Genomic DNA, 288,358 nt, shown 5'->3' on the forward strand with positions numbered 1-288,358 from the left:
TAAGAAACTCTGTAGGGATCTGTGCAACTTCTTATTTAAATTTCTCTGTCAAAAGCATTTTTGCAAAATCCTTTCTAGTCCCCCCCAAATCACTCATGCTACAGATGATTTTGTAAACAGAATTCACATTAAAACCTCCTAACACTCCCACCTCGCCCTCACCAAAGTTTTCTGTTTAAAAGGAAGATTTCACTAAGAACAAATATTAGGAAAATTGCCCAAAACCAATCCTCTGGGACACCTTCTCTGAATGTCAGATATGAAATAGGGATAAACCTTTATGAAGTTTTAAAAAATAAAAGCTGTGAGGAGTGGCCAACACCCCAGAGGGCTGTGCAGCCCTTCAGAAGGACCTTGACAGCTTGCAGAAATGGGCAGAGAGGAACTGTCTGAAATTCAACAAAGGCAAGGGCAGGGTCCTGCACCTGGGGAGGAATAACCCCAGGCACCAGTACAGGCTGGGGGCTGACCTACTGGAAAACAGCTCTGTGGAGAAGGACCTGGCAACAAAGGTGATTAAGGGATTTCCTCTCTTATGATTTCCTCTCTTATGAGGAAAGGCTGAGGGAACTTGGCCTGTCCAGCCTTGAGAAGAGACAACTGAGAGGGGACCTCATCAATGTCTGTGAGTATGTGGAGGGAGGGTGCCAAGAGGGTGGATCCAGGCTCTGCTCAGTGGTGCTGAGCAATGGGACAAGAGGCAACAGGCAGAAACTGATGCACAAGAAGTTCCACCTGGATGTGAGGAAAAACTTCTTCACTGTGCAGGTGACCGAGCACTGGAACAGGTTTCCCAGAGAGGTTGTGGAGTCTCCCTCACCAGAGATACCCAAGAACTGTCTGGACACAATCCTGTGCCTTGTTTCTGGGATGACCCTGCTTGAGCAGGGAGGTTGGACCAGATGACCCACTGTGGTCCCTTCAACCTGACCCATTCCGTGATTCTGTAAAATACTCAACAAATATTTTTGTTCATAACTAGTGTTCTGCTCTTTGATGAGGACAAACTGGGTGTGTAAAAGATTATAGGAATGCTCTAAGGGTGGATAGTTAGCTACTGTCAGGATGTCCCAAGAGTAAGGTACATGCATATTTTTCTAATTAATACACATGCAATTTTACAGAAAAATTAAAAATACTGACAACTGCTGTCATAATTATTAGCTACAGAAATAAGATTCAGGATAAATCTATAGGAGTTAAGGCAGATAGCTCTCTGAAAATGTCAGTCAGTTGGTAATGTTTAAAGTAAGAAATGACGTCAGGTGTTTTTCAGGACAGCAGGGAAGGCTAGAAATGCTCACATCAAGTTTAGGAATGCTGCTCATGTTATTTAGCACAAAGTACCTTCCCTGTTTGGGGAAAAATGACTGAAGATGATACAATAGAAAATCTAGGAAAGAATATAAAGGTGAGCAGAGAATAATTTTTATTCACTATTTCCAAATTAACAGAAGTAGCAAGAATGCAATAAAGCTTTAAGGGAACAGGTTTGAAACAACTAAGAGGAAGCATTTTTGCACATAATCTTGTCAGTGAACAGTGGAATTATGTCACATGATACCATTAATGCCGGAAATTAAAAATAAAAGACACAGCTTTTAGAAATGAGGCCAGACGCTTTTGTGGAGTATGTGTCTACCTCCAAATATGAAATACGATACACCCAATGTCACAGTAAGTGCCTGAGAAGGAATAACCCCAAGTACCAGCACTGGAGAGCAGCTCTGGGGAAGGACCTGGGAGTCTTGGTGGGTGACAGGTTGACCATGAGCCAGCACCATGCCCTGGTGGCCCAGAAGGACAATGGTGTTCTGGGGCGCATCGGGAACAGTGTGGCCAGCGGGTGGAGGGAGGTGATCCTGCCCCTCTACTTGGCCCCAGTGAGGCCACATCTAGGGTGCTGTGTCCAGTTAGCAATTCAAGTTCTGGGCTCCTCAGTACAAGAAAGATGAGCAGCTACTGGAGAGGGTCCAGTGGAGGCCACAAAGATGATTTGGAGTCTGGAGTGTCTCTCTAATGAGGAGAGAATGAAGGAGCTGGGCTAGTTTAGTCTCGACAAGAGAAGACTGAGAAGGGATCTCATCAATACATATAAATATCTCAAAAGCAGGTGCCAAGAGGACGGTGCCAGGCTCTTTTCAGTGGCACCCAGTGACAGGACAAGGAGCAATGGCCATAAACTAAAACACAAGAAATCTCACTTCAACCAGAGGAAGAACTGCTTTATGTTGAGGGTGTCAGAGCACTGGAACAGGCTGCCCCCGAAGATTACGGAGTCTCCCTCTCTGGAGACATTCCAAAGCCACATGGACACATTCCCGTGTAAGGTGCTCCAGGTGACCCTGCATTGGCAGGGGGGCTGGACTGGATGATCTCCAGAGGTCCCTTCCAATCATAACGATGCGTTCCAATCATAAAGATTGCGTTCTTTCACTGCTGGGTGAAAGAAACCGTTCGGCCTAGGTTGCCTTAGGGGGGGGTCTTATTTGCGTTTGCGTTTTTATGTTATTTCCCAGGGCCCGGCGTTGATGGACCCACGGCTGACCAATCCCACCCCCGAGGAATCCCAGGCCCTCGGGCCCATCCCCGGGCGCTCCCACCGCCCCGCCCGCCCCCGGCCCGCGCTGGGCCGGAAGTGAGGGCAGGCGGGGAGGGGGCGGGGCCGCGCGGCGCCCCACGGGCCTCGGCCGCCGCCATTTTGTTGGCGCGGGGCGCTGCTGGCGGGGCGGGAAGGGTCGGGAGTTGTTCGTCGGCTCCTCCTTCGTCGGGGCCGAGAGGCGGAGACTGAGCGCGGCCCGGCCGGGACGGGACGGGACGGCAGGGCCCAACGCGGCGCAGCGATGTCGGCATTCTCGGAGGCGGCGCTGGAGCGGAAGCTGTCGGAGCTGAGCAACTCGCAGCAGAGCGTGCAGACCCTGAGCCTGTGGCTCATCCACCACCGCAAGCACTCGGCGCTCATCGTCAGCGTGTGGGAGCGGGAGCTGCGCAAAGGTGAGGCCGGGGCCGGGCGGGACCCGCCGGAGGCGCCCCGGGGCGGCGGGCCCGGGGAGGCGGCGGAGGCGGCGGTCCCCGCTCCGGAGTGTGGCTGCCCAGGGGAGGGAGGATGGCGGCGGGGCTGCTCGGCCTGCGGGGCCGGGGAGGCAGGCGGGGAGAGAGGGAGGATAGGCCTCAGCGCCTGGGGAGAGCGGAACTGTTGGGGCCAGCGTTAAACGTCCGGGCTCCGGTGCTCGATGACCGTGGGCTGGCAGGTGCTTCTCCTCCCCTCGCTCCTCTCTCTTCCCTCCTATGCTTCCTTCTCCCCTTAACGAGATGCCTCTGAGGAGGCTGCCCCTTGTGTTTTATCTCCTTTTTTTTTTTTTTTTTTTTTTTTTGGTGAAGAAGAAAGGGAAGTGGGAAACGGGAAGGAATCCGGCGACCCAGGGGTTTAAGGCTTTTTGTTGTTAGTATTAATTACAGCTCTTTCAAGACGGATCCTTTTTAGGCATTATTTTTCATCGTCTGTAGTGATGGTTAGCTGTAATACTATTTGAATTCCTTATCCACTCAGGTTTTCTTGCCAGAAACTGTTCTTGAAGGGCAGATGAGGATGGGAATACACTGAGGGAAGAGCAGTGTAGTGTGTCCAAAGTAGTTTTTACTTCCTGGTTTTGCCAGATGGTTAATACCAATGTTATCATAATAAAAACATGAGTTTCTTAAGCTGTGTTCAGTGTGCAGACTTAAATGCTAATGTGGCTTCCCGTTTAACAGGAAAGAACTTGCAGCTATAGGCAGTGGTTCAGGGAGTGAAAGGCATGGCATATGAAGGTTTATTTGACCTGACTGGAAAATAACTTGATCTTAAGTTGGTTCTTTTAAGAAAAAGAAAACTCACTTGCTAGAACTCTGCTTTGCTCTAGGAAATGATGCTGTTTTCCAGTAGCTTCATTTGGACCCTCACTAATACGTGGATCTTTAATGGGAAAAATAGAAGACTCAGTCTTTCAGATTGAGAGGAAAAACAGCACTAAGCCATTACAGGATTTACGAAAGAGGAAGGAACCACTGAGTTTTGTGTAATAAGACTACTGTGGTTTTGTTTAAAGTACTCTTTTTGTGGGAAATGTTATCTTTTGAACTTATAGGCATGAGTTGAATTAGTTTTTATATTGACTGAAGAAAGACCGACTTGGAGGCATATTCCATCCTAGGAAATAAACACCTTTTCACTCTATGCTAGTTGCAAGCTTGCTTTTTTGTTCCAGGAGAAAATTAATGGGTCTCCCATCTGTCTGAAACATTTCACCTTTCTGGGCCTTGTAATCAGACAATGTGAATGCTTGGGGTTTTGAATGATACCAGAGAAGTATCTTAATTGAAATAGAGACAGAGTTTTGGTTGCTCATCTTAATTAACATGCACAATACTAGTTCATAGTAATCTATGATATTAATGTCAGTTCTTAACTTCAGTTTTCCTGTTGTGCTGGTTGACTAACTGGAGAAATGAGATCTTTGAAACCTGGGCTACATGTCTGAAAGTGGCATTGAGAGGCAAGGATAACAACCTTCTTTTGAGCTTTTGGTGAGAATAGCTGCCATAATTGGGTTTGTTTTGTTTGTTGACGTTGTCATCCAGCTTTTGCTGCTTCAAAGTAAGATTTTTCTGTGACCTCTCTTTGGATGCCAGCCTTCAAGGGTCTGTGGAAAGCATGTGAAACTCTACCTGTGGTAGGAGTAGCTTAGTTGCTTTCAAGGTCTTGACCCTTTTCTTCTGGGCTTTTAGGCCTATGTGAAATGTTTAATATTGGAAAATAGGAAGTTTCATTTGAAGTTGGCATAGTTAATATACACAGGATGTATCTTAATTTTCCATCTCGTATAATACCCGAGCTTCGTGAATGTTAGCTTGCATTTACCTAACACTAACTTCTGGCTAATTGCAGCACAAAATTGTAAGATGGTGCCTAATCCCCAAAGGTGGGTGTAGTGATCTAAGCAGACAGCATGGGAAAGATGAGAGGAAAACCGGTGCCGTGTGGTGAAGCAAGTGCATGAAACACCACAAAGTAGAATATTGGCAATGAGGCTGTAACTAGAATTCAAGTTTAAGGCTCCTGACTTGCTTGTCATCCAAGCCATAGAAACATGATTTCTCTTGTACCTGAGAGGAAAATTACCTCTATTTGGGGAATATGGATACAAAAATTATTGTCATTGTCAGCTGCTATTGCTAGCCAGTAGTATCCTGAAACCTTCCCTTCCTAGATTTTATTTCCTTTCATTTTATCACCTTTTTTATTGTCACTCCCGTCTCCAGACCTTCCTTCCAGCCTACTGCCTTTCAGGAACATTGTATAACTAGTTGGGTTGAACACAGTACAATGATACTACGTTTTTTTTCTGGATGCTTTCAGTTTTGGTAAAAGATCTCCAGCTTCAGATGAGCATGCATGAGCCTTTCTGAGCATGTCTCTAGTTATTCGTAAAGACAAGTGTGAAGATCAGAGCTCTTTTTTTCCTAAATGTTTGGTTCTGATTCTTTTATTTTTAAAATAGTCGTTTTCTTTATACCACATTGGAGTAGAGGTGAAAAGACAGCTTTTCAAATCTTCATATAATTTATGCAGCATGAAATGTTAGTGCCTTTCTGTTTACTTGGGTTAATTGGCAGTGGTCAGGTTCCATATTCTGGCATCTCTACGGATCATCAGTTCAATACACCTTCGTGTACAGGTTTTCTTGAAAAGTGTGTACTGAGGAAAATGATCCTGCATCAGCTAGATTTCAGATGTATGAAATGTATTGCTCAAAGTTAAATAGCTAATTACTTGGTAGTCATAAGCTTATTCAGTATTTAAGTAGTTAAGTAGTACTAATTAATTAATTTGTGATGTGATTACATCAGTCATTTTAAAAAGGTAACAGGTGGGCCCATTTGAACTATGTAATTTTGTGTTTCCAAAAAGGGAATGACTTACAGCGTTTCTTTTTAAACAGAGTGGTGGCATAACAGATACAAATTTGTTGTGTAAGCCTGCAGTCACTGAATGGCTGCTGGGAAACCCCTTAGGAAACTCCTTTGAATAGGCTCCTCTGAGATGGAGTCTGTTGAGAATTATTTTTTGTTATTTGCAAGTCAGGTATGTTCTCTTGCATACATTTCTTACTCCCTGCTTTCAGGATGCTTTGCAACTGTAGAGGTTTGGTACTTGTTGGTTTTGTTTTGAAATGAAAAGTTTCAGTTCTGCAATTCAAAGCATCTGCCTTCAAGGGTGAACAGTAACTGCTTGTTCAGTAGGCTCAATGTGCAATTTGCTGTACTTGGTTATAATATGTTCTTTTTCAAAGAAAAAAAAACCCAAATTGCTTAAAGTTTGTAATATGGAACTTGTTATTTTGAGTTCCAGTTAGTTGTCCATAATAATCTTTTCCTATCGTCTCATTTTCTGTTAGCTTTTCCAGGCCCAGCTCCGCCACTTGTTAAGTATTTATTTCTTAGTGATATTTTAGTAACCACAGAAGCACAGAATATTCTGAGTTGGAGGGGACCCACAAGGATCATCGTGTCCAAGTCTTGGCTCTGCACAGGACATTGTCGTGTTGTATCTTTAAACCTAATTTCAGATTCAAGTATCTGTTTCCTCAGAGGCTGATGGGTCATCTCATTGATAAGTCAGTTACAGAAACTGATGGTGATCATCCCCCATCCCTCTTAATCACTTGACCTCTTGTTTTGGCTGTCATCTGTCACCTCACCCGTGTCACGCTGATCATTGGCTTCCCCGTGCAGCTTATCTAGGTCAGTAGAGCCATTTTGTATTGCCTTTAAGACAGCCACAGTTGTGTAGGTACATCTAGGCTGCTACAGGGGGATGTATTTGTAGTGGTTGACTCTGCCAGTTCACCTGCTGTTCCAGTTTATTATGTTTTTTGTTTTGTTTTGTGGTGTTGGAGTCGTTCAGTGGTATAAGAAGCTCCTTTTTTGCTTGTTTATGGATCATCTGCAGCTTCTGCTGCTGGGACATATGCTGGTGCTTGGGTCCTCATCCAGTATAGCTGTTGGCATTGATGCAGTATGTTTTTCTGAGGCTGCTGGCTGTTGTGGCAGCTGCTGAAATTTGGAAGATTTTAGTAAGTAAATTGAGAAGGCATAGCAACACTGAAAGCAGATTTGAAAGTTGTAGTACATCTGAATTACTCTTAATATTTAGCTGCTTTGGAGCACAACTACATCCAAAAGTGCTTGCAATATAGTGCCTTGCAGATGGGAAGTGGATCACAGGAAACAAGTTCCTGGTTTAAAGCAATTATTTTCTGTACCATGTGGTGTGGTTTTTTTCTGCCAGGAGAAGGAATCTTTCTCTTCTGGTGATTGTAAGATTATTTTACTTAATGGTGGTATAGTGTCATTGGCCAGTGTGAGAGAATAAATAGATTTTGGTTTCTTTTACTTAAAAGAAGCAAAATGATGGCTTTCTAATTTCACTGGTTATGCCTGCATGAATCTTCTCATCTATGCCAAAAGGTTTGGAGAGCAACAAACAGGCAAAACTTGGGGTGAATGGGCATTGGGTCAAGTTAGGGAAACTTATTTGCTGTGTACATGATTTACAAAATGATCTGCAATCAGGAGCAATAGAGTGGCAATATGAGAGCCTTTCATTTAAAATAGTTACACTGGAATTGTGTAGTCCAAACCTGTATGTCACCTGTACCTGCCTGTCTTTCACCATTCTGGTTTGGAATACTTAAGTGTATGGTCTTTTTCCTATCCTGAAACTGTTGCTGCTGTCGATGCATATCCATCGCAGCATTTTACCAGCCAGGTGAGGCAATGAAAGGAATTGGTTTGTTTCATATGTTCAGGTAATTCAAGATGCACTAAGTGCAGTGGGAAGCTTCTGCAGAGTAATTATGTTGGAATGGTTTCCTTGGTCTGTGACCAGCTTTCTGGCATTCCCGTGGTAATTTGATGCTGATGGCCTTTTTCCCAACAGTGGCTGTGTGCAGTGTTCCCTTTGTTACTAGTCTCCAAACTCAGAGTCAAAATACTTAGACCCTCAAACCGTGAACACATTCAGAGGGGAATGGGCAGTCCCTTTTCCCTCTTTCAAAAGAAAACACAACAATTATCAGACCTTGGTAAAATTCACCAGGTGACTGTGCAAGGTTGAACACTAGTTTAACCTTTTCTTAGAAGAAGGTTAATGAGGTTAAGTGCTTGTTCTACAACATGCCTTTTATGGATTATGTTATCTTTGAATTGTCCTTTCTGGTGGCAGCCCCTCTCAAGTGGCTTTTTAGACTAATATTTCCAAAGATGCTCTGCTTAATCAGCTTGCATAAAAACCCATGTTAGCTCTCTGCAGTGTGAAGGATCAGTGGTCTTGCACTCAAGTTTCAGTGCTGCTTGACTGAACAATGTTTGGTCTTGTAATAAAAAGCTTGAAAGCTTGTCAGGTATTCACAGAGATGTCATGAGCTCCTCTTGTGAAAGTGTGAAGCATGCTGTGAGACAGAAAATGTCCCAGAGATTTTGGGAGAAGTGCTGCTGCTCATATACTCCATGTATGTAGACTAAAGTAATTCAAATGAAACTGAGGCAAGTCTTTATTTGAATGCATACTAGAGAGCTTTAGTATGCTAATGAAATGTTTAGTGCTGATAACTGTTGTGGGATTTTAGCATACTGATCCTTATTGTCTCAAATTCTCATTGTCTCCCTTTTGTTAGGTGGTATTTTCTTTCAAGGTCAGCTGACAGAGCAGAGCTGGCCTGTAGAAGGTTACAGCTTTGATGTAAAGTTTTCAGATGGCTCAGTCAGTCTACACACTTGTAGTGGGATGTAAGTGAAATCTCTTATGCTTGTGTGTTTTTCTGTAGTTTCTTCCAGTATATCTAAGATAGGCTCTAGGGAAGAGGTGTAAACCAGCATGAAACTAATGGGCATGTTTCTAGCAATCTTCACAGGAGCTCAATTGCAAATGCAGGAGGTAAACCTGGAGAAGACAAATACAGGTGATTATTTCTGACTTTGAGTTCCAGGGCTAACCTTGGTGAAAATGACTGGTTTATTGCCTTTCAGGGTAAAATACCGGTTTCTTGCACTAAAGTGGTGGCTTATCAGTGTTAAGAGTTCTCTGAGTATTATGGACGAAAGCATATAATGTCAGGGCATCTGTACTGAACTGCTAGAGAGCCAGGCATACCCATGCAGGGCTAACAAGAATGCGTTCCGGAGAAGGATGGATTGCCAAAAACTGAGGCTTGATAATGTAGTCTCCCTGTAGATATCTCAGTATGCTAATCGTTGGTGAAATATCATTGTTATCTGAAGAATATTCATTGCCATTTAAACATGTCAGATACATTTTTGGGACAGACATAGTTTCATTTGCAAGGTGCCAGTCCCATGTCATCTCACTGTGGCTGCTTTAAGAGTAATCTGCTTTATGCGGCTCTTTTACCAACCAGCACTGTTGACATGTTAAAATATTTCAGAATCCAGTGCTTCAGGGAGCTGCTTTGGTGGCTAAATGGTGAATCTGACTGCAACAAGCAGAGGAGTTACGTGAACACTGCACAGATCTTCTGAAAAGATGACTCGATCCAACACGGATGATTTCTTGACAGTTTTGTGTTTGCAGACTGTACTTTTGGTGTACCAGAGATGCTGTGGGTTGGCTGCTTCTAACGCTGTACATTCTGGCAGTGTTTTCCTTTCAGATCCTTCTTCAACCTAAGTTCTTACAGGTTTTTTCCCTTCATTTTCTTCTGACAGTAAGAATGCTTTTGCTAATACCTTGCCATGTGTTGAGGACCTTCAGAAATCGTCTGTTTGATCCATTTTGCTATTCTGAGGTTTATCAATGCCCAGGGCTGGAAAGTTAGTGTCACTGCTACTGAAGAGAGATGTTTTAAACATAGTTCTTTTTCCAGAACAGATTTATTTGGTCCTGAATTTAATTTTGTGTTTCAGAAATCACTGGTTAATTTACAGTCATGCTAGCAACAGAATGTTTTCAGCTCAGCCTCAGTTGCCAGGGGTTACGTTGCACTTCAGTCTCACGTGTGAGGCAGAGTGCTAGTAGACCAGTATGTAAGTCTTGAAGATTTGTGAAGGGAAGGGGAACACTTCTCAAGACTAGACATAATTTTTACCTTTGGAATTTTGTGCAGCATACTCTTACAGCAAAAGGAATTAAATTTTGGTTCACAATTTTCCTTGTGAACATAGGGGTAGAATATTAGTTGACTTTTCAACCAAAGCCACAGATGGCTTAATAGTGGGTTTAGAATTTTTGTTCATTCTTCATAGCTTTGTTGATGTTGAATTGAAGTAGGAAGCTGAAAAGGTAATATTAGGGGAAATAAGCCTGAAAGTGACTTTCTGGAGTTTAGGATGCTTTTACCAAATATGATACATCAATCTTTTACTATAGTGAATAGACAAAGTCTGGGCTTTGTGAGAATCGGCATGACCTGGCTTCATGGCACTGTATCCACCTTCTGTTTTTGCCAGCCCGATTGATTCGGCTGTTTATTGGAAAGAAGGAAGTTGGGGTCTCACAAATGAGTTACATCACTGAGGATTAAAACATGAGGGGTTTTTTTCCTGTGAAATGGGTGGACAAGAGCCTATCCTGCATGCAGTTCCAGAGGATATGGGATGGGGAACAGCCTGCTTCATTAGATTTTGACTCCTAATTCTGGGCTTATTTAAAAAATGGGAGAGGGGGCAGGGTCATCTTTGGTAAACGGTAGTTACTTTTTGATATGCCTATGAGACAACTTGTTTTTTCTGAGATTCTCTCTTTGAATAATTCAAAACTTGCTAGGTGTCAAAACTCTGATACATGAAACATAGGTAGGAGATGTACTGTTTTATCATCAGTCAGGTTTTAATATAGAAATTGAGCAGCACAAGTTTATAAAACCTACATTTTAGATTAGCCAGATTTTGACCCAAATAGAGTAATTTCCCGGGTGCTTGCATGTAGTGGCTTCACTGTTTGGAGCAGACTCTTTGTAGAGTCCATCTTGTGTCCAGCACTTCCAAGCTAGGTTTTTTTTGCTAGTCTTTAGTTTGCCTTGATTGTAAGAGAAGTGCATTTTTACATTTAAGAGAGGGTTTTTTCCCCCAGTCAATCCAGAACTCCCAACTTGTTAGATGTGTCTGTTCAAGAGGATGGAAAGAATTCAGTACTTCAAGGAGAAATCCTTCAGAGGAGTCTTTCAGTAGTGGAAAATTTGTTCTCAAAAGCATTTCCCTAGAGAAAGCATCTTAATATTGAATTTTCCCTTTATATGTGAGGGTGGTGGCTCTACATTTTTGAGAGGATGGAGTAGAAAGTAACAAAATCAAATCATGTTTGCTTGCACAAATTATAAAGAAATTCTATATTGTCTTTACCACAGCGCTGCTTTCTTTGAGAGGGCAGAAAAAACTTGTCTTTAAAGAGAAGCCTCTTTTTAGGGTGTACATACTGAGATTATGTGGTGGTAGTGATATTCTGGTGTTAATCAAGGGTAGAAGTGTTACAAGAACAGTTTCAGTTCCAAGAAACTTGTAGACTAACAAAGATTAGATGAAGCGTGATTGTAAATGAATGAAAATGGCCAGGTAGAAGCACTTAGAAAACATGGAATAGATTTTGAGAAGCAACTTGTAAATTGGAAGCTTGTAATCTATTGCACATTAAGAGAGATGGGATAAGGTGTTTAAGATGCTTGGAGAAGAGATACACCGCATGAGCTTGACAGTGGTTTTTGGAAGTGTTTTTGTGATATTACAGCTGCTGGCACATGAGTGTTTTAACAGTGAGGAAGGGGTGTATCACAGTGAAAGAGGGAGACTGACTAGGGGCTGACTGTTCAGTTTGCTTAAATGTGAGAATGAGGAGTGGTTACGTACGACTGAGTGAAATTCAGGCTGAAAAGGAGGAGGTTCTTCACATGAGTGATCATGGATCTGTGAAGTGCCTTGTCAGAAGATTTCATGAGTGTAAGAAATTTATGCAGGCTTGAAAAAAAAGCTGAAGTACTTGGAAGAAATCCATGAAGGCCACCAAACAGGAACCATATAAGGCTCAGGAAAACACCTGGAAATAGTTTGGGGATGAAGAACACTTTGGAATATCTGGGGGTTTTTTCTTTTTGTTTTTTGAGATAGCGCTAAATGGAAGTTGTGTCATACTATGTAGGAAGAAGAACAAAGAGAACAGAAGAGAGAGAAAACCTAATGGGTGACCAAAGTCTTTCCACATGAAAATACTGAAAATGTGAAATGGTGCAAGCAGTAATGAAAATGGGTGATTGATTTCAGGGTGGGGGAGGTGTGGGGGGTGGGTGTTTGTATTCAGTATAAACCTGGATACATAGATATTAGTTAAAGGAAATAAAATTTCTAATTATTCTTTATTTTTCTTTTTATTAGCAAAACCAAATAGGAAGCTGACGTTCCTGTACTTGGCCAATGATGTCATACAGAACAGCAAAAGGAAAGGACCAGAATTTACAAAAGACTTTGCTCCAGTAATAGTGGAGGCTTTCAAGCATGTTTCAAGGTACAGTAAACTTGTACATGCGGTATCCTTCATCATACTGTATTTGAGGGGTGTTTAGAGAAGTCATCAGTTGATCTCTTCTGGCCCAGCTAGTCTTCATGTGCTATTTCTGTATTTGAAGTCTTGTCAGTTTAATTTATGCAGTGTTCTTTTGATCTTGGATAGTCTTAACACTGTTGGATGAAGTTTGATAGTAAATTCATCAGCATTCAGTCCCTTTTTGCCTTGGAAAGCTGTTAGCTATTCCTGCAATTAAGACTTTCTTACTGTCTGTGTTTATGTGCTACACCAGTTTGACATTTTTCATTACTGGGTGTTGCATGATTTGTTTTTCCCCAGCAGCCACTAATCTCATTGCATGAGGAAGCTGGAGTCTTGATACAGGATTATTTTCACAATGATACACAGCTGTTGAAGCAACATAAACCTATTTGTAGTGTTTGCAGATTTATGGGTTGAGAAGAAAACAGAGCTGGGTGTTGGCCTTTTTTTTTTTTTTTTTTCTCATTTGCTTGCTAGGACACCTTGAACTGGTCTTTGCTTTCTTTAAAATGTGAATTTGTTATTTTCTGAGATAATTTGACTTCTGATGCTTGGATATTGCTACGGTCTGTGAAGGTCTTCCAGTGAAAAATATCATGTGGCAGTGCTATACTTCTACCTAGTGCTGATATTTGCTTCTTTTCCTTGTAACAGTGAGTCTGATGAGAGTTGTAAGAAACACCTTGGTCGAGTGCTATCTATCTGGGAAGAAAGGTCTGTTTATGAAAATGATGTATTAGAACAACTTAGGCAAGCTTTGTGTAAGTATTTTGTGAGAGTATGAAGTTTCAGGCTCATTTGAAATAATATTACCCTGACTGCTGTGTTTGTTTTCATTTAGATGGAGACAGAAAGGTGAGGAAGCGCACATATGACCAGATAAAAGTTGATGAAAATAACTGTTCACCTCGAAGTTCTCCCACTGATCCTCCTCAGGTAAAACCATGTGTATAAAATTCTGTATTTACTATGGCTTCATATAGAATTTTTCAGTAATTCTTGTTTTTGAATGGTCTCTGTTGTTCTTTTTAGTGAGGTACTGTTTCTGGGCAAGGGTGGCTGCACCTGAGGCTTTTCATAGTTCTTCAGTGGGGTATGCTGTAACTTTAGGTATTTGACAGTAAACCCAGTATATGAACTGTATGTCCAGTTTTGTTCATGTCAGGATTTCAGCAGTAGTTCCTATGATGTATTGAATTCTCCTTTGGTTTCCAGGGTAATAGTGAGTAACATATGTACTAGAATAAGGTTGTTACGGATTTATCAAGAAAATATTTCTCAATCTTTCAGTCATGATGGCTGTGAAAAATTCTTGTGTACCTTGCACTGTTATGGCTTTTCTAATTCTTGTGGGTTTTTTGTTATGGTATTGCCCTATCTCAAAAGGTTTTTTGTTGTAGCAGAGAATGACTGTTCTCCAGTCATCACAGTTTAGTATGTTTCTCTGTAGCAGATATCTGGGCTTCTGTGAACATCAGCCCCACTTTCAGAAGAAGTGCACTGATAACAGTCTTTTGCAATAGTGAAGCAAAACGACAAGAAAAATAATTTCAAAAAATGTATAATAAAATGAAAGGTGCTGTAAAATAATCACTACTGTCAAGAAGAAAAAAGATTTATAAGTATTCCTATACCAGGAATTTAAATGAAAAAGCTCCTATAGAAATGTGACCTTTAAAACAATGTTGTGCTGAGAATTAAACGTTACGTTTTGTTTTGACTCTAAAAGCTGATACTGTAAATGCTGTTAAAATACCATCCAATCAATTCTAATAAGCTTGTTGTAAAATACTTCTGTTTTGTTCTAGGATCTGTTTATTTAAACTAGTTCTCAATCTTGCATGCTTTTTTCAGACCACAGATCTCATTAGAGCATTACAAGAACTAGAAAACGCTGCCTCTGGGGATGCAGCAGTTCACCAGAGAATAGCTTCCTTGCCTATAGAGGTCCAGGATGTGTCCCTGTTAGACAGAATAACAGGTGAGGGTTGGGGCCTGGTAACCGAAATGCTGTTCTAAGAACATAATGGTACGTAATGAAATCATGCTTTACTTGTTTTTCTCTGCTTGCTTTTTAGATAAGGAATCTGGAGAGCAACTTTCCAAAATGGTAGATGATGCATGTATGTTACTGGCGGATTACAATGGCAGGTTGGCAGCTGAAATAGATGATAGAAAACAGCTAACTCGAATGTTATCAGACTTTCTCCGATGTCAAAAAGAGTTCCTTGCAGAGAAAGAACATAAGCTGGAAGTGCGTAATGTTTTGTTTTAGTCCCTTCTTCACTAAAGCTTGTTCTTGCAAATGTTTTTAGTTAGCCTAAACAACTTTTCTCTCCAAAGATAAATATTTAATTGCCACTGTTACGTCTTTGCTTCCAGCACATTATTAACACATTGTTTGATTCTACTGTTCTAAACCTACTAAACCAGCTCTTTCTGGTTTTTTAGCTATTCAGTCTTTGTTATATGTACAGACTTAGTTTTAGTGGTGCAGATAGAAAGTCTTATCCTTAGTCTTACAAACGTAATTCTTTATAGTGTAATTTTTTTTCCATGCTCTTTTCATTCATTGTTGTAAGTCTTAGTTATGTATTTGCTAAAGGATAAGAATTTAATTCCTGGTTTCAGCACAACTTTTTAACCTGACTCAAGTATCCATTAAACCCAGTAAAATGTAGTTGTAACTTCTACGGCCTGTTACGCAGCTGGTGTCAGCATTAGCACCAGCAGGACCAAACAGAAAAGAAGGATGCAGAGTGAGCAGCTCATTATGAGCAAATGATCCTTTAAGTTATTCTGTTCTTTGCTGTTACCAGACATCTTTTTCCTTTCCTACTATTTATTACTGTAAAGCCTCCTATTGAACATTCCACATATTTAGAATATGTCCATAATTTCATGTCAATTGCTTCCCATTGCTAACGTGGGTATTACAGTAATGGAATTGAAGCTGCAACATTTTGCAAGAGGAGATATCTGAACAATCATGGTGCCCTGTAACTGCAGCATATGCATATATGGTCCCGAAATTAATTACTCTTCAGGTTTCGTCATACACGCCTTTCAAGAACATTTTCTTTCTCTAGTGGTTTCTTTATCTTTTGATAACTTCATAACTTGAGTTCCGATTTTGTGGTGCCTTTGTTCAGGAAAATGCTGTTCACAATGTATTTGAAGTCGTCACTCAGATCATTTTATCACTCCTAGCCTACTCTTACTTCCTGACTTACTTCCTTTCCTCTATGCCTCACAGAAAAGCAATTGATGAAGGTTCTTCCTGTCAACCTTACTGTGTTTATCCTGTGGGAAGAATATCAACCAACTTCATGTAAGATAGATGCTATGCATGGTAGTGCTGATTGCAATAGCAACTGACCCAACTGCATAATGGAACCTGGAAGATTAAAGAACAGGAAGCCTTAAGCTTTTCATCACAAGCCCTGCCTTCCCTCTGTGTGTGTAATGGGTTTGAAGGACAAGTTCCCACAGTTTCAGTGAAGGGCTGGTTGTCTGTATGACTAGTTTTTGTAGCTCATTACCAGCAGTTATACCCTGTTTAGTTAGAGTAGACTACTGGGATAGTGGATTGCTCAAAAGGCAGTGACTTAGTCCTTCAGACAGATTTAGACTTCTGTAAAACAAGTGAGCTCAATTTAAAAGAAATTAAAAATGGTAGTGCAGCTGTGAGCAGATTCCACCCTTGTTGGTTGTTTTCAACAAATATAAACCAGTGTAATTTCCCAGTATTACTACATTAGAGAATGCATAATTCTGAGAGAAAGCAATTGCATATTACTGGGCTGTTACGGTCCTTCAGATGGTTTCTTGGCTGAATTATTTAAACTGCTAAAGAATTTAAATCTAATACAGCACGGTTCCATTTTTGGACTAGTTTGAGGCCTTTCTTTAAAAAGTAGGAGACAGTCTTCAGTATCTGTAGTAGTCTCTTCTAAACAGGTGAAATCCTAGGATGCCGGAGTGCACCGTAAGAATGTTTTTTGGCTGATTAGCGTGGCATAAATACAAGTTCCTAATAAAGAACTATGAGCCAGGATGGTGTCAACCCAGTTACTGATAAAGACCTATGAGCCAAGTGATTTTAAAGAACAAGAACCTTAAAATGTAGTTTCTAAATTAGTGTTGAGTAAATTGACTTCATGCTCACTACCAATAGTGCTTTTTGGTTTGGGAAGTGGAGGCTGATAAACATTCTGAAGTTTTGAAATGTAAGATTAGGATGTCTTAGTGATATTGTCTGTAGGGCTTGCTGACTTAGCGTATGTAGGATTTTTTTTGGTGATTAAGAAATGGAGATGAAGCAAAGACTCTGTTTTTACAGATTTGGGAAATTCCATGGCTCAAATTGAACCTTGCTTCCTGGCTTCTCATTTGAAATAGCACTAGGAGAGGGCCTGTCACCTAGTTCTTTGAGAATGTATTTCCCTCAACTGTCTGTCCCTTGCTGCTCAAGTTTCATTTCTGGTGAAATTAATTTGTTCTAGACAAGCTTGTTTCTTGTATTAGACTTCTGGCTGTTGACACTTTCCTGAATGTAACTTGGTCTCTGAGTTGTAACAGAAAGTCTTTATTTCTTCCTGAATTACTATCACCCGTCTGGAAGTATAATCTTAGCTTACTGATTTCTTACCATACTAAACAGGTATAGTAAGGAACAAATGGATGTATTCTTAGTTGAATCTAGAAATGTTACCTGCTGTTAACCTGGTTTAACAATTAGAATTGTAATTACTAAAGAATTGTCAGTAGCTTTCAGCTTAAGATAGAACCTTTAGACCTAAATTTGCAGATCTTTTATCTTCTAAAGATAATTTACTGGTAAGTAATTTTAAATAACAATCTTTCCATGAATAATTTTTTATGAATAAGAGTCTCTCTAATAGTTATTTCTGAAACAGAAGTGCATGATTCCCATCAAAAGCAAGGTAATGTATGTGCTAAATCTTGACAGGAAATTTTGATAACAGATAAATAATGTCATGTCTGCATCAAAAGCTAACTGTACTGCTTAGTAGGTGACTTTCCTAAGTATGTTTGGGGTAAGTAGTGTCATCTTTAACTCTTCAGTTGTTTTCTTTAACATCTGTCTAGCTTCTGTTGCAGGTGGTGGACATGGACCTATCTTCTAATGATGTCAGCATCCATTAGTACACACATCCTGCTAAAAATAAATTTAAGAATCAAAATCTTGTATTGTCTGTTGTTTTTGAAAACTTGAAGAGGAGGAATTCTGTAACTACTCATACCAAACCTCTGCTATTTTCATCTATATTCTCACAAACGTTGCTGAGTTTATGCCTGAGATGGATCAGTATTTATTCAGTGTCATTCCTTTTTCTTGAAGACTAAAATTTTCACATGGTTGTTCCTAAAACTCTCACATTCTTTCAGTGAAATAATTCAGAATTCCCAGTGCAGAAGTTTGGGAGTTGCTTGCATTGAAGCTGCTATTTCCAAAAGGAGAAAGCTGTGAAAACAAGACTTTTTCAGACTTCTTTTTAAATTACACTGTTGGGTTTACATGATCAGGAATGAGAAGTGATGAATGTAGGACTTGTCCTTCACAAGCACAATAAAAAAACTTCCACTTTATTATAAAGTAACAGAGAAGCTGTGCTTTATAATTGCACTTAGGCCCCTTTAGAATCCCCCTCAAATTTACAATCGTGCTAAGGAGTATTTTCTGTTCACTTTTGGTAGTTTTAAAGTAGTGTAAATATTTAAGGTTCAGTGTACTGTGGCTCCAGCTAGGATTTCTAGCTAGATTGGATTCTGTCTATTAGAGGAAATGGAAACTTTTGCAGAAATATTTTGTGGAACACTTTTTTTCTGAAGCCTTGGAGGACTGATACCATTCCTATTTTCTATTACTATGGTTGACTTTTCCCCTCTTTGCTTTTGTGTTGTATCTCCCTGCCTTGTCTCCTAGTTTTTCAGCAGAAATATTGGTTGGTCTCTTGGTCTCACTGACGGATAAAAAGAGATATTTGTGTTCTACAGGAACAAGGACTTGGGTGTACATAAATTGATACCCAGATGGTTTATGTCCTTTTGATAAGACTGTCCTGTTATTCTAGAATTAATATGGCCTTAAAAATGGCGTGAACAAGAGAAGAACTTGATTTACTGTTCTCTCATGTTTCTTTGCTTTTTGCCTCTCCCTGCCCCAGACTCATGGATTATAAAGTAAATAGTCTCTTACTAAATTTCAAATAAAGGGTTTGATAGTTGGAAATCTTACATGACTCATGAACGGTAGGTGTGAGTAGGGGATCACAAGACACCCTCTCACCTTTATTTTGACCTTTTGGAAAGATGTAGTATTGCTACACTTAGCATGTAGTGGACATACAGTTTCTTGCACACTCTCATCACCTTACCACTTTAAATTTGGGAATATCTTGTCACTAGGTCCAAAATTTTATGAAGGAAGTGCTACTTTGGGAAGCCTGCTCTGATTTAGCAGCTTGTATTTAGTTAAAGCACTTAATGTTGCTGTCTTGCATTTCTGATTTTCTACAGCTCTAGAAGCAGTATTCATATTCTTATGCTCACACATCTGGTTTTAATTGTGGTTTCTTAGCATGTTGAGAGAATATTTTATGTTCAATGCACTTTTATTTCATGACTGAGCTTTTATGGCTCCATATAGCTTGACTTGTCTTCCTAAAGGTTTTAATTTTGTCTTGGGATTTTACAGATAAACAGCAAGCAGTTAGCCTTGACTTTAGCTCTGGATTTGAAAGACTTTTTTTTCTCCTGCTCAGTTCACACTTAATGGTTTCAAATGCAGACAGAAATGTTAAGCAAACAGTTTAGGGGTAGCAGTGGTATAACAGGCCTCTTATCCTTAAGTTTTGTTTTGCAATACCAGACTGGATTGGTACTATTGTCTACTGTTGCCCTTCACCATGGCCTTCATGTTATCACAGACTGTAGTGCTTTTCTTGCTGGTTTTTTTTTTCTTTATACCCCCTTACTCTTCTCTAGTATGTTTGTATGTCAGGTTTTTTTGTTCAGTGACAGATTACTTAGGGTAATATATTCCATTATGCTTTGTACTTTTCAAGTCCAGCTAATTGGGATTAATTTTTTCATAACCTTGAATCTGAGCATCTAAATTATTTTACTGAGCTTTGGTTGAAGATTGATTTGTAGGATGAGCCCTACACTGCCTTTTGTTATGGGGTGGAGTTTGCAGCACTGTAGGTGATCTACAACTCCGTAAATGTGGCAACAGTGCAGTAACTCAGTCTGGAATTGGAGCTGAGCAGGTAACAGTGCAGTGATTACAGAAATGGTAGCTGGGAGGTATCAGGAAGTGGTCAGGAAGGTTCATCCAAACTCCCTAGGACTGTTTTGCTTATTTGAGATCTGATACATGCTTGATAACAGAAATAGTGGTACCTAATAGTGGTACAAACAGACCCTGTCGTGTGATCTCTTGACATGATGAGTGATTGTATTCATTTTTTTTTTCAAGATTGCAGCTTCAGAAACTGAAGCTGACTTAGCATTGCTTGCAGTTCAGGGAATCTATGTCTTTTACTGAAAGGTGTCTTTTGAGTCAAGGCAGATATTGTTAGGCTGAGGGGAATATGACTGGATGTCTGTTTTTATTATAAAGGGGGGAGAGCCTTCACCAAAATTACTTTCTTTCTCTAGTGTCCCAGTTTCAAGTAACTTGCGCTGTTTTTCAGAGAAATATATGTAGCTCTTGACCATCAGGAAGGAACTGTAGGCTAAAGATCTTTAATGCATATATTGTTTATGTTCTAGCTCTCCCCATCATGCCATGTACAAAATGGAATGTGATTCAGGAACAGACCACTGTGTTTAGATATTTGTGTAGATTGGTTGAAATCCCTTGCTTATAGGTTGGCTATTTGAATGGCCATTTGAGAGGCTTTGTGTAGTGTAAATGGTTTGAGTTGCACAGTGCAAGTCCTTTAGTGAATATTGGCACTGGGGTTGTGTTTCTTTAAAAAACAAAACTAAATTTCGGTAAGATCGGTAGTTTGGATTACCTACCTAAAGGTGACTGGGGAGAATTAAGTGACCACTGAAATAGAAGTTAGAAGTTAAGTTGAGGGGATGTTTAAAATAAGACATAGGTTGCATCCCTTATCTGCAGTAGAAGTAGGCTTGCTAAGTGTTCTTACAGGTTGCTGACCTATCTTTTAGATGTGGTTGCTTAGTTTCCATAAGCACTTTTTTCAGTGACAGGAGATAAAAGTTTTAGAGTTTCAGAGAAGTAATTTGCAAGACTAGAGTGGAGAAACAGCAGCCCTTAATGACAAACACAAAAAAGCAAAGTCAAATGGTCAGTGCATTTTGTTCCCCTGTGTTGTACCTGTTCTATGAGAATAATGCTTATTTGACCCATTTTTATAACAAATTTATAACTTCTCTGTACTTGAGCAATAAATATACCTCTTTCATATAGTGACTTATTGACTGCAGCCTCAGATACCATAGTATAGAGTTACTCAGTTTGTACCTAAAAGAATATTAGACTTCACAGCTCACTGTTGACATTCAGAGCGGCAGAAACACTTGAAGGCTTCCACCTTTTAAATTGACTTATCAGATATGTGAATATAAATCCTGGCTTTTCCAACAGATTGAACAGGTTGTAGTTTGTACTTTGCTCCTCCTTGTAAAATAAAGATAAACTTTTGCTTCAATTCATCACATTTTATAGCATTGTTTGTCATTCAAGATACTTTTGTTTTGAAACAAGGTAATAAAAATGTTACAGATTTTATATTTTTTTTTCCATTTCACCCTTATTGTTTGTGAAGGGTGAACTTTTTTTAGCTTTCACTCTGCAACCTACCCATTAGTTTTTATTTGAAAGGGGGGAAAAAAAGGTATATATGTATGAGATACCACAAGATACCAGGTACTTAATACCCTTGAGGTGCATTTTGAATTCCTCATTATAAAAACATTGGGAGAAGATACTGGTCTTGACTAGCTAGGACTTGCTGTTGTTTGTGTGACTTTTAGCCAGAATGTTCCTGGCTATTGCCAGCCAAAAACTTCATACTGTTAATCAAAATGAATGGATCTATCTGTGTCATCCTCAGAAGAACAAGTTTTGCAGGTATGTAAAACCTTGTGCAAACATCTGAGATGATGGGAAATTATAAAGGGAATAATCAGTGCTCTAACTTGAACTGAAGTTTTTTGAAGGACAGCTGTAGATTGGCAAGTGACTTTTCTGTAGTGCATTCTGCAGTAGATACTTCCTTTGCTTTGATCAGGAGTTTGCTGGAATAAAAAGAAAACCTGGATATAAGAAATTGATGTAGGAAATACTGATACTGTAGTGCCTGTTTACATCAGTAATAGCAGTGAGATTTTTCAAATTCAAACTGCCTTTTCTGCAATCCCTAATTTCCAACAGTAATATTGTTACTGTTTAAGTTTTTTTTTAAATCTGATGTTTGCGTCGGTAGACAATAAATTTAAAGATTTTTCTTTTTTATCTGTATTTTCAATACAAAGCAGAACTGCAAACCCTGCTTGTATCTCTCCTACAGTTAGAAACTTGCTTTTGAAATTACTTGTTGAGCTCTAAATAGGAACATAAGACCACACTGAGTGACAGGTAGTCATTCTAGGCAGACTAGACATCGGTCTTTCTCTCTGGGAGTTACTAAAGAAACATTGTAATCTAGTTCAAAAAACCCTTGATGTTATGTATGGAAAGGGAGAGGGAAGGGAGGATGTTGGAAAGCTCTGTTCCAGAACTTGAGATTACTTGTATAAAAAAACTGAATGAAAATAGGTTGCTTTAGTTAATGTCTTCTGGTTGTTTCATTTAATAGGAAAATAAGCCAGTGTGTATTTGAAGATAGTTGTAGTTGACTCAAAAGCTGTGCTCCTTAAGAGTTCTCTTTAAATAGTGTCCAAATTAAAGCCTCTGTTGTTAGGCTGATACTCAAAAGTTGTTTTAAAACAACTTCTACAGTTTTAAATTGTATTTATTTTAATGTTTCTGCTGTCACTAAGATCTAGAAACTTTATTATAAATAAGGGTTTTTTTGTCTAACGAGCTTCTGTATTAAAAGGAAGCACTATGCTTGAGTTACACTTTACTATGACCTATAACAATCATTACATTTTTTTGCTCCATTTCTGATAATGGTTTGCCTGGTTGATTGGAAGGGCTAATGAGAACTGCTTTTAGAAATCTCTGGTAGAAGAAAGAAGAGAAATGGCTAGAACATCAGCTTGCTTTTTCTCTCAGCCTCTCTGAAACAACACAAAACAGATTTTATTCTATTGCAGGCTTCTGATGTTTTCACTCAAAACTACTCCAGTGCTTACAGAAGAAGCCAATTGTGTAAAATCTGATGTAGAACATAGTGGCACTCATGCTGTTCTGGACAGCTGATACTTTTTTGGAGAATTTGAATGTACACAGCAAGGAAGCAGTCTTCAGGTGGACAGCAAGTAGCTGTGAGTTGGCATGTGTGCATCCAGTTACTGTAGATCTTGGGCAGAGTGCTCACATTTACCCCTGTTCTCACTTCTGCATAAGAAAATAATTCATCATCTTATGTAATGGTCTGAGGTGGCAAATATTTTCAGAGCCTGTTAATGTATCACCTTTTGTTATGTTGTATTTTAACGTCAGCATAGGGGAAAGTAAGAAATGTTAATTTCCACAAACTAATTAGTAAGTATAGGTGCCATTTTTATGACAAAAACCTGTTTGCATTTAAAAAAAAAAACATGAGTGAAATATTCCTCTTTTGGAGTTGACATTTTGTAGTGTGTAAGAACAGTGCACTTTCAGTGTGGGGATTTTTTTTGTTTGGTTGTTTTTGGGTGGGGTTTTTTTGTTCTTTTTTTTTTCTTTTTTTTTTTCTTTAAACCCAGAGCTTTAATTGAAATTTGTCTACTATTAAGCCCATCACTTATGGGCAAAATATCACGGGAAATAAGAAGAACATTCAAGAATACATGTGAATATTGCATGACAGATCAGAATAATTTTTAGTTTTAATAATTTTGTTGTAAGAATTGGGCTCATGAATAGAAATGAAAGAGTTCATAGTCAAACTGCTTTAATCAGAAACGAAAGCTATTCTGTTTTCCTAGTTTGAATTCATTATGATCTTCTGTAATGGTCCTACTAAACTAGCCACAGGGTTTATTGTGACTGTTGCAGACAACTTCCATCTCTTCAGCTATGGCTAATTGCAGAGGGCAGAAATACTCTTCAGTAGGACTCAGTGAAACTGAATTTTACAAATCAAAACCAGCAAAGCACCACAGTTGCACTAATGTCTTAGTTAAACCTGGGGAATTTACTTCAAAATATCCAGACTTTTACAATAAAATCAGCTAATCCTCATTCCTAAAAAGCTTAGAGAACAGTAGGCCACTTCATGGTGCAGTAGGTCAAGAGCACCAGCTGAGAAAAGATGAAAACTGTTAAGGAACATAGTTCTTAGCTGGACTGTGCTGAAAAACCCAGTTCTTAAAAACTATCTTTCTGTTAAAGCTTATTGATGAAATACAGAACATTGAGTAATGTTCCCTTTCAGCTAGTAGCAACTGCAATTAGTTAATACTGGCCTGATTCTGAAAATTAATCTCCAAGATTAATGATAGCCTTTTTTCCTAGAGAATCTAGTCTGGAAGGCTTGCCTCCATGCTGAAACACATGATGAGGTGTGAATCAAAAGAGGGTGGAATGGGAGGAGGAGAACTGGACTTTCACATGATGGTACAGCTACTTGCAGAAGTATTTATTCTTGTATTGATTGGAAACTGAGATTTTATGATCATGTAGACACATGCCCACTGGTTTTTTTTGTGGTTGGGTTGGGTTTTTTTTATTTTGGGTGGGTGGGGTTTTTTGTGTGGTTTTTTGTTTTTGTGGGGGTTTTTCTCCTTTTTTTTTTTTTGCTGGCACCCTATTTCAAAATGTGTTAAGAAGCTGGGTTATTTTCTTCATACCTGGATTTCTCTCATTGATTGGGGTATCGCACATGTGTCTTCAGAGTGGGGTGAACGGCTTGGAAAGTGTGAGTTGAGGTTGAGGACAATGTTGAAACACCAGCTCTCTGACTGTTCTTTGAAGTTGAGTCAGTAGTTATTCTGGGGGGTGTGATGTTAGAGTAGTTGAATGCTGTTTTAGCAGCAGTGAGGGAACAATGTATCTCACAGCTGTAGTGCTTGCTGAGAATTTGTTTCTTAGCCAGGAAGAAATGGAAGTCAAAGGAGTGCTCACCACCACCTGATAAGTGTATACCATGGTCCTTGCCTTAAAACTTTATTTTAAACCAAAGGAATAGCCAGAGTACATTTACTTTTGCATTTGACTGAAGCAGATGTGAAGTTTTTCAGTTCTTCCAAAAGTAAAAAAAAATACTGTATTTGTCTAGCTTGGAGTTGGTAAAGTTTTTCCACTGCCAAAGTTTGGAGTGCTGTGGAGTAAAATTAATGGAAATAAGGAGAAGCAGAATGTAGAGAAACAACACAGGATGATGTATAAATCCTGTAAATGAACTCCTGTGTTGTCTTAGAATTTCATTTTATTTATATAGTTTGAAGATGTATCTCTGACATAAAAAATGCATGAAGTTGACTTTACTAGAGAGGGCAAAACATTTTTCTAATATTTCTCAGTTATTGCTGGCAGTGATTGGCAGAAGAGGAGGGAGTGAATTGCTGTTACATAGGGCTTACAGGTATTGTCCGATTTCCTGGGAGGCTTGACTGTTGCAGTTACATTGCCAGTCATATCAGTTCTTTCCTTTGGCCAGGAAGCAATCCTAATTATTTAGCTCTTGCAAGTTTGATAAAATTACTTCTGTGAATATGTAAAGAGAAGAGAGGCCCAGAGAAATGCTGCAGTAGCTCTTCTCCCCTCAGTCCATGCTAGTCAGCCTATGGAGCATGGAACCAGCCATAACTTCCACTGCTCTTTGCCACAACAATAGTTAGGTGACGTAGAAGACATCAAAGAATAGTGGGGTGGAAAGGGGAGAGTTGGAGGGTGCACACTGGCTGGGAGCTACTGTGGGATAGAGAATTGGACTAACTGGGATGGAGATGGGACATTTGGCTGTTTGTTTAGAGGAACCAGGTCACATCATAGTTCACTGAATGGTCTTTTACCGCTGTGCTGCCCCATCTTGAATAAATGGTACTGCTGTGGGTGTAAAATTGTTGTCTGTAATGATAGCATTGAAATTGTTTCTTTGAAAGTAAGGAATCTAAGGAGACAGTGTTTGAGGTATTCTCTCCAATACCACTAGCTGTTTTATTTTGTTGCCTGATTCACTATTAAATTCTTCAGTTTTTTCACAAAAACATCTTTGTTTAATTTTCTTCATCTGTGAAACTGACATCACAGCAGGTTCTTACATTCTGACTGGGTTTGTAATTTAGAAATATATTATGAATTTGAATTGATTATAAAACCCCTCAACCTTATGCACACTAGTATGATAACCCTATTATCTAATAGAGTACATCCCTCCATCACAAATAGAAGAAAAATCTGATGTTAAAACTTTTTGAGATTGAAGATGATGTTCAGAATTTGGAATGAGATGGTATATATTTCAGTGGAAACATTTGAAACATTTTGTTAGTGTCAAAAAGGAATTTTGATTACTTCTTTTTCTGCACTTCTGTGCTACCAAACTGAAAAGGATACACCTTAAGTCAGTGCAATGAGAATGGTATTTTTGAGGGGCATAGGTAGGAGAGGAATGTATTACCAAGTTTTAGACAGAGACAAGTATGTTACATTTTGGTTAATGGGGGAAATAAGGACTCTGATGAGATAAAGTGCTGTTAAGAACATTATCTGGCCCAAATAATCTCTCCCTGAATCAGGCTTATTTCTCAAGGCAAGAGATGCACTCTCCCTCTGTAGTTGAGTTTGTTTTCCATAGTATACACATAATTTTTAAATGGGGGTGAGAGAGGAAGCTGAGAAGTAGGAGAAATGCCACAAGCTTTCTAAAATAATTGTGGGCATTACTGTAGCTATGCACCAGAGGGCTGGGATATTAATCAGTATTTTGTGATTTAGCACAAATCCTGAAGTATTTAAAACTATTCTGTGCATCTCTTGATTTAAGTATAGGCTGGTGTTAACAAATGGATAGAAATCACTGTAAAATTAAGCTTTAGATCTTCCCAGAATTTAGACATTTCCCTCTGTATTTTGGTGGGATTTTTTTCATTCCTCCCCATGCATCCAGACCAGATTTTTTATGTTACCCTGTAAATGTGTGGAGAATCGGCTTTGTAGTCAGAACATGCTACAGTTTTAAAGCTTGGCTGGAAGCAGAATTTGGGGTAGAAAATGTGTAGTGGCTGCTTAGTTACTTATGACATTGAAAGACAGTTTTGAAAAACAGAATTGAAAGTTGGAGATAAGCATTGAGTTCTGAGTTCTGCCCTTCAAAAGACCTTTATTTTAAGGTCACTTCTAAAAATAGAACTTTAACAACATGTCAAAAATAGCAATAAAATAATGTGAAGTGGGCTGGAGAATCAAGATTTACATCTGACTGTGGTCCTACAGGTTAAGTAGATGCTTATTGGGCTCTATTTCCTCAAGTGTTAGGTTCTCATTACCACTTTCCATTCCTAATTATGTATTTCTTCCTTTGTTTCTCTTCAGTCAGTATCAAAGGTTCATTTTACTCCAGCCCAAATACTTCATTGGACAGCAAAGGAAGTAGAGGGACGTCATTGTTTGTTGTTACCACAGTTATTTATGCCTTTAAACAGTTCTCACATTTTATGTGGAACACTGAGCTCCTTATAACTTCCTTAAAGACAAGCCTCAGAACTGTCATGTTCTCAGTAAATGTGAGCCCTTTGATCCTGAAGAAGGTAGAAGGCAGGAGACAGCAGACGGTGTAACTCCCCCGAGTGTTACACTTGGCAATGTTTCAAACACAGAGTTTTGATGTAATTTATTTCTAGGTTGCTAGTAGCTACCAGAGTAGGAGGAATGATTCTGCAAAGGCAGTAGATATGAAATCAGTCATTTTCTGCATCACATCCCTATTTGCTATATATAATGACCCATTGCTTTATTTCTTTTTTTGTGCACTATCATTTATTCTGCATTCTCCTCAAACCATGGTCACTAAGAGACCACTGAGAGCATTGCATTCATAGAGAATCTCCTTTTTCTTTGCATCCCTCCACCTTGTCTTTGCTGTCCTACACATCCAGACTCAACAGTGAAAGCTGGTGCTTTTCATTGCCCAAGATTTCAGAGAATCAAGGTGAAGCCCAGCTTACATTCTAGATATGTTCTAGAAACATGGAATTTTCCATCTTAAGTTACCTGTTTTCTAATGCAGGTAATTGACATCCTTCAGCTGTAGTGAACCATGGGCAAAAGGTGGTAGCTCAAAAGGCCAGCATATTCGATAGCTAAATTTGGCAAGCTGTGCCATCATCAACTTTATTTTGGAGTATTTGTCATCCAGAGGAAATCAGGGGTTTTTTTAAATTGATACTCAGCACATAGCTTCCAGACATACCTGTTTAGTCTTACTCATCTATGATTCCATAATAACCAGTGTGAGAGATGCTGGATGAGTGCCAGTAGATCATGGTTTCCTCTTTCCTCATTTTCTTTCTTCTGCTGACACAACTTCTGTTGTGGTGATTTTTGTTGCTGCTGTTGTTTTTTAAAATGGTGGGACATCAAACAGTCTTTAGTTTTAGAGTATTTAAATCTAGGAGCTGTACCACTGTAATTAGCATTGTATACACTGTTTAAACAAAACAATTTAGCATGTCATCTTGAAAGCCAGACATTTCTTGTATTTGCTGTCAGAGGTCATGTAGTGAATAGAGTGCCATTTCCAGTAGAGAAACGCATCATTTGGCATAGGATGATGTTAGATGCAACCTCTGTAGAGAGAATTCAATTCTGTCTGTGTGTATACCTGTCGTTTGCTCTCTTGTGATAACACAACTACTGTGCTTAGTTCATCTGAAGATGAAGGAATGGAAAGTCCCTATTTATAACCTTACCTGTGGAAGAAATCAAACATTCTTGCTCAGTCAATGTTACCTCAAAGACTTTTATCCTCAGGCTGAAAGATTGTGGAATAAAGTAGTGATGCAGGTGCACACCCAAAGCAGAAGGTACAGTCACTACATACAGGTTTGGTTTTGAGAACCTGCCTGAGCTTTTTCAGACAACACCTTCTTCTTAAGAAGCAGCAATTCCTGCTTTTCTGGATTTCTTCTTGTACGATAGTGCTGTCTTAGAACACAGCAGCAAGAAATTTAACATGACTAGGCTATGCTTCAGACAGTAGTCTTTAAAACACTGCTCCTTTGGTTTCCTGGCTAGCTTCTCACCTGTAATTTATATGGCTTGTTAATGCATTCCCTTGCTGCAGTGCATGTAGATTGAAGTCATCCAAATGTCATTGAAAATTTAATGTGCAGTCTTCTACATCTGCTTTGTACCCATGCTCTCAGCATTTCTAGAAAGGAGCACCCTGAAACTTCTTTATCTTACGGTTGATTAGTGTCTTCTGCCTTATGCAAAGAGAGGAATCCAGGCCAGTTTTCTGGAAGACCAAGATCTTCCTTTTTTCCCAGTCCACACTCCAGTAGAGTTGTTACGCTTTGTGCTTAGTCCTTGAGTCCTAGAAGGATGCTGCTTTATTATTTGGCTAATCAGTGTTACTAATATTGGATCATGCAACTGCTTTTAAACCAGTTGAAAATTATTGTGTTGATCCATATGTAAACCACAAAAATATTACTAGCAATTTTTTTTTTTCAAATCTAACAGTTTAAGATAGAGAAGATTCCTGTCACTGCTGACTAGGAACATCTCACTCCGTTCATGTCCTCTGCGCTCTGTGTGTGCGTGTACAACTCGGCAAATATTCTAGCCCCAAACTGTTGAAGACATGTTGAATAGTAGCTGCTGTACTCAGTGGAAAATTAATGTTCTTCTCATGCAGCATGATCAGAAAAAGTGTACATGCTCAATGGCAGCTGTAGGTTTCAACCTTGTGTTTCTGTGAAATAGTAAGCAATAATTCTTAGGCTTCTGAGAGTAAATCCATACATGGGCTGTAGAATAATCTTGGTCACTTCAGCTTCAGGTTTGGATTTGCCTGAAAGTATTCATTGTCTTCTGGAGTCTGAATAGCTATCATCCAGTTAGGTATATAACTAAAAGAGCAAGAGAGTTTACAGAAGCTACTCTTAAAAATACCAGGAGTAATAAAGACTGATGTTCGTAATGTAGGTTTTACAATCTTCAGTTACAAAATGGTGAGCACAAACTCCAGATTTGCATATTTCAAAGTAATTCATAAAGGCTTACCATTTAAATATCTATTTTCTAATTTAAGAAATCATTATTGTATTCTATGATTCAAAATCTAGAGCATATTCTCCATGTGAGCTAGTGCCCGAGTTTCAGTAGGAGATTGCTAGAAAATACTGAATTTCATTAGAGCTCCAGTAAAAGCAAAGCTACTCATGAAAAACATGCACGCAGACAAACTGTTGTGAGGGTTAGTAGGCAGTGGGAGTTAGTGCTGCAGTGGGAGGAAGGGATACTCTGCAATTCTGAGAATGCTGTGGGGTCCAGAGTCTCCCTGAAATAATTTCCTCAGGAGACATGTTCTTCATGTCCCTCAAAATGTTTAATGGCAGACAAGCTTTTTCTTATGCTGCTGCATACAGATGTACTTGTTAAAGCATGTTGCTCCTTTTTTCATGGCACACGAGTGATTGAAAATGGTTTTTCTTCCAACATTGGGGTACCTAGTCTGCTTTTATGTAATATCACACAGCTTTTGCCATGGTGCACAATGAACTTCCTCCTCCAAATTTCAGTTCATTTGGAAACATAATGAAATATGCCCTACACAGTTGCAGCTTTCCACCTACACATGAATGACTGTGAGGAGGGTTTTTTTGCTGGTTTTATTTGGTCCTGTGGTCTTGACTCTTCTTGATAACGTAGCTGTGAGCAAGTCACTTTCCCTCAACAGCAGCAAAAACATGATTTTGTTCTTTTTAGCTGTGAAAGTGGATGACAGATGTGTCCTCTCTGCACCATCAGCAGGTACTTGCCCTCTCAGTAGGGGCTCCTCTTGCTATGCTATTGCACCATCAAAGACCTGCTAGAGACGGCTGGGAGTCACTGAGGGACTCATTTGGGCTGTTGTGCCCTCCAGCTTGTGGTGCCTGGCTAGCTTTGGTTTGAGGGGTGTCAACAGAGAAACTACCTTTTACTTTGCAAGGCAAGCCCTTTAAAAAAAAAATCTAAAAATTTGGAATGCATGGTGAGTTGTATGGTTACTCTTTAAGATGGTATCTTAAGTTTGGGTGTGAGTCTTTATATTTTATTGTAAGTCATGGCCAAATCATAAGTAATTTACCACGTGTACCTTGGATTTAGTGCTGTTCGTTGTCACGTTTCCTGCCCTATATGGGGAAATGTTGCTGCTTTGCATGACATTGCACTGCAGAGTGACGGAAAGGTGGCACACTCAGGTCTGTTACTCAATCCATCTACCTCATGGCAGGCTGGAAACATATGCCCAGAGGGCATTTGTGTAGTTCTTCATAAACAGACACTCTAGCCTGCCACAGATCATGCCCAGCACACCAGAAATCTTAAAACAGGTCCTGGCGGGCGGGTTTTGCTGTGCCAGCTAGTCAGTCCAGTTCTTGCCTGAGCATGAGCTGCAGGTTCAGACCTGCTGGAAGCATGAGTCTATGGAGAGACCAGCCTTAAAGGTTTATTGAGCAAGTAGGGATAGACAATTAATAAAAAAGTTCTTAAATTGCTATACTAGCCCTGTGTACTGGATTTGTATTCAATTCAGTTTGCCACCATGGTAAACCCTTTTCTGCAGCAGGAGTGCTGTTTCCATTGCTACTTCAGGTCTTGTTTTCTGAGGGAATTGGAAGCAGCTCACCAGTGATATGAGATTGACATCATTACTTTGCAATTTGGACATCAAATCTGCTAAAACCCTGCTTTTCTAAAACATTGTAAGGAAAACCAACTTTTTAAATGAGAAGTTGTACAGGTTCTTATTTTAGGCTGTACAAATGGAAGTAGAGGCTGAGGTTTTCTCTAGAACTCTCGGTACAAATTTAAAGCAGTATCAAGTTTGTGAGAGTGGATTTAGTGTGAATAAGAGAGAAGATTGGACTGTCTGTCATACAGGAAACCCAGGGTAATGAACTTGGTGAAAATATACCCAAGTGACTTGCATTCTGACATTCAAGAAGCACATGGCAAAAAAAGGGAATTTAAGTGATTTACTACTTTGAATAATTCTATTTCTTTTGACACTGTGTAAACATGAAGAATGAAGGAATTTTTTGCATTATTTGCTTTTTCCCCCCAGTAACAAGTCTACTGAATTACTCATGATTTTGTTTGTAAATATCTTAGTAGTAAATTACTGTAACAACATTTAACTTACTGTGTTTGCCTCATGACCTGATCTTCCAAGGTCATTTCATCCACAATTGGATAGGAATATAGACATACAAAATGGAAAACCCCACAGATACTCCTAGAGCTCTATATAAATCAGGATAATGATTTTAAAGATCATTTTAGTAAAGTATAGATGACTTGAATGCATGAAAGATGCTTTTAAAAGCTAAGACAGATTGAAATGATGTCACAGCACCAAGCCTAATGAGTACAAGATGTGTTTGGACAATACTCTCAGGACATGGTGTGACTCTTGGGGTGGCCCTATGCAGGGGCAGGAGTTGGACTCAGTGATCCCTGTGGGTCCTTTCCAACTCAGCATTTTCTGTAATTCCGTGATTGCTAACTCCTGATACATGTTTTATCAGTAGATCACAGAAAGATGTGCATTAGTAGGGTTATTGCAATCTGTAGGGTTTTGGGAGCAAAATAGTTCATAATGGGAAAGAAAAGTTGAGAAAAACACTACAAATGTCTTCCGTGTTCTTTTTAATGTTGTTTACTTGTTCTATGTTCTGCTTTCTCTCTAGACCTTTTTTTTCCTCTGGTTGCTCATAATTTCTTCCCTGACAACCTCTTTTAACACCTTTCTTACTATAAAATAAAACCAGCTATTTGAGCAATTTGGAATTGGGTAAATAATGTAAAAAACATGTGGGCGTGCCAAATTTGCTGCCTGAAATTGGTTGATTGATAAGGGACTTTTTCATTATGAATTTTTCTTGGAATTGTTCAGTGCTCTCTGTTGGTACCACTTTGTTAAGGCAAGTTTTTCTAGTCACACTGTTTTAATACTAAAGCTTGAGAGTAAGCACTTTCTTTAAAAGCACTTTTCTCTATAATTCTTTAAATTATAGAATTTGTATCTATGCACATTTTTCGAAAATTTAGATTATGATTCTCTCTTGTTGGTCATGGGAGAGGTGCAGTTGTTTGCTTGCTTCATGCATAGTAGAGTTTTCACTGGAGGTATTCCCACAGGGCATATGAGGGGCAAGTGAATTAGAGTATCTACTGCTGCTGTATAGTTCTCCTTTCCAACTTTACCTTTCTTATGTTCCCATCCCTGTTCCTGAACACTGCATTTGAAGTATCTATTTCACACAAAATGAGAGAAAAACACAAAAATCACTATGTAGCGTATCAACAGTTTGTCTTACAGAATTATTATCGTTAGTCATGTAAACTATATTTTCAATTCTCAGTTGACACTGAGCATATTCAGCTATCATTAAGCAAATCAGGCTTGTGAATACTTATCTTTGAGCTGTAACTTAATTCTCCTCTTGAGAATCCGTGTATCTAAAATGGGTGGTTCAACCTACTTAATGAAACTGTGAGAATGAGTTGACAAGTGTAATGTGAAACTGTCTAGCTGATAAAATTCATTAGCGTGTACACATATTGGATGGCCCACAGCATTTCTTGACCTCTTTTGAGAACTATTCTTTAAAAAATCTTCAAAAACCACATTCTCTTCAAGTGAGACTGTTCTGAAATTGTAAGGTGGCTGTCTTTCGCAGCTTTCTTTGGGCTGGATAGGAATAATTAATGAACTTGGAAAAGACAGACATGAATCATTAAAAAAAAGAGTAGTTGGAAGAGTTTCTTCAAAATGTCCAAGATGAGCTTTGTGCAGATAGACCCTACACTGATAGATGATTTAAATGAACAAGGTCACCAGTGTGTGCTCACCTGGAGCAGAAATTTGGGGTCCTGTATCTGCATTGCCTTTATTTATTTCACCCTGAATAAAGCTAATACAGGTCACTAGAATGCTTTGAATAAAACAGTTCTCATTTTCTTTCTTTCTTAACCCACAGGTTAGCACGGAGTGGTTCTATACTGCGTTTGCAATATATATGTTACCTTGGTTTAAGATCTCTGCTGCTTGGATTAGACTGCCACTAGTGCTTAGCCTTGTTACAATAAAACTAGGTTTTATGTTCTACATTATGTACATCTGTCTTTGACAAAGGAAGAAGATCTGGGAAAGTTGTAACCTGGCTAGCAATAGATAAATCCCTACCTAGTGACCTGCAGTGTTAACTTTCATTCTCAGAGTCACTTTCATCTTTAAAATAAGTACATGTAATCTTGGCTTTACAGCAGTTTCATACTTTAAAATGTCCATTTGTGTCTGCTAAATAATGCTTTTTGCAGTCCACATTTTTGTGGTTCAACACTTAACAGAATTAGGTTGAGAAAGATGAGTTGCACATGCGAAATCTGAAGTTGGATCGGAGACTGTTGTAATGACCTACAGGCAAGGGATGCATGAAATGAGGAATGCATGTCTGACACACAATTTTTACAGTTCATCTGTTAAGTACAGTAAATATTTGAGCCTGAAGACTTTACACAACTGTTTGTAAATGCATTGTTAAAAGCATGCTTTTCTAATAGACCATCCAAATTTTTCAGTAGTTTTACATTCTTCTAAAATTAAACACTGATACCCTTTAATTTGGATTTCCTGTAGATCATTTGTGAGTAGGTGAAACTTCAAGAAGCTATCTATAAGATTCTAGCCATTAAAATTTTTTTATTTTCTTATTTTCAAAACTGTTCTGCTTTATCCTTTGTGTGTCTGTATGGAGTAGCAACTTCAGTATGTGAGCAAAATTGCTCAGAATTGTTCCGAAGTACTTGATTACTTATCATCAAAAGTTCTCCAAAGCTTCGTTCTGTCAGCCAGTATTTGAAACTTAAGAATTCAGTATAATTTAAGCATCTCTTGGAAGTGTATAGCTTTGAGTTTATTACAATGGCTAAATAAATGCTGTATCAGATAATGAAACACAAGGAGACCAAGCTTAACCTCAGGCAGGCATCTTTTATTTCAGCTGCTGCTCATATCTGCCATCCTGGAATGCTTTAAATTACATCATATTCCCATAGAGATTGTCTAATTAAATCAATGTCTGTATATAGTAATTTATTTTATAAATTACTCTTCATCACCCCCGACCTTTTATGATTATGGGGAGATAAATATAAGTCAGCCTGGTAATATCCCTGCTAATTAAGCTCACTTGTAGAATTGTCAGGATTGGAAGAGACCTTCAAGACCATCCAGCCCGACCATCCAGCCCAACCATCCACCCAGCCACTACCACTGTAACCCCTAAACCACATCACCCACTATCAGATCCAGGTGCCTCTTGAATGCTTCCAGGGATGGAGACTCCACCACCTCCCTGAAGGCTTGCAAGTCCTGTTTTCTTTTCTTCTACTTTTCCAAACACTGAGCAACTTTTTGGCAGCACAGTCTTCAACAGAAAGGCTAAGGACAAGTTTATAATAAAAAAATCTTTAAAAATTACCTTTGAGATTAAGTAATTTATGTTCTTTCTCAAATTATTATGAAATGGGGAAATCCTTTTTTCTAAGGGGACATGCATTTTCATGTACTAATGAAAATGAGCCTCAATTTAATGAAATTACAAGCTTTTGGAAAAATCTTACTTTTAATATGCTCATCAGCAATTACTTAAAACATTGCTAACTTCTGTGAAAATCTCTGTTAGAGTTTTCCAGCTTTTGCTAAAATAGACTTCTGCAATTGCAACCATGTACAGTTGTTCTCTAGGCTGATCATGAGCTGCTTGGCCACTTGCTCTTTGTGATGTGAGAACAAATAACTTCTTCCATGGGTGGGTTGTCCATGGCTCCCATGAGTCTTAAGTAATGGGGAGATGGGAGTGATGGGTTTGAATGCAAAACTTGAACAAGTTTATATGGAACTTGCAGCAGAGGCTGTGGAGATCAAGAAGAGATCCAGGACTAGACATTACAGTAAAGAATGGACTAGAAGATCACCTGGCTGAGAAGGGAGTGACCAGCCAGAAGGGTGTAATATCATGTGGGACTGAAATGAACTGGAATTCATTTGGACTAAGAGAATGGAAGCAAAAACTGGTATGAGGTGATCTGATGAAGATATTATATAGGTGGAGAATAGGAACAGGCCAAGTATAGGACTGGGGAGAAACAGGTGTGACCAGAGCCAGAACTATAGACAGAATGATAAATGGAGACCAGGATCGGAGAGGGAGAAATTTAGATACAGAATCAGAAAAGCTAGAATGGGAAGAGGCAGGCAAAAACAAGTTGTATTTGTATTGTATCTGAATACAGCTGTGATAGGAGTGTGAGAGGCATTGAACATCCTTGCTGGACAAAAGTTGGTTCTAGGAGCAATGTTCCAGGAATGGAGATGGAGACCAGGAGTCAAGGCTGCAATGAATGAGATTTGAGATACTGCTTTAGGCTGGAAGGAGCTGGACAAAAATTGCATTTTCAAGAAATGGGAAGAATAATTTGTGGCCACTGTGAAGGACTTTGCATTTCTGATAATCACTCTTCAGATGGGAAATGTCCTGATAAAATGCTTTGTTCCTGTCTGCTACTATACCAGTGAGGAATTTGTGATTTGAAGGTCTGCAGTGTATTCCAGTCTGTACCACAGCATAACAGTTGATGGTAGACAAAGTCGCATAATCAGACTTTCCCCAGATGGTCACTAATTTAGTTTGTGGATTTCAAACTTCTGAGTTCATTGCTTCCTATTGCTTCGTTTGCAGACAAGCTGAGGAGTCTCTAATACTTTATTGACTTAATAACTTAATTTAGAAAATTTGCTTTGCAGTGTTAAGTTCTTGGAAACGGTAACTACCAAGAAAAATGGGATACCCAGAATTAGAGGATGCATTTCATTTTCATCTGTCAGCTCAAAGAAGGTCTCTGAAGAAAAAATTGTGTTTTGTAATGGAGAAGCTTGATATTAGAACACCTCTGAGAATATTAGTAAATCTATGCACAGAATAATGTGTACAGTAAGTAATGCATGGGGCAGTGCATAGAACAAAAAGGAATGAACAAAGCAGTCACCAGGTAGTTGCTGATTGCTTCAGTGCTATTTACTTAGTTCAAAACGTGGCAAGACCAAATGCAAAACAGTTAGATATTATCATATCTAAAAAGTTGAAGCTTTCTTCCAGAAATCTGTTTTCTAGGAAGTAGGTAATGTGCAATGGAAAGTTAGCCAAGTCTGTCCTTTCCTAAGCTTGTCATAACTGTCATTTGTTCTTCTACCGTGTGTGTGAAGCTTATGGATGTTGGTTCAGTATCTTAAATTAAAGTTATTTCAGGGGTTTTTTTATCCTAAACTGGTAAATAAGTTGATCTTTTAATCATACTGCTGACAAATGTTAGCCACACCAAATTTTTAAAGACAGCACCAAATTTAACCCGCTCATCTGTTTTCCAAGGTAATAGTGAGGCTTATCTGAGTCCTGTAAGTCTAGTTGTCAGTCTTCCTTGCAGAAAAATATCCAGACTGGGTGAGGCATGTGATTTTAGCAAGGTAGAGTCTATAAACAAATACTGTGATTCTGAACTTCAGGATCTAGATGTCAGGCTGTCACATGACATTTGCTTTCATCTGGACCTTTGAAGATTTCTAGTAGTTTCTGCACTGTTGGACACAGTGCAGGAGAAGCCTTTTCTCTGTGATGCAGCTCTGACATCTGCACCTGAAACTGAAGGCTGGAATGGGCCTAGAAAGTCAGAGATCTCAGTTTTAAATATTCTGTACTTACAGGCCATGGATGCAAAAGCCTTTTAAGCCTTTTGGGTTTTGTTTTTCTGTATTGAAGTATTGATTTCTACTTTACCTTTCTGTAGCTAACAAGGATGCAGATTAAATACTGGTCTTTCCTGCAAACCTTTTATTCTTGCTTTGCTATACATATTCTACCACAGTATTTTGGTGCATTCCATAGCCTCGGTGATCGGATGAAGGTTCAAAGTCATATCAATGTTATAAAGGGAAAGCATATCCATGAAGTTTCAGGTTTTTTATCTGTCCCACCTTCCTATTGTAGAACATCTCTATAAAGATCTATTTTAGTTGGAAGGGAATATATTCTCTGCAGTGCACAGCCTGTTTGACCTGCCCACATTTTTATTATTTATGATTTCTGTAGTGTCTAATCAAAAATTATTTTGCTTTTTTGCCTGGTACTGATTTGATAGAGAATCACTATTAATCTAGGTGCTGAATCCATGTGTTGTTAGCATTGCTTTCACAAAATATTCATCTACACTGTCAAATAATGGAAACCGTAGTAATTGGTGGCAGTCTAATGAGCAAAAGAAGTTCTAATTATCTCATAAACCTGCTTTTGACTGGAAATACAAAAAAATATTGCCTGAAAGTAGTGTTAGCTTAAGCCACTGGGGAAATTGAAGAGACTTTAATTCCATACGTCAGGTTGCCAATATATCCCAAGAGTAAGGTTCTCCATAGGTAGGAAGAAATGCAAATTGAGCTCAGAGTAACAAAAGAAAGCAGCATACTTCCACCTCTCCTTGACTCTTAGAAGTAAGTAGCTCAAATCTTGCCTCATTTATACAAGGATAATTAGAAATTTATCTTAAAATCAGCATAGTGAAAATGAAATTTTAAGTCTCCATGAGGATTTCCACAGTTAAAAGTGTCAAAAATAGGATTAAGTTGTTACTTGGTTGTGTAATGTCCAGCATTTCTAATGGAGCAATGATACTAGAAATAACACCTAGATATCCCAATTCCTGCTCCTTTGCTTTCATTAAGTCACACTCTCAACATATACGCTGAGGAAAAAGGTTATAGGTACATGTGCATGCTATTATGATAGTAAAAATACAGTGAGCGCTGTTGATAATGAGTACTTAATACTTGTATTCCAGCAGTCCAGGACTACTTAGGTAATGCCAGGACTGAAATAACAGCCTCAAAAATACACAAGCAAACCCTTTCAGAAGAGACTAGTGGTTTTAAATAGAATCAAACTGTGAACAGCAGCTGCCTTGAAAATACCTCAAAACTGCTGAGTCACTGTGCTTGAAAATCAGCCCTCTTTTGAACTTGCTCACCAGTAATAAACACTGGACATCTCCAGTGATTTTTAGAATAGTTTCAAGAGTGTCATGGGAAATGGGGTGCTCTGGATAGGTGAATAATTTTTCTGCTTGTGGGGGAGGATTCCTGTGAACATCTAACCTGCAGTTTCAGATCTCGCATATGCTTTGGATTACCAAAATTGGATTAAAACTGTATTCTGTACCTTATACTGCATCAATAATATAATCAACTATAAAACCTTACTTTTTTTAAATTTACTCTAGTTTGTCAGTAAAAACTTGGAGCAAATTTTCTCACAGTTTCCTATTTCTGAGAAGGCTTAAGGAAAAAATTGACTCCCAAGAGTGCATTATGCCAGAGATGTTGGTGAGAGGAAGATGACTGTTTTATGTGGGAGACAGAATTTATGAGGAACATTTTCTTTAGTGAGGAAAAGGAACCTACTGTTAGTAGTATTGATCAAGCTGATAGTCACTAGGCAACAAGTCCCAGGCAGAATTTATATGGAAAATGCTGGATGTCAGAAATGCAGTGTTGTTATGGAAATGATTTATTATCAGCTAAAGGGAACTTTAAAGGAGTCAAGCAACTGACAATCTAATATAAGGCACTTTTCAGGTTTTGGAGTAAAGTCTAGCAAGAATATAGCTGCTGAGTCTGTCACTAAGTGGCTGTGTGTTTGCCTAGCTTCAGGCTTCAAGCTTATGGTGGGATACTGATTTGTTGCTTTACATTTCTCATTGATAGAGAATAAACTTGGACAGGAATCAGATCTTTACAAGAATTAACTGCAGGAGGGATTTTACAGTTAGTATATTTTATGATTTTTTAGGCCTTTTGAGTGTATTGATTCTGCTTACAGTTCTGCTCATCCTCTTCTCTACAGTAGTAAATCTTTCACAGTGGAGGCCAGATCTCCTATCTTCCTCAATATCCTCATTGCCCAGTGATCAGTCTCCAGGCATCCTGCTTCTGAAAATAGGGATTCTGGTTGACTAATATTCTGTATAGCACCAAATTGGTTGTTTTTGTAAACAATGACACCTGAAGCTGGTCTTTTCCTCTGGCATTAAAATCTATTCCCTAAAATAATAGTCAGGAGTCTCTGCAACTTGGGCTAAAATGCATAGTGAAAATGCCTGTGATTGGCCTTTTATGTGCTGGCAAAAGACTACAAGTCTTGCACAGAGTCCGGTCAGTGAGGCCTCTGGATGCTGCTGTAAAATCAGATATGAAACAGTACAGTATTTGTGGCCTTTGGGCATTACTGTAAGGATACAGTGTCGGATACAGACCTTCATTTCCACAGCCATGTCCTGAAGTCACTTGCACCGAAGAGAACATTTTGGACAAGTGTGAGCAAGTGATGGTTTTTGTAGGCCCAAGGGACTCACAGGTGTAAGACTTCTTTGGCCATCAGAATTCTAAAATGAATGCTGCTTTTACCCTGTGTACTGTTACCAAGTGTTTACAGTTCCACTGACTGGGTATCTCTAGTATTTTCACTGTGTTTAGTATCTCATAAGAATCTGCATATAATATTTGATTTTGAAATATAAATTATACTGAGGAATTGATGGTCCTTATTCAGGGACACTTTTTTCTTTCTTCTATGTAAAGATTTGATAATTTTTTTTTTAGCTACCCATTACCTTCTCATTAAGAATTTAAGGTATCCCATGGTTCTCTTACTGCCCTTGGTAAGAAGGTCATGCTGCTGCCTTAGTACTTGCAAACTTTTTTAAAGTGTGTGTTGGACCTTGTCCAATAATCTTGATCATGTCCCAATTATCTAATGTTTTTTACTATATTTTTCTACTGTATTGGGTTCTACTACCAAAAGGTCTTTTCATTGTTCTTCCTTATTACTCCATGTTATTAACAGTATAGTAACGTGGTTGAAAATTATGTTTAGAGCTCATACATAAACATCATGATTGTTACCTTTTATAGACACAAAGTGCTTTGCACAGTGTTTTCATACTTGCTGGAACAAATATAAAAGTGTTTATATTTGTCACTGTTGCAGGATGATGTAGAATTTTCCCCCACTGTTATTTAAAAGTTGTTATAATCATGAGATCTTGGTTATCCATGGGCCAATTATCCAAGCTGTAGATTACCTGTGTGTTGTTACTTCCAGCCATTCCCAGGCTGCAGCAAAACCTGCAGCCACACTAGAAAGCATCTACATTTGATGTGTTGTGAATTGTGGTATTTTTGCATGAAGCACTGCTTTGCCTGCTAGGGCTTAGTTTCTTCTGCTTTCCACAGTTTCCAAGTATTTGAAATTTAAATATTCCTGTGAATTATACCATAATCTTATTATATTTTGAAATAACTGTTTTCATTTTATAGAAGCTGGTATTCTTCTCCATTATGTCTTGTGTTCTTAATAGGTGACCACTAACTATATTCTAGTACACTGATTTACAGTGTTAAACTTTATTCAGATAATGTTGTTTCAAGTGAAAAGTGCCTCATAATCATTAAATATGAAATTGTGAGTGGTTTGACCTGTATTCCAATACAATATGAAATCCTAAGTTCCCAATTCAAAATGTTTCTGAAAACCCAGGGTTAAATCCATAAACGTACCAAGGAAATACGGTTTTTTATTATAAAATTTAATACAAAATACTTCTCATTGGTCAGTTTGTTGGGGCCAGTTAGGCCTGGTTATTGGTATTTGGTTGGTTTTTATTATTTCAGCAGTATGAGATGAAAGTAACAAGTTTGACGTCAGTCAGTTTTTCCTCCCAGCCTCTGTTATTGATAGTAGAATATGTGTATCAACTATCCTTAATTAAGTTTTAAGCATAATCCCGTTCTGCTAGTTACATGGAGAAGAGCCTGTGGTTGTGTTAGCTGGGATTGTCTTCCTTGTTTAGCATTTATGTTCTTGGAATTCAAAGCAAAATAATCCCATGGCTATGCTTTTGAAGTTTGTTGCTGGGAAAATGCTAGAGCTGATACCTCTGCCTCCAAATACCCAGATCTCTGGGTTCTCCAGAGGCTGTTGATCTAACTTGCAGAAGGAATACTTCATTTGGGAAATGTCAAGTGCAGTGAGTAGTAGGGGTGGTAGTAGCAAAAGAACCTCATATTGAATTCTTCTGCATTACAGGAGTACAAACGCAAGTTAGCCAGAGTGTCCCAAGTACGGAAAGAACTCAGGTCACGGATCCAGAACCTGCCTGATCTCTCTCGACTTCCCAACGTCACGGGCAGCCACGTACACCTACCGTTTGCAGGAGACATCTACAGCGATGATTGATTAGCAGAACATCCCCCCATAACCTCTGCTTTTCTGTGAAATGAGGGGTAGGCCAGACCGATCGGTACTCTTGTAGTATTATTTTTGTATATTGTTGCAGAGTGTCAGTAAAAATACTTTAATAATTTATAAAAAATCGTTTAAAAAGTTGATTTGTTTACTATTTTATTGGCGAGTGAACATAAGGGTACATTTATAAAAGTGGCATCTGTGTCTGTTACATTGAAGAATGAATAATTATCTTTTGTAAAGATTTTAGTTGGGTGCCCTGTAAAAAACCATACTAAGATTTTTCTTATGTACCCTGTATTTAATGTAGATCAACATATAATCAAAACATAATTCTAACTTGAGACATTTCCGTTGCTAGTGAGGAAGTGAAATGTGGAAATCACAGGCTTATGTTTGCGAGAAGGTCGATGCAATTTAATGCAAAGTTAAAAGTGATCTTACTGTCCATGACATTTAAATTACCCACTCCCAAAACAATGTGGGGTTTTTTAAGTAAATCCTAATAACCCATGTTCTATTGGAAAATATAAATCACGTTACACTGAGCAGATCTTCAAATGACTCAAAATACTGCAATATTTTTGTACACTTTAGAAGTCAGCATGTAGAAAGTGTACAATTGACCAGTTTAATTATGTTTTGAAATAGTAGCTTTTTACAGCTGCTTAGTTTCTAAATCGAGGGACCATTCATTTGTAATCTAATCCCTTTCTGGAACATCTATTTCCATCTAAAAAGGTTAATCCCAGAAATGTGAAGCCATTTTACAGTTTTAATTAAATTGAAAGGTCATTCTCTAAACTGTCTCAATTGCTAAGTGCCCATTATTAAAGTTTGATAATGTACCATCCATACATGCAGCAAGATGATGGTTTAGCTGTACTGCACATCCACTGAGAAACCCTGGAGGCCAGCATGGGCTACCACCTCCCCACCTTCACCTGCTCCAGCAAATATTTCTAGATCTCGATTGTCTTTTTTCTCACACAACAGGAGGATACAGTTCAGACCTGTGTGTAAGTCAAACAGCAGAAAATTATTGCCCAGTTAAAAACTGTTGCATGGCATAAATGTGGTATTTGTCTGGAAACAGCTGAATTTGTGAAGAATCCTTGTTTTCCATACTGTGCATCAGCTTTTAAGTTCACTTAAAAAGTTAAAGGTACAGACAGGCATTTAGCACATTGGCAGAAAGTTTAGGCTTTTCAATCCATTGGAATGAGCCATGTAATTGTTGAGTGATTTTAAAAATGCCTACCTGTACGTTTGGCATTTAGATTACCTTAAAAACCTGGGCTGCAAGTGTTTTGAGTTGGCTATATCATAGGAGTATTTCATGATTGCATTTTGTTCATGGTTTTGCACTTGTCGGGCATTGTCTTGTACCAGTTAAGTTCACAGTTTACAAGTTTATAGACCTCACATGAAAGCAAATTTTTTACAAAAAGCTGTTCTTTTTTTCAAAATTCAAAATCGTCCTGGAGTAAAATTGTTGAAGATAGTTATCTGTCACTTGTTACTGGCTTCTACAGGGCTAATCACTAGAGTACTTGTAGGATGTGAATGGAGAATAATCATTCTTTTTAAAATAGATACACTTGGACATAAGCATCTCAGTCCACTTATCTCTTCTTGTGGAAGTCGCCATGAATTAGACCTCAGTTAAGTAGGGAAAAAACCTGGAAAGATAAAAATACAAGCTGTTGACATAGCAGTCCATAGCATGCAGTGTAGAATACTGATTTCCTAAAAAAAATTCTGACTGACAAGTAGGAATGCTCAAAATAGTTCATCAGAACTCACTAGCTGCCCAAAGATTTCTAAGTTTCAAGTGGCAATTTTCCACTCCATAGGAAAAAAAAGAGCTGACTATATTGAATCCAGAGGATTTAGTTCCTTTCGTTTAAGTGTAATATGCAAAATTAAGTAACACTTATTGGCATCTTTTCAGTGTAGATTCTTGATAAGAAAATGTTCTGATACAATTTTAATGTTTTAAGTATGTCTGCTCTAGTATGTTAAACTCATCCCATAAATTCTTACACGCATGTATGTGCATTGCAGTTGCAGTTAAAGCTCAGTTTTGCTAAAGAATAGCACCAAATTTGTGATAAATATTAAACCAGTTTAATCTATTAAAAATTACAAAACAAATCATAAAACAAGAAGTATAAATAGTGTGTTCATGGTTGAATTCCATCCATTGAAAACTTAATTTATGCCCAGAGGTGATTATTAGTGCATTGACAAGGCTTATTTGACTGCGGTCAAAGATCTGTCTTGGATACTCAGAATCATAGGGAACTAAGCTTAAACAATCTTTTGCTGCCTGAATTGAAAATAGTTATAATAATAAAATTGAATGCTGAATTTTCTTGATCTCTCAAAGGTTTTAAAAAAGACATGACACTTATTTCACTGGATTTGGTTTTCCTATTCATAACTCCTAGTGATAACATTGCTTATCTACAGGTAATGTAGAACTGATAAAAGAATGAGGAAGAAACCTCAACTTTTTCTTGATGTATATAAGTTTTAATTTTGAGAGAGTGTTATTTTCTGGATATATTTTTCTTTATTACTGTGAAATTGTTTACTGCAAGGAGTTTTCCATAGCTGGGGTTTTGGAAATTATCCCACAATATTTGGAAAAGAGGACTTGTTAAAGGCAAAGGTCACTCTTATAGTAAGTGTCATATATTAATGGCTGAATGGTATGTTGGGGGTTTTTTTATTTATATCGGAAAGGCATCAGGTATCAAGTAGTTAGGAGATTTATATTGTAACTGTAATAGCATAGCAGGAGATAGCATGGTACGGTACAAATGCAGCCCTGTAGTGTCAAAAAATACCTCCAAATTCTCAGGTTCCAAAGCTTAATGTACGTACTTCTGACATCTCAGGAAGAAAAAGAGGCTGGGCGGGGAAGGGTAGGGAGCCGAGGAGACAAAAAGGAGAACATGCCTGGGTGGAAAGGTAAAGCAAACCACATGTCAGCTTCTGTCAAAACAGAAATAACTGTGAGGCTGGGCAGCACGATGTTTTATCTGTAGGTGGGATTGCACCACAGAACTGCTTTGGGGTGTTGCCACCCCAGGAAAGAAAATGTGTGGGTATATATACCCTGCTTACCTCTTCTGATGTGGTCTGACTCTAGGCAAACCAGAATGCCTGCCCTACAAAAGGCACAATTGTAAAATATCTGAACATTTTTCATCTAATAATAAAAGCATAATAATTAGATTATTTGCTTCACTATATTGCACTTTTATTGAGTGTTCTCTGAAAAAAAGCAAAGAGATTCCTGCAGCACTTTGCCATATGAGAATGCTTACCTTGGAGGTCACTGGGACTGCTTGTATATTCTAGTGTTTGCAGGCTCAAGCTGTGTTTTTTGCAGAATGTTTTGAAAGATATCAGGAATACTACCCCACTTCTGTGGTTTTAAAAATAAATGTGAAGTCCTTAGTTACAAAAATTACCATTCTTAGAAATTTTGTTTCATTGCTTCTTTTGGAAATTAGACTACAGCCTGCAGTAATATTAGCTTGTCTGATTCACTGTTAATGTTTGTATTAATACATTAAAGCGCCTCTGTTAATCCCTAGCAACACAACCCAAACGACATGCTTATTATGTATTTTATCCGAGTAGTCTTCCGAGTGTCAAACTGAGAGCTTTCATGATGATGAAATTACATTCCTGTTTACCTGAAGTTTAGAAAAGACATTGTGTTAGCACTTGCACAGACTAATGCTGCTCTCACAAATCAGTGGTAACTCAGTCTGGTACTTCGATGAGGACCCAAAATACATTTGTAGGATACAGTAGCCAGCAGTGCAGATGACCATGGAGGATGTGGAAATCATACATAGGCTTGGTTGGCCCTCTGCAGAAGAGCCTTTTGAAATGTAAGGAAATAGATCTGTGGGTGTGGGGTTTTTTCAGTGGGAAAATCAGTGAAAACCAGCACGTCTAAAATTTGATGGTGACATTTACAAATACTTAGGCCAGTTCTGCTCATTACATATAATCACAGTGACTCTTCCTGCAAGTAAAGAAAGCAGACTCAAACATAGTGTCTGAAGTGGAATTTTTTCCTAATGAATGACCAATTTTGTCTCAGCTCCTATTTCAGTGTGTCATTTATCTTGATTAAGTAGTAAATCTCTTCCATCGTGTTATTTAGGAATCTAATTCTGATTTCATATTTACAATAGTTAAAGTATCCTACCTAAGCATGATGTTTTTGTGGGAATTTGCTGACGTTCAATAGCACTCATTACTTGTTTGCAACAGAAATAGACTCATTTGTTAAAAGCTAACAAGAAAAGTTTGAAATGTAAAGATGTTTCATTATTGTGCTTTTCTGACAGAACCTGTAATCCTTGTGTAATTTATGTCCTCAGAATAACACCTGTATGTACGCTCTTTCATATTTAATAAAACATTGTTGTAAAAACATCTTTGATAATGTTCATTGCTTGCCTACTCAATCTCATGGTGGGAAATGGCTTTCATGTAAACTGCTCCTTATACTCAGGAATCAACCAAGATCTCATAGTGATGCTGCTGAAGAAATGATTGATACTAATTTTGAGGTTTATTACTCTTATTTTGTGTGACAGTTTTCAGTGAGGAGGCAATGCATTCAAGGGTCTGAGGGTCCTATCTCTAGAACTGTAAATTTAGTTGAGCTGGTTACTTTAAAACACACTTTGTAACATTTTCAGTGTGGTATGACACAAGTACTGCCAGTGATACACATGCCATTGCCCAGTAGAATTTGTGTGAGCTGGGAAATAACTCTCACTTCTATAATCAAATGCCTCTTTGCAGGGCTGTGTGCTTGACAGAGACCTTCTTTTCTTGCTTCACAAAGTCTGGCTGAAGTTCTGCCCTCTCTGAAATCGGTGAGGGCTTTTCCTCTCTCGAGTTGTTGTTCCAGCTCTTCAAACACAAGCCACTAACATGGCCTGGCAGTGGTCTGGAGGGGAGCTCAGCAAGTCTTTCGCAGCCAACAGTTAGCCTTCAGTGTTCAATCAGGTACAGGAAGGTAACATGTCCTGAAGGGAAGAATGCATGACACGCATAAATGTGTGTAATATATGTCTACATGGAAGCCTCTGATGTGTGGGTATGTATGTAAATACCTATATACATTTAATGTATAGAGGTAAGTTTATACATATGCGTGTCTGTTTTTCAATACACCAATTCTGTGAAAGTCCAGTTAACAGGAAAAACAGACTCTATTAAAGGCTTAGGAATAATATAAGAGCACTGGAGATTATTTCTACCCAGCATTTTGAAGCTTGTAAAACAAGGAAAGGCACATACTGAATGACTTTTTCCCTTTTGTTCCCAGAATAAAGTCTAATAGCTCACAATAACAATCTTTTTTAACAATACATCTGGACATATCTGACAACTCTGGTAATTCCAAAGAAAAAAAGATGTTTGGAGCATGACAAGGCTCCATCTCTGTTAACAAATAGTGTGCTGCAATGGTAACACTTGGTGTGCAGAGCGCCTGCAGCTCGGTGCCTACCACCCACAAAACACTTGGAGATGTGTAGTTTAGACAAGCTCTCCTGTGATCCTGTGGATAGACTGCCCATTAGCTTTCCCAGCACACTGGCTGTGTTCTCCCCTTTATGTCTTTTATCCCTTATCTGTAGTTTTATCCAAAAGGAATGCACTCTTGAGACCACAAGGTGTTGTGTAGGAAGCACTGTAAACAGAGACAACAGGGAAATGTGCTTTGATCTAACAAACACAATAATGTTGGGGCACCTTAAAACACAGCAGATGCCTGTGCTGGTTTCACATAAGCCTCATGGGAAGCACAGCAGTACCTAACATGAGTACTTTTAATAGGAAAATTTATTGCAATTTTTTTTTCCAAACACTTTTGTGCAACACATTTTCCATCAATAAAATGAAGTATTTTTCCAGAGGACTGGATTGTGAGTACAGGAACAGGTGAATTAATACCAAGTTCTACACTGGAAAAGGCAACACTAAGGTTTGTATTTTGATTAAAGAATGGCAGTTCATTTTATCCTACACAAACATAAGAGACAAAGAGCAGTGAACCCTTCAGTTATTGTGCAAGTGTACAGGGGATATAAAAAGATAACATGCCAATCTCTGAGACTCTAAGTACAGCTAACAAACTATTCTTCATTGCCCTGGACTGCTTCGCAGTCCACCAAGCTAGTTGCTGGTCATTAAGCAGTGTTCACTGAGTCTGAAGGCACTTAAACTAAACTATTTATTAAACTAGCAAAACCAAAAGAAAAATACAGACATTTAAGTCCAAGAAAGTAAATGCTTTTAACTAACTGGCTCTCTTTTTCAGAGGGGAAGTGCGACACACCATTTGCAGAACTACCACTGCAGATTGTAAGCAGGACAGGCTATAACCTCAGTCCTGAACGGTGACTTTATACTGTCCTCTCTCATCTCTGTGCCAAAATTAAATTGAAAATCTTTAATCTTGACAATTAAATGGTCCTAGTGGGACCATCATCAGCAGGAAGCTGATAAATCCTGGCTTTTAATTCTTGGGGCATCAGAAACTGCAAAACATGTTCAAGATTCCCAAGCACATTAAACTGGCTATCTTCTCATCTCCCTCTGTAGACAATCACCCCCCCTTGGAAACAGAGCTTCCTTATAAAAAATATGGTCTATGCTTTCACAAAGTACAGGCTGTGAGCTTGAGTTTTAAAGAAATCACTTTGTTGATTTACTAAAACTGGAGCAATGTTTATTGCTGTAATCTTTATTACTTTGAAATAATATATAACTAAAGTAAAGTCAAGAAGGTTTTGAAATCTGTATTCTGGTTTTTCTCTTTTTCTTCTAGGTCGAGCATCCGTTTTAGCTTAGAGAAGTGAAATTTGGAGTTTCGGGGAGTCTTGGAAGCAGAGTTGGTTGCTGCCTGTCCAGATTCACGTGTCCTGAAAAACAGAAGGCTCAAATGTCTTAAAGGGGAGAAATCAGAATTAACATAAAGTAGCTGTAAAAGCATGCATATATAATTTGAGTGAATAATATTCAAGAGAAATAGTGTACTTTCATGTGCAAGTGAGCAGTCAGAAGTATAACTTTGTTATGCAAATTTTAAGACAAACATTTTGCATTAATGACACAAACGGGCATTCTTTGCACACAGTGGCTTTTCATGAGAATCTTTGATTTTAAAGGTTGGAAAGTTGAAATTGATGTCGTCAACCATACCAACTGAGAAATACACTTAGTTACTAATTTAAACTTTACTAAATGACTGATCTAAAATCAACAACATGTAATACACTCTACTTGGCAAAGTGCTGCTTAAACAGGAAAGAAACAGGTACCTGGAAAGTGATGAGGGACTGCTCTCTTTAGATCCCAACCTACTGCAGCTTACAGGTGTCATTTTCTTTGCAGACTGAATTCTTATATCTGGTGTCTTCAAGCTAGATTTGATACCTGGAGTGCCACAGTTTTGTGTTTTCGTTGCCAGAAAATCTCTGCTTTTACCATAATGTCTTGTTGTTTTGTTGCAAGATTTGCAAGTAACCAGCTATGGAGAGAAGAAAGGAAATACCAAGCTGCCTTTCAGTCTTCCCACCTTTGTTATAAAGCCATTAGAAGAATTATCCAAGCTGTTCTATAAATACTATGACATAAATTAAATATTTGCTTAAGTAAAACATGAGATACTAAAAAGTAACATAGACTTTATAACTAGTATTTTAATCCAGGCTTCTTAAGCTAAACACATCCTTTGGGTTTATCTAGAAATTACTCTAATTCCCTACCAACTAATTTCAGGAGACCCGTACCTCTGAATGTAATATTGTACAGTGAAATACAGAGAACAACCTGTCAAGACAGATGAAACAGCATCTGAACTGGGCAAATCATATTTTGAGTGTACAAGATTCGCTGAGTATACAAGAGTACTCCTATACATTGGGTATTTGGCTAAAAAACGTGACATTCTGGGTCATCTAAAGTCATTAGCATATTCTACCCCCAATGAAGTTACACTGCACACTTTTCAGGGAGTCTTGGGATAAAATATTTACTCTCAAATCCAGTCATCCATTTAACTAAAACCAGCAAGCCTCAGTGAACAAAGACGAGGCTTTGTATTAGGGCAAAAGTACTTACTACAATAAGGAGAATGTTCTAAACAAAGGGCACTTTCTCTTCTCTCTACCTCTAGGCTGCAGGGAACTTCAGCAGCACCGTAAGCTGAGAGGTGCATCAGAACAGATCATGTCACACAGTCACAGAGACTGTCAGACATTACTGATATTCCTTACTGCCATGGCAACTACTCATAGTATGAGATATGAGAGTAACACAGCCAGACAACTTTCTGAGGCACCAAACAGACTGACAGAAAGACAGTTGCGTGATGCTTCTGGTTAAAAAAACATACTCAGAAGACTGTCACAAAAATGTCTAAGCAGTTTTGAAAACATCTACACCAAATCATTCTTCATTTCAAAGTGCGTAAATTTAACTAAATGCAGACTGTTTAGTAAAACTTACATTTAGAAATGCTAAAACATTTTTAGTTAAGTGTTTTGACTTCCTCTAGACACTATTTTGTCAGCCTAACGAACCAAAAAAAAAAAGAAACAGCATTAACTTTTAGTGCTCAGGTACTGATGTATTTTTAGTTCTTCTAAATGAAATTCAGGTGGGAAAGAAACTCAGCATCTCATGGTGACTTAGCACTGTGTGGAATATAAATGGAGGTGACCACTTTACAATGCAGGAATTACTGGATTAATCATAGCACTTCACAGCTAATTTCCATTCCCTGAAATGGATCAGCAGTTAACTCCAAAAATTTTTAAAGCCCTGAAACAGTCCCTATGTTTATATGTCTTTTTATGGCAGAAGCAATCTAAAATCAAGTTCTACTTGCTAAGAAAAGTCTCAGAGGTAAAACCTGCCATATTGTTGCTTGCTTTAATTTCCAACCACACTGGAATTTTCACTTTCACATGTCTCAGGTATTAGATTACCAGGATCTACATTGCTAATTTTGAAAGCTGCCAGTTGCTGACAGCATTTTAAAGACTAAAGACAAGAAACACTTAAATCATAATCCACAGGACAAATTCAAACTGAACACAAGTACAGCAAACTATAATTACATACCAGAGTTTAAACTGGGCCTATTTAAACTGAATTTTAAACTACTCATATGAATGCACAGTGTGTCCCTACAAACACTCTCCAGCTACACAGTAAGTCTAAGAGCCCATCATCATTTCATAGGACACTGCTCTGTTCATCAGTTGCTTAAAGAGAGGTTCTTAATGTACCCTCAACATTTGTGATCCCAGAAAAATAAACCAAAGATTTCAGCTTGCAGAATCACAGAACGTCTTGAGTTGGAAGGGACCCACAAGCATCATCAAATTCCAACTCCTGGCCCTGCAGAATCACACCTTATGCCTGAGAGTGTTGTCCCAATGCTTCTTGAACTCTGTCAGGTTGGTGCTGTGACCGTTCCCCTGGGGAGCCTGTACCAGTGCCCAGCCCCCCTCTGGGTGAAGAACCTTTTCAGATGTCCTTTCTGAAGCTCAACTGTGATCAACAATCTGGGGAGAGTGCCTTTATGAAGCATCTTATTTTGCTCTGACACCTAAGAACCTTGGTGATATTTCCTCAGTTTAAATTTTTTTTTTTATTGACTCTTTAATAATTTTTGGTTTCACAAAATTTACTCCTGAAACCACAAGAGTCTCATCCAAGAAAATGCCAAGTGTGCCAGCAACTGCTGGGCACAATAGGGTGCTGTCTCATTTATTCCAACAACCATTCACATAACCTGTTGTAAAAATAGTACATACCTTGGCAACACTAGATTAAATGTATACTATTATTCTTCCAATAGTAATTAAATGTCACATTCCTGAGTACTTTTAGAAAAATAACTGAAGTCTCAAGAAAAACATCAACTTGTTGAAATTACCTCTGTAGTTTAGTTTTGAAAGACTCTTTATAAACAGTAATATTCAGACAAATGTAAAAAATTCTATTAATAGAGATGGTAACAATAATCGGATGTATCTGTGAGAGTCTGGTGAAATACATGAAGTAAAGCTTGTGTCAAAATGTATCTGCTCAACAACTGATAAAATTGAAACAAAGGTAGTAAACTAGATGTTTGTGTAGCTTCTCTAACATGGGGTCGTGAGGTTTTTTTTGGAGAGAAAAGCTTACTGGTCTTGTCATTGTGTTCATGATCTATCTATTGTGGAAGGGAGATTTTAAAAATGTCATTTATGAACAGAAGTTATTCCAAAAAGAAAGGAACAGTCTTATGCTCGTGAAAAAGAAATGTGTGGGCTCCTCTTCTAAGAGAAAGGCTTCTGTATCTTCTTTTTTATGCCACTGAAATAGGGGCATGAAATTTACAGAAATATCATGTACTTGTCAGTTCCAAATAAATGTCCTTACCAGAATGCTTCTTGACTCCCTGTACTTTCTCAAAAGCTTCGTCTGTTTCATGTTAAGTTTATGGTTCTTTGCCTCTCGTTTAAGAACTTTCTCTATCTGTGGAGTCACTTTCATCTTTGGTTTGAGGCGTACCCGGTAGCTGTCAGGAACCAGGAACTGGAAGCAGTAAGGACATATTCTTTCTAATCCACGTTCATTAGCTACAGATAAATAAAGGCAAATGGATTAAATAACTACGTTTTATAAGCAAACTTGAAAATGGTGTGTTTCGATTTGAACATTACCTATACATGTTCTGTGTTTAAGATAACACTAGAACACAAGAGGAAGCTGAGCACCAGAATGTGGTCAGGCTAAGTTTATGCATGGCAAAAGTTTACACAATATGTAATTGTAGATTTTCCTGAAAAAATGCAATCCCTTGCTAAAAATCTTTAACAACGGAGGTTCACAATTCTGCAAGGAGCTCCATGTGGGCACAATCTTCTACCAGATCAGGGACACCAAAGCCTTGTAAAGCTCTGTGCCCATTTTAAGTGTGAGAAGATGACAGGACCTCAGGCTGGGATGAAGAAACGCTTTGAGACAAATTTCAGACCTAATAAGATGCTCCTGCATCTGCCTCATTAGCTCCTGCTGCCAGAGCTGGACTCGGACACCTCTCCCTAATCCCCCGAGGAACACCTGGCCCAGCTCCCTGGCGAGCTCGCCATTCCTGCCGGGAGCCCCGCAGCGCTGCCCTGCAGGGGCAGTGCAGGGGGAAGGGGAGAACGGAGGACAAGGGGGAGCCGGCATTCCCACGCTCCTGTCCTTCCGCAGCCTCCACGCGCTGCTCTCCCACCGCAGGAGCCTCCGCTGGAGCGCGCCGGGCTCAGGGGGGCCCTGCTCCGGAGCCCCTCTCCTCCGGCCCCGGTACCACCGCCTGCGCCCGGGGCCCCTCACTCGCCTCGGGAGTTGCGGAGCATCCACCTGCGCGGGAGAGAGGGAAAGCGTCACGGCGCGGCCGCGGGCACCGGGCGGGGACGCCCCACGCGTCACCGCCGGGCTCTCCCACCGCCCGTCCCCGCCCCGCCGCGCTTCCTTACAGCAGGAATCGCGCCTGTCCCGGGCAGGCCCCCGCCAGCCGCTCCGCCGCCGCCAGCAGCCGCCGCCGCCCCATGGCGCCGAGCGCCCGCCCCGCCGGAAGGGAAGGGAAGGCGGGCGATGTGCAGCGCTTGGCCGAGCCCCGGCGGCACCGCGGCCGCAGCACCAGGGTACCGGGCTGGGGCGGGCCCCGGGCGAGGGGCAGGGCCGGGGCTGGCGCTGGAGGGCGGCGGGGCCCCGCCTGTGGGCCCGGGGCTGGCGGCCGCGGGCGGGGGCCCGGCGGAGCCGAGCTCGCCCCTCGCCCGCTCGGGGCGCGGTACCCGCTTGTGTCCTCAGCAGTGTGAAAAGTTTTTCCCGTAGGAAAGGAAACGTTTACCTTAGGGAAAAAACATGAGGAAGAACCGCTTTACGTTGAGAGTGGCAGAGCACTGGAACAGGCTGGCCCGGAGAAGTCATGGAATCTCCTTCTCTGGAGAAATTCCAAACCCACCCGGATGCGTTCCTGTGTCACCTGCTCCAGGGGACCCTGTTGCTGGACCCTGCCTTGGCAGGGGGGTTGGACTGGGTGGTCTCCAGAGGTCCCTTCCAACCCTACCAGTTCTGTGATTCTGTGGGGAAAAAACCAACACCAAAAACACAAAACAAAAAATCACAGATTCTCTGTGAGGGGTTGTCAGGTGAAAGATCTGCTGCAGCATCTCCAGAAATCCTCCTGATGCTCAGCAGTGCTGAACTTCATCTGTCACCCTCTCTGAGGTGCCTTTCCCGTGAATTTTGGCGACTGCATACTTTATCACTCAGCAAATGTGTTTCCATTAAAAAAAAAAAAAAAAAGAAACAACCTCCCTCCTCCCCCTCACCTCCCCCCCCCCCCCCCAAAGCCCCAAAACCAAACCTTCAGCTTTTCACCGTTTGATCTGTGTTTTATTAATTCCCTCTGCCCTGTTCATTTGCTAGACGTTTTTATCCTTTGATCTATTGGTAATGGTGTTCATTTAGGAGAGGTATTCAGCTGATCAGGCTTCAATATTCTATCAAGGAATTTGAATAAATATAATTATTTCTTATTTTCTGACATGGAGTAGCCGAGGACTTTAGAAGCAGAAAAGCAAGGGAGAAAAAGGAATTTCAAGACTTCCTTTAAGAGAGCTTTACAGCACAGTCAATAAATCCAGACTTGTTAATGAAATGTTCATAATAGCTACAATTAGGGCCTCTGCTGACTCTATTTTTTAATTGAAACTAATTTTTTCAATGAACCTTTCAGTATTACATTTTTGTTGCCGTGTTGCTGGCTTTTTTCATCCTAATTTTTGAGTAAACTCCTACCTTTTCTGAGTGGAAGAGCAGGGATGTCACATAATATCTGTTCAAAACACAACCAGTGTTCATCAGTCAACAGATTTTTTGGCAAGTGAAATATTCCCATTTATTAATAACAGAGGGAGAAAATGAAAGTACTTTTTGAACACAAGTAAGCAAAAATAATTCCAACACTTTATTGAGGGGTGGGTCTGTTTTTATAATTTTTTAAGCACATTTGTTCCCTAGGGAAGTTGGTTGCAGAGGAAGAATGGTGAGGCAAGATAGTGCCACGTTTTTTTCCCAGCTTTTGCCTAGCTAAAGAGAAATGTGCTAGGGATTTCTTCTTTTGCCTGGAGCTGGGACCTGACTGCTCCCTGCCCCTGGAGTGGTGCAGGTGGGCCCGAGCATCTGCACCAGCACCGTGGATTAACTTTTTCTTGTGAGAAAAAGTGCCTGAGTGACCTGATTAACAGGCATGTGCTGTACTTACCAAGCAGTGACTAACACAATGCAAAGGATTCATTTCTATTACCCCCCCCCCACCTCCACCTTCACTCTTACACTCTTTTTATCCCTGCCTTTTTCTCCCTCAGTCTCTTCCAGTCTGGCTGAAATGCTTGTACACTCTTTTTCTCCTGCTCCTGAGACAACACTGGGCCATTCCTTATCTTAGTTTGCTGGATTCTCTTTGCGTTATAGATCATCTTTGTCCAAAAAGCAGGGCAAACGGCCACTCCCAGTGCCATCCACACACAGGGTGATGTGTCTTGTCCCGGGTCCCATCACATGAGGCTTTCCCATGTTAGGTGCGGTGCTGAATGTGCTAAACAAAGCTCTAGAGTCAAAGGGGGAATGGCCAAAACCCATGGCCTCAAATTCATGGCTCTCCACCAGCCCCTTCCGGCACAACTCCCATCAAAAGGCAGTATTTCTGTGCATCCTGTGTTGGCAGGACCAAACCCTTAAAACCAGACAACCCTCAGATCCCCGGCACAGTATTTATGGCATCAGTGGGATGAATTCATCCGCATTTCAAGGCAGAACACATTCGTCTCTACTTTTTCCTGGCTTTTGTTCACCAAAAAAAAGCCCACGTTAGCAGAGCCATGTTACAAACTGCTTCCTGCTTCTGTTGTTTAGTGTTTTGTAGCTACCACGGCTGGCCAACAGGCTGTAAATCTTGCCTGGTGTTTTGTAACAAAGGAAAAAATAGAATGATTTGTGTTGACTTTTGGTCATCGTGTATCATTATCGATCCGGGGGCGGGCGGCGGGGAGCGCGTACCGCGGATCTGTTGCTCGCCACTTCTCCGGGAAGGCGGCGGGAGCCAGCAGTCAGTAGAGGGCAATAGAGAAATACAGTTTGTGATGCCTAAAGGATTTGAAGCCCTGATTATGTGTTTACAGAAAAGAAAAGAAAAGAAGAGCCAGGAGGATAGGTTGTTCAGTTTACTACCGGAGACCCGGCTGTGACAGACCACCAAGAAAACAAAATTTTCAAAGAGAGTAAAGAAGACCTTCTGCAGCATCTGCAAGTCTCCCTTTTTTCTTCAGAGTTACGTAGGATAACTTAGCCAGAACTTATTGATGTCTGCATGTTCAGTGGACTCGGGAATGGACTGGGAGATGCGGAAACGTACTCTTCGGAAGAAACAGAAGAGGAGGCATTTCAAAGATCCTGCAGGTGACCAAGGTGAGCAAACTCAGGGTTTCTCTTTCATGTGAGATAATAAATGTTCAGTCAGCTGTATAAAAGTCATGAACAAACTGAGTGAGCGATTGAAATTATATGAGAATTTTGCTTTCTCGGGCATGCTTGTGCAAGATTCATTTTCTCATGGAAAAAAGAGGATAGTGATGCTACAAGGATAAGCATTGCCAAGCATATGTTATTTTGGAGACATGCTAAAACCGGTGACCTGTTTTATGTGTCATATTTTGTATTAGAACTGTTTGAAACATGCTCATCATTTTACAAGGTTTATGTGCTATAGTTCCTTGACTCTAGTTTACAGAGAAATATATAAATAAGATGTGACTATTGTTGTTCCTTTTAGAGGGGATTTTTGCTCAGCTTTTGGACAAATGTGGCTCAGAGGTTTAGAGAAATTTATTAAGAGATTTTTGGATGCATAGTAGGAATGCCCTCAGGTTTTTCAAAAGCTTTATAATCAGAAAGATATTAAGAAGTGATAACAAAGAATATAGTAATAACAAAAGGCATTAAGCCATAGAAATCAAGGGGGTGGCAGAGGCTTGGGAAAACAAAAAAAGCCACAAGAGACTAAGTTAGAAAATAAACACATGAAACACTTTTCTATTGCCAAGATCTCAGCTGGTGTCACCATAACACTTGGAAAATATCCTCGGGATGCCGGGAACCATTAAAGCAGTACAGATTATCAGAGGATAAACTTCACTTCAGCTGCCACCGCTACCAGAAGTGACCAGTAAGAAATGTCTGGGAAATGAAAGATGAAGAATCAAAGCATTGACATTCTGGGGATATCACAGAGCAAATGCAAGGGTATCTAGAGGTCAGTCAGACAGTACCCATTTGAAACAAGGCAGGCTGATAAATAAAAGAAATAAATCATATTCTGAAACAACACATCAGCATTTAAAAGCTAGTTAAAGGACAAGTTATCTGGTGCTCCTCCTGAGCCTGGATTTATTTTGTGAGTAGTATGATTGGTAAGGCTATGACATAGTGATTCATCTGTGCCTTGAGGGCCAAAACATGTAAAAGATTAGTGGGTTTTTTGTTAGTTTATACACAGTTTAGAACACAGCTTCCTTGCAGTATGTACCTGAGGGAGGTGAAAGATAACATATACAAAGCATTTCACTATTTCCCATGGGTTGGCAACATCCATCTGATAGGGAATGGACCCAATGAATATCAGAATCCACCTGATCTTGAAAGCTGCAAGTTCCAATTTCCAATTTTTTCTTCCTTTCATTCAGTTTCCAGTATTCTACATCTTCTTGTATACTTGTAAATCCATCCTCTCACAAGATAATAGAAATTAAAGACGGTATTGAACAAAAACCTCAGCGAGAAATATTCATGCAGTTTAATAGTGCCAACTCTTCTTTAAAGCGGTCTCTGGTAGAAATTATTAACTCTGTATCTAAGATGTGAAGCTCTAGGGCAGTAAACATTCTCTTATAGCTGATAGCTATTTTCAGTGAAATTAGCAGAGTTGCTTTTTAGTGTTATATCTCTATAAATACAGTCAAGGAGATTTTTGTGGTGGGGAGCCACACACGTCAGCGGCTGGGGCTGAGGAATGGGATCTACTGCTCCTTGAAGTCCAGCCCTTGCTTTGTCCCTGTGTGACTTTGTGGTACATTAGGCTTGTTTATGGTCAGCTTATGAAGGGGCCCACCTGGCAGCTCGCCCATGCCAACGGCTGGGCTTTGAATGGCAGAGTACAGATTGTACAAGGAGGTGCTCCTTCCGTGGAAGTTATGGGAAAGGCCATCACCAGGTTGCAGTGTCCTTCAGTGCGAAAACATACTCCTATGCCAGTTCTACCTGTAAATCTTTGTCACTTTGAGTCATAATAAACTATTCCTTAATTTTCCGTCACAGAACTGTTGTCTAAAAATCTTGAAATCTCAAGCCTATGTTTCACCTGTGAAAAAGATGCTGCTAATTAATGTGTTAATTGTCATGTAAACCCCTTTGCTTAATGAGATGTGAAATAGCCCCTGCTGTTAGGAATATCAGTGTGTGCAGGAGTTTGTCCCAGGCACTTAGGGTCATTTATTGCTGTGCTGCGGCACAACCCAGGGCTGCTATTTCAGCCTCTTGCCAAAATAGAAACGCTTTACTTTCTGATGAGTCATCTGGGTTTCACTGAGATCTTGCAAGGTTCCCCCACCCTATTCTTCTTTGCTGTAGAGTCCAGGCCCTGCTCTGGAGGCCTTGCTTTCCCAGGGAAAGATGGGGTGGAACCCGCTTCAGCAGCTGTCGGCTCCGTTCCTTAATTAACTTGGAGCAGACTGCTAATGAGTGATATGGAGCGTTTTCCCTGTCACTGGAGCCGAACATGCAGCATTCTTAGCCTTTTCTGGCCAGCAGTGTGGCACAGGAGTGCTGGCAGCTGAGTCAGAGTTTGCCACACGTTGTGCTAAACGTTACCCGCATCAAGGCAGAAAGGGAACTAGGTCAAGCAAAGGTGGCAGCTTTAATCTATTTTCCATGTTGGTCATATTTACTTACAAACAACACAGAAGAGCTATATGTTTCAAGAAAATATTTCCTTGCATCTTTTTCCTTCTGGTGCAAAAGGGGCTCGAGGAAGACTTAATTTTTGTATTTCTTTTTGCTTTAAATTATTTTCTTTCCCCTTTAATTCTGAATGATCTGTTCTAAGGTGGCACTGGTTTGAGCATGAGTGAGGCCAGACTAGATGGCCTCTAGAGGTTTCCAACCTTACCCTGTAATTTTCAACAGTCATGCTGTTATTTTGGATTCTTCCTGACTCCAAACTACCTGGGATAGAAAAAAAAAAAAAAACAACAAAACAACAGCACTATTTAAAGATAATTTTCTTTCCCTTTAAGGTATTATTTTAATTCATTTGAAAATGCACCAGGGAGAATAAAAGCCAGGTACTTCTAATAAATAACTGGTGTTATGGAATAGTTCTTTGCAGTTGTTGGTGTCTGAGTTTTGTCATAAAATGCTTTGATTACCATGTTCGGGCTGCTTTACAGAATTGCTATTGGGCAGAAATGTAGTCAGCTGAACGATAACTGTTTGAGGGCTGTACTCCCTGCTGCAGTTGAAAAGTGGCTTTTCACACCTGTTTATAGTATCCTAAGTTGGTCTTGTGTTTGAGAAGCTGGTGTCACTGCTGATTCTTCCAGTTCTATGCCTGGTGACTCAGATGGTGAGAAGGGGTGAAATATTTACTGCTAAAATCTGTGAAATAATATGAATTTGAAAAATCCATATTGCTTTCTCAGTAATCCATTTTAGCTAAATTCATTCCAAATTAAACTGTTTGCCCAGCTGACATCCTTAATTCATCACCCTGGCTGAAACCGTGATCTTCAAAGCCATTTACAACAGCTAAACAAACATGTCTTTCATTAGCTTCGATTATAATGCCTGATGAAGTGCACAAAGGATCTGAATCTTTACATATGACAGTGATGGATATAATTTAGACACAGGAGAAGTAACAGAATCAGGCCGATGCTTAGAGTGAGCTTTAATCCAGAGTTTCACAAATATAGGTGGGTGGTGCAGTGCTTCTTACCTACTTCAAAACTGCTGCTGCTGCTGCTGAGGCACAGTGGTAGCACAACATATTGTACCTGTGCTAGGAAGTGAGCACTTGCATTTTCATTGCTGGTAGTAGGGCCTTGTCCCCAAAACCTACTCCTCTTTAAAAGAATAAACTGGATGTAACTACCTCCTAAGTGTGAAGCAACTAAAGTAAAGAGGAAAAACTCCACGTGACACCAATTTAATTAGAATTCAGTATCATTGCCTTGATTAGTGATGGAAAACAGGAAACTTCTTCAGTGAGGGTTGTATTACAGTTGCACAATTCCCCAGTACTGAAAGGATCTAACCTTTGTCAAGTTGGCCTGCATGCAGGGCCCTCTGCTTTCCTGTCCCCCTCAGAGTCTTTGTACAGAAAACAAAACAGCAAGGGGTAGATGATTCAACAGAAGATTTCTTTTTCTAAAATCCAGAGGCCTCTGCTTAAGCATCACAAGGCAGAAAAAGCTCACACTAGTTATATGCACATATGTTAAACAAACATCATCAGAGTTGTGTTAACTTGTTGCTTATTTGCAGTGTGGAGAGGGGCTGATGCAATCTCTGGTCTTTTTCAAGAAGGCACATAGCCATATGTTTTTATGTATTATTTTCATTATTATTAGATAAAAATAACAGTGGTGTTCAAGTATGGTCTGCATCATTCCCTTGAAAGGTCATTTCCTTAGCGAGCAAAGACTTGTTTCCCTTCTTCAGAAAAGTCATTTTAAGGGCTAGGTTGATGGCAGGGCAGACGTAACAAAGTTTGTCAACTCATAATCAATTTATGGAAATGAAAATTATTTTTTTCCTTACTGCATGCTTAAGCAATGTTTTCCTGATGAAAATATTTGTGTATTGGTTTTTTGAGTTAGTTTGTTGGGTTTTTTAAATCTCCTCCTTTCTCCTAGGCTAGTCTGAGATCTGTGTATCCCTAAGCACTGTTTGGATAAAAAGATCTAGTTATTCTAAGAGCAGGGAAGATAGACAGTGGAAAGCCTGAAGGAGTAAAAGTCCAGACAGAGATGCAGTGGCATACATAAGTTCTGTGAAGTGCTTGTCACAGTGCCTTTTGGCTCTCAGCTTCTGTTTCATTTGCTCTGCTGGTTAATCATTGGCTTGAGTGCTCAGGTACCATGGTGATCAACACACTACCGGTGCCACAAACCCAGCATGATGCATATTCATTGAAACACTATTTTTGAAAGAAAACCAAAAATAAAAGCAACTTTTGAAAATCCTCAGCATAACTAACATTGTTATGTACTTTCCCCTCTAACAATATAAATCAGCATGGTAGGCTATAAGCTTCTTCCTCCCATTTTAGATTTTTCCTTCTGCTGTTGATATCCACAGCTTTCTCATTAAGTGGTTTGAAAGGCTTCAGACTTCTTCCATATGTTGAGTATAGCACATTTGTGCATTGGCCTTTCTGTGCAGCTCTTGAGATGTTTGTTCCAGTGTCATCAATATTAACATCAAGGAAAGAGCCTTGGAATAAGAGCCAAATGCATCCTTGGTCTGTTAAACCCCAACAGTTTGCTAAGTGTGACCTTTGTGAAGCTACGGGTATAAAGTTCAACCTTGAAAATCTTGGCCAGCAACTAACTGCTGGAATGCCAATTGGCAAGCGCTTCTTCCTTCTCCAAATGCGGAGCCTTCTGCCTGAGCAGCTCCAGTGCAGCATCTCTTCCGCAGTGTCACGTTTTGAGGTCTGATCCTCACACAGACCTCTGGTGCTGTTGTTAATTTTTATAAAGCTGTGCTATTTATATCTCTGTTTGAATCTGTTAGGTGGCCAACCCTGGGAAGTTAGCACTGAGCAGTAGGTTCCCACTGAGGGCATTACTGTGCCAGCATCCCTACAAGATAACTGCGGGGAATGTAGAAAAAAATGTTACCTCTTTATCATGAGTACCTTATGAGTTTGCTCCTGGTTTTGGTATCTTGAATTGCCTCTGAGCTCGGTGCCTGGAGCAGATTGATAGCATGCTGTCAGTCGATGAGCCCCTGGCACATGGCATGCCCAAGAGGGAAATAAACCACAGAGAAGGGAATTAGATGGAGATAGGTGCAAGGTATGCATCCACTGGAGCTGGATAATTGTCCCTCAAACTCTGCTGATCGTAAAAGCTTGCTTTAACTTTTGTTTCAGGCCTCGGAAAATGGAAAAGACATCCTTTTCCTCTTATATTCCCCTCACATGAGATGAAGATACCAAATATTTTTTTCAGGTGTGTCTTACCACCTGCTTTGACAGCAATTAGCTCACCAATTGGTGTGGGACAAGTTCCATTAATATGTGGTGAAAGCATGCAAAAAAACCTCAAAACTCAAGGAGCGATGCAGGGATGCTGTTTATGTCTCCCTGGCATGAGGTAGGAAGGGCCTGTGCTGCTTTGCAGGAGTTGGAGACGCTTACAAGAAGTGTGAAGACAAACCAACACCCCATACTGAATCCCCCATATTACTGATTTTTTTTTTTTTTTTAGGTATAGTAAAGACACTAAATATGGCAATCCTGTTAATATTCCTGAGCCAAAGAGTGAGTGAGATTTACAGGATTTGTGGGTCAGGACAGTAGTCTCCTCCTTAGCCTGTTTCCTGTAAGATCTGAGCTAATGGTGTTGCAGGGGTGGTGGGAGAGAAGCCAGGACTTACCCTCTAAGGATTTAATTTGGAAGGCATTGTAATTGGAATCCCCTCTTCTCTATCTATCATGCTGCAGTATAGGACTTTCCAGCTTGGCTCTATCCAGTCCTTGAACTCACTAGGATCCACAAATCCCTGTAAAACATACAGTACAGCTGCTCTGCTCTGGTGTTTTACTGCAGAGAAAGAACAAACTTGAGGAAAGGGGAAAGCGAGCACTGCTTGCTTCCTCTGCCTCTCCTGACACCAGGGCTAATGCAGATAGAGTCACACCCCTCTCCCAGGTGGAAGATGGACCAGGCTGCAAAAGGGAGCACCAAATGGGCTGTGGGCTAGTACTGTGGGGTGTGGGAGTAATTAATACCTTAATGATCCTGGTGCCTGTAGCACGATTACAAAACACGAGTTGTCCTGTAAAATGATTTTGTCACCATGATACTGCCAGTCCTACAGGCAACCCTTTCTGCCAACCATTTCCTCCTTTTCATTGATCTGCAGTAATTTTTTGATTACTTTTTTGGTTACTTTGAATATTTTTGGTTATTTTGCTTACTTTGAATGGTTTTTTGGCATTCCTTTGCATTTAAGGGTATTCATGGCATTCACAGGTAGGGTTCAATTAATTCCCTCATCCTTCTTTTCCCAAGGTTGTTCTGTTTTTGAGAACCACCCTAAAACATGTGCAAATTGAGCATGGATAGAGGCATCTCTTTGCAGCAAATCTGTGCGCTAGGTTTTTTCCATGGACTGTAGTCTGGAACTTGGCAAGCCTTTGGAATCTTTCCTGGATGAGCAGTTCTGGATTATTCTCCAATTTTTTTTTTGGAACAGGAGTGAAAATAAACATGAGCTTGCAATGCTGGGCACAAACTCAAACCCAGACTTTCCCAATGTGAGCCCAGAGCTGAGAGATTTAATTTGGCCCCTTTTGGATTCTGATCCCGTGTCAGAGTGAGGTTTTGAGTCTGAATGGCATGCAGTGTCTGTGATACTCATGTAAGTATAAATACACCATCTTAGTGCTTGCAATATATTTACAGCCTCCTGTTCATTTCTAACTAGTGGCATTCTCCTTTTCGGCTACAGTGGGAGAAGCCATGGGCTTTACTGTTAGAATTGGGTTTGGTATCTTCTTATGGCAACAAAACCTGCAGATACAGAAGCATGATGAATGCTCAGACAGGAGGGTCAGAAATTAGTCCATTTCTGAGCAATCTTAACATCTGCTGGAATGAGCAGAGACAGAGTTTATGTAGGTTGCACAGCTGCAGCCATTGACCGTTCACTTTCATAAAAGCAGATCTATGATTTTTCTGTCCTCAAACACTTGATAGTTTTGACTGAAAACAGTAGGCCTAACGCCAAATGGGGTTCAAAACATCTAATCAACAACAGGGATTGGTATGTCTGGAGTGAAATGTATGTAAGGCAAGAAAAGCAATCACCTGGTCTGGTGCTGAAAGGGTTATTGAGGAATTAAGGAGAAGAAAAAAATAAAGGCTTCTAGAGTTGTGTTTAATTTTTCAGTCTCTTTGCTGTCTGCCAGTCCTTTTTGTGAATGCTAAAAATTTAATTAAAAAATTAAAAATGTATTTTCAAGACCAATTTAAGAAACCGAACATGCAATGCTAACTTTGGAAAACTGCAGCTCTATTTTCTGACAGAATCTTGTATTTGTGACTAAGGGAAAACTTGATTCTTTCAGTGTATTGCTGGAGAAGTAGATGTGAATCTCACTTTATCCATTCTCACCCTGACAGATCGACTTAGAAACCTTCAGTTTCAAAGAGGGTGAAAGTATCAGATGAGTTCATATGCAACAGATGGGTTTTCTGGAAAAAGCCTCAGTTTGATAAACTTTCAGAAAAATTTCACTTGACTTGCTGGAGAAGAAGTGCCTTTGTGTGTGAATGTTTGCTGGTCCCACCAAAGTGGGTGCTACTTTGGGAATTCACTTCAACTGAGATTAGGACTTTGTTTATAGACCAGTGTGAGCATTGAAGATGAAGACACTGATCATTAAAGCTGTGTCAGCATCTCAGCAATGAATTGATGTTCTTTTTGGCTAAAGTTCAATATTCTTTGAATGAAAACCCTTGATTTACATTTCTCAACTATTCTTGTGCAGGTATTAAGCTGATGTCTTGCAACTGTTTGTTGAGCCACTGAAGAAACAACCAAAAAGGGAAAAAAAAGCCATCCAAACAACAACCCACAGAAAATATTGATTTAACTTTGGTGGCTGCTGTTGAATGTGCTTGTCCTTCCCTCATGCAGCCACAGAACATATTGGCTTTGCAGGTAGGCTGTCTGACAGCTTCCTTTCAAAGCGTTGCCAAACCTGCTTTGTGGATTAGTCAACAACTGTTTCCTGAATTGTGCTTGCACCTGTTTCCTCTTCTTCTGGAATAAACAGTTTTGTCTGAAAAAATCATTGACAAAGGCCAAAGTTGCACCCCCAGCCTGGCCCACTGATATAAAGGAAATCACATTTTCTTGGTGTTTGTAGAATGAAAGTGGCAGCTGTTACCATGGGAATAGTCAATTTATGAAAGAAGTTTTGAGGAGGCTGAACATTACCACTAATCGAAGTGATTGCAGTCAAGACAAAAGGTTAATGTTCGAGATCTGCTAATTAGGAGAGAGCTACTTTTCTGACAATGTGAGGATGGATACAAATGAATTCTGTTTGATAAAAATGCTGTTGTCCTGGCTAATCCCTTGAATTTATTATTTTGGATACAAGGATTAGATTCATCCCCAGTATAAGTATCCACTGATTTGTTTTCAAATAAGTGTAAACTTAATGGGTGTAAATAGGCACTATTTCCTGGAAAGGTTCTTTCAAATACTTTCTTACAATGTATTTTAAGGATTATTACCTCACATTCCCATTTTGGAGACATTTTAATGTTTGTTTTGTATTTTGCAGCTACTGACATCCTCTCTGTTCTTTTCTCTCTGCTTAACACATTTTCTGGGGTGTAGAAATTACTATGGTTCTTCAGATTTCTCCTTAGATGTGCTAAAAATGTTGTCAGCAAATAGAGAAAAGGCTTTGTTATTCTGCTGCACTCCCTCTGTAGATTGACTGTGCCAAGACAAAGTGAATAATATAGTAGTCATCATCTGCAAACAAGAATGTTTGGGCCAGATCATCTCTGCTCATATGAAGTGCCAAATCTCCACTCTCTTCAGGAGAAATGTATCTCTCCATAAGTTCTGAAAATACAGTTTCTGTTAAATTTCTCTTTGGAGCACCTGTCTGACAAAATTCTAAGCAGCTAATAACAATTTAAAAACAATTCTGCAGTTTTCCCTGGATTATTTCACAAAATATTTATTATTAATTAATTATTTCACAGAATACTTTATTATTATTAATGTTGTATTTGTGTGAGCCCTAGGTGTTCAAATGATCTTGGGCTCTACACTTTTCTATTAATTTTTACTTGCAAGTAGCCTGCATTATCGCAAAGCCTTTATCTGTGTAATTAGTTTTACATGGATTTTGTAATGAAAAGTGTATGTGAAAAATGGAATGGTAAGTGTGTTGGATATGTCCCCAAAAATGAAACCAGTAACATCAAAGCAGTAATAATATCAGTACCACACTAGTAATGGAAGAGCTAAAGGACACTCTGTGACCAGTGGATGCGAGCAATGGGTCCCGGCAGTTGTAAGGGGTGTTACAGCTTGTGATGCTTCCAACTGTGTGTCAACCTCCAACTCCAAGGCTGTAATTTTGCCCTTACTGTTCTATCTGGGAGACTATTTGAGAAACTCATAGGCTTATAGCTGTTTCCCTTCTGTACAGCCTTGATGAATGTGTGGCATGTACACTCTCTTCCTCCACCATGCTCTTCTTGCTCCTTGAATTAGGTAATACTTCTTCTACCTGGAGGCATCTTCCTCAAGGCGTTTCTAGGCAGCTGTTATATGCTTAGTTAGCTCTTCTTTTGCTGGGCTAAACAACTCATCTCTGTTAGTATCTTTGGAGGGGGAATTTCCTTGTCTCCCAGGTTCTACTGGAAATCCCTGTCCTCGTGTCCTACGGCCTCACTTGCCTTTTTCATCATGTTACCTGTTTAGTCACTCTCCTGTTGAAACCTATAGTCCTCATTAGTCACTGCTGGGTCATATCCCAGGTATTTTCATTTTGTGCCCTAGGCCTTGCTGCTTACCCCATTTCTTTGGCTCACGTCTTCAAGCCGCTCCATTTGTAGTTTCACTACTCTACTGGCATTGGAGTGTGCAGGTACTCTTCTACCTCGGTCACAGTGGTCAAGAGCTATGGAAGGACAACAGAGGCCCCAGAATGGATGCTGAAGATCCACTGCTGGTCTTAATTGATTCAATGCATACCTTCTTAATGGCACTTACTTGCTATTACTTCTCCTTTAGCTGTTTTTTAACCACGCAAAAAGTCTTAGCCCTCAGATTCCTTAATAGCATATAACATGATGTCAAATGCATTGCTAAAGTCCTGAAAGATGAAATCTATTACACTTCATCTGTTCCCAAAATCATCTACCTCATCTAAGAAAACTATATGGATGATTTGTATGGTGTCCTCTTGCTAAATTGCTGTTGCACTTTATCCCATTTTTCATTTACCTCTGTGTCTCTATATATTGTCTCTCTCAAAATGTATTTTAAAGCCTTTCATACTAATGAGGTCCAATGAAATAGCTTGTAATTTCCCAACTGCCATCTCCTCTTATTTTTCTTCACAGATTTTTTGTAAGTAAAGAAACCATATCTTCTATTTTTCAGCTTCACTCCCTGCTAGAAGGTGTATTAAAAATATTTGTCACTGGACCAGCATTACACGTGAGAGAAATTTTTAGAAGTGTGAGATGGTGATTAATCAGACTTCAAGCATTTAACTTTTTGGATCGAGCTTTTTGCTAGCTGTGGTAGTTTCTATTTGCATACCAACATTCTCATCATTCACCCTATCTTTGTTTCTAAATGTAACCTAAAAACTTCTGATTGAAAACCGTGGGAAAATCCTTAGTTAAGGCCTTCCTTGTGTTGTCTTTAATCTCTTTTCCACCCTTCCTCCACAGTGGCTCAGCATTTTTCCTTGTGGTTTTTTTTTTTTTCTGTTTATACTACCAAAGACCCTTTTACTATATGAATATTTCATATTCTTTGCAGGACAGAAGTCAGTTAAGTTCATGGGAGTTCAAACTTTATCTTTGTACTTCCTGACTTCTCAGATGTTTCTAGCTTGTGGACAGTACTTTTGGCATTCTGTGTGCACTCTGCTTGTTTCCAGTACCTTCATTTTACGAGGTCCTGCTTGGTTGCGGGCTGCAGCTTCATAAGAGCTACTTGTTCAATTTACGTCCCTTTTTCTGTACTAAAGAATAGGCATAACTCAAGAGAGTTTAAATGCCATTTTTGTTGTCATTTTACAATGCTTTACTATGTTAGTGTAATTCTTAAGTTCCCATGCCTATCTTTCTTCTCCCTTATATGAATAATCCTACTCATGTCAGAATCAAAGCTATGAAGATTATGTGTGTGAGAAAAGGGTTGCAGATTAGGGTCTACACTCCTTGAAGTACTTTCCCCAGGTGCAGCGTTTTTTCATAGCGGTGGCTCTTTTAGCTGTGCTGTAAAAGCTGCTTAAGAGATACACATGGAGTATCAAAAGAAATGCAAAATATTTTGGAAGATGAAACTGCTTGGAAACAGAAGAATGCAGGGATTTGTTCAGGTGCCCAGTATTTCTCTAATAGCTTTTTTGCCAATCAACCCATGTTTTATTTCTGTCTTTTAAGTATTATTAGATTTCTTTTGGCACCCTGGTGATTTGCAAATGTACAAGTACTGTACTGAGTGCTTGGGAAAATGGTCTTTCACAGAACTAAACTGTTGCATGGAAAAAGTTCCTTGGTAACTACTTATTGCTTGGATTTTTGTTAGGTCTCAAGACGTGTGTCATGGCTGTGTTGCACTAACACTAGAAAAGCATATTTAGCAGCTAACTGTGCCCCAAAGAGCTTGCAACTGAAATATGTAAAATACATCCAGTGCCAAAGGAAGCAAAAATCCTTTTCATGGTTACTGTGAAATGTGGGAAATAAGCCAGTGTCACTCATCTAGAGCATGATCAGTAGCTGCACCCAGTCCCTTTGACTTCTCTCTCTCTCTCTGTTGCGGGAAGGTTTTTCCTATTTTCATCCACTACAGTCATTAGTAGGACTAGGAGATTTCAGTAGGATGCTGAGAATGAAAGGAGACAAAATTTCATTTATCTTCCTGCTGTTTAATAATCTGTCGCCATACACAAAGAAATTGGTAACAGGAGAAAGCGTGGTATATTCTCTACTGTAGCCATTGCATTTTATAGCCAATCCACTAGGATCAGCCATTAATCTGTTACAGGGAGGAGGCCGTGGATGTGTCAAAACCCAATTTGTCTGCTAATTTAAAAATTTTGAGCAAAAGAGATGAACAGACCGAACACAGAAGTAGATGACAATGCGGAAAATATTTTTTGGTATTTAAAATTCTTTCTTTTGAATTGAGTCTATTCATAAGTAATATGACACACGACTCTAAGAAGATATCAGAAAGTCTCAGCAGATTTAGATTTTCAGATTAGCTGGTGAGCTGCACAAATGTGACTTGAATTATGACTCTCCTGTGGTTTCTACTTATAAATACTTTTTCCACTACAAATAAATTATGAAACACATTTAAAGTAATGAGTTAATGAAAAAAAGATTTTTTTTTTTCTAATGGACACAACTACTTTTAATAGTGTAACATTTTGCTGTGAGAATGAAAAAAAATCCCTCTTCTAATCTCTTTCATGTGTAACTGCATCCATTTACTTCAGCAGTATCAGTGAATCTAGTTTGGCTGATAAAAGTCAGCTGGAATGTCACTTCTGTGTGTGTCAGAAAGACTCAGGAGAGGTTAGAGAGGAATCTGTGTTTCAGTACTTACCTGCTACATCATCTTCACATCGAGGCAGGATCCTGGGTCATAGGAAAGAAATGGAAGCAGAATTCTGTTTTGAAGTGTGTCATTTCATGTATGTACAAAACTATTACTTCTCTCTCAGGCAGGGAAACGATACACTCTATTTAGAAAGAAGTAGTTCTTAGTATAACTGTAATTATGAAAAAATTCCTTACTGTCAGGGTGGTGAGACACTGGAACAGGTTGTCCAAGGAGGTACAAACCTGGCAGTGTTTAAGGCCTTCAGCAACCTTCTCTAGTGGGAGGTGTCCCTCTCCAGGGCAGGGCGGGTTGGGACTAGATGATCTTTAAGATCCCTTCCAACACAAACCATTCTATGATTCATTCTATGATTCTATGTTTTACAAAAAGAAGAACAACAATTCTCGTAGAAGTGCTTGCATAATGTTATATTAAGGAATTTCCAAGAAAATCTGATCAGATGGTACTCAGACTATGAACAGAATTTCAGGTACCAGCACAGTGTTGTTGAAAAGAAGGTCTCCCCTGGCACCAGTGTTGCAGTTACTCACCCAACAAATCTTGTGTTCAGTAATTCGTTTCAACAGCAACAAAAAAATCCTGGTAATTTTATCGCCGATAATGGTTTTTCCTCAGTTTCTTTTCTAAAACTGTCAACACAAATCTTTGTTCTCTTATTGTGATTGTTTTGGAGGTTTTTTTTTTCATGGAAGAAGGAGGTATTCAAACAATTAGAAACTTTTCAGTCAAGAATGTGGAGATAATAAGTTAAATAGGGCTGATAAATCATGGTAAGGGAAATCTGCCCCTTCCCATCTATGCTGGTTTTCTGAGTGAGATTTTCAGAAAACAGAATCTTAGCCTTAGGATTTATAGTCCTGCATGAACTTTTCAGGAAAACAATTCTGCTGCATCAAGGACAATCCATTTGTTCACAGGCTGCAAAATGATGGGTGTTGATTTAAAATCCAGGGACAGAAAAATAACTGGTTTAATTTTTGGATGTGTAAAATGTACAGATAGCTAGTTGAAAAAAAATGTACCATTTCTTTTAATGCTTATCTGTTAAAAATAGAACACATTTTTGACTTGGGTTATATGTCTATGTTGATTTTTCTTAGTTCTGGAGCAAAAGCTGCAATACAAATAGAATGGCATAGCTATTCACTCAGTATACATCCAAACAAACTGACCTGATTAAGGTGAAAATTTTTCATTGCAGCAGTTTTCTACTGGTGTGTTAGGATATTTGTAGTGAAAAGGGCATGTTCTTTGCAAGTTTATTTTAATAAAAGCCCCCACACCTCAGACCCCAGATATTCAACTTTAAAATTCATACATTTTTAAATTTAAATAAGGCTCCGTAATGCCTTCTGAGTATTACAATTTAGATGCTTCTTTCTCCTGTTCTACTTAGGGGCCTGTTTTCCTGTTTGGACCTAGTCTTCCATGACATGCCACTATCTCTGCTTTATGGCTGTGGACGTAGCCTCTTCTCTGATGAATTGAGGGAAATACAGTCAAGTAATGTAGCTACACAAGGGAATGAGAATATGAGTCACTCAAACTTTAATATCTGCAAGTGCCAAAAGCTTGTGTTTAAAGCTCCCCTGGAAAATTTAATTCTTTTCTGCAAGAGGAAAAAAACATGCAAATATTTTTAATTACCTCTAGACACCTAGTTTTTATTTACTATTGAATACCTAGGGTGACTTCTGTAAAATTATTCCACAGGATATGAGTTTAGAATTTTAGCTGTGCAGAAACCTAATATTGTGAGTGAAAGGCTCTGTCTGAATTTTTGTACAAATGATTTCATCTGACAGGTGGAAGAGAAGGGTGATTTTGAGTCAGGATCATTTGGGCTATTGGTATTCTTCAGCCATACTCTATTTGTGCAGAGAACTTTTTTGTTGATGTCTCTATTAATTCTTTCTCTCAGTCGGTAGCATTTGAGACAGAAAGCATTTTTTCACACAAGTGTTGTGCATGTGGTATGGCCCACACGACTGAAATTCGTCTGTGAACTACAGTGTCAGCTTGACATCAGTTATTGTCTGTGGCTCCAGGATAGGTATCTTTAAGCGTCAAGCAACAAGCAGAAGTTGTATTTCAAACCCTTGAAACCTGCTATGAAGCTGCTGGTCTGAAAGCTCTCATCCAATTTGGATGGAATTTTCTCAGCTTGGATTGCTTAATCAATGCTCTGTTTTCACTTCATTGGCAAAAAATAATACAAAAAGAAAGCTTCTCTATTAACAAATCATTTGTCATTTCCAAGCTGGCAGCAGAGGTCTGTGCAGTCATGTCTACTGAGTCGCTAAATCTTTATGCCTTCTCCTCTTTGGAGAGTCATTAAGTTTAGAAGCACTAGCCTCTTACAGGGCTAATCAGGATGGCTTGTTTTAAAACATGTCAAAAATGCTGGGCAGCAGCTTGTTAAAAACTTCCACATTATGGATCATTCTGATTGACTGGGCATAGTTTAATGCCAGTTCTGTTATTATTTTTAACACAAGTTGCAAAGAGCTTATACATCGTAATTGAGACTTTAGGCTGGAGTTGGCACAGGGATTTGCTGCATCTAAGCTCTTCCAATTTTCCTTCGTATCAATCCAGAATATTTTTATTGTCTGTCTGTTAATTAGAAATCTGAGTCACTGTTGCTCAGTGCTATTGCAAGACCTTTCCCAGAGAAATTTTGAATGCCCCATCCCTGGAAACGTTCAAAGCCAGGTTAGATGGGGCTTAGAGCGACCTGGTCTAGTGGAAGATGTCTCTGCCTGTGTCAGAGGGGTTGGAACGTGATGATTTTTAAGGTCCCTTCCAAGCCAAACCATTCTATGGTTCTATGATTCTGTGACTGTTGAGAAACTGATTTTCAGAAAGGCTGTTTGCTCATGTCTTCATTGTCTTCAGCTCAAATCAAGTGTCACTGCTTCTAAACACTGGAGCTGCACAGTCAACCTAAATATCTGCAAGAGACTGTGGACTGCAGCCCAGCCCTCAGCCCAACACTTCAGACCAAACTGGTTGCCAAGGGTTTGTGTCCAAACACAGAACAAGTGATGAGTGTGCATATTCCTGTGCCCACCCTGACTTCCATCAGGTAACCTTCAGCGCATCATAATTGTATCCTGGTGTCTCATCTGCTTTAAGACAGTGACTGACCTTGGAGCAGCTACAGAGCAGGCACACGTTTCAGCTGACAAGGCCTCTGGCAAAGGGGCAGGTGGGGCAGCCTGTGGAAAACCTCTGTGCCAAAATTCATTAGAACTTGTCACTTAGGTGGCTACAAGATGGACAGGAGATGAAGGAGAGGGGAGTAACCCTCCTCCTTTACTCTCTTATATTTCAAGGGGGTTAGTCCCTATCAGGGAGAAAGAAGGGCAGTCCCTGTCCACTGGAAGAGGTTTTTGAGTCTCTGCCTTTGTATGCACCATGTGAGGATGTGAACTATGACTTTGCTCTCATCCCGTCCACTATACCACCAAGACAGACTCTCCTCTCCTCCTATACTAGATTTTCAGAGCTCAGCAGCAAAAGTGCACGCCTTGTTCTTCCAGAAAATGACATGACATTTTGTTAGTGCCAGAGAGAATTGGACTCTAGTATCCAAAGCCTGAATGTAGGTCTTTTTTTGAACACTACATTTCAAGTTAAATTATTTTGTTTTCTGACCAATTCATAGTGAAGAACTATATCTCTCTTTCCTGTCTTTTATGCTACAAATGCAATTCGATTCAATTATATTTACTGTACTTTGAACTTCAAGTATTTCCTGCAGTTTCCGGGAAAAGAAAGGAAGGAAAAGTAGGAGGAAAATCATAACATAAATGACTTTGGTCTAATTTGTGACTTTCAGATTTTGAGCATTTCTTAATTTGATTTGCAGGTGATGATCTGACAGAATAAATAAATTGTAGAAAGTGCTAAGATTGCTCGGGCATTTGCTGTGGTATCACTCCCACATGAGGAACCTTCATCGCCATCTTTCTTCAAGTGTGTTCTCTCCTGTGGTAAGTTTTTCAAACATATAATCTTCTTCTGTGTCAAGAATTTAAAGCAGAGGGAGTGAGATGAGTTCTGAAAAGTCCAGCCCTGGTCCTAGATTTTCTTGTCAGAACTGGAAGGTATAGTCAGTAAACCTAGTTGTACTCATGTAGAACATGGGTAAGGTTTGGTAAGGCTATGGAGTGTAGTAAATACCATAGAACTAAATTATAGGTGTCACTAACTCTTATTTGTGTTTCCTTTTTCCCCATGAAGTGGACCACATTTGCACAGTATGTAAATTTTTTTTACTTGTCTGTTTACCTGGAATTAATTTTTTTAATACTGGCACCTGTATTTGCAACTTATGACTTTCCAAATTATGTCAATTCCTCTAAATAATTTTTAAAAACCCTCTTGTCCAATATTAAAAACAAACAAAAATCCCTTAATAAATCTGACAACTAGCCTTTGGAATGGAGACCTAATTAGTTCTTATTGAGCTTGGTCCAAAGATCATTGAAGTAATTTGGAGTCTTTCCATTAAAGTTAATTGACTTTAGAGCGAAATCCTCAGACACGCTGGTTTAGCAACATAGGATAGCAAGCAGTCTCTCTGTCATCCATCAGCAACATCACCTCCAGACAGGCTGTATTAGCTGTTCTATTTCACATTGTTTCTGGTAAAGATGTTGCCCAAGTTGATTATGTCCCTGCAGGCAAATAGAGGACTTAGAAAAAACTTTGTGCCCTGGGTACCTGTTTATGTGGCAGTCACCAAAGCCTGCAGGTTTCACACATTCCAGTTTCAATGTGGAGCTTTCGTCAGAAGTGTCAACATTAACAAGATTTTAAACTGCAGGCGAATATACAGCATCATTTGATCCTGGCAAAGAACTGTTTGCCTCAGCACTTGTGGGATAATGTAGAGTAAGCAGCAAATCATTGATGAATCTGTAATGTAACACCAGTCCCAGGAGAGCTCAGGCAAAATTGCTGAAAAGAAGAAGGAAAGACACCAAAAGTGATTAAATGTGGTGAAAGATTCAGACCTGGGGAGACCTTTAGGGAGACACTTCTTATTTTAAGCATAAAGGAAAAAGTGGTACAGAATTATGTGTATAAGCCTCTCATTCTGGCTTAATAAAAACCATAAGGAACCCTCAGATGCTGAATGCTTATGGAACCTTAATCAGTCTGGAATAATCCTTGCAGTTCCTCTAGTTTTATGCGTGTGGTAATGTTGACTTCTGGCCATTAGCCACAAGTTTCTAGTGAACCTTTTGCACGTTCTACCAGGCCATTAATTCTCATCACTGTTAAACACCTTATGTGCTTTTGCTCTCGATAGACATAATTAATAAACATAGGTAAAAATTTGCATTGATAGGGCAAGGTGCTTAATCATTCCTTGTACATTTAAAACATGTGGAAAATTCACTAACAATATCCAACAATACCTAAATGGGGATTAGAGAACCTCAGTGGAATTGCATTGTCTAAAGCGTACGTTGCATCTGTCACCACAGAGAGATGGTGCTTAGCCTTGCATTTCAGTGGATGCCCACTTGCTCCCCATCTCTACTTTGTCTTGTTTCTGGCTGCTATAGTTCTAATAGAGATCCAGTGGGATCCGTGCAGGTTTTTCCATAGTAATGGTTGGGACTTGTACTAAAGACCTTGGTTCTTGGGAGATCACTGCTCGTTTTCCATCCCTGTGGTGTATTTGCTGTGAGAACACAGTTCTGTCACTCTGGCTGGCAGAACTACTTTCTTTGGGTAGTCTGCTTTGTGACACAGTTTTGTTTCCTACTATACTGCTGTACCTGGGAAGTAGGGTTCAAATTCCATTTGGTGCCCCAGGTTACTTAACATAACAAATTTAATTTAGTCACTTTCAAATAATGACATTGCGATTAAAAAAACTCTCCCTATCACATCAATTATCCTCAGAGTAATCCACTCCCTTTGCAAATTTATTTTGGAAACTAAGCAAGGTTATACTGCAGTGTCAAATACAGTCATCTGTTTGGATGAAAGCAGTTGTAAAGCTCTGGCTAATACTCTTGCAAAGTATAGATTAAAGTATGCATTCCGCCTCCTGATACCAAAAATACTGAGTTAATGTACCAAAGGTAAACATTCATTTAAAGAAAACAAAGAGGCTTTTAAGTGATCATTCTGAAAATTTCAATGTCATTTTGCAATAATTTGTGTTGCATGATTCGTGCTTGAAATACTGTTTTCTACTTTCTCTTAAATATGCTTCTGTGTTGTTGGAGATTAAGACACTTTTTACTTTGCACCAGCTGATAGTTTTGGAGGTAGGTGAAGATGGTTGTTAGTCTTTCATCAGCTGCAGCAGTGGGGATGTCCCTTAGACTATATTGGCTGAAAATGATGTAAGAATCTTTAGCTTCATGTTTATTATATCCAGGCCAGTGGACATCCAAAGGAATTTGTCTCCTAGGCACCATCAGAAAAGTGGCAGGCAGTGTAGATGGGCTTGGCAATGAGGCCCTGCCTGTACCATGACAAAAGGCCCCACAAGGCTTTTCAAGTCTGCAGTAAAGCACATGCTCAAGGGATTAGGCAGGAGGGAGGAAGAGAATCTACTCTTTTTTTATCTGAACTCACAAAAAAAAAAAAAGAAACATTTTCTCTCAGGCATAACCAAGATGGAAGACAATGTCTTACTGACAGAGGAACATATATTTAGCACCATGATTTATTGAGAGTGTTTGTGCTTGTTTCCTGAGAAATACATAGAGCCTTTTGATAACACTAGATGATAGCAATCTGTTCTGTGGGCAGATGTGCACATAATAGATGGTGCCTGAGGCGTATTTGCCCACATTTGGTGAATTCTCTTCTTGTTTGTCTTACTACATGGTTTAGTTTTATTATATTGACTGTTGAGAACAGTATCTCCTTCACGTCAGAAATCACTACCTTATTTAAAACTATGCAGATTTTAATAATGCAGTAACAGTAATGATTTTTTTCTAAGTGTATGATAAAAATAGTGTCACTCTTTTCCTGTGGTTGGAGACACTTTAAAATTGGTGGACTGGTCATACTGATTTTGAAATAATCTATTTTTGCTGTTGTTCCAGATGATGTAAATTAATGGAAAATGGTCTCAGAATCTGGCTAGACAATGCTTTTGCTTTTTTGAGAGTCTGTGCACTGTGTTTAAGACTCTTGCTCTATGCTCTCAGCTGGGATTTAGATGGGATCATTTCCTTTGAAGTTTTGTTGTTAAGGTTCCAGATCAATACAGGATTTATGTTTGCATGTTTTCAAGTACACAAGTAGTCCTGAAATCAGTGAAAAAAGTTCTGACTTAATTGATGTCAGTGCCATAACTCCCACTCACTTCAGAAAGGCCAGACCTAATCGCATTTTTCAATTGAGTTGTTTTGGGTCGAGAAAAGGGAGGATTGTTCTGTTTATTACCAGTGAATGAAGGGTATTCATATGTTAAGATTTTATAACAGATACAGTGCAGATACCCATGGAGAACTGTCAGAAATAATTATCTCAGTTTCGTAAAAATCTTCTGGTTTAGTAATTCCAGTTCTTTATTTTGTCCTTTTACATCATAGATTAATGTTAACCATATTACTATGATGATGTCAGATATAATCTAAAATGGTTTAGGCAGCATTTAGATACAATTGATGCAAAGCTTCTTACCATATCAAACTAAAACCATTAATAATATCAAAATAAATTTTGTCATTACCAAAATTCTTTTGGTTTAGATTCCTAAATCTCTTTTCTTCAAGCCGTTTGTTTAATGGGAAATTCTGAAGCAGAGACATTCTTTCTGATTTAGAGCATAATCAACTTTTGAAGGGCCAGAGTTTCCTGCAGAACAGAAATTTCAATTTTGACCATCTCTCAGTGCAGTGAGTACTTCATTCACTGAGAATGTTTGCCAACTTAGTGAAAAGCTGGGTACTAACGTGCTGTTCAAATTTGGAGCTTAGCTGGCTAATGTTACTGCTGATCAAAAGAGCACAAACATGTGATCATACTGCTGGACAAATACATTGTCTGTGATGCCTTGGTTTTTCAGAAGATAATGAGTCTTGTTACAGTTACTCTTCCTCAGATACTCCATTTCTGGTTGACAAAATTTTTAAATAGAGCCCAAGCTTTTGTAGAACATAGAATGTTTCTTCTATCTTTCTTCAGCACTCATAAAACAACTTCACGACCTACATAATAAGCCAGAGTCACAAATAAGTCATAGTTTTACTATTAAAAGCTTTTGCAATAGATTGATGTGCTATATATATGTATGTGCCACTTTTATTGAGCGTTTTATTAAATTCTACTTATTTCTTAATTTCTTGTTAGTCATAATTCCTTGGCAGAGCACTATACACTAACAGTAACTCTTTATCCACGTACCTGGCACCTTTATCTACAGAACCACATGTTGTTTTTCATTTACTGGAACAATGATGGGCTGGGATTGAGGCTGTCTTTACACTATTTTATACAAATATAGTGTCCTCTGTTTAAATGGAATGCATCCCATTCTATACATGTGGTTGCACAAAAAAGTACTTTTGGACATTTCATCACATACTGAAAGTGCTGAATTCTTGGATAATACAAGTGCCTGGCTGGTGGTAATATTCTCAAAATGTTTCTGCTTGTTTCCTAAAATATCTGCATTGTCAGAAGTTTTGTTCACACAGAGTCATGGAGTGCTTTGTTCAAACAGTGCTGACTATGGTGTAATAAATGTCCCCAGCTGTTTTATGGCAAACTTTCACGTACAGGCTGAGTGACAAGTAGTCACATAAACCTTCTTCCACTGTTGTAATGGACCTTGAAAATCTGCTAAGCCCTGGAGGACAAGAGAGGTTGAGGAAAGGCAGGAGATAAAAAATAATATTAACACATCGTTAGTGTAAGCAAACATAATGAGATTTTGCATTTAATTGAAATTTTATATACTCACAGGAAGCATCATCAAGCGGTTAAAGTATAGAATTGGGAACTGAATGATGCTGCTTCTGTTCTTGGCCATTCTGCTGCAGGTTTTGTTCCAAATAGAGAAGAGCAGAGGTCAAAAATATATGTGTATAAAAGAGTTTTCCGTTTTTAATAATGGCATGAGATAAGGCCTTATCCTAAAGTATTACAGAGAAACAGAGCTTTGATTTTAGATAAGATTTCTATGAAAGCCAGCTCAGAATTTCAAAAAAGGGACAGATCAGAGTTAAATGAAAATGGATATGAGAGAAAAGTCATACTCAGTCTGAAATCATGCAAAGAGAGGTATTTAAGTTTAGTCTGAGGTCAGGAAATGTAGAAAGCACCAAGGGAAGTAATGGCACAATAGTTAGTTAAAGGGTCATGAAATGTGTCGATCTCATACACCCATGAAATTTTGGTAGCTGTCTGGCAAAGGATATTAAAAGCCTCCTTTTGTATGAATGTAAAATTACTCATATAGAGAGATTTGTGCAAAGTCCAGGGTAGAATTCATGGTCTTCACAGGGTTGGTGCCTGCAGTTTGAATGGGAATGGATTCAAATGAAGTCACGCCCAGCTGTGGTCAGCTGCACAGGTAATGTGCACATGTGAAACTGCCATATGATAGAAAAAGAACTTAGCTGAGACAGCTTGGAAAGTTTGACCCCAGGTATGCAGAGCTTCATCTGCATTTTCCTTGTCCTAGCACACCTTCATGCCATCACCAGGTTTCTCTCTCTTTCTATAGTATCCAGGATCTTATTGAGCAGGTCAGCTATTAATTTAAAACCCTGGAATTAATGCACCGTAGATGTCTCTTCTGTTCATAGTCTGCTGCTCTGCGTTCTAGATTTGGAAGGTGGTGGTGCTTGGACATTCCTAAAATGTGAACGTATTTGTTTCCAAGATAAGAAAATATATAGGTCTTTCAATCACATATGGGCAGAACACTTGTCTCTGGATATCAGGTGTAATCTAAGCTTCTAATATTAAGATGTTCCTAATGTTCCTTATATCCTGCTCATCGACATGCCCGATGTGTCTCCAGCCTGGAGACTGCTGAGCACTTCAGCATGTCTTGTACCTCAGACCTGTCAGGATTTCAAACTTAGAAATGGATGCAAGATTCAATGTTATGGCGTTGACACACTCAGTCTGGTCTAGATGCATTCATCCAGCAGTTGGGAGATCCCACCTCAAATCCCACCTCTGCCTAAGTAGATATGAATTTGCGTTTTCTGCCTCTCTGGGGAAGCACCATAAACAACAGGCTCAGAGGAGGCTTTGAGAAACGGTGGTGGGACAGGGAGTTAAGACTGTCCTTCCCTTGTTTCAAGCTATTCAAATTTCTATGAAGTGATTAAATGTTCATTGGACTGGGGGAGAGCAGGAGGAGAATGAAAGAACTGTACCAAGAGACAGAAGAGAAGGGGCCAAACATTTTCAGATATTTAAAGCACTTGAAGCTGGAATTTAATATTCCAAGTAAGAGCTCCAAAAAGGTTGGAGAGGATGTTGTCTGTATTTTGTGAGTAAGAGATGGCTTAAATATCCATCTTCAGGAGATGGTACATAATGATGAATTGTGGAAGTCCCAGCTCAGAATAGCACCCGTGCTGGGAAGGAGGGGGAGAAGAGAAGGGCACCTCCATCTCCATGCAGCAGCATCACTCAACCAGCTTAATCAGATCGGCCTTCCAGATGTTCTGTGCTGAGGCACCTGACTTCCCCATCTAATGGCACATCAGGGTCTAAGTCAGGATGTGGACTGTAAAGTGTCAAAGCGCCAAGAAGTATCTCTGAGGATGTAGTCCATCGTACTTCATGCATCAAGAATCCCAGTGATACCTGTAAACCTCTTTGTGAAGCTCTTTAAAATCTCCAATGAAAAATGAAATAGCACTATTTTTTCTAATCAGAATTTATTAAAAATCTAAGAGAGGCAAGGTTTTAGAGGCAATACTATCTTTTATTAGATCAACTGCTATACTTGAAAGAAGCAGGCCAGCTTCCAGGCATGAATCTCTTCTTTGTAATCTTGATCACTGCTCATTACCGCAAGATGTTGCAAAATCAACCTCCCAGTTTGTCTCATCTTTGAATGTCTTTCTCATTATATTGCAGGAAGTTATATTTTCCTTTATATTGCTGATTTTGTGATTATTCCTATTACTCATCTTGCCTGAAGTGTAGTTTACAAAAGCTGGACTGCATTACCTTTTACAGCTCCAGAGACTTCTTTGCAGCAGCAGAATACCCATCTGCCATGTTCCATCTGCTTTCCACTTCTGGATCTGCCACCTGAATGTAGAAAGCCAAAAAAGTATGTCCAGCATTTTGCATTCTAGGAGGCACACATTCAGGAAGTGTATTTAATGATGAAATGTTTAATAGTTAATTAATGAATTTTTTACAACTGGAACTCTAAAAAGAGCAGCTGTTGCTTAATTTATTTATGTTAAGTTACCCCAATGCACTAGGGTTCATGGTTAAAAAAAGTTAGTTCCTTGAGGGTTAAAAAGAAGAAAGAAGCTGGGGGTGGAGAGGAAAAATAATTACTTTTTTTCTATATTTCCAAAATGACTGTCATCTTTCTGTGGAAAGTCAGTGTCTGTGTCCATTCACCTGCTCTTCTCTAACTTTAAAGTATCTAGTCTGATATCCAATAGTTTGTGCAAATGCTCTGCAGAGGGAATTGGACCTGTTTGTTTTGTTTTGTTTTCTCTTTGGTTTTCTCTTTAAAAGTTTCATTACGCTTTCAGAATTTATACATGGATATGCATTAACAAGAAAGCAGAAGCTGGCCAAAAAAATGAGGTAGGTTTTCAATGAAGTTTGTCTGTAACATTTTCCTCCAGTAAATGGAGCACTCTGTTGTTGCCTCCAGGAACCTGTTAAGTTTTGCATTTGTCCAAATTTAAGACATTCTGAGATGGGATTTTGTCTCAAGCTGAGTCCTGGGGCTGGAGTTCAGCTACTGAAGCACTAATGTAACTGTGTATTTTTTCATTGTAAACAGTTTTCATAAAAATTTGGTTGAATTTTTTTATTTTCAACTTCAAATGACAAGCAAGTCTTCTCCCAATCCCCAAATAGTCATGAATATATTGTTTATATCCATATGAGGCTAAACTCTGGCTAACTAACACCTGTACCATATGCTGTGAGTTCAGTGCATTATTTATGGAGCAAAGCATTATTCATAGATATGAATAAGGGTAGTGACAGCCTGGCCTTCTGTTTTCCCCCTTTCTTCTTTCTAATAAACCTGCAAAATATAAAGAGGACTTCAGGAACCTTTACTTTACAGGAGGAGTCAAAGTTGAGAAATGTGATGAAAAAAACTGATAATTATGTAAGAATAACAGGGCATAAAAAGTCAATTGTTTGCAAGGTGTTGGGAGTTTGGCAAGAAAGTATCAAAACAACATCGTGTAATGTCTTCATTATAAGACTATGGATGCTGTGCAGAGCAACATTAATGAGCTCCTCTAAAACTTTGGGGAAGGTTAAACCAGTCTAAACTCACTTGCTGCTTTGGTCTAATTTGGGCATACATTAATGTCTCTACAGTTGCTTGATGCTGAGAAGTAGACAGAAGCCTGCTACAATCCACTAAATATGCTGCCGTGTCGTGTTAACGAAACTATCAGACTTAATAAAACACTTTGAATGTATCCCAAAATTGGTTAAAATTGCAAAATAAAACAGAATACAGTCAATCAAAATAAGAGCACATGCAAGTAAGGAAATAATAAAGCAAAATATTACATTTAAGTGTAAAAGATACTGAAACATTAACATTGGTTTGCATTTTAGAAATTAGTAAAGTGATGTTTTAGGATTTGATGCAAAATTTATTAGCCAAGAATTGTTTCTGGAGCAAGGCAGCACTGTTTGTTCTAATATTGGTGAATTCATTACAAAGAAGCATGAATTTGGGAGAAATTTCTCTCTCTACCCATTCTTCCATCTCTACTCCTTTCAGAATTGTAGATATACTTCTTCATGTCACCAGGACATATTGAAATATAACACATTTCTTGAAAGCTGTTCAGTTCCTTCTCTTTTATGCAAGTGCATGGAAAATTATTTTGTTAGCTCAGGCATTGATAGAGTAATAGCGATTTCTGCAAGCATAACTATTCAACTTCATTATTTATTTGGAGAAATTCCATGGAATGGAGCAGGAGGAATGAAATTGAGGGAATTTATTGCAATTTAAAGTTAAAAAAAATTGTTAATTAGCATGAAATAAGAAAGAAAAATCAAAACTTTCCTGTATTTAGTTACTGGTAAGGTTTTGGGGTTTTTTTTACATGAATGTCATTTCCTTCCCCTTAGCAGATATTTCCAATTCATGACCCATACCCATCTGAGACTGGGAGAACCCTCTTAAGGTGTCTGTAGAACTTTGCTAAGAAAATCAAGTCTATTGAGTAAATTTTAGGGGGCTGCAAGCGAAACAAGGTTGAAAACAAATGCTATATGATATTCCCAGTGCAGAACTAGATAATTTTTTTCCAGTATTGTTATTAAGGTCTGAAGATCTTATGCTAAAAAACTTGGAGTCAACAGAAAAACCATTTCTGACTTTCAGGGATTTGGAATCTCAGTTTATTGGAGTTTTGTTTGTCTTTAGTGCCTTTAATGTACATAAGAAGATGCTTGAATAGTAGTGATTGGAATTTCCTAACGTGGTCATTTGGCAGACAAGGGTAGGATGTTAGAGATTGGTACTACTGGGTGTTGTATTGATGCTTTTCCACTGACTGGCTGGATGACCTTTGCACACCATTCAGCCCACAGATAATTTATTGTGAAGAGCCAGAAAATAAGAAGAACCCATTTTTTTCTGTTCAGAATCCAGCAGCTGTGAAATTTAAAATAAAGCATCTTCAGCGATTCTCAGACAGGGAAAGAGGCAAAACGCTTGAAGGCAGCAACGCAGAAGTTTCTGTCCTGCAGACAGATGCACAGTGGCTGGTAGCCAAATAGAGGAAAAAGTTGCTTGTGAAAATACTTGCACAAAAAGATTTTTCCTCAAAATAATAGTTTATTCTTCTGAGTACAATGGAATATAGAATAACTCCACAAAAGATGATGTTGTACTGCAAGAACAGAGCTGAGTTTGGCCCATGAGGAGCAGAAATCTTTTGCCTTTTCCGTTGTAGAATCTGGAAGAAAGAAGTATGATGTTAAGGAAAAAGAAAGTTATAAGAGTGGGAGGCTGCCGTGGTGGTGACCAATATTCCACTGCTTTAAGTCCTGATGCTTATTATATTGTGTGTTCTGGGTTTAATTACAGATCCGGAGTGTAGTGCTAATAAGGCTGCACAGTTTTGTCTTCTTCCTCTCTCTGAGGCAGTGCTAATTAAAATAAGCATTAATTAATATATGCGTTGAGGTCCCTGAACTTTAGGTGATTAAAATAGTCTAAGTAATATATTATAACTTATAGCACATGGACCACTATGAAATAGTTTAATGTCACTGACTGTCATGTCACTGACTATAAAATGTAACCTATCCCAAATGCCACGCATGATAGGGAGCAGAGCAGTTTGAATTGACCAGCTCTCTGTCCCTGGAAGAGATCTGTTGAGCTGTCAGTCCCTGGACTCCCTTCTCAAGCCAGCCACAGGGGGACATTAATGGCAAAAACTTTGAATCTTTGATCCCAGTACCTTTTTCTGATGCAAAGACTTTGCCTTTTAGTCAGGTACTTACCAGCCTATTTCTGGTTTTATGTGTGCTCTAGAAAAGTTGCAGGTTTGAGTAAGGCTTTTTTTTTATGTCTTTGTGGTTTTGGGTCTCTAACTAACCCACACCACCTTTGTCCTCTTGTTGTGGGTAATGCATAGGCAGTAATTACTTAAATATTGAAAACATATTTACTAGCTCCACAATTTCTTTTTGCATCCATTACTGACATTTTATGGTGGTTATCATCAAGGCATATGCACTGTCAGCAAAGAAGACAAGTAGACCTTTTGGTCTAGAATACTTATTTAGAATATGAATTCAGTGAGCAGTAAACGTGGCAGTGAATGTTAATAAATGCTAGAGTCAAGACTACCTTAGTGCTAAATAGAGCAGTTCCTGAGCAAACGGGACAGCTTTTAAATGATCAGCACAGTGGTGCCACCCTTACTGCTACCTCAGGATGATCATGCCTTCTACTTCACACCTCTGATGAGAGGAGGATGCTCATCTCCTTGCTATGATATCCTTCAGATCTCCTTCAGACATATCATTAAGTTAGACAGTCCTCTGCTTTCAGGAAAAGGGTTAAAGATCTGCTTTTCAAAATGACCTCTGCTCCGGTCTTCCACACCCATCCCCCTCGTACACACAGCAAAATCCTCCTGCTAGAAAGCATTCAACTGAAATACCCTGGCTTCTGAGAATTTTGAATTTGTATCTTGATGTCTAGGCCACTTTTTGGTGCTGATTTCTTCTTATAATCACCATGGCAGCAATACTTAACTCATTTCATTAAAAAAAGAAGCTTTTTTGACACTTTGTCTATGAAGAACTGTGCCAAGAAAAAAAAAAAAAGATAATTTTTGTAATTTATTACATGACAACACAAAATTGGAAGCCTGCAATCAGTGGGAAGTAAAAGCTTTCAAAAATAAAGCTACAAGGTGATAAGTTAAAATTGCTGGTTGTCACATCCATCCTACTGCTTTTATCCATAACTGCTGTTCCTTTTACAAAATTCTGGATTTATTAGCAACCACTGGAGGCCTGCAGACACCATCAGCCCTTGCAGCTCCCAGGTTAATGACTGTATTAATTACTACCAATGTACAGTTTCCTAAGGCCCTGTACCGGTTGCTATGCTTTTGTCTCAGACACATCTAAAAATCCAGTCTCTAGCTTGATTTAATGTCACCGTCTTCAGCGTTGAGCATTACTCTAAGATGAAACTATTTGCAGGTCTCTGTATTTGTATTTGACTGTAAAACAGGGTCAGTTGATTGCAGCAAAATGGGCCTTCATGCAGGTTCCAGGGGGAAAAGGGCAGCAGATGCTTTAGTCTAACCTCCTCTCTGAATGCACAGTCATTGCACCTGAAGAAGGAAAGAACTGTATGGTTGATCACTTATATAAAGGTTAAGGAACAAAGATACAACTTTCCAGATCTCTTCCTGGCCTTGTATTTTAAATAGAGTCTGACTCTATATTGCTCTTCAGGGCTCTTGTTCAGTGCTGTATTCACAGAACCACCCATTCTGGGAAGGTCTGAGGCTGCCGTGAGTACCCTCTCTCTCCAGGTAACCCGTTAGGTTGGTCCTTCCTACAGGCCACCTAAGTAGCCACTTTCATGCTTTCTCCTCTGATGTGTCTCATGCTGAGGGACTTCCCTCTGCAAATATCCATCAACATCTACTTCATCATCATACTTCAAAACTGTTTTGCTCTGTAGATCCATTTATGAGTTCCCAACAGAGTACATGACAACACTGGCAGCCAGTGGGCTGACACTGTAACTCCCACCGGCTAGGGCTGTCTCATTGCATTCTTCCCATGACAGGTAGATCACTTGTGAAATTTCCTGCCAAAGGATATGGTAGATTCTAAAAATTTACAAGGGATGACTGAAGCTCATGAAGATAAATCCACTGAGCATTGCAAAATACTTGAATCCCACATTCAGAGAAATAAGATCCTGAGCTAAAATCATTAAAGGCAGAGAGATTATTTGTAAGTTTCACGTATGGTTGTCCTGTTCTTATGATTCAATAACCATCCACTTATGGCCATACTTTGTGGAGTTTTTTTAATTGAAACACCAGAATAAGAGATTGTCAACAGTCCCAGGGGCAAAAACTGTGCTCAGAGATTTCTTAATGCCAGTTCTGTAAAAACAGGGTGCTCTGCTGGTTAGACCTTTGGTCTAACCCCCTGTAGTCATTCTTAGGTTTTGCTTTTATGTATCTAAAATGGGAAGCAAAATCAGAGTATTTCACTCTTTGTTACTATTTTTATTGTTTTTTGAGCAGCACAACTGAATTAGTTACAAATACACACATAGACAATATTAGAACAGTGGCACCTAAGGCAAAAATCCCCAAATCTTAAGCTTTACCCCCACATCCCAGTAACAACAGAGATGCTCTGATAAGATGCATGTTGGAGGAAGTCAGTGATGTCTTGAGCCATCTCTTGGAGAGCTATTGTTTCAATCAGAAGCAGGTAAAGCAGGTCCGTAGTGCATCTTCTACAAAGAATTTTGTGATAGTTTCCCTGTGATTTATCCAGTGGCACAGTGTGAGAGGCTAAAACCCACCATGGGTTTTAGATATTTTGTTAGTGCATTTTCTACCAGTAGAAATTTAATAGAATCATTTTCTGCCTTTGAAATATTGGATGCCATATTGATCTTTCTCTTATAAATGCTGTTACTATGGATTTTGATGCCTCCTTTCTTAAAACAAGACACAGAGATTTGTTGTAGAGCATGTTCTCTGTATATGCTTTGTAAATGAGCATAATTTGGAGTGATGGAGATTGCTTTTCTTTTTTTTTTTTGACCTAGATTTGAGCTACAAAAACAGTATTTACAGGAGGAAAAACTTTTTGAACATCTGAACACCAGAAAAGGTTTTGATTTGATAGCTAATTTCTCCTTTACCTGCATTCTTTTATGCAGGACTATAAAGGCAATCTGTCTGTCTGAATACTAAAACATCTACAGGAGCTAATTTTACCTGTCTGTGTCCTCTTAAGGAGAAATATTTCTCCTTAAGAATCTCAGAAAGTTCATTTACTGAATGCTATCCCTTTATTTTTACTTTTTTGTTGCATATACAAATATATTCCTTTACAAATTTCCCAGACCTCCACCTTCTCCCACCTCTGTTAATCAGTATTTCCCAAGTTGGAGATGAAGAATTCTCTGGGTGGATTGACAGATGACAGCAGCACTAATACCATTTGATACACAAATCCTCAAAGACAATTTAAGCACATATTTTTTTGCTGAAGCTTACAGGAGGTTGGAGCTTGGTGGATTTCAGCACTGGAGTGCTGGCAAAAATGTAGCTAGTGTAGCTCACCACCAGCTCCATCACAAAAATCAGCTCTCAGCACCACATTCCCCTCCTGTACCATACATAGCACAACATGCACTGGTCCTCTTGTGCTGCTTCCCACACACAGAGTCCAGACTGCTGCAAACATCTCACTGAAAACTACTAGTGACTCTCACTGTCTATCATATGTGCATACCTTTAAACCTTCTCCAGCTCTGTCCTCTCATGTTTTTCACAAAATTCTTTGTAAAAGGTGCACTAGGGACCTGCTTTACCTGCTTCTGATTGAAAGAACAGCTCTCCAAGAGATGGCTCAAGACATCACTGACATCCTCCAATGTGCATGACTTTAGAAACTATTTAGAGCTCCAAATTTATGTTGTGTCCCACCCAAAACTTCTCTGCTGTCCATTGGCATTCAGCTCAACTGTGTTTGCTGTCACTGGACAGCCTCTACTCTGAAGTTAAGCCCACATTGGACTAAGCATCCTTAGCATGCTCTGGTCACTGTTAACTGTATTTAAATCAATTTATAGACAATTCATTTGAATTAAAATCAGACCACAAACTCTAATCTAGGTTTACTTAGAGACACTTTACCCAGATGGCACATGCACTCTGTGTAAATGCATTTTACTGATCAATCTATGCCATTTTAATTAAATACAAAGTCCAGCCAAAGTACTTTTTGTGTGCTGCTTTTTATGAACAATATTGCAGAAGTGCTAATCGTATCTGGAGCAACCAAAGGCTATACTACCAAATGATTCCTGTAAGGAGTGTATAGATGCTTGATTCTTTTGTTTTCTGTTTCCTTCTTCTCCTTTTCACTCCCGCAGCTATCTTTGGGAGCCTTCTGCTCTGTTATCTCTTAATTTAATTTCCAGTGTTGAACATGATGCCCCTGAAGTTGCCCAAAACTTGCAGTTTTCCTAAAGCACCTTTCCCCCTGGAGAAGCGGGGAAAGCCTTAAATAGTATTCAAGTCCAGTGTCTTGGATATATGCAGAACTTTTTGAAGGGGTTGTCTCCAGAGTAGGTGCAAGGGTGATGTGCTTTGCCTCCTCCTTGCATCCTTGAGGCGGCTGCCTTGGAGACAGGCAGTGGATGATGTGTGTGAGCTGGCTGTGAAAGCTGTGCACTGATGTGCTGCTCTTGCGAGGCCACATGCTCTGGAGGGTATTCCTCAGCTGGACCAGCTAGTGTGCTTTCAGGCTCACCCCTGTACAGCAGACATGTTTAGTTTTGAGAATATTTAAGCTTTGATCCTACCCTTGCCAGGCACTGTAGCTGCGTTTTGTGTGACCTCAGACTAGTTACTTACTATTTTTGTGCTTCTGTCCTTTTTCTTTTGCAGTTAGCTGCAAGAATAGTCATTGAAGTATATGAAGTGCTCAAAAAATGTACTTCAATAGTCTGAACTTCAAAAAATGCCTTGCATGTTATTCCTTCCTTAAGTGAAAGCATTTGTTCTCCGTGGGGGCTGGGTAGCAGAAGGTCATCTGTGGATAGTGTGGTAACATAGTCTTTTATGTTCTTTCATGTTCTGAAGAACTGGAATGGACATACAGATGCTTGTTCAGAGTCAGAAGGACTCTGCACAAAATTTTCCCTGAATTAAAGAGTAACGGAAGACGCAGAGAACACAGCAGGATGGTTCCCTGGCAGCTGGTTACATCAGGCTCTATCTTCCTACCACCTTCACTACCAAGCAAATGCAACAAGAGCAGGAGGTCTGTGCTGTGCAGATAGGCACCAGACATGGCAAGTACAGTTTCTTACTGACTTTGCTCCTTCACCAACATGGTACAGTGGGACTCATTAAAAAGCAAATATTGTAGTGTGGATGCTTTAGTAAATGGCTGTGCCTGTATGCATGACTCAGTACAGTCACAGCTACAGCCCAAGTTGTCTAAGCAGCAACTAAGCTAGTGCTAACAAGTGCCCTGGAGGTAGGATTCTAGGTACAACATTTGTGTAGTGCAATAATTTAGTATAATTTTTTATGCTTCATAATTTGGTGCGTTCCCACACAATTCAGCATAGCTGGTACTAATGGAAGACAGAGGGACACCAGCTAATGGTGCTCTGTTGCACTGAGTGTAGTACCTGGTATCCACATGGTTTTGCAAAAGTACCAGTGGGGATGTTGTTTTTGAGTATATCGATTGGTGCATAGCTAAACACACAGCTTCAGGCAGAGCTGTAGCTGTACCACTGCAGGGAAAGAGACTGGGAACACATCCACAGCAGACCCACACTGGGATGGGGTGTTTCCCCCACATGCTTCACATCCTATTGTACTTTCCAGACTGGTGAATGAAGCAGAGCTTAGAAAATGGAATAAGTTTTTTTTTCTTTTTCCTTTTTTCTTTTTTTAAATAAATTTTCTCTTTTCCCCTTATTTGTGAATTTCTGCAAGAAAAGAAACTGCAGCCCCAAATTTTGGAATGCATCCAGCTATCAAAATTCAATGATGTAGTGACAACTAAGTACTTTAATTCAGTTTGAAGTCAGAGTAATTCAGCAAGAAGGGAATTTATTGCAAAGTACTATTCAATCCCACACATACATTAGACAGCAAATGGACTGTACATTATTATTATTTCATTTTCAATTTCTGTCAGTTGTGCTGTGGGAATTTTTTTTTTCACATAGAGTGTTTAATTCTGGAAGCAATAGTCAGTTCTTAGTACTGGAAGGAAGTAACAGTGGACAAAACCACCTACAGACTGGCAAATTTAGAGCATCTCTAAATCCATCATCAGCTTCATTCTTTGGCATATTTCAGTTACATACCACAGACAACACAGACAGCAGCTTAACAGTAAATATAGAAATCAGTTTCTGCAAAGCTGAAGCTACAGGCTTTCCATAGGCTGGCCGGGACGAGCTACATGGCAAGTGCTGCACGTGCCTGACGCTATCTGGCAGTCTCGTTTCTGTGTCAGTGTGACACACCAGTCACGCTGTGTCCAACCCTATTTTCTGGTGCCCTCTGGACACCAGCTCTAAACCTGTCAAGGATTTTTACATACATCAGCAGATGCCTGTTCAGTTCCACCTTTAAAATCTTATTTTCACTGTTAATTCTGGCCCACACTTTCCATGTAACTGTAGATAAGCTAGGGGGTGGCAGGGCTCCCAGATATAAAATACCTGCAATAGCTGCTCAGTTCTTCAGGAAGCAACATTCAGTGGCATTGTCTCCAGCCGTGCAGACACTGGTCTGAGGATCACTGTATCTGTGAAGGGTACCACTAGATGAAACTTGTATATCAGTCCATGTGTATAGCCACATGCCGGCCCTTAGTGCTGTTTCATTTAATTAATTAGGTCGGTTTAATAACTGCCTAACTCTGCTTTGTAAATTGGTACCCAAAAAGCAGTGAAAAGATGGTGTTAAGTGCACACCAGCAGGACACGAATGCTGTTACGCAAGCACATTTCTATGGGAAAAGGACAGCTCAACTCCCAGCTGAATAAAAAGTGGGAAAAAATTATGGCCTGTCATAATAACAATGACAGTCTCCTTGTGCATCCTTCCGCACAGGAACAGGGAGGCAAAGGAGCCCGAGCTGTGCAAGCCGCAGCATCCCTGCTGCAGGATGTGCAGGCACGTGCCAGTGGCTATCCAGCAAGGAGAGCATGGTTGTGCAGGCAGTGAGAGGCCAACACTGCCTGACAGGACAGAGCTTGTGCCGATGGCCTTTCTCCCAAACTGATGCCAGTGCTGTGGTGAAAGTGGGTTTTTTTCTGTGCTGAGTGGAAGTGCTGGGCCAGATTCCACTCTCTTTTCCTTGATTTAGGAAAAACACATTTTAGGAATTAATGCCTGACTCAGTTTTGGTTTTGTCTGTGGAGATGGGTTTTGTCTGTTCTACCCAAGCTTCTAGATAATGAACTGCAGCCCCCTCATGTCATAAACTAGCTCTGCCTAAGGAAGGAATGCTTACACAGGGGCTTGTTGCTAAGAACTGATGCCAGAGAATCATGGCACAAACATTTTCACCTTGACCCAGTGCTCCATCCTTCTGAGCTCCTGAAATAGCTGTGATCTTTGTTGATTCATACATTTTATGCATGCTTGCTGTACAGCTGGAAAACAAGCAACAGAGCTTTTCTTTGGAGATTGATGCAGAATTTGGACAGATTCTCCAGAAACACAGTGGCCAGGGTGATTGAATCTATCAAGCATAACAACATGAGGTGATATGATGGGGATATGATATAAGCTTTCTCAGTTCAGTGATGAGGACTGGCAGCAGAAGCCTCAAAATAAATGTTCAATTTGTTGAGATTGTGTGCTTTTTTGGGCCTCCTTCCACAACTGAACATATATAATGGAAAAAGTTAAGCAACCTCCAAAACTTTGCAAAGTCACAATGTATGAACTGATGGTAAAAGAAAGTGAATGCTGATTATTAGAAGACAAATTAAAATGTTTGGAGAATTCCTGGTGGATATGGAGATAAAAGAATATTTCCCAAGAGAGAATATGTCTAAATCAGCATAAAACAAGAACTAGCCTTTAGAATTTTGTCTGGTGGTGCGACCCCAGCTCAATGGAGTGTGAAGCATGACAACTCATCCATGGCATCTGCGGGCCATCTCCACACCGTGGTTTGTATGTTCTGCTAGGAACAGGCACAGTCGCTCCAAGTTACACAACTCTGGAGTAATCTCAATGATCAGTGAGAGACATTGAGTATGAAGAACGAAGTGAAGCTCCTTAAAATAAAGGCCAGATGAGACACTTAGCCTAAAGCTGCAAGAGCCATTGAAATAATTGCTAACTCCTTAACCTTTCAAGAAAAAAATTAGCTGAACTGTAAAAACTGAAGGATTAAAAAGTGGGGAGGGGGGAGATAGAGAAAACTAGTAAGAGGAAGACACTTTTAATTTGCAACCTGCTCTCTTCATCAGAATTGCTTCAGGATAATCAGGCAGATGCGGATGTTTCTTGGAAGGTAATGCTTGAGTGGTGAAGGCAGAATACGACGGTTGGGTACAACATGCTTGCAAATTTGACAGGTTACATTATCTTTTATTGACATCCAAACAGAACTGCCAGACTCTGGAGGCTTTATTTTTGCATCAGCCTCTTTTTTTTATGACATCTGCCATCTTTAGAAGTTAAACAAACTTTTTATTGCTGAGTTTTAGCAGATTATCTCAAGCAGCCTTGGCTGCTTCTTGGTAAATTGTGTGATACATGATGTGTTTCTGACTTTAACCTGCATTTTTTTCTCCTTTTCTTTTTTTTCTATAAAATAATTTGAAATAATTTATGAAATTCACTCTGTGTTATAATCTAACTTTGATCTGGGGGGACAATACCAAGGCGAAATAGAAAAAGATGGATTATAGTTCCTACATTAATAGACTTAGAGAAAAAAACCCCTGGTACACTTTATGAAATGAAAAAGATAAGAGCATGAATTAATAATACTTTAACAGCACTGGCACAAAATCCTTGGATGGTAATGCTCCAAAACTACTCACATTGATTTAAAATCTATATTTAAGACAGTTAGGTTTAGAAGTCCCTCTTCAGCTGCATCAGATATAGATTTTCAATTTACAAGATTATTTTAAATCGAGGTGTTTAATTCAGAAAATATCATATAAAGCTTTCCATGGTCAAAAGTAAATTCCTTTCTTTTGCTCTCTCAAATTATGCTAGTTAAAGTTTAACAGTCATCACTGATAAATGCTTCTGTATGACCATGTCAAAGCAGAACTGCTACATGACCCACAGAGGCCTTGTCCCAAGCTATGTGGTTATAGTCTTTGGAGTCTGGAGTGAGGGAAAACCCCCTGTGGATACAGATCAGAAGAAGATGAGGCTCACGGAGCACTTAAAGTCACTGAGGGCCAAATTCTGCCTGAGGTGATGTGGCTCTATTGAGTACCACAACGGTTTGTGTCCATGCAAGGGCAGAGTTTGTCAAAACCGTTTTACTACTAATAAATAGAGATTGATCAACTTAAAAACAAAGTTAGCCAGTTCTTTTCTTTATATTGAAGTAGCAGCATAATACAATTGATTATTGCTTTCTTGAATTCCAAAACAGTTCTTGAGGACTTTGCTGGAAGCGTGTACTGTTCATTCAAAGGGAAATGATTACAGCCTGCAGCTACATTAATGTGCGGATATGTAATTAGTACAGTGTCACTTTAAACAGCAAATTAATTCACAGTGGTTAGGTAAATTGGAACTCACATCTATTTTTCTGTAAAATGACTGAAATTTTTAGTGTGCCCCACCCAGCAAAACTGTGCTCTCCAAAGAAAGGGGTGAACTGGTGTGGAAGAGATGTGAAATTTAATTAGAACTAAAGGGTATTTGTCACAAACTCAAAAATTGTTACAAAGCATGCAAGCTGGAAAAAAAATTGATTCCCACAGTGGCAAGAAATTTCTCCCTTAACTAATGGTAGTAATGGGCAGAGAAGACAGTATCCAGATCCAAAGGAAAGTGCTAGTTTACGTTTAATGGCTTGAAGATGAGGAAAAATCACCCTGGCTTGAGTTCAAATTCATATTCTGTGGCTTCAGTATTCCTGTAATGTGTTTCTGAAACTGGAAAATAATTCTCTTCTCATTTTGGGCCCAGCCACACCACTGAATTTTATGTGTGGGCTTGGTGGTGGAAGTCAGAATTCCTCTCAGACCTCAAGTTTAGAGGTTTGATTTGATGACCAGGTCTGGAATGGCATCTTCTCATCCCGGAGAAAGAACCCCTTGGGCACCTCTGAGGTCATAGGAACGCATTGTGTTCTTGCTCCTTATGCAAACGGCAGAAGTAATGACTGTCTGGCTAATGATATCTGCCAGTGATTGTTCTTGAATGACTCACTGTGAGGACTACACAGGCCTGCTTAGCTGAGAGGCCAGACTTCAATGATCATTCACTGCAGCTTCCAACTTCCACTCACACTGGGGATGAGGGGAGTGAAACACTAGACAAGAGGTGATTTGCAAATCTCTGCCTCCATTGCATCAGGATTCATCATGACTCAAAGTTTATAGCCGTGGAGTGAAAGATGATGGCACTGTCAGAGTAGGGAAATGAATCCTGAGTAATGAGCAGGTTTCCCATTTATCCATAAATCAACTTATCCTTGTTGGTGGTATAAAACAGGTAAAAGGATCCTCTGTATACAGCAGGTTGCTGTGCTAATACATCCTGCTTACTATCTGAGGTGTCTCACAGAGCAGACAACGACACCCTTCCACAGAGCCTTGGGGGCTCAGACTAACTTCTCTCAGAAATGCCTCCAGTGAACAAAAACAAGGAGACACAAAAGGCGCAAGTGCAGAATAATTAAGCAGAATCTTGTCTAACTCAAATTATTTTCATGCTTTTTCCACAGGGCATCAGCAAATCTTTAAGGATGTAATTTCAGCTCTAACCTTGAATTTCCGTGCTGTAGAAATGGATGGAGTGAATCATTTAGTTTTATCTGAACATAATTTTTCTGTAAAAAGCAGATTAATTCCGGGTCCCAAGTTTCTAGTACTCTGTGTTTTGATTTCCTTTTAGTGCCTATATAGGCACAGTTTAGGGAATTGGTAAGACAGATGGAGCTTGGTTAGCATGATTTTTTTTTCACACTGAATATAAAAGTGGTTGGGTATTTTTTTTACTATGCAGCTGAGACATGAAAGGCAGGTGGCTGGAAATAACTAATTTCTAGATAAACTATGTAACTCGTAGCAAAAATCTTAGAATACACGCATAAAAATATTTGGGGATTCTTCAAGTGGCAGACTAATAGCTAAAAGCTGTTGTTGCACTCATCATTAGGCAACCTTAAGAGCCACATTACTGTCAAAAATAATGATGGCATTCCTTTTGATACCCTCATAGGGAAAGACCTTTTAATTCATAGCTTTGTCCTTTGCCTAATCTGAGGTCTGACCAGTTGAACTGTACTTTATTCCAAGCGAGATAAATCTGGAAATGAACAGGCTGTGACTTTTATTTGAAGTAGATAGGAAAGCTTAAAAAAATTAAAATCTTTTGAACAGAAGTCTGACATTTTAGAGAAAACAGCTTATGTAATTTGCTAAATTCTGTTAATGTGAGTACTTATCAACAGAGTGCCTGAACAGGCATTCAGTCGGTCATCCTCACGAAAATAGCAGCTAAGTACACTTCATTTCCTTGCCTGCTTCTTTGAGTGTGTTTGGAGAAGCAAAAGTACCAAACGAAGTAGCAGCAGTATAAAAGTAATATGTGGGGAGTCAGGGGCAAAAAAACAATAAATCTACCAAAGGTTTTTTTGAACAGAGATAGCAATAATCTTGTCTTGTGTACCTGGCTTCAAAGTGCTGATCTTTATTATAATGCATAGCAATATATTGTACTGACTTGACACATATATATATATAAATACATGAAGGGATTTTCCAGCTCTGCTTCTCAAACCATTTCAGTTGGGAAGGAAATGTAAGTCCACAGGGAAAAGAACGCATAGAAGTAAATACTGTGCTCATAAGAAATTCAACGACAGCTCTGAATATTTTCGTTAGCATTAATTTATGACTTGAGTTGAGCAAACAGTAAAAAAACATGCTGTCCTGTGAATATCCTCTTGGATTCACAAGTGAATTTCAGTTTAACTCTTTGAACCATTTCAAGGGGTTGTTTTCTGTGGATATTTGATACAGAGCTTTATTAGCAGAAACTGCTCTCAAAAATGCCCCTTTTAAATTCATAAGTTTGGATGTTCACCAAAAGTGATTTTTTGAGCTGCATATCCACAGTGCCAGTTAGTTAATTAGACAACTAACCTCATCAGGAAAAAGTTTTACATGGCTTATATAATTAAGAAATGCAGTGTGATTTGCAAATATTCACAACTCCTCATGAGTGATCGGCAGACCTGGAATTATTAATTTCGAAGGCATTCATAAATAATTCTGCAGAACAAATTTGGAAAAGTTGTGATCCATGTAAGGACAATTTTCAAACAAGAAAGAAAAGGCAGCATTTGTTTTTACATGATTAGCTGCTAAGTATTTGCTTAGCTTTATCTACTGTTGAAAGAACAGGTGCTGGCAAAGTTGCCAAAGAAATGCTTTCAGGCATCAGGATCTGGGGATCATGCTGGAAAGTCAGTAGGGCTCATTCCAGCTGCTGCGAGCTGACGTGTCTTTGCTGAGGTCAGCTGAATGGCAGCTTTAGATTCCAGGTCAGAACTTGGCTTTTCTGCCCCAGGTCGGCAGTTACTCGGGTGCTTTTTCCATTTGCTGTGTTGACAGTACCAATAGCACACAGTGTTATCTGTGCACCTGATTTCCATTCTTCACTTCTCTTCCGCAGATTGACACATAGGTTGAATTCAAAAGTGCAGGGAAAGAGCTTTGCCTGCGAAAGGAACCTGCACACCAGAGGGTTTGCTCTAAACTATTGTGAGACCTCCGGCTACAACACAGGACATGGGAGCTTTTCTGAACCCTCGTGTCTTGTGTTGCAGCCAGAGGGGCACATCTTTTCAACAGGCTCTGAGATAAATAGAAGAAACCAACGTGAAAGAGATGTAAAGACAAAGTGAGAGACGGGTACAGGCATGGGACTTCAATGAACATCTAAAGAAGCAGACTCAGGAATGTGACCATTGGCATTAGCCTTTGAAGCTTTTTCCTAGATCCAGAGGAGATGTCAGATTTCTGCCTGCTCTTGAATGAAGATTCAAAGTTCTGAATCAGGTAGTAAAAGTTACTGTACTTGCAATGCCACTGGCACTGCTAGTTTTATTTTTTTTTCTGCAAATTTGACTAGGATCGCTGAATTAAATACAAAGCAGTTTGCAATTATCTCATGATCTGTCCTTTTGAAACTCAGCTGTTTTTTATCTGTACTTCAGCAGTTGTAGGTATGAGCTATCCATAGAAATAGAACTAGAATAAGTATCCTCAATGTTTTAAGCAGAGAGAATGCCTATGATTAGCACTGATTTTTTTGTTTCTCACTGGGACAAATTTTTCACTTTTTTCAGCAGCTGACTTCAGGGTGTGCCTCATCTTGGGTAGGAGCCGCAACACAATTTCTTTGTTTTGGATTAACTTTGCCACTTGTTCAAAATATTGCATGCCTTTTTGTCCCATCCAATAACGTGTACTCAACTGAAATGTTCCTTTTAAATGCTGCCTTACATGGGATCCACTGGGATATAATGTTTTAAATATATGGATTAAAAATATGCTGAAATACTGAAATACTCAGAAGAGGATTATGGACTTATATTTTTGAGTTGTTAAAATAACATAATAAGGGTGATTAAAAATATTCATGTTCCAGTCCTTCCATTTTGACATCTTTTAGGAAGCTACAGAGACATGTCTTGTCATCTGTCAATAGACATGTTTAGATTTTGGTGTAAGAGCTGAATAATTTAGAATATGTTTCCAGACCATCTTTGATCTCAACAGATTTTGCCCCATTCTCTATTGATTGATTTCAGTGGCAACACACACAAAACAAAGTTCTGATCAAGGGATTAACAGGAGCTAAACCTTGGGTCATCACAAGACAGAGTTTTTGAAGGTTGCCTTACCAGACAAATACTCTATTTTTGTAGTCTATTTGTGATTACTATTTCCCAGGGGAAAAATAAAAAGGTACTTTTAAGAAATGTAAATAAATATTCTCACCTTCACTTCTCTGATCAGGCTCGATGTTTCCTGCACAGTTTGTGTAGTTATCGTTTAAATGAAAGAGGGTGCTTTCATTAACAAAGTGGCCTCCTGGGTCACTGGCTGACTTTTCAATGCCATTTATACTCTTCTGTTTGATCTCCTGAGCTTTGCTGCAAGTCAGCAGAATGAATTAGCAAAATAACCCATGAGAGACCAATAGTCCAATGCCATCTATTACCCCATTTATTCCCACTGGTTTGAAAAGCCCAGTTGTTGCATCTCTGTGTGTGCATGTCTCCTCCTCCAACGCGTCTTTCAGTCCTGAAGGATAAAACCTGATAATCTGAAAAATTTTGATAGAGGAGCTCCATCTCTCAGTATTCTCGAATGCAAATCATGTTCGGATGTCTTCTGAGGGGAAAGGGAGTGAGAAAAATTTCCCCATCCCTGTGGAAGGCCTTGGAGGTTTCAACACTTCAGGAGAAAACAGGAACTCATGCACTTGGATAGAAGAACAGAGCTCTGGGTGTAAATTTCTGCAATTGCAAAGTTTACTATAGCCTAAGCATTTTACCTAGTGATTTTTCCCTTTCTAAAATATCCCATATGGGCTTGCAAAAATTCCAAGAGCTTCCTAAAATACTCAAAATGAAGGATGTACTTCAGGGTTTTTTCTGTGATTTTTATTCAAATACTTTTCTTCCTATTACATACGTTAAGTCTTGCACTTGAATTACAAAGCAAATGGTTTGACAGAAAAATATGCCTATGCTGTGGGAGAGGTGTAGTTTTTTGCTCTGGAATCTATCGGCTAGACTGTACCAGTTCAGTAGAGTTTTGCAAGTAGCTAGCCATCAGACTGTAGCCAAACCCCTAGTTTAAAGAAAAAACCCCAGCAGTTTAGTTTAATTTTTTTCCCCCAGGAAGTATTGTTATTATAAACTGTAATTAGTGGTTTTAACTCAGCAATATTTCATTTCTCTTACTGGAGAAAAAGCTTCCTAGCTGAGCATCTTTGTTAGAGCTGTCAGTGTCTGCATTCAGAAAAGAGCTGTGATCGAAAACGGGTAATTTCTTGGCAGTTTAGATGCACGCCCCACCAATCAAGAAAGCTGAGGTCTCCTAATGATCTTAAAATAACAGAAAAAGAAATTTTGTCAAACATTCAGGTGTTTTTCAGAGAACCTATTTTCTCAAGTGAGAAGTTTTATTTGTTGGCAGTGGCTGAATGCTTAATTACAGTAGCTGTGCTAAATATCACTGCTGGCGCTTGAGATATATTTAGATTCAGCTCCCTCTGTCTCAGAAAACCCAGCGATTAAAATGCAGCACTGTAACATAACGTAACTGATAATAGGTATAGGGCTAAGGAAGCTTTTAGATGTTGCCAAATCTGCTATTGAAACCATGGATGAAGCATGAAAATGGTGGGAACTATTTCTTCCTGTACTAGTCAGAGCCTGTACTCAGTTCCATCAGTGCAACGTGCAGCAGTACAGGGATTTTCCAGGGAATCTGAAGGAGTTAGGTGCCTTTGACAGTAATAATCACTACAGCATTAGTCTTACTGTCTATAATTGATCAGCTTCACAAGATTTGCTTCAAATAATGAAGCAAAGCTCAGTCCTGAACAGACCTAAAGTATCCCTTTTAAAAGCCTCTCTCCTCTCCTCTCTTCTCCTCTCCTCTCTTCTCCTCTCCTCTCCTCTCCTCTCCTCTCCTCTCCTCTCCTCTCCTCTCCTCTCCTCTCCTCTCCTCTCCTCTCCTCTCCTCTCCTCTCCTCTCCTCTCCTCTCCTCTCCTCTCCTCTCCTCTCCTCTCCTCTCCTCTCCTCTCCTCTCCTCTCCTCTCCCATGAGGTTTATCCATAATTTCTCCTTTTCTCTCTCATGAGGTTTATCCATCCTTTGGGTTCTGAATCACTGCATGTGATTCCCATCTGGTCTGACTTCTTGCACAGATCAGCACAAGTCGACGCAATCATCCCAGTTCTCCCCATGGGCTCTGATTTCATCTAGTGTTCTCAGGCAGCGAGAGAGAAGGAGACCGAGTGTGGGACATAAAACCTAAAGGTTTATGCTATCCTATCCATGCCTGAACCTCTTGTGATTTCATCTCTTCTTTGCTTCCTGTTCTCCTCCTCCCCCTTCTCTGAATACTCTCAGCCCTCTCTGATTTAATGAGCACTAAAGTCATTAAACTCTATTAAGGCTCAGACATCCTCAGACAGTCCCAGGACAGAGGACATAGCAGAATGCAAGCTCTAGTACATAATTCGTGACTATATCTTTGACTGTCATCCATGTGCAGGAAATACAGCACAGTACATCTTGAAGGACAAACTGGGAAGGCATTGTCTCCTTGACGCATACTGTTTGACTTTGCTGGCAGAAACCTGCTTTGCAACATACATGGAAAAAGCCTGCGCTCTTACGGGCTCTGAACTTTCCAGGGGTTGCATTTACTGTGGAAAAGTGATGTAATAAAGAGCCACCCTTGTCCTCATTTGAGCTCTACTTACACTTTGAAAGTCCCGTGCAGTTCACTGAAAGTTTCTCCATCTGTTTTCAAAACATGGAACATAGTGATTATCAGAGGTCCATACTGATGGGATAAGGAACTGACTTAGCCTGTTTATCTGTAAAACAGTGGCACTATATAAGTTACTTTAGCCAGTGAGTTTCCTGGAAAGCAAAGGAGCTGTTTATATTTGCAGGCTAAATCAGTCTGTGATCACTGTATACAGCATGAGAACAAAGGTGGCAATTCACTCAAACCACAGAAAAAAATCTTATCTGTCATTTACAGTGCCATTCTTTAAAGCTCCTTTCAGTATTTTTAAATTGAATTATCATATGTATAGTCTACATGTCCTTGATTCACTGAGTATTTAATTGACAAAACCCCCATTTTCAACTGAAAAAGGCAGCTTTGATGGAAACATAATAATCCATGCACCATTAGTGGTTATAGTCAAAAAGGAACAGTAAAAATGTCACCTTCTAGCTCAGGTCAGCTTCCTGAGTAGATCACAGGTGGTGTTTGTTCACTTTACTGACTAAAATAAATCTTATTTCTCTCAGCTGCAAGAACAATGCAGCTAATGGAGATTGAGGTGGGCTGTAGGCTGCATCGCATGTATTCAGCGGAGATTAATTTAGTTGTCAGTAGTCATGATTCAGGGGAAACATCCATTAAGAGTCTTGAGTGAACTTGCAGTAGTCAGAAAAGGGATTGTCCCTGTAAACTAAGCCTCACCAAAGAGGCATGGCAATCATGTGGGTCCCCACAATGCTCCTTGATCAGGGCCAGGCTGGGCAAGGTAGGCCACTTGTGGGGACCTGCCTCCTCCCTGTGGGCAAAGGAAGGGAGCAAGGCAAGATCCGGCAGAGCAATCCCGTAAATCCGACAGAGGGTCAACACAGAATCCCAGTGGGAGTGATGAGGTGAGTGATCGGTGCCTGTGGCAGCAGGAAAATGAGAAGGGGTTTTTTTCCCTCTTCACACTGGCCTGCACAGCCAGTTAGCTGTGAGAGGACATTTTTCAAAGTTGTCTACCTTTTTAAAGGTAGAGTGGCTTCTGTGGCAGTACAAGTCCTGTCCTGAACCCTCCTGCATCCTGCTCCTGGCTGACACAATGACACTGGCAGCACTGCTGATCTTCATGCACATGATACCAGGCTGTGCCAATTGCTGGGTGCTCTCACCTCAAGCACAGGTTCCAGTCTGGCCCTACTGCACTTCTGATGCTTTTCTCCCTTGTTTCTGCTCTCCAAAGATGAGGTGGAGCCAGCAGCAGAATAGAGATCAGTGGGATTTTCTATTCAATGCCATTGGTACATTTTCCTTACCATCGCTGTGCTGGGAAAACCTCTGAGCTGTACGGACCCAGAGGGGGTCTGTTGGTTATGTGGTGTAGCTGGAGCAGGAGGGAATCAGAATGGGATTAGGGTATCCCATTAGGGCAGCATGTGAGTGGGCAAAGGCTGCCAGCATCAGACATTCTGCTCTAAGGGGGCTGGGAGGGAGGGAGAAAGAGTCAGGGGCTGAGGGAGAGAGAGATAAAGAGGAGGAGATCCAGACTCACATCCTGCAGGACTGCACTGCCTCCTCTTCCCGGAGATTTTGCAGTGTATCCTTGTACTGACCTACTAGTTCAGCTTTATGGATGTTTGGAAAGCCATTGGCCCTCAGCGCTTGACACAGAAATGCAAAGCCACAATCTCTGCTTTATTTGCAGAAGGAGGCTGGGACTATTTTGAATTTTGAAGCCATGACAATGAAAAAAGGTTTCGAATGGAGAGTGGTGCAGAAAATGAGACAAAAACGGAGCATGTGTGGGTGTGTGCAGGTGTACTCATGGGCTGAGGAGAGAAGAGGTGCAAATGTTTGGGAGCCAATGTTAGAGACACCTGTTTCCCTTGTGTTCCTCCAGAGCAACTCCATCAAATTCTGCTGAGCCATCTTCCCTTTAAAGTAATGGGACATGAAACTTTGCTCACAGTCTTTGCTGCAGGAGCCATTTCAGTTTTTCAGAAGAGTTGCAAACCTGCAAGCTGAACCTGAATGTCGTTCACAAAAGCTGTTCTCTTTACATCTCTCCCCTGGCGTGGGTATATCACACCAGGTTACTGAGGCAATGCTACATTTCAGCGTTTTCTGTTTGAATTTTTTAATAAATATTGCAAAAAGCAAACACATTTCCTTCTACTCTGCTAGCACGGGAAAAGCAAGGAGTAGAAAAGGCACTGAGATGAAAGACATAACTACAGGTGGAACGCATCCACCAGCTGACGAGCAAACAATACCCAGACTAGCGAGAAAGTACTTTCAACACTGTGGCAGGGCAGGCCAGGCTTCCCTGTTCCTACACACAGTGGAGTTACAACTCCAGTGCAATTACAGCTGTGGCTGTCATGGGCATCCTAAAGAAACACCAAATCCAGCTGGCAGAAGGTTCCAACCTTTCCATGGTGTCATCCTCCGCAGAAGGCCACCCTTGTGTGTACTGGGGCAGTGCCAGGCAGAGAGCTGCAGGGTTCCCATGGCAGCTCTCCAGCTGCATGCATGCTGGAATTGAGCTGAGTCTCCATCAGGGACTGACTCACTGCAGCACACTGACCTGCAAGGGAGCAGATTTCAAGGCCCAGTCGGTGGTGGCAATGTCCTCTCTTGTCACTCCCTGCCAGCAGAAGCCCCTGTGTGCTGGGGACTGCAGCTTAGTCACTCTGCAACCTGTATCCCTCTTCCTCTGCTACTGTGGGGTAGGGGAGAGGGGAGAAAGGATGATAAATTGGTATCACCACCTAAACCACTGCGCCCAGAGGGCTGCACTTCTGTGTGGGTGCCTGTGCCCTCTGTGTCACACTGAGGATGGGGAGGTTGAGTGGAATTATCTGCTTTTGAAAAGTTCATGGGAAATTTAAATGTTGGGCATCTCTGACAGGCTGTCTTCAAAGGCTTTTTTACTTATGGATTAACCCTCCTCCTCCAAAAGTAGGTTTGTTCACGCAAGAAAAATTAACATTAAGGCTGCTATTGTTAATCTAATCTCTTCCTTTTGATTAATTTTGCCAATGTTGTAAAAGGAAAAACAGAATTCTCTTTTTTCATGGCCTCATATGGTCTCTGTTCATAGCAGAGGCCAGTGCTGAGGAAGCACCTGGGGCACTCCAGGTCTTTTGCTCTTTTTTCAGCAGTGGATTCAAATATAACCAAGTTAATTGGCCAAAACCTTTTATTACCAGTGCACAGGCTAGGTGATATAGTAAGGGCTGAATATAGTAAGGGCTAAGAAAGTCCTTGCAAACGATGTAAAGGGAGAGTCAATAATTCTTATGCGCTGCCTTCTTCTCTGCAACAGAACCATCCACACGTATTATAAGAAGAGCTGAATCACTGCATTATAAATAGACTCACTACGTATTTCTTTTCCCTGAAAATAATTTCGAATTGAACATGCCTACTCTATTCACTTTGAATTACTGCTCCTGAGAAAAGAGAAGATGGTGACATTTTCTAACTTTCTACTTTCCCCATTAGTAGTCTGACTGTTAAAAGCCTTGACTGTTAGCCTTTGGGATGCAAACCTGCTCCCATTTAAGTCAATGTGAGTTTTATCATTGATTTAATTGGAAGTGAGATTGAGCCATTGGGCATGTGAGTGGCTTTGTATAGAACTTTGAAAAAAATAATAAAGGAGACTGAGGCAAAATGTAGTGCCAGTTTTTTCATCACAGCAATAACCCAGCTTTGCCCAGCCTGCCAAGAGTCATGCTAAGAGGAAAGCCTAGCCTCAAAAGAAGTGCTCATAATATTACAGCTTAATTAGTTTATGGGAGGAAAATGCTGAAGGGGAGAGCCTCTCCCGTTGTTAAGTATTTCAGCATTGCAACGCTGACTAATGTTGTCTGCTCAACATTAAGTTAGCCAGAGTCCTTGCCCTGTTCCGCTGCAGCCTGCCTAGGATTCTGTGCTCCCTCCTCAAGCCTTGGTTTTGGTTTAATGACAGTCATGCTGGGTATCTCTGAAAACACAGAAAATATTGTTTTTCTGTGTATCTAATTTGCCCATTATTAATATTATCCCTGATCTTTTAAGTAGGTGATTATTAAGCAAAGAAATAGCAATGAAGCAAGGAAAGAATGTGATAGGGAGATTTACTGTGTGGGAGGCAGAGATAAAATTAGATTTCTTTAAGCTGTGTAGTACAGTTATTAGGAAGTTAGGCTAATTTTTCAAGGAGCTGTCACTTAAATAACCTCATCTTATTATTCATGCTGAGGTATTTACTACAAAAATTCCTTCCCCCAGGTCATCATTTTTTCCAGCAGCAGAAGTTGGGAACTCAACAATTGTTTGCAGACCTGAATAATGCAATGACATGTTATGGTAATGCGAATGGTAGATTATTAAAGGATATGATTTAAAACCACTCTGCTGGTTCTAGTGGAATTTGTTTGTTTGGCCTCTTTTAGTATTTTCACCAGCTCCCTCCAAGTTTTCCATTTACAGTCTCAGTGGAGACAGCAGTAAATTTTACCCACCTCAATTTGTTCTTAATGCTGTTTCTTATTATCTGCTGACTTTTCTAAAGGTGCCCCAGCATCAATCCCACTGGCTGTTAATAGCACCCAGTATCTCCACCACCACAGAACTCCCAAGTGTATTTTGCCTTAATTAGTTCCTTTTTTCCCCCATCTCTATTCTGTTGCTCCCACCTAGACTGCATATGAATTAATCAGACTGACTTTTAGGCTAAACTATGGGCTCTTAGGAGCATGTGTAGCTCTTAACACAGAACACATTTTCCAAGCCCTGAAGTGGGAGGTAGTCTCAAATAATTTGTGGGTTTGGCAGTCCTGCACTGCTTGGCAAATATTTCCACTTACACTTCTTTCAACAAAGTGACTCCAGCTCTGCTCCTGTTCTGTTTTGCTTTACAGGATTGTTTACAGAACTACCTCAGCATGTAGTTCTCAACTCCAGCTTGCTGGCACACCACCCTGAGCCACATGGGTTTATGCAGACTTCTCCTCCTGACCTTCCCAGTGAGCCAGGAGAGGTTTTCCTCAACCCCTGTGGCTCTTTACTGCAAAGTCAGCCTCTCAAAACTCAGGGGAGAACTCTAGCTTTTCTGTAAATAAGGATAATGCTGGAAGGAGGCAGGTTATAGTTCTTTATACCAAGAAGCACTGTAAAGAGATCAAGGGGGGAAAACACATGCTTTTGTCATGCTTTCATTATTTGCAGCCTTAACTTAATCTCTTGCTGCTGGTGATTTGCCAATAAAATGGGTCCTTCTTGTTTTAGAGAGGGCACATTGACCTCTGCTATGTTGTTGAATGTTGGCTGAATGACGCCTCACATGCCAAAGGCTCCAGGTTTAGAAAAAGGGTCAGCACACCATGAAGAGCTCTGCTCAACATACATGATTTGAGGGCAGAGATATTGAAATGAAGATCATCTAAAGTCCCTCAAAAATGGCTAAGATTGAAGAGCCTCCTTAAAGCTGCAAATCCATGTGTGCCCAAGACCTCTCCAGGTTAGCAGTGAAGAGAAACTATCGCTTCCACAATTATTGGCTGCTGACCTCCTGTGTCAGAGTGCATGTAGCTGTTCTTCTAGGACAAATTTGGGGAGGTTGGGGCTAACACAAATTTCATTTTTTTTTCAAAAGAAATGTTTTCTTGTTTAAAATTAGGTAAATATGAACATGAAGGTGAGAGAAATGTGTCCTAAAAACATGGATTCAGTTCTAGTATGTGATAGGGAAAATCCTAACCAGCTCCTGAGGTTACCTCCAAAGCAGCAGCATATGGGAAAAATCAGCTTTGAAAGCAACCACTTTGATTCATGTAAATAGGTATAAAAATTCCTGAGGAACCTCTGAAGTAAACTGGAAAAAGGTTAGTATGACTGGTTTGGCTGGGGTGGGAGGTGGTGCATTTTTGAAAATGCTGAGGAGAAGATGAAAATAGGGTTATTGGGAGATGCATTTGTCTCTGAAACTTCAGCAACTGCAGTAATTAAGCAGCACCAAGGAAAGTATTTTCAAGACAGATGCAGAACTGGAGTAATGCTAATCGAGACAGTGTACTAGTGATGTACAAACAGCTCTTCTGACCTCTGCTGCTAACTCCTCATGCTGCTCTAGGTCCACATGTTTCCACCCCTCCTCCTTCCTCTCTCCGTGTTTCTCTTTTTCTTGTTTCTTTCTCTTTCTTTCTTCAAACAAGGCCAATGCACAAAGGTTGAATCTGCCTGGCAATTTTGCATGCCAAATTCATAAGACTGTCAAGCTCCTCTCGTTCCCAGAAGTATCTGTCCTTAAAAACACTTGTAACAGAAGTGACATTGTAAACAAGACAAGTGTCCCCAATGAGCAAATGAAGCTTTTTAGAATTAAGTTTTCAGTAATATACATCAGCATTCAGTCATTTGTTTTCTTAACCTGATTATGGCACTGCACTCCTTGTAACAATAAACATTGTATTTGTCTTTTGTAGGGAAAGAAAAATGGAGGTAAGGAATGTGCAGACAGTCAGGAAGACTGTAACTGGGACATGGATTCAATGCAGGATGCCTTGAAAACCCTCCTTCAGATTTGTTTTTCTCTTTTGGTGACCTTGTCCAGTTCTTTTAGGTTTCTTTTGCTGCAGTATATGTGACTGCAGGACACCAGTACAAACTCCCTTCTTCATCACACAAGAGCAAGAGGCGGTTCCCCCCAGTCTCCAGTGTTCACACGCATGCACCCCTGCCCTGGGCTCCATGTTGCACTGCCACCAACATATTGGTGTGCTAGAGAGGCACAGGCCTGTTGTCACTTGGTTTCCTCATTGCAGGCAGGTGACAGGGGATGTGTTTGCGCATAGGGTTTCCATGGGGCTTTGCACCATGGCCGCCCTGCCGGAGCTGACACATGCTGATGGGTGTGAGCTCTCCTTTTTTTAATAAGAGGAAAGCAGGACCTTAAACTGGATCAGAAACGATCCAAAAGATCCTTATTATCACAGCATCCCAGGGCCCTTCGCTCCCTGGGGCCTCCCAGCTGCAGGGCAGGGTGGATGTGCTTCCTCGACAGCCAGCCCCAGCCCCAAGAGTCTTGGGAGTGCACCAAAAGTTTGGTGCAGCACACAAATAGGTGTTTCATGTAAGAATTCCTTTCTGGTCATCTTGTCCTCCTTTGTCCAACCCCCACGGTCCCACGGGTGCTGTGGAATTCATTCCCCTGACCCAGAATTTCCCTTGGGTCCCTACACAACTTCTAAGGCCAGTCGTCCAAAATTTTGGGTTTAACTGTTCTGCCTTTGTCTGAACCGTTCTGTGAAATGCAATTAGCACATATTTACCTAGCTGAGAGGCACATTGTAAGGCCTAATGAATGGTCTCAGAGTACCTGGTGTGGTGTTAAAGCCTAGAAGAGCCTGATAAGGTGGTGAGCTTTACTTAATTAAGTTAACCGTCAGATTAATCAAGCTGCATGTTTAAAAAAAGCAACGTGAGAGCACAGAGCTCCTGCAGGTCTGCAGTCTTGTTTCTGGGGCTGCTCTCATTAGATAGAGCCAAACACAGTATCTGTCAGAGGGTATGTACAGTGCTGGGGTACACGTTGATCCTCCCTGCTTATTTATGCTTTACAAAGAGTAAATTTCAGAAATAAATTGTTGATCTACTCTGCATGCAGCGAAACTTTGCCCAGGGCTGGACTGGTGATTTTTTTTTCTGTGTGTCTACTTGCTCCTTTGGATGATGCCCACATGCTGCTATTTCAGTTCCTAACCAAGCAATTATCCAGTTACATGTATGTGCAGCAAGCACACTGAGCACAGCTGCCTCCCTGGTGACTTCAAGGAAACTCAGGTGTCTCTTTCACTCCTTTTATTGCATTGACCCTTTGTACATCATCCTGTAATTATTCTTCTTTAGCGATTTATGGCTATAAAGGTATATCCTTTTAAAGCCCTCTCTCCTCTCTTGGCAGATTGCAATTCTTTTCCTTTTTTTTTTTAAATTTTATTTTTTAATGACTAATTAGCTGGGGGCTTTGTGGATAGGCTGTTGGTTTTAGTGCCTCACTGCAGGGCCCCTTCCCGCTCAAGTGTAAAAGACAGAGAGGTCACAATAGCAGTGCTCAGCATAATTTCCCCCCTCCTCCATTGGAAATCTGCCACCCACCTCTTTAGCTCTTGACGTGAAAAAAGAAAGAAGCAATATGTGGGAGAATCTCTGGTGTGTTGTCTGGCAGTGTGACGTGTAATGCTTCTTTTGCTGGGAAACAGCTGAAAAGGGAAAGGGGTTGCTGACTGGCTTCTCTTGCCATCCACGGTCAAGCAGAAGAAGACACTGAGTGGGAAAGCAGAGCTGGTACAGCCAGTAAGCCATGCAGAAGCAGCCATAAATCCCCTGTCGATGTGCAGATGAAACTCAGTCAGCAGAGAGTTCTCAGATGCTGGATACAAGCCTAGGTGGAAGAAGACAGAGAACAAACTGTCCCCCAGTGGAGCTCTGGCAGAGGGCAAGAGAAGACAGAGGATAAACAGTGTCACCCAGTGGAGCTGGAGCAGAGGGGAAGGCAGCCCTCGGTGACGGGGAGGTGTGATGCAGGAGCCCAAAGGGCCTCAACACAAGCCCAAGAGAGCTCCTGAACAGGGGACTGTACCAACAAGGACCTCTGCCAAATTTCTGCTAACTGTGTCTGATGAAAATATTTCCAGCTGAGTAGCAGTGTCTCTTGGAGGGGATTATTTTGTCTTCCTGGGGTGAAAAAGGTGAACAGAGCCAGCATGACTCTAGACAGTGGTAGCTGGTGTCATCAGGAGCTGCTTTATATCTAGTGGAGTCTTAACTGTGTAAACCTCTTGGGTAATCAGTAGTTTAAACATAGTTGAACATAGTAGGCAAAATCTACTGGTTTGGTTTTTTTCTTGGGAAAAAGTAGAATTCCAAGGAATGATGAAGACTTGTTTGAGAGTTGGTGTGAGTATCTGTGGCTTTGGGTGATCTATCAAATCTCAGAAAATATACTGTATTGTATAAGGTAAAATGCAAAAGTGAATGGTTTACCTTTAATGGAAAGATATAATCTATCATAGGACTAATCTATACATGCATTTCTTTATGAATTAAAAGATGGTATCTTCCAGTTCATACTCATCGTGCTTGTAAGACATGTTCCAGGAGACAGAAAACTTGTGAGCAAGGAAGTGAACTTAAGCCATGTTGTATTTGTTGCTTTTGATTATGTCAGTTTGGAGGAAGAATCCTCAGAAAGAGATCTAACAGAAATATTTACAGTGACACAGATGACACTATACCCCCTGGGCTTTGGCTCAAGTAAGTGAGATATCCAGGCAAATCACTTTTTCTTACTGGAGAAGAAAAAAAAATGCATTAAAGGTGTCATTTAATGCATGCCACAGTTGTAGAAAGGTGTTTTTTATATGGGGAGACACTGATGTATTTCCTTACAGACAGCATGCATCACTGTAAGCCAGCCTGCCTGCTTTATTTTGTGTATCTGGCTATACAGACACTTCCTATTCTAATTTAATTTCAAGAAACTGAACTTCCATGAAGAGATTTATTATGGGTGTGATGATTTCAGGCTTTAAAAGTGAGCCAGAGGTGATTTTAAAAGATGATATAAGCTTTCGTATACATCAAATGTCTCATTGGATGAACTATTAAGATGAGCTTGATTTTATCTGGATTATCTTTAAATGCCCAAATTAGTTTTCACACTGTCTAAAGGGATGCAGAGATCTGGGTTTGCATTTGTGAATCCAAAGGCTGGAGCTGACTCTCACTTGGTGTCTGAATGGGAAACTGGATTTTTTTGGCTTTGGATACAGCCTGCATTTCTCTAAGATATATGCTCTTTGTCCGTTTGGAAACTGCCCACACACAGTTTGAAGACTTTGTTCGTCAGGAGTTTCTGAGTGCTAAACAAAGCTTTCCAGGGGGGCAACACTGTACCTTGTGGTGTTTCACAGGTGGGATATGGATCTGTGCCTTGACTTTTTGCTGCATGTGTGCCTAGGCTGCAGTGAGCCCCAGCATATCTCTGTTTGGAAACTGTCTCCTGAAGCCACGATAGCTGGGGCTGGACCCAGTTTCCCACTGCCTCTGCAAATCTGTGGATGGCTGCGAATGCCTGCATAGGACCTATCCATGCTCCTCACAAAAAGAGAAACCATCAGTTCCCATTTCTAGTCAAGATTAAATGACAGCATCACATGCAACTACAAAAGGAAAGTATCCAGGAGGGAATATGTGATCTGTCCTCCCACGTCAGTTCTCTGCTGCTACATCAAAGCTACCAGGAACTTAAAGGGGCAGGTCCAGGGAAAACCTAATCCCCCATTTGTTAGTGCTTGCTGGTCAGTGGTAAGGTTTGTGATAGCTGATGTTTTCCCCAGTGCCCCAGTTCTTTGAGTCACACAGCTTGGTGAGAATTGTTTCCTTAAATCTTCATTTCTGGAAAAAAGGCCTGAAGACATGACCAAAGTCCTCCTTTGTCAATGAGAAGTGAAAAGAAAAAAGGCCAAACTTATTGTTTTTAGCAGTACATTTTAGTTTTTCTGTGATCCAACTTGTGGGGTTTTTGAAGCATAGCTGTGACAGCACTGTGTTACGATTATGCAGCGCAGTATAACCATGCTTCTACTGCCGTCAGTACATCTTCACTTTGCTAATCCTTTCTGCTTCTCCATTTCCTTCTCCCTGGGGTTACTCCAGCCCCCATCTCGCCCCTTTATTGCCTTTCTCAGTCTTTCCTCCCTTCTCACCACCTCCCTGGGCTTCTCCCAGTCATGCAAGCACCCAGGGAGCACCAGAAGGGCCTTAGTCCCTTGGTCCTATTCTCATGTCCCCTTCATCAATGGTGCCTTGAAGGGACACAATTGCCCAGAGCTTGCTGCCTCCTTCTACACCTGGCAGAGGACAGTTTTGCTGCTGAGGTTCATAGGGCTTCCTGGCACTTCTGTAGCAGCTGAGGTTTTCCACTGCAGGATGTGTGTAGCTGCAGCAAGAGGTACCAGAGAGTCACAACCTCCAAGATTGATCTTCTCAAGGTGAAGGCACCTCATGTGACCTACCTTGGCAAGGAGAAAGATACAGGAGAAGCAAATGATGGTGGTTGTATAAAAAGAACAGAAAAGGGGAGCGAGAAAAAGGTTGGATTTCAGACTAGTTTTAGTGTTTTACAATTTAGGCTTTGTTTTTATCCAGTTGAAGTTTAGTCTATGGGGCTGTGATTACTTCCTGTGGTAGGGAAGGCAAAGAAGGCAACTGCACAAGAAAACTTCTGTCCATGGTGTCCTGTGTCCCTGGGCTCCTCTGACACTCACTGGAAAAAGCTAAACTCCTCTGCAGGGCAATTCAAAGCAGAAAATTAACTCCATGCTCTCCTTTTTCTGTCCAAGGCCAAAGTTCCCTTTTCTGAATGATGCCTTCCCTGCTTTTCTTAACACATTGCTTTGTTGAATTAAATGGGGCTCAGTGTGTGAGTTCACCTGGACAACCATTAGCAAACACATATAAAAGCTACACCTGCGAGGAACAATTGCAGGGAGGGCTGTCATGCAGCTCCGCAGGCTGCTCTGGCTCAGAGCAGAGGAGAATTGGCAGTAAAGAATGATGGCTTTATTTGTACACCAGTTTCAGGTGGAAACAACAACTGCTTCATGCAAACTCTTCTGTTCATAAAGCTTTACACTTGACAGTGGAGCCATTTAGCAATCACTAAAGCCTGTTCAAGTGCAGATGCTTGTTTTTTATTCTGAAAAGATATATATGTGTGTTTCCTTTTGATAACTTAGTGTTACTACCAACATCTTTCACCAACATCTGCTTGAAATAATTCTTGTGGCCCATTTCTCTCCCCTGCTATACACATTCTCAGTCCTACTGAATTTTCGTGTAACCACAGGCAATGTTGGCTTGTGGCACTGCACTAACTGTGAGTCAAGTGTGAAAATGGGCCCGTACGCAGCAAGTGACAGTCACATGTGCCACCAGGTACAGCTGCACAGGAAAACGAGCTCTGTGTGTCACCACTGCAGGAGAGTGTCTGCTAGTACTCAGGTGTAAGTCCCAGAGGGTGCTGAGACAAGGTGCTGATCATCTTCAGTTCCCAGGAATTGCATTTACTGGTGAGACCAGGAAGCCTCATTCCCCGTGGAGGCTTTGCCCCTTGTAGTACCCTGCCCTTGCCCCTCAAACCTCTTCTTTGTAACTTTTGCAAATGCTCGCTGGATGTGCAAGCACTGCAGGACTTAATGGTGCTATTATGGTTGGCAGGAGTTCACATTTCCTTGATGCATGCAAAAAGTGCCACCTCCACCAAGGCCCCTAAAGGTCTTCCTGTCTCCAGCTGATGCTAAATATATCCTTTACAGTCCTTATGACCCTCTCAAAAATACAGCTTACCTCCTGAGCAATTTCCACAAGTATCCAGGACTCACCAGAGATAAATTCCCACAGGCTGCATGAAGCCTTGGAAACACAGATGCAGAGTTGCTTGCAAATCTGGCTCAGAGCCAAATGTAAGAAGCCCAGAAAGAGGATGCCCAAGCTCTGCAGAGACATGCCCATGCTTACAGACATTTCCAAACGATATCAAAACCAGGCACAGGCTACATTAATGACTGTGGGAGAATGAGAGCAACTTGGCTGAGTGTGGGGAGCCCTGCATCCAGCTACCAATTCAGAGAGTTTGCTTTGAAGGAGGATCTGAACCCACCTCCAGAGCAAGACATCTCACCCCCCAGCCTGTTTGAGAGCCTCCAACTCACATTGATTCATACTGTCTTCCTCTGAGCAAACGAGAAATGCCAGAGCATTTCTCTTTTTCCAGAGAGTGAGATGGTTATCTAATTGGCTTCTATTTCCAGTTGTCCCAGAGAAGCAGGGCAAGGGTCTGGGCTCATTTAGCTCTCAGGAGCAGGGTTTCAAGGATGCTTCCCCATGGCACCTCACTCTCCCTTGAGTTAAAGGTCCAACCCAGAGCTTAGCATTCCCATGCACTGGCCATTCATGTAAGAGTTGGACTCGATGATCCTTGTGGGTCCCTTCCGACTCAGAACATTCTGTGATTCTGTGTCCCATGTCTGTGTGTGATCAGTGGCCTCTACACGGAGCGGAGCCCTGTCCAGACAGGGATGCCAGAGACTCATTCAGAAAACCCTCACGGAGAGAGGCCATTACCAGCCTTCTCCCCCTCCTACTTTCTCCTCCTGGCCCTGCTCCCAAAGCCATTTGCTATTACCAGGCTGCTGTTGTCCCTGCAGCAAAATCAGCACAATGCACCTGAGCACGTCTCAGGGCCAGGGTGGCTTCTTGTAAACTGTAGTGTTTAAGCTATGGCATAAGCACCAACATGGGTGAGGAGTGGGTGCCCCATACCCTTGTGTTGGTTCTGTGGAGGTGAAGGTAACCACTAGCTGGTGTTGGATGGGGGGCGTCACCGTCTTACATGAACACAGTCTTTAAGCGAATTGGAAGCAAAGCCCTACATATCTCTCAGGTTTAAGCTTAAAGCACTTTACAGGTTCCTGAGAAACAAATTTCATGGTGCTGTTGGCAAGTTTTATAGGTAAGTGTTTAATCCCTGTTCTGTTAATAAGGCAGCTAATGCATGATGTTTTCCTCAGCCATATAATGTACCATCAACCACATAAAATGTGTCCAGCCCAGAATGGCAGCACCTCTTGTCTGCACCTCTGGGCATGACACACACAGCAGGACACCTGTGAAGCCAGAGAGGTGCAAAGCCTCCAGGGATCACAGGGATTCGTGCTGATTTTGTTTGGCATGGGGTGCATTCAGGAGTGATCTGCCTGGGACCACAGCTCAGTCTGCGTGATTCTGTCTGAAAGCCATGGCCTGAACTCTGGTCCCTGAACCCTCCCTGCCTCTGCACTTGGACTTGGCTCTGCTTCCCTTGGCACAAACAAGGGAGCGCAACAGGCTCCATCATTTCCCTAAGCACCAAAAGAAGTGAATGCTGGAAATGCTCTTTTTTGAAACATTAGTACTTGACAGCCCCTGCCAAGCATTAGGCGGCCAGTAAAATCTCTCTACATAAATTGTGTTGTAATTAGTGTGATTTGTTTAATGTCACCTTGTCTGGCTGTCTGAGAAACCGTCTCAAATATAAAAACACTGTGCTTCTCAGTTGAGAGAGTGGACTCTGACTTCATTAAGACATTTTTATTTCTCCCAGTTTTTTTACCATGGCCTTTTCAAATCACTCAGGCTGGAGAGCCTAAGCCAGGTTAGGTAAGAATTCCTGAATGAGGAAAATAAGATGTAGTAATAACAAGCATAAAAATTTTCTTAATAAAAGTAATATGATAATAATTAATGGATGTTGTATTTTGTAGGCAGGACAACACAGTGTAAACATTCTGATAGCCCAAAATACCTTGCATGTGTGCAAACAAGCCATTTTAGGGGAAACAGTAGAGAGGTGAAAGTGATTTGCTTGCTGGAAAGGGGTGTTCGGGTCTGACCTTCCTCCCCGATGTCCCTCAGCTCCTGCGCTGCACACCCAGGTCTGAAGAGCCAACATGAGTGATTTATGGCAATTGTTCCACCAGGTGGCAACAAGGAGAGTAATAGGAAAGCAGTCGAGGGGTACTGGAAAGCCTAGAGAGGAACTGGGTAGCAGCACTGTGGCTTCCTGGTGGACTCCAATACATTAAGAAAGCCCAAGCTTGATTGTGGTCCCATCCATCAGAGCCCAGAGAAAGCTCATGACAGACACAACAGGAGGAAAAATTGTCAGGTCTTACCCTTGGTTGTTAAAACCCGATAAAATAACTCTTCTCTTCCCCATCCTATGAGCATCACCAGCAATCTGAGAAACAGAAAGAGAAAAAACAGAAGATTGGGTAGCTTTTTCAAGCATGAGAAGTATTTGGGGATGAGAAAGGTGCAGAAGGAACACTGCCCAGCTCAGCAAGAGCATTTTTCAATTTTAATCTTTCTTCCAAATGTTTTGCTTTTATTCCAACTAATTGAACAAATGTCTTAAAATTCACAACACAAACTGAATTTGATTAAATCTAGCTTGGTTCATATGATAAAGTACTGCAGTTAGAATGCAGCTAGAAAAATACATTATGCTAGGACAAGTAAGTACGGTTAACTTCAATAAGAGCCGAGGTAAATTGCTTTTTGCGTGAGATGTGCAATTTTACCTCAGTACAGCTTTAATCAAAGTAAAATATTATAGGGCAAGGGGGAAAAAAAACCCCTTACAATGTAATGTTATGTCTACCAACCACGCAGTAACATTTTAGTTTAAGTTGCTAAATAAATCCTGGGCTACACATTATCTGTCCCCAGTTGGTATGTAAACAATTAAGGCAAGATCGGGCTATGAAATAATTTATATTTATAACAGATTGTGAAAACCCCACAGATGTGTATGCAAACTGTCCATCAGAAGTTTGTCTGCCTCCAAAAATTTCGCTGAAAGGGGAAGAATGAAAATAAATGCAGATATTTAAATGGAGTTTGCAATTCACACTTATGTGAGTATTTTCACATCCAAATGAAAAAGAATGTAAATTAAGCATAGCCAATAAATTGGACAAAAAGTATTAACCTTGCATTTGTGGGAAGGAATGTTGCTGTTTGTTCTTCAGCAGTCCACAGCTGATGTTATGTTATCCATGATTATTATGTGGATATAATGTGGGTGCTTCAAATGCCCGCTCATGGCTCATTGCAGCCTACTTTCCCTCTGGGGAGGACCTGCCCTTTTTTGAGGAGGCTAACACTGGTGCTGCCATCCCCTGCTTTGGCTGTATGGATGCCTGCCTGTGGCAGAGCAGGATCACCTACAACCCCCTTCTCACAGGGTCATGGCTGGAGTTGTACCTCCAGTTAGGACACAGCAGGAGGCTGAGGCAACACCATCCAGATGCTGGGAAAAAACTTGATCTTTGATTTCACCTGGAACTACAATCCCTGTGGCCAGGATGGGAAGAAACTGAAAGCAGCTTCAGAGCCTCAAAAGGGTTTCACACTCCCATATTTCTGTGTGCCACAGGAGTATGCTGTCTAACATGCAGTATACACAGCAGCCACAGCCTTCTCTGTTCACTGCAAGTGTCCTTTGGCTCGCACACCCTCTACTTGCAGGTTTCCCCTCATCCTACCAGCTGGGCACCACAACCAGCCAGTGTAACTGTAGAGCAGGAAACAGCACTGGAGGGTAGGAGTCATCAAAGCTTGTGCTGGTGAATCATCAAGCTGCAGGCTTCTGAGACCAAAAAAAACCCACCTACACATCTGTCTGCCATGGAGAAAATGTAGGGAAGTTTTCTGACAGTTCATGATCTGTATTGTGCTGCCCATAAGCTTCATGACTGCATAGGGTGAGCTGAACTCACTGCAAACCTGAAGCTGAGCACTGGCTGTACAAGGATGAGAGGGGCCTGCTGCCTTTGTCACGGCTGTCAGAGTAACCCCCTGTTCCCCATCCCTCAATTCAACTGAGGGAGGGCATGGAAGTTGTGCTTAAGCCACAAGATCTGAGAGTATCTACATGGAGGATGATTTGGCAACTTGGAGAGCCACCAGGAATGCCTCAAGAGAACTAGTAAGGCAGTTCTCGGCACACTTGTCGGCTGGAGTAGGAATAGACTAAAGCAAATGTGTAAAGCCTTGATTATAGTCAAATGTTTGGTAGAGGCAAGATAGGGGGTTCATTAGATAGCAGACAATCTGGGCAGTCTAGCACTAAGGACCACATACAGTTGTTTCTCAGAGACAGAAAGGATATGTTGTCTCACCATTCAGCATGCTTTTTTACTGAGTATCCCACCAAAACCATCTTCATTTGAATTTTATGTGAGAATCTTAGCTTCTGGGAGGCAAGGCAAAGGAGGGAGATGACACCCTCAAGTGTCTGCAAGTACAAAACTGTTTTGCACAGAAACTAATTCTGGGATGATGGAAAGGTGACATGTACCCTCAGGCATCCTTTGCACTCAGTGCAGAGCTCAAGGGAGAACTGTGAATGGCACCCTGACTTTGAGTACCACGCTTTGACCCTGAGGTGTGAGGCTGCTTTGGCTGTGGGACAGGGGAGCAGAGAAGAGAGACAGGAACTTCCTTCCAGGGATGTTCCACAGCAGACAGGTCAGGGTCCTGTGCTGGGCCACTTGGATAGGCAGAAATTCCAGCTTGGGAATCGGGCATTCTCCTGGTCAGGTAAAGGACGTGGAGGTGTGAACAAGCTGGTTCCTCTCAGTGCATGGAGAGGTCCTCATGAGCTGAATTAAACCTGGGTTTGCAGCCTTGCCAACAGACTACTGAATGTTGTTTATGACTGGCCCTAGAAAGAAAAGGTGTAGGAAAAAGTGACCAAGCAGCCCCTTTGCAGAGGTCAGAGAACAGTTCCAGTTGCCTTTTACTGTCCTCCAAAGCTGTGGGAACCCTGGAAGCCAAACCCACTCCAGGGGTAGCCTGAGAAGAGAGCATAGTCCATCTGAGAAGATATGGGAGCACCAAAGGGAAATACAGATGATTTCTTCTTTGGAGGAGGCTCTCTCCCTCCTTTGGGATGGTCCTAGTACCTCTTCACATGACCACATGCTTTCTGATTTCACAGGGAGCCCTGGATCACTTCTCAGGAGGAAAATGGCTTGGTAAAGGCTGACAACCACCTAGTTTTCCCTGCCTTCCTTCTCCTCTTCCCTGTGTCCTCATTCCTGGCACATTGCAAACACAGGCCCTGCCTCCTCATGCCAGAAGCCCAGTATGGAGGGGATACGGGAGCTGCAGGAAAAGCAGGGTCTTCTGGTGCTCCCAGAACAGGCTGAGCACATCTGATTGATCGTGGCCCCCTGGGCATGGTCTCCGCTCCCCTTACCCGGCCATGCCTTATCCTGAGGTAGAAATTCCTCCCATGCCGAGGGAAGTGTTTTCACACAAGGACTTGTGCTCATGCTTTAACAACCTAATGTTCTTCTACTATCTTTGGAGACTGTCTAAAGGAGTGAAGCATGTGCATCTGACTCCAGCTGAAATTCAGCAAATTTCACTTCTTCGGGAAATGTATCTTTGCGCCTACAGGACAATTTTTAATGCACCACATCCAATGACCCATATACTGCTCATGTCAAGACCAGGAGGTCTTGAGGACAGACATGGGTGTTCCCTTCTGTCTAGCACCTCCTCTTTCTCCTTAGCTGCCTCCCTTCAATAAAGGATCCACCATCTCTGTCTCTTGGGTATCCACCACACTTTTCTGCACCATGTTTTCAGCTGTGGTTTATTCACATCCTTCCTATTAGACCCAGACAGAAGTTTTTCCTCTTTCCAGCCCCTTGGTTTTATTAGTGCACAAGTGTGTTGGTTGCACAGAGGCTAGCACATGATGGGATTGTCATGGGTTAGCATAGCTATGGAAGTGATTCCCTTGCAAAGAGGTGCTTACAGCTATGACCTGACAGAACCTATCAACTGGCTAGTTTGAATATTGGCAACTTTTTAAGCCACTTAAGGAGCTTGACACGCCTCTGTGGTCCACATTTAAGAATGAACAGACCCCGTGAAAGCTCTCTTGCTTCCAGCCTTGGGACAGGTAACTGGGGGGGGGGCCCGTGCGGCCGAGTCAGCTGTGGCACGGCCCTGTTCCATCTGCGGCCCCTCCCCTCCCCCCACAGCCCTGCTCTGTGCAGGCAGCCCCTGGTGTGGCTGGGGCTCGTCTGAGACTGCTGCCCCACTGCCTGGCAAAGATCATGGGACCAACAGCGATAAGGGAATTCCAGCTGCGGGGCCCAGGTGAGATTAACCCTTTCTTTAGTGCTGTAAGTTTCCTCCAGAGCAGATGAAGCCTGCAGACATTAAGTAAAGAAGGAAGAGCTGAAACCCTGAGGCAGGAGAAAGAGGAGATGCTTAAAGCTGAAATTCTGTTGTAAAGCTGTGGTGGTGATAAACTGTGATATATCAGAGTACCCATTGTAATTTCATGAAAGCATGGGGGGTGGAGCGTTCAAATTGTACTTGTGAGCAAAAGCACCTGTGCTGGAATAAGCAAATGCTGAAACAGCTGTAATTTGATGAGAAGTTTGAACAGGGAGAGATGGAAGTGATGAGGACTCTTGCTCCAAATCAGAAGGAGAAGACCTCTGTTCCTAGAGACGAAGATGCTCCCAGAGATAGTCCTAGAGATGAAGATGCTCCCAGAGATGGGTGAAGAGGACCTTTGTTTCTGAACAGCTCATCCTTAAAATGCTACCCCATTAGCTCAAGATTGGACCCTTGAAAGCAGTTGTGGGGAAAGCTGTAAGTCGGGGGAAGGGACTCTCACATGTGAGCAGAGAACCAACCCGGGCAGCTGTCTCGCTGTGATACTGAAGCCATGAGAGAACTGTTTCATGTGGAGATGTCTCCATAGCATGAGCAAGAGAGACTCCTCTCCCTAAGTGAACTGAAAAAGGTTACTAAAGAGGTGGTAAACTGACTGAAAAATCTCAAGGGTTGTCTTGTTACATGGTGGGAGAAGAGAGAAAGGTGGGAGGAGGAGAAGTGTTCTGAAGGTTTGGTCTGATTTTTTTTTCCTTTCTTTTAGGTCTGTTAATAAACTTCTTTATATTCTTTTAAGTTTTTTGCCTGCTTTGCTTTCTCCTAATTCTTATCTCACAGAATGTAAATAAGTAAGTAATGAGTATTTTGGACCAAACCACTACACTCTAATTGGTGTTTCTGCCTGGTTTACAAACTGAACCCACTACAGGGATTTAACTGGGAGCATTTCACCCGGCCAGATCAGAATCTACCTCCTCCTGACTGCACACATATCACTGCCTCAAAATGCAGTACTTCATGTAATTTTCATTCGGGCAGTAAAGGCTGCCTGAAATCTCATCTGGGCTTGTTAGTGATATATTGACTTAAAATACCCTGCTTTAAAGAAGGCTAGGGGTGCAAAGCAAGAAAAACTCAAATCTCCTACTGAAAGCCAGTCCTTTCAAGGGAGAATGAGCAATTTGTGGGATAGAAGCCTTTTCAGTCCAAGAGAGACAGATACTGTGTATTTCAACAAAGCCAAAGTATTTCTGGGTTATGTAGCCTTAATAGTTCATGTTTTAGTAAGTGCAGCTAGTGCCATAGTCTAAAGCCACATTGGTAAAAACCGATCACTCACGCTGTCTATAACCAGGTCCTTGCTACAGCCTCCAAACAGTTTAAGCTATGCTGGCTGTAAAACAACTTAGAAAATTTTCCCAGTGAAGGCAGGCTTGAAGAAGAAACCAGTTTATTGCAATTCACATAAGTGAAAAATACATGACATTAAGTTGCTTCCCAGAGGCAGTGCTAAATGAATAATGGATAAACAATGTCAGTGACCCCCCTGTCCTTAACTGAGGCACAAAAAAAGAACACCAGTGGTTGAAGGTTTCATTCAGCCTGGTGGGAAACTTCCCAATAGAAGGAGTCCCAGACAGAAAGAGGTATCTGCCACTGCTTTATATGGAGATTACTTTCCCCATGACCACTCACTTGGGTATAAATTTCTTCTTCCCTGTGGATTTACACACTAAAATATGTAATAGGGAAGGAACATAAACTCTCTCTTTGTGGTATCTCTGGCTCACATGTTGCAGCTCAGCAGTCATGGACAGCATCCAGCATTAACGCTCAAAGGGACCTGCCATATTTATGACTTCTGCAGCCTCACAAGAGCAAGAAAGGCTGGCAGAGAGTGATTGAAGCACAGCTGAATGAAATGCATAGAATAAAGAGGGCAAAAATATAATATTTTTAGCATCTGAATTCCTAAAGAAATGAGATCTATGCAATGCAGCTTGTCTGGGCGAGGATGTGCGTGTGGCAGGTTTCTCTTTCCACAAACCCCACACCATAGCCTGTTCCTGCTCAGCTGCTGCCAATGACTTTTAAGAGGGGAGGGTCAGCAGTCTTGGAGGCAATTCAGTTTGTCCACCATGGGTGGAAACAGATGCTTATGCCTAATAAGCTATTGCTTATGAGCCTTATGGAAAGACTAATAAACTCACTACCATTAGGTATCAGACTACGAAAAGAGGGTAGAGGTTTTTGAAACTGCACTCACCTATTCTGTAGCCCACAAAACTTCCCCTCCATGGCTTAAACTGGATGAAAAATATCCCTGTGTGTACTTCAAATGCATTTAACAACTTCTCCAGAAAAAAACCATGATGTGCAGGTCACCTGGGAAGAGGTGGCTACAGTCTCAGAGTCTTATTCTTCTGGCACCTTCTGGTTTCTCTAAAACCATGTGCAGATGCAGATGATCCTCTGTGGGGGCAAGGCTGCCATCACCCAGCCCAGGCTTTCCTGAGGGCACAGCATGTGCTGCTGCTCATGAATTACGCCAGCGCATGTGCAATGTGGAGAAGGTGCTTGAATTTATAGTATCTGTTCAGGCTTCTGGGTAAGCAGACAAAGTGAACATCACCACATCTGCAAGTTGGGCAAAAATCATTGGGAAGGTTTTCCAAGCTGTGCTCTGCCACATGATGAATGATGTTTTTATTTCACAGACCCATAACTCACAAAATGTGGTTTGGGGAGGAGGGAGTTCAAAAACCTATAGTCAGACATTGTTTTGCAAGATCAACAATTTTATACATATCCAAATGGAACTGCTTCCATTAAGAACATTCTCAAATATCCTGATTTCCACAGTGGGCGAAGAAATCATAATAATGAATGCAATGACATCAAAGACAGCCCATTACCTGTGTTTATAATTAATGTGATCATGGTGAAGCAGTGATGAGTGGATATTCAGTGTTTCTTATTGCAAACAATAATGGTACCCAGGTTTTTGCACCCACATTCATAACACATAGGAAGAGAGAAAAAATTGCAAAACGGTGGCTAATATAAAATGCCTCCATCCAGAGAAAGCTGTGAACTCAGTGTCTGATGTTCAGAGGTGAAAAAGCACCAACCGTTTCCATTTCATCACTTTTAAAATCAGATCACTTGCTCAGGTGCTGCTGTGATTGATAATGCCAGTGTTTGCTTCAGAAATGTCCAGGCTCTCACCTCTGTGAAGAATATCCACGACTAGGAAAGGAGTTTCGGCCTACACTGCATCTGAATGAAGTGGATCTCACACTGTGGTACTGATTATTTCAGGTCTGTGGAATTGAAGAAAATTCTCTCGCGCCACACGCGGTATCAGCTTTCACTCAAAACCCTCCCAAACAGTAAAAACTTTTGACTTGATTGCAGCCACTAAAGCAGGACTAAATGTACAACCAGTGTATGAACTGAGATCCCTTTGACTCTAAAGAGAGCCTCGAGCAATGATTCAAAAGTACATGAACTTTCAACTTCAGTTCACTCAGGGCTGTGCGGTCCTTAGTTGTAAGCTGTGTTTTTCAAAGCTTTTTTTTTTTCTTTTTCTTTTTATTTTGCTACAGGGTTCATTATTTTTCAGAGGATGAGTCTTTCTGCCCTGCAGGGATCTATCTATCATTGCTGACTCTCTGCATCTTCTCCACATGGAAGAAGTAATTGGATTGTATTTTCTGCACATGACCAAGACAGCAGGGAAACACAGAGCTGTAAGCCAGAGAAGAAAGCTGTCTAGAGGGTAAGGAAGTACCTATTGCCCAAGAAAACTAAATGTCTGAGTCTAACCACAAGATCTTTCCTTTCTTTCCATGGAGGAGCTGAGGCATGCTGAACTGCATTCACCAGACTGCTCAGGAAGTTGAACTCTTCAAGGAGCAGTGAAAAACATAAACACCCAAATAATCCCTTCAAAAATGCAGCCCAGGGCCATAAATCCTGTGACAATTTCATTTATTTATTTATCCTGCACTTATTTCATTTATTTCCAGATTGGGTTGTATTTATTATTATTATTATAATGCTGCAAAAATGCCATGTTGTAGTCATAAGCATTGTGCTGTTTCTTTTTTTTGTAACGACATCAAAATCCTGACATTTTTATATTTGGGGAAAGTGATGGGATTGCCAAGACTTTATGCTGCAAGTCTTTAAGAGTTTAGTAGATGTATTACTTTCCTTCAAATGAGTGCCTGCTTGTCATTGTCAGCCTTCCACTGCTTGTTCCCCCCCTCCACCTCCTCAGATCCAAGCCTAAAAAAAGAATCTCTTTGGAGCTTGATGTGTTGCTTGTAGCTATGTTAGAGAAACTATACTATTCTGGAAACACTCAGGCTCCTCCAAACCGCTCTTCCACCAGTAAGTAACACCTTGCATGGTTTTCATCTCAGCCTTAAGAACTTTCATTGGTCTCCTATCAAGCCCCACCAGCCAAATCTCAAGTGCCACAGGGAAGGGACTGCACTACACCAGAATGTCACCCCCAAACCTGATTGTCATCAGGTTTCTGGCACAAGCTGATTTGTGTGTTTCTCTTCAAGAAGTATTTTATCAACCTTGACTGGAATAAAAGCACTGACACAGGGGGAAGACTGTCTGCTATTATTTTCCACTTATAAAGAACACAAATCTGCATGATGAGCCAAATTCTCCTATTGCAAAGATTATTTGTTACATGAAATAGCTAAAACAGCAGAAAGAAGCCATTCCTGGAATTTATGAGGAAAAATTTTTCTTTAGAGCAGCAAAACATCACCATTGTCCCACTCAGCATATTAACACTCACAGTAAAAGATGGCAGTTGCAAAAATGTGGGGGAGCATATGATTAAATCAGTATTTCTTAAATAGTTTTGGAGTGTGCAAGCTGATATTTTGGAACAATAACGGAGAACATACAATGTTCTGAGCTGTCAGGGTTTCTGAGGAGGCAGATTCAAAGGCCTTGCGTCACAATGCCTCCCAACCTCCAGATTAATGGAAGAGAAGCAAATGGGACAGGGTGTTGTTCTTGAAATTTGGATGAGCTATGATTTTTTTTCTTTTTTCTTTTCTTTGAAGAAAATCCATAATTTAAATGCTGCTGTCATGGAAAACTAAAATTACACAGTACCATACACAGATTTCCTACAAATAATACGAGCTGGTGCATATATGTGTGCAGGTATTTGCATTGTAATTTAAAACATAACATCACCACAAGCTAAAAGAGTTTAGAAAGTTTCTCTAAGAGAAATTCTTCACCTCAGGAAGAGGACCCATGATAATGAAAATCAATGTGGCAGACAGAAACAGCATTTAAACCTTTACCAGCAAGATATGACACATCAAAGGAGTTAAATTGATCTTCCAACCTTCTGTCCCAAATATCGCTGCTGCAAGATGAGCCTCCCTTTCTTTGTGCTGACAGCTACACAATGTTCCTGTCCCCATCAGTGTACATTGCATGCTGTCTTTGCCACCACCCTCTCTCTCCATTGCCAGACATCTGACCTACAGCTGAAAATTTGGATTAACAGGAGCAGAGTTTTGCATGGGCAGTGATGCTGTGAAATCAGTAAACCCAAAGAAATGTGGACCCTTGGCTTGTGAGCAGCCACAGGCACTGGGATTTCAGTAAGCAGCATGGCTGAGGCTAAACTTGGTATCATAACAAAGCGTGGGTCTAAATAAAAGCTGCCTTAAACTCCCTGGCAGTTTGCTGCTTCTACGTGAGGACTTGTCAGAGTGCAGCTCTCCTACAGAAACATCCATACCAAATATAGCATGCTGGAGTAAATGCAAGAGGCAATGTTTGGCTTTCTTTTTCTTTTTTTTTGGATGCCGTATCTTAAGGCATTTGTGTATTTGTCGCTCTAGTTCTGCGATTGCCTCAGTTATTAATACAACACAGCCATTTTCAGAAGCTCCAGGTCTTTCTTGAGGCCATGTTTTGGGTAGAGAGACTCTGTCGTGCACCAGGCCCAGAGAAGCTGGTGAGCAAGTTTCTCTCTCAGATGACCGTGAGCCACCAGGAGACGGTGATTACATCACCTTTTCTGCTGCTCTGCTGTTGGTCAGTTGCATAGTTAGTCTCGATTTAGCTGTGTATTCACGCAGGCAGCAAGGTGCAGCTAGGACAGGAAGCAGCCACAATAATACAGACATTTCACCACAGTGGTGCCTTTTTATAGAATGGTAGAATGGCTGGGGTTGGAAGGGACCTTATCTGGTTCCAACACCCAGGAACATCATCTGGTTCCATGGGTGAGACACCTTCCACTAGACCATTTTCTGGCAGCTTCTCTGCTGCCCCTTCCCTCCTGCTCTGTTCAGGATGGCATGTGTTCCTCATGCAGCTCCTGTGACCCGCAGGAACTTTGCAGGCATGTCAAACTGCAGGACCTGTAAAGACAGCAAAGTAGTGACCTTACCTGGAAGCCTAGGTACACCAAAGCTGAAGGCAGAGCTCTCCTGGTTCACAGAATGCCTGGATTTTCACCTATGGGTTTCAAAGCACAGCAGGCAGTAGCCCTTGTAAGGGAGCTTATGGGAAGTTTCATTCTTTGGCCTTTTTATTCCACAGTATTCCTCCTCTGTATCTTCTTTTAAAAAAAATCTTTTTCCTTTGTTTTGTTTGGAGTTGCTCGAACTTCAGCACACCAAGCAGAACGTAGTGAACCCCTTGTATGCCAGTACAAAACCCTTGCTAGAAATGGTTTTGATCGAAGCCAGGCCAGGTCTCACCTGCCCCAATCCATAACCCTTCCAGCTCCCCTGAGGAGTGGCCTTGCTGGAGAACGCTGCAAGCAGCTGAGTCTGGTGTGGCTCCGTGGCAAGCCAGAATAAAACACAGCCACACTCCTAAGTTCTGCTCCGGGTGGGGAGAGGGATAAGATGTCCCAGGGCTGTTGTGTCCCTACAGAGTACGTGGCCACACTGCAAAGTGTGGGTCTCGCTTGCTATGGGGAGGGACGGAAACCGCGTGATACCTTCCCTAATGACCTGTGCTGTAACACCCCTGCGGCTGCCAGAGGGAGGTTTGCCTAAACAAAAGCAAGGCTTTGGACTGCTACGAAATGGGAGATGTCCTAGGAGACTGTGCATGCCTCTGAATGACGGCTGAGGCATCCATGGCCACCAGCGTGGCAGAGCTCACCTGACGCTTCAAACATCGTCAGCAATCTCAGCTATAAGCCCGCACCTTTTCATTCTAAAATGAAAGTATTTTTCTGAGTAATAGGAGTACATTTATGCTTGGAAACAGTAGAACACATAGGAACTTTTTCTATTTCAGTGCTAGAAAAAAGAAGGGGACAAAGCTTCAGGAACTGTTGTTTCTTAGCTGAGCACTTTTAGACTAAGTTTCGGCCCAGAATGTTTTTTTTTTTTCTGTGACCCAGTGGTAAATTTCTGAACAAAGAACTTTATGACACAGAGACAATACTTGTAAGAAGATTTTAACTCTAGATGTGCTGGAGGTCATTTTGAAAACTTCTGGTATCTTTTCTCCTCACAGCTATGCTTTGCAAATTGATTGAAATCTTTCTTGGGGACTTCTGTAACAAAGTAGGTAAAAATTTAAGTGCTTTGTAATCTCTGTGGGAAGAGATAGTATCAGGTAGAGTAGGTAATTTGAATTACTTAGAGCAATGATGCTTTTGAAAGCCTTACTTCATTCTTGTGGAAACTAGTTGGTAGTAAAATTACATTCCAAAAGCTTCTCTGCATACTCCCCTAATGAACTTCTGATTTACATGCAGTTTGTAGATATGACTTCTTTCTCCTAATGTCATTTCCTGCCTTTTATTCAAGTCAGATTTCTGTTTTAGGGGGAAATATTATGTAGCGTGTATCGCCGCTGTGGAGGAATAATTGCAAATACCTCATTTGTAATCCTTTTGTTCTTCCACTCTGAAACCCCAGGTCTCACTTCTCCATGGAGGAGAGGATATCGTGTTTGACTTATTACAAAGCCTAAAGCATTCTTAGGATTAACTGCAGCTAATCACTAAAAATATGCCTTCTCATTTTGGAACTGTTATGACTCTTCAACATGGGAAAAGTGCTTCGTACTTCGAAATCTATTTCACTTCTAATTTTTGTTTCCCTCCCAAAGGCTGGGCCTGGGCCTCACCAGCATGCCTAATAATGTCATCAGGACTAAGGACATGAGGAGGAGGATGAGGTTTCCAGCACCCAGCAGTGAAACCATGCCAGTACAGGGATCAAAACCAAAAGTGACAGGACCTCAGACAAAGGAGGAGTTGTTCAGGTCTCCACACAGGTGTCTGATAACAGTTCCACCAAGGTGGATTTGAAACTGTGTCACAACTCAGCCTCTTCTTCCCAGTGCCTGTGGAGGCAGCTTCTAGCATGACACATCCCATCTTTGACTCATCAGGTAAGGCTGGGATATCAGTACGAGAATTGGGCAAATATTGACTTCTTTTGCCATAGAGAAACTTTGTTGTATCTATGATACCATATATTTATGTAATATTTTACATGATTTATTATACATGACTATGGCCTGGAATTAGTAGTTTATTGAAGGATAATGCTGAAGAAAGGGATGTCAGATACTGTGCTGGAGTTTAGAAAACTGACCACTAATCTAGCATTTTCCAATAAGTCACCCTGATTTACAGCAAGTAATAAAAGTTGTCTCAAAAAGTAAGTGACGTAAACTTGTGTTCCAGGGCATAAACATGCTTCATGAAAGGTTGGGGTAGGAACAATATCCCCTTCTGACACATTGCTTTATAATTGCAGAATATGAAACTGCTTGCACTGTTCTCTGAAGGGTCTATTCCTGGCACTTTTAGGTACTAGGTAAGTAATTTTTTAAATTTATAGATTCCTCAACTTCTTTCAATGGAAATATAGGTTTTCAAGGACATTTTACACAGGTCAATTGCTATGTAGAGAACAAGAACTTCATTTCCTCAATCACATTTCATGATCGCATTAGAGAGTTCACAGATGCCCAGGGACTGATGAACCACATGAGAAAAACCACGAGACAACTCAGACCAGGAATTGGATTCTGTCTGACAGTTTTCTAACACCTGATGTCTTTAAATCAATGCTTGATTTTTACCTTTTCCCTTTTTTTTAATTGCAGAAGACATGCTTCAATTCAGCTAGAAAATAGGAACTTAAGGAAAGAGCTTGAAAGTCTGTGGCAAGCCTATAAGGACTGATGTGTGACATGATTGTAATGTCCAATTCTAGACTGAAAATCAATGAATAGACAAAGATTCATATTTCTAAGAAAACAGAGACATAAATCTACAGCCATTTTGGCAAACGATGTCCAGATTTCTCCTGGGGAACATGCAAAGAAGGCCCACTCCTACAGAAAGGCTGTCCCAGGATTATGTCACCTACATGTATCATGAAGGAATTTTCTTCTTGGCTGCTCAGAGGAGGATTTTAAATGTTTGCCTCCCATTTACTCCACAACATTTCATTGCTGACTAACTTGTAGTTCTTCACACCATTTTAATTTGATGGCATGTATGGTAATGCAGAGACCTTTCTTTCCTAAGGGAAATTAAGAAAATAATTCATTCTTTCACTCAGTAACTCAGCTGAATTAAATTTGGGTTCATTCTTTTGGGAAAGGTGTTTACCTAGTTCTGTCAAATTAAAATATGAAAGGAAAAATGTCAATAATACTGACCATCTCATCATCACAATTCTTAGTTCTTTCATGCCATGCTTCCTGCATGGAGAATTTTATTTTGCAGAGGAAAAAACTAACAAAAAATCGTAGAAGGCTTAAGTCACATCTGATATTTTGGCATATTACTAAATGCTAACATACACATATGTGCATGAAACAAAACTCCAGCAACACAGTTTTCAGTTTGAGTTTGTTTTTTGGTTTCGTTTATAAGATTTTATTTTTAACTTTTTTTTTTACATTTACTTCAATGTGTTTTTGCCAGATGCATTGTATACACAGACAAAGGTGTAATAACAGGACAGGAGTGTCAGCTGCATTCTGTGTCCCTAAGAGACAGAGAAAAAACATTATTTGGAAATTTCTATGGCACAGGGCCCTGCTGGCAGCTGTTGATCTTGTTCCTATCCCTTCCATGTGGTTGTTAACACAAGGACACATGAGGGAATGGCTGAGGACTGGAGAGGCCATGACCAAAGTGAGTATTGATTCTCCTTTTCCTCGGTGTGGCTGCCTGTGTAGAAAACATTGATCAGTAGTGCAGCCTGAGAGAAGGCTGAATGAATTCATGGAAGGGAAAGCCCTCTGGGAACTACTGAATACACAGAAAATCAGCCTGGCTCGGGATGTGTCTGAGCTGCAAGTACTTTGCAGCAGAGAGGAGAGGCTACTTGCGTGTCTCTGGTCTCACGCTCCTTGTTCCAACATCAGCTTTTGGGCGTTAGCATTAGCTGCTCTTATTTCATTGTGCTTTTATTTACTGTTGGCAGGAGAGGAGGACGGGAAGCTGCCCAGAGTGCTGGCTGCAGCCACCAAGAGGCCTCTCTTTCCCCAGGGCTGGCTGCAGCACAGGATTGACCAGCACTGCAGCTGCCCAGTAAATGTGTTTCATATCCAGAGCAAATTTTCCAGAGTGCCTAAATGGCTTGAAACTCTAGGCTCTGTTGGCCAAGATCAAGTAACTTGCACATATTGGGAAACTGCTTCCAGTTAGCTTTTTCTCTTTTTGTCTCTCTCCCTGTGTTTGTGCATTTTCAATTATGTAGAAATGTATCATTTAGCTCCACTTCTTTTTATTTAAGCAGACAAAGAACAGGGACCTTCAAAACTGCAGAATACCTTGAAATCTTTTAACTTCAACCATTCTGTCTCTGACAGAAAAACATGTATTTCCTTTTTAATTCTCAGTCCCGTTAACTGGTACTGGTAACTTTGTACCCACAAGCACAGCACACTAGATGGATATACTGCAGCAAAACAAGTTACATGTTGTATTTAGAAACAAGTACCTTTAAAAAATTTACCTGTCTGCCAAGACTTGGAAAAATGAGAAAGTAAGTTCAGCTCAGTACACAGACCAGTTCCTCACTGCCTGACTCTCCTGGCTGCTGGGAATGCCTTTCATATCAGGTAACACATGCTGAACAAGAGCCAAAAAGCCCTTCATTGCTTGTAAAAATGAAGCAAGTTCCTTATTGGAAAAAAGCCCTTCTCAGAGGTATTACAGCTGCAGATGATGCTGTAGCCATGCTTCTCAGCCATCAGGCAGAGTGCCTGCCAGGGACCAGCTTTCAGCAGTGTTGGTAGGTAAGATGTATAACAGGGACAAGTCCAGTTGTCTTGTGCCAGAGCATCCTGCCTTTCTTTATACCTTCATTGCCCAAACAACACACACAAACAGCAAACATTTACGTGAAACAAGCAGTAATTAAATGCACCTTTTTACCTGTTCACAGTCTGCTGTCAGGAGAGCCCCTGAGTCACCTTGCACTGTTTTGACCTCCAGTTCTCTCCTGACTCATCTACAGCTCTGCTGTTTCACATTGGGAGATCTTTCAGTTTTGGCTTTGCCCTGGCACTAGCATCTGGTGCTGTTCTCTCCTGGTGTGACTGCAACTGGCTGCCCCTTCCTGAGGAAAAGAGATGATTTTTTGAGGCTGTGGTGATCTGGTGTGGTAAGTGCTGTACAGTCTCAGATAGGAGGTCTCGACTAGCAGAGTCTCCTGTCTGTCTAAGACCTTCCAAGCTGAATGCCTTTGTAAGCTCCTCCTGGGCTTGAGAGCGGTGTCAGGTGCTGGGTCTCTTTCACACTGCAGGGTTTGTAACATCTGGCCAATGCCATGGGTTATAACAGTAAATGACACCACTTACAGCCAACATCTCCAGGGATTTCTCTGAGTTCAATCTCTAATCTCTCAGGCTTCGGCACCCCGTATCTGTCCATCATGCTTTAGAAATGACAATCCTAGTGATTTTGACATTGAGGATTCATGTGAAGCTGGTGCAGAGGCTGGTAAGAGGCTGCCCTAACCCTCTGGGCCAGGGAGTGTCACATTCTCTCTGCATTTAAATGGAAAGTGGAGAGGCTACGAAGGGTCAGACACACATCTCTATGTTCCCACTTTCTTCTGTGTCATGGGACTGTGTGCACAACTGGCGATTACAGATGTAGCCCTGAAACTCACACCAAGCTTCTGACCTGTTCTATGCAACACATCATGTCCAGCATGACTGTAATGTCTTCTGTTTTACTCACATCCAGCTCTGTCTCCTGCTTTTTTTAACTCCTCTCCCAGGAATTTCTCTTAGGCAGAGTTTTTCTTCCATTATTCAAACTCAAATCACATTTCACCACTGTTTTGCTCCACATCAAAGCCTGTAACCTCACCCCCTTTGCACTTAGGGCTCCCAAAAGCCTAGAAAGCTGCTCTGAGGAAGCTGGTCTCTGTGGAGCTGGGCAATGAGCTGGGGTGGCTGTACACATTCCTGTTATTGAAAGCAAACAGACCCATCCAGGCTGTTTGATTTTTTTTCCTCCCAGGGATTTGGCTGGGCTATGTCCCTGCCAGCTCACTGTTTTCCCTGTCTGACAGTGTTTGCTGTGGGCAGCCATGCTTGGCCAGAGGATATGCTCCATGGCTCTGCTCAGGCAAGCCTGTCTCCCACATGTTCAACGTATGTTGTATAAACAATGCCAGACCTTTGCTGGAGCTACTGGGTGGATGCTTAAGAGAAATGCTGGGAGTCAGCACAGGCACATCCCTCAGTGCCCACTGTGGGCAGTAAGTTACAGTGATTGCCAGAGCCTCCCTGCTGGGCTGTAAAGGTTTCGCAAACAGCCCTTCTGTGTGGTGCTCTCTGCAGCATGCCCAGCTCGCTGTATTCCAGAGGCATTGCTGGGCACTACCCTCTCCTCACCTGAGAGCTTTGGGGGCCCAGTGACATGTGTCATACTTGTCTGAGCACTCAGCAGTGACCTCTTTGTGATGCTGGCTGATCTCTCAAGGGCTGGATCTGTTTCTCTCAATAATTTCACTTGCACTCTGGAATCTCACAAGCAGCTCTTGTTTTTAATTATGGGCTCCATAATGTCTCCAAATATATGCATAGTGTCAGAGATCTTACATCTGAAACATAAGGCTCAATTGCCCCATATTTTTATTTTCGATTTTGAGCACAATTACTGAGTCCCTCTAGAGTCTTATTCTGTTCAGGCCAAGTTTTCAAATAACTTTCTTGATGGTTCAATTGTTCCAAGTGTTATTTGAAAATAATAAGTAACTCTCACGAGTTACTTCTTGTCCTTTTTGCTCAGTGAGAGTGAAAAGTTTTACTTCGGTGTTTTCTCACTCTCTTTCACAGCCAAGTCCCTTCTGGCAGTTTGCCTGCTTCATTTCCAGGCTGTCTTTCTGTGTCTACTGCACTGGCTGATGACATAAGCTCTGTCCCACCTCTCAGAAAGGGACAGTTTATCTCCAGCTGCAGTTCATCCCTTTGGAGTAGCACTGCTACTGATGATAATAAGAGAGAAGTCCTGTTAGAGCCTGTAGCAAACATCCCTCAGGTAGCTGCAGCAAATGAGGAAATATTTAAAGGTGAGCTATGTCCTAATATCATCTTCTGGAAAGGACTTTATGTTTCATATATTTCATGTTATTGCTCTGAGAGACTAAACGAGGGAGCACACTACCAACTGAAGTGCTTGTGGAAATTAAATCCACATTTAAATGAATTTGAAACTTTTAATGCAAAATTGAGCACTTGGAAATTTTGCATCAACTCCCACTTAATTAAAATTAATAAGGTTTCAGAGAGTTCTAGTTGGGATGGATGAGGAAGGAATTTGGCCTTAAATGTGTTATTAAAATACAATTACATTGGAAGGAAGTAATTACTGAGGTTGTACCTCAAAAGCATACCTAATGGGCTATCAGGAGAAAAGGTTTATGCGTTTGGTTCACCAGCTATATAAGATATAAAAGGATGTAGTCACTGAAAGAAAGAGATACTAGCAAGACCATTTAGGTAGATAGTAGCAGCTCTTTTATGGTCAAATCACTCTGGCTACATTTAGCAAGGGGACTGCTTCATCTTAGTTTGGGGTGTGCAAGCACCCCCACAAGTTTTCCTTCTGACACATTTAGTTGTTTCCCAGCCCTCTCACGGGGTTGTGAGGGAAGCATTGTTCAGCCAGCGTCAGACATCTCTGGATGAGGGAAATGTTAGCACTGAAAGAACTCAGCTGTCTGATTCTAGGAACTGTTTGACAAAAGCATACTCAAAGTGAAGGGCCTAATCTAACCCTGGTTAAAATCAGGGAACACTTGTCTTGCTCCCTGCACCTGTCTGCATGAAGCCCTGAGCACAGAACCAGAATTGTGGTGTCAGTTATGCACAAACCTACACTTGGTTTTCTTTTTACATTATTGCCCTGGCACACCTATGAAAAATGGTTTAATAAATATGACATTCCACAACATGCACAAACCAGACAGATTTGGGAGGTAAAGTCGAAGTGTGAGCATTAAAACTGAAGCCACTTTATGCTCTGTGGAGACAGAACAATCCATCATTCATTTGATTGTTTTTGTTTTGTTTGGCTTTTTTTCTTTTTTTTGGGTAATGCGATAGGCTTTGGTTTTAAAGTCAGTGTTGAGGTTTCTGTTGACTGTCTTGGAGTTTGGATTAGGTTCATGGAAATAAATGGATTATACTTTATAATAAATTATGTAGGTAGTCAAAGATGCACAGTTCACAGTCCCATTTGGATCAGCTCCTTTTCAAAGGTTCAGAGTTATGGATTACATTGAATGGCCTGGAACACCTGGGTAAGTTTAAATCACATCAAGATGAATTGATTGTAAGTTTTTGATTTAACCTTGGTTCTTCACATAACTTTCTGGGGTTTTTAACTGTGATTTTCACAAGTACAGTATGTTTTGTAAAAGGAGTGTGGGAGAGGGAATGTGCGTGTCTCGGCTGTGCAGTGTCCCATTTGATACAGTATCAAACACAGTGTAAGTGGCCCGATGTTTTAATCAACAGATGCATGTTCTTGGCAAGGCAGTGAATTTAGCACTTACTGAAATGCACTCTGCTGAACTGTTGACATTCACTTCTTAGTCAACCTTTTATTGGTAAAGAGAAACATACACTTTGTATTGAGGATTTAGCTCAGTAAAATAAAATTCTGTGACAGTAATTTCTCTCTACCCTTAAATTCCCTGCAGCAATGCTTGTTACATGGATAAGAAACATGTAGAGCTTGGCTTAGCCTTTTTCACACCAAAACCAGATGTGTTCAGTAATAGTCAACCAGGATATTTTTCAAGCTTTTTTTTCCCCATTTTTAATGCAATACTGAAGATGTGGGATTGCCAGTGTTGTGATACTTCATCATCTAGGATGGTTTCGACATTAGAACTCCTGAAGAAGCCTGAGAAGGGGTATTTCATGTACAACATTATCAGGACTTGTCAACAGGGCAGGACTGAGTGAAGTCAGCCTTCTGTGGCTATAATAGCACAAGAGCTTCCTTCCCTTAAATAGTTTCTTTCTTTTCCCCTAGGGTCTTGTAGCAACTCACACCTGAAAAAGCAGCCTTTATGTCTTCCTTAGGCTAATTAAATATGGATTCAAGCAGAGGAGCCATATTGCTAAGTGTCCGTTCGTTAACTTGTTGGTCTCTGAAGATTCTCACATTTCAGTCGTGACCGACGTAAGTGTCAGCAGAGTTCTCAGCCATGGAAACCACATCTGGAGAAATCCCACCTCTCAAAATAACAAAACTCTTAAGGATTTACATGGGGTGATATTAACTACCAGGATCAAATAAATGTGGCGAAAACATACTCCCAATCACAAAGGTCACTGAAAAGCCACACAGGTTTGGCTTATGCTGAGTTTTGCCTTTTTGTACCCATATGAAACATTTTTTTAATGCTTCCAGAGTGGGTGGAGAAATTTATCAGGGAAACTAAAGGTCTGAAGTACACAGCTGAGACAGGCAAAGACTATTGCTGTGTAACTAGAATGTATGAGGGGTTTATTTTCGAGAATATCAGGATTTGGCATCAGTTTTGCGTAGGGACATGGGATAATGCTTACTTCCTTTTTTCTTTTTTCTTTTACTCATTAAAGGCAAAACACAAATCTGTGCATTTTAAAGCAGCTTTCTGAAATTTCGTGGCCTTATAATTGCAATTTATCAGACTAAAAACTAAATCTAAAATTAGACATAAAAATCACAATATTACCAGTCCTGGATTTAAGGCTTATACTGCTGTGAATTTCTACAAAAATATCTAAGAATCAATTTAAATGCTAATGGACTTGTTTGTCATAAAACTAGGCATTAGTCATACTCAATAGATGCTTCAGAGCCGCAGTATTGGTGTCTCCTTCACTGGACTTCACTTGTGACATTAAATTTAGAGATGTTGCTGTATATCGCAGACCTATGCAAAACAGGGGGTTCCCTGAAACCCTGCGGAAAGCAGCTCCTCAAAACCTGAAATCGCTCATGTGGACTTTGAAAATCTAATTGTAGAGCCAGACATGAACTTGTGGATTCCTGAGGAAGAGTTAAAGGCAGAAGCACTTGTCTCTTCCTGCCCAGTACCTGGTGACTTGCTGTGGTCACCAGCTTTGCCTGTGGGATGTCCTCTATATATTTCAGACACTTCAAAACCCTCTGCCAGCCTTTTTCAGTCCCTTTGGGTTGCACTTCTTTGGGGGCCACAAATACTTCCCACTTCAGATGGTGGTGGGATTACAGCCCATTAGAGGCTCTTTCCATTTAAATCAGGACTAGCTGCATCATTGCTTGTGAAAAGCACATTCTGTGACCTCTATCACACCATCTAGGGCTCAGTCCCAAGACCATGTGATAGAGGGGACAGTTGAGGTGGCTCCTTTGCCTGGCACACAACCAGTGACCTTGTTAAACTTTTGATGTGAGGACCTGGGAACAGCATTTTCCCACACATTTTCTGAAGCAATCATGGGCAGTGCTGTACAAGCAAATGACCCTGGCTCAGGCCATCCACACAGACCTGGAGCATCTCCGTTCACAATCACTACCAACTCATTCCTGAGCTGATGAAATCAAGTTTGTTGTGAGGTTGTCCTGTGTCCAGGCTCTCCAGTGTCAGGAGATGACTTGGTGTAGATTCCTGGCTCTCTGCTATCTGGCTTTCATCTCTGTTTGATTTTCAGGCATACTCACTGGATACATCCATGTGAGAAAACTAAGATGTAGCTATGGACACACTGTCATGTATGCAGCACACAATAGTTGTGACCCCTTACCCCAGTCTGGCCTGTGCTGACCAGCACCCATCCGTCAGTTCCTGGACAAGATGTAAGAGTGAAGCTCAGGACCATTCCAAGTACACAATGCTGGGAAAAAGTTGTTGAATCACATGGGCAAGAAAGAACTGTTCTGTGCGAGGGAAAAACTCCAGATATATTTAATTCATTGTTATATTTGTAGCATTTGAAGCCACTTTCATTTGATCAAAGTTGTTTGGAAACTGCCTAGCAAATCCCAAGGTCATTTGGGAGAACTGGCAGGGAAAAAAAGGAGTGAAAAAGCAAATAAACACATTTGCCAGTAGCAGTTTTTGCTAAATAGCTAGGCTGGGAAAAAAAAAAGGGAAGAAAACTTCCCTCCTGGCACTGGGTTGGGTCAAAATAGGGCAACCACAGGCAACCACAAGCATGTTCACGATCTGCAAAATGTGTATGCAAGGAAAAGAAAGATCCAGGAACGACGAGTTGAAGGAGAGTGAGAAAGTTGCTCCAGTGGAGCTGTTGATGGAAAAAAGCTGTTCCTGGTGTGTCCCCACATAGCAGAGTGCACTCACCGAGACAGCTGAAATGGCTTTGGACTTTCTGTCAGAAGAGGAAACATAATTTTGCAATGCAGTCCAGCCTGAAAGAGGATGGAGGGGCAGGAGAAGGAGCCACGCCCTGCTCAACCTGGTGGTAATACAGCCTGTGAGACAGAGAAAATAGGGCAGTTCTGGAGAGCCAGACACTTTACAAGCCCAGCAGCTGCACAGTGCGTGGTGCCATCTCGTTTGTACTGTATTTCTGCAGTGGTTATACCCAAGAGAGCTGTGGCATGGGGGTGGCTTCCCTGTGCTCAGTGTCAGGCATCCCAAAGGAGCAGAGAAACGTGGCCCCTGCTGGCAGACACTCACACCAGAGAGCAGAGACACCTTCACTCCCTTTCCGCTGGCAGAGGGAGGGAGGGATAGGGAACCACGGCATTCCCCCCTTCAATGTCTCAGTGAGCTCAACAGCCTTGGATGGGACCAAGGTATGGGGACATTTTCCTGCACCACTTCTGAACAACTGGAGACTCATTTTCATCCTGTTGATTGTTCATCACATTGATTGTTAGTGGGTTTGTAATTTAAATATTAAAGGACAGCTTCAGAATTAAGCAGACAGAAACCTTAGTCCTTTTTCATTAAGAAAACATCTGGAGGCTTTTTTGCCCTCCTGAACAAGGTTTGAAAAGACAAGTTATCCTCATAAAATCTTACAAACGCCCACAGGACAATTTTACTTTGAAGTATCAATGTGACAGGGCAAAAGCAGAACAATCTGATACTAATGATTTCAGTCACCATCCTAATGCTTCATGTTTTAAAGATCATTTTGCAATAAAGACATCATGATTTTACAGTCACATTAGAATAATAAACCATAGCACTTACTGAGTACTTTTCCTTTAAGACATGAAATAAATTGGAACAATAAGTGTTTTTCTCATTTTAGAGTTGGAGAAACTGAGGCCCAAGGATGTGACCTTCTCATAGCACAGTCTGGGAGAACCTCACCTGCCTCCTTGTTCCAGGGCTGCCCTTTGGGTCATACTATCTCTCACCTGCTAGTCCAGACAAGATGACTGATGACAACTCTCTGCAGGAGAGAGCAGATGCAGATTGATGTTCTCTCTCCCTCCTTTGTAACTTCAGGCACTTCACCAAGACATCTCAGATAAGAATATGAAACTGTCATTAGGAAAAAAAAATAAAAGCAGAAGGAATAAGTGTCAGGATCTATTCACAATAGACAAATTGAATACAATTCATCAGACCTGCTGATATTCTCTGGAGGGAGGTGGGGTGGCCACTGAGTCAACTTTTCCCATCATTTTTGCTGGCACTTTCTTCTGTCCTTTCATCTGCATGAGAAAAGCAGTAGTGTTGTCCCCAGCCTGGGTGCTGCATGTCACCTGGTCCCACAACAGGCTCCCTCACAGGCATTACAGTCCCCAAGAGGAGGGGAACACAAGGGCGTGCGGCTGGTACTGAGCGTCCCTTTGAGCGCAGCGAGCACTAAGGCGGGAGGCCGATGATATGTCAGATTTCTAATTAACATTCACCAGTCTCCAACCTGGCTCAATTCATTATTCATCTGCAAATTTTCCTCCCTAAGTTCCTACTTTTCTTTTGCTGTCACCCACTAAGCAAAACTATTCTTTTCCCCCCCAGAAGCTCCATCCACATCTCTGCTAATATGTCATACTCAGACTGTGACAGAAGAGAAAGAAATGGTTACAAACCAGGTCCCGGAGCAGTCATCAATATTTACAGGAGTCTGACAATGACTTATCTTAGACCATTTACATTTAAACCACAGAAATGCAAATGAAGTATTGTTTGCATTGTGAGCAGCAAGGATGGGATATTCTTACACTAGCAGAGATCTGTTGCTCTTCCAGAAATATTTCTTTTTGGTCCTGCCCTGGCATCTCTCTGTAACATGCAGTCAGGAAGTCGCTTAGGAAAGGCAATACAAAAGACAGAGCGGGTTTTCTGGCTCAGAAACAGGTGTAGGTTGCTTAAAATTTTGGCAGAGGAGAGAAGGGAGGAAAAAGTCTTTGCAGCAGTTGTTCACCATCAGAGCCTCTGCTGCGCTCTTTTGTGGCAGTTGCCCAGTGAGCCAGTGAGTGCTGAACTGATATAAAAGATTGATCCAGATAAAATATTTAGGGATTGACATGATTAAATATGCAGGGTATGAAATGAACGTTTCACTCTCCACCATTCTTCTCCAAAACATGGGCCCATGTATTGCACACTGTGGGTAAGATGGCATGGGGATAAAAGGAAAAAGAAGGAAAATCTCTTAAGTGGGGGGTCTCATTTTGAGCCTTCAGAGGAAAGAGAGTTCATACTGATGGGAACATAATCCTCAAGATGAGGTTTCAGTACAGGGTGCCCACAGGGAGCAGGAGTGCTGCCTGCCTCCCTGCTGCCCTGGGGAAGGGCCTGCAGGTGCTCTCGCTGTGATGGTTGTACACACTCACCGCAGCATCCTGGCCCTGGGACACTTGTTGAAAGCCGTCCAGAGCATCAGATGGCACATCAGAGAGCAGAAAGCAATTTCAGCCATGTGATTGCTTCTGGTAGCAGCACTCATTGCCAGTTCAAGGTTGTCAGCCTCCCAAACTGACTTTTATTCTCAGCTAGGGTTGTTGTTGGCTTTTTTTTTCTTTAACACAGCAATCTTTATGCTAGGCATCATCTGCAGAATTGGCTGCAAAGATATAGATTATCATTCCATCAAGTTTGCTAGATCTGAATCTTCTTGTTTATTTGTCTTTGCATGACTGAGAAAAGCACTCAGGGCTGCTCTGGAAGTAGAGGCTACCCTCAGGAATAAGGAAAAGTCCCATGAGTGTAAGAGAGAATTTCACTACATCTTGGATGTGTGAGATGTGGGAGGACAAACCCCCTCTTTTTTTGTTGCTTGCTCATGTTGCTGTGTACGAGTTATTTCCAAATGATGAAAGTGATTGCCAGGAGTAGAAAGGTTGTTATGAATGGCATAGCTTTTGAATTCTGCTTATAATTACCCTTCTTTCATGTATATTTTTCCTTTTATTTATTTATTTATTTATTTATTTAAAAAATTTTATTTTTAGGTCCCGTATCTAGTTCATTTCTTGCCTTATGTGAAAGACTTAGTAGTCCATTGCTTGATTTCCATACTAATTAAGTACGTGACTTCTCTAAATAACTACCACATCCTCGCTGACTTAATATGTACTTTTATACCCTTAGTAATGATCTGATAACAGTGTCAAAGCAAGACACAGAACAAGAAACTGTGGGGATTAGATATCAAGGAGGACACTACAGGGACCGTGTTAATTGAGGCAATCAGCAAGATTAAGATAAATCTTGCTGCTCCCTCATATTGGTCTTAATGACACAACACAGACCCCAAAGCACTTTACCTGCTGCACAACGTGGTTAAATGGCTCTCTTCCCTAGGGTGTGTAATCTAATCTGCTAGATAAAACACTTAGCAGACTCAAAACAGCTGGTGTTAAAAGCTGTCTGCTAAGATACGGCAACCTGTGTAAGGCTTTAAAGACTACTAAAAATAGTGAAGGCCAATAAAAGTTGTCATTTGGTGTGTATGTGCATGCACACAGAGACAGAGATGTGTGCTTGTGCTTGTGGTGTGTGTGAGTGCACAGGCTGGACTGACCTGGGTTGATGCTGCCTCAGCTTCACCAATCAGGCCCTGCCCAAGTGATCTCTAAACAACATTTCCCTGAATTTCCGATAGAATCCATGGGTGTACACGTGACACAGTGTAACATTAAAATTTTAAAAAAGACTATTCCTGCTTCAAAAATATTGGCATTTTTCCTTCCCCTCCCCCTCCCCCCCAGGCTTCTTTCTACAATTAAAATGAAAATACCTGTGCAACAAATGATTTTGCATAAATTGGCTTTGAATAATGGAGCTGTTGACAAGTAAAAAAAAGGCACTACCCAAACATTTTTCAAAGCAATTCTTGACAGAATTCTTCAAACAGAGATAAACATTGCTCGTGTAATGATTTGCCACATGACCTTGCTCTTGAAGTGCCAAGCAAAGTGAAAAATAGCACATTCAAACAAAAAAAAGTGCTGATTTTGATTCCCAAAATAATGTTTTTGTAGATGGAACTATTTCTGCTATGGACTAGCATGCACATACAGAGAGAAAATTAAGATTTTCCTCCAGCAATATATGACATTTCCCTCTCAGCTAGATAACTAAGAGGCTATTTGGGCTCACTAAAAACACTTCTGCACATCTGGGAGCAATACAACTCAAAAGCAATTCGGCAGGAAAGATAAGTCTCGCAGTCGAGGTGGAGGATCAAAAAGGAGTGTTCAGTTCAGCCCTGTCCTGGCCTCTGAGCCAGCCTCTTTCTCCCTCCAAGCTTCCCATTCCCATGGGTCTCTGTGGGTCAGGGGTTCCTATTTGACCAGAGATGCTTCCCATCTTCTCTGGCATCAGAGTCCTTGTTTTCCATGCATTTATAGACAAATAAGAAAAGTTTGGGAAACAAGCAAGAGGAAATGAAAGTAATCCCTGATGGGAAGAAATCCAATATAAGTGGCCCCCTGAAATCACCTTTCAGGAGGTGGGAAGCTCTGTATGATGGCAATGTTGAAAGTGCTGGGTAAAGCCTGCCTGGGCAGGGCGCAGGCTGTAAGAGGGAAGGTGGCACATTCCCCACCACTGCTGGTTTGGGGAGGGTGGGAACAGCACATCAGAGGCAGCAAACCTGCTCTGCCTCTGTGTCAGGGAATGGCTTTGTAAATTGCACACACCTATGAAACCAAAATAGTGTCGTTCAGAGAGGGGAGGTCCTTTGCAGCCCCAGTCCTGGTGCAGATTGGTGTCCTCCTTCAGCAAGGAAAACTGTGCCAAAGCAGGAAGAACAGGCTGCCATCACTGCCCTGGCGAGCTGTGTAACTCCAAATGTCACACATCTTCAATAGTTAAAGATACTAGTTTCCTAAACTGGAAAAGTTACAAGTGAAACTGAGTGTAAAAAATTGTTAGGTAGAAGCACATATTAAATGGCCAAAAAGCCATTACTTCACAGTAAAGGAGCGGAATAATATTGGTGAAAAGCACATTCTCTTTCATCAGAAGAATGAAGGCAGGAATAATGAATTAAAAAGCAATATGCAACATATGGCAAAAAGGGGGAGGTGATAAAAATCCATATAAATAATAGTTTATGAGGTGTAGAAAATTGATAAAGGATACTAAAGACATCAGGAAAAAACTTCATGGCTGGTCAGACTTTGTTGAAGAAGAAGGATTTTCTTGAAAATATATAAATAACAGCAGAAAAACTATCAATGCCATAGACTCATTACTAGCTAAGACAGCCCAGTCATTAATAACAATGAAGAAAACCCCCAAACTGTTCAACAATTATTTCTGCTATTTGGAATAATGTATTTTCTGACATATTACTAATTAAGAAAGATATTGAACAATTTTCACTAGGGCTAACCCATTTTTTAAGTTGGAAGGTCCACAAAAATGGCCCACAAGAGTCAATGAAGGGTATTTTTAGCTTATGTAAATTTTTTAATATTAATATTTTTAATAATGAGGACATTCTCATAGTTCAGTGTCAATACTGTGTAAAAATTCAGAGATAAACGAAACCATGTAGGTAAATATAGCCCAGTTTACTTGATATCAATATCAGGCAGAGTATTGGAGAAATTAATGGAAAATTTAATTAATAAGTAGTGAGAAGAGAGGCGTATAATTAACATGGCCATACTGAGAGGGAGTTTGTGATTTCAGCCTGGCCCCCGGAGGTGGAATTGTGGTTCCTAGAGCATAACCAGGCAGGACCAATCTCTTCAGTGCACAAGGCTTGAGCGTGCAGGAGACCCAGGACCAGCACAACAAAAGCCAATGTGCAGCTTCCTTCCATCCAAGATGGAGTCTGTGATTCCCCTCTCCGGCTGTCCCCTAACCCTGCAAGGGGTGAGTAACCCCCACTGCCAGGGTCACACAGTGATGGGTGGCACTGAGGAAAAGCCGCAGGAGCCAGGGACAGAGTCTGAAACATCTTCCAGAGTGGAAGGTGGAGGAGCCTGGTGGCTCCTGGTGGCAGGCTCCTGCTGGCCCAGGTGGCCAGGGCAGCGGATGCCAGAGGGCCGGGGCTGTAACAAAGTGCAGGACACAGAGATAGGGACAGGGAGTCAGTGAGGCAGGAGTAAAGGCAGAAGAAAGGCAGTGGGAGCTGTGGGAAGGAATGAAGAGAGTCTGAATTTATCAACAATTTTCGGAAAGATCTGTGTCCTAGGCAAGAGATGAGAAAGGCTCCCATGGACAGAAGAGTCAGGTCTTGTGCCATGGTCCACTGTCACATGCATGGTCTTCATATGAAAGGCAAGATTTCAACATTGACCAGTGAATCTCAAATGGCTTTTCTGTTTTAATTTGTTCTTTAACACAGAAGAGTCATTCAGGTAAATAAATAAGGTGATTGTGCAGAAACCTGTGAAGCCAAAAATGAAATGGGGGCAGGAAGCAGAGCAGGGTAGGTGCTTCAGGAAGTGAGGGCAACAACTGGGCTGTGGGATGTTCAGTTGACAAAAAAATAAAAAAGGAAAAGAAGGAAAGGGACATGTGATATAGACTTTAGAGGCTTCATCAAATGCCCTTAACCAGCTTTCATGAAATGATGGGCGTGTGGCTGAACTAGCCTTTCAAAGGAGTGCTCTGGCAGATTGGTGGGGAATACAATGAAGGGTCATTTTTCTCTTGCAGCTCTTTAATTCCTTTCTTTTATTGAATCAGTGAATTGCAGATTTTGCCTATCAAAGGTCCAGGTTCCTTTGGAGCTGTTTGATGGTGAGCCATATTCTGCCTTGACTTCCATCCCAGGCAACCCACCAAGTTCAGTGGCACCTTGTGGAGAGTAAAGCAGGACAGACTTTAGCTTGATGTTCTTAACAGTGTTATGGCTGCTAATGAAGCATGACCTGATCTGGTACATGTTCAGACACTGCTGCCAGAGTCTGCAGTGGAGTAGACTGTCTTTAATGCAAAGATGGAATCAATTCATCAGCTCATCTTGTATACAGGAAAGTAGAACAAGTTTTGTCTTTTGTTCAGTTTTGTTCCCATTGGAGAGTCACTCAGACAAAACATGCAACAAAAAATTTGGGCATTTTAGGCAGTGAAAAGGTTTCTTTTCCCCTTGCTCCTGCCCCACCCTAAAGTAAGGGAGCTGATTATCTCGTTAGATAACATGGGCAAGTTTTAAGACTTCTCTTACAAAAGAAAGGATAGGAATGTTGCTTTTATAAGGAAGAATTGCAGAACTGGAAATGATCCATATTTGGGACATGAATGCAAGCTGTTATGCAGATCAAAGTGTCTATTTGAAGCTGAATTACTCAACAGCATCTATCTATGCCTCTTCAACACCTGCAGATTAGCAATGTAATCATGTGGAGGTTGCTATAGCTACATCTCTAGAGCAGGTGGAGTTCTTCATCTCTAGGAGCATTATGTTCGTTCTTTGCAAATAAACCATGTAAGAGTATATTTAAAACACCACCCTAGTGGTATCAGCTCCCGTCTCTTGCTGACAATGCCATGTCTGTCCTTACCCTATCGGTCCTGATTGTTTTCTCCAGAAACAATTGTTTCCTGCCACTTCCTTCTGAGCATCAAGCTTCCCCTGTAAATACATGTGAACAAGCACCAGGGCCTTGCCAACTCAGACCTAGTGAGGTCATAAAGCAAGTGCTTAAGTTTAAGCTGAGGAGGATGGTTCAAGTACAGCTAGCAAATATGTAGTCTTGCCTTGGGGCTGATGGCATGTAAGACTGTAAGCTGGAGCTAAACACAGCACATAGCAAAACTACCAGCCTTCAGCAACAACAGTCTCCAGGGACTGACAAATGCTCAAACAGCAGGAGTGCTCTGGTTGTGATGGTTTTCTGCTGGTTGTTCACCTAAGAACAAGGGCTCTACTCTCTTCTTTTTTTTTTTTTTTTTTAATTAAATACTTCAACCTTCTTGTTTGGGTTCCTCTAGTGTTTACTATAGCAAAGGGCTGTTCAGATGACCTTTCCACCTAGCTGTCTGTCTGCAGTGACTGGCATATGCTGTAACCCTTAACCCTTTGCCAGTCAAGACCACAACATGCTAACCTGTGTGAAAACTCAATAGCAATCCCTGTGGAAAAAGCTGATAGTCTAAAACAAGAGTCCTGACAAGTAGAAAAAAAGTAACAAAAAACTAAGAAGAGAAAGTACCAAAGAGTAGAAGAAGAAGAAAAAAAATCATGGTGCTTTGACTTGTCTAATTTTGTCATTCTCCTTGTTTGTCTTTTGCTCTAGCTCTGCATCAAGTGCAAGCTTTTCATTCCCTAGTGAAGGTAGGGAAGGAGAGATTTCTTACTAAAAATTGACAACAGCAACAACAACAGAGCATGTTCTTCCTAAATTTTAATTACAAGACTAGAAAGCTAAATATCAGAAAAGGCTCCAAACATAACATTACTTCAATAGCTTTTTGATAGAAACCTCCAGTTTTCCTCAGAAAGACAATGCTATTGAAAGGGTATTTAGCAAAATAGTAGAAATTTTTGCCAATGCACAACTTCATTCTCAGCACTGGCCTGTTTCCACTTGCTCCTTTTCCCTCTGTTGCACCTTAAGTCATGTCTTTGATACAATGACTTTTAAAATTTTTACAAATTACTGAAATATGGATGCCCCTCTGAGCCTGCTAACTTTTGTCTGCCCAAAAAGCAGTGCAGTAAAATTTATTTCTATAAATTCAGACAGATAAGAATATGTCATGTTGCTTCGAGAGAAATCCATCTTCAGGTCACTTGGTGCATTATATGTCATAGAATCATAGAATAGTAGAAATGTAGAATCGTTTATGTTGGGAAAGAGCTTTGTTTCTCTCTCTGTCTTCAGGTTGTTTCCTTTCAGACAGTTTCTCCTACATGTTCTCCAGACTGCAGGCACTGATGACAATAACGAAGAGATGCTTATTAGGAGAGAGGCTGTTTAGTGACAGCCTTTCCATTTATTTCAGGAATGGCTGTTGAAAAAGGTGAGCCCTACAAAGGCAGCACAGGGAAAATCACATTGGCCTTGCCTTTCTTCTGATGCTGTCATGGTCATAACCAGCAATCAAAACGTTGCCAAATGCAGCAGTGTGCATTCTGGCTTTGAAGGGGACATGGCTTTAAAACACAGAAGTGAAGCCAGTGGCAGCACCTGTGCTGTGAGAAATGGCTCCTCCTATCTAGGTGCCGAATTCCCCTCAGACTGAGCCATTACAGAGCAGGAATTATGCATGGGTAAATGTAAGACTTGCGAGAGGTGTGCCCAATGGACAACTATGAAAATGGATTAATTTCTTTTTTAAAGCTCCAAGTCCAGAATTAGGGTTGGTTTTTTGTTTTTCTCTTTGAGCTGTTTTTTCTCCAAGGTCTATTAAAATTTGCAAACTGTTAATTTTGCACTACACCAAATTAAGAGTAACATTTGTTCATGATTTAGCTGCCAGGAACTTGATTTTGCTTTTTGTGGCCTGCCTGACAAACAAAAGGCACACACAATCTTGCATGACCAAGGTTTTCAAAAGCAGCTGGCAATGTGGGCGACTGTGTTTCCCCACCCCGAGACTCCTGCAGTGAACTTCCTTCCCTGAAACTGGGCCTTCCTTAAGATATCTCCAGTTAAGCAAATAAAAGATATCCCCCATATCATTAGTCAATTTTAATGCAAGCCACCTTAACCATCAAAAATGAAGAACATGGTCCCAATAATTGCCACTGTGCCCCAGTTGCCATGGGCACATGCAGAACTTTTTCTGAAGGGGAAAAACTCCTGCTAGGAAGTCTCCTGGATGATTTTGTTACAGGGAAAATAAAAGAAAGTCAGTCCTTTTGAAGTGGTAGCAATCAGTACTCAAGCTGAGGCAGAATCTTTTCTTTCCTGAAAGAAATACAAAGGGAAGAGAAAAGCCCACAAAACATGGCATCTGTTTCTTTTGAGGAGGAGCCGAGTGGGAGGAGGCAGCTCAATTCCATCTCTCAGTATGGCATTGTGCTCACAGCCCCCAGACTGGGCTTGGCCACGGACACAGCCTGTGCTGTGCCATGCCCTGGGGGTCCATCAGTGGCAGTGTGGTCCCATGCTAGCCTGGTGCATGCACACTGGCTGTGGGTGGGAGCTCCAGGCACACTGGCCGGCACAATTCAGAGGCCAAAGAGCCACAGCAGGTCACCCACAATCTGCAGCACAGCTTCCTTTCTATTCCCATTGCTATGGAAATTGTTTCTGGAGGCAACCCTAATTTTCTTTTCATCAATCAATTAGGGGCAGGCTTTGCACTGGGCTGTTTGTTTCCTCAGCACTGCTCCATTTGATATTATTTTCTCCATGACAAATTAACCACAGCTGGACCTGTCTGAAATTGCTAAGAATTCTCTTATATAAAGTGAAGGAAAAAAGGGAGAAAAACACAGAATAAGCATGAGAAGCAGGAATAAATTGATATTTCATAGGGGAAGGAGTGGGAATAGCAGGGACCTGACAGCTCCTGAGGGAAAAGGATGTCCTTTGATTGCCTGTCTGGTCAGGTCCCACCATCTCCCAGGGTCAGGCAGGCTAACAGTGTGGTGCAAAATCCAGAGCTCCTGGGTGTATTAGTGGTGACGTTTCTTGTTATGCTGAGCTATGTAACCAGCCAGGAGCTTTCTGGAAAAGTCCAGTTGTGAGGTGGTCCTTTATCCCTTTACCACAGACTCAGTCAAGCAAAGACTCCCATGTTCTACATAGGGACATGTCCTCTCAGGGAGTAAGAAAAGGGGGAAAAATATGTTCTTTTTTTGCTAGTATGAAAGTCTGGTACAAGCAGCTTTGAAATTCTCACATCATGTGCTCCCTTAGTTCAAACAAACTTATTTCACATTTTCCCTCTGCCTTCCCCCATCTTCTACAGTTCCTTGCTGCAACAGTCTCCCATAACACATTAACAGATTAAAAATAACCTTCTGCCACCCTTCATCTACTTTGGCCAATTTAAAACTAGACAAACTACCCCAGGCACTGTGGAGTAGAGGAAGCAATGTGTGCACATGTGCGTGCATATGGGCTCTGACCTAAAGGGAGCAACTTTAATAGCAAGAGGCAAGAGGTTGTTTTTATTTCCAAGATGTCTGATTTTGCACCCTCCCTTTCCTGCTGGTTCTTTTTATTTTTTTCTTCTGCTGAGACCATCAGCCAAAGGTCTAGAAAAGCAGTAGTTATGGTTATCGTGTGACAGGAACAAGGATTCATGAACAGGATGCAAAAGACCCTGTCAATGCATTCACCTTTGCTGAAGCAATTGGGTCCTAATGATTAGAGCTGAGTGAGCAGCTGAGGGAGAGGGATGCATGGAAAGGCAGAGCTGTGTTTTGAGTTGGCCCTTGGTGCAGATATTTCTCAAAGAGTTGTGTGCAAATGGCTACTAGATGCCATCCTGCACACCCCACCTCCGTATGAAGTATTTTGAGGGGACCTTTGGTTCAGAAGTATCAGCAGGGGAGTGAGCACACACGTGGTGCAAGGACAGATATAAGGAATCCAAGGAATCCAGGGAGTTGGAACTACATCTTAATATCTTGGGTGTTCTTGCAAAATTATAGTAACTGCAATGCCTTTATGAGCAGGATGAGGTTGGACAGGAGCAAAAAAGCCTGTGGGGTACGGGGGAAGAGATGCTGTGATCTGTGTCCTCTGTCCACCCAGTACCTGAATTGCTCAGGATGCCTGAGGTCTGTCTGTGCAGAGGGCAGAGTGGGAAACTGGACAAGAACAACCCCAACACCCTGTTGATATGCAATACCCACCTGTCGAAAGGGATAGCTGGGCCTTGTGGGTGGGCAATTGCCATCCCAGCTGATAGTCACCACTGGTTTTCTCCTGTGATAGAGCTCAGTATTCTCTTCAACATGTCTCTTCAACATCTCCATAAACTTGGATACAGGACTTGGAGGCATAACAAACATGTTTGCTGATGAAAGTAAATTGAGAGGAGCTGTTGAGTACCTCAGAGGCAGGGAGGCCCTGCAGAGAGACCTCAACATATCAGAGAGCTGGGCAATCACCATCTGTATGAAGTTCAACAAAAGTCAGTGCTGGATTCTGCACCTGGGATGGAGCAACCCCAGATGAACATACAGACTGGTACCAGTGCCATGGAAAGGGACCTGGGAGTCCTGGTCAGTGGAAAGCTGACCATGAGTCAGCAGTGCCCTGGCAGCCAGGAGGGCCAAGTGTGTCCGGGGGGCATCAGGCACAGCATCAGCAGCCGGGCAAGGGAGGGGATTGTCCCGCTCTGCTCTGCACCGAGGCAGCCTCACACTGAATTCTGTGTGCGGTTTTGGGTGCCACAATATGAGAAAGACATTAAAGTATTAGAGAGCATCCAAAGGAGGGCAGTGAAGATGGTAAAGGGCCGGGAGGGGAAGCTGAATGAGGAGAGGTTGAGGTCACTTGGTCTGTTCAGCCTGGGGAAGACTGAGGGGAGACCTCATTGCAGTTACAACTTCCTTGTGAGGTGAACAGGAGGGGCAGGCACTGATCTTTTCTCTGTGCTGACCAGTGACAGGACCCGAGGGAATGGCCTGAAGCTGTGTCAGGGGAGGTTTAGGTTGGATATCAGGAAGGTTCTTCACCCAGAGGGTGGTTGGGCACTGGTACAGGCTCCCCAGGGGAGTGGTCACAGCACCAGCCTGACAGAGTTCAAGAAGCGTTTGGATGATGCTCTTGAGCACATGGTGTTATTCTTGGGATGTCCTGTGCAGGGCCAGGAGTTGGATTTGATAATCCTAGGGGGTCCTTTCCAGCTAAGGATACTCTGTGATTCACACGAAATGTTTTGTGTAGCAACTTAAGATACACAAATCCTTTAGCAAGGATTTAGAACAGATTTTTCTAAAGCATTTAATAATTTGCTTCAATGATAATTTGTGATGGTTATTAAGCAGTGTTAACCAGGTTCAATCAATCTGTAAATTGGGCTGGATGGCAAAATATAGAAATTTCTGGGTAACCAGGCCTGACACAAAATCTGTTTCCCTATTGTGCTCCCTTGAGAACATGCAAAAATCAATAGCTGAGAAAGCCCTTCAATGCCTCTGTCCCCACATGAACTCTGTTTTTTCCCAGCTGCTACTCATTTACCTACCAAGGCAAACAGATGCTTCCTGAGGTTTGCTGCCAGTATTGTGTCATCAAAGGTGAACTGGTGTCAAGACACAGCAGAGTATGTGCTGAGAGACTGAGCTTGTTCAGAAGCCATGGTTTGCTTCCCCCAGTCTTCACACACATCTGTACTTATTCATGTGTGCATACATAGCTAAAAGAGCACCTGTTATCAGGAGAGCCATCTCCGGAAACTGGTGCATCCTGTCTGCTTCCCTCAGTCCACAACTTCAGCCTCCCTCCCTCTGTGACCTGCATCAAATTTCAGGGTAGACCAAAAAATGCTACGAATTTGGACCTATCAAGAACTAAACTTCATCACAAAAGCATCTCTGCCCAACCTGTAAAGTGAGGAGGCTTTGGAGCATTGCTTTCTCCTCTGACTTTGTATAGAGCTGTTCATTGCACGTGGAAAAATAGAACATCTTGTTACACAAGTCCTGGGGCACTCCTCTCTCTCGTACTGCTGCACGGCCACATCTCTGGCATCAGTCAAGGACTCTAAGGTCCTGGTGACCTAACGTCTGTGTTATTTGCTACATAAAGCTTTTAATGATATATTTAGAATTCTTATTATTTTTGTTCCCTTCATCTGAATTTGAAAACATTTCCTGGCAGTGCAGTATTGAATAAAAACTTTGAGACTGATGGACTTGGTTGCTTTTGTGGGGGGAAGTAAGGACGTTTCAGCTCTGACAATTGTTTTTCAGATTCCCTAGTTAGTTAGCTGATCATTTTCTTTCAGATTTAAATACCCTTCAGGATGGAATTAAAATCTTACTTTTCAAATTTAGTGCACATTAGGACTCGCAAATTCTCCACTGGTACACTAGCTGGGGGAAGATGCTCATTAATATCTGTTATTTTCTTACTAACAACAATTCTTAAGGTCTGTTCCACAAATACTTTGTGCAAAATGCTTAGTGGTAATTTCTTCAAAGCTCTAAGGATTATTAAGGTGAGGAGAGAAAACAGTTACAGCCTTGGCTTGTTTTGGTTTGCTCTGTCAAATCACTCAGCAAAAAATACCAGCATCAAGATGGTAGCAGTCATCTCCCATTCCCCCACTCTGCAGCCCTGAATCAAGAACTCCCATCTTTCCTGTGTGTAGGGACCAATTATTCCACGCCATGATGAATTCTTTCAAAATTAAGCCTTTCCCTTTGTGCATGAAAATTTTGGCATAATGTTTCTCAGCTTTCAGCATTACTGAGCAGCCACTGGAAATCCCAGCAACACTGCTTTGGACTTGCCCTGCCCCTTGGGGGGAAGAAGGTGGGGAGGAGCTTCCTGCCTGGATACCTTGGATAGGAGGCAGCCACTCTGGGTGGGACAATGCAGACGATGTGCCCACCATCCCACAGCCTTCCTTCATCTTGACTGGAGTCAGAGGAAATCTCATGTGTGTGCCCACACAGGTCACACTGCAGTCTTGGGGATCAATTCTCCTGGATAAAGCAGAGGTTTCCTCCTGGAGGGCACTGTCACGCTCTCTAGCAAGCAGCCTCTTCAGGAAACTTTTTCCACTGGTTGGATATCAGTTGATTGGTACAGGACTCCTGGGGTACTGGAGAGTCAGATGATGAAATGCCTAACCCTTAGCTTCTCACAGTCTCATGCTGCTTCCTCTCTGCCTTCATGCTCCCACACTGACATCCATTTACTTATCTAACCACAGGATAACTTTTTGTCTGCTTTTTCCCTAAGCTGTTGTGGGATTTGTTTCCAGTAGGCGTAGTACTTGATTAATGATCTTTCTGTTAACACTTGCTCATATTCCATATGGGATCTTCTTGGGTTATCTAAATGCACAAAATACTTAAAACAATATTTTTTTTTCTCAGCTCATCTCTGTTTTTAATAACAAAATTTATTTCTACCTCCTCCAAAGAAAAAAGAGCATTTTTTAGCTTGCTCAAACTCATGTTGAATGTTATTTGTGATTCATGTTATCACCTTGTGCAATATTCTTAGAAAATAGAGCATGAACAGGCTCTGTCAGGAAGGGTTTTGTAATGTATTTGTCATTTCTTTTCTGTATAGATTAGGGCTAAATTTTTGATGGTAGATGAATTTGTAGACCCCATCTCTTTGAAATCACCGCAGCTACTCAAAAGAGAGAAGCTGCTTTTCTTTCAACCAATGATAGTAGCACTTTCCTGAATACAAGTAGAAAAATATTTGCATCTGTATAAATGGGCAGTGTGTAACCGTAAATAAAAAACACAGCTAATAGAGTGTTATCACTGAAGTTGAAATTAAAATTGAATCCTGCCAAACCCTAAGCACAGATCATGACAGAAAAATCCAATACAGTTTGGTGGGGGTTTTTTTGTTTGTAGGTCCTGTAATTATAGACTAGGTAAAGGAAGAAAGATTACACAGCAGACATAATTTGTAGTGATTTCAGTAACATTTCTGATGCAATCCATGAAAAGAACGACTACCTGTGCATGGCACCTTTATGTGCATCTCCATTCTGCCTCAGCGAGGCGCCATAGGCAGCACTTGCCTCTCAACCCGAGCGATGTCACGGCCATGTGACCATGACTGTGTGACCACAGCCTGAATGACCATGGGCCCCTTTCCAAAGGGGATGCACTGCTGTCTGCTGGGTGACTCCTGCTAGGGCTGTCCCTGACCCTGGCTCCCTGCAGCTTGATGCCCCTGCCCAGGGGAGCTCCTGATATAAGATAAATTAAGAAACCCTAGGGGAGGGGATGTGTTCACTTTTCCTAATTCCAAGACATTAGTCTCGAAGTAAGTTACTTTATGGACAGGGCTTGGTCTGGGTGCTGTGCCCTCCACTGGCAGAGCAGGAAAAGATTTGCAGCCATTGGAAACACAGACCATTGTGGAAAAGTGCAGGTGGGCTCAGAAAACCCTCAGAGATGTTCACACCAAGATGGAAATCATTCCATTTTAGTTACCAAGAGTGAAGTCTGTTGTTGCTTTTCTGGAAAGCAAGGCTCCAGGCAACTTCTTGTACTTCAATAGCTGAAAATAAAGCCTTAAAAAAGAACATGTCAGGGAATTAAATGAGAACCACAAATTTAGCAGGGCTAGTGATTGCCCAGGAGAATATTGAGGTGAAATGTATAGAAAAGAGGGGTTTTGAGACAGAGTTAAGAGAATTACGGGTCCCATCTGTAATGTCTGTTACAGTCTTGGCTGCTGGGTATTTACCTTCAAAGAAATCAGCTTCCACTGCTGTCTGCTGAGGAGCCCTAAATCAGGTGTGCAGGCACAATTACTGAAAATGAATCTGTCAGAGCAAATCTAGGTAATCAAGGAATTCTGATTGGGCACCCCTCCTGTACCCTTCTTTGCTTTAGGGATAACCTAAACCAGTGTTCCTCAGACCTGATGGGAATAAGCAACACAGGTACAAGGGAGATTTACTAAGAAGGTTGATGAAACTTTAAAGCATTGGCCACAAGCAGGTAATGACATCTGGGAGTCAGCCATTCACAGGCCATGTCAGATGGTGCTCTCCTTGTTTCACCATTAAAAGAATCAGGGTTATTTTAGTGCCAAACAGCAGACATAACATGATGCCATTTTCAGAAGCACCAGCAGCCCCTCATGGACAACACATGCCCAGAACTTCTTACGCCTTCATGCAATAGCAGGTACTTGTTCTGACAGGGCTTCAGTGCACAGTGCATAAGAGCTGATTTGTAAAGTGTATATTCCTGAGGAAAGGGGGTGAGACTCTCATTTGCTCATCTGAGCTCAGTCCATTGACTTGGGTCTCTGGGAAAAGATGTATTTTGTCATTAACTACACTTCTGTTTAGCTGTGCCTTTCTTATTATACATGAGATTCCCTCCAACTTGTCCTTTCTCCTTGATCTATGCAAGTTTCTGTAGGAAATTGCTCATGAATATATAAAAGGCTATGGACAATGTCAAGAAATGAGTATGTGAACACTTCTGGGTTTCAGACATTTTGGGTGGCTTTGTTTTTTTTTTTGTTATGGTGATCTTCTTTGTTTGTTTGAATAAAGTTTTGCTCAAGGGACTGCTGTTGGCTGAGGTTCTGCAGCATGTTCTTGCTTCAGACCCTGCTCCACACAGCAAAGACACATGGAGCCCATTGAGCCATGGCTCCTGATTAACTGCAAAGGCAAACATTCCAGAGCTCTCCTGAAAGGGGACAAACTGTTATTCAGAGCAATGATTTCTGTGCTGTCCCTTCTGTGAAACAGGCAGGAAAAAAAGCATGTATTGCCTTCTCACAGCCTCTGTCAGAATTACTCAGAACATCTTTGCTCCCAATGGATGCATAGCTCAAGTGAAAATGTTAACATAAAAGTTTAGGTCTGGCTAACATTTTCAACATTTTTTTTTTAAAGAAAGTATTAGGGGTTTGTGGTTTTTTTGTTGTTCTTCATCTTCTACCTTTTTATTCAGGTTTGGGCAAGGGGAAAAAATTTAAAACCCAATGGTTATCTTTTATGAGAAAAGAGTGTATTTTCTTGTTTTTTAAAAAATCCTATTTCAGCTTCCAATTATTTATCCAAATATTTTTATTCCCCTCTGTACTCAGGTCGTTTGATTTAAAAGAGGCAATGCTGTATTTAACCTTACTAGCACTGAAAGCAATAAAATATGGAATGAATAGGTGAAAAGGGATAGCAAATCCCTACTGCAGAATTACCTGGCATATTCTGAGCCATGGGAAGATCTCAACAAAATAAAATTTACTTAATACTGATGAATGTGACAGTGTTGCACCTGGAGAGAAATAACAATAATCAACACAAATATTTAGAAAACATTAATATAGGAAAATACCTTGGGGTTATAGCAGGTAATGAAAAGAGTTGCCATTGTGAGGGAAGCAATCACTGTCCCAGCCAGTAAAAAGAGAAATCTGCCATGTGACAAAAAGGGACTGATGGGTGCAGCATTATGCAGTCTGGGTAAGGCTGAAGCACAGCGCAAGTTTTTAAGCCTCACTTTGAGAAAGGTCAGTGAAAAGTGACAGAGTACCTAAGAATGGGAAGCAGGAATGGTGAAGGGAACTGCAGGTGGGAGGTGTGAAAGAAAGCACAGGGCAGGAGGGAGCCCCAGGTAGTCCTGGGACAAGTGCTTGTATTTGTGTGCTGTCAGGATGGACCTTCCCTGCAGCAGAGGTGGTAGAAGGGTCTCGAATTAGAAGTGGAACAATCCCATTTAGATACAAGAGAAATGACTTCGTAATAAGGGCTATTAGGCACGCAATAGAATAAGCTGGCTGATGAGCAGCTGAACATGAGTCACTATTGGTAGAAGGTTTCCAAGGCGAGACTGGAAAATGTAGCAGAGGGATTGCCGTAGAAGAGGCCTCTCAGCATCATCTGAGCACGGCTGATCTAAAAGCTCCTCTGCTGTCATTTTCATTTGCAATTCTGAGATCTCACGGGCTGTAAAAAAATGCTTCCACACACAACAGAAGAGCTTTATTAATTAAATCCATCTGCCATATGTGATAAGGCTAGACTATGATTGGGGCAAAAGGTCCAGCCCAGCAAGCCTCACCATCGCTGTCCCATCTGCTTTCCAAGCGTTTGCAAGTGCAGGTCCAGAAGCTGGAGATGCTGTGTTCAAAGTCATCCGCAGAGGTGGCTTTTACCACACGCATTTCCAAAGGAGGCTGGCACAGCTCCTGCCTATTTTAAAATGTTTGCTTCTGGAATTCGCAATGCTTGTACCGGTTAAATACTAAATTATCATAAATGTAATTTACATGTTTCCCAAATAAGGGAATGCAAGTGGAGAAGAGATTTTCTGAATGTTCATATTTCCAAATTAAAGGAATGTAAATGAGCCTGCTGTTCAATTCAGTGTGTAATGTGTTATTTCACGGTTGTCTCCTTGATATTACAGTCCCCCTTTACATTAGGCAATGTCATATTGCACCCAAATCACCATGAGACAAAGATGTTCCCCTTTAATGTAATAAAGGACAAGGACAATATTCCAACAGAGAAAATAGCATGCATTCTGATTTGTACAAATGCACCATCTCCCACTGAAAATACTCCACCTTGTCCCCTCCACCACAATGTGCAGTGCTGTGTAGCATCTTTCAACAAAAAGCCTTTGTGGCGAGGTTCCCGCTGACTCCTCATCCTTCCCTCAGCACCCCACACCTTACTGAGGAAGCAGCTGCTTCAGAGCTTCCCAGGGATTGTCTGCTCCTGACAGCACAGGTGTGATGTGGTGCTCAGGAGCTCAGACTGCTTCTCGCCAGAGGATTTCTGCTCTGCTTTTTTTCCTCCTGTTCTTATAGCCAAGCAGAGGGAAATTATTGGATGGCTCAAAATTCATTCATTCATTAGGTGCTGGTGACTGCTGTTCCTTCCCTCCCCCGTTATCTTAAAGGAAAAGCTGGCACCCTGTGTAGCGTGGTTAACGGGACGGTGGGAGGAGATTGATTTGTTAGACGTTAAAGGAATGATTTGTTAGACTTTAAGTCAATCATAGCTCAATCTGGACAACCATAAAACATCTTTACTTCTACCACTAGGTGAAATTTATAGTGCTGCTTACTGGAAAGTGAAATGCTCCCACAGGTTGAGGGGAAATCCTGAGAGTTCTTATTCAAGGTGCTCCTTGCTCTTGTCTCCCCAGATTTATTTCCTGCAGCCAGCCATGTGAACCTATTTTGGTGACAGCCCTTTGGTGGTGTAGGGATGCAGAGAGCATATTCTTAAGCCACAGTGGTTTAGGGATAGGCAGATCTTACTCCTTGCTCTTCAGGGAGTCCCTGCTGTCCCTGCTACAGCCTCAAGGTTTTCCCAGGTGGCTGAGGACAGCCCAGGCAGCCGCTCTGGCTGGCTCCTCACCTCTCTGAGCTGCTGGATCTCTTGGGGGGCACACAGCACCAGGGCATTGCAGCTGTCCCCTGCCTGCCACCAGTATGCCATGGTCACCTCTCTGCTCGGGCCTGACTAAAAGTGGGAGAGGAGCCTCAGGTGCCCTTTGCATTACAGCCACAGTCTTCCTCCTGCTGGTTGCACTGTGCTTCAGGCAGAGATTTCTCCCTTTGGATCCACCACCCTCCTCTCTCAGCTGGGCAAGGATGCACATGTCCTTCTGAACAGGTGTCCCAGAGCATTGGCTCCCTGTGCCCTCTGGAGTGCTGCCAGAGGCAATGTTTTGGGAAGAAGGTGACTTCCTCACCAAGGAGTACAAACATCATAAAAGGCATGAAAGCTTAGGGAAGTCCTACCTTATTTCCTTCAGCTCCTGACACCATAGGTAAGCTGTAAAAGCCATTTTCTTGGAAGAAGATAGGTGGCGCATTAGATTCTTCCAGCTGGACAATAGCTTCTTGCTGTCCCCAGGAGATTTAAACTGAGCTGGTGTAGGAGTGGCTCAGTGTGGGGAAGCTGACCCTCTCCCAAGCCTCAGCAGGAGCAGGCTCAGGACAAAGTGATCCCGTTACGCTGGATCCCTCTCACTTTCTAATATTTGCTTTGCCTACAAAAGTATTACTTTATCTAAACACAACTCCTGCATGTGATTTGGCCACATCCTGTAGAGACACAAAATTACTCCACACAATGCTAACCAAATTTTGACTGGGTTACCCTGTAGTAATTGCAGCCTCCTGATACTTAAATTCATGTAGTCATCCAGACTCACAGCATTGGATCTGAAAACACTCACTGCTGTTAGTACTGCAATTGTTCTCCACAGCCAAGTCTAAGGCAATGTGCTGAATGTGCAGAACACTGGAAGCTTATGTCTTAAAGCCAGCTCTGGCACAGGTTTCATGCTTATGATATCTTGTCTTTCCTCCCAGAGAAGATGATGCTACAATGCTGACTTGGGGGTTGGCAGGTCAGTAAAATAATTTTTCTGGCTGTAAAACTGTGATGTGACAAAACAAGTCTTTCCTAGGAATATATCTGTCCTGACAATTTCCATGTGGCAGGGAAGTTTCTCTGGTTTGGGGGGAGATGTCCCATTTCATCAGAGAGAGTGTTCCGCCTCAGCTGTGGAGGAGTAAACGGAAAACAGCTTCTTAGTGCTCCATGTAAGGCGACAGGGAGTTGGTACAAGTTGTAATTCACAAAGGAGAAATAGGTGAAGAGCTTCTGACCTCCACCACATCAGTGGAACAGATGAAGGGGCAGCACATCCTCTTGCAGAAGATGGCAGGCCCAAACCAAGCCTGCATGGACCAAGAGGGGGATTTGGAAGTGCTGTTTATATCTTTCCAGCCAACTGCTCAGTCACAAACCCATGGAGCCTGGCTCCTCCCTCTCAGTGTGAACATCTCCCACCACAGGAGCAAAATGACTGCAAGCAACACAGTAGTTAGGGCACATTTAAATGCAAGACCTACTCTGGGCTTGAAGGCAAATCCCCCTCAGCTTGGATGTGCTTAACATATGGTGTGCTAACAGTCTCCTGGTTTTTATTAGCATTTTTGAAAGGCTGGATTTGCTCCTACTTCAGAACAGAAAAACCCTGGATTTTTTTTAATGAACCCATATCTGGTTAGCCCTTATTCTGATCAGCATGAAATGCTTTGAGAGTTATCAATGAAGAACACTATATAAGAGGTATTTCTCAAGTGTCCTGGAAGATTTAAGATTTACTCCACATGCTCTAAAATTGTCGTTAGTTTGCAAATTCAAAACACCAAATATTTCAGACAGAACAAAGGCAGTGATCTTCAGCAAGTACTAATTTCACAGGAAGTTTTAAATTCCAAGATTTATCCATATTTTAGCATAAGTCTCATTTGCAGTTATTTCATGCAGTTTTCTGCTTGAAAAAACAGTCTTAGCTTTAGGAGATAGTATATCTTGTCAGCCTTCATAGTGCAAAAACTGTTAAAGCTATTACTTGGCTTAAATGCCTTGGAAGAGAATTTCTCCCCAAAGAAGTTGTGCAAAAACTTAAAAGAAAAATGGGAACTGAAGTTCAGAATGGAAATAGTTTTGCAGCCTGAATTGCAGTGGAGGTGAATGGTATGGCTAGAACATAAAATCCTTATTTCTGCTATTGCAATGCTGGAAGGCAGACGTTATTCACCAGAAAAGACAAAGATCATAAGCTCCAGCCAGTCAAAAAATAAGAAGACTGGTTTCTAAAGGTGGTTTTCTTTCATAAACAGCACTGTAATGGCCAAGTTATTCCGCAGTGCTGGCTGACTGAGGCTCTCAATTGTTGCATTCCCTATGGCAGCACGAATACCACAGGACAATCAGGTTAAAGTGAGGAATTGTAAGTCTAACCCATGAGCCACCCTTAGCAGCAGCACGTCCCATCTGCAGCAGAGCCACCTTGAAAGTTGTCCTCCTACTCCAGCCAGTTAGTGGCTGCAGGCCAAAAGGGGTTAAATCTGCTGCCCCTCATTTTTCTGACAAAATGGAAATAAATGTATCAAAACAGAAGAATGTCCCAGGATCAATGCCTCCTGCTTTGAAGATAAACATCCTGGCTCCCTTTCTGTATTTACTGCATTTACCATTTATGCAGCAGCAGGAGACCATTATTGTGACAATGTTCTGCTCTACTGACATTACCTCTTAATTATATCTTCATTAAGACCAAATTAGAAAGCGGTCATGAAAGTTAAGCCAACTGAATTGCTCAATTGGCTGAACACCCTGACACTTTTTTTAGAAAAGTGATGCTGGCTCATGCAACAAAATGTTTAATGATCTACCTCACTGCCGGGAAGTGTTGATTTTCACTTTAAATGGTGAATTTGCTGCTCAGTCACACTGCATTCATTCTGAATGGACCCTGCTTAGTGGCATGGCAGCACAGCTGGTTTAGCTCATACCTGCAAGGTGATGATGTTAGATTGGGTTTGCTACTGCTGTCTCTTGACATGGTTTCTTCATTAAAGCTGCAGGCAGAAATAATCTGTACCCTGATAAGTACAGAAAGAACCAGGGAATTACATTCCCCGACAGCAGAGCTGGTACCTCCAATTCACTCTTCCCTCCCCTGCACCGTGATGAGGTCAGTGATAGAGGGATAGAAGCTGGGACAGACATCAGCTCAGCCAGCCAGCTGCTGGAAAGCTGTCCTGCTCCTGCAGAGCAGGGCGAGGGCTGCCTGCCAGGCCAGCTGCAGCGCTGCTCCCTGCAGCACTCCTGCAGGAGAAGGTGCCACACACTGCCAGGACCGGCAGTGACCTCTGGCATGGATGCATCTGAGCTGCCTGCACACACCTTGCCTGCATGCTGGAGCAGAGCAAGGGCAGAATGGCTCCTGTGGCAAGCTTTGGGCCAACCCTCTGTCCTCCCTCCATGCAGATACCCTCTCTGTGCCTCTTGTGCTGTGGGAGTCGAGTGAGAGAGACCTGTGCTTCATGTCTGTGTCTGGTCAGATTTGTGCCACAAACATCAGAGCAGGGCTCAGACATCCAATCCTTCATTTTACAGTTCCCAAGTCTTTCTCCTACTCCCAGACTGCAGCACCTCCTAACAAAAGTTTCTCTATAGCCTACAGTGGTCAGGTTCTTTGGGAATGAGTTGTAGCATCCAGACCTATGAGCTCAGGCATTACCTGTCAAGTATATCCACAAGCCACCTGATAAATATTATCAGCCAGATGCACCGGGGAGACAGAGACAACCTCCATGAACCTACAGAGACAGAAAAGGTGCCACAATTGCCAGTGATCAGCAGCACACACTCCCTATTACCCAGTGTTTCTGTCATCACAGTCAGCTGATTTGTAGGGAACAATCAATTAATAGCTAGTTATAATACAGGGAAAAATACTTAGAGGGGAATGTGATTTTTGAGGAACTATTCTACATAAAGCTGTGTAGGAAAGAAAAAAATTATTTCCTTTTGAGTAGATAATAGAAATCAGACTCCTCACAGCACAGCTCTTGAAGCAGAGAGAGAGGGTTTGCAGAGTCTCAAGTGAAGAAAGCCAGAGGCAAACTTTACCTGCAAACCTGGACAGATCGGTATCATTCATGCTTAGCAGCTTTGACAGCCAGAAGCACATGGGGACATGGGAATACTGGAATCATGGGTCCCTTGGTTCCAGTGATCTGATATGCACTTGCAGCTGCAGTTTAAATAAGGGAGAAGATATATTTTTGGTCTGAAAATTGAGAGCAAAAGAAGGAAGGATGTGTTAAACACGTCTGGCTTCTTCTTGTTCAGAGTTTAGAGGAAGGGAATTTGTAATGGTATTACAAATGGATGCTACAGGGCAGAGCAGGCAGAAAAAAGAAACCTTGCCCTTTCAGAAGCAGTTACCAGCTCTCCATTATGCCTTTGAAAAGCAATTTAATATGAAATTTCCAAAGGGAATCAATGCTGGCACTAATGTTGGGAGTCAGTGAGCGTGCCACATATTTACGATGTCTGACATAAAAGAGAAACCCCTGCAGTTTGGAGCCCTCAGTCCAATCTCTCTTATTCCTCCACCTCTCAGATGTGGAGGAATAAGAGATGCAAGGAAATGACTCCACCTGTCACTAAGTATGGTAGAGAAGTCATCCTTAAAACATGATGATCTGCCCAGGATGCAATGGATGGATTGTATTGCTTGGGGGAGGGGAGGGGGGGAATAATGGGAAGTAAAATGAGCACAAGGAGGACGATACAAACCTTTTAGTCAAGGAGTTATAATGAATCTCTTTGGTTTGGATACCCTAACAGAGAGGAGAAACAGCCTGTGTTCAGCCAGGCTGTTGTTTCTCTAAGAGCTGTACCTTATATTTAGTAGCTGTATTTTATAGGTAATCTGTGATGCTTCATTTTCACTTCAAAACAAATGTGAGTTAGAAGGAAAAAAGGCAGAGAGACAGAGAGCGAGAACACGTAGCAGAAATGAAGTTGATTCAACCATTTCCAGTCCTAAAACAGAGCACATAAAATGAGGATGCAGCTGGTTTAGTGATCACTGTAATCAGCACGATTTACTGCTTACAGATGACTAATTTTCAGTTTTAGGGAAGTAAATTGAGGCTTACAGAGTTCAGCTTTATGCTAGCACTACAGGTAATGTAAGAAAAATGGCCTGTGAATTCCTAATACCAGAGATTGTGTATTATAAGAGAGCACAGAATGTAGACTTTGGCTGAAGTTACAGAACTACAGATTTGGAATCAGATGAAGTTTTAAACAAGCCTTGAGGTGAGTTTTCTTTCATTTTAATTATTCCTTAGATCCATTCAGGCCCATTCATATTTTAATCAAAAGCGATCATAAGACTTTCATGGGTAAATGGAAAATGGATCTTGATAGATGGTCATTGTATCTCATTTTGTTAACAGTTGAATAACCAACAAGAAGAACTAACTTAATACAGCAAGAAGTGAAGTTCTGAGAAAGAGGAATGAAGAATAAGATAAAATATTATTAAATTAAATGAACTAAAGCTGTGCTGGACATCCTAATTATAACATAAAGAGGAACAATGCAGCAGGGGACACGAGTATCGACGGATGTAGATAAATAGCACAGAGGAGGAGGAGAGTGTGGGAAGATCTGAAGTTATTGTAGGAGAAGAGAGGTAAGACAGCACACAAAGACAAGGTGCCTGGAGAGAATATACTGCTCCTGTTCGAGAATAATATGGATGCAGGGAGCAGAAAGACATAAGGCTGGGTACAAGCTCCAGGAGTGTGACCCCAGGAGCACTCAGAATGAGGCAGGTTGAGGGTAGGACCATGCAGTGGCAGCAGCTTGTAGAGTCCTCTGACTAAACTAAAACATTACTGCTGTTTTCTCCCATTCCACACTGACATTACAACACCCTGACTAGGAGGGGTTACCAGGTACATCCTAGTGAAAGGAAGACATTCAGTTCTGTGCAGGGTAGAAGCACTTCACAGGAAAATACACCAATGTATTTTTTTACACTTTTCTTGAAAAAAACCCCAACATGAGTGCCAAACACAACTTTGCTAAAACATAACAGGAGCATGTCCTAGAGAAATCTGAGTCTCCCTGCTGCTGGGCACTAACAGCCTGAGTAAAGCTGCCTCTGTGCTGGTCTTCCAGGCAGCCCTCACACCCGAGTGTGTCAAGGAAAATCACCAATGAGTGCTGTTATTTACAGTCCCTATCTCACTAGGCAAAGTCTAGTCTCAACCAAAGACACTTCTTATCAAAGGTGAGATTACAAGAAGAGGGAATCCCCACTCCAGCCCTTCCCAGGTGCTCTCTGGCACAGGTCCTTGGCAGAGTGAGGTTAGCTGAGCTTTGCCTCTGGTGAGCTGCAGAGGCACGAAAACCATAGTGGTTTTGACCTCTAAAACTCCCTTCCAAAGAGGGCAGGCACTGTGTGCTGCAACCACCACAGTGGGAAGGACATGACACTAACAGCATCCCAGGAAGGCAAAGCCCAGGTGGGGAGAGGAGGCAGGGATCTCTGCTCCTTGAAAGCAGATGAACTGCCCTGTCCCACAGTCAGAGGAAGCTGTGTCACTGGGTGTTAGATCCCCACAAGGATCAGCCTGAAAGGGAGCACTGAAATAGTCAGGGAGGAGCAGGACTGGTGTACAGAGGAGGTCAGGGGTAGGGTATAGGACTGGGACAGAAGGAAACCGACTAACATGCCTTTGCCATAGAGCTGTTGTCTTTATCATGACATGCTGGGGGGAAATGGGCAAGAAGTTGTAGAGGAATACAAGTTGAATGAGTAACCTGAATAAGTCCATGCTGAACTTCCAGTTTTATGAGGAGCACTTCAGGAGTAGAGACAAAATCTATAGAATAGAAGGGATGCAGAGAAATGGAAAAGCAGTGAAAACAACACATAACAGTTACAAGTGAGATAAACCAAAACAATGGGGTAAAAAAGAAAAATGGAACAAGGTGATGTTTAATGACTCAACTTTCCAATTTGAAAGGGCAATACAGTCTACATGCAGCTGGTAAGAAAATAAACTTGAATTTTTAGCACATCTTTATTATGGGATGGCTCAACAAAATGGGCTTCTTTTCCTCTCTACTGTTTTTCTTCAAATCATAAGCATGTCACTAAGCCCTAACCCCCAGGATAAATAATTAGGTTGCACATGTCTAAATTTTAGCTGTTAGCACTGAAGCCGCTAAAGAAAGGAGTTTTTCCTACAAAGCATCCAATTCTTCATGAAGGGCAGCTTCCTTCCCACACTGGTTCTCTTCTGTTTCAAAAACATGAGGTGTTTGAAATATCACCATTTTAAATCAAAACCATGTGAGTATGTTAGTACCTTCACAGTGACAAATGCCTACATTATCCTCTTTCTTGAGGAAGGCATTGCAGCCCCGAATTTTTCATGTCAAAGCTAATACAGTCACCCATGGATTACATTACACTGTAGACAAAAAAAAACTAGATTAAAGGAGAAGTATTTTTAGCTTTTTACAAACAAGGTTGTCTTAAAAAGCATGGTGAAACTGAGTGGTGGAGTGATGAGACACCATCACAAGCAATTCTCCACACAGTGTGTGACTGAGATAACCACAGCTACTATTTATTTTACTTATCTACACTAAGCATTTCACCTTTAAAAAACTTCACGTGGAGAGAAGTGCATTCCTCAGCCTCGGTGGATGGCACATATCACAGCCACATCAGTGTGCCTGTAGGATCTCTGCTGCTTTCAAGGCTCAGCGGAGTGGCCTGCAGACTTTGGGCAGCTGAGGGTTGGGGCAAAAAAGGAACTCTCCTTGGTATTGAACTTATTTCAAGTGCATGAACGAGCCCAGTTTCACTGGGAATGGAAACACAGGATTTAGGGCAGGTTCACAAAGAAACTCTCTGTGCCTTGCTCCATATCAGCTTTGTTTAACTCTTGTGAGCAGAGTGAAGTCAACAGTTGAGCAGACCCTATGTGGTGACATTATATGACAAGCAGTCCTTAGTCCTTGGCTTATGATTGGAAGAGCAACTGAAGAAACAGAATCCCACAACCTGTCCATCATTGGGAACAGCACAAATTTCTGCTTCTTAGCCATACATTCTACAAAGACAGCTTACCTAAAATTTGGGTAAGGTTAACACTTTTTGTTCATTATTCAACATAGATCAATTCATGAGCTACAATAATAGGCCATAATTTGCATATATGTCACTTCTAGGCCTTCTTTTTCCTCTTTCCACATCATCCTGTACAACCCTTCCTATGACATTCTCGTCCAATGTTTCCCATTTTTCAAGTACACTGCACACTGACTTCATGCCTTGATCCTTCAGCACATCATGAGAATTCAAGTTCTACTGGTTTCCTGTAGGTTCATTGATAAAAGAACCTCTGCATTAGCTGCAGGCAGGATACAGAACCCCAAATAGTTGCTGCCAATTTCCTCCTTTGATGCTGCTTCACAGGGCTTGAAGGAATTCAGCAGGACCTAGGCATTCAGATGTAGGCTGTGTTTTTCCTCTGTGATTGGCAGAGACTTTTGGCTGTTAACAAACATGCTTGAAAATTAATCCAATGCTTTACATTTGAGTAAATATGATGTATTTTTAGCCTTGCTGGAACCTAGCATCACTGCTTGCAGACGGAGGGAGCTGTCATATTCCTGCAAGCATTTTTATTCCTACAGAATTAATTACAGCATCAAATCGAATTTGACTCTCCTCTGGCACCTGATTTGCAGCTGTAAGCCAGCAACTAGACACGATAACCCAAGTGAAGGGACAGAAGCCCAAGTACAGCTTGAGCTGATAAACAGAAACCTATGTTTTTGAGACTGTGTATTGCAGACAGCAGCACTGTGCTCCCTTTGGCAAAGAAAATCATCCTGAGGAAGAATTTATCTAGTGACTGACAGGAAGCAGTGGGCTATGAGCCTAGAAGATAATATTTTGGCTGGCTCATTTCTTCTCCTCAGAAGCTCTCTCCTGTAGAGCTCTGTGCTGCACAGAACTTACCAGGGTAACCGGTAATGAGGTTGCATTTTGATCTTGTTTATACTTTGTAGAGGCTTTCCTTGTATATAAATTTACTTTTATAGACTACAGAAGATAAGTACTCTCTGATCATTCAGCTAAAAAGGGTTTGCTTTTAATACAGAGTCTTCTTGTGCTGCTTCTACCATATCTGGTCAGGACGCAAACTTTATTTTGCTTCAGAACATTTATGCTTTAAATATCCCCTCGGCATTGTATTTGTTACTCTTAGAGTATTTTAGATACACCCTGAAAATAAAGGTGGACATCTTCCCACCTGCTCATTTTGAAATGTTTTTATCAAAGATCAGATGTTATGACCATGTTTATGTCATGATGAGGCAGGAGAAAGGAACCAGATATGGAAGTGAACCCAGTCCAGGACTCCTGACAGCGCAAAGCATTGTGCTGACCTTGCCCTTAATGAGAAACAAGGCTGGGCACTGCTCTACTGATGCAAGGCAGTACTGTCGGAGGGACATGACCTTCTCTTTGCTGATGAATGGTTGTTGACCAGAAAATAGCAACTCTGCACAAAAAAAAACCACTTTCTAAATGTAACAGAGAGGTGGAAGTAAGTAGATATACTTTGGCTGACCCATTACCTAGATGTAGGCTGATGAGAAAGCCATTGCCAGCAGAGCCAAACCAAGATCTGGGCATGTGTTTCTCCACAAGGGTTACACACCTGCCCAACTATGGTTTCCTTTCCCTCCTCAAGGTGAGGCCTGAGCAGGTTGCTGCAGTCTGTCCCATGACCAAAGAGGAATTAGGCTGATCATGCCTGGAGGAACTGTCTCTTTGCTTTCAGTCAAAGCTCTGAATTATTAGTGCTGTGGTAATACAATTAATTAAGGTTATCTGAACACATTTTCATAAATTTCATAAATCACTTAACAAATATATGAACTCAACTGTGCTATTCCTTAGCTAAAACACATAAGAGCTGACTGATATGCTGGCAAGTAACACTGCTGGTTAATGTAGTTTAAATTCAGAGGGCACGTGGGTAAAGAAGTCATCTAAGGAGCAAATTAATTAGAACAAATGATGCCCATCAGCTGTTGTGAATTTATGAGGGTGTGGGAGTGGATTAAGAAAGGGATTTACCCCCTTCAGAACATCTTTCATTAGCAGAAAGTAAAGCCTTTATGAGAGGGCACCACAGCAGCACCCAAATTGCCTGATCTGAAAGCACTCCTTCCTGTTAGCTGTTGCTGTTTCCTCCAGTTTTCCTAGGCTGCAAGCCAGCAACGAGCACGTCCCGACAGCCCCAAGCTCAGCTGTCTGTGTGTGTGTATGGGCATTTATCATGTGTAGTCTTCAATTTGCTCCCACTAAACTGCCATTTAGGGACAGGGACTAGAAGAGAGGAACATTTAACAACATTTGGGTTCCCAGTATGTGGGACTACTGTTTTCCCTGCTGGGTCTTGGTGTATTGCTGTTTCTTTGTGGTCATTCCAGCTGCTCCTCAAGAAGAGCTGTCCCGATGTAAAACAGCTGGACCTGTAGGCTGTGGCAGGTAGTTCCTCACGTTCTGGATTGCGCTCAGCAGGAAGGGGTTTACATGGAACCTTGGCCCACAGGATTCACAACAGGGAAGACCAAAGAGCAGGGAGAATATCTTTGCTTGTCCCTTCACCCCCTTCCTCTGCACCCCTCCCCAGCTGATAGAAAGTTCCATGCTGGAGTAATGGATCACAGAAAATAGAAGCATTGGATGGAGAATGCCACACTGAGACATTTCTCATGACTGATCTGGTCACCAGCCTCTCCTCACACGTCAGAGCATTATCTCAGAGATGAACTCTCTTGTGGCAGCATGCAAGATAGAGCTCACTGTGTTCCCCTGATAAAAGGCAAAAACCCTTCCTTCTAAGTTCTGCCATCCAGAACAGTGTCAGGTCAAGGAGAGATGAGATGCCACTGCCTCCATATATACACGGGAACTGTGGAACAGTGGGTTCAGTGATTTTCCAAATCCCGCTTCAAGATGCTGTGAATGAGCCAAGGGAGCAGTGCCCAGGTGCACAAGCATAACATGGTGTGCCCAGGGCACAGCCAGACAGCTGATTTCCTGAGGAAGGTCACTAACCTGGCTAGAATGGAGTGACAAGAAGAAAGATATTTTAGCAGCTGGCAGAAGGGGGATAGGAAGGCAGACCACATACAGCAATGCCTCAATGACAAGATGGTTCTTGGTTGGCATCAAAAAGAGCAATATGCTCCGAGTCAGGCTCACATCTCTCCTACACCTATCTACAGCCAAGAAACTGCCTCATAAAATTATTATTGTACACCTGCACAGAAATAATCTGGGATATTATTAAGAGGCTGACTTAATTGTCAGGATCTAGGGCATGGCTAGGACTTCTCCAAGGTGGTAAGTCAGACTGTACCAATTAGAAAGAGTGAAGTGCAGCACCAGCTTGATATAAAAATCATCCTAAGTGAATCAGAAAGCAGATGTGCCTTTAGTTGATAACAGTGAAGAAATGAAGTCTCTAAGATCTCTGTCTGAGAGGTGGGATGGAGGAGAAATAGATTTAACTAGCAGCATCACCTTGCGGGAAACCTCTAGGGCAAATTCTGTTCTTTCATAAGTACATTCAGTTGCCAGGAATTGAAAGTAAAATCTGGAGCAAGCCCATGTGGGACCTGAGGAGAGGCTGAGAGAGCAGAGACCTGTTCAGCTTGGAGAAGAGATGGCCCAGGGAGATCTTGTCACTGTGTATAGGTACCTGATAGGAGGCAGTAAAGAAAAAGGAGACAGGCTCCTAGTGGTGCCTGGTGATAGTACAAGAAGCAATGTGCACTAACTGGAATTAAAAAAAAATCAATTTAAACATAAGAAATAAAAACATTTTTACTGTTAGGCTGGTCAAACATTGGGACAAGTTGCCCAAAGACATTGTGAAGTCTGTGTTCTGGGAGGTATGACTGGACGGAGTCTTGAGCAGTCTGCGAACAGTCCTGATCCTGAGCAACCTGTCTAGCAGATGCTGCACTGAGCATGGGGGGATTGAACTAGATGATCTCCAGGGGCTTCTTCCAACCTCATCCATGCTCCTGTTTCCTCAGGGCCTTGGCAGTGGGAAAGCTGACAAAGCCCTGCAAAGGAGAGAAGCTTAAGGGTAAAAAAGGATGCTTGTTTGCTACAGCATACTTTCAAGTGGCACTCCCAGCTGATTTATTACACTGGTGGCCTAATTAAACCATATCCTTTCCATCTTGGATTTTTTTTCTCCGTGGTTATCAAAGACAATGTTCTCATCTGAGTAGTCCATTCTAGCTCTAAATCTGCTCCTACATCCCTTCCAGTGCTACATACAATATTCCCTGTTGCCAGAGGCAGCTACATGAAAATGGGACTTTAATTAGCAGAGAACATCTCCTAGTCTCTTCACCTCCCTAGGGCCTGTCCTGCATCTCTAAGGGCATCTGTCTATCCATTATTTACCCCCATGAAGGCTCAGGGACCTCCAGCAAGGATCATGTTTTCAATGAAACAGGCTGTTCCCAAAACCTTTGATGGTGGATTATAGGGCTCCAGAGAAAGAATCCCACTTCAGGTGAGAGTTTTAGGGCCTGCCTTTCACAAGAGAGATGCCAACAGTGCAAAAACAAAATGCATGCCTGGAAGAGCCCCATTCCTAGGAGTCTGGATCCTCACTCACTGAATGTCAGTGCGACTGCCCTGAAGGCAATAGACCTGTGATGACACGCAGGGATGTGCTGTTTGCCTCTATAATTTATGTTCTGTTGTCAGTGACTGTACCTGCTTTTACAGATTTCAGTTCTACCAACAAGATTAAATATAAGAGGTAGCCCCTCTGTAAAATATGGCTTTGGACTTCGCCAGCTGCAAAGCAAGTAATAGAAAATGCACAATCTAAGCAACAATTTCTCATCTGTGTAAAGGCAGTGATACTCTGTGTCAGGTCACAGCCTCGGCCCTGGAAAAGTTATGCTGAACTTCCCTGCAGAGTTTCATGGAGGATGGTTTTTATTTTTTCTTGTATTATTCTAGGTAGATGTGATGATGTTTCCTGCTGCACAACACTTCCTCTGAATGCATGTAAGCAGTATCCTCCTCTTCTGCTGAGCAGGGCACTTAAGTAGCATTTCCCAGCCAACGTGGAAACTCCAGGAGCCTTTTGCTTTGCAGGCATTGTTTCTTCAGTTCATTATCTATTTATAGTTGTTGCCTTTGATCGATGTTTGTATTTAACCTTGTATTTCTTAATTTGTAGGTCAGTCTGCATTTACCATGGTTAATTTATTAGGGCAGATTCTTCTTCTCAGTCAGCTCATTGGGGGAGGAAAGTGTGTTTAGGAGCTGTAAATCATTCCAAACAGATCTCATCTAGTAACCTTAGTAACCGAGTTTTGTACTGGAGCAAGTAATATTTTTGTGGTGATATTTTTTCAGTGTGAATAATAGAAAAGTAATGATAAAACAACACTTTTGAGGATGAACTTGCCAATAAAAATTGCTATAAAAGCAGCAGCATTGTTTCAGAGCAAAATTATAGCCAATCCTTTTCCAGAACCTCTGTAAATTGTCTCAGAGCAAAGCTGTTCTCCTGTGTACACTATAAGCTAATTCCTCTATTACTGGATCTTGTAATGCGGCTCTTAGCATATTTCATAGAACCTCAAGTCACAAGCTTCGTTAAACAGTAAGGCGTGCTGCTTTGGTTGAAAGGATCATGTGGACTATTACTTTCATCGAATATCACTTTCTGTGATAAAGAAAGGGCAAATACTTCAAAAGACACCAGAAAGCTTCATACCAAGGTAATCCTGCAAGTCTGGATAAGCACTAGTTCTCTGCATGGCACTGCATTTGAAAGTGCCATTAGAAAAATCCTCACCAGGGTGGGGGCACCCAGACTGCTGACTTACAGGGTGTGATTTCTTGCTCACTCAGGTGCCTCAGATGTCTAGAGTGGAGTTTTTGCAAGTACTCCTCCCTTGAGCTTAACTCTTGGTCTGTGTCCAACTATGATTGTAGAATCATAGAATGGTTTAGATTGGAAGGAACCTGAAAGATCATCTTGTTCCAACCCCTTGCCATGGGCAGGGACGCCTTCCAGCAGGCCAGGTTTCTCAATGCTCCATCCAGGCTGGCCTTGAACACTTCCAGAGATGGGACATCTGCAGCATCTCTGGGCAACCTGTTCCAGTGCCTTGCCACCCTCACAGTAAAGAATTTTTTTTCTAGTATCTAATCTAAACTTCCTCTCTTAGTTTAACTCCTTTCCCCTTTGTCCTGTCACTAGATGCTCCTACAAATAGTTCTCTGTGCTAGTTTGTAAACAAACCAGTGGGAGGCACCAAGTCAGAATAACAATTTAATGGAAATTAAAGAAAAGGGGAAAAAAAAAAAGGTAAAAGAAAACACTGTCAAACTGACAGAGTCAAGGTACAACCTGACACCCTGTTAGGCAGGGTGGTGGTAGCAGTCTGGTAGAATGGTGGCTGCAGTCCTCTGAAGCAGTGATCCTGTAGTAAAACAGTCCGCTCTTCCTCAGGAAGTCCAATGGTGGCTGTGTAGCTCCTGTCCTCTGGAAATCCAGTGGGAAGCCAGTGTCTCTGGTGTTCAGCCTCAGCTTATATCCACGATGGGATGCTTGGTTCCTCCCTCTGGGTGGAGCATCTCACAATGGGGTAACGAGTCATGAGGCAAAGTGTTGATTAGGCTCATTAACAGAAGATAGTCTGGAGGGAGTTATCTCTGAGTCATGTGGCAGGACAATGATGGGCAATTAACAGCAAGATAGTCTGGGGGGGAGGAGGCAAGGAAACACTGCCCCACCTGATTTCAACAGCTGATGGGGATGGTAATAGAATACACTGCAACCCAGGACATTATCCACCCCTTATTCTATTACCATCTACATTATCCCAAATCAATACCTTCTTAAACTCTAAAACACACATACATATATATATATATATATATATATATATATATATATATACACAGTGAAACCTACACGCAGTTCTCACCTAAGATTAGGTCTCCTTGTGGTACACAACGGGTTTCCCCATCTTTCTGCATTACCCACCAAGTGCAACCAGGTCCTTGAGCAAAGACAATCCCACGGATGGGTTTGTCTTTGCCTGAGGTGGGATTAATCCAAACAGTCTTTCCTAAAATACCTCTCAGGTGTACCGCAGGGACTCTATCTCCATCCACTGTGTGCAAGGCTTCAGACTCGGCAGGACCAGCTCGATTGATGGACCCTCGGGTATTGACTATCCAGGTGGCCTTTGCTAAGTTCACTTCCCAATTTTTGAAGGTCCCCCCACCAAGTGCCTTTAGGGTAGTTTTAAGTAGTCCATTGCAGCGTTCAACTTTTCCAGCAGCTGGTGCATGATAAGGAATATGATATATCCATTCAATACCGTGTTCTCTGGCCCAGGTGTTGATGAGGCTGTTCTTAAAATGAGTCCCGTTGTCCGACTCGATCTTGTCAGGGGTGCCATGTCTCCACAGGACTTGCTTTTCCAGGCCCAGGATGGTGTTCCGGGCTGTAGCATGAGGCACAGGGTAGGTCTCCAGCCATCCAGTGGTTGCTTCAACCATGGTCAACACGTAGTGCTTGCCTTGGCGGGTTTGGGGAAGGGTGATGTAGTCAACTTGCCAGGCTTCACCATACCTGTACTTTGACCATCGTCCACCATACCACAGAGGCTTCACCCGCTTGGCCTGTTTGATTGCAGCACAGGTCTCACAACTGTGGATGACCTGTGAGATGCTGTCCATGGAAAGGTCCACCCCTCGGTCACGGGCCCATCGGTATGTTGCATCTCTCCCCTGATGACCAGAGGCATCATGGGCCCAACGAGCTAGGAATAATTCTCCCTTGTGCTGCCAGTCCAGATCCACCTGTGATACTTTCACCTTGGCAGCTCGGTCCACCTGCTCGTTGTTGCGATGCTCTTCATTAGCCCGACTCTTGGGTACGTGCGCATCCACGTGTCGAACCTTCACGGTCAGCTTCTCTACTCGGGCGGCGATGTCCTGCCAAATCTCAGCGGCCCAGATGGGCTTCCCTCTGCGCTGCCAGTTGGCCTTTCTCCAGCGATCCAGCCATCCCCACAGAGCATTAGCTACCATCCATGAGTCGGTGTAGAGATAGAGCCTCGGCCACTTCTCTCGTTCAGCGATATCCAAAGCCAGCTGGACGGCTTTAAGCTCTGCAACCTGACTCGATCCACCTTGTCCCTCGGTAGCTTGTGCAACTCGTCGTGTGGGGCTCCATACTGCAGCTTTCCACTTTCGATTAGCGCCTACAATTCGGCAGGAACCATCAGTGAAGAGGGCATAACGTCTTTCAGTCTCCGGTAGCTCATTATATGGTGGGGCTTCCTCAGCACGAGTCACTTGCTCTTCCTCTTCTTCAGAAGATAATCCAAAAGTCTCACCTTCAGGCCAGTTTGTTATAATTTCTAGAATCCCAGGGCGATTCGGGTTTCCAATACGGGCACGCTGTGTGATGAGGGCAATCCACTTGCTCCATGTGGTGTCGGTGGCATGATGCGTGGAAGGAACCTTTCCCTTGAACATCCAACCCAGCACCGGTAGTCGGGGTGCCAGAAGCAACTGTGCTTCAGTGCCAATTACCTCTGAGGCAGCTTGGACTCTTTCATAGGCTGCCAAGATTTCCTTCTCTGTGGGAGTGTAGTTGGCTTGAGACCCTCTGTAGCTTCGGCTCCAGAATCCCAGTGGTCGGCCACGAGTCTCACCAGGCACCTTCTGCCAGAGGCTCCAGGACAGACCATTGTTCCCGGCTGCAGAGTAGAGCACATTCTTCACCTCTGGTCCTGTCCTGACTGGGCCAAGGGCTACCGCATGAGCGATTTCCTGCTTGATCTGGGCAAAGGCTTGCTGCTGTTCGGGGCCCCAGTGGAAATCGTTCTTCTTGCGGGTAACCAGGTAGAGAGGGCTCACGATCTGGCTGTACTCGGGAATGTGCATCCTCCAGAAACCTATGGCGCCTAGGAAAGCTTGTGTTTCCTTCTTGCTGGTCGGTGGAGACATCGCAGTGATCTTATTGATGACCTCAGTGGGAATCTGACGTCGTCCATCTTGCCACTTTACTCCCAGGAACTGGATCTCTTGGGCAGGTCCCTTGACTTTTCTCCTTTTGATGGCAAAGCCAGCTTCCAGGAGAATCTGGATGATTTTCTCTCCTTTCTCAAACACTTCCTTTGCTGTGTTTCCCCACACGATGATGTCATCGATGTATTGCAGATGTTCTGGAGCCTCACCCTTTTCCAATGCAGTCTGGATCAGTCCATGACAGATGGTGGGACTGTGCTTCCACCCCTGGGGCAGTCGGTTCCAGGTGTATTGCACACCCTTCCAGGTAAAAGCAAACTGGCGCCTGCATTCTGCTGCCAAAGGAATGGAGAAGAAGGCATTGGCAATGTCAATAGTGGCGTACCACTTCGCTGCTTTGGACTCCAGCTCGTACTGAAGTTCCAACATGTCCGGCACAGCGGCGCTCAATGGTGGCGTGACCTCATTCAGGCCACGGTAGTCCACCGTCAGCCTCCATTCTCCACTGGACTTACGCACTGGCCATATAGGGCTGTTGAAAGGTGAATGGACCTTGCTGACCACCCCTTGGCTCTCCAGTTTGCGAATCATCTCATGGATGGGAACCACAGAGTCTCTGTCGGTGCGGTATTGCCGGCGGTGCACTGTTGCTGTGGCGATTGGCACCTGTTGTTCTGCAACTCTTAGCAGTCCCACGGCAGAGGGGTCATCTGAGAGGCCAGGCAATGTACTCAGTTTTCTGATATCTTCTGTCTCCACAGCAGCTATCCCAAAAGCCCAACGATGTCCTTTTGGGTCCTTGAAATATCCATTTCTGAGATAGTCTATGCCGAGAATGCACGGGGCCTCCGGGCCAGTCACGATGGGGTGTTTCTGCCACTCGTTCCCAGTTAAACTCACTTCAGCTTCCAGTACAGTCAGCTGCTGGGATCCTCCTGTCACCCCAGAAATAGAAATGGGTTCTGCTCTCACATACCTTGATGGCATCAGAGTACATTGAGCACCAGTGTCAACCAAAGCCGTGTATCTTTGTGGGTCAGATGTGCCAGGCCATCGGACCCACACAGTCCAAAAGACCCGATTCTCCCTTTCCTCTACCTGGCTAGAGGCAGGGCCCCTCTATTCCTGGTCATGTTGCATGTTGCTCCCTTCCGGTGAATACGTTCCTGAGGTCCCTTCAAGAGGATCGGTCATATTATCATTCCTGTACCGTCTGGAGTTCTGTGTGCGAGAGACCGGAGCAATGTTGACTCTAGATGCGCTTCTTGTGGTAGTTGTCCCTCTTTTTAGTTCACGTACCCGAGCTGCTAAGGAGGAGGTGGGTTTTCCATCCCACTTACTCATGTCTTCTCCATGTTCCTGAAGGAAAAACCACAGGTTACCTCGTGGGGTGTATCCTCTCTCCCTGGTTGGGGGTCGCCGGCTCCTAATGGCAGAGACTCTTGGTGGTTCTGGTGAGATCTGGTAAATCTCTTCCTTAAGTTCCTTTTTCAATTTCTGATGGCCTTCTTCAATCAAGCTCCGGACTTGCTCAGCCAAAAGACTTGTTTCCACGGATGAGACATGGGTGCGAAACGGGGCTGTGACGGTGTCCTCGTAAATCCTCAGTTTGTTCACCAAGACGCCCACCCTGTCCTCGCCTTCCCTCCATTGCAGCGTTGCCAGATAACGGGAGTATATCTCTGGTCCAAGGTGTGCGAACCTCAGCCACATCTGTGACGTGCACTGGACACCATCTGGGCTCTTAGGAAATCTCTCATCTTCTGAGAAAATGATCTCCAGCACAGCCAATTCCCTCAGGCACCGGATACCTTGTTCCATTGTGCTCCATTTTCCTTGGTGCACCTGGAGGTCTTCTTTACAAAGGTACCTGTCCCTTACACTTGTAAGCAGTCGCCACCAGAGGCTGAGGGTTTTTTGGGTTCTCCCGATCCCCTGGTCAATGACCACATCCCGGGACAGAGATCCCAGTTGCCTGGCCTCACTTCCGTCCAGAATGGTGCCATTGGCTGCAGCGTCCCAGATGCGGAGCAGCCAGGTCAGGATAGACTCGTTCGTCTGGCGGGTGAATTCCCTCCGCAGGTCACGCAGCTCACCCAGGGATAGCGACCGAGTGATGATCTCTGGCTCTGCCTCTTCTGCTGGGTGCGAAGGTCCTGCTGCATCCTCGTCAGTCACTATGCGGACTGATTTGCTTTTTGATTTCTTCTTCTGAACGGGGGCAACTGCAATCGGTTTAGGCTGTTCTGGTTCAATGATGGTTTGCATGGGGACGCTGACAGTGCTTTTGGTTCCCTTCTCTGTGTCAGTCTGCGTGGACATGGACGCTGTTGTCTTGCGTCTGGGTTCTTTCTCCTCTGTGTCAGTCTGCGTGGACATGGACGCTGTTGTCTTGCGTCTGGGTTCTTTCTCCTCTGTGTCAGTCTGCGTGGACATGGACGCTGTTGTCTTGCGTCTGGGTTCTTTCTCCTCTGTGTCAGTCTGCGTGGACATGGACGCTGTTGTCTTGCGTCTGGGTTCTTTCTCCTCTGTGTCAGTCTGCGTGGACATGGACGCTGTTGTTTTGCATTTGGTTTCTTTCTCCTCTGTGTCAGTCTGCGTAGACATGGACGCTGTTGTCTTGCATCTGGGTTCTTTCTCCTCTGTGTCAGTCTGCGTGGACATGGACGCTGTTGTTTTGCATTTGGTTTCTTTCTCCTCTGTGTCAGTCTGCGTAGACATGGACGCTGTTGTCTTGCATCTGGGTTCTTTCTCCTCGGTGACAGTCTGCGTAGACATGGACGCTGTTGCTTTGCATTTGGTTCCTTTCTCCTCTGTGTCAGTCTGCATAGGCATGGTGTTTGTTGCTCTGCTCTTTTTCCCTCCCTCATCCTGAGGATGCTGTGCCATAGCTCTGATTCTAAGCATGGTGTACATGGTGCAGGCTGTACAGAGAAGACAAAGCAGAACTGACAGCAAGTTTATGCTGTCTTTGACATCCAGAGGGAATTCAATATTTTCAAAAACTGCTGTGCCTGGCCTGAAAGGCTGGAAGAAACCACTCTCTACTCCTCCCACCAGGGGCTGGGTGCGATTGTTGAGGAGATCCCAGACATAGGAGCCCAGACTAGGACAGCCAAACAAAACTGAGTATATACTCCGAATGGGATTCATCGCCTCACAGGTTATTATGCTGTAGACATAATAAACCATTAAAGCAATTCTCATACCATTCCCTGGTTTTAACAGGAGTAATACTACAGGCAGGTAGTTCCCCATGTGAGGAAAAATATAGAGAGCAAGATACAGTACCCATGTAGACAAGCTGAGCACCATGGTGAATAGGTTTCCGTTAACACAAAATTGTAATTCTGACTTTCTCTCAGAGCTGCCCCACATTGGGCGCCAAATTATGTGCTAGTTTGAAAACAAACCAGTGGGAGGCACCAAGTCAGAATAACAATTTAATGGAAATTAAAGAAAAGGGGGAAAAAAAAAAAGGTAAAAGAAAACACTGTCAAACTGACAGAGTCAAGGTACAACCTGACACCCTGTTAGGCAGGGTGGTGGTAGCAGTCTGGTAGAATGGTGGCTGCAGTCCTCTGAAGCAGTGATCCTGTAGTAAAACAGTCTGCTCTTCCTCAGGAAGTCCAATGGTGGCTGTGTAGCTCCTGTCCTCTGGAAATCCAGTGGGAAGCCAGTGTCTCTGGTGTTCAGCCTCAGCTTATATCCACGATGGGATGCTTGGTTCCTCCCTCTGGGTGGAGCATCTCACAATGGGGTAACGAGTCATGAGGCAAAGTGTTGATTAGGCTCATTAACAGAAGATAGTCCGGAGGGAGTTATCTCTGAGTCATGTGGCAGGACAATGATGGGCAATTAACAGCAAGATAGTCTGGGGGGAGGAGGCAAGGAAACACTGCCCCACCTGATTTCAACAGCTGATGGGGATGGTAATAGAATACACTGCAACCCAGGACATTCTCTCTATCTTTCTTGCAGGCTCCCTTCAAGTACTGGAAGGCCAGAATTAGGTCACCCTGAAGTCTTCTCTTTTCCTGGCTGAACAATCCCAATTCTCTCAGCCTTTCTTCATAGGAGACGTGCTCCATCCCTCTAATAATTTTGGTGGTCTCCTCTGGACTCTCTCCAACAGGTCCATGTCCTCCCTGTGCTGGGACCCCAGAGCTGGATGCAGCACTGCAGGTGGGGTCTCACCAGAGCAGAGCAGAGGGGCAGAATCCCCTCCCTCTCCCTGCTGGCCACACTGCTTTGGATGCAGCCCAGGACATGGCTGGCCTTCTGGGCTGCCAGTGCCCACTGCTGGGTCATGGAAACTGGACATTTAGCTGTGACCCACAAGATGGCTGATGTGAGAGGTGCCACATCCTCTGACATCACTCCCTCTTCAAACCAAGACATGAGAGGAAGACAGGGACTTAAAATAGCAGGTGGCCAAAGCCCATCTTCCCCTCAGCACTGCCCTGGGAGGCAGGAGACCTCAGCTGAGAGGGAGGCAGGCCCACACATACCACATCTCACTTCTAGTCTACACCTCCTAATTTGTGTGGATTTGGTTCTTTCCAGAAAAATGAGGGAATGAAATCTTGCCTTCTTGCCTCTTGGGGAAACAGCTCTAGCCATTGCCTCCAGGACCTTTGCTCATAGTTTTTCAAGGAAAACACAAAGCAGATTCTGGCCAAAGAACACTGACATTCCTGAAGGATGAAAGTACCATCCTACTGCCCCACAAGCACATCCCTGGGCCAGGTTACTCCTCTGTTTAGCATTGGCCACATGCTCAGGACATGCTGGCCTGGAAGCCCCTGTGAGAAGCATGGGACTTCCTGGGCACACAGGTGCCCAAGGCAGGGCTTTAGGCTCTGGGTTGCTCATCTCATCATCGTGTTTTGCAACCTCTGACTTTCAGATATACCAGTACATTTTCAGAGCTAGCCCAATGGAGCTTTTCTCAGCATACTGTGAGGCTTTGAATACAAACCACAGCCAGAATGGCTCCTCACAGACACAAGTACTTTGTTAAGTCAGCACTAAGTTAAGTTTTGTCACAGGTCTTGTCATACCACTGTGTCTGAGCTGAAACCATTTGCTATTCAGTACAAGAACTGAACAATTATTCGGGTCAAGAGCAGCAAAATGCCATGGAAACTGAAGTGGGACAGTATGTGTTCACACAGGGCAAGAGTCCTTTGCTCTCTCTGTGCAGAAAGTGCCATTGGCTCTTGAATGAATACAGGCAGACAGGAGTTCATCTTCTGCTTTATCAGAAAAATAGACCCTCCAGCCATGTCAGCCTCCTGGTACCATGCTCATCCAGGAAGGCTGAAAGGCCATCAAGACAGCACAAGTAGAGGCTCTAATCTTCTTTTGACAGCCTGAGCACTCCACATAGACTTCAGGATTACTCCCTGTGTGAAGATTGAGTCACCTGTGACTCATGTAGCAAGATATTCACCTATGCCTTTTCTGGGGCAGCCGCTTTTCCTTTTGAGCCCATTTCTGTGCCACCCACAGCAGCTGACCTGCTTCAGAAAGATACTCAACTCCACTTGCCCTCTCTGAGAGGAGATAACACCCTCTGTGAGTCATGACTACAGCACAAGGTCTTTTCCAGCTGGAGAAGTTCAATGGCTTGGCTGGAGGACGGAGAAAAGCTGCCTCATACTCCCATCACTTTCTGGTTTGTACATCTGTCATCATCAGCATGAGAGCATAATAATGCCCCTGGCACCATTTCCAGCAAAGGACATCATCAATCCCTGCAGGGACTTTTTTTTTTTGCCACTGCAGATTTACAGAATTGACTTTTAAATCATTTTTTTATTGCTAATTTCACTTTCTATCACTCCGCTCATCTACTCAGACCATCTTTTTGGCCTTCTCTGGGCATGAGATGAGCATCCTATCTGAAACCTGAAGCAGCAGCAGTCACTGTGTCCTGTCTCTGCAAAGAGCAGGCAAGACTGAGGAAGGTACTCAGCACGAGAGGCAAGGCAAGAAGGAAGCAAGAGGAGTATGAGTAACACAGCTATTCTAGCTGGAATACTTGGTGTCAGAAATACTCAGAAGCACATCTACCATTTCTTAGGTGCTGTGTAATGTCAGACAGAAACAGCAGGAGCTGAGGGCATTGAGCATCTGGAAATATTTGATCTTTTGAGATTCAAAGTCAACTACATACATATATATATATATATATATATATCTTTGCACAATCCAAGAACCTTTCTCAGAGACCCAAAGGAGAAATGAGGGTGATCAGGGTAACTTTTAAATTTTGCCCATTGGCCTTGAAGCTTCCCTGAGACATTTTCTTGTTCTGACACCTTTTTTCTTCCTTTAAATATTAGACAGAGCTGTATTTCACCATATAAATGTCAGAAAAGCCTTACATCAGACCACTTGAAGAATAGCTCTCCCCTGATATCCAGACTGTGAATTAAAGTTTTCTTTTGGCGAGCTCACAGAGAGTCATGGTCCCTATCTGCTAAATATGTTAGGTTTCCAAATAATTTCACAAGCTGTTCCAGATAATCACACAGTAAGTAGGTGAGGCAAATAGACTTATGACTTCTGTTTTTTTCCCAGCCAAGTTTTTCATCTCAGAAGTTACAGCACAAAATCGCTTGGATATTTCTGTTACTGGTGACTTCTAGACTGTGCTGGCGCAACAACAAATAACTGAAGAAGGACCTGGCAGCGCTGATATGACCACAATGCCACAGAAGCCAACATACCCACACACATATGGGACATGGCTTTTTGTGAATGGGGCATTGGAAACATTTGTGTTCTGTTTTTTCAAAGCTCACAAAGTCAGGCTGGAGTGTTTGTGGTTGTTGAGTTTCTACAAGTGCGTGGTCAGGGTGGGGAGAGGTGGGAATGAAGGCAAGAGTCCTTTCTGTATTTGAGCTGACCACAGCTGCTGGTGGTTTTGTTCAGCATCTGTCAGAGAGTGCTAACAACAGGAAAAGAGACTACAGCTTGGAAATTTTAGTTCTTAAATTCATTCACTCGTGATCAGCCCTGAGAGCACAGAGGTTACATTTATATTAGTTTAATATTTATGAGCCATGAAACAAGATGTTTCTGGTGAATAAAAGGTGAACTTCTACGTGAGCATGTAAAACTGAACTCTGTTTGACCTTGATAGTTTGAAGATAGTGTTGAACTTGAACTTAGAAGAGGAATTTGTGTAGAACCTCCTGACCAGAAAGGTGACACACACTTGCCCATGTGAATTAAATTGCTGTCTTTAACCTCTTGGTGCTACTACTGACACTGACATCACCACTTTGCTGCAAACAGTCCATCCCCTTTGTCAAGGAACTCCAGCTCCTGTCATCAAGGGGTTCATTAGTTTGAAATGAGGAGCTCTGACAGAGTTTGGACTTCTTCATAAGCCTGACCTCATGGTTCACTGTGAAGCAATCACATTACTTAAGTGCTCCCCTCTTGTCAAGTTGCCTCCCCCGCTGCACTGATGTTCCTGTTTTCAAAAGTGCCCTTCATGTAAGAAGCCAAGTAGTTTCTGTTAAATTAAACACATACTATCATCTCCCCTTTTCTTTCACATCTCCTCGGAAAATCAAAACCAGAGAACAACAAAACATGCTTTATCTGGCACATGGATCTGCCCCTCATTGCACATTGTGCCAAACCCCAGTGAGAGACACTGTGACTTTTTCTGTTGTTTGCAGGCAGAAGCAGGGGAGCACAGTTCCTCCCACCTAAAATTTCACAGCACTGGTGCAACTGAAGGCTTCAGCCACCCCGTGCAGCCCAGCAGTATTTCCAGTGTGTCTGCACTGAGTTTGCCTTCCTGAGAGGAGCCAGTGACAAAATGTAAAATATACATAAACCCAGTCTTATTAAGAACGGCTTCCTGATTGCTGCCGGGTTCTCCTGGCATCTAATCCTGAGGCTACCATCCTCTATTCCCCAGTAATACATGCTCAAGTAGGTGTGGGTCTCCACTGGCACATTGTCACCAGCTGGCAGTGACTGCCTGTGCCTCTGTGCCCAGCCAGTGCAGCAATTGCACACAGCATTTGCACTCAGAGCTTCACACCTAATAATACTTCAGCACCTCTTTAACTGCTTTATCCATTTTTGCCCATTTGCAAGCCTCAGGCTCCCGATAAGTAGATGGTAAGTGGAGCTAGTAAATTAAAAACCTACATGCTTCAGGCTTTTAGCATTAAAAGACCCCAAAGTTCTCCTAGTTCATACCATTTGTCATTAACATCAACTCCACTGTCAGCAGGTAAATCTGGTGGTAATATTTGCCTATTAAAAAGTCCATCACTGGCATCAATTCACTGCCATTATTGTTTTCCAGTGTTAGACAGCAAGCTCAGAGGATTGCAAATACCTGAAATTGTTCTGCCCAAGGAAGATAAATGTCCATTTTTAAATCAATGCTTGGTGACAGAGAACTAGAAAAGACTTAAAAGAAAGAAGAAATTGAATCTGTGTGTCCTGGTATAAATGAGTTGCTCTTAATGAACTTTTCTGATAACACAGAAGAGGCAGTTGTGTCCAGCCACAGTCCCAGGAGGTAAGAGCTGTATTCTCATCTCGATTCAGATATTGATCTGCTGGGTAGCCTGGGGCTTGCTGACATCTCTTACTGCTACTTCTCTCAGCTGATGGCAGGACCAGGAACCAGAATAAACCAAATGTGTTTGAACAGCAAGGACAGTCATCCAAGTGGCCCACATTTAAAACACAGATCAAACCCTTTTTTTTCTTTCAGCTTCCTTATGGCCTATGTTCTTCTCTGGGAGATTGTTTTCAATGTAAGTCTTAACCAAGTAAGTTCATGACTGTGAACAAATTGGTGATGACATTCTCTTTCATTCTCAGTCATGTGTTTGAGAAAAATGGAGAGAACACATGCAACAGCTTTGAAACTGAAAAACTGAGGTCAGCTTGAAAGCACGATATGAAAACATTTTGAATCTCTGTGCTTTAAATCTTATCTTTTCTGACCTGCTCCATGGGAATTACTACATATCCTACAGGAATGTTGTGAAGAGTAGCTAGAGTATCACTGGGAATGTCAATCATTTTTACAGGGGATGAAGTTGGGCCGTGTTCTGTTACAATTATCATGTAAGAACAAAATGCTATTGAAATGTCAGACGTGGCAAGCCTGGCGGGGTGGGCTGATTCAAAGGCACAGGGCAGAACACTTCTGGAGCACTGAAGTTATGTTTGATGCTTTAGGACGTATAAAAAGCACAGAATAAAACCCAGATTGGATAAATAAGATCCTCTTTCTTATGAAAGTGATATTTAATATTTCTCCCTCAAGGCTTATAAACAGCTGCCACTAAGGCAAAATAGATAATACAACTTTCAGAATAATCTATGAAATCAGGAATTGGAATACAAACCTTTCCAAGTGTAGTTTTTCCTTCTGGGTACCATGACTGCTCAGTGCTGCTGAAAAAGGGGGCTGTTGGCCCTCTTCAAGATGTGTTCACAAATTGCAGAGGAAGAGTCTGCCTAGAATGGAAAGGCAGAAGGATATGTTAGGTAGGTAGAGATATGCCTGCACAAATCACTAAAGATCAGTTTATTAATATGTTCTGGTGTTATTAAACTCTCCCCAGATATTAATGGCATCCCATACTGAAACCAGGTAGATTTTTTCTTTGTTGGCAGGGATCAAATTCAGATTCTGAGCAAATTTAGAGGCTTGAAAAACCATTTGGGTCTTTGCTAAGTAATGTTTTTTCTCAGTAACTTTACAAATTCACTGGAACTTGCCAGAATTCTGCAGCTGTGGTAAATATGTGTGCATCATACTCCTCCTAAGTAGAGAACAGAACCATCACATCACACTAGTAGTCCCTTCCTGTTCTCACCTGCTCTCCACTTATCCTTCTCCTCAGCTTTCCTGTCTGCAGCATTCCTGGAATATGGGGCAAACCCCATGCACACACAGGCTGGGAATGTGAGTGCCTCAACACTGGGTATTGGCAGGGATGTGCACAGGGAGCTCTGCATTACCCTGAACGGTGGAGAACAGTTTTGCAGGGTCTTCTGCAGCTTTTAAAGGTTTGGGTGGGATCAAGGAAGGAAGATGACAAAGATTATGTTTCAGTAGGCAACCTGCTTATGTGTGGAGAAGCACTGTAGCAGGGATGGCTGGCTGCACAGTGATGCTCATGTTACCACTTAGGCATCTGAATTCTGGCTGCAGATTTGTTCACTCTGTCACAGAGAAAGGCATAAGCACAGAAAAGCAGAAAACAGCTAATTAACTTTCACAGTTGGCCAGGGAACCAAACGGGTATGTTTCAGAGAGAATCACAGCCTTCAGGCAGAGACCGTGGGTGAGAGGGATAAAAAGTGGTGAAGTAAGGTTTTCCATAAGAAAACTAACTTGCTAGTGTACTGTGTAAAGTTGATAATGACTATTGTCATGGCAGCATTCAGCTGAATCTTCCCAACAAGCTCTAGAGCAAGGCAGCAGAAAGAGACTGAGCCTCCATTTTCTCTCCTGGGTTTCTTCCTTGATCAGAAGCAGAGAACGGGACTAGAGCATGACGGGAAGGAACTCAGTGAATTCTTCAACTTCCTGCAGCTTTCTGTCTACTCTACAGTAGCCCCTGAATGACTGAGCTTTGGAATATGGATGCTAAGAGAGGTTTGAATTGATTTTTGCAAGTCCTGCATTTGTGTAGGAGCCAGAACACTTGCACATGGGAAACACCTTTCCTTACAGAGTTGTCCTTTATCACACGATCAAAACCAGCCATTACCCATTCAGCAGTCTGAGACCACACATTGAAACTTAGGTGAGCAGTGCCTGCTCAGCATGAAGAGTGGATCAATGAAGTCTGCAGAAAATCTGCTGAGGAATATTGGCTTGGGCTTCCCAGCAAGGAGAGACTAAAGATTGCTAGAGACTACAAATTACTTCATAAATATAGGTCTGTGAACAACTCATAAGCAAGAAGACAAGTGAATAATTCATCATTACTTGTAGGGAAATATCTAATCTTTTTTTTTTTGCAAGCTAAGCAAATTAAATCCAAGAATTATGGAGAGATTAGGGGAAATATTTAAGATTAGAGTTGTACTTTACATATGAAGTTCCAGAACTTGAGCATTTTTCTTTCACTTCATTTTTATAGAAAGTTTGGCTAGAAACTTTTAATTACCTGCAGCTTTGTATTTGCAGCCAGCAGAGAATCTCTGCAGCAAACTTCCAAGATATTCCTCAGAATGTGTTTCTGTAAATAAAATGAGAATTACTTATAAGTGTGAATTACCAAGACCTGAGTCCTGAGGTGGTCTTAAAAAAAAAAATAAAAAGAAAAGGAAATTTTATTACTAAAGAATTTATTAGACACAGTTTCAGCTTTCAGCTGACTTTAGTTAATATCCTTTATTATCCTTGAACCTCTAGATTTCAGTGGCCCCTGTTTATCTAAATTTCTAATTGCTACAGGAATGGAGCCTAGATCAAATGTGAGAACATGCTAACTCAGTGATATTCTTTTTTGCTGGCTTAAGCCTAACCTGGGACATTGCTATATCATAGTTTGCCTGTCCTATCTCGTGAGCTTTCTCCATGCTGAAGTTTTCTGGGGCACATTCCTTAGAAATAGAGAGATTGAGAGACAAAGAGCTCTCTGCTGGGCATATCTGAAACTGCTAGGCCAAGAAATAAAGTAACTGGGACTTCTTATGCATTGGGTTTTTTGGCAACTGCATGCTAGAAGTTGTCATGTTGTTTAAACAAAAAGACACAACTTGTCCCAGGCCTGGAAGACTGGGTTTCTGCTGAGGTCTACATATTTTGGTTGTTTAAGTAGGATCCCAAATATCTGATTTTGATAAATTAGAAAATATTAAATCTCAACTATGGGAAGCTGTGTCTAATATCTGGTGTTTTAAGCACCTAAAATTACATGCTAGCAGGTCCCATGCTCTTGGTAACACTCTTGCTTGTTACTCTTCTGATGTGTCTAAACTCCAAGATAAAATTATAAATTCAGCAACTGGCATTTGGAAAAGCCTAAATTTCTTAACTCATTATGCAGGGAAGATTATCTCAGAATGGCATGTAATCTCAAAACTGGATTTTTATATAGCTTGAAAATTAAAACTTTATTAGACTTGATTATATCACATTTGGCCAGCACATTGTCACAGAATCTATTTTAAACATTCAAAAGTGTCATTATCACTATTATTAGTGCTCATTACCTAGATTGATAGGAGCCCCAAGCTCCTGCCAAGGTTCTAGAGCCAGTACAAAAGGAACTTTCTGGTTAACGTTTTCCTGTACAGTTCAAAACCTGCAAAACCTTTTCAAAACCATCTTTAAAAGAAGACAGACCACCTTTTTCAAATTCTGCTCAGAGGGATTTTTGCTTTGTTTGAAAAGAAGTAAGAACCATATTTTAGATTTGCAATCAGACCGAGACTGAAAACAAATGCAGCCATATAACCTGCTGCGAGACAGAAAGTATAAGAAATTATTTTCTGAACAGTGTTGCAGCAGAAAGCAATTTTCAATCAGATAAAGAGGAACCTTATCATTAAATAACAGGACTAGAGCAAAGTCTGAACCACGAGGGCTTGACTGCCTTTCTTAAATTTTATACACTTTGTCTCATCATTAGTCTTGGCAAAACACCTATATCAGTGTGGAGTTGTTATCTTTCAGGCAGCCAATAGCTACAAGACTTGGGAATGTGGGCATAGGTGTGACAAAATTAAATATGACACACTTCTGGGTGTTATAGACTGCTAGGCAAACGGACCCAGCATCAGTGAGTAAATGTTGAATGAATGCACCACCCCTGAGCTGCAGATTTGATTGGCTGTGAAGTGACTCTCAAATAGATGGCAATGTCTAAAGGGAAAATGTAATAACCGGCTTGGTGCTGGCAAAACACATCCACCTCCTCCGCTGCCATGACCTACAGGAGGGTGCACATCTGCCTGTCAGGTGCAGTGTTACCAGGAGCAGTCCCCTGGGGGCTTCACAACCCTCCTGTGAAGCCATCAGTCTAGCTAAGACTGGGACACGAGCTTCAGTCACACACTTCCCATGTCTGAGGAGACTGCTTAACAGTTCTGTGTGCTGAATTTAAGAGTCCTCTGCTATCGGCCTTCTCCTCAAATAATTGTCGAGGGAACATGTTCAGAACCTGCTTTTGGATAACTGAAATCTTGGAGGGGGATGTCTTTTACATTCATATTGTCCTCTTTTTTGGTTTGTTTTTAAAATTTCTTTGCATCTTTTTGTTCTTCTTTCAACATCAAAGGCACTAGAACTAGAAACAATTGCCAGGAGTGTCTTTTAGTGTTTTTGTGTTCTCTGTTTGCCATTAGCTTTTGAGGACCTTCCTTTCCCTTGGCCGTCCTCCACAACATCTCATACATTTCAAGTGGGAGTGCCTAAAGAATGGGCAGTTTTCAAGCCTAACTGATGGCTGAATGTGAGGCAACATGGCAAATATTAATTGGGACTCTATTCTTGATGCTACAAGACAGCAGGGAATAAAGAGCAAAGTCATAACGAGCAAATTGCCTGGAAGAAAAAGATGCTGCCACTGACAACAGCAAGTCACCTACTGTGTTAACAAGCTGGACCTTCATTAGTTTTTTAGGGTTTAGCGTGAATTTCCTCCACATATAAAAATATTTTCAGTCATGTAAGGAAGAAGAGGCCAACTTCATCCACTTTTTTTCAGGGCAACACAGATGCCCACCTAATGTGGATAGAGCCCAGCTCACTAAACAACCACAGAGCAGAGACTGGGCAGTATGACTGGGCACAGTCACTGCAATCCCTTTATCAGGGTCCTGAAATGCTCAGCTTCCTCTTTCAAGTAATGATGAAATTTAAACAATGTGAGATGAAACATCTGTGAGCATGGAAAGGTTTAGCTGGGGACATGAACTACTTCTGTCAGAGCAAGATGCACAACCTGAGTTATGCAGAAATATGGCAAGGAAGGCACGAGGCTCCTGGAGCAGCAGGGTCATAGTGGTTACACAGAAAAATCCCAACAGTGTACAAATTAAATGGTGAGGGGTTCTTTCCCTTTTTTTTTTTTTTTAATTAACCACCTTGTTTCCAACTACACCATCTGTGGTATCATGTTTGTTCTTCATAAGATACTCTTAAAAGAAGGATAATTATGAATTTAGTAACAAGATAGTACTTTTAATATTTCCTGTAATATGTTTCTAAAGTCTTATCCATATGTTTTCAGAAGACCGTATCATAGACAATCAGTGGGAAGCCAGGAACATGGTAATAAATGCATGTGGTAGAAAAGCTAAGAAAGAAAATAATGGTGTTCTCTCCCAGACCTATTTCCTGCACTCTCTCTAAGACAATAGGTGGTAACATGTTTTCATGTCCAAGCATCTGGTCACTGGAGCAAAAAAGGCAGTCTCCACCATGAGGAAAATGGGCAAAATAGAGGCATATGAGCATGAAACAACATCAAAGAAGAGAATAAACAATTTTCCTTCTTAAAATCATCGTTTTAGGGTAGCAGCAGCTTCAAATGAGAAATAGGTTGTGTGAGCTGCCTGACACACTACATTACATTACATTACTCTGAGCACAACATGATGACCCACTCTAAAAGCTGCAGAGTTGAGTTTGAGAGCTGGTACCACAATGACAGGAAAGAAATCTGCCCTAAATCTGGTAAGAGTTTTTGACAATTATCAATTCTGAAATACTCCAAGCACAACAAGTACAGCATCCAAATCACAGCTTGTAAACTGCCATTATTTATTAAAGTGAGGGCATTTTGAGACCTGGGAGGTATAAAACTGAGCCTGTGGGAAAAAGAAACTACCAAGAAATGAAAGAGTCAGAGAGCACTGCTGTAAAAGGTAAACTGTTTCAAAAAAGTTAAAGATGGAAAAGTCCTGCTAGGTCATGTGAGTCAGTGCCCTTACAAGCGCATGAGAGAGAGACAACAACAAAAGTGCTCTGGGCTTGAACGTCACACACTGGCTGAGGTTGCAGTGACAAATTACAGAAAAAATGGCCAGCCACCTCCAGGGAGGGTCTCTGCTGTGACCTCAGGGGAACCAGAAACACAGGGCTTGCTTAATCTTGGCACCTGCCTATTACGTCTCTGTTGGGAAAAGAGAAGTATCTTGGAAAGACAGTCACAAATATCCCCCTAAAGCTATTCGTTTTCCATTGCTGATAAATAAAAGACAGTGAAAAAGTCCAGGTATGAGAGGACACCAGGTCAGTGAGGGAGAAATGGGAGAGAATTTGGTAATGGATTGGATCCTTCTGGCCCAGCTATGTTTCCAATTATTTGTTGGAATAGGTCAGTGACAGCAGTGCAAGCTGCTTTGCTCAGAGGAAACAGAACCCAGAAATGAGAAACAGCAAATAGAAAAGAAATTGGAGAAAAAGGAGGAAAGAGAAATGACAAGGACAGGATGAAACCTAGCTGAATTTATGCTAACCCAAGCAGTACTGGGGAATAAGAATGGCTTTCAAAAATGTCCTGTAGGGGAAAGGAAAGCCAGCCAGAAAGTAGTTTCATTAATAAGTGAGAGGAAGATGAAAAAAACAGTATTTCTTCCAAGGACAAATCACCCCCTATTTTTTCCCAAATAAAATTAAAAAAAGGGGTGTAACAATTGGCAAATAATGAAAATCCTATCCAAATAGCCATTATTGTAGTGCAGGTTACAGGAAGAGCTGGAAAATTTGAATATCCACCATACAGATCAGCTGGTCTGGTTGCACTCATCCTCAGGTGATGAGGGAATTAGCCAGTTAATTTACTGAACCATTGGTAATTATTTTTGAAAGTCATAGAGAACTATGGAGGTCCCAAAGGCTGGAAATAAAGCAAATATAGTATTGATTTACACAGAAGGAAGAATGATCTTGGCAATTACTGCCCAGCACTTTTATCTTCAATCTCCAGTAAAATAATCGACCCAGCAGTACAAAAAGAGCTATTAGAAAACTTCAAGAGGGCATTGGAAACATGAGCAACAAGTGACATGGGATAAAGAAAGAATCCATTCTAGAGGGAGTTATTGATGTTTTATACATAGAAGACTAGAATCAAAAGGTAAGGGATAAAGGTAATTAAATCAGAACAGAAGCCTCCCTTCAACAACACTTAAGCGCATGCTTAAATCTTTCCAAGTCAGGTTTGAGCAACCACTGCATGAAAGGACAGGCTTGTTTGCATTCACGAAGTTCACCAACAAGCATAAACAATTTGCTTAATAAAGACCTACAGGAAGAGCAACAGCAGAAGGGAGAGTGATAAGGAGCCCTGCACAAAACCGCAGCAGAGAGACTGATGAGGTAGCAGGAGCAAGATGTTCACAGGGTTCCTTTCAGTTTTGACTCTGAGTCATACCTTCATTAGAAATGCAAAAGATGTTGCAAAGTGCACACTCAGGAACAGAAGAGAAAGGGCAGAAATACAGCAATACATATGTATCTAGAGAATTAAAGTGAGAAGTAACAAAAGGAAATTCAATGTAAAACAAAACCTGCACTAACCCCTACTAACACAATCCAAAGCAAAGTGTTTCAAGAAAGAGAAACCCCAAATAAACAATGTCAGGCACTCAGGAAGAACAAAACTGGACAGCAAATTGTTCACTGCTTGTAAATTATGGATAAAGCCAGTAGATCATAGTGAAGAGGGGTGATGGACTTTCTCACTTGCTCCATGCTGAAGCAGGGGAACTCACACTGAGAACCCTCATTAGGTACCAGACAACCCAATTAAAAATACTGGAGAGGGTCCAAAGAAAGAAAGGCAAAAATGATTAAGGTATCAAGGTATGGCATTTGAGGAGAGACTATGGCATTAAAGTTTCATTTTACAGCTTTGCTGTGTTATAAGACTTCAATCATGCCATCCACTCCATGTCCTCCATGGAGAAAATTGCAGAATGGTGTCTGGGAGCTGGTCATATGCAATCACTTTTCCTGATGCCTGTAGCTCCATTTCTGGCATGGAGACAAAAATTATGAGTTTACTACAGCCCAAATACCTCCACACAAAATGGAAAGGGCAAGAGTAAGGTTTTGTTGCGCTCCTTGCCAAAGCAAAGATCAGACTTCACAGCTTAGAGAAAAGAGGAGTGACACAGATAGAAGCCATGCATTCCTGCTTCTAAACCTGAATGATTCCAACATTTTATATACATAAGACAAAGCTACCTTTGAGATTGCCCTATGGATGATATAATCTCCACAGCCTTACTCGAGATAGATGTTAACTGCACGTCAGACATATCCCTGGTATCAGGGTTCAGGGTTGGGGTCCCTCAAGAATACTAAGTTCAGCTTCTGCAATTATTTTCTCACTTTACTTTTTCTTACTGATGGTAATAGAATTTTTCCCTTTAAATGATTTCCTTTATTTCTTGCCATCTCTCACTCAGGTCATTACAATTATTTATCATTGTTCCTTGCTATTTTTAATGCTTAGCATCTGTGTGAAGAATGCATACTCGAGGCTTGAAAAAGAACGACATAGTAATTTTGCCAGTTTATTGAAGAAAATTATAGGTAGACAATGGTGAGAAAATAGTGTCAGGTTAATATTGGGGTCCCTCCCCCTGCCACGTATCCCTGGGAGAGGGGCCCTGAGGGGGAGACATGGGGTTTCCCTGCCCCTGGTCAGCCTCGTTCCCCATTGGTTGTTTTGTGTTCCCCTGTGCGGGCAAGGACCCTCAGGTCCCGTGACTGGGAGAGTTCCTCAGCAGAGCCCCGGCCATGCGGCTGGAGAAATAAACATCTCTGAAACAGCTATCAAGAATCGGTCCATAGATATTTCTTTTCCATGGGCCTCGTTGTCTGATACACGTGTTACAGTATCCCCACTGTAACAGAATAACACAGAAATGAGGGAACACATATGGCTGGAAAAATCTGACATATTAAATACTGATATAACTGCTTGGCAGAAGGTCATGTAGGTGCTCAGCTATCATTTCTAAACCCCTGATTTAAATCAGACACAGGCCAGAGTTGACAAAAAACTTAATAACCATTAATGACCTTGTGCTGTCAGCTCAGGTCTGATTATTAGCAGGTAACTGCCCGACAGAGGTGTGGGCTCACATACACATGCACAGAGCAGCAGGCTGTCTGATTACCTACAGCTAAACAGGTCAAGACAGGTATAAAATATCCTTCTGATGGCTAAACATCAGCTCAGAATTCAGGACTGAGAGCTGTGCCTGAATGATGTCGAGAAAGAGCACTCTAGCTGCATTCACTCTCTGGCATTTCCCTTTGGAAGAGGATTTACCAGGGATGCTACAAAAGACACATAAGCACCTCCTTTTGCTTGCCTGCTGCTGCATGGCTGTATCCTGACATAGAGGTGAAAAAGCAGCTGTGCTTCTTCAGGGTCCCCTGTCCTTATCACAACTACCAGCCCCACTTCAGTCTTCCAGTAATAATAGCAATCCCCCAGCTTTTCTAGATATAATTAAAACCACCATAGCCATGGCCAGTTATGGCTGCTGTAGGATTTTGTTTCCGAGATCCTATTTTCATTTTCACAGAAGTATCTGTATCTTGAGCCAAAACTTCCTAAGACTGCTCTATGCCTGAGGGAAAATTTTGTTTTGTCTTTTTGAAGGCTTGATCAAATGCTGTACAGCCAGGGCTTTAGAACAAGGAGACAAAAGGAAAAGGATGTGGCTTTTTTAATAGCAAAAATAGTTGCGACTTTATTTGAGCTTTCTTTATGGTTTCAGCCACAGAGAGATCAACTGCAAAAATGTTTGACAGGATGGTAGCTTTTACAGAAGATATTATGAGGTCTTGAAAGTCATATTCAGTGACGCAGGGAATTTTGTGCAGATGCTCTCCTCTCTCAGCTCCAGCACCTCTAATAATACCACTTCCAAACGGCATTCCCTGAGAGGGCTGCTTGCTGTTCTCAGTCTTTCTGACTTTGCCTTTTTTAAATTTTGAAATGCTTCACTTTAGATTCAGAAAGCTTTTGTGAGTTAAAACAATGCTCATGTAACCTCTCTGCATTCAAAACAAAGCAAAGAGAATGGGAAGAAATAAAAAAAAAATGCCATCTCACAAAATATATTCAAATCCTTCAACAGTATTAAGGTAATATTATCCCTGTGGGTTACTTATTTACTTTTGACACTTTTTTGGCTTAATCTCTGTGTAGATGAAACACTAGCTTGTGACCAGTTATAGTTCTGGCCTCTTAGGGAAAAAAATAATCAGGCAATGGTTAATAAAAGCAAGCAATAGGTTATTTTCCATCAACTCAGCTGCAGAATTTCTTCAACCAAAATACCTGACACAGCAGCCATCACATTTCTGAGGACTCTCCAAAGATTTACAGCAATTTATTCTCAAAAAAATTAAAATGAAATCTGATTTTAGGAGCAAAGAGATGGGGGAATTATTGCCTGGAGGATTAAAAGAAAAAAACCTCGCTGAAAACCTGGGTAATAAAGTCAGAGTCTTTCAGCTTTGGCCATTCACCAGTGGCGTTTTTCAAATACATTAATATTTCTACTGGTCTGTGAGGTATTACTGACTCTGCCACAGTCTGTCATTCCTAAGGAAGCAGTCTCAGGTGCCAGTGACAGGCTTCAGCAGCTACACAAAGAAGACTTCCAACTCACCAAGGTGAATTAGCAGCCTAGCAGCACTGTGTTTAATATCCCACTCGGAAAGGTACAATTCTGTTAGCAATATAGCACTCAGGAACACCTTCAGAGTCCCAGTCTGGAAATCCCTAGGCCATCCTATTTCTTCATGCCTTTCTGAGCTGGCTGCTCCCTTCCCTGAGATGTCCTGAGGCAAGAATGCCTGCTCCCCAAAATAGCTCAGAGCTGACATCTTTACCTGTGATGCTTGCTCAGCCCCATGGTCTCTGATGCACAAATGAACCAGCAGTGCTGAAATGAAAGATAAGAATTTTTTAATTGCAGTCGATGAACTACTATGGTTTTGAATCCTTTTTACATCTTCAGCAATTTTTTATTAGCATTGCTTTGAGGAACATTTAAAAAAAAAAAAGTAGTTCATGGATTCTTTTGGGCTTCACTCTGATTTTAGGGTTGAGCTAAATGTTAAATCACAAAGGACTAAAAATATTTCCTACTAGATTCTCTTTAAATTTAGAATGGTGAATAACAGTTCAATTTCATTCCCCTTTATTTGGCACTGGTCAGGCTACATGGCAATTATTCTGTCCAGTTTTGTGTTCCCAGATACAGGGATGTTGACCAACAGAGTGAACTAAGCAGGGGACCACCACAATGTTTCTTGCTATGTGAGATAAGGCTGAGGAAACAAGGCTCATTCACCCCAAAGGAAAAAGCAACCTACCAGCAGCCTGCCAAAGAGGTCATTGAGAAGATGGAAGCAGGCTCTTCACTGAGATGTGTGATCATAGAACAGGACAGTGGCCAAAAAAGGAATAAGGGCATCTCCAGACAGGATATAAGGAGAAACCTTTCCACTACAGAGACAGGCAGACTTTGATGCAGATTATCCAAAAAGGTTGTGCAGGCTCCATCCTTGAAGGTTTCCAGTGCCTGACTGGATAAGGCCCAGAGAAGCCAGGTCTGACTTCAGCAGGCTCTGCTCGGAGGTAAGCTCTCCCTAAAGCCCTTCCCTCTGGACTGTGTGATTCTGCAGCTCCCCCAGACACTGTACACTACTAATTGATCAACATTGTGGCCACAGCCTGTGGTGACTATATACAGTGATTGTCTTGGTGGAGCTCAAGGACTTGGGGGAGGCATTGAAGGCCTCCTCTTTAGCTGCACACCTGCAGGTTTCAAGAAACACTGCCTTCAAGCTCTAGAACCTTCCTATAGCCCACAGAGTTAATTCCCTAGTGCACTAACACTGCATTCAAGGCCATCCTTCAGATATCTTGGATGAGTCTGAATTACTTTGATTCTCACCTTCTGTTTTGTAAAGCAGAAACATCCACAGAAAGAAACAGGAAACTTGCAAAAAATTAAGTTTCTAATCCAGTGCCTCACTACAGAAGGCTGCTTTGTCCTGATTTCCATTTGCACAGCTCCTGGAGGCACAGTGTGCCACGGGGATATGCAGCTGGGGCATTAGCTGGGGCTCATAAATACGGCTGTTTCCCTAAGTATTTGTTGATGTGCTTTATTGCTCTGTTTGGAATCACTGGCCATTTAAAAATACTGTTATCAGCTGCTTATGCAGTTGCAGTGATCCAGTTCTGCAAAAGGGGCTTCTCCAGCCATAACAACTCTGTATTGAAATGTCTAATCATTTTCAGAAAACCATTTTTGTGGTTACTAAGCAGACACATGCAGCCCCACACCTGTCAGAAACAACATGCTGAGAAGCCAGAGATTTCCCCTCAGTTGACTTGTTCCTCTTGCGCCTACTTTCTGAGAGTAAGGGGACACACCAGAGACTTCTCTGTCTAAATTGGGAAAGTTATTTTCAGCATGACTACTCTCCGCCGTACTAGGCAGTGGAGGTGGAGGTGTTCAGGGCTTAGGGACTGAGCTCTTCCATATTCCCACTGCTGGATGGGACTCAAATGTTTTATCATCCTGGCCTCCTTTCCCATCCAAGTTTCTCCACATAGCAACACACAGCCCTCTGCTAGAAAATGAATGTAAGTCCCAGAGCTGTGGAGACAGTTCTGAGGACTTCAAAAATTGCCCCAGATTGTAAGCAGACCCATGCATATACTAGCATGTTTTAAACGGGTGCTCTCCCCATCCAAGCTCATGCTCCTAATTTATCTAGGCATGCAGTCACAGGCTGCCTGCCCAGACAGCCCAGGACAGCAAGCTGGGAAGTACACCATACTCCTCCAACCAAACCCATCCACAAGAAATGGGGCAAGAGCAAGGGAGGCTCCAGTGCCAGCTCTGGCACAAATTCATGGCATTTTCTGTGGTAGCTGTCTCCCTGCCAGAACCTGGTAGAGTGCTTGGTTTGGACTGCCTTACTGCAAAGTTTCAGAGCAAAAGGAACCATGACATTGTTTAATGGAACCTCTCATATCAAAATTACACCTTTTGTACAAAATACAGAGTAGACCTGGATTTGATTAAAGACACCTGCTAGACAGGCATTTGTGGCACAGAAACCTCTGCCTGGAGCACAGACTTTGGCATCAGGAGCTGCACTGCTGTTTGCCTGGGACAGAAAACCATCTGCAGTATCTGAAGGAGGAGGGAATAATAGCAGCCTTTTCTTTCCCTCTGCTGGCAGAAAGGAGAGGAGCACTGTAGCTTTGTGCTCATCCCAAGCCTGCAGAGCTGGGTGTCTCACACTACCTTCAGTAAAGGACATGTAACTAAAAACAGCCGTATGGATTTTTCTCTTCCTTTTGTTTCTTTCCCTTTCTTAAATCTTACCTTCTTTATCAGACTCTTTTTGCGCAATTTTTTTAGATTAGAACAAGTGTTTACAGCCTGGTAATATACTCTTGACAAAAGTATTTTATAATGAATAGATTTGACAGCCCTCTAACTATTGACTCTCACACTAAAAAAATTGATTGAGATTTCCAGCAGAATAATTATAGACATGTAAAATCAGTGATTAATGAGCTTTTTAAGGAGAGCTAAAACCATTGAATCATAACATGCAACTTTCATATCAAGGGCAACAATCACAGCGTCAGGAATTTGTAGTCTTGTGTAAAAACAAAAGCCCAAAATCTGTAGTCTTTTTACAATCCATGCAAGCCAGAAATTTCTCTGAAGTGGCATGGGATGTATGTCAAGGGAAATTTATCCTGCACAGTTTCACATTAGTTTTTATCCTGATATCAATTCTGCATTGTGAGGCTTCCAGTTGATCTGCTGGCCCCCATAAAAATCAGCCTGCTCACATGAAATAATTATTCACCTCTGCATACTTCCTCTCCCAACCTCCAAAAACATTCTTGTAAAGCTTAAAAAGGGCACTTTGGTTGGCTGGGCATTTTGTTGTTAGCAGGCTGGGCCCTTAAGCCTGTTGATGACAAAGGACAGAGGACAGGGAAACAGGGAGCCTGCCCCCACACACCAAAACCCATTGTGTGCTTCTGCCAGTTCTCATTTGCTGTGGACAGGAAGACAAAATATGGAAACAGTGCAGGAAAGGTCACTCTCAAGTTACTTCAAAACCAGCTGAAGCTCTGATCTGCCAGATGTCTTACAAGAAAGTTGAGGTTTTTCATGAAATTCTGTATCAATTTCCACACCAAAGAGGTTCAGATAAGCTTACACCTCTGTCTGAACCTCCAAACCTTTTGAAGTTTGCCATCACTGCCATTTTTCTCCCATACTGCTATTTTCCCTCACTCTGACTGAGCTCTTACAGAACTACCCAGCCCTGATAACCGTGGAGAAAATGATAGGAAAGGGGACTTAAAAATAGAAGCAAAAGTAGTGTTTTCAGAAATTACAGGCTGGCACATAGAGAATTATGGCCAGTGATCCAGGGAAATCCTAACACAGGATATCTGGTAAGTATGACTTTGAGCAAACATCAGTAAACCTAACACAGACATTTGCTTGTGTTGTTTTATACCTCTGCTCACGCTGGCCTGTCGTGCTCAACCATTTAATCTGAGAAGACAGAACAAAGTGCAAAAAGCTGTGGGCCTGGAGGTCAGGAGGTGGCTTTCAATTTCTGGCCCTGATGCCCCCTGCCCTGAGCAGACCATCTCACCTCTTGCTGTCCTGACTGTATACAGAGGAGTAAGAGGATCTCTCTCCTTCCTAGGTCCTGGTGAGGCTTCACTCATCTTGCACTGAAGATGATCTTTGTGTGAACAGTTAGCATGTTTGACTAACATGAAGGTGGGCTAAATTTTGGTGCTCTTATTCATGTAGAAACATGTGAAGTCTCATTGTACCCCCTGAAAAGCTGGGATCCTTAAATAAGTAGGATCAATCCCTTCTTCTTTGGGACTGTAGATGGCAGAGAAAACTGACTGGGCATGGGTGAAATTTTGAATATTGAAAATAAATTAGGAAATTGAACTATTGCCTGCAAACCAGAGGCATAATTCCCTACAGTGCCTTTTCCTGGGGCCAGGAGCACAATGGCTATTTGTTATCAGCAGAGGTGTAGTGTTGCCACAGTAATTGAAACAGACTGCTCCCTCTGGCATACACCAAGCAGCAGTGGTTTACTGTGAGGGAGGGCTAGACAAGTAGGGGAACAGAGGAAAAAACATGTAAAATATGGATAAAATTGCCCATTAATAGCTAAAAAGCCTCATTGTGTTCAGCATGACACCAAGCCCAGCAATGCCACAGGTGGCAGCTCAGCAATGTTTACCTGCAAGTGAGCTGCAGCTTTCCTTCCAGGAGAGTAGTTCTTGCCTTTCACTCACAGAGCTCTCCCTCACGCTGACAAGTGGGCAATCACTGCTTGATCACTGGAATATTTTATGCAATAGGAATCTCCTGCAGGGATTTGGCAATGCAGTCCTGGTGTCTCACTTGGCTTCTCCAGATGTTCCTTGCCCAGCCATATCTTCGAGCATTGCAAAGTGTTAGCTGTGGATCATGATCAAAACATCTATGGCTGGAAGAAAAGAGAGAGATTTGCTTTACTTCTCTATGGTTAGGACAAGGATGGACAGTATTTTGTTGGTAGTAGGGTATTGTTCTGTTTTATGCTCTTTTTATGTACTCCCCAGACTTATTCTCTGTAATTTCCCACTTTGTATAAAAAGAGCTGTGGGTTTCCTTTGGCTCTCTACAAATACCTACATTAAAACTCTGGATACACAAAAGATGTGGACAGGGCACCAAAATAAGCACTCTTGGCCCTTTCGTTTGTTGTTAGCAATTGGGAGCATTGTTACTGCTCAGAATCACAGAGGCATTCAAAATGTGCTGGATGCTGGCGGGCGAGACTCAAGAGCACAGCTTGAGCCCTGGGTGAGCATGGTCTGGGACACTGCAACAGCCAGTGAAGAGACTCAGGTCTGGGCTTTGATGAATGGTGTCTCTGGGTCCTACTCACTGAAGCCTAGAGTCAGATTTAGACCTCATGTCTCAAATTGTCCCTCTTAAAATAATATTCCTAGTGATGTTTGGACCAAAGAACCAGCAGTGAATAGCTACAGTTCTGCAATCCTTTTTCTTAATGCCCACAATATTTCATGAGATCTCAGAAGGGAACTTGGATGCTAAATTCCCATTTCCTTTACAAAGGCTCTTGCAGGAACTCATTGGTGGAGTGATGATGAAAGCCAGCAGTTCATTTTGCCATTTGGACTTCCAGAGTGGCAGTAACAAATATCTGGGCTTCTATTTCATGGTGTTTCCAAGTGAACAGCACTTCTTTTGCAGCCACTAAGCTGGGGATTTGCTGCTTCATGCTGTTCTGGAAGCACACCATGAGACTGAGAACCACTCTATATGTTTTCCTCCCCTCACATCTTTACTAGCAATATAAGTTTTACAGGCCAGATTCTGGAATAGAAACTTCCTTGCCAGCATTCCACCCGTTAGTCATGAGCAAGTCCACTTCTTCCATAACAGAATCATGGGATCTGTGATGTTAAGATGAACAGGAAGCAGCAAAAGCTGTTTTAATTACCAAAGATAGGACATGTTTGGAGGACAGATCTAAAATCTACTGATCTCAGTGGAAGCCTTTTTCCACTGAACTAAGCAGGCTTTTGATCAGATCCCCAGTTAAGGAAAATGGTGTTGCTGCTGCTTAGCTGTTTTTCACTGTAGGTTGATCAACCTTGGCCTTTCTTGCTCATCTCAGAGCAGGCCCTCTGACTGGCCTGGAGAAAAGCCCTGGCTCCTTGTCTTGACAGGTCATTCTGCCTTTTACTTCACCTCTCCATTTTCCCTGCTGCTCTTCCTGGTTGCTCTATGCTCTTTTTGCTGACTCCCAGGAGAAGAGACAAAGTTTTACAGAGGAGCAGTGAAGCTGAATGGCTGCTACTGAGAAAGCAATCCCTGGGTCTTCACAGCCCTGCAGAGCCACTGAAAAGTACAATAAAGATGAGAGTGGTGAGGAATGTGTAAGAATGGAAATTGCTTTAAAGGGCCCATGAGATTGATATTGCTCATGAACCATGAGACACCACCTCTCTGAGTGGTAGGGACAGTTTCTCCTCTCTGGAAGAGATCCTTATCCTCCTCAGGACATCTGCAGGAGACCATTTCTGTAAACTGTGATTTGAAAGCCTCTCACCTGATGTAACTCCTGGGGGTAAAAGCAGCATCACTTCAGTGCAATCCCAGCATGAAAAAGTTAATAAGGTATATGTCACTGAGAAACCAATTGTACCTGCAGGGTAAGAAAAGGTCACGCATGAGTGCATGAAAACTGGACATGCTGCATAAACTGTTGATTGAAATCTCCTTTTCACTCATATATGAACACATTGAGTGCAAACAGGATCAGGACACAAAGAGAAATAAGACTGACAATATTTCACATTGATGAACTTTGGCTGGATTTTCTTTCATTTTCTTTTTCCCACGGTACACTGGCTACTTAGATGTTAGGTGAGCTGGACATACTTTCTCCTTCCTCTGGTAATTAAAACACTCAGACCAATCTCATGTACAGAAGAAAGAAAATAATGGGGGCAACTGGCTTCTTTAATGATGGGAAATTCTGGAAGAATTTGATGGCCCCTCTGAATTTCAAAACAGATGTTACTCGGTGCCAGCAGTTGGATCAGTCTGTGGTGTAAATGATCATGAGCACAGTGACAGAGCCATTGATTTCATTAGGGCAGCTCCTATAACACTGTGTCATGTGCTTTATGGTCTTAAAAATAACAATTGCATAAGCACAGCCTGCAGTGCCAGCAGTTATATTATCTCCAGGACAAAGAGAGATGCATATGGACTTAATGAAGAGAAAGTGAAGCGTTTGTTAAGACTGTAAATGAAATAGGAAATTGTGTCATCTAGAGGAGCATATTGGGTGCCATTGCTTTGTTATCTGATTTCCTGTAGCACTGGTAGAGACAGCGTGTTTTAATTAAGGTTTTAGAAGGACTTCGTTGAGAAAAGATTTATGGAACCAGATTCTGTTCATGTGGTTCTATCAAAACCAAAGGGTTGTGTGGAATTGCCTAAAATTTGCCAGAATTTCCTTTTAAAAGCAAGCTGGGGAAAAGCTATGATGAAGATATGCAGACATAGCCTTTCCATATAGTCATATGACACTTCCGTCATTCTGTCATCCTGTTTTGAAATAATTTTTTGTCTTAACTTTTTAACGAATTTCATGTTGTATAATATAGAAGATTGCACATAGTCAGAATCATATTCATAGCACTCCAATTTGCCCTTTGTATATTTTGCACATTATACAGTGCAATGTAATGCAAAATGAGAAGTCAAATCCGTAAGGAAACAGATCTAACAGCTTTAAAAGCACTTGTTTCTGTGGATAATTGAAACATCTTTAAACATAGATCTTATTCACAGGAGTGATGCTCTCCAGCAAGTCAGATGTTCATCTTCCTTCATAGCTTAGATTCAAATCAGATGAAAAACAAAGAACGGGAAGTCAGGAAAGCCATTTAAGAAGACAGGGAAGATAGAAAAGCATTTTTACCTTGACACTAACAAAGCTAGAAAAGGACAGAAAAGGTTACTAGAGAGACAGTGTGCACATGAATACATGCACACACACACAGACCTGCGCAGTACAGTACAATCCTTGCTTGGTCTCCATATATTTGGTCCCTGGGTCCATTTTGGAAATTGATGAAATGACACATGCTGAGAGAAAGTGCCTTTTGTCCAAAGATTACAATTGCAGTACACAGGATATGAAATAAACTTCATCACCTGGTGGAAACCAGACCCAGAAAGACAAAGCCCACAAAGTCAGTGAAGTCCCTTTTAATCCCATGAGAGCTGTATGCCTAAACGTCTTTGAAGATTCGCCCCTAAACAACACCTCCAAGGACCCACAAAAAGCATATAGCTGAGGGACATACCTAAGCCAGATATTTTTAATGTCCTAATTGAATGCTTTCCCCACAAAAATCACTGTTTTCTCCCTGCCTGCATGAGACTGCTGCTCATGTGGCATTCACTGCCTTATGTTCTCCTGTGATAACGGGTTGTAACTGTATGCACAGTAGTCTAAGCTTCTCTCGAATAACAAAATTATTGAAAACCAGATAATGTTCACTACCACAGCTTGCTTCAACAGTCATAATTGTAGGAACAAAAGAAATCCTCTTTCATTTCTTATTAAATGCTTTGATGGTGTTAGAAGGAATGTCCTGGTTTTCTTTATTTCTTATGTTACATTAACAACCAAAAGAATTCTAGGGAACTGAAAAGCTTTGGAGAAATGCCTTTCAATCCCAAACTGGAAAAGATTATCAGGAGTAAGCCTAAACTCTTTACAAAAAAAATGTAATTTAAAATGACCAGAGTAGAGTCAATGTCCACTGTTATGGGTTTCATCATTCATACAGCACAAGACAACTGCTGAATAACCCAGAGCTGTTAAGGACCAGATTTTGCTCAGAGTAAGGTCCTTATCAGAACAGGCAGTAGAGAAATGTGCAAATGCCTGAAAAGCACATAGAGATGGTGCCATGATACCAATAGGCCCTGGAATATTTCTCCTTCTAAAGTACCTGCCATTTTATTTGAAGGTCAGACCACTTTCAGCTAACAGCAAAAGCTGCAGCTCCTGTAACAGAAGAATTAATTAAGATCCAAATGAGAGGTGAGTTTTTATTAATCACTCTGAAACTGCTAATTTTTCCTGAACCATCCTACTGGTATGTGAAAAGGTTGTTAGCCATTTCTTAAGTCAAAATTGCTTAAATTGCCTTCACATTGGCATTGACAACACCATCCTAAAGTCTCTTTTTACTAAAGCACACTGCTCTTTCTCACTGAATTAGTGCCAAGAGTGCATGGAGTCCTGCCTAGGAAAATTAAACAGGGAAAGAGGAGAAGCCTTGGCCCCTTCAAAATCAATTGAAGCACCTGCACAGGCATCAGTGTGTTCAGGATGGTCTTTTGCTCAAGAAAGCTACAGCTGGAAGCTATATTTATCGTCTCTCAAACATGATGGAAAAAAGAGAGCCTTTCCCAAGGCAAATATTTTGCCCTTAAAGGCATTATTAATACATAGCTGAGTTTCCCCAGGGCTTGAGCTCTGTGGGTCAGATGCAAAGCTGCTTCTTAGGCACAGTGTCATGAAGTTTTATTTTATGTTTGAAAATCTCAGCATTCCCGAGGAAGAAATGGTATTGCCGCAGCAGTTGCACAGGTGAGCACCTCATGCTTTGTAGTTAGGACGCTCTGTGAAGGCTTGTTCCTGGCCTTATGCTGGCTCTGGCCCTTGTCCCTGACCTGCCTGAGAGGAAGAGTCTTCTCTGGACACAATCCCATCACTGTTGCGGTTAAATTTTGACTGCAAGCTGAACAAGTTGTCTCAGTAGAGAAAACATTTTTGTTTCAGAGAGTGGAGTCAAGCTGCAACAGAGGGAGGATACCAAGCAATACAAAAGTATTCTAGGCATAGGAGGAGTGCAGTGACCCTCAGGGAGGACATTGCAGATTATCCCTGTTCACCAGTGAGTCATGCTACCATTTTCAGCTGTGTGGGAATAGGGTACAGCATTATACAGAGGAGTTTCTACTCACATCAGTGAGGGAAAGATGGGGAAAGATGGGAGAAAAATTATTTTAGCTTCTAGAAAAGTTCCAATTAAAATTAGATTTTAAAGTAATGCTGGGTTATTAATCAATAAAAAATCTGTGTAGACAATAAAAATACACTGTTGTTTCATGCAACCAAATGGAAGCAAGGAAGCACGATAAAACCTGAGAAACCTTCATGTTCATCGGGTGCTGATGACCACCATGCAGAAAGTACATTCCTCACTGCTGCTGCCTTCACTGTCACCCTCCCACTGCCTGCTAACCCCCCACAAGCCCCAGCAAGCCAAGTGCCACACCACCAATTCACCACTGAAGCACAGAGGAAGCAAGTTTTCTTTCTTCTTCCTGCCTGTATATATATATATATATATATATATATATATATATATGTTTTAATTTACCATGCACCTCCCACCTCAGTGGAATATATCCCAGTAGTGCTGGGGGAACTGGAGAATGAAGACTGGGAATGTTCCTTACCATCATGGCTCGTGGCACAGCCAGGCTCCCACTGCTGTGGGTGACTTCTCCACTGCTGTGAGGGACAAGTTTGAAGGAGGTTTTCCAGTGCAATGAAGGAAGTGAGTGGGGACATCTGTCCAAAGAACCACCCCATGCTTCAAAGCAAAACAGAGAGCCTAGTGACAGATGTGCAGAGACTGGCTTGGGTAAAGTCAGTTTAAACATTGAAAAATACTACTGTCTGTCTTCCCAGAAAAAATATCCTTGACTCATTTAGCAATTACGACTAGAAAAATGAAATAGGAAATCTTTCCAGACCTGAGATGTTAAAAAAACCCCCACCCTTTCTCCATCCATATTTACTGACAGCAAAAACACCTGTGAGTGGCTTTAGGGCAGAAACTTTCCTTGAAACATTGTAAGATGTTCTTGGACACTGGGATTTAAAATGTAATTTAGTAGTCACATAAGAAAATAGTCTGGAAGGTTGAGATCATCCAATCAGAGAATAAACAGGGGCTATGTATCTTATAAATGCAAATTTAAAAAAATTTGAATATCAAATGCATCCCATGACTTGTTTTTGAACACCCACCGACAGCTTGAGACTCTCTTACATATTATTTTTCTTATACGTAAAAATAGAAATGAAACCAGGAAATGTCAAAATAGAAATTATTTCAAGCACCTGTGGGTTTCAGATAATATTCTCCTTTTTGCAATAAGCAGTCCAAGAATATCTACATCCTATGGTACTATAAAATTCCCTTTCAAATTCTCTATTTATAATAACACATTCTGTTAAGTTTAATATTTTTTTTTCCTGATCAGATAATTTAAAGAAATTATTGGTAAAATATTTCAAAGAACAACTAAATTAGCTACAATGTATTAATAGACAAACAGGTAAAGAGAAAACAGAAGAGAAATTAATTGAATAAATTATTCATTACAATTTATTCAGTCAGCTTTGATTTAAATGCTTGTTAATCTTTTGAGGGTTAATGTAGTACAGTGTTACAGTAGCTCTGGTCAGGAATTCCAATAGATGAAGTGTGATTTTTTTTCTTTTCAAAAGCTGCACTCTCAGATTTTCCATGCAATGGCAAAACTGAATAAAAAATTATTTTGGAGCTCTCAGAACATTTTGTTTCACTAGTTGTTTTCTCCAGCAAGAAAATAATAATTTGTTTTAATAATGTCAAAACATTAAAGTATAAAGCACAAATATAAAACAAAAATATAATGCAGTATCATAAACCCCAGAAGTGTAATAAATGTGCCATAGATTTCAAAAAACAGATTTTTCCCAATTTAAAAAATTATCAAAAGTGATAGCTGTTCTGTGAAAGATTTGGACAGACTGAACTCTCTCCTAACCTTTCTGAACTGTTCCAAAAGTTCATGCTCTCTTTCCATGTCCATGCTCTATGGCAAGAAACCCCTACTCAATGTGAATCATAATTCACAAGTTATAATTTCTAAATTTAATTATGAAGCTTTATCAAGAAACCTCCTCACAGGCACAGTGTTCAACACCCTAGAATATGGTGTTGTCTTGGCTGGATAGGCATAGGAACAGTCAAATGTCTTGTTTCTGTAAGGGCTACCTGACATCTAGACATGGAGCTCTTAGTTGCGGGTCCATTACCATGACACTATCTTATAGTGACAAATCAAGTGTTCAAGTAGAAATAAGGAAAGATTCACATTACACAGATTTAAATACTGATCACACATTTTAAAGACCAAAATCAGGTGTCAGAAAGAGCATAGACCCAAGTTTACAAATCCACCTGGGCTTTTAATGGGCCACAAAAGGGCTCACACTCTCTGTGTTTCCTGCTGTTAACAAGCTGCCTGAACACCTGTAAAGCCTCACTGCAAGGATTCAGCTCCTAAGCACAGTGACCTTTCCTGAGGATTCTCCTGATGTGGAAATATATGGTGGCTGTGCACATAAACGTTTCCTCGGCTGCAGTCAATCAAACCTCCTGTCTCTGACTTTCTCCAGCCTATAACTTGAGCAAGACATAAGCTTTAAGTCTCCTTCCAGAGGCTTATTGACTGCCCTCACCTAAAAATGAGCAACGTCCTCTCCTCTGGGGTCTGTGCATGTGGAATCACCTCCTGTCAAAACGACGAAGGGCTGAACTAACTGCAGGCACACCAGTGGCTTGCCAGGAGGTTAAACACTGCCCCTGACCCGTGGAGGCCCAGCTCAGCTCCTTCAAAGCAGCACATCATGTAGACATGGAGAAATGAGGTTTGCAGGAGCCCCTAAAGGGCAGTAATGGGTGATGCCCACAACCAGACTCTGGATGCTGAACACAGTGTGGGCAAACACCTGAAGTGGATGTGTGACACAGCTCCAGGTGGGAGGTTGAGGGGACTCCAGCAGAAAATTGTCCCATTCTCTCCAGAAGAAGAACAAGGTCTCTCAGCAACTTGAACCATATAGAGAGGGCTAGCAGACAAACCTCAGGGGTGGACAGGATTTCTCTACAAATCTGTACAGGCTGGAAAATAACACTGCTTTGAATGAAAATGACATTTCCCTCTCCTTCTCCTCCCCTCCTGGTCCTGCCCATGGGGTCCTGTGAGGATGGTGCAGAATGGCAATAAAAGACAGATAGCGTGTGCAAGCTCTCACGTGCGTGGATAACCTGGCACCAGCTGGGATTGTGGCACAAAGTGCTGCCTGCTGGGCTGAAATCAGGGTGGAAGCAGTGCCCAGTCCCCAGCACAGACGGGCAGAGGTGCTTAAGGCCTGGTGTGTGCGCAGTGTATAATTAGGGCATAACAAAGTCTGGTGTTTGAAAGCTTGCTCATGCTGTTCAGTTAATTATAATACGTAATTTATATATTTTATTGTTCTGTGAACTTGAAACTTCTATTTCAGTAAGACCCCAGTGACAGCTGATGTAAAATGTGCTCTTGTAAATAAACATGGGTTGCAGCAACTGGAGGGAGGATGTTCTACAGCAACAGTCATTCTCAGTTAGAATATCGGGGGGAAAATTGCAGCGCATTAAGAAAGCAGTAACACTCAACAGGGTGTGCATTCATCAGGCAATGTATATGCACAGGGAGCATGCAGGAGCACGGAGAGCAGCCAGCCATACAGGCTTAGGTAACAATTACTCTGGTGAGGTGAGTCGGGCTCTGGTGATCGATGCACAAACTGGTGCCGAGAAGAAACAAACACCAGCTCAGCTTTCGCAGGCTCCAAGTGCCACTAAGGATTTGCCGCACCAACCTGGGCAAATCACACTCCGCCTCTGGAGTCCCATTTTCCTTAAGGATGAAGTTGATTAGACTGACTGACTTTCCCAGGGGAGTCACTTGTTCTGTACCAGGAAAGAGTGGCAGTACTGCTGCTGCTGCTGCTGACCGTAAAATGAGGATAATGTGTCTCGGCAGAGGATGGTGGGGAAACTCCTTGCTAGCACAAGTGAGTGACTCACTGTGCAGGGTTGGTAGGAAGGGGGAGCAAGAGTGGTGTTAATTCCCAGAAGGGTCTTTGCAAAGACTAGAAGACAGAGCAAGCCATCAATATCTACTCAAGACTCCTGCTGGGTCTGACCTCTCCTGTAGCTGCCCAGGACCATGCCTCTCCTGGTCATGTACAGAGGTTGGCTCCACAACCACATGGCACCCTGGGATGAACTATTCTGCAGCTGTAAGGGAGACCTTTGAGACACAGACAGTCCTCTCCACATTCAAAAACAGTATCAGAATTGGAAACAATTAATTTTGAGGTTCGTTCCCCCTCCTCCCCGCATTACATTTGCATCTGTGCTTTTTTAGAAAAAATGCATTTCCTATGTTCTGGGTTTTCTTCTTTTTTTTTTTTTTTTTGAGCAACTAAAACAAATAAAAAAAGAAAATTATTCTTTTTAAAAGAAGAACAGAATTAGCAAGGCACACCTCCGGGAATTGGACAGGCAACCCACAAAACAGCCTTCAAATGCTCCAGCTGATTGTTTCTCACACTCATGATGTATGTGCACATGATATGCATAAATCCACTTGCCTCACACAGAGCAAACAGAAAGGGAGAGAGTTCATGGACTGCTTTTCATTCACTCACCATACACATGTTCATTGCTGAGCATATGTATGCATGGCACATACACAAAGAGCAGCAACAGTTACATATGGTGCCTACTGCTGTTAAGAGCCTGTCACAATGCACTTCCCAGTGTCTGAACCAGGGTAGGCTCATTTGAAAGGATTTTGCAAACCACTCAGACTTATATTTTGGAGGAGATGGATAGGAGAGGGTTATAGGACAGCTTTAATGTTATTTTTATGCACAATCATGAAGCTAAATTCCCTTCCTTTCTCTCTCTCCCCTCTAGCTGACATCTCAGCATCTACTTGAGAGCACAAATTGACCAGGAATCTGCATCTGCCAAATAAATCTCCTTCTTAAGCTGTATTAGCCATCCATCTCTTTTCCTTCTCTACCTCTGCCCTTCAGGAATTAATTCAGTGTATTCCTTACAATATATTCCTTTCCACAAACCACATTTCTTTAATCTAAAAGTAAGCCAATATCTTGAACCAGGGAAAAGAAATTCCTCCTTCAACTGTCCTACCAACATCCAGGCACAAGTAGCCCGAATACACAGTGCTGTGTGTGAATAGAGATCCAAGTACCCTAACTAGTGGAGTGCCAGGTCAGAATTTTAGAGTGCAGTCTTCTCTATTCCTTCTTCTTCCAACATAGCTTGTCAGTCCATTTTGACCCTTTTTTTTTCCACTGGTCAATTTTCCATCTCTTGTTTTGTGGTGTTGGACATGACCCGAGCTCATGACAAGGTGAATTTACCTGTGATACAGCAAGGTTCTACACACATTACTAAAGGGCTAACCCAATAGAGAGTGAGCTGGTTGCTCCTCAACCCTTGTGTATCCCCACAGAAAGAGCACCAATGCACGACAGCAGGCATCAGGATTGGCCCTGAATTTCCTGTCTGATTCTCAATTCCAAATGACACACAGGCAAATTCCCACCAATGCTATTTGTGCATCAGAAATATGACACAAAATTGGAGGGATGGAATACCTCTTTTATGAAGAAAGTCTGAGAGGGTTGGGTTTATCCAGTCTGGAGAAGCGAAGGCTCTGGGGAGACCATAGAGCAGCCTCCCAGAATCAAAAGGGGGCCTGCAAGAAAGATGGGACCAAACTTATGATAGGACAAGGAGTAATGGTTTTAAACTAAAAGAGGGTTGATTTAGATTACAGAAGTGAGGGTTGTGAGACACTGGTACAGGTACCTCAGAGAGATGGTAGATGCCCCATCCTTGGAAACATTCAAGGTCAGGTTGGATGGGGCTCTGAGCAACCAGTTCTAGTTGAAGATTTCGCTGCTCATTGCAGGGAGGTTGTACTAGATGACTTTTAAAAGCCCCTTCCAACACAAAAGATTCTATGACTACAACAAATTTTTATTAATTTGTAAACAGATGTAGCTTCTGCCTTTTATTAAAATAAATAAATGCAAGTAGTGACTCTGCAGAGTCAGCACATATGGAAGGAATCTAATATCACCACAGTTATGTATAAAATATCCTGTCATTATAAGCCTAATCTTGTCTCCCTTTCACTATTTAGCTTTCCAGAAGTTAAACCTGTCTTCTTGAATTTTCACAGGCTAGCTTTGATGTGCAATATTGGTGGAAAGTTTGGAGGTAAAGGGGATAAGATATTTATGTGAGGCAGCACTTGCACTACTTCCTCTCTTTTCCTTGTCCATCTTCAGATGCATTAGCATGCTGTGAAAAACCACCATTTCCCTTTTTCCTGGAACACCTAGTACCTGTCCCAAGGAAACGAAAAGAAGCTGGTCCCATGCTCTGCGAAGAGCTTATTACTTGGCCCATCCTTAGCAGCTTCTGTTTGGGACAAGCACCAGATGAAACAGAAACATTATTTTGATGCAGGGACAGGCATTCATTAATCAAGAGGTCAGCAGCCTCTCCAAATCTCAACAACCCAAATCCACACACAGCTTCAGAGGATGAGGTTGGTGTGGGTTGAACAGGAGAGGGAGAGCCACATGCAGAGGGGAAGCAGACCCATGGAGGGGTGCTACTCAGTTCCCTCTCCTGTGTGTACAGAGCAACAGGATCTCTTTCAGCTTTGGATAAGCCTGAGCTCAGATTTCTATTGCTGCAGGTCTTGTCCTTGTTTTCTGCTTCTGAATGCAATAAAGCACAATGTTCTATGACTCTGTAAGCATTTTAAATTACTTCACATATGGTTTTGAATGTTTGACAGATTTATATTAAATATAAATGGTTTTTATGAAATAACTGTATGAAAGTGTTTCTTTGCAAATCACTGTGTTGGCTGTGAGCAGAACTTAAACCCAGGGCTTAAATGTACCAATCATAGCTTCAATTTTGTGTTAGGCTGTCTGAAAAGCCTCTGGGAAATAAAAAACAAACTCGCAAACCTTTCAGCTTATGGTCCACCAAGGGGTTAAGCTGAAGGACAAGAACAGAAATATAATTTTAATTGTGCATATTTTTCCTAGTTATTCCAGTAGCTTCTGCTTCATAAATTCTCATGACAATTGCATAATGCTGAACTTATCTGCTGGGAATTCCAAAGGAAAGGCTTAACCCTTTTATTTTCTTGAAGTTTGCTAATTAATTCTATGTCTTTCAGCAAGAGGAGGCAGCTTACCCAAATGACCAGTCCCGAAACAAACACTGACGTATGTACTGTACTGTACTGTACGTGCTCTGTACTTTCAATTTGCCTGCCTGGGCCACCAAGGAATAGGCAAACTCATTCGGGTAAAATTAGAATTGACACACACCTTGCTATTTAAATAGGTTTTTGAAACATGGGGGCCTATTAACCATTGCTTTGTAGGATGGATCCAGGGGCTTGCGTTTAAGCTAATGTCCCACTGAAGTCACTATGGGAAGGGTGGAATTAGGCCCTGGGTAGTTTGTTTTCCCCAGCAGTGGCTGCCTGCTAATTGCAACTGTTGAATGTATGCATATTCATTACACCACGGAGCTCAGGAAGCTGCAGCTAATGTGCTGAATCAGGTAGTAAATCAGACTGATTAAGATACACTTTGGTTTAAAAGACACACTAATCACACAGCCTTATCTTTGGAGCTGACTTTCAAATCACAACACAAGGGATGCTGTAGAGAAGACAGGGACCTGAACAGGTGTCTAATGTCAACCTCCAGGAGCTGGGGGGGGATCCAGGTGTCTCCCACAGGACTGACAACTAGCACAGCCACTGCAGTGGGGAGACTGACAGTGCTTCTCCCTGAGCCCCAGTGATATCAGATTTCCCACTGCTCCTCCTGGCTTCTACCGCACTCCAACAATGGCACAGTTCCCCCCATCCCAAAAGCAGAAAATCTTGGGAGACTCCAGCAGAACTGCCAAGTGCAATCTTTGCAACCTAGGAGCTAACCCAGCCCAGTGTTTGCCATTCCTGTTATTTTTAACATTACTCACCAGGGTTCTGGATGCAATACAGCCTTGCTTTGTGGTAAGCTGGAGAGGGTCAGCTGGAAAACGCTTAACCCAATTACAGAATGACTACCTCAGAATATATACAAGTAGATGAATCTGCAAGCCATGCCTCATGCTTGGAAGCCCTGGGGACCTTATGGTATGAGATTTTGGGAAGTGTGTGCAGGCACAGGTGTGCTGGGACCCGTTTCTGCTCGTCTCATCCTTGTTCTGTGTTGCAGAAGACAACATGCATGGAGATGCCCCGCTGTACACACAGTGGGGCTCCTTTTCACCTTAATACACCTTTCTTTACTTAGCTCTCAGATACACTGTGGGAGTAAAGGCACTCTCAAGAGATGACTGTGGAGAATAATTGTGGATTCATTATAGAGCACCTCCGCAATAATATCTGCTTTCAGTGTTAGCCATTTCATGTCCCTCTGTCCTGTAGGAAAGGAGTTCTTCCTTACACAAGCAGTTCTGCATCTGCCTGGAAGCCAAGCGTGGGAGAAGAACAAGACCTCCATAAATGTGCTCAGTGAGTTAAGTTGTTTGTTTTGTGATAAATAGCATGCTATGCTGATACCTTCAAGTCTTTAACATTCATGACTCACAATTTAAAGCCTGGAGCACGTAGTGGTGTTTGCTTCCAGATTTAACCTTCTGAAGCCCCCTTTGCTTATGCTCCAGACTTGTTTAGTTTGACAGTTATGTGAATTCCAGCCATTGGACTGAAATTTCCATCCTGGTTTGAATGAGCAATGCCTCCCCTTCACACAACAAGCATGTCTGAAAAGGTGCATGCACATAAAAAAAGGCACTCTCTGGTTTCAAAGTCTGCCAAGTGTTTGCAAACACATCTCATTTTTGTCTGGTTCTCTCTCGGCCTTCTCTGTACAGAAGTGAAAGTAGTGGGAGGAAACCTTCCTCCCCACTTCATCTCTCTATCTATGCCACTCTCAGCAGCAACATACACAAAGGCACTGCAGTCTGTAAGGTGTGATTTGAAGGATGTGTTGGACTTGCCTATTCTGCCACAAATTTTGTCAGATCTGACAGCTCTGTTACCTTCCTCTGGCTCCCCGTAACACAGATATCCAACACAGGAGCACTTCTGCTGTTTGTGCAAAAGACACACACACCAGTGCAAATGGTGGCAAAGGTCATTGCCAGGAGAGATCTCTAAAGTATCACCAACGCCCCAACAACTACTATGAATTAAACCCTAGATCAAAGTTGTCTGCATCTGGGGTGAACTTGTCTCTCATTCTGAGCATTAAGCATCTTCTTCATCCTGGTTGTCTGACGCAACTCAACCCTTAGCCATCCTTAAAGCCTGCAAGTGTTCAGAGCTGTACTTTAGGACATCAGTCCTGTGTTTAGCAAGTACTAATGCTTCTGGAGTACACCATCTTCCATCTCCAAGTAGCCACCATGCTCACTGCCTCTGCATTACTCACCTCTACTTGAATTACTTATAGAGTGAGGCTGGGAAGACAGCAGAGATGGAAGAAACAGATGCAATATATTAGTCACCCTAATAATAATAACCAAAGGAAGAAGTAGCGAATTAGGAAGCAGAAGAGAGGAAATATTTCAGCTGAGGTTTGAATGCACATGACACAGGTTCGCATAGATTTGAGAGAAGACAATTCTCTCACCAGCCAAATTTAGCTGTATGGCAGGTCAGAAGCAGAGCAAGACAGACAAGTTAGCCTGGAGCAACCCACAGAGAATTTTGAAAAGGAGAGTAACTTATAAGTAAAACACAGCCTGAGTGGGCAGCGCTGTTGTGGTCAATTCCAAATTAGCAGGGAACTCAGCATGGAAAAGTGTGATCATGCCTTGAAATAATATGGGCAAAAATGGCAAAAAATGGCAAACAGCAGCATTTGGCACATATTTCAGTATCTGCAGAGCAGGCTGCAGGGACAGTCAGAGAAGAATAACTCTTGGAAATAATTCCTATGAGATGGAGTGGCAGAGTTGCATCCAGAAAAGGAAAGAAATCTGTAACTGATTTTCAGTGCCTGTGCCACTAAGCAAGCAAAAACCCATGATAGGGTGGGGATAACAATGGTGTGTAAGCACAAAGGATGACTGACTGTTTTGGCTACCTCTTGACCACTGTGGTGCTACAGAGACTCTCTGTACTGACTCAAGGTACTGACCCAGTGGCCCAAGCTGCCATCTCCACCACCTACCTACTGCCAGAGAGGATCACCCTCTTTTTCAGCAACAAGATATTTTCCTGTGCCCACACTTCCAGCAACTGTTTCTTCTTTAAAAGGCACCTTGAGTCTCATGTCCTGAACAGCCCCTCTTCCGCAGGTCTCACACTGTGAACTGCAGTCAGAGCAGCAGGGACAAAAAGCACTACAAGAGGAGCATTCAAGAGAGGCAAAACAGATAAAGGACATCCTTTGTGCTCTTAAAGCCTCTCCTATCACGTTCTGCAGGTTTCTAACAGTCACTGCCAGAAAAATTCACATGGCAGAGAAACTCTCCCCATCTCTTGCTTGGCAGCAGGCTCTGCCTCCAAAGCAGATTCTTGCACTTGCTTGTCTGTCTCCTCTTTACAAACTGATGTTGCTGCACAATGGATCACATTTAGGATACTATTATATTAAATCATGTAACTTCACCGCCTTGTGCAAAGCATGTTTGGCATCTGTAGGAGGAAAATATATCTCTTTAAGGAATCTAAAGAACACGGTATCAAATTGGCAAATGCCACTTCTTTTTTAAGATGAAAACAAACAAGTGCTTCAGAGGAAATGGCTTTCAATACATAATTTTCAAAAGCAGATTTTATTGGCTGATGTAGCTAGACTGTGTTAGTAAGAAGATATCATCTTAAGCCCGGGGCAAGGGAAGAGGAAGCAGCAGCAGCATGCTGCATAGGCAGACCTTTTGCCAACAGCAGAGATTAACTAGCATGCAGATAAACTTTATAAGGGTCCAAATGGATGTTGAGCCACGAAGAGAGACTACAGTTAAGTGGAAATAAGCTTTGCTGAATACATGAAATGCCAAAGGATCTGCAGAGGAACTCTTAGCAGAAAGAGCCATTAATCACTGTAGCCAGCTGCATCCCATATACAGCGCTCACCTTGTGAACCTGAAAAATATTACTGTAATAAGAAAAAAGACGTCCTTCAAAAGCTTCTTCAGGTGCCCTATGCAGAGACTGCAGTAACTCTTTGGGACAGATTATTTTCTGGCTGTATTTCTTAGTAGGCGGATTCCTCAGCTCCATTTCCAACAGCAACTGACATAACTAACATCACTTTCATCTGTCGCAGTCACCTTCCCCTATCTTTTCCCTACAAAAAGAGCTCAGACAAGTGTGGGAATGGCAAGGGGGGAGCTGAGGGGGAAAGAAATGAATTGGCTCATCCAGTTGTAAACTTTACCGCCTCCCCCCTGCCACAGGTAGAACTAAAATTCCCAAAGGCCTTTCACGAAGGGCAAATACCATGCCTTCTTTTTTCTCCAATTCTTTTGATGTGGCTGTGATCCTAATCAAACAATGAAAAATAAAACCCCATGCATGGAAACAAGATCACCTCTGGCTTCATTCTGGCTTACATTTCCATCCCCTGGAGTTGAGTCAGCATCAGGCGTTCCAGCTGCCTAAAGAAGAAAAAGGTGAGCTGCAAATATTACTCACAGGCGGAGGCAACAGCAGAGAGGGACAAGTGAGTCAATTCCCAGTTGGCTCCAAGAGTTCCCATCATCCCCTCTACATCAGCACATTCTAAAGTAGGTTCAAAATGACCTTGTAAATTCCCCCCTACGTCACGACAGGGGCCTTGAGGACCTCCTCCTTCTTTATAATTCAGCTTTCATCTCTCTCCCTTTCTCATGCATATTGCATTTTATAAGTCACTTGCCCTAAAAAAGGTACAAAAAGTTGCCTGTGTATGTCAAGTTGCCTACAGAGAAGGGACTTTTCTAAGCAAGGGCTCTCCAGCTGGGACTATTCACATTAAATTGGAAGCTAACTCCTGAGGATACCAGGACTGCTGCCTGGAGCACACACTTAATTTTCTAAAAATAAATTGCTGTTATTCATAGAAAACCAGGTTGAAAGGGGACCTCAAGGATTATCTGGTCCAACCTTTCTTGGCAAAATGATGGTAGCAGCATGATCTAGATAAGATAACTCAGCATCCTATCCAGCCAAATCTTAAAAGTGTCCAATGCTGGGGAATCCACCACTTCCCCGAGGAGGTTATTCCACTGGCTGATTGTTTTCATTGTGAAAAATATTCCTCGTGTATCTAATCAGAACATCCCCAGAAGTTACTTATATCCATTACCCCTCATCTTTTCGGTATGACCCTTGTGAAAAGAGATTCTCTATCTTCTTTGTAGCCTTTATATGCTGAAACATGGTGACAAAGGTCTCCCTAAGCCTTCCTTTCTCAAGGCTGAACAAACCCAGTTCTCTCAACCTTTCCCCATACGTCAGGCTCTCCTTTATTTGGATCATGTTTGTGGCCTTTCTTCTTACACCCCCTCTAGGGAAGCCAGTTGCTTGATCACAGCTCTGAAGTGCCTGTACACAAACACACACAGCATGAAGAATAAACAGAACTAAAAATCTGTGTGTGGTCGCAGGGCCGTGATCTAATTGCAATTACAGAGACCTGGTGGGACAGCTCACATTACTGAATGCTGTCATGGATGGCAATGTATTTTGTAGAAAGGACAGGTCAGTGAAGGGAGGAGGTGGAGTTGCTCTTTATGTGAGAGAGCAACAGGAATGTATTGAGCTCTACCCAGGGCCAGACAAATGAGCTGAGAGTTTATAGGTAAGAATTAAGAGACAGGCTAGTATGGGTGATGCTGCTGTAGATGTTTACTGTAGGTCATCTGATCGGGAGAAAGAAGCTGATAAGGCTTTCTATGGACAGCTGGAAGTATCCTCAGGGTCACAGGCCCTGGTTCTCCTGGGGGACTTCAACCGCCCTGATATTCATTGGGAGACAAAATGGCCCGGCATAAACAGTCCAGGAAGTTCCTGCAGATCACTGATGAAAACTTTTGATGCAAGTGGTGGAGGAGACGATGAAGAAAGGTGTATTGTTGGACCTTGTACTACAAAACCAGGAGGAACTGGGTGAAGATGTGAAGGTTGGGAGCAGCCTTGGCTGTAGTGACTGTGAGGTGATGGAACTCAGCATCCTGCATGGAGGAAGCCAAGAAGTAAGCAGAACTAGAACCCTGAACTTTCAGACAGCCAACTTTGATGTTTTCAAAGAACTGCTTATAGGAATCCCATGGGTTAGGGCTCTAGAAAAGAAGGTCCAAGAGATATGGTCAATATTCAAGCATTACTTTCTCTGAGTTCAAGACCAGTGTATCCCCATGATTAAGAAACCAAGCAAAGGGGGCAAGAGATGAATAGGGAGCTTCTAGTAAATCTCAAACAGAAGAAATAAGTTTATGGAATGTGAAAAAAGGGACAACCCACATGGGAGGACTATAGGAACATCACTGGTGTATGCAGGGATGGGAGGAGGAAGGCCAAAGTCCACTTGGAATTGGGCTTGGCAAGGGATATCAAAGACAACAAGAAGGGCTTTTACAAGTGTATGAACAGCAAGAGGAAGAAGAAAATATTTTTAGGGAAAATATGGGGCCGGTGATGGATCAAATGGGCATCCTGGTGGTGGAAGACACAGAGAAGGCAGAATTACCTAATGCCTTCTTTTCATCAGTCTTTACTAATGGTGTTGGCTGTCAAGAAACCCAGACCTTTGGAGGAAAAGATGATGGGAGAAAGGAAGACTTCTCCTTGGTTGCAGAGGGTTAGAGATTGGCTAGACAGAGTTAACACTCATAAGTCCATGGGCCCTGATGGGATGCACCCATGGATGCTGAGGGAGATGTTGTTGCTAAGCCACTCTCCATCATCTTTGAAAAATCATGGAGAATAGGAGGAAAACTGGTGTTACTCACATCTTAAAAAAGGGTGAGAAGGATTACCTGGGAAACTGCTGGCCAGGCAGACTCACCTCCACCCCTAGAAAGGTGATGGAACACATCATTCTGGAGGTGTGCATGACATCCCATGAGCACGTAAAAGAAGGTCTTCAGAAGTGGTCATCATGGATTCAACACAGGGGAATCATGCTTGAACAGTCTGATAGCCCTCTATCAGATTGGAAGGGCAGGAAGGGTTGATGAGGGGAGAGCAGAGGATATTATCTACCTCAGCTTCATCAAGGCTTTTGACACTGTCTCCTATAACATCCCTGTAGGTAAGCTCCAGAAATGTCTGTTACATGAATGGACAGTGGGGTGGATCAAGAATGGCTGAATGGCAGAGGTCAGAGGGTCCTGATCAGCAAAGCAGAATCCATTTGGAGGCCTGAAGTCAGTGGCATTCTCCAGGGATCAATCCTGGGGCCAGCCTTATTCGTTGTTTTTATCAACCACCTGGACAAAGGGATAGAATGTACCCTGAGCACATTTGCTGATAATACAAAACTGGGGGGAGTGGCTGGTACACTTGAAGGCTGTGCTGCCATTTTTAGGCTGGAGAGCTGGGCAGAGAGAAACCCAATGAGGTTCTGCAAGGGCCAGTGCAGGGTCCTGCACCTGGGGAGGAATAGCCCCAAGTACCAGCACAGGCTGGGGTCTGACCTACTGGAGAGCAGCTCTGCAGAGAAGCACCTGGGGGTCTTGGTGGATGACAGGCTGACAATGAGCCAGCAGTGCCCTTGTGGCCAGGGGGGCCAGTGGGATGCTGGGGTGCACCGGGAACAGTGTGGCCAGCGGGATGCTGGGGTGCACTGGGAACAGTGTGGCCAGCAGGTGGAGAGAGATGATCCTTCCCCTCTACTCAGCCCTAGTGAGGCCACATCTGGAGAGCTGCGTCCAGTTCTGGGATCCTCAGTACAAGGAAGATGAGGAGCTACTGGAGAGAGTCCTGTGGAGCCACAAAGATGATGAGAGGTGTGAAGCATCTCTTTAATGAAGTGAGACTGCAAGAGCTGGGGATGTTTAGTCTAGGAAAGAGAAGACTGAGAGGGGATTTCATCAATGCATATTACATCTCAAAGGTGGGTGTCAAGAGGATGGTGCCAGACTCTTTTCAGTGGCACCCAGTGACAGGATGAAGAGCAATGGCCATAAACTAAAACTTTACATTCGGGGTGGCAGAGAACTGGAACAGGCTGCCCAAGGAGGTTGTGGAATCTTCCTCTCTGGAGCCATTCCAAACCCACCTGGACACATTCCTGTGTAACCTGCTCTGGGTGACCCTGCCACGGTGAGGGGGTGTCAGAGACTGAAGTATTATATTTTATGACTTAAACATTTTCATGAAGGACTTTTAAAACTTTATTACAAAAGCTGAAGAGAAGACTACCACACCTGAATGGGGCCCTGAGGCCTGACGCTGCTCACTGATGAAGATAAGATAAAGTAACAACTCAGGGCTGGCGACATTCACAAAGCACAGGCTTAACCTTCCAAGATGAGGACCACAGCCCCAGGACTATCAGCTGCCAGGCTCCCACAGACCCTTGCACCAAAGGGCGGGGGGGAAGAGAGGCTCTGGGTATCTTGGAAAAGCCTCTGGTCAGAGGTGTGGCGACTGCCCATCCTCCACTGTGCAGAGCCCAGCTGAGGGGTCCTTGCCGGGGGGGGGCTTATCCACAGCAGAAGGGGGTGACATGGCCCATCACAGGGGCCCCCCTCAAAGGGGTCTCCAGACCCTGCACCAGAGCCCCTGAGATGATGCAACAGACCCTCGGGTTGAAAGGCACAGTGTGTCAAGCCAGCCCCTGCAAGAGAGGCACATGGGCGTTCCCACCTGGCCCAAAGTGTATATTAATCCATGGGATTCTGTACTCTGTGGTGTGTGGTGTGGTGGCATGACATGGTGTGTGGCAGCGTGTAGCGGCATGGCCACAGCAGCAGGGGACCCTCACCACCAGCAGACCGGATGGAGGGGAGCAACGAGACATCGTTGGGACCCTCGGATGGGTGATGTGCTTCCACTTAACCCCTGTCACCTCTCCCTGTTCCCCCACCCCCCCACGCACACTTCTTTTTTTCCATTTCTTTCTCTCTTTCTTTTCTCTTCCCTTCTCTTTGCCTCTCTACTATTAAATAAAATACATCCATTTTTTGGCAACAACATCTAACCTCATTTGGTTTTAATCTCGTTTCTGGGAATATTTTGAACCTTCTAAGTTCTTTTCAGTTTATGCTCAGAGACTTAGCTTGCTTTGCTTTTCTGGGTTTAAACCAGATCATAACAGGGGGTTGGACCAGATGACGTCCAGAGGTCCCTTCCAACCCTAAGGATTCTGTGATTTTGTGAGTCATTCCATAACTTTCCCAGGGACTTAAGTAAGACTGATGGACCTATAAATGCCTAGATCCTCCTTTACAACTGTCTTGTAGTTGGGGGTGATATCAGCCTTCTTCCAGTCTTCTGGGATATCCCCCAGTCTCCAGATTTCTCAATGATTATGGAGACTGGCCACACAATGATGTCAAGCAGCTCTCTGGATGGATAACACTCTTGGATGGATAACGTCAGGGCCCATCAAGCTCCTGTTCACACACCAACTCTTTCACTGATGGTACATCTGTATTTGCATCAACCTGGATTTTTCTTATCAAAACAATAGTGCTGGTAAAGCCAGAGATAGAGGATGTGTTGAGAACCTACCTTTTCAGCATTGTTGGGAACTAATTGACCTCTCTTGTTTGACAGCAGGCCAATATTTTTCTTCTGCTTCTCCTTATTGTTTACGTACCTTAAGAACTCATTCTTGTAGGTTTTAACACCTCTGGCCAATTTCAAGTGAAGAAGAGCTTTTGCTTTTCTAACTGCATCTCTGTATGTCTTGGCAATGTCCTTATGATTCTCAACTACAACTACTTTGCGACTGGCTTTCATGTGAAGTGTGTCTGGTACACTGGTTCAGACAGACCGCACAGGGCAGGGCTCACCTGGTTGCACTATTGCCTTGGGATAATCTCATTTACCAAGATGTCTCTTGTAAAATGCCCAGGGCATTAGAGAAGTGGAAAAGCTGGAACACCTCATCCAGCTCACCTTCAGACTAACCAAAACAGGTGTGGGTCAGGGTCACCAATGCTTCGGTGTATTCCACAAAGTCACAGCCCTTACAGGAAGAGGTGGAGACTGCTGACAGTTTTTATTCTTGCCCGGAGAGGTACTCTGAGGTTGTCTTCTTACTTAAAACACAGTTCCTCAGCTGTTGTAAATTGCTTGAGACCCTCTGGCTTTCACAGAACAACTCCAGTTTATAGCAAGTGAAAACTGAGATGAGTTTCCACGCTTTTCACAAAAGGAAAAGAAAATAGAGATCAATAGCTTGCCAAGTGGCAGACACTTAAAAATGATAATGTTTAGGATGTCTCTCTGTAAATGTATTTATCCATTTATTTTTATGGCTTATGTAATACCTCTCAGAATATGTGTCTAGCATTGTCCTCTGTCTAAGGCAGTCCTTGAAATGTCTTGTCCCCCTCTTGCAGAGGTATTTTGCTCTAAATGTGCTCTACAGCTGTACAAGCCCCGTAACACAAGACAACAGACTCTATCTTACTCACACAGGTACTGGTAAAATTGTTCATACTTTCAGAAATGGGATCATATAGTGGATGTAGACACCTAGGTCTTGTTTCCCTTATTGACAGGTACCCTGTCAGTTCATTAATCAGTTGCTAATTTCCCTTCCTCCTGTATATAGTGCCAATCCTTAAGGGCATATGTTCTATCATGTTGAGAGTTTCTTAGCCCTCCTTCACCTCTTTATAACAAGGAGCAACACATCAGAAAGATTACCTTGTGTCCATGGAGTTTATGGTGATGACTTTGGTAGTAGCACCCAAAGGCAAGTAATGAATGTTTTATACACAAGAATTATCCCCCACCTACCAGTGACGGATTTGCATGCCCTCATTGCTGTACAATTCCCTCAGCTGAGTCGTCCCCAGTGAATTAATAACCAAAGTGATTGCCTCAAGCAATTAAAAACCCCAGGTTCTGTTCCAAACTCATTTCATCACCAAGTTAATAATACAGTAGCGAAGGTAATTTAGAAGCATTAAGTGTTCCTGCCATTTTCCTCTCTGGTTCCATATCACTCTGAGGATACCGTGTCCTGAAATGGGAGCTAAGGTAACAAGCTGAAGGAAGGTGTAGAAGAGCTCTTCCCTCATGGAGCCACCAAGGGGCAAATGCAGGTGAGACACTGCTACGTGCTTCCCTTTGGCACAGCTGTTGCCTTCCATCCTTCATCGCTTTCTGCCCTTTAGGGGTGTAATTTTCAGACTTCACATTGCAAGACTAGAACGAACACAGCCTGAACCAGACTCTGACATTCAACTGATATTTTTCTCTCACACTTAGACATACACAGACTTTTTAGGGAAAAAAAACCCCTGAGTATCTAATGTGTTTCATAGAGCTAAAGAAGAGAAATCTTCTCCCTCAGGGGGAAAAAGTCCCTGTTGTGCAAATCTGCTGACCAACACACAGAACCATGGCTTCTGAGATGTTTTCCTACAGCCTTTGAAGTAAAGCTGACTTGCAAATAAAAACCATGCTTTTGTACAGAAAAATTCAAAATGAACTTTTGAAATGGGGTGCAGACAGGATGGTTTTTGTTGAAATTTGCAATTTTTGAGGGGAGGTTAATCAAAAACTGGGGAAAGTTTCAGTCTTGAGAAATTTCCATCTTGTTTTGAAAGAAAACATATCTAGGAAAAGTTTAAAAAACAATTCAAGCAGGCCTACATTTAACTACTTGAAAAAAGTCATTTTAGTCAGGCAAGTTAACATGGAGATCTGGAAGCTGATTATGAATGTAAGAATTAGAAGTATTCAGACTTATAATTTTCAATTAAATTTCCACATCACATAGACAAAAGGAGGACATTAATTCTCTAAATAAGCACACCACCTTCAACCAGGTATGGAAGAGGCTGAAAAATTCTCAAGCTTGTATAAAAATGTTATACAAAAGATCATATTTAATAAGGAAAAGGGATGCACTCTTTTGTAACTCCAAGCTGTGTAAGCTTTGTTGAGAAAAAAAAAATCATGTTCTGAAAGACCAAATACACAGCTTTGTCTAATCAGAGGGGAAAACATTATCTGAAATAGCTGCCACATCTTTAAGTTAATTACATTTTTAACACTACATGGCCTCCAGCCCTCATCCTTTTTTCATCCATCTCACCTCCACCAGGTTTTTAAAGGTGGTAAACATCTAGCTGGCCTTATTTAAGCTCAGTATTGTGGCAAAGTATTTCCAGATAAAAATAATGACATCGCTAGATAGCTCTTCTCATGTTTGTAAAGCACTTTGATATTTCTTTTAGGGCAGTAGAAACACAAAGGGGACATGGGAAACATATAAATGCAGACACAAGTTCACTTGTTTGTCTGTATTTATCCCCCACTCTGTTTCATTTACTTTTTAAGCCACTCCATGGCTTTGTTTAAGTTGTTTGAATCAGAGCAAACAAGCACATATATTTTCCATCAGTGAGATGAGATATTTGGACCATGTTGTAGGAAGATAGGGAATAGGGTATTAATTGCCATCCCCAACTCCCCTTCCAGCCATTTCAAAAAAACCACAAGCTGTCTATTGCCCTGCTGTAATTGAGATGAGCCTTTACCGAATGTTTCATGCACCAATCTAACACACCACAGCGTAATAGTCTTTGACATCTTCTTGCTTCATGGCTTTATGAAGGCTAGATTTACACTAATTTGCAATTAAAGGAAGGATGACTTTATGCCAAATACACACTTTTGAACCCCAGTCATGTCAGTACTACAGCTGTTCAAATAAAGTTAAATATCCCTAATAATTGAAAAAAGTGTTTTTAGAAATATTCTAATGGCAAAATGTCTTCACTGTAGGCTTGGGACTACTTGGACTGTAAATGAGTTAATTAGTAAAAAAAATCCCCCTAACTGTGCAGTTGATCATGTAGATCATACATGTGGATCAAAACATGAAGAGCATCAACAAGCTGAGTACCCCAAGGGAGAAGCCATTGCTAGTGTAATACCTGGATTCCCACGAGCTCAGCCAGCCCTCCATTTTCCAGAAAACAGGGAAAATAGCCTGGTGAAGGGGTATCTACAACAAAGGAATGATTTCTGTTTCCTGAATGGATAAACAAACTCTGTCCAAAGCAAATGTAAATGCAAATGTATGTTGTATACTAAAAGGGGGGGGGAAGGAGACAAATTCTTCTGCCAGTCGGCCGCTCTCCCTGTTTGTAGTGGTGTCCAGTGACAGTCAGGTGCTTTATTACTTGTAATGTGGCTCTCACAGAAAGAAGTTCTGGAGCACTTCTGACACAGACACCATCTTCTGGCTAGAGGAATTGGGGTTATGATCTGCAAGAGGGGCTTGCTCTGGAGGGAGAGATAAAATTTGCTGTCCCTTCTCAGATTTTCCAAAAGTAAGTCAATGTTTAATAGAACCATAAAATGGTTTGGGTTGGAAGGGATCTTAAAGATCATCTAGCTCCAACCCCCCCACTATGAGCAGGGACAACATTCACTAGACCAGGTTACTCAAAGCCCCATCCAACCTGACCTTGAATAGTTCCAGGGATGGGATATCCACAACTTCTCTGGGCAATCTCTTTCAGTGTTTTACCACCCTCACAGTAAGGAGTTTCTTCCTAATATCAAGTCCAAACCTTCCCTTTTTCAATTTAAAACCATTCCCCCCATCCTATCACTACATGCCCTTGTGAAAAGTCCCTCTCCAGATTTCTTGCAGGCCTCCTTTAGGTACTGGAAGGCTGCTATAAAGTCTCTCCAGAGGCAGTCTGCTCTTCCCCAGGCTGAAAAAGCCCAACTCTTCCAGTTCAGCTTCATAAGAGAGATGCTCCATCCCTCTGATAGTCTTTGTGGCCTCATTTGGACTTGCTGCAACAGGTCCATGTCCTTCCTGTGCTGGGGACCCCAGAGCTGGATGCAGAGCTCCAGTGGGGTCTCACCAGAGCAGAGCAGAGGAGGAGAATCCCCTCCCTTGCCCTGCTGGCCACACTGCTTTGGATGCAGCTCAGGACCTGTTTGTCTTTCTGGGCTGTGAATGCAAATTGTCAGGTGCTCTACAGAGCTCATCTACTGACACCTCCAAGTCTTTCTCCTCAGGGCTGGTCTCAGTCCATTCTCTGCCCAGCCTGAATTTTTTACCTGGTATTGCCCTGACCCAGGTGCAGGACCTATACAGAGTCCAGCTGAGGCACCCATTTTTCACAGAGTCTCCTAATTTGTAGTACAGCTGTTCTTTGCCTTAAATATCTAAAAGATAACTTTTTGGAGTATAGATGTTCAATATTTTTCTGCAGGTGCCCGTGCGAAAAATTATTAGACATGTTTTAATATCAGGCTATACATATTGACTCTCTCAGACCAAAAACTGAAGTGTTCAGAAAATTTTGTCTCCATGTAAACATGGAGTAGCATGTGGCCATGCACCTATAAACTCACAGATGAGAATGTGGATGGAGGGCAGTTTCCCTCAGCGGCCAGAGAACAGAAATTAGACCGAGTTATTCAGCACCTTGGAGCAATAAATGGCCTTGTTCCAGTGTCCTATATGTGTGTTAGGAAAACATCAACCAGAATTTAACTTGTGATGCCTTAGATGTAGAAAGCCATTGCACAAGCACACTGGGAGGAGAAAAAAATGTAAGAAAAGGAAAAAAAGAAAAATCCTGCAGCAGTCCTCTCAGTGCTCCTTTCCTGATGGTTGAGTTTGTCCCACAGCTGCTCCTTATGGGTGTTCATCTTTCTGCCAAATGTTTCTGAAAAACCTTAAGGCTGCAGGTCATGAATAACTAGTCTTTCAGTAAGGAAGGCATGAAAACACTGCTGGCAGCAGAGGGAGGTAGGCAAGGACTAAAGGAAAAAAGTTTACAGGCTTTCCAATCAGTCCCTCATACTTCATCAATCATCTGCTAAGAAGGCATTTGAGAGAGAGAGTCTTTCTGTGCCCTGTGCCCTCTAATCCACTGCTCAAATCCACTATTGACATGAGCTGCTACCAAGGTAAGCGTGCACAATAGTTCATTTAAGAAGAAATCAACCTGAATGGCTCTCTCCTGGCACCAGCCTCAGCTGCACAGGAACGGCTGCAAGGCACCTTCCGTGAGCTAGAAAGATGCAAATGGCAAATAACCCTGGCTTCAGGCAAATGCTATGGAGACCCACACAGTGAGCTCTGTGGGACAGTTCTGCACAGTGCAGAGCCAAGGCCCTGGGTGTGAGCACCATCCCTTCCCACCGCAGCAAGGGCAACACACAACAACAGCAGAGCACAGCTGAGATATTTGCTCCATCACTGAAGCACATCTGGAGTAAACTCTTGCTCCATCACTTACAGAAAGGAATATAATCCATCATACTCATTTCCAGCTCAACTGTACTGACACCAGTCAGTACACCAGGATAAGCTATCAAGGAGTGTTTCTACGTTCCTGAAAACCTGTCTTCAACTAAGTTCCAGAAGAATCATTTACCATATTTTGGGCATTGCCATTTTGTTTAAGAATAGAGGTTTTTTGAAACTGGTTACATGACAGAAAACAGGTTTCATGCACCTTAGTATGAGTTCTTCAGGTTTTCCAGCTCAAACAGCCTTAGCCACGCTTATAAGCAAGAGGAGAAGGAAAGTGGGGCAAGACTCTTCAGGAGCAGATCAGCAGTGAGTCCTGCAGCACCACCCTGAGGTTCAGCCAGTCCCCCTCTCACTTACATGGTGCACAAATGCAGCAGAAGAAAGTGCTCAAGCCTCAAAGGGAGGAATCCAATCAGTGCTGGGAACCACTGAGGCTAAAAACCATCTCAGTGAACATCTCAGCAGGGAACTTCTCATACTCAGGTGTTTTACCATGCTAATACAGCTTCCCTAGAGGAGGGAAAGGCCTCAACACCCTCACTCCCTCCCTAACCCTATTGCCCATCTCTACCCAGCAGGGCTGCATCCGCCCCAGTGCAATGGCCCATCTGCTCAACATGACTTACATGACCTAGCCATGTCTTAAGAGTAAAAGCAGCTGTAGTAGGTGGCATCAGAAGTCCATTTAGCCTAGTACTTTATCTCCAACTCTGGCCAAAGTTTTCATCTAGAGAAAAGTTTAGGAACTGGGCCCAAAACTTTCCCTGAGCACTCTCCCATGCACTATACTTGTTTCAGGAATTTCCTGAGCCAGGCACATTTCTAGGCTTTTAGATGTTTGTTGCATCTTACCAATATCTCTGTGTCTTTTTGGCATTCCTCACTCTTCTCTAAAGAAAAGAGAAGTCCTTTCCTGAGGCATGTTAGCACAGCTGTGCTGACTGACTTCATTCATCATCCAGAGGCTGAAATGAGAAAGAATAAGTGCCTTGCTTACCCGATACTGCTCTGGGTTTGTTCATGTTCCAAAGAAGAGTTTCCAGGAGTCTCTAAAATGAGGGGAAACCTCCTCTGCTTCAAAACAACTCAAGAAGAATAAGGAGTTCCTAAGTGAAAAGGCTTGTCCGGAAAGGTAGATGTGCTGTCAGGTAAGACCAAGACAACCATCTTCAGGTGGTGTTGTGGGAAGGGAACCACTGGTGCGAGTGGGAATGGCTGTTATCCATCTGATGGAAGCAGTTCTGGGAAGAAATGGGTTTGAAGTTCAGCTCTTCCCTGCTTACCCCAGGAAGTACTGAAAGACCATGTTGTGATGAGATAGAGGAGAGGACACGGTGCATGAAGTACAGCATTTCAACTTGGAAATAAACTAGCTCAGGGTCTTAACGAGCAGTCTGGAGAAGGTGAACAAGGGACTGTTATTCAATTTCATAATATAACACCATGGAAGGAGTAGGAGGGAACTGGAGAAATTATCAGGTGGCAGGTTTAAAAAGAGACACAAGGAATTGCTCTTTCACACATGTATACATAAGTGTGAAACTCACTGATCTGAGACATTGCTGACACCAAAAATAAAACTAGGTTAAAAATAAAATGGTTAGACAAATAAAAAAATAGGTTCAACACGGGCTCTTAAATATGTGATGAAAATACATGAAGTCCATGAACCACAGACTGCTGGAAGATAGGACAAGACCAAGGAAAAATCACCCTGTGCTCCCTCATTTCTCTTGTTTTCCTTAAATCTCTGCCACTAGCCAGTATAGAGAGAAAATCCTGAGGGAGATGAACTTTTAGACTGACCCTGAATTGCTGTTCTTATTCCCAAAATTCAATAGAGTTTTTCAGCAACTACTTGTAAAAGCATTTGCTTCTGCTGTCACTGTTCTAATGGAGTGTGCCAAGATGTATGGAAATTAATTATCCTTTTTTATTTCTGGAATGTAGGCTGTGGGGATCTGACATTTAATGCATCAAATGCTCTGCATACATTCTATATCTGGTAAGTGCACTTCTCACAACTTCATCAACAAGTTATGGTTCACAGTCCTGATATGATTATAACATTAATTCCTACTGTCAGAGTGTGTTTACTGCATCAGCTTCATGAAGATGGCTCAGAGCCACTGAGTGCAGAGAAGTTCTGTTTCCTCTAATCAGTGACGAACCACAATCTAAACTCGGAAGAGAAAGTCCTACTTTTTCACTATCTCACACGTCAAGAGAAAAAAATAACACATTCGTCTGAAACGACTGCATTTAAGAAACCCTCCATCAGGATTTAATAATGGAAGATGATATCATCTTTATCTTGCTGCTGTGTTCTGGTCCCAAATCATTGGACAAATGTTATCTGGCAGGCTGGTAGGCTGGGCTAAAAAGCCATACTTTTCTCTAGGCCAAGCTCTTTGCAAAACAAAGTACATTAGTTCTCCTTAGGGCACATTTTTTGTCTGTTCTCATTCCCTGCCACTTCAGAACCTCTCAACCACTCCCCACTATGACCCCCAGGATTTGCATCACATGTCCCTTTCTGCTCTCAACCTCACCTCTTCTCTTACTCTCTGCCCATGAACATGGCAGTACCTCCTCCCCCAGCACCCTGCCGCTGGCTGGGTCCTCTTCCCCTCTGTCCCATGCAAGCATAGTTGGGCCACCTCTTCCACACAAGGCCAGCAGGAGAACTGGGGCAGGGTAGAGGTCAGGATGTTCACACCAGAAGGCCCAGGACATCATCCAGCACTAGCTACTGCCTCGTTGATTTAACTGTAGTGTTACTTGGGTTTGAGTTCCAGAGAGAACCGGGCACACTGCAAGGCATCTGTCCCTCTGTCCCTGCCAGCTGTGGAAAAATTCCTGCCGTAAGCAATGTGCCCTCAGTGTGTCTCTGAGCCTAGGCTGGACACCGGAATTCAGTCACATATCAGAGGTTTTCTAGTCTCCCTCCTTCCTTCCTATTCTGTGAGCTTCGCATACCATTTTCCTGCCTCATCTCCCACTTTCCCTTAGCAAAAATATTTTCTTTTACCCACTGAGATGGCATGTTATGTTATATATTGTTCAAAAGATGTTAAATAAGATAGGAGTAGCAGTTTGAGAGTGTTAACTAGAGTAGCTTCGCACCTCCCGCCTTGTTTTTTAAACTCTGGAAGATACTCAAGAGGCTTGAAACAATGTACTGAGTGTACTGAGGTTTAGTCTCTTTCCTTTTTTTCCACTTGGTGGCTTATCACCCCCAAACATTCTAGTTCTGCCCCTAAGCACCCAGGTTGTCCGTGGAAATCCTGGAATTAGTCAGGCACAACATTTAAAGGATATCACCACCAGCATGCTTTGCCACTTCGCTCTAATGAGCCCTCACTGGAGTGCTCCTAGAAGCAAGGTGCAATGAAGATAAGTTCAATGGAAATAATTCAGTGTTATATGGGGACCCTCTTCAAAGATGAGGCCTAAACTGTCTTTTCTTCCAGGGCTGTGTTCAGCTAATGCCACCTGCTCCATCTATTTTCAAAAGCTGAGCCATTTTGCTGATGAAATAGCTACAGACATTTTGTGCGCATTTCATATTTATCATCAGGTTGCTAACAATGCAGAAACGAGCAGAACAGCAATTTGTAGCTGTGCTGTAATACAGCAGCCCTCCTCCTTTTGATTTATGATCTTTTTTTCTGTATGGATCTGTCTTAATGACACTCATTTATTGACAAAATTCTGTCTTTTATAGACTTGGAATTATTTAGAGGTCAAAAGAATAATTCTTTTAATAATACAGTTTCTGCTTCCTCAGCAATAGTATTTATGAAACCATCTTTCTTTTGCTAGGTTATTTCCCTATCTTTAGAATAGCCCATTTCCCTTTTGCTCTGTTAGGCATATTTTAGTAGAAGCAAATGCATTATTCTCTCATCACACTTCATCGTTCCTCTTGACCTCATCTCTGAAAATAACGAAGTGATGAGCAAGAAGCCACTGAGAGTTTAGCTGATAATCCTTGATAGAATGTCATTTTTACCTACTCAGGGCTTGGATAGTTTAGTTAAACCCTCCACAAGCCCTTGAAGAAATATGGACTGTTCCCATACAGCAGTGAAGTGTTCCTGTCTCAGCACAGAGGCCTGGGCTGGCTGTCCCCAGAGCCCAGCCCATCCTTTATGTGTTCACACTTGCAGGAGCTGAGCTAGGAGACATCAGACTCCTAAGTCTTATAGCAGCCAATGCCATGCAAATAACATTGCCATACAAAGGATAATATGGCTATCTAATAAAAAAAACCACTACATCACACTAAAGATAATGTACATATTGCTAACAGAAATAAAAGGAAGAAAGATTCCAAAGAAAATGAAAGTCTGAAAAAATTCCAATAGACTCCATAAAGTCTAATAAGCCAAAAAGACAGAACTAGACATCAAGCATACAGCAAACAAACCACCCTTGAAAAAAGCATTTTTATTCCCAACTTTGGACTAACAAAAACTGTTTCAAGCTGCAGGCTAGAATAGCTAAACTCTTCATATTTTCTAAGACCCTCATGACTTCTACACATACATCTTTATACCATCTCTAAGATTTTAATTTATCAAATGGTAATATGACTTTCCATCCCTATTTCAAGCCTATCATACCAGAAAATAGGCTTATACCAGCAGACTCCATCTTTCAATAAAGAAGCTGATAAAAATTAAAGCTTTTGCCAAATGTAAATTTGAAAGCAATATATATTCTTTTCTGGGCAGATATAGGGTTTGGCTGGTTTTCAGATTTTTTTTTTCTTTAGAAAAGATACAGCAAAACAATAGTAGTAGTTATGCTCTCCCTTTCTTTTCCCAACCCAAACCAGTTTCCTTTTCACCTTTTCATCATAATTCCCCCTTTCTTTGTGTTGTTTGTTTTTTTGATGGTTTTTCCTTTTTCTTTTTTGTATTTTTTTTTTGGGGGGGAGGGGGGGGGTGGTGTTTTCTCTTTTTTTTTTTTCCCCAAAGGAAATGAAACAAAGAATAAGAAAATCAGGGAAAAGTTGTTGAAGATTTACCTTGAAAACTTGTGATAAAGATACTTGTGAAACAGTGATACAAGATCTGGTCCAGGTCCAACTAGGAGCAGCAGGGCTGGAGGTAGGGCTGGAGTTGGACCTTACAGCACTGTGTCCAAGATCCATCCAGGAGAAAAGGTCCTAGACCAGGTTGGAGACAAGCTGCCCGCAGAGAGAGTCTGATGTAGGGCAGTTTTGGATGGGATGCCCTGACCTGGAGTCCCCAGGGTGCTGGAGGTGTCCCCTCACAGCAAGGCTGCCTGTGGCCACCAATGAACTACATAGTGCCCCCACCTGAGATGGTGAAATGATGTTTCCACCCAGCTAATTACTGTAACTCATCATGTTCCCTTTGGCTGTTTTTGCTGGAGGAAACTGGGGGGAAAAATCCAAACGGTTTCTTCTCTGGCCATGAAATGCAAAGTTTGGAAATGCAAAGTTTGGGCATGGAGCAAGATCTGGACTCCCCAGGGTTTCAGTTAATTAAGACCAGGATCTAGGTTTAGGCCTATTTCTCTCTTATCTATTGACTTTTCTTCGAGTGCTATCCTGAGTCAGGGAAGAAAAAAACCGGAACACCCAAGAAACATTGTGAAGTTGCCTAACCTTGATCTGAATTCAGCTCCAGTCATGCAGCTCTGTAATTTTTCTTCTCCATTCTCTGAAAACCCCTTCCTTCCCTCTTAACATGAAACAGTCTAATAAACGCATTGTTCGTGGAGTCTTTTCTGGTTTTTTTTTCCTGTTAAACTCCACCACTTCACACCTGACACCTTCTGACTGAATGGCCCTTCTTAGCCTACAAGTTAGAAAAGGAATCAGAGAAAGAAAAGGATGAGGTGGGGGTGGATCTCAAGCACTGCATTTATGCTAATGCCACATGAAGCCACAATCAGGAGCTGCCAGGGAAGGGATGATTAATAATGAGAGGAATATAAGACTTAATTTTGCAAACGCACATTATTTCTCACACAGATTTAAAATTTAGGGCTCAGGGCTGGAGAGCAGCAGTTAAGGGAACAGAACAATCTGTACAGCAGGCAGAGGTTATAGCTAGGTATTGACAGCACAATCATCATATACCATTATAAAGCCACTGAACACAGTCATAAAAACTCCTCTACCATGTACCCAAGGCCACAGGCTCTGTGTTAGGATTATATTGAAGGTGAGACATAATGATGCCACAGTGTTTCCAATTTTTATTGCCATCCTGGCCTTGAGAATTAGGAGGTGTCAGAATGCATTTGTGTATTCAGAGGAAGACAATGGTAACCACTGCTCTATCTCAGTTATACCTAACAGTGTACTTGGACTGCGGTGCAGGTGAAAATGAGAAAAAGCAAAGGAATGCCATATCAGAGTAGTGGCAGCCCAAATAAGACCAGGCAGTCCAGAGTCATCTGCCAGAGCATGGACAGGAAAACCAATTTTTAAGTACATTACAGTACAGTACAAGCTCAATACACAGTAGCAGGTGCTGCACATGGGCATAACACGAGCTGACTTTGACACAGAGAGTTTGAAATACAAAGATTAGAGGTGAACAAACAACAGGTGAACATAAAAAAGAAGTTATTTAGGTCGAGATGGTGTATGTCTGCTAAAAATCATTATCTCCAAGTATTGCTGAATGCATTTGGTTTTTAGTATTTTTCAATTTTAGGCTCCCTCAGAAACTGTTTGCAATACTCAAAGGCTCATCTTCTGCTGTCTTTCACTAGTGTACCCCTCCAATAAGGGAGGGAGATCAGAGCCCACTACCCATTCACTCCAGAAACCACAACTGTTACATGCCCTTCTCAAAGACGTCAAAATACAGATTTAAATCACTTCCCCACAGCTATTATCAGGACCAAGCTCTGATCTAGGAGTCCTGCCCACCAGTTCAGAGTTAAATCATTAGACCACATTGTCCCGTGGAGGCTGGAGCTAGCTAATTACTTCCTGCTTGTAATTACTTCAGGCCTCATGCTTCTTTACACGTTACCATGGCCCATGTGGGCAGAGTGAGTTGTGACACTTTTCTTTGGGCTCTCATTGCTGAACAGACTTGGGTAACAAGCCTCATAAGATTTTGTCTGATGTCAGAGCTGATGAATGCCTTTTTCCCCTGGAAAATTGTAACGAGCAGAGAAAGCACAACAACATAAATCTGCGGCAGTGACAGTGACTGTGGCCAGAATCAGGAACAGCTCGCGCATAACCAAAGTCTGAACGAGCGCGTGGGATTGTTCCTCTGAAACTCACTGTCTGGTGCTGATGAGGACCTGTGCACTTCCCAGCTTCCATCACCATCCTCTGGTTATCCAACAAGATGAAAAATAACCTTATTGACTCCAATGACCTCCTAGTGTCAGAAAAGGAAAAAAAAATAGCAGCAAGTTTAACTGTGCATTGGGACATTAATTTTAAAAAGACTACTTCAAAGGCATGCAAGCACACTGCATGACCCAGAGCAGTCAGTTTTCTTCTGTTCTTTGAGGAAATTGCTAACCCAATTTCAATCCTACAGATAAAAGTATTTTATGGTTCCAAAAGTCTCTCTTTCAAGTGGGGTTTAAGCACAATCTTTGGAAAGGCTGCATCATATGTTTGTGACCACTGAATTCATTCAGTGCCTCTTTTATCTTTGAGTTTGGGGAGTAAAAAAAACTGGAGGAAAATTATTTAATTGTGTCATTAACTTTCTTGTTAATCTCAAAATGGAGGCTGAATCAAGTTAAACCCCAGTGAAAGAAGTGCCTGAGATTTGGGTGGAAAAGTCTAACACAGGACAAGGAAGGAGCTGTTTCTGGCTAGAAAGCTGACTGCTGTGGTAATATTTCTGCAACTCTGCTTATACAAAGCAGCCTTCCCATAGTAATTGTCTAGTGTGCAGTACATGAAACGCTGTGTTATGCATTGGCAGTTTTTGAGGCCAAGTTGCTGCTGTAAGAAATCCACAGGAGGCTCTGGGGTGGAATAGAGACTAAAAATTCAATTTTTGTTCCGTGAGATATTTGGAGTATTTCCCAGCCCCTGTGCTGGGATAGGGTTTGTCACACTGCAGGGGCACGGGTACACATCCTCCTTCTCCTTGGAGCTGCCCGGAGGGAAGGTCGGTTTTAGGGCCTCAGGGACGAGCACATTCTCGCATAGATGATTGCCCACAACTTTTGTGGTCCAGAGCTGGCCTCAGCCTCTCAGCAGAATGGTTTGTGAGCTAGGGCGTATCCTGTGAATTGTGAAAGGGCAGAGTTGCTGGGAAAATCGCAATGCAGAGCAGCCCCAGAAGCAACAAGGGGTTATTAGAGCCTTGGGCCATGCTCCTAGCCGAGATTATTTTCCCCTCTGCTCTTGCATAAAGGAAAGCCAAAACTATTCGTCTTATTGTGGAAAAGAAGCCCCTAAGAAAAGCTGTGGAGCAGAGAACAGTGCTGCACAAGCTGCCTTAGCAATGTCATGAAATGCTTGTGTTTGCCATTTCCTTGAGGCAAGAAGGGGAATCCTTTGTAGCCATCAGTCTCTTAGAAAAACCACAAAGTGCCCATCAAGTCACTAGGGATTCTGGTTACTTGCAAAATGGTGTGTAGGGTTTTACCTATTCACTGGGCATCCTGGCAGGTGATATGGGGTCAGAGCAGATACTTATAGAAAAAGTGAAAGCCAAGCAGCTGTCCTTGCTGCCAACACATCAGTATTTTTACAACATCTAAGTAGAGGATTCAGAAGGACCCACTTTGCCTTTAAAACCTTTCCCTTCAAACAAGTGCCAGCTCCATTTCCAAAATTACATGCTGCTGTCTAAAGCAGTCCATACAGTTCTGCCACAGTCCTGTTATTAACCGGTGTCTCATTAGCCACTGTTGATTCACAGCTTTGTGCTGATAAAATAAAATGATTGCTGCAATGTTGATCACCATATCTGGAATTTTGCTGAGATGGCCACATTGGAGATATTGGTTCCCATCAATACCTTCCCTTGCCTCTAATTTTCAATAGCACAGACTGCAAAGCAGCTCTCTGAAAACAGACTGTTGTCACTATGGATTACTATCTGAAATTAATACTGGCTTTTGCCTACAAACTCACAATGTTTCCCAGGAACCCTCATGCACACATTCGTATATCTGGTAATTACACCAACCATAAGGTTTTTAACATTTTTCTGAAAATTTGGGAGCAAATCAGCCCATGCCAACTTGAAGTTTGTCTTGCGAATTGTCTCACCTCTGAAATGGCTGAGACACCTTTTAGAGCCAAAGGAATGGCACTGCTGTCTCCAGCCTACTCAGAGAAAACAGCTGAGATGCTCTTTTTTGAATATACAGTTTAGAGCTCATCTGCACCTATTAAGGGGTTTTGCGTTTTCAATTTACCTTTTACAACAGGCTGTTTGCCAAATGAGGAGTTTTGTTTTCCATGGGAAACTCGCAGGCAAACCATCCAGGTTTACTTTGCTCCTTTTAAGCTACCAGGTGCCTCCAGGGCTACTGGTGAGCAGCAATCACCTCCACAGTACCCAACCAGAACAGCCTGGCAAGGGAGGACAGGCCTCCCTCCCTGAGCTCCTCCAAATGGCCAAGTGGCAGGGGAGGCCCAGCCTGAGCTCTGCTAGCTCTCTTCTGATGCTTTTCCTCCTTTGTGGACTCCCATTGAAAATATGCCAAGATAAATGTATCTGTAGCCCTGCTTTTCATATCGCACTTCCAGAGCAGCCAGCACAAAACAAACGTGAAAAATTCTAGTCCCTTCTAGACCTTTCTGGACCCTTGGGGTGGTTCCACTGCACACCACACAACTTATTCCTCAGCCAGGTGTTTTGGTTCTCTCAAAACAGGTCTTTTCACCAGACTCCCTCTCTGCAAAATGATCCCCTGCCCTGTTTTCCTGCCCCCACAACAGCACAACTGCTGGCACCATTGAGCCCCTGCTGGCACCCCAGGGCTGTCTGTCTGTCTGTCCTCATCCTGCATCCCTCACAAATGTAGCAGAGTGCCACAACTTGCAGGCGAGAGCAGTTATTCACTTCACTTCACTTCCCCCCATTTACCTCAATTCCCCCATCTGTAAAACATAGATAGCATTTCTCTAGCTCGCAGGAGACGATGATCACATTATTTATATCCAGACTCATGTTCAGACTACCCAGCTGTAAACACTCAGTGATATTACATAAATGTCATTAGTGTAACCACTCACAAGAACGTGGGAGGATTTGTGTAAAAGCACACGGGATTTTAGCAGAGGAGGAACATATTTCTATTCTGCATGAATCTGAACACAAATATATATGACAAAAATTAATACAATTCTGTCTTTTTTAGGTCCCTCCTGGCAACTATTGCAAGAAATTGTTTTTGTTGGAAAGTTTAACATTTGCATTAGTCTTTGATTTAAATGAAAGACAGAAAAAAGGCAGTGAGGAAGGCAAACGCTTCTCTAGTATTTGCGATTTCTTGTTCCTAAAGTCTGCTCGTGCTTACAACTGGAAAATAAGCACATTTTTTTCCCTCCTTCCAAAACTCCCTTCAATCCCTGTGAAACTGTAGTGGTGACTGGTGAACGCTTGAGTCATAGACTGATGCTTGTCCCAAATCTCTGGGCTTTTGAAGCTGCTCAGCCGTAGCCAGGTCAATAGACACGCTGGGCTGTGTCAAATTGACTCCGAAGGCTTTCTGCACAGACTCCAGAAAGACTGGAGTTGCTCTATTGGATCAAACTAAAGGGGCATGCAGTCCAGGATCCTGTTTCCAATGCTGGACAATACCAGATGCTTCAGAGGTTAGATGCCGTTTAAGCCCCAGCGACTTCTTTGTACAATAAATTTGAACAGTGTGGAGTTATATTGCAACCTGCTGAGAAGAAAATTGAAGATATGGAAATTGCATTTTGTGGCTGAAATGCAATTCAGACCAAAGATATTGTGAACTAGAGGGCTGAGAGAAATGGTTTGAAGGTCTGTAAAAGCAGAGCTGTGAAATCCTGTGCGGTAGTGTAGCCATCTAGTGATCATTTCAAGAAGACTCACTTTTTCTTGGGGAAATGTGATGCGGCACATTGAGAGACAGGGACGATGATGCTGTTTGAAATGAAGAAGTAAGGGCAAAGATCTGAGAGTAACAAGATGCTGTATGTATCGGGGGTAACATTTACAAAGCTGCAAAACACGATTACAAGAGGTTGGTGATTCTGAAGGATCAAAAGTTTTATCTGCAGCATGCCTGCCACCTGCGAGAACATTTGCACAATACAAGAATTCAAAAAAACCTCATCTGGAGAAGAGAGAGCTCACATGCCAGAAGATATTCAGAAGTGCTTGCAAATTGCAAGTGAGCACCTGAAGAGTAAGAATTGCACAGCAGGACCAAAATTCTCTGCCTGGTTGCTCACAGGATGCCTATTCAATTTCAGCCGAAAAAGAGAAACCCAACTAGAAGGAAACACCTTTTTCATAGACCTCAGGTGGAAGATTTTATTTTCTTTTCAGATAGAAAAAAATGAGAGATTCCCCCAAGTGCAAACTCTCTCAGGGTATCAGGAAAAGGGCTTGTATGCTTGACTGATGCAGCAGGGATAATTACTATATTGATGCTTTTATGTCTAGGCAAAACATAGTGTCAGTCAGCAACATGCTGCTGAAATCAAAAGCCCTGTGCCACTTTACACCACATGAGGAATCAAAAATCAGCAAGGCAAGTCCAAAACTAAGAACTGAAGTCACTAAATCAGAATCAAGATGAAATGGTTCCATACCTTGGCTCTATCCATGGCCCGTGTGTTATCCCACCACAGTTTTCCTGAGTGCAATGTTCTATCCCACACCTGGTAGCAGGAGGCTTAAGAGATCTGTCCACCCTTCAGTGTTTGTAACAATGGTCATTATGATTGCTCTGGGTGTTCTTGATAGGCAGACATAAGGATATCAAGAGAATGTGGCACAAATTACAGTAATTAGCATAATAATTCAAACTAAAGGCTTAATAAAGTATTTCAGTATTCATACTATGACAATCTGCTCTATATTTCAGTCATAAGCAGGCAGAGAGAGTATTTCTTTTTTTCAATACTGAATTCCACTTCCTTAGTCTTATCATTCTCACTTCATGAAACAGGGAAAATAGAAGCACTATCCTGTCTTGTATCTGGGCTATTCTTCATTATATAATTTTTATTCTTCATTACTCTTAATGAAAACCATTTTTATTATCTTCTTTCTCAGGGACATAGAGATGCTGTCCCATTTGTGCCACTTCCTGCATGCCTTTAAATGACCAGAGCAGCCGTTCCTCCTCTTGCTCCGGACTTGAACATAACATACGGACCAAACTCCTCTGGGACTTGGCGTTCCAGCTATACTGGTGCTATCCTGGGTGCACTGCTGGTGTACCAGACCTCTCCTCATCCAGACAGCACCAAAAGTCACCAGTGGGTTATAAGGGCACTCAGGTCTAGCTGCACTTCTGATTTTTCTTGCTTATTCCTAGACTACTCTGGGTTCAGGCCATATATAACAAAAGCCCTGAAGTGACAATAATTGTGTAGTTTCCGCTGCGCTGTCACAATGTTCAGAAGGTAGCTACACCTGTGGAGGTCTCTGCAACTCAGCTGGATGTTGCATCCTTTCTCTTTTTGTCCTGTCTCTAGTTCTTATGATCCAGCAGAGACTTTGTGAAGCAAAATTCCTCAGCAGGTTATGACAGGCGTCAAAACTCCTGCTGGTTAGTTTGGAGGGTTGGGACTTTCAGCTACTCTATAGCAGACAGAGGTATCAGGGCCCAGTCTTAGAAAAGAGGGGAAAGTAGGTATTACAGAGGAAGGCTGGAGATAAAAAGAATAATTGTGTGTACAGTCATGGAGGCTTACTTAGAATTAGATATAGGAATTGTATTTATCCATTGCTGAACAACAAAGAGGCTAGCAATGTTAAACCTGAGATTAATTTCCTCCTCTCCTCTGCCCAACAGCTACATTAAATACGGAGAGAAAAAATATGAACTAACAAAATAAAAAGAATAACTGAGTATAATGCAAGTTTTAAGCCAGTCTTTGTACTTTTATTTATAAATCACTCCTGCTTCACCAGAATTTTCCAGGAATTGTTCACAGAGTTCCACCAACTGTCTTTCTGGTCCTGCACATGACGCTATAAACAGGGAATAAGTCTCTTAATTTTCTCAGTCAAAGCAGCTTTCAGCAAGAGGATCCCAACAGGTGCTGGTGGCTTATCTACCATGTGTCTTCTTCACACTTGCTATCTATAAGGAAGCAGCCCCTAATCCTGTCAGCATAATCTAAATGCTCCAGTTCTGGATGCATGACCTTGAATCTGGATGTACTGAAAAGGATTTAGCTCAGCAAAGTCCAGCCTTATCAAGTAATTCAGTTCAGTCCATAGAACTAGACTGGCCTTATTTTTCACTTTTATGTCATCCACAAACTTTATTAGCAATTCTTACAAATAGCTGGGGGAATACAAAAGGAACTGAGCCAAAAAGTGACCCCTGGGGAACACTTGGGGATTAATACTTGAGATATATTGGTGAGATGGCTTTATCCATTTAAAATGCACTACTTTTAGTTTATCCACCGCTAACCTTTAATTAGACTCTTCTGTGACACTAATTCTGATGCCCGACACATGATGAGGAGCACATCATGTGGGCATCATCCATGAAGTTATAGTCACATCAAAAAGCTAAGTTCCACAAGACACGTTTTCCACAAAAACAGTATTGAAAGGCATCAGTTGTCTTCCTGTTTCTCTTCTCCTCTAATTCTATCCTTTTCTTTTTAGACCATATTTATTGCTAGGCAAACCAAACTTTATTCACCTGTGGTTTCAAAGTATCTTTTTAAAAAATTGGTACAATATTATGCAGTCAAGTTCATGTCAGAGCACACCCTTCTCTGATGTGCTCTTCACAGTTTGCTCACAAACAATGTGTGATCTTCTTGAATAAATGTTTTCTGAACTCCTGGGTGAAATTTATTTGGTCATGTAAATTTTAAGATGCTCACTGTTAGCAATGTCTCTCTAGCATTTTCATTAGCTACTTTCAAAACAGAATTTCATTCTCGCTGTGACTCCCAAATGTATGACAAAGCACCTTCTCTTATCCATAATGAATATTCATTTAACAGTTCATTTTCTTTTCTGCAGTAGTGCCAGTTGTACCAAGTAATGAACCTGTGTTTTCTTAAGGGATGGCTTTCATTTCAGAATCTGAATTCTTATTGTCCTCAACCTCCTTGGCATATGTACATAGAAATGTTAATTACTCTGCACCAGTTTTGAGAGAGGTGGCTGTATATAATCCAGACAATTCCAAAACTGAAATAGAACTCAAAGTCAAAAGGCACGTTTCTTTTCAGCCTTCACAGTAGTTTTTTTCATTGCACTCAAAATACCTTGTATTCTACTTATTTTCATTTCAAAGTACTGTGTGCACTAGAAATATTTTGCTAGCATCTCCACAGAAATGATGCCATCCTAGCAGGAAAATTAAGTGTACCTTTGCTATTTTATGGCGAGCAGCAAATTTATTTATTTGATTTGACTCACTCATGGGAAATATTTTTCATTGAGAATATCCCCTAAGCAATAATTCTACTAAAATAACCATAAAGAACATCTAACACATGGCCCTATAAATAGTTGAAAGTAAATATTCATAGGATCATGTCATTACTCTAGCTAACCTGACAGCCATGCTTGCTGCCATGCCACCCCCAGACATTTCCCTTCCAGCACCCTGAAATCCCAACTTCACTCTCCAGCACACCTGCCTTAGAGCCAGCAACACACCTGAGCTCTCAAGAACAGAGCTGGCCTTAGCTATAGGTCCCACATGTGCCACTTTGCCTCCGGGCTGGCAGGGCTGGAGGCATGAACTTCCTCAGCAGCAAGCCCTCTGCTTGCTGTTACATTCCTTCCACCTTTCCCACTTCTACCCCTTTGCATCATCATTTTACTGCTCACAAAATCTGGCAAGGATGGCTTATCCCCAGAGTGGTCTCAGCTCACATGCTTCATGGTGGCAGACGACACTATAAAGGTTGACCCCAAACACTGGCATGCATAACCCCAAGTTATAAAGATGATGAATATGGATAGCAAACACCCCAGAGCAGAGAAGTGAAAACACAAATAGATACAGGAGTGCAATGCAAGCTGAAGCCACCAAAATCGCAATGAACCAACATGGCACAGCTCCAGTGTAACTGACAATGCACTGAGACTACTTTTTGGATGAGCACTTTGGCTATGGACAGCACTTTTGTTTCTCAGGGTGCACTTGGGAATGATAAGGCAACAAAGATTGCATAGGAGTCACATCATTGCCAGCAGCAAACTCAGAGAGAATTATTAGATGCAGAAGTTTGCCAAATACTGACAATAAATAACCACTTCCACTGAAGATCACTTCTTTTCCACTACTTTCTGCACCCTCTAAGGGACATTTTACAGTCTGCAGAATGGAAGGTTAGGTTTCTATGTTTCCTGACCCGCTAGCAGATCCTACTGTCTTGAAAGTTAACTAAGGCAAATCCACTTAAACTCCTTGCTGCCAGTCTCCCAGCTAAGCCACGCTTCCCCAGAGAGAAGTGACACTTTGTGGTCCACAAACCCATTTGTCAATGGTGAGTGACTCAAGGTAATGTTTGTCATGGGCCCAACTCTCCCTTTTCATCTCCAGCTTCTGGGCAGAAATATTAATCTCTTCTCTCTTCCCTTGACTGCTTAAAACCCTTTTCTCTGCTCTTCACCTTTAATATCTCTGTCTTGGCAGAGCAGGGCATGAAAACCAAAGCGGTGCTGAACAGAAAATGTTACTTCTATACTCCCACTGCAATGATAGCTGCAAAAACAATCAGTTCTGTTACATTGGCCATGATCATATCAATCACTGAATATATCAAGTTATGATATTCCTTGTCTTGAGCTGTGATATATACAGTCCTGGGAAGCTAGTATTCAATTTTTTATTCCTGTATTGGGTAGTAGAAATGGTCCTGAATGGCAAATTCGGATGCAGACCCTCAGCTGCCCTGCAATTTAAAGTGTTTGGTTTCCAAGTTCTGGTTCAGGTGCCTCTTCTGTACAGTGGATACTAAACCCAGCAGGTTCTTAACAGGCACTCTGCTTTCTATATAATACACAGAAATCTTTCCCATTGCCCCCTCTGGCCACCCCCCACCAAAAGAAAAAAAAAGTGAGAAAGAAAAATCAATGTGATAATTTATCTACACTGCCTGAAAACTCACTACAAACACACACCACAAATAACCAAGTGAAACAGAGAGAAGGAACTTAATAGTGACAAAGAAACTCATGTGCAATTTAGTACAGTCTGCGCTCCTGTTTCCCTCTGCAGCACAAAGGAACATGCCACCTCAGTCTGGCCATATTTCTTCATGAAAAATGCTCTATTTAAAAAAAAAACCCAACCTTTCTCCACTATTCCTTCTCTCTCCGCTGCATTTGCCTTTCTCTTGATTTTCTGTGTGCTCATCTGCATTCATTTCTCTCCCTGATTTGCCTTTTTTTAAAAAAAAGTGAACCTCTGAGCCAAGGCATATCGGTTAATCTAACCCATCTATCAACAGTTCCTGAGCCACCTCTTCAACCTATGCAGCCAGGGACTTTAGCCAGGCTTTTATCATTTTTATGTGCACTGCTGCCACCCGCTGTCACAAAGTCACCCTTGGAAATGATGCTATGCCTCAGTGGGTACTTTTTAACCTAATAAAATATACAGCTCACTGTATATCAATCAGATAATCTCGGGACCAAATACTGAACAGTCAAAGGGGGGTAAATGCTTCCCTCTGGATCAATTTTTGACTGCATAGCAAAGGTAACCTCTTTGCCAACAAGAGAGACAGAAAGTCCAGCATTAGACTGTGGGGAGCCTCTTCAGTAATTTTGGAAGCACAGTCTCTCTTTGCTCTCACACATTCAAGGGTTTGAACTCAAAGAGGTTAGGAACAAGGGTTGTGACAGACCCAACTGTCCCAGCAGATTTCACACCCAGCACTCAGGCACTGTTTGGTCCATCAGCCCCCCTCGCACATGGGGCAGCTTTTGGACTGACCTCTGCAGGGTTTGGAGCTGATGTATCCTGAAATCAGGAGTGAAAACTCACTGAATGGCACATACCTGGGGAGAGAGCCCACTCCAAGAAAATGCATTTTGGAGCTCTTGTTGCACAGTTCTGAGTTGGTTGCTGGTTTTACAAGCAAAGAAACAGCAATTAAGGGTGAATTTGCTTTAGCCATTCTGTTTGTTGCAGAGATTCCCTGGACATAGAAAAGGCACCTGGTAGACCTACTGTCAGGTTTCTGGTGATCTCTTTTTCCTGTGAATTAATGTCTGTCTCTCCTTTCCTTTCTTTTTGTCTGTAATGTAGCTCTAAAAGCCCTAAAGACAGAAAAGAAAGAGCACCAGGAAGATATACCTCCCAATTTATATAAATCACAGCCATATAAAATCTTTCAGAGTGAAAGAATTTACAAAGAAAGTCAGTGTCTTTACAGAAGTTTTGGTTTGAACTCAAGTCAAGGGCCACCATACCAGAAGGAGAATGGAACTTTTGCTGCTGCTGCTCATAGCACCGTGTCTCAGCTCACACCAGCATCAGGACCAGCAAGCCTGGTAACACAGTGCATCTGGTGAGCAGGCACAAGGCCAGCCCAGGGTCCCACAGAGCTCACCCACACCTGGACTACTATTTCTGCTAACTGGGCAGACACCAGACTCCAGCTGTCTTTGGAGCATCAGCTTTGGACACGTAGCCCAAATGCTGGCTGTAGGTGGTGGTGGCTCTGAATTCCTGTTTGTGCCCAGCCCCAGCCCCAACCCCAACCCTCCCATCCCTGCATCCACACAGCTAACCCAAGAGGATCTAGGAGTCCCTATACAAGACTTTTGTCTCTGTCTGCCTGTCAACTCACCTCCCCTGTTACTTCCCTATTTCAGACAGGCAATGAGCTCCCTGCCTCCCAGAGCCAGCAGAATTAATCTCTTCCCAGCAGGACCAGTGCCTGCTAACAGCACGAGATATTTCTCACAAGCATTGCTAGCCAGTTCCATGCTGTTTTAAATGAAACACTTCCATTAATGCTACAGGTAGGCTCCAAATACAAAGCTGGCTGCTGGATCAGAATGTGACCCAAATTTGGGAGCAGCTTGTTACAAAGGTGGGCCCAAGCCAGTATGCCTTTCCCCTAAGTAGACACAAATCCCTTCCTCTCTATTTAAGGGGCAGGAAAGGCCTTTGTAAGCAGGGAAGCCAAGTCCAGGTTCATTACAGCATGACTGTTCTGCAGTCAGATCTGGGGGCCTTGCTTGGTCTCTGAACAGTACAGGGAGACCTTTCCTTGGCATCATCCAAGCAGGAGGGAGCCTAGGGCAACAGGCTTACAAAGGCAGAAAAAAAATACTGCTTAAAATTCAGTCACAGATACAGATCTTTGTTTTTCTGTGTCCTTGAGGATGGCAAAATTGAGTCCTGTAGAATACATCTGCTAGGTCCTCTCCTCCCTGCTTGGCCCCAGCAAAGGTTTGTCATGGTGCTTAACCACAACTTTCACCCCAGCACTGCTGGCAAGCAGGGAGGAGAGAAGATGGTCAGCCCTTTCTTACAGCTGGGAGGCAAGGACACACAGCAGAACAGCAGGTGGGAGGGCCAGGAATGAGAGTTGGAGACTGGATAAGCTCCTATGTGTCAAATTTCCCATCCAGCAGCTTTTGCGTCCCAGGGAATGCACATGCAGGACTGCCACAGGGAAAAGTTGAGGCCCACCTCTCGTCCCTGATCTTCGCTGCACCACCTTCAAATCCACAGGCAGACAACATCCAGGGGCTGGGCACACAGAGATGTTGGAGATGTTCCTCTAAATCTGAGTCAGAACAAGAGGGATGTCCAAGTCCAAGAGGGAAACTGAGCAAGCAGCAGATGTTTCTCTCAGATGAGGTTCTAACAAGAAGCATGCAGACAAGAAAAGGCATTTCTATGAGCAGCAAAGAAATTAATTCCTTGCCGTACTGGTCAGAGAAGGGGTCAGTTCTCAGCAACAGCACAGTTTCTGGCACAAAAAAAAATCAAGACAAAGGTAAGAAAGCAAACAAAAAAGTCAGCTTTTTAGGCACACAAGCAAATAAGCATAATGCTTCAAATTCACCTACAGATGTAGCTGTAAAATCACTTCTAAGGACAGGGTTAGATGATTCCCATCTCACCACTGTTCCACTCCAAATAATTAATTGAGTTTATTCAATGGATTTTCTATGAAAGACTTAAAGGGTAAGGAACACAGCTAAGTTTGCAAAGCACTATGTAAATCCACAGTACTATAATAAGCTTTTATTAACACAAATAAATAATTTTTTCCTCTATTACAGATCTCCTAAGACACAAACTAAAGAAATGGCGCAGGACAATGCAGGTCAGCTCTCTGGAATTTTATGTGTGTGCTGACCACCACTGTCTGATCTATTCAGCCCCTTATGCCAGTCATTAGCCATCAGTCTCACTCCAGTGAGCAACTCCCCTCCAGCACCAGCACCATGACTCCTCATCCCTGGGATGTAGCTCTCCTCTCCACTTTCTCTTCCTGTGACTCAGAATGAGAGGGGCTGGGACATTAAATCAGCACCTCGCTGTTTTTCTCTCTTGCACCAAACCTTATTTTATCATCCTCTTCATCCTGTCACATAAAGAGACTGCAGAGATTGGCTTATCCAGCCATCAGCCTATGCAGAAATGTAGAAGGAAAGGGTCTAGGACTGGCACACCATGGTGGGAGTTGCACTGTGTCTCTGACTCCAAGAGAAGGAGAAACCACTCTGGACTGCATGTAGACCAAATACTTGGCAGCATTGCAATATTTTAAATCTCCTGCTTCTCTCTTAAAAACATCGGGGAGTCCTTTTCATCCCTCCCATGAATCCTAAAAAGTGAAATTGAATAACTGGATAACCCCAAACATGGCTTCAGGTCTGCCAGAGTAGAGGAGGGGACCTGGACCAGAGTTTTTCAGGAGAGCAACATTACCAGCACAGCTCTGGGCACTAAGGGGTAAATTTTCTTCATTTTGTGCTCCTGCTGGAATTGATATAATTTCCACAAAGACTAAAACATTAAATGAGCCAGATCAGTTGTCATCTGGTGAGGGCACTCGGCTCAGAGGAGAAACCCTTATGTTCCAGACTTTGTTCCAATAAACATTAAACTGCTTTACAGATACTGGAAACCATTTATCTGGAGAGATAGCATTTCTCCATCCCAGGATACTGACTTATTCATGGTGTTTGCTAGGGGAGTCTCCAGGGACCTGCATGTGCAAATTCTCCCATGAAAGATGAAGTTAAACTCATGAGGGATTCTCCATGTGCTCCAAGCAGCAGAAGAGGTGACTTCTCATTAAACTGTATGGGTGAAGAGCCAACCATAACTCACAACAACCTGCAAGATGTGTCTAAACCCAACATTTGCTGCATTTGTCTTGTTTTTCCAAAGGATGCTCAGAATAGAAATAAAATTAAATTATTTGAAAGAGCACTTCTTTTGTTCCAAGCTGCAATCAATGGTTCTCACTTCATCAGGGGTAAAATAGAACATTGTCATTCTGGACTGGATCAAACTGGTTTTTATTTTCTCCCCATTCCAAAGGAAAAAGTTTCTCTACGCACTTTTTAATGGAAGAAGGGAATGATTTCTACAGAGGCAGCATCCTCACCAGTTTTTGCAAAGATGCAATATAAAATACACAGCGTACTATGGATTCTTAAGCAAACCAGACAAGAGTTTCAAAAAAGTAGACAGATTCTTTTATTTTTTTTAATGAAGATATTTTCACAGGAACATTACCTTCAAATAAGTTTGAGAAAGACGAAACTTGGATGGGGGCTGGGGTGCAGTTTCAAGTGCCACAGTTTGTTTTTGTAATATTTAAATATATAATTTTGGATTCATCAGATTATTGGGTTACATTCTGCCTGCTGTCATATTTTAAAATTGTGCATACCCATTTTATAAAATGTTATGTCATTTAGTATTTGGACATGAGCAAAAATGGAAAAAAAAAAGAAAAACATGATATTATCAAAACTCGTGGGTATTTCCAAACCACTTTTTCTTTAATTTGCATGCTGCAGAAATAGTCACAATTTTCTACTTTTCTGTCCATTTTGAAAGAAAATAAATTTGGAACTATTTCCTAAGGGATAGGATTGTTATAATCCATAATGCTGCAGTAGAAATGTGGCAGTAATGCTTCTCATCTTGTGGATTATGACACATTCTAACTGCTGGAGCTGTAGGGAATGCTCTTGGGGCAGACTGATGGCCAGAAATGAAGTTTGTGGGCACGGCAGAGCACCGTGCAGGCGCAGATCTGTGGCCGTGCCAAGGAGGATGCGCCTGCGGGCAGACACAAAGCACACCTGGGAGTTGCCGTGCTGCCTGCTGTCCCGGGGCTCGGGCAGCTTCCTGCGCCCACAGGAGCCACGCCTGCGAGCGGCAATCCCCACTGCTGACCCTCCCAAGCAAGTGGAAAGCCACATCGCTCATGGGAAAGAGGAAGCCTCACTCTCAGGCTTATTTTAAAAAGGAGCCGTATGACAGGGTGATCTTTTGGGTGCTATTTCACCATCCCCCAACAAATTGCAGTAAGTTCACAACAGCAGCCTCAGCTCTAGACACCTTTACCAAGCTTTTCTGTGCAGTTATACTTTCTCCTTGCACAAAAAGCTTGGACCTCGTGCTATGACAACACTGAATGCAACCTAAATGCTTTTCAAGGGCTTGCTTTTTAAAGCACATAAACTGCTTGCCCAGTCCTTCGCTTCCAGCAGAGGTTCCTCTTGAAGGCTAGTCTGAGATCTTCTGGAGTCTGCCTTCAGTCACCGGGAGTTCCCTGACACCATTTTCAGTTAAAAAACAAAACTCCACTACTATGTTGACATGTGGCAGAAACATGTCCAATTTGACATGATTTTCATCTAGAGCTCAGGCAGTCTTCCCACCCCAAACAAGAGGCAGTGGATTTGTGCAGGGGAGGGAAACCCAGTTAGCTCCCAGAGGGGACCTGCAGTTTACAGACAGGCTCTGCGGAGACTCCACAGAGGCTTTCAGCACCCAGCAGCACTTCAGCCACAGCACAGCCCCTCCTTGATTTCAAGGCAGTCATTATTTCAACATAAAATCCACCACAACAGATTTTGTGTCAGGACTGGAGGTATAGCTGGAGGGTGGATTGTTCTGCTTTGTTGGTTCTTTATTCCCTGAAGACAGCTTCATTCTCTAAAATAATCTGCAAATGGCAATGATTATAACAATGTACATAGGAAATAATAATACATACCATTTTCTATGGCCAGTGATGGGACATGAACTGAGAATACAGCTGCATTGGCCTGAAATTTATTTTATCTTCTGTTTCCCTCTTGGCTGCTACTCTGATACTGCTTGTGAAAACACAAATCCAAGCATGAGTTGATGCCCAAAAGGTTGGGATACAATCTGGGAAAGGGGATAGTGTGCAGCTGAGAGATCTGGCAGAGTAAGAAGCATTCTAAATAGGAAAAAAAATTTAAAAAAAAAAGGAAAAGGAAAAAGGTAATCACTAGGAAGAAAACCTCTTCATTTTAAGTAGCCAGCAAACAAAACAAGGGGAAAACAAACAATCAAATATGACAGGGGAAGTCTTGAGGGTTGAAAATTTTAAAATATTCACCAAGAAGAAAATTAATTTTATAAGGTGAAGCAGGGATTGTTCTCTACCTAAACTAGATATGGGGTATACAAAGGGCTTCCAGTTTTGTCTAAAAATGAATCTTATGCCCCATTTACATTTTCATCATTTATGGAGTTTTTCTGATAATCCCTCCTGCTGGGAAGGAGATGACCGCAGTCCCGCATCTGTTTACCTTTGTTTACAGCTGGGAACACAGCCATGGATTTGTTCTGCTTCAGCGAGAAGGCAGACTGATTTGATGATTGTTTTCTAACATACCAAAAGGTTGTTGCTAAGAGTCTCACTTAGGAGAGAAATTACAGAAAGCTGGTTTTAGCAAGTTATGGGAAACCTAAGTGTTAAGATGGCTCTTTCACCCTTTGGTCCCCAGGTGCCACCACTGGGCTTGGTCAGACAAGGTGAGACCAGGGCTGACCTAATTGCTCGGAACAAGACTCCAGGTTCCAAAGGTTTTCTCTGATCTCAGCACCGCTGAAACCTGCACACACCACTCACCTCTCCCTGAGGTGTCGTGCTGCTTGTGGGGATGACCCAGAGGTACGGAGGCAGGTAAAGCTCTTGGTTGATGTACCAAAAGAAGCTATGGGCAAGACTCTCCAATGGAGAGAATCCCCTTCAGAGCTGCACAGGCAGGTGTAGGCAACCTCCAAATGGAGGCCTTTCAGCTTGTCCTTGTCCTTAAATAGATGACTCCTCTCTAAATTATTCTGTCTCCATCAGTTCTTTTTCTGTCATCTCTATTCATGTGGGGTTTCTGAAGAAAACCCAGTGGCTCACTCAGGAGTGACCCCAAATTGGAGCTGAGGAATTACACTGGGATTTCTTTCGCCTTAAGAAAAGAATATGGTCTTTCCAGATGCATCTGGGAAGCGATTCAGCTTTTCCAGTGAAGGCTTCTTTGAATAATCGAGAGAGAGGAAAGAAATTTTAAGCACTCCCAGTTCAGCTATCATCTGCTACCCACTTACATTGCCAGGACAAGCTGTAGATCAAAACCTGCTGAAGGGTTTCTGACAAACTGACAGGACTTTTCATAAAAGCTCCTGATTACCCTGAGAAGCAGAGGCACTGATCCACATCCTACAGCTGGAGCTGATTCTGTTCTGCTCCCCCTCCTCCTTTCCCTGCCCACGTTGCACCCAGCCGTGTCTCCTCTGCAGACCCCTGTGAAGGTCACATGTGTAACAGCAGCTTGCCCGAGGATGGAACGCTGTACCAGGAAAGGGCAGCTATCAGCAGACCGCAGCGATTCGGAAACATCACCAAGGCTCAGGTCGTCTGTAATGGCGGTGTCTCTGATGCTGATTTGCTCTACTTCTGTTTACCTTGGCATGATACAAGAGCAACTTTAGGTAGATCACAGCAACAAGAAGTTTTTCTATAAAGAATGAGTTATTTACTCTAAGTAAAGATGCACTAGCAAGGACAGAGGCCTTGAGAGGGGTAGACACTGTGGGGGGTATAGAGGAGGGCTGGCATGGGGTGATGACACAAGGGACACAGACTGGGCCTGGAGATCCCACAGCTATAAACAACTCACCAATAGCCGGTTAAAGAAGTGAAGACCTGGAGCTGGAGAAAACTCATTCTAGATGTAAGGAAGAGAACAAGACACGGTGTCTAACGTATATAAAAGGCAACATATATAGAAAATTTTAACTCAACATGGAGCTGCAGACAATGAGAAACGAGCAAAGTCTAAAAGAGTGTTAGAGTCAAAATGACAAATCAAATGTGGTAGGGGGAGAAAAAAGGAAGGAAAAAGGAGTGAGAAAGAAACTGTCAGCACCACTTTTCACCCCACAAAGGGCACTGGGCAAACAAAGCTTTTCTTTCTTTTATGATTTACGGCACGAAAACTTGGTGTCCAAATACTATGTAAGCTAAAAACATTGAAATTTTCCTGAAAAAACCACAAATATAAACACCTTTAGACTCTTGAAAATTCTCAAATTTTGCCAAATGACCTGAAATCACAAAGCCGCTTTGGCTGAACTGAGATAGAAAGTTGAAAATAAATACTCAGTGAAAAAACCCTCAAATTTTAGTCAAATCCAGGGATAAGACAGCAGGAGGGATACTAGGCAAGAGTTAAAAAGTCTACAGGACTTTGTCTGGTGATTTGGTATTGGGAGGGGAGCTGATGAAGGTTTTTCCTTTGTTTTGAGAAGGTAGAGCCTTTTTTTTTTTAGCTAGCTGAGGAAGCTTATGGTTCTTCTAGAGCATTTACTATCCTAGAACCTTACAGAGACTGCTCTGAACACTAAATGTCTGCAGGAATTCAAGGGAAGGATGGATGAAAAAAAATCACTGATAAATACACAGATTAATTACCTGGTCTAATAAATACTCTCCAAATATTTATTTTGTATAGTCAGCTATGTTTTCTATGTGTTTAATACTGTGTTTGTGGTAAATAACACACACACTTGTCCTTCACCATTTCCTAGTCATCCCCCAGAAGCTATTGCCAGAGGTCATCACAAGCAGTGGGTCTCTGGGCACCTTTGCCCAGCCAAGGACATCCATCCCTACATTGGATGTGACATCTTGGGCAGATTGAAAAGAAATGTTTCCCTGCTTCACTGAGATGGGGTGTGAGAAATAAGGCCACACAGGAGGTCTGTGGTAATCTGGGATTACGAATGCCCTGTCAAAAGTCCATCCAAGGACCTAGAATCTTATCTTTCTTCTCTTAATGGAGCACACAAAATGGATTTCAGGCAAGGAGAGTCTCCAGAAAGACACAGCCTCGGAGGCACTGAAATCCTTAACGGAGTGAGCCAAGCATCCCTCTTGGAGCAATCCCACTGCAGTTTGTTTACTCAGAGGTATTTACCGCCAGCCCCAGGTGTCTGCACACCAGTTGCTGCTGCTCCTTCAGGCAGTTAGTCACTTGCCTGCTCTCCAAATACTATTTATTACCAGCTCGTTCCCAAGGTGATTCAATTAAGACGTCAGAGAAACAGCTATATTGCTCACAAAGCAGTAAAGAATTTCTTTTACGGTATAGTTTGTCATGTGTTCTTCTCTCCTGTATGTAAAGGGAATAATAGGATGCAATAAACCGCACTAGGCAATAAACATCTGTTACAATTATTTAAATGCCTCAGACCGGCATCATTGTTTAATTGCCTGCAAAGAAAGCAATTTAATGCCCTTATATATTTTTTCCCCTGCCAGAAACACTGTCCTTTAAACATAAGATAAAACACTTTAAAATGCAAACATTTCTTACGATCCTGCATTTTAAGTGCCATGCTGTAAACATATCCTGGCTTCCGGTTTCCTGCATTTAGCGCCACTCCCTTCTGCAGGTGCACACAACTCCGTGGCCTCAAAAAGTACAATAGCGGGGTGGTGGTGAGTGGCCAGCATTGTTTCCTCATCACCTCTTATTCCCTGCAAGGGAAATAAAGAGAAATTGCGTATCACTGTAACAAACCACAGCTGCACAAAGGCAATGCATGCCAAGAAAACGACACAAAATAAACACAAACTCTGATCAAGTGGGATTAGATGGGAGAATTCAGGAGCACTTGATGCAAAGTGAAAACAATAAAATAATCAATGCCATTACTCAGTACTGACTTGATGAATTTCAAGTTCAACAAAGATATGCCAGTGCAACCCTTGGATTCTATGGAGGCTTCAAAATCTGGGAGAGAGCAGGGCTGGCAACTGAAGCACCAGCTCTGAAACTGCCAGCTGACATTTGTTTGTGAGAGGCTGTGCAAGTCAGAAGGCAGTGAGGGGAGCCTCAAGTGGCAGTTGGATAAACTGGTGTTGGATGAACCTGCAGCAAACCTATGACGCTGGCTCTCGTGTCCTGTCCCAGAGAGCACAGGGGTGACAACCAGAGAGATGGATGTAGAAAGGAGATGAGTGTCAGAAAGAGAAGCGGATTATTTTCACTGAGCTGCATAAAGTAAGATGTGTGCTTTTAATGCGATGTAAAGTTTATGTTATGGAAGTTATTGCCATGCCATTGCAAACACAACTACATCTGAAAAGCCACCTATTAAAGCAGAAACTCAGTGACTAAGAAATATCAGAGCTAAAACCACCCACGCAGCTTCCTTACTTCAGCTTCGAGTTAAAATACAGCCTTTAATTATGTGATTGTAGACCATATTTTTATACAAAGCCCCTGTCTTCCTCAGTGAGTGGCTAAATATTTCTATTTATTTCTACTCTGCTACTATAATACACATCCCTTATCTTTATTTACTTTACATCACCTAAATCCTGCCTCAGAAAAAGATTTGTGCTTTCCTTCTGATTATTTCCACTGCAGCATCTTGTCTTCCACAAATACTAAGAATTCCTTGTAGTTTGTTTAGGATATCTAAGAATTACTTTCCTCGGTTTACCAACAGGGGACTAAGAGATGGCAAAATTTGAGTATAGGCCAAACAAAAGCAGCTGCAAATTTTGAATAATGAGGCCGAGATTCCCATTTTCCAGAGTACTGAGCTTTCTTATAGCTCTGAATCCAGACAAAGCTCCCACCAACTGCCTCTGCAGTTACCTCTTCTTAAAAAACCCCAAAACTCCTGTATGTCTCACCTTTGACATAGAGAAAATGACTATCATGCACTTTGTGGTCAATTTTCCTCTTTAAGGGAGAGAGAAAAAGTTTGTGGCTGAGCAAGCTGTAGAACCTAGTTCTCCACAAAGGCGTCGAGCATCCCCTCTGAGACCATTTTATGTTTCTCTGCCTCATTCATTATGCATTTGCAGCCTTCTCCAGCAAGCAAAGCCAGAGTTCTCCAGACAAAAAGTGCTTTCACTACACAGTCCTGCTCCGTTTCATTAGTTTCTTCTGCTCTTCTCTTGGGCACCTACTGAGGCAGCTGTCTGCAGAAAAAATAAGAGAACGTGATAATTTAATTAAAGTCTAATTACGGCCTGTACAAAGGGCAAAGTTACGTTATATTTCTCTGACCTAACTCTCAGGAGTTAGTATTTGAGTCCAAAATATTCTTCCCATCTTCATTTTTGCACAGTTAAGAGGAGATCCTCGGGTTTTTAAAAAGAGTCACCAGGAGTGTGGATATGAAGAAAAGAACTGGCACATGCTTGACCCCTCTGCCTGCACAAAGCTGCTCTGAACAGAAAGGGTTTTGTGCCAGAGCTACAGGGGCACTTCCCACACTCGACAGTGAGTACCTGGTGTTCCTGGTACCATCCAGATGTTGGCAGTGGATTTCAGATGCTTTTGCCATCAAGCACATGAGTCCAGGCAATAAGTGCCCCTGTGTTCAGAAAACAAGGCATATGTTCGCATACATGTGTAAATATATGCAAATATATGCAATGACGGTTTTCAAGTGCATTAAAAAACTGCAGTGTAGGCAGGATGGCTATGTCTGAAGCTACTAAATGAGCAATATATGGCTGTAGGACTGCTGTGACCTTCTCCCCAGGTTCAGCACTGTTGTAACTCTCACTGTTCACACACACGGCTCTGATCCCTGCAGAAAACCTGCTCTTCAGCCAGGAACCTCTTGGCTTGGTTTCTATATTGGGAACACTTTACAGGAGAAGGGTGCTTTCTGGAATATGCAGAGGGGAAAACTGCAGGGAAAAGTTCTGCTTTGCTTGACTTTTCTAACAACTGTTAACCTTAAATAAATTAAGCAGAAAACTAAAAAATGAACAGAACGGTTCAGAATTTTTGCAAAAGAAAAAAGCAACCAAATACCCTAACTGTTCTGTGAACAGCAGAAATCGTGAAACTTTCTTTCCCATGGATTTGTGACATATCCCATAAAGTTTCTTTTCCTTCTATGAGCAGTAACTTCTTCTGCCTACTCTCATTTGCCTTTGATTGTGCCAAGAAAGGGAAACATCTGTGGCAGCCAATTTGAAAACACCTGTTGGCCAGCAATCACACACACTGAGGCACTGCTGATACCTTCTTGACTCTTTTCTTGGCTGGTCCCAGACCATCAGCAGGGAATCTGCTGTCTGAGGACTTTGAAGTCCCTTTCAAATGAGGTTGAAACAAGCCAACAGAAAGGACAGACGCTCAGGGATGTGTATCACACAAGGTTTGGGACAACTGGTGGGATGGGTTCCCAAAACCATTCCTTTGGTTCAACACTCCTTGTGGGTGGCGTGTTGAACTACATGGTATAGTTGGGGCGATGCTGATATTGCAACTTGATATTGCATCATTAATGTAATACAAAATTAGTAAGCCCAGGCTGTTTCCCCTCTCTTCTCCCCCATAAGCTTAGCTCAACACAACATGCTTGAAAAAGAAGACCCATAATGCTGGATCTGTGCTGCAATTGGAACTCATATTTAAGTCAACAGATCTCTTTCAGTAAGGCCGTCCTCAAACATTTCAAATGGACTTGGCACAAGCCCTTTTATGGTGCCACACTTAAATATGCACAAAGGACATAGCATTGTTGTCTAGCCTGACTGCCTTTGCATCTCTCCTAGGCATCACAATCCGCTTTTCTGCTTAATGGACCTCCTGTTTTTATTCCATCCTTAGGAAGTCTTGAGCTTTCAAGGGGAACAGGCTAAATCAGTATCCCTGCTCATTGCAGGACCTTGGCAGCCATGCAACAGCCATAATCAGAGCTTGTCTGTTCGTGTAGTCAATACCCCAACAGAACACATTAAAGAGAGATTCAGATCAGAGGGAAAATAACTTGTCAACCAAAGCAAACTCTGTGAAAGATACTGCTTTCAAAAACACAGAGGAATTACTGCTGTGCTCCCCATCTGGTAGAAACGATGAATCAATAGATATTCAATTTTCCCTAAAAAAGGGAAGAGAGAGGTTTCCAGCATGGACATGTCATTAATTCATCAGCTATTCTGTTTGCACATTGCAGACAGAAATTTGGCCAGAGAAGTCGGGGAGCTCTGGGTACTGTCAGTTTTGCAAGAGTGCATTTAGGCAAAAACCAAAAATCAACAAGAAAAAAATCAACAAAGCAACAATAACAAAAAACCACTGACAAAGCAGGATCCTAGTCAGCTAATTAAATCAAGTTGCCATGTTTAGAATAGCTGCAGCCCCCAAAATGAGCAAAACCTCACTCAGACAGACAGAGGCTCTAGACCAAATGTTGTTTTTCTCTCCCATCTGTTAAAAATAAAACCTGCAGAATGGTATGCCAGTTTATCAAAATCCATCCCACTGGAATATTAATCAGTGAATTGTATTTGATATTTATGTGCCTATAAACATTCCTTAATATTTTTCTTGCCTTTTTGCATATTCTGCTGTTGGAAGTACTCTTATTCTGCAGTCTCATCACCTACTTGCAAAAATTATCTTTGCTATGCCAAGTAAACACAGAGCTTTATAGCTTTAAGCAATATGGTCTCTGCTCCTAGACAGAATAAAGTTGAAGTTTCATTGATGTGGTTTAACTGACCATGAAGAGAGGGAAGCAAGGGTGAAAGAAAAAGAGAGCATACCACATCATACTACATAGAGAGCAAAGCAGCACTGTATAGATATTCACTGGGAGAATAGGGGAATAAAAACAGAGTAGGGTGCATTCTGCTGGAAGACAAATGAAACAGGAATGTGGAGAAGGAAAAAAATGGAGCATTTAGGAAAATGGTATTTACTCAAGAAGCAGCAGGAAAAGAAAGATGAGGAGAAAAATTAGGGTCAGTGCAGTGGCAGCACCCAGAGGTGGAGGTGAGCTTGAGGTTTTGGTAGCAGAAGGGGTCTTTGAAGGTGCCAGAGGGGAACAAAGCACCGAGCAAAACCAGCTGCCAGCTAAGCAAAAAACACAGAGGTTGGATCAATCCAAGCTGGAACAACTGGCGGTGTAAGCAGCACAAGGGATAGAGAGCAAGTGACAAACAGTAGAAACTTGGTAGAAAAAGCAAAATATCTCAGCGCAGTTCAGCAATGGGTGCAAAATGAGGAATCATTTATTTTCAACATGACTGAAAGCTCAGCAACAAAGAGACCAGCAGATTTAGCAGCAGCCACAAGTGGAGGTGTCAGAGAAATATGGAGACGTCAGGTTAGGCCATGTTCAGCCTGCCCCGTGAAGCCCCGACGGGGAAGAAAACAGTGGGAGAGAACAGAATAGAGAGGAATCCAGGCTGGAAAGATGTCAGTACTACGGCAGCACAGCCAAGACGGGATTTGTGCAGGATCCCTGCCGGGTCAGCACTAACCCACAGGAAGCTGCTTTGCTTCAAAACACAGCACCCTCCACCTGAGGAGTCTGGCTTTATTGCCAGTTTCCCCACCACATGATCTCCTCCTCTAATGTTCTTTTAATTAACGTGCTAACCATTGTGTCAAGAACCAACCACAGTTACAGTAAGGACCAAATAGCACACAAATGACACACAGCTGGGACCATGCCAGCTCCTCACTGCCCTGGATGTTCACCTTCCTCCCACATGGCTGTGCTACCATTGTTGGCACAGTGTGCTACCAACAGAAAACCCTGATGCACTGACCTGAAGAGGGTGACCCATCTTTGGTCATCAGCTACTCCCTGGAAGAGTTCAGGGTTTTTTATTTATATAAGTCCCACACTGAATGCACAGACAGACAGACCAGCTTCCCCTGGGCCCAGCAGCCCATTCAGCCTGGGGCTCTCCCACTGCCCGTAGTGGTGCAGGTACCTGGGATATCTGTCACCTTCCTCACTTGCTGGCCACGCTGGTTTTGATGCAGGACACGTTTGGCTCTCTGGGCTGTGAGTGCACATGGCTGGGTCATGTCCAGTCTCTCCTCCACCAGCACCCCCATGTCCTTCTCGACAGGGCTGCTCTCCATCTGTTCATCCCCAGCCTGTGCTGGTACCGGGGGTTGCCCTGACCCAGGTGCAGCACCTTGAACTCGGTCTTATTAAACCTCCTGAGATTCTCATGGGCCCACTTCTTGTGCCTGTCTAGGTCCCCTCTTGTGCCTGTCTAGGTCTCTCTGGATGCCATCCTATACTTCAGGAGGGACAACTGCACCATTCAGCTTGGTGTGATCAGCAAATTTGCTGAGAGTGCACTTGTTCCCTCTATGTCACTAATGAAGATATTAAATAACACTGGTCCCAACATGGACCACTGAAGGACACCACTCATATTTTGTACAGGAGCCTTCCCATTCCCATCAATATCAACAAGAATGTATTTAAGAAACCTGCTTCATACAAACAAGCTCAAGATCCCCCTGACAAGAAAACAGTCATGAAAGAAGTGTCTTGTACATGAAAGACATGGAAGACTTTTACAGAAGCAAAAATCTGCAGGGATCTCCCTCCTTCCTGCACCTCCACTACATCAGGCAGGATCAAAGAGCTGTGGAGTTTCATAGCCAGATGGAAAGAAATTTGGTGAGCACCTAGGCTAGAAATAAGGTGATGTTTGATCAGCTCAGACTAGTTCCGTGTCAGAAACACAGCACCAGCAGTTTTAATAAAAAGCACTAGATGGGAGTAAAACATCAAGCAAAGTCTGCTTGAGGAGCAGCAGGAAGGATTTTACAGACAGGGCGAGTAAGCAGGAGATGCTGCTGGGAAGATGTGTCTTATTCTGATGCAGCACCAGAGTGGTCGAAGTTAACTTAAAATAAATGTGTCTAGAAGTGCTGTAATAAAGTTTGGTGTACAGACAAATAAGCAGAACTTCCTTGACATGATGCAGAGACCTGGCCATCTGTCCAAAATAGAGTTGCTGCAATTAGAGGGAAATAGAGGAGCTATTTCCATAGACTAAACAATTTCCTTCTTAGGGTAGTGTCTAGCTGGTGGTGGGTGGTGCATGTTCCCAAATGTGGGGGGTATCTATCATGCAGCAGGCAGTGGAAACTGATGAGCAGAAGTCACACCTTGGTCAGGAGGCTAGAAACTCAGAAATATGGGAATTTTGCAGGTTTTGCTTTAAAGAAAAATAGCATTTACAAACCAGAGAGGTGTTTACACACTTGCAGCTTATTAGCAATTCAGCTTCCTCCTCCTCTAAGGCCATTACCAGAGGAAAGCAGTGCTCTCTTTACCTTTCAGAAAAGACTAATTGAATTTATTTTTTTTCATGGATCCTCTCAATTCCCATTTGCACAGAAGAGGATGAGCTCATCTTTCAGATATGTAAATGGTGTTTGCAACCCTCCCCCTCTCTTTCCCCTTCCCATTCTGACGGCCTTCAGGAGGAAGCTGTGTTTCCCCAGAGCACACAGCCATTCTGAAGATATAACAGATTGTCACATACCATAGCCATCAGTACATTCAAAATCATGCACCTGGGTTGACCACAGCAAGTGTTGGCAGGGAGACATTATTTCTGCTTTGATTTTTATCTTACCCCCACTTAGGAAAAAACAAAACCCGCAAATAAATTTAGGGCTGTTAATGTGATTTTAGAGTCCATGAGAAATACCCAGGACACTTTCGAAAAATAAATCTCCCAAATCACAGCAGCGTAGCACCTCTCTGCTTACAGGTACTCATATCCAAGCATTGAAGTCAACCAGGAATGAAGCCCCATTACTTGTCTGAGCTCTGTGCAGTTCATCACCTGGGGGATAAGGCAAAAGGTCCTGTGGGTATTTCAGCTTCCTGGCCTTTCCTCATCAGTTCAGTGCAGAAAGTCTTTTCCCTGGGATGTAAGGTTAAGCAGGACCTCCCATTAACTCTCCAGATGGATCCAACCCGATGAAAGGCTCCCAGGTCCCACCAGCACCACGTGCAGCACTGTTCCACCACTTCAGAAACAGCCAGCCCCCATCATTTCCAGAGAGGAAACACAACAGCATTTTAGATCCATGTGGGAAAAAAACAAGGGGAATGGTGAGAGGCACCTACAATGAGGAGACAGAAAAGCAAACTGGGGGACACTGTTATAACCCATTGCATATGCATTAAGCCCCCCTCCCCTACCCTCTGACCCAGACTAGGACCCCTTGGGCCTTAGGGAAACGCCAGCATCAGGGAAGGTTAGGAGCAGGGCCTATTCATGGCCAAGTCAGGAAAAGGTTTTTGCAAGAATAAGCCAAGGCACAACATCAGTGCCCTCATGGACAATTTGTAGCAGTAACATGGTGCAGACAGGGTGGAAGAGGGAAGCTTTCCAGCCACAGCCAAATGCTCCCCATGGTGAAATGAATGCCAAATCATCCTCCAAGATGGACACAGCACAACACTGCCTCCACACCTTCATCTCCAGGTGCCTGGAGCTGTGTGGATGCCAAGGTTGGGGCCCCAGGGAGGGGCCCCAGTTGTCGGGAGTATTGAGATCATGGAAGGCTACTCCTTCTCTACTTGCTGCCTTAGCTGCTGCCCCTTCCTCTCTCTGCCCACACATTCCCACCACTTCATCTCCTTCTCTTTGCTCACATTTCTCTTTCCCTCTTGCAACTTGTCTCTTTCCCTGTAATTTATCCTCTTCAGTGTAAGTCTTCGGCTGGCCCGTCAGTGTCGTTATTCCTGGAGAAGGCATCCTGCCACGCTCCAGCACAGAAGCCCAGCAAGTTATTAGATCCACACTTGCCTACAGCTCTGCACCTGCAGCACTGACAGTGTTGGCTCCATTCCCCACTGCTGAAATAAAAACAAAACCTGCTTCACGCGAAAGCCAGCAGCTGCTTGACCAATAATTCCTGTAGGATTGATAACAAAGACCACCTCCAACACCCACTGAAGGGTAGTTTTGCTGCACAGGTTTTCCTACTCTCACGAGTAAGCAACAGACACATCAAGCAGAGAGCAATCTATCATTGAGAGGCAACACTGGACTAAGGGGTGTGGGAGGAGGAATACAGCAATAACTCACAGGAGACAGACTTAAAACCACTGTAATTAAATAAACCTTCAACATCAAAATGACATAATCAAAATTACATACATCAAACTGGACCAGTCTTTTTATTAAACTGGGACCAGCCTTTCCCAAAGAGAAGGGTTGGGAGGTAGCTAATTCTGTTTGTTTACTCAAAGTTCAGTTGTGTTCCACCGGTATTAAGCTTTTATTTAATTTCTCTGTGCATAAATGATGGGGCATACTAGCACAGAGAAGTGACACTAAAAAGTACATCCATTAATCGATTCTTTGCGTGGAGAGGAAAAATGTTACCATGGATCTTGGATTATCACATAATGTAGGAAATAGAGAGGAAACGGCCTTTTCAATTCTCCAGAGCATGCAATTTGCCAATTCTCAGCAATCTTATCTTGTGCAGAGATTAGAACTAGGCAAATAAATTAAAGCAGTGTAATCAATGAATGCATTCCTTTTTCCTGTCTGTGAAGAGGGGAGGGAGGCTGGGGTAACATCAGGCAGTCAGGTTAATGAATGTGTTCACAGGCCAGAATTACTAAAGGAGTATTTGTGCACACACACATACACTGAGCTATTGATTACTCATAACCCTATTTGCAAAGAAAACTCCTCTGAATAGTTTGTAGTTCTGATTAGACATTGGAACTGTGAGACTGTCTGTAGGGAGTGCAATTAAAAATATCTGTACCAGCCTAACTTACCAAGTTTATTGATTCAACTGCACCAGCATAAAAATCTCTGGGCTGCAGGATATTGAACATCCATTACAGGTTAGAGCTTGTTTCATTACACCAGGTTAGCTGAACACAGACAACATTGTTCTACCTGTAATCTGCCTGAATGACCCAGCTTCAAAGGTGACTTGAGACCCTAGCAAAAGCCACGAGAAGATTGGTCTCAGCTACAAGATCAAACCCTGCAGTCAAAAGTAATTTTAAAAACATGCAAATGTTAGTCCAAAAATAGGGTGATAGGAAGCATTTCTAGATCAGAGACTCAGGGCTGAGACCTTAAAGTTTTCTGCAGTGCTCCAGGCTCCCTCAGGGTCAGGGTCTACAGTATTTTCTCATCAGGAAGCTGAGAGAAACACACAGAGTTGCCTCACCTCCAAGTACATTGTAAGCACGGATGTTCGAGGGTCAGGCTGCTCCAGCAGCAAAGGCAGTACCCGTCCCAAAAGCGCACACAGTAATCCAGACAGACAGAAAACGGATTTATTGTCATAGCTGAAGAATCTGATCTGGCTAGCCTGTGTGCTACCCCTTAGGGAGTGCAGATTATCTCCTCTCTAATCTCCTCTCCCCTCTCCCTAACCTGCAGACTGCTACCTGCAAACACACACAGTTTGGTCTAGCCTTAAAGTGTTAGCTGCATCGCCTCAGGGCACTACCTTCTATTTGCTCACAAAGCCCCTGGCACATTTTGCCATGGCATAAAGAAGAGGAGAACCTATTTGATTTGCTCCTCCTTGTTAGCTGCAGCTTCCTCGGGTTACCTCTTTGCTTGGGAATAATAGCGCTTTTCATACCTTGGATAAATACGGTCAATCCTCTTATAATATTTCCCCCATGTCTGCACATTCACTTCATCTGTTTGTCCTGGGATGCTTCCAGCTATTTTCAGTGTCTCTCTGTGGGCATTCAAAGGTAGGTCTTTGTCTCCTACAGCAAGATGCCCAGTGTAATGCCAAGTGGTGTCCAACTTCACTGGTCTGGGAAGTGGCAGCTTTTCAGGTTGCCAGAAAGAGCTGGGGGCAGGAGGAGTCACCATAAGATAACTACAGGCCTGTTTCTCTCCTTCTAAGGGCCCTGCTGCAGAGGATAGGAAACAAGCTGCTAAAAGATTCACACCCCCCCTCCCTATTTTCAGGCTTCCTTCTCCAAGATGCCAGCTGATTGAAGCCACCCAGATGCCAAAAGCCTGCATTCACCATCAGTCCCTTGCTGCCAGCCCAGAGCCCATACCACCCCCCCTGCTTTCCCAAAAAGAGGCTTCTTGCCCCCCTCTGCAGGGGAAATCTGCTGACCTGGGCTCCCCCACCACCACATCAGGCTTCTCAACAAGAATATGAAGTAGCTGAATTTGCTACCAGGGCTGTGCAAAGCTTCAATTCACAAGTGCAAGTGCTGCCATTCAATTTGTGATAACATTCAGTGCATTACTAGAGGGAGCCATTACTGTAGCACTGAAAACCGAACAGTTTCTGCCCCCAGCACATACGATGCACAAGAACAAAACCATCAGGAACTGTTTGATCACACTCCAATTTTTCCTTTTCACTTTGCATTGCAGTTAAACGTAGCTGAAAACCACTTTATCCTGATACAAGCTTTTCAGAACATTGCGGTAACATCAAGAGTTACTTGCTGGTATTTGCCAAGCCCTCAATTGCATTGCCATGCAGCCAGCTAAAAAAGAGTCCCACAGAAGGGTAATATTTGATGGTATAACTTTGTATAGCATAACAGAGAAAAAAAACCCACAGTGCTTTTCAAGTGAATTCATAGTGTTTTATAATGCTTTTTTTAAATGGGAAAAAAAAAAGCAGGAATAAAGTGAAAAAAGGAAATCAAAAGCACACTGCAGCGTGCAAACCTCCTCCATTCAGTCACTCCAAAGCAGCAAGAACAGCTCATATTTGTAAGAGTCGGAAAGTAAAGTCTGCCAAACCCTTTCCCAGGAAATTATTTCAGGGAATGTTACCGAATTCAGAATAGCAGCAGCACTGTTATTTAACTTAAACACAGAGCTGATATTTTAGTTTGTTTTTGCCCTTTGCATCTCAGATCCACCAAAAAGCAGCCATCCCTGCAAGGGGAAGGGACAGTGCTTGACAACACACTAGAGAGCCTCTAGGGAAACTTTGGTTAACGATTCACAGCAAAGCTCTGTCCTTGGAAGAAGAGCTTTAAAATACCATTAGACATTTACTAGAGCAGACAGTCTTTGATTAATAAGGTCTCATCCAAAAGAATGTTAGCTATTAGACCTGTTACTAACAGAGACCAAAGATAAAAGCACAAGTATACCTGAGGTCTGCCTCTGTGAGATCCTTAAGTGAGGGGAGAAAAACAATGGAGAGCTGTACAGCTGAGGGAGATACAAGACTGCTCCTGCTCAGACTTGAAAGCAACACTTTTTCTCTGTAACAGGAGTAAGAATAGGCCACAAATCATCTTCATTGCTTCATGTATCCTTCTGAATGGGAAAGAAAACAGGGAGAAACACATGCAAATACCAGAACCTTCTGCTGAGAGGTTGCATGAGGCTGTTAGTGCTGACCTGCCCTATTGCTTTTTCTTTTGCAGTACCGGCTTCCCTGAGTAAATTATGGCTTTGGGTCTTTTAAACCTGACTTTGTTGCTCAGCACCATTTGAGTGGGCTTCTTTCTTTGGGAGTAAAGTGCCCTCAGTGATGACAGCCCAAATAACCTCCTGTCATCTCTCCACCCTCCCTCTGTGCTTGAGGGGCACATGGTGGGGTGCAGGGGCCCAGCCACCCTCCGACATGGCAGCTGGTAATGACTGCTCAGGCTCAACCAAGTGCTCTCTACCAGCCTTGCCTCAAGGCTGTACAGACACAGTGGCTGCTACAGAAACTAACACCAGCAGCTGAGAGAAAAGCCTCACTTGCCTGTGGACCTGTGCTTGCATGTGTATTTTATTCTAACTCTTCCCCAGCACAGCCTGATGGGGGAATGCCTTCAGAGATGATGGTTCACTCACTAGAAACAGCACCAAAAAAAAAAAGCATCCAAAACCCCAAGCAGACTTCAAAAACCCCAAATATACATTCAAAGACAGAATAAGATATTGGCCAGAAACCCTAAAATCTTACTATCAGACCTTATTTTCTGATATTCACAGCAAAAGAGTGAATTTATATTTTTTCCTTCTTTTAAAGCTGGCAAGTGTCTCCCAGCTCTATAGTGAAGACATGAAGGTGAGGAAAAAATGCAACAGGGATTAGTGTTTTGTTGTTTTCCTGTGATGCTCCAAGGCAGGATTTTTCTTATGCTGACTGTACATGAAGTATTATTTTAAAAAACAAGATGGGAAATTTCCATCAAAATCACAACAATTTACAGATAGAAATCAGCATATGTGTTTCATCAGGCCTGTAAGAATGTTTGCCTGGAGAGTTTCCTATAAAATCACAACAGATGCATAACACCATTACTAAAAACATAATATCTATTACTAGTGCATTTAATGTATATAATACTATGTGCATAATATTGTACTGTATCTATTGCCTGCCAGCTGTCTTACTGCAGAGTCTTGTATCACCCCTTTTTCTCCATACAGCCCCAGCAAGTAAAGCATGCAAAACCCATATTGACCTCTTTTTAAAGCTCCTGGTTGCAGAAGATCTGAGATGAGGAGGAGCACAGTGAGGCCACTGACAAATCCTATCTAATCAAAATCGGAGTGCTCTTCTTGTCTTCTTGATGGGTAATTTCTCCACAGCTCTGTCATCTTCTCCTTTCAGGAGGAAAGAGGATTTTTCCAGTCGGGTAAACCTCAAAGTAAACCTTGTCCTAGCTCTCCTCCCCTCTCCGGGCATGCAGTGGGTTCAATGGCCCACAGGGTCCTTATGTTTGTACAAGCAGCAGGTGTTTTCTTGGTGTTTCCAGACAAAAGCTTACACTGAATTAAAGAGAGAGGAGCTGCAGGTTGTCCAAAGGACAATTCTTCTGCAAGTGCTGAGGGGAACATCAAGGGGCCCAGAGGACCCAACCCAGGGGTGCTCTCTGCCTGTGAAGGATAATGATGAGGAAGAAGAAAGGGCCAAAGTGCTTTCAAGATGACTTATTCCCAGAGAAGAATGGCAGACAGGGAACTTAGAAGGACAAAAGTGAATATTAGTAAACATGAGCAGAAATGATGGTCAACAATACTGATAATTTTACACACATTTCAAATTTTAGAAAAAACCTCTAACTTTAGAACTCAAAAATCATTATGGACAGCTGGAGAGATCAGAGATGTGGATAAGCTGGTCTGCAGGTCACCAGCAAACAGCATGCAGAAGAAATTCAAGCCTACTTATGAACCCTGCCAGGATACAGGCAGGGCATGTTTCCCTGTGCTGGCATGGCTGCTGTTTTCCAGGGACAGGATCCGATCTGGTTGCTGCACTCATTTCCTCAGTAGTTATGTTCTTGGAACTCAGCATAGTACTTCTTCCTTTTTTTTCCTCCCCAACAGAAAAATATGTGATGTTATTTAACATGACATGCCAGCTTTCCCATCATTTTAATTTCTTTCAAGGAGAAGCACCCCACACAGAAATACACAATGCTACACAATAGCGTGCCAAAAGGTCTGAGTGGAAAGCAGGGAACTCTTTCAGAGTGTGTCTAAGAGGGTGACATGTAATGATGGTTTTTTTCTTCATTTTATTTTATTTCCCCCTCTTTTCAAGGCTTCCAGTCAAGAGACATTTTGTTTGATATTCACATCATTTCCCAATTACAGTTCTTCTAAAATTCTTGTGAACAGCTGAATAACTCCTGGTGTGGCTTTGTTACAGCTCATTTCACTGCATTAGCTTCTACTACCTCTCCTCTTCAGAGGCTGAACCTGGAGATGCGGTTCAAATCTTCCCCTCAGATCACTCTCTCTCCACTTTCACTGAAGCACATCTCTCTTATCTCGACTTCCATTTCACAACATTTCTATTATGACCTGGTTTAGTGTAATTCTCCCAGTGTATGATAGCTAAAAGAAAGGTTAAAAGGTATCCTAGTGATATAATTGCCCCAGCAGCTCAGGACTACTTACCTGAGGCATTCCTGAGCAGGGAGGAAACTCATGGATGAGAAGGATCAAGAGCTGTAACATGACTCTTATGTTCAAGACTCTCCAGCACACTTTCACAGTTGAAGGAGAGCTGTACACTCAGGGTAGGATACTCAGAAGCAATAAAATAAAGGAGCAATCCATTTTCTATGCCTTTGAAAGGATGGATGCTTGTTAAACCTGTCTCCTGCAAATATTTGTACTCACTGGCAACTTCACAGATATAACACAGCCCATTGAAGACCACTGACAGGGCTCTCTCAGGTTAGACTATTCGCATGGGGAAGACTATTTTTTCCAGGCACAGCAGTATAAAGTCTGGCCCAGAGGCCATCCTAAATGGATAGTGCAGTCCTAGCCCTGCAGACCAAGTGCTTTGCAATCTGGTTTCTCTCATCTCCCTCTCCCCAAATTAAAATAGCTGTGCAAAAGCAGAGTGGAAAATTACACGCTCAGGGAGAAGATCATGATCATTAGTGAGCTCACCCAAAATTGCAACAACTGAGCACAGACTCTGGTGGTAGCCAGACATAAGTCTGAAGGATTTTTCTGCTGCACATGTGCTATACCCTGGCCACCTAAACCTGGGGCTAAACCAAGTTTTTTTTTTCTCTGGGTAAACACAAAGGAGAAAATTCCAACCAAATATTCTCAAGAGGTACAAACACAAAAAAATTTTACTGGCAAACTATAGAAAATTAAGGAACATTGGCAAAAGAGTAAACACAACATAACATCACTTATCACAGCATAAACTTAGCCCATTGAACATAGAAAACCTTTAAAGCCATTTGATGTTACGTTTCATGAGAAGAGAGTTAAAAGAAGAAAGAGAGAAAAACAGAAAGACAGGAAAGATACAGAAAAGCAGACATAGCTACCAACTCCTGGGTCAGTGATTTAATTTACAGTGATGTAAAAATCCAAGATGAAGGCAGGGTTAAAGGACAACGTGCTTGCCTCGTGGTAAGGCTTCTTAAAGCCTTGGGCCATCCTGGGCTTTCTTCCCAGGAAGGACTTTCGGTCTCTCATCCTCTTGGGGACTGTAGGAGACAGTGGGGCTGCCTCCAGTGTGCTCTGATTGACAGATACTGTGGCGCTGGGGGGTGTGGGGGCAGGGCACCACCTCACCAGGGCAAGGCCTGACCCACCCCCACCCCACATTCCAAGCCCCCGAGATGTCTTGAAACAGATCACCTTTCCCAGTCTCTGACAACACACGGATCACTTTTGCATGCTGTGACACCATGGACACTCAGTGGGGCTAGAGGGCAGCTTCCCAAAACACATGAGGTTTATTTAAAATGGCTTAGTGCCTAGAAAGAGACAGAGGAAATACTTCAGTGCAGGCTACCAACGTGCACTTGGGGGATTTATTTTTTTTCCCCTGAAGAGGTTGCAGGTAGATCTTAAACTGCTGCCAGGGCTCAGCAGGAAAGGCATCAGGGTGGGGAATCTGGAGCTTTCCACTGCTGTCTCAGCTTCACTGTTGATGTTATGCAATGAAGAGTATTGCAATGACGCTGTGCAATGAGAATCCTGCATCCACAGGCTAGTCTCAGCACTGAAGTTAACACCATTTTTTTTCACCTTCCTTTCCTCCCTCCTTATGCTTAGGGAACAAATTCCTCCTCCATGCAGAACCCATTCCCAGCTCACACCTGTGCTGAGAGGTTGAGATGTCCTTCCTTCCCCAGCCCAGAAGCCGAGAAAAGATTATCTTGAGGTCACCTTTTCAGCAAGAGGCATATTTCTGAGAACATTCCTGACCACAGAGTACCCACCATGCTCTGCTTCTGCTGCACTGAGCCAAGAGTCTATAGATTTCCTGCTCTTAAAATACATTAACGTAATAAAAGTCAAAATTACACAGCCTGGTGTTTGTGATTTACAGTTCTGGGCCAAACACAACAAGTAAGAAATGAGAACATCTTGTGGCAACTCAAGCAATCCAAGACTGTTATGCAGGAAGGTGAACTTTTTACCTGCAATGAGCTATCGTGTCCATTACAGCCAAAACAAAAGTGACAGAGAAACATCTGCAATACCTTTTTTTTGGTTTTCAAGTGAGTAGATCAACATTACTAATGACTGGCCTTGGCAGCTGTCCTGTCTAATTACCAGCTGCGCTCCAACATTATCATCTAATATTAATACCACTGGAAACCCTTGTTACATTCAGTTTATCATGATGTCATGTCTGGCTTCTTGTCTGTCTTCTCCAAGTCTGCATGGTTAACCTAGACCCATATCACTCCCTGCTTCCAGACTGAGTGGGCATTCTCAGATCCTCTTTGCTGAGGATGGCTTTTAAGAAAAACATCACAGGACAAGGAAATCACTGTCTTTGGCATTCATTTTTTTTTCTCTAAAGCCAGCTTTAATCAGTTCAGAGGCTCTTTTCTTTCCATATTCACATCAGTAGTTAGTCTTTGTGCATAAGCACAACCCCAGTGACCAACTAATGAGGCTGAATTTTAATTTTAAAATGTGTTCTGACCTGAAGAAAAGTGCTATTCCTGGCACTGACGGAAAGACTTCAGTGAAGGCAGCAGCACTCCAGCACTGCACCTGTAGCAACCAAGAGGAGTAGCCCAGAGACAAGACCTTTGCCTTTCAAGCCTATGTATCAACAGCAGAGCCAGGCTTTTCTGTTAGCTTCAACAAGCAAAAACGGAGAATGGTCTCTTTGCATTTAAATGAGTTGCCTTAATGACATTTCTGAAGGGAGACCAAGGACCAGTCCAATTCAGGAGAAAACTCAGGCTGGGGATGCACTGTCCTATGTGTTTGAGGCTCTACAAAACACCAGGAAAAATGCATTGGAGCTCTAGCTCAGGGTTTGCATGCTTTTCTGAGGGCAATGTAAGTTCTGAATGTCACATTGAGGGCGCAGAAAACCAAGGTACTGTATTGATCTCTAGGTTAAATTTGTGGCAGACAATAGGAGCTTGTTTTTTCTTGCTAGTGCACTTCATCAGCCAAACACCCAGAGGAACATATCTGCAGGGATGGGATGGGGAGAGCCAGATCTTGCCTTTGAAGCTGAGATGTTCTGGCTTCCTCTTGGTACCATGTACCATGTTCTAAGAAATGGGCCCTATTTCCACAAAGATGGATATAAGTTGGACATTTTCCCTAAGCTAGTCAGCTTGTTGTTGTTACCTATGAGCTGCTTTCTTTTTTTCCCCCTCCTGCCAGACCCCTGAGGAGATGAGCCCCAGTTCCTTCAGCCTTGCCACCTCAGCCCCCCTTCATCCTGCCGGCAACAGCTGCTGTGGCTCGGCTTCAGAATCCAGGTGCTGCCAGGGGGTACAAACTGCATGACCCCACTCTGTATAAAAGGGTCACATTAGTCATGGAAAGTGCTTCCAGGAAGGCTAATGAAAGGAAATGGACCCAGGCACTGATGCTCTGCATACTAAGTATCCCTTACTGCAAGGATCTTCTTTGCTCTTCAATTAAATAATATTCAAAGGAAGTATTGGTCACGAACCTTTCCCACCATCATCCTTAATAGCGGTAAAACCGTTACTTTGACCCCTTGATGATGTTGCACGACCATAAAAGCAGTGGAAGAGTGGATGCTGTCATCAGGCTCAGTAAGTCAGAAAGGACTGTACGCACGAGGTGGAAGTTTTCTCACAGCCATCTGCTTTGAGGCCCTTAGCTCCCATCCACCCCCAGCTGCCCTCTGGTACTTCCATGACATTCACCTGCCAGAAAACCAGCAGTAGTTTTAGTAAAGAGAACCTAACTTGGGAGCCAAAATTATGATCATGCCACTAACATATACAGGTCTCCTCTTCACAGGACAGCAGCCCAAGTCCTGAGCCATCACACGTAAATTTAGGCAAAAGTCTAAATGAAAAAATTGCCTTTTTAGCCTGTCATTAAACATAATAACAGGTCTGAATCTGAATCAAATCACCCCAGTCTTAAAAGAGAATAAATTACAAATGAACATTGAATGATTCTATACTTAGGGCTCTTCAAAAATCACAAATAGACTTACTGTATCTGGAATATACATGAGCATACATACAGTGTCTAGCTCATCATCAACAGGAAGACCATTTCCATCTCTTCTCCTTCTGTAGGTTCTGCTTTTTTTCCACTAGTGTTTGGTTTTCCTTTCTCTCTTCAGCGCAAACAGCAAGAAATAGGGTAATTACATTTTTGAGTATTTACACTATTTTGGTTGGAGTTTTTTAAGTGGAGCAAGGAATATCAGAATATACATGCCATAAGCAAGGAACAGCTGAGCACTAGGGCTAAATAAGATCAAAGGGCACATAAGCATCTGGATGTTCTTCCTGTTTTTTGCTTGCACAGTAAATACTAGGATCTGTGTCCATAATATAAACAATATAGATCATGAGAATGATGGAGTGCAAAGTGGGAAAGACAAACAGAAATTGTTTGATATAAAACCTCACATTTGAGCTTGTCTTAGAAAACATAATAATGCTTCAGAAAACAAAAAGTAGAGGCTCTCCATAGCATTAAACACTATTTGCTGAAGTGTGGTACCTAGATAATAAAAATCTCTGCCTCACAACAAAAGAGAACCAAAATATAAAGCTGGTAGAATCTGGGAAATTCAAAGAGCCAGGTAAGGATGTCAGTTGGGTAAAACTCAAATGGACTTAAGTAAACACAAGACTGCTGGGTCTCCAGCCAGTGCACAGCAGCAGTTTGGAGCTCCAGCACTTTCCCACCTGTGTAACAGGGCACTCCAGCTTCCTGCCATCACTCTCTTTCTCACTATGGTTGGTGATTTCCATGCACCTGTGAGAGAATATCAAAACGTTTTTAACGTTATCACCTGCTGGAGTAGCCTCAGGAGTTAAAAAAAAAAAGAAATTATTTTTTTACTTCCAATGAGGTATGAATTTCTTTAAGCTTCTGAGTCCAGGAGAGCAGCTGTAGTACAAGGTGAAGATGATTGATTATTTTCTTGCAGAGCAAGCAAGAGCCCTAAACCTCTCTGGAATTACTTTGGACCCCATCACTGGTGTTTCCCATTAATTTCATTCAAGCAGATTTTTTTTCAGGTGACTGTTCTTATTGCTTCTGGGTACATTTTCTCAGGACTGACAAACCCAGACCTTTGTGAAAGACCTCACAAAACAATAGCACTCGGTCCCAGCTGGTTGCTTGCTCCCTTGGGATGCACATGTATGCCTCCTGTCAAGAAAGCCATTCTCAGTGCACCTGTGAAGAAGAATTGTTATTTTCTCATTTGAATGTTGAAGTGACACCAGGTGAGACAACAAACCATGCCAGATGGAGAGGTCAAGACAGCCCAGTCTCATTTATAGGACTCCAAACCCCATCAGCTTTTTGTCTCTTTCGGCATACAAGCCCCAGCTGTGAATCATTTGCTGGTGACAGAAGACACCATCAGTGAGAAGGGGGCAAGATACCAGGTGGGATCAGTCATTTCACCCCCTCCCCAAGCCCAGATGACTCTGACCAAGACCGAGGTGGTCCCAACATATCTGGTGAGGGAGAACAGATTCCCTTCTGAAATGTGGGGGTCTCACTGATCCCCTTCCCCATCCCCCAAACCAGCAGGGTGCAGGAAGCATCTCTCTCCCCACCCCAGCACTGCAGGCATCTCTTCTGCTGCTATGCAGACTACCAGTCCCTCATATTAGCCCAAGACATGAAACACCAAATGAAATCATGAAAAGCAGCGGTGTGTGTGGAGCACAGCTAAAGGTCACTGCTGCATGTGAATTCACTTTTAAAAATAATTAATTGAACAACAGCCTGACATTTACCCTGCAAAGGGATTTTTCAAAGTTTGCTTGCTGAACCCTGATGTTCACAGGCTGCAATGTTTACTGTTGGGGGAGCAGAGGATCATTGTTATTCTGCAGCAAATAAAAGAAAATGGATCAAATTCAACTCTGAATAAAAGAGGGAGAAAAAAACCCTATAGGCAAAACTTGCATTGGATTCACTCAGCTTTGCTCTTTCTCCCTGCTTTGTTTCATGGGATCGGTGAATACCATTAAGGCTGAACAAACATTTCCAATGCGAAAAGTAATTTCCGCTTGCATGTAACATCTTTCCTCAGGGCTGAAGTTTCACACACACCTTCTCCTACCTCAGAAATATTTTTATTAATGCTATTTGGAGGAATGAGAGTCTGAATAATGGCCAGGCAGGGGTTTCTTTTAGGATATAATGGAAGGAGAAATAAAAGAAAGGAAATTGTGTTCTCCTTACGTCTTTTTAACTGATAGCTCAGTTGCAGTGTCTTATCCCTCTGTTTCACAGATGGACTGGGCAGCATGATCAGCATCAGCTGTGAGGGGCCAACAGCCCAAACCCATTCATTTTATGTGTTTGGATTCTGCATGTCTGTGGGCCATCAATTTCCTTCTGACTACATATGCCCTTAAAGTCCTGGAATGAACAGACCACAGACTCATCATTGATGACGTTGAACACAGTGGTTGTTCACCCAAAAGCCTGTTCCACACAATGTTCATTAAGTGTTTTGTCTCACAGGGAAGCTAAAATGTGAATTTTCATTGTGGCCTTGGACTACACTCTACTTCATTTTCAAAGCATCTGAAATTTGAATGGAGAGCATCTCATCCTCTAAAGAGCTTTTTGTCTATTAAAAAAAAAGTTAAACAAGTATTTCCTCCAGTCCCACAGCAACTTACTTTTTTACTAACCTCTGGTGTCAACCCTTGCTTCATGCTGTTTGAAAATCCACGTTCAACCCCCTCCTGGGCCCTACTTATGGACACACTTGGTGACACCACCACCAGGAGGTTACAATAGGACCCAGGAGGCCACACTGGTAGGGCTGCCCTCTAAAACAGCTGTGCTGCTTCCCACTGGCTGTGTTTATATCTACCTGTCCAGTGCTTGTATGCCTTACTATCAACTCTATCATCTTGCTGCTGCTGGGAGTCAGACTCACTGCCCTGTGGTTCCTAGGATACCCTCTAAAGCTTCATTTAGAAAGGGAGTTTGCAACTGGGGATTTCAACATGCCTTTAAAGAAATGAGCTCTTTATTTGCTGTGATACTGGTTTTAAGTTTTGGCAATGCAAATCTCATTTTGGTCTGTATGTTCCTCTAACCACAGCCAAGCCTGTGGTTCTCAGCATTACAGCAACTGCAAACAAAAGCTTGATTCTTCTTACATATAACATATCTTGCCTAATCACCTGCTATTTATTAAGATACAGCTTAAAGGGAATTTCATACTCCAGCACATTGTAGCACCTGGCAGTAGAATGCATACAGACAGCGTGTGCATCTCCAAAATCACCAATATTGGTCCACAATATCAAACAAACATTTTTCTTTAAACAGTAAATGTTTTCTAACATATTTGCAATAGCTAGATTTTGTTTGAAAGCCCAACCAGCTTTCTGAGGACACATTAATACACACAGCATCACACTGCAGATTGTGTGCAGTGCAGAGATACCGAAGCCAGACTTTCAGCTCTGCTATTGTACAGACACTAGGGAAAGAAAGCAAGCTGGCTGCTGTGTCAGGGTGGTCCCTGCAGTCACATGAGACCAGCTGGGTAATTTACCTCATTAGTTTACTGCTAGCTCTGAAATTAATGGTGCAGCCATAACATCCCAAGCTTAAGAAGCAGGTAGATTTGCAGATTTACTGCAAGTGCATTTAGGTCAATTATTTAAAAAATCATTTTAATTTCCAGAAGGTACATTATGAAGACAGTTAATCTTATGGCTGGCAGCTAGATGTGGCTTGGGACCTCTTGCACATCTTGGCTCTGGATTCCAGCTCTCCCTATCTACTGGACAGGGTTATTTATGCTTGACCTCTGTGACAAACCCAGGTGTGGTACCCAGCCATCAGGGCTGGCATCCTTTACAGGCCACTTGTTTCTCAAGCACAGCTGATGCACAGACACAAGTGGCATGTTTGTCAACACCCAGAACTAATATTTTGCAATTTCTTTATCTACACACTTCAGCAGCAGCAGTTTCTCCTGTTTACAGACTGTGGTCCACATGCCATTCTGAACTTTACCAGCTCAGGAGAGCTGAGCAGGCAGAAGGATGGCAGGTCAGATTTGGTGTCAAGGCAGGCAAGGAAATAAACCTAAAGGAAATAGCCTACTTGTGCCCACACAACGTGAAGTTTGGAAAAGGCAGTTACAACTGAGAAAAGAGATCTTGGGGTGATCCATTGACAGTTCTCAGGTTCCAACTCAGCATACAGGATGAGAAAGAAGGAAAACAACATGTTGGGCATCATCAGTCAGGGTAAAAAGGACAGCACAGAAAGGAACATTTTGCCACCATATAAGAAGTTGTCAGCCTATATCCTGAAAATTGTGTGTGGCTTGGGTCCCTGCATCTCAAGAAGGACATAGTGAAATTAAAGAAAGGACGAAGAAGGGTAACTAAAGTGATTCAGGGGACAATGCAGTTGCCCAAAAAGTAGAGATTGTAAGAGACTGGGACTCTTCAACTTGCAAAGGGAAAAGCTGGGGGATATCATGCAGTGCAATATCAATATCAATATCAATGACATAATTTGACAGCTGGTGGCCATGCTGACTGACAAGCTGTTTTTCACGAGCCCCAAATTGCAGGAACAAGATGACACTCAAGGAAAGTGTCTAGAAACCAGCTTTAAAAAGCTGAAGGATTATTCCTTACACAGAAGGTAGGGAGCTTCTTTGACTTGCTGCCACAGGAGATTGTGGATGTTAATAGTATCAGCTGGCTAAAAAAGTAGTTAAACAAATTCACAGACAATATCTAAACAATTTCTGAAAAGACTGGGCAAAGCTGTGTTCTGAATAATGTTTACGATGGAGATTTTGCATAATGGAGAACTACAAAGGACATGGACCAACGGCAGAGGAAGGGCTTACATTATCTCCTTAAACAGCCCCTCCTGTCGCCATTAAAATCCATGAGTTTTGCAATCATCTTCAAATGAGGCCACTATGCCACAGAACCACCATAACTCCCACACATCATGAATGGGGCTTGTTGGTAATGCAGCAGCTAAAGGCTGTAATGGATTAAAATCTGCTTGGTAAGGAGGTTCACTCTCAGGCCTAAGAGACTTTAGAGAGCTTCTACAATTTTGACTGGGTAATCCAGTTTCATCATACATGGCACAGAGTGGAATTCATTAGATCTTAAGAAAAATCTGAATCCAAACACCACCCCATACTGCTTGCCAAAAATACAAAGAATATGTTGTTAATCCTCCACAGCACATTTCATCCTAATTGAATAATGTGGAGCCACACTTATTTCTGTCAACATCCTAAAGATACAGCATCTTGACCTTTAGGTCAAGCATTTTAGGACAGAGACAAGCAAATCAACACACCATTTGGAAAGAGCCATCAACAAACTGGGATTCAATTCAGTGGGCCATGTGAAGGTTTATCTGAGCTTTTTGTTTTCTTGATTTAGAGAATTGTTTGGAAGAGCAGGAGAGACACTCTCAAGAGCAATGTTCCCTCTTATAAGTATCTGCAAAATATTTTCTAAGCTCCCTGCCTTTATATCACATATTTTTAAACAGCAAGAAATCCAGACTACAATAAAAACCCCTGCATATTCAACTCTTCCAGCAAAATGCCAAAACCACGTGGTAACTTATTCATCTGGTTTGCACTGAATCTGTAACAGAGAATGAGCAAAACTGAAGGAAGGGGCTGTTTGCAATGGTTTATTGAATCTCTCCTATGCCAGTTCGCAGTTGGAAGGGTAATTCTAGTCACATTAAAGAACCTAAACCATTCCCTGTATATCAGCTGATAAGGTCAAAGATAACACACTGGGGAAACCTTGACCCTTCCAAGTACTGGAAGGCAGAAGTCCCAGGTTACTGATGGAAAAAGGTATGTCTGGCAGTGAGAAGTCACTAACACTGCTGGTAAAATCTTCAAGAGCTTCTGGGTAACTCCATACCTAAGGATCATGCTTTATTACACTCTGCTCACTAAGGTGTCTCAGTCTCAGATACCTGGTAGGCAACTCAGTCTTCTATAATTCAGGCAGGTGAACTGGAAGCTACAGCTTTGGTTTTGCTGTCCCAGAGACTGTGAGGGTTGCAGAAATTTTCTAGGTGTAATTTATGTATACCAACCTACTATTTGCTACCAACATATATCAGTAAGGAATTTTGAGGGGAGGCTGGGAAGAAAGCACACGAGCATTAAATCTCAAGAGTCAGAGCTAAAATTACACACATAATCCATTTACAAAGCCTGGGACTCATTGCAGCACAAGCAATCACCCCTGTGGTTCTGTTAAATTGACTGGTGCATCCCAGTTAAGGTCTAGCACCTTCAGGTCTGTTTAGATTCCTATAGATTAACTTCCATTTAGAGAGTCAGAGATGGCAACATCTCAGCCACCTGAAACAGTAATCACAGGTACTGCTTACACATAAAATTGTACTGATAGTTCCAGAAGCAACAGCCTTTTACCAAGGCACACAGACACCTTTTACTCCATATAAACTTGTGACTTTGGGGGAGAGAAGGGGGGAAGGGGAAACACAAAACCAGCCAAAACCCCCCACAAACAAACAAACAAACCCCCACCAAGCCTGTTTGCTTCATTCCAACAATAATTTTTTTCATAAATTAGTGATTACCTAAAACCCACTGCACCTCCTTACCACAATAATGCATTTATGTGGGAGAAATATCATTATTCCCCTTTAAGGTTCACATTACACAAACACCCCTTTACTCCACAGCCAAGATACTTTCTGAGGAATTTCTTAGGAGATGAATGGAGGAACAGGTCAAAACAGGCTAGTGCCCAGTGCCATCCTGGATAAACCCTGGAAAACACTCACCTAGAAACCTAGATAGAAAGGATATGTTAATATCATCACTGCTTTTTGATGTGGTTGTGTGCTGCAACATCCTGACAGCTCACTCCCTATTTCAAAGCCTCAGCAGCAGTGAGGCTGAGCCACAACTTTCTACTCCTTTGATCCATGGATTTTGTTGGGGGTGAGGGATGGGGATGAAAGTCTGTGAATTGCTGAATTAAAAAAGAGAGTTACATCTGTGGTAACAGACATTTTCCATCCACAAGCCAAGGGTATTTTCATCATTTTACTTCCTTAAACAGATTAGCTCTTATTAACAACTACTTTTAGAAGCCTGTGCTGTAATACCAGCTCCTCCCAGATTTTTTGGTTATTCCTCTCCACTTCAACTACAAAAATATGAGCTCATGTCTGGTGCTGGCTTCTAACCTTTTCTCCTTTCTTGATCAGAGAAGAGATCCCATATGCTCTTCATGCCCTTGGAGGTGCCCAGCTGCAGCTCTGGAACACATCTCCTTCTTCCACCATGAAACTGAGCAAACTTCAAACTTTATGAAACTTTCTGTCTCTCCATCACACCACACCAGGGTCGTTAGGTGTAAGACATTCTCTTAATGCAATGCTGTCCACATGAGCTCAGGGTATTATCTCTTCCTGGTAACTGTTTCCAAAGTTGAGGAGACCTCATTAGACACCACTTAAAAGATTGGGGCATAAATGGAGAAAGAGGGAGGCTGTTCCTCTGATCCACAAATAGATGAAGGAAGGAAGCAGGAGACTTGTACACACACAAGTCAACACTGCTCCTGTTCTCTGAAGCTTTTTTTGTTTTGGTTTGTTTTTAACAACAGCTACTCAGTAGAATACAGACATGAAGGATGCACAGTGTCACTCCTTCTCTGTGATCTCCTGTGCTCTACCACCACCCACAACTTCTACAGAAATGGGATTGTTCCAAACTAAGTTCTGAACTACTTCAACAAAAAAGAAAAAAAAAACCAACATGCAGTCATTCCACCTATATGACAACTGTCACTTTTACCCATCAACATGAGTGCAATATTGGCTGCTGCAGATATCCATGTGGTACATGGATATTATATTACTTCCAGTGTGCTGCACATTAGTGGTTCAGAAGACACAAACTCAAAATCTGGCTGGTTTAAACAAAACTGGACTAAAAGTACAGCACTATACCTGCTCCTGATATGTCTGCCTTCTTTTTCTATTCCTACAGGCACTCTTTCCCAGTTTGTTAAGCTTCCTTTCCCCTTTTATGCCTCTTGCCCTCTGAAGGACTTGTGCTAATATTTGGCAGGTTACATGAACATGCACTTCCAGCCAAGTGAAGGAACACCCAGGCAGGGTGAAGAATTTGCAAACTCCAGATTAAGGCCTGAGAGAGAACATCAAGAAAAATGGACAAAGAAATTACTTCTTTGTTTTTCCCCCTATAACTTACTGTTGCCAACATTCGAAGAACAAAAATTAGATTTGTGAGGGTTGTTTGCGGAGGAGGAAAGGAGAGGAAATGTGGGGGCTGCACAGTAGCTAAACAGAAATGTGCACTGATGGGCACATCCATTCATCCATCCATCCATGTTTGCATGAAGCAGACAACGTGCACTTGAGACAACCCCCTGCTTCATCTGCTGACGAATATTGACAGGTTTTGACTCCTGCATCTGGACCTTGCCTTGATAGAGGCAATATAATCCAAATTGTGCTTTAATAATACAACTGCACTACTAAAACACTATGGCTAACTTTGAGTGTTATTATTCAAACCCCTTTCCATCTCTGGAGACTTTCATTCAATGTGAAACCAGAGCTGATTTTCAACTGAGCTCCTTCTCTTCATGTGAGGCCAATATGCCTTATCTAGTCAAAAGCAGCTCTACCTCCAGGATTAGACACCTGATTTCATTAAGACTTCTGAAAGCTTTTAATTAAGGATCCTTCCTCTTTACACATCCCTGCAATCACACAGTATTGAAGACACCAGGTAATTTCCTCATTTAAATTTTGTCCCCGGTAGGTTTCAGTAGCTGCTCCTTCAGCTGGAAGGCTTTCTGCTGAGCCCTGGCAGCAGCCCCCGGATCTGAGCAGTGTGGTGTATGACGCGTGCACTCGCCTCTGGCATGTAACCAGAAGGAACTGCAGCTCCAGGGCTTCAGGGCACAATAAGGAGGACAACACCATTCAGGTCCAGCACCTACCTCCAGGAGACAGCAAGTCTTCTGAGGTTGTGATGCTGATGTAAGCAGTCAAGAAAGGCAGCAAAGGGAAGGTGTGATTTCAGTTCGAACCACTAAGCATCTGAATTTAAACATGTAGAAAAAGAACAAACACTGAGAAACTAACATTAAAACAAACCTGATTTAAGCCAGGATTTTTTTTTTTTCTGATTTTTTAAGAACCATTTATAATCCAGAGAAAGATATAACACCATTCCTGACTTGGCATTTTTGGTACAGAAACAGAGAAAACAGAAAGTGTTCTGAGGTCCAAGACAAGCAAAGTGTTAAGCCTGTTGGCCATGCCTCTGCTGTCACTTCAGGGTAGTCCCACTTTCTGACTATCCCATCAACAAAGCAGTTGCACGGTAGCAGCTGTAAATGCCAGAGTGGAGAAGGAGAGCGAAGCAGAACGAAGGGTAATGAAGCACAGAGGTGCCTTGAACCCTTTACTGATAGAGATTACCTAGAGAGACTGCCAAGAGATCATATTTATCCCTTGGTAAGGCAATGCCTTTACTGCAAGTTGCACACAACCTGAAGTGAGGCTCAGGGTGCACAAACAGGGCTTCAGTGCTGCAAATAAGTCTGTTCATCTAGAAAGTCCTTTATTGTTGCTAGTCCCCAGAGAACCCAAGAAGTTCTTTCATCTTTTTTCCCCCTCAGGGTCTCTATGCAAAATACAGGACCATCTTTCTTCTCCAAAGAGTGACGATCTTTCACAGCTCCCCACTGATATCACACTGTCCTAACCCAAACTTTGAGGAATGAAGCTCCTGGTTTGTATTTCTCAGATACGATAACCCAAAATTTATTAATCTCTTATCTTCTTGAAAACCCTCAGATCTGCCTGGACGGACAAAAAAATCCTATCAAGCTTGGTGGGTAAATACAGTCCTAGAGGAAAAGGTCTGTGACGGGTGAGTTTCAGCTGCTGAAGGACAGAGGTTATGGGGAAAAGATCCCAGCCCCCAGGCAGGGGCTGCTTTCTGCCTGTCCTGGCTGCTGCCTTGGTGCCCAGCTGGAGCCTGCAGCACCCAATGCTGGTCACAGCTGGGCCAGCAAGCCACAGAGGACAGCTGGCTCTTCAAAACAATGCACCTCACTTTGCCAAACACATAAAATGTCACTGCTAAACTCCACAGATGAACAAAATACACACAGAGTGCTGATTAACAGCAAATTAGCAAAGTAAATGACAAAGAGATTATACTCAATCTGCTTCTGTGCATGTGTGTGCAGCAGCAAATGAGCACAAAGGTGCCCATTTAATGACACCAACATATACAAGTGGACTAACAAAGACTGCACATAAACCCACTCATACACAGCAGTTTGCCTGTTTGGATATACCTCATTTTGCAGGCCGTTTATCAATACCCTTAAAATAACTTCACTTACCAGCATACAATTCTCATCAATAAATATGGACTTAATTGTCTTTTTCTAAGTGTAAAATGTGGCCCAGGGACCATAATCCCTCTGATAAGATACCCCACCAAGAATACCATGTAGACACATATTAATGTATTTTCACTATTTTTACATGCATATAGGCATACTTAATATGCATACAGAAGCTTATACTAAAAAGAGTTCTCTAGCTATTTTCCACTGTAACTACTTGTTACACTTTATTGCACACAAAAATGGTTTTGGAACTTTCAAAATAAATATTGTCCCCACCATATTCCTCTCAGAGAATAGCAGCTGAATCCATGCATGTATCGTGGCCAGAAGGCAGGGATGAGTCCACAAGCAGGTGGTTTGGCTGCCAGAGGTCTGATTTGAGCAAGGGGGTCCATCAGGCAGAAGTGCATTTTCAGCCACTTGTGTGCCCTGGGACCAGCTCTCCAGACACGGAAGCCGTGGGTCCAAGCACTTTCTGCCCTGTGCAGTTCTCAAACATCAGACCCCAAGAAGAACTGATGGAAGGAATAGTTTGGGTTTACACACACCTGGAAGACTGAAGGAGTTGAATGCTATGGTATTGAGTACATAGAGACCCACTGGAATGGAAATATTTAAGCAGCAAATGAGGGGAAAACTTGCTGGCAGCAATGAAGAGGATCTCGGTCATTTGGCAAAGTGACGTACGTGGCACCCTTAGCAACTGGCAGATGAGTCAGGCAGAGGAAGGGAATAAGAAGAGTCTGGGATGAGATGAGAAGTACAGCACAGTTTTGAGGTTGTGACAGATCCAGGGATAATCTTGACCTGGCTCCCTGACACTGTCAGTGCCTGAAAAGGAATCAGACTGCAGTGGGAGCTCAAAGCGGCAGCCCTAGGGAAACTACTAGGAGACCTGAACTTATCCCTGGATAAATCTATTCAATTTCTGAAGATTGCACACAACCTGGAGCTCAGACTCTGATGCTGCAGACAGGACTGTCTGTCTCTAAAATCCTGCAGCAGGAAGCCATGTTGAGCTTAAGACCAGTCAAGCAAGCTGTGCTAAGCTCCAAAGATCAAGATAATATTACTACATAGAGGGGGGAAAAAAGGCATGCGATGGATTGCTTCATTTTTGGCAAACACACGGTGGACAGAAATGATCACCTCAAGCACTGCTAGCTACGGGGAACTGACAATCTGTCCAGAGTCTGCTGCAAAGTACTCTGAAAAGCAAATGAGATTATTAACTTTCAACTGGACACCATTACACAGTTACAAGTCAGTTGCCAGAAACAAGAGTATTAAATGGAAAAAGAAGTTCCAAGCTCTGAAAATTTGTCAGGGAGTCAGGGTTTATTGTGAAGTTTGTCCTGTACTAGGAGAAAGGAAACTTGAAGCTGATGATTGAACCACCACCAGTATTAATGAAGAAGAGAATATCTGTACCAGTGCTCAGGAAAACGGTACCTTACCTTTACGGGATAAAGGATGGGAATACTTGCTCATTGCTGCAGCATGGAAGAAAAATTCCAACTGTTTAAATATATAAACCCTGAGGACCTGATTACAACAATACAAAATTACACCTTACAAAGCTTTACCTTCCAAATATTTTCCTTTTAGAATGAACACATCATTTGGTTAAAATATAAGGAAGCACCAAAAAAAAGGAAAAAGCCGGAGCAAACACAAACCGAGATGAGTTTCATAACATGGGAACTGTATTAAATAATGAAGCAGCAACTGATAATGGATGTTAGGCTAAAGTGTGTTTAGGACAGATCTAAATTTAGAGCAGATCTACAATATAACAGATTTCTGGTAAAAAAGGTGTTATAATGTCAAGAAGGGGGTGTGGCTGTGGTGTTGAAAGCTGGTATCAGAGCAGTTGGCTTTTTATGGATATATAAGAGACAGATAAATCTTCATAGAAACTCAGCGATTTTTGGTTCTAGGTCCTACCTCCACTTTCTGCAATGCAAACCTACATCTGCTGGGTACACCAGGGACTTCAGACAGCAGTCATCCCACCAGTTTGCCACTCAGAGGAGTGTGCACTGGGAGGTAATAGCCACCCTCAGTTTCAGGGCAGGAAGATGTCAAGAGAGGATGAGGACAGAACTCCTGCTCCCTCAAAAGGCCTCTGGCAACAACCAAAGCAGATTAAACAAGTGCCTTGAGAGTGCTATAATAAACAGATAAGGATGTTTCAGCTGCAAGCCCAGGCAGCCACCTGAAGCAACTTGCAAATTATGTGAACACCAATAGTAAAACCAGGTGCAATCTTGGGAGCTCGTGTTGTATCGCAGCAGTTGGCAAAGCTGGGTTTAGCTGGGAAAAGATGGACATGTTGTGGGGACCACCACGCTCAGGAGCCTACCTACCCATCCTTCAAAGCCCCAAGACAACAAATTTGTTTACACTTTACCTTCATATTGTGCAATGTTTTCTTCATTGTAAGAAAAGACAGGAGATAGGGCCAGGAGGGAGAAAAGAGCCAGCTAATACATGCTGCCTACTTGGAGAGAACACTGACAGACTGCCTTGCCAAACCCCTTATGCAAAACCATCTGCAGTGTGATGGAAACATTGCCTGACAGAGCTCAGGAGGCTCACAGGGAGCAAACTGCTGGTATCAGCACAATGCAGATAAATGAAGGAAAAGTCCACTGGAAGTGCTGCTTAAACAGAGGAACAATAACACAAGTTTCTTTGGTAGCTGGTGGTCAGGCTTTCACTGGGAAGTCAGCTACGCTATGGGTGGCTCATGACAATGAAATACCCCAAATACTACTGTAATCTTTCTCTTTTCCCTTTTAGACAGAACTAGATGTATAGAAAAATAACAGAAACCCATCTGAATAAGAACACAGCCACTGCACATTGGATTATTTCCATATGAACCCTCAGTTTCAAACAAATGATGACCATTGTGTGACACGAACAAGAGTAAAAAATACTGAGTAATGGTCTCTGAAATGTAATTATTTTAAACAACCTACTTAAACTGTAGCTAACACACTAAATCCACATGTCCACAGTTAAGAAAGTGGAAGCATGAAGAAGGAACACTTGTGCTGCTTGTCATGGCCCTGAATGCACTAGAGGCTGATGGCACAGCCACATGCTCAGCGCCTTCCTCCTTGCTTTCCTGTTTTGAACTCTGCTGTGATCCAAACTCAGCTCAGGAACTTCCTGCAAATGCCTGATCTAAGTTTAAAAAAAGTCAAACTTCTTGTCTGAAACAGTTTCTCCACCTTAAGTCTTCAGCACATGGCACAGTTGCAGAGGATGACATTTATAGCCTGGAGAAGCTTTTCTGGCAGAGCTGTGCATCAGGAAAAGAGTCCTGTTGTGTCATAGTAGAAAACCGATGTCTTTTTCTGAGGGTTTTCTTTAACCTTCACTTACAGGTTCAGAGCAGCACTGTTATTTCTAAGTTAAAAGCAGGCCATGCTATTTTATTAAAATCCTCTTCTCTCTTTTCAGCATTCTCAGTTTACTGGAAATAACTGAACAATCACTTGCCTTCTTCAGCTGAGTGATATTAAAGTTCAAGTCAATTCTAGGCCAAGTTTTGAAGCACAGTAACTATAAGCACAGAAAGGAAAATTCCCAGGAACCACCATTATTTTCATCCTGAAAATCAGGGTGGAAATCACATAAGATTCTGCAAATTTCTTATTTGGTTTTAAAACAAACTGGACTGAGAGTTAAAGCGCAATACTTGTACTCACCCTGATCTCAAGGACTGAAGTTCAGCCCTATATAGCTCAGCTGAAAACCAAAGAAGCAGATTAGGGGTTTTTTTAATCACAGGGAAATTCTTGCATTCCTAAAAAAAAAAAAAAAAAGGAAAAGGAAAGAAGAAAAAAAGAAAAATTATCATAGATACTTTCAATTTACTTACCCAGTCAAGCACAGGAGAGGTCATTTATCAGCAGTGCAAATTAAAAACTGAAGCCACCTCTGCTCTTTGAATTAAGGCACTTGCTGTCTGTCAAAGCAAAGTCTACAAACTAAACAAAAATCATGCATAACTGTAGTGAAAATTTTAACCCTTATGCACTGAATCAAAATGTGGTGCCAATAGCAGGCTGGTTTTACATGGGCAGCTGCAAATATTTCAGTGACAGCTAGAAAGATGTTTGATATAAGCCTGAAAGATTTGCTTTCTCATTCTTTGTATTCCTCAGCTTTCTGGAAAGGCCCAAAAGCGGACTACTTTGGGCAGGTATAATTCCATGCTTCCCCCTGCATTTTAAGCCAGCTATGACAAAGTTTGACAGGACTGCTGGTTATTACTGCTAACCCTACAAGTTCCTAAAATTTCAGATCACACAATTTACAGCACTATTAGGCCCAGGAAAAAGGTTTTCATTTTTTTCATATGATTTAACAGCTGCCTGTGGCCTTGCACAGTTGTACTCATAGTAACCGATGCTCCTGGCTTTAAGAAGAAATAAAGAGGGTGCCAAAAAGTGGTCCAATATAAACACTTCAAATCTGTTTAAAACAATTGTTTAATGGTTTTCTCTAAGACTTAATCCCTTGCTGCTACACAAAAGTAGTGCCCAGAAGTTTTTTCAAAGGTTTTCATTACACAGAGGAAAAAAAAAAGACTTCACATCTTGGGAGAAACTCAAAATTCAGCTCAAAAGAGAGGAGGTTGCTATCAAAAGAGACGTAGCTTTGGCTGGTCAGTGTTCTCTGATTTTAAGTCAGCTTTTCATAGGTACATCTAAACAAAAACCTTGCTTAAGGCTGACAGCCTCTGTCCAGATCCCTGGTACCCTTCATAGCACAAAACCAAATAAGCACCTCTTGGGGTTTTTTTGGTTTTTACACCTTTAAAACACTGTCAAAAAACAATGTGGAATTTATATGCCATGTGGAACCAATCCTGGCACCAACCAATTTTGTCTTTGCCATGGCTTTAAGCTGTCACTTTGAAAAGGGTTGTGCCTTACAGGTAAGGTGCAACAAAATCCATTCACACCAAGAGCAGCCAAGTGATCCGAGGCAACGTGTGTCACTTGAGGGAGGTGGCAAGGACCTGAGTGGCCAGTGGCAGCCACAGCAGCCCACGCTTTAGCTTTGCCTGCCACAGTGATTCAGTCAGAAAGGAAGTGAGGCCATGAGTATGGATTGTCCCTCTTAGCAGGGCTCTGACTCTAGATACAAAATACTTTTGCAACAGGAAAGGAAAGCAGAGAGGAAATAAAGCCAGTGAGATACACTCTGTGTAGGGAAAGTTCTGAAATTTGATGCAGCCTTTTGTACCCGGTTTGAGTTCAGAAAGGGAAGGGTGGATGGTTGCTCTGATTTGGTGAGGGAAAAGCCACATGAAGTGACTGTAACAGTGGAAATTGCATGAGGCACAACTGCAAGAATAATTACAACCCAGGAAAGCACAGAGCAACCCAAGAGCAGCAAGACACCATACCTGCCTGCCTTCTGCTCTGCTCCAGTGTTACACCTCGGATGTAACCATGGAGTTACATTTTTGACCTTCAAGACAAGGGGGAAGGGGAAAAACAAAGTGAAAATACACTGTGCAGTGTTAGCAAAAGGAGAATAGACCCCCCAAAAAGGCAAAAGTGAGCTCATTTAGCTGTCATCATCAAAATACCTTGCCAATTCTTTGCAAATTTGTGTGTTATGCATTCTTCCTTAAGGGCAAAGATTTCAAAATACTCAGCCAACTCAACACTAAAAGTGTTGGTTTGTTTGTTGGGTTTTTTCTTTAAAAAATTGCTTTAGGTATTATTTTTTCCCCTGTGAACTAGATACTCATGCTGACAGTTGCAGAATCCTGACTAGCAGGGCTTTCCACACAATTCACCAGAGACATTTAAGTCTAAACACATTATCTTAAGTCTCTCTGCTCCCCCATACCTGCACCCTCCCTTTTCATGAAAAGGGAATCTGACAACATCCTGTGAATGCTAAGCAAACCTTCCTTTTCTTTAAAAATAACCCTGTTCTACTCATGCACAGGAAAAGGTACATGAAGATGAGTACAATCTTTTCAATGGGAAGAGAAGGATGGCTTTTGTGGCCTATTCCTTTTGTGAACGAAAATTGAACAGGGCATGGAGCAACTGCACTGTTGTTCTTCGGAGATAGTCCCTGTCACCAAAAGGCCAGTCCTGGAGATGGTGCTGATTTGACCCTTAGAAATACACTGCCCCAGCCTCAGCATGCCCACCTCTTTCAGGATATCCAGAAATCCCTCCTGTGAAGCAGACACAAGTGATGCCATGCGAGTGACAAGGAGTCAGGATGAGAATATCTTCAGAGGGAGTCTTTTCAGTTCACAGTGTTTCACGTTCATTTCCAGTTGTCATCACATTTTAATAGACC

General features: G+C 42.1%; 2 protein-coding genes and 2 long non-coding RNA genes across 10 annotated transcripts; 2 read left to right on the forward strand and 2 right to left on the reverse strand.

Annotated features, from left to right (window-relative positions):
- The first annotated feature begins 2,696 nt into the window (after nucleotides 1-2,696).
- Nucleotides 2,697-46,777, forward strand: RPRD1A (regulation of nuclear pre-mRNA domain containing 1A). 2 transcript variants are annotated; one of them, XM_048312969.1, is made up of 7 exons: nucleotides 2,697-2,994; nucleotides 12,421-12,550; nucleotides 13,247-13,353; nucleotides 13,434-13,528; nucleotides 14,447-14,573; nucleotides 14,671-14,846; nucleotides 42,152-46,777. In XM_048312969.1, exons 1-7 carry the CDS (start codon nucleotides 2,844-2,846, stop codon nucleotides 42,299-42,301), a joined length of 936 nt encoding a protein of 311 aa, XP_048168926.1. In that variant the 5' UTR covers nucleotides 2,697-2,843; the 3' UTR covers nucleotides 42,302-46,777. The 2 variants fall into 2 exon arrangements, with proteins under 2 accessions (XP_048168926.1, XP_048168936.1); XM_048312979.1 differs by lacking the exon at nucleotides 42,152-46,777 and adding an exon at nucleotides 17,717-17,799.
- Nucleotides 46,778-48,181: 1,404 nt separating this feature from the next.
- On the reverse strand, nucleotides 48,182-53,969 carry C1H18orf21 (chromosome 1 C18orf21 homolog). The gene is made up of 5 exons (XM_048312991.1): nucleotides 53,881-53,969; nucleotides 53,742-53,764; nucleotides 52,796-52,995; nucleotides 49,681-49,889; nucleotides 48,182-49,281 (listed from the first exon to the last, which is right to left on the reverse strand). The coding sequence occupies exons 1-5, from the start codon at nucleotides 53,952-53,954 to the stop codon at nucleotides 49,128-49,130; spliced, it is 660 nt and encodes a 219-aa protein (XP_048168948.1). The 5' UTR covers nucleotides 53,955-53,969; the 3' UTR covers nucleotides 48,182-49,127.
- A 2,558-nt stretch (nucleotides 53,970-56,527) lies between these two features.
- LOC125330136 lies at nucleotides 56,528-141,007 on the forward strand. Of its 6 annotated transcripts, none has more exons than XR_007205383.1 (7): nucleotides 56,528-56,875; nucleotides 73,977-74,100; nucleotides 123,705-123,877; nucleotides 128,233-128,517; nucleotides 128,889-128,948; nucleotides 129,241-131,759; nucleotides 135,653-138,818. It is a non-coding gene; the product is annotated as an uncharacterized LOC125330136 (long non-coding RNA). The 6 variants fall into 6 exon arrangements; XR_007205380.1 differs by adding an exon at nucleotides 138,874-141,007 and having other exon boundaries at nucleotides 56,530-56,875; nucleotides 129,241-135,802; XR_007205379.1 differs by having other exon boundaries at nucleotides 56,530-56,875; nucleotides 129,241-135,802; nucleotides 137,302-138,818.
- A 43,497-nt stretch (nucleotides 141,008-184,504) lies between these two features.
- On the reverse strand, nucleotides 184,505-210,393 carry LOC125330149. The gene is made up of 7 exons (XR_007205385.1): nucleotides 210,305-210,393; nucleotides 205,249-205,385; nucleotides 201,305-201,400; nucleotides 199,421-199,669; nucleotides 194,984-195,036; nucleotides 186,276-186,347; nucleotides 184,505-184,611 (listed from the first exon to the last, which is right to left on the reverse strand). It is a non-coding gene; the product is annotated as an uncharacterized LOC125330149 (long non-coding RNA).
- Between the last annotated feature and the right edge of the window lie 77,965 nt (nucleotides 210,394-288,358).

This window comes from Corvus hawaiiensis, chromosome 1 (assembly GCF_020740725.1).
Source record: "Corvus hawaiiensis isolate bCorHaw1 chromosome 1, bCorHaw1.pri.cur, whole genome shotgun sequence".
Lineage (NCBI taxonomy): Eukaryota > Metazoa > Chordata > Aves > Passeriformes > Corvidae > Corvus > Corvus hawaiiensis.

Coding starts and splice junctions, on each gene's coding strand:
- RPRD1A (XM_048312969.1), top strand. CDS start 2,844: ATGTCGGCATTCTCGGAGGCGGCGCTGGAGCGGAAGCTGTCGGAGCTG. Junction 13,354..13,433: donor ACAACTTAGGCAAGCTTTGT/GTAAGTATTTTG, acceptor GTTTTCATTTAG/ATGGAGACAGAAAGGTGAGG. Junction 13,529..14,446: donor CTCCCACTGATCCTCCTCAG/GTAAAACCATGT, acceptor TGCTTTTTTCAG/ACCACAGATCTCATTAGAGC.
- C1H18orf21 (XM_048312991.1), bottom strand. CDS start 53,954: ATGGGGCGGCGGCGGCTGCTGGCGGCGGCGGAGCGGCTGGCGGGGGCC. Junction 52,996..53,741: donor GATGCTCCGCAACTCCCGAG/GCGAGTGAGGGG, acceptor ATTTATCTGTAG/CTAATGAACGTGGATTAGAA. Junction 49,890..52,795: donor GGGAGTCAAGAAGCATTCTG/GTAAGGACATTT, acceptor TTCTCTCCATAG/CTGGTTACTTGCAAATCTTG.